The sequence below is a fragment of the Cynocephalus volans genome, chromosome 4 (genome assembly GCF_027409185.1).
Source record: "Cynocephalus volans isolate mCynVol1 chromosome 4, mCynVol1.pri, whole genome shotgun sequence".
In the NCBI taxonomy this organism is placed as follows: domain Eukaryota; kingdom Metazoa; phylum Chordata; class Mammalia; order Dermoptera; family Cynocephalidae; genus Cynocephalus; species Cynocephalus volans.
Window position 1 is genome coordinate 126625623 of NC_084463.1, and position 288358 is coordinate 126913980.

General features: G+C 37.6%; 5 protein-coding genes across 5 annotated transcripts; all 5 read right to left on the reverse strand.

Annotated features, from left to right (window-relative positions):
- Nucleotides 1-24775: 24775 nt before the first annotated feature.
- On the reverse strand, nucleotides 24776-48333 carry CCDC34 (coiled-coil domain containing 34). The gene is made up of 6 exons (XM_063095606.1): nucleotides 47990-48333; nucleotides 42966-43101; nucleotides 35801-35908; nucleotides 28180-28338; nucleotides 27321-27462; nucleotides 24776-25281 (listed from the first exon to the last, which is right to left on the reverse strand). The coding sequence occupies exons 1-6, from the start codon at nucleotides 48331-48333 to the stop codon at nucleotides 25067-25069; spliced, it is 1104 nt and encodes a 367-aa protein (XP_062951676.1). The 3' UTR covers nucleotides 24776-25066.
- On the reverse strand, nucleotides 37098-37888 carry LOC134375467 (peptidyl-prolyl cis-trans isomerase A-like). Its single transcript, XM_063093910.1, has 2 exons — nucleotides 37791-37888; nucleotides 37098-37721 (listed from the first exon to the last, which is right to left on the reverse strand). Exons 1-2 carry the CDS (start codon nucleotides 37857-37859, stop codon nucleotides 37296-37298), a joined length of 495 nt encoding a protein of 164 aa, XP_062949980.1. The 5' UTR covers nucleotides 37860-37888; the 3' UTR covers nucleotides 37098-37295.
- A 3341-nt stretch (nucleotides 48334-51674) lies between the features above and the next one.
- LGR4 (leucine rich repeat containing G protein-coupled receptor 4) lies at nucleotides 51675-153801 on the reverse strand. The gene is made up of 18 exons (XM_063093666.1): nucleotides 153602-153801; nucleotides 104948-105019; nucleotides 82089-82160; nucleotides 80737-80808; nucleotides 69544-69759; nucleotides 68653-68724; nucleotides 66802-66870; nucleotides 65832-65903; nucleotides 65581-65652; nucleotides 65123-65191; nucleotides 63499-63570; nucleotides 62002-62067; nucleotides 61188-61259; nucleotides 59455-59526; nucleotides 59039-59164; nucleotides 58113-58228; nucleotides 57667-57750; nucleotides 51675-54610 (listed from the first exon to the last, which is right to left on the reverse strand). The coding sequence occupies exons 1-18, from the start codon at nucleotides 153784-153786 to the stop codon at nucleotides 53334-53336; spliced, it is 2856 nt and encodes a 951-aa protein (XP_062949736.1). The 5' UTR covers nucleotides 153787-153801; the 3' UTR covers nucleotides 51675-53333.
- A 14840-nt stretch (nucleotides 153802-168641) lies between these two features.
- On the reverse strand, nucleotides 168642-179120 carry LIN7C (lin-7 homolog C, crumbs cell polarity complex component). Its single transcript, XM_063093418.1, has 5 exons — nucleotides 179060-179120; nucleotides 175648-175766; nucleotides 175313-175384; nucleotides 173491-173700; nucleotides 168642-172893 (listed from the first exon to the last, which is right to left on the reverse strand). The coding sequence occupies exons 1-5, from the start codon at nucleotides 179094-179096 to the stop codon at nucleotides 172738-172740; spliced, it is 594 nt and encodes a 197-aa protein (XP_062949488.1). The 5' UTR covers nucleotides 179097-179120; the 3' UTR covers nucleotides 168642-172737.
- Nucleotides 179121-228988: 49868 nt separating this feature from the next.
- Nucleotides 228989-229856, reverse strand: LOC134375419 (small ribosomal subunit protein eS4, X isoform-like). Its single transcript, XM_063093845.1, has one exon. It carries the CDS (start codon nucleotides 229847-229849, stop codon nucleotides 229058-229060), a length of 792 nt encoding a protein of 263 aa, XP_062949915.1. The 5' UTR covers nucleotides 229850-229856; the 3' UTR covers nucleotides 228989-229057.
- Between the last annotated feature and the right edge of the window lie 58502 nt (nucleotides 229857-288358).

Below are 288358 nucleotides of genomic sequence, written 5' to 3' on the forward strand. Positions count from 1 at the left end.
GGACTCTGTACAAAGTCCCCAAAAACAAAATCCTCACTGCTGGCTGGCTGGTTAGCTCAGTTGGTTAGAGCACAGCCTTTTAACACCAAAGTCAAGGGTTCAGTTCCCCATATGCATGAGCCACGCAACCCCCCCCCAAAAAAAGAAAGGGAAAAGGAAGTCCTCACCAGATGCACCATGGACTTTGGACTTCACAGCCTCCAAATCGTAAGAAAGAAATTTCATTTCCTTGTAAATTACCCAGTTGCAGATATTCTGTTATAAGCAACAGAAAATGGACTAATACACCATATAATCCAACAATCTCCCTATTCCAAAGATCTGAAAACAGGATCTTTATGGGATATTTGCACACCTGTGTTCATTGCTGCACTGTTCACAATAGCCCTGAAAATGTGGAATATACTAACAATGGAATATTATTTGGCCTTAAAAAAGGAGGAAATCCTTCTATACACTACACCATGGATAAACCTTGAGGTCATGATGCTAAGTAAAATAAGCCAGTCACAAAAAGACAAACATTGTATGATTCCCCTTATATGAGGTATGAAAAGTAGTCAAACATAGAGACAGAAGGTAGAATGTGGTTACCGGGGGCTGAGGGAAGGTGTAAATGGGGACTTGTTCAATGGGTATAGAATTTAAGTTTTTCAGGATGAAAAAGTTCTACAGAACTGTTGCATAACAATGTACATATAATTAACTCTACTGTACTGTACACTTAAAAATGGTTAAAATGGTGGCTGGCCGGTTAGCTCAGTTGATTAGTGCATGGTGTTATAACACCAAGGTGAAGGGTTTGGATCTCTGTACTGGCCAGGTGCCCCCCCCAAAAAAAAAATGGTTAAGAGGTAAATTTAATGTTATGTGTTTTTTACTACAAAAAAATAAAATGATTGAAGGGTAATTTCAGGTTCTGTTTATTTTACCACAATTAAAATAAAAAGAAATTGAACACTTTTAAGCTTGTTCAACTTATTAATACTGAGAAGTTAGGTATACTCTAAGGGGGCATTTTTTGGCTTGGTGAGTCTCTACTTCAAATATTTATTGCACACCTATTACATTTGTTCTACACGGAAACATTTTTTTAAAATCACAAAACTAGATTCAGTTTAGCAGGGCTTTATAATCTAGTTAGGGAGGCAAGATATGACCATAGAAATGCTAAGTTATATTACTTAGAGTGAATGATTAAACGGCAAATAAGGAGAAATCAGAGGGGGCACTGATAAAGATTGAAATGAAAAAGAGGCTTTTGCAGGAGTGCAGAGGCAGGAAGAGGGAGGTAAGACAGATCGTGGGGCCAGGTTAAAAAAAGAGTGATTATACATTTGAGTGATTATACTCTTGCACTGCCAGAAACACATGACATCTCAGCAATGCAGATTTTGCCTCAGAGTTCAGAGATGCCAACTATAATTAAACCCAGATGCATATATAAAAAAAATCACTGTTTAGTATAAAAGGCGCAAACCTCTATCCCCAAATTTAGATCTTCTCAAACTGTCCAATTTTTAATGTCAAAAATAGAACAAAATAAACATAATCCTTGTCCATAGTCAATATTTATCAGAAAATAACCACAATTAAGGGAAAAGAAAAACAAAAATATCTAGTGTAGTGGTACTTTTAAAAGACAAAATTAAGAAAGATTTTTATCAATTAGTTCAAGTTTTGTATGGTGAGAAAATGCAGGAATTGAGGGGAAATGATTACACCCATACTCCATTATATAGATCAGAAAATGTAAATGCAAAACCTTATGCAGCAGGACTATAAAGCAAGTTAGTAAAGCAAGCTAGGGTGGGAGACAATAGTAGGCAGTGTTAAGAAATATGGTTGAACAACCCTACTGTCCATTGAAAGTATCAAAAATATGATACCCATTCAAACAAAACCTTGTACACAATGTTCACAGCAGTGCAATTCACAATAGTCAAAAGGTGGAAACAACCAAATATTCTTCAACCCATGAATGGAATATTATTCAGTCATAAAAAGGAATGAAGTACTGATACATGCTACAACATAGATGAACCTTGAAAATATTATGCTAAGTGAAAGAAGTCAGAGGAAAAAGGTCATGTATTGCATGATTCCATTTACATAAAATATCCAGAATAGATAAATGCATAGAGACAGAAAGCTGATTGATGGTTGTCAGGGACTGGAGGGAAAGGAGGATGGGAAGTAACTATTTAATTGGTATGGAATTTCATCTGGGGGGTGATGAAAAGCTTGGAACTAGAGAAAGGTGGTAGTTGCACAACACTGTACATGTACTAAATGCCACTAAATTGCTCATCTCAAAATGGTTAACTTTAGGTTATGTGAATTTTACCTTAGTTTAAAAGAAATCTATGACAACAACAACTGTGACAAACTAGAAAGGGCATACCTTGTAAAAGAGGCATCTACTATCCAGGCCTTGCCACATGCTGCCATGACAGAATGTATGCTTGGTGTTGTCGGATCTTATTATTTAAGAGAGAATGGAAACTTAAGTTTTCAAGTAAAAATTTACTATTTTAAATTTTGTCAACTAATTCAAAAAATTTAAAACTGTATTGGCCAATGAAAACATACTCCAGGGCTAAATGTGGCCCATGGGCCACCAATTTGCACACTCCTGCAGAGCCAATCCCAATTTAAATCAGAATATTTTTAACAGTCTATAAACTAAGTATATTGTTTCCTGATTTCAAATTTTTAGAGATGGATTAATTGAAACAACAATTTGTTTTACCTGAGTATATCTATCTACACACACTCACACACTCACACACACACACACATTTGTTTAGAAGACATCATAATATATAGCTTCCCTTTAGCTATAAAAAATAGGCTTTTTTTCCCACCAATTACACCATGAAATTACAGATCCTTTTCATTTATTTGATCTGAAATGGCACATTTTTCTCAGAGGATAACATTCTGTTGGAAATATTTCAAACACTAGTTCTCTGCTCAGCAAAAGCAGTATGTTGAATGATGAGTAGGTATCATTCATAATCTACCTGCCTTAGCCCTGGTCACTATTTAGTTTGACTTTAGTTCTTTTTAAGACCTACAAACAAAGAGGAGTAAGGGTCTTACTTTAAATGAATTCCAGGTATGCATGTTTAAATGCTCTCCCGCTGAATGACAAGTTATCGTTTTCAAATAGAATAATAACAAAAATATCCCATATTTATAAGAATAAACAAACTAAAACCTCTGAATTTGTATGAATTTTGGTGGTGGCATTTAAAAAATTTTTATATTAAAATAATTTTTGGATTTACAAGAGTTGAAAAGATAGTATTGAGAGTTTCCATATATCCTTCACCAATCTTCCCCTTAGCTGTAACCGTGGTGCATGAACAAGTATCCATTTATAAACATTCATATAATCACGGTACATCTATCAAAACTAAGAAATTAACATTGGCACAATACCATTAACTCATCTACAGACTTTGAGTTTCTCCAGTTTTTCCACTAATTAACTTTTCTATCCCAGGATAGAAAAAGGTCATTAGTGATACTCACGTTATACTACACTACATTAAGTTCCTTCTTAGTTTCCTTCAGTCTATGATGGTTTCTTAGTTTTTCCTTCTAGATCCTTACAGTATCTAGACAAAACATTTTTTTCCATAGTTATCTAGGTCAACTCCTTTCTTCCCCACTCCCTTCATACAGACTATATTTGTAATATAGTTAGATTCACTTGTTACAGTCTGCCTCCCATCCTGGATTCCCTGACATCCTGGTTGGTTATTTTTCTTATTTGCAAACAGTAAAAGGTATTTTTGTAGCATACAATTCTATGGATTTTGAAAAATGCAGAGTTATGTAACACCACAGTACCATACAGATCAGCCCCATAACCTTAAAAATCCCTTTGTTCAGTGAGACAGCATTTTTATCCAGACTCATACCCTTTAAAAATCAAATATACAATTGAATGCAATAATTATATATAGATTCATATTCTTTCACATTCACATTTTTTTCATATAAAGTTCATATTTCACTTTAAGAAATCTTCATTACTTATCAAACTCTAAAATTCTCTCTTGAAGAGATATCAAGTCTCAATTTCTAATGACACATATGGATCAACCAAACACATTTTGAATCCTAAGTCCAATTCCCAACATGTCCATTTCAACTGTCCACACAGTCATCCCAAAAACATTTCTTTGCAAATCCAAAGAAATTAAATTTAGAAAATTCAGTACAAAAATAACTTCATAATATAAATCATGAGGAAGCATGCCCATAGACCTTGCTGGGAGTCATGGGCAGCCTCCCCCACCTGAAAGAAGGCAGGAGTGCACCCAGGGACCTTGCTGGAAGCTGCAGGCAGCCTCCCACCTAACAGAGGTAGGAGCACCCTTGCCACTGCTGTAAACACTGCTTCTAAGTGGTTAGTTCACCACAGCCACTGCCACAGCTACTGCCACTGAAATTGTGGCTTGCTACCACTGCAACAGCCACAACCAGCATGCAAGCAGCCTGCTGACCACTTGACTGCACTGACACAAAGAGAGTCACCAGCAGAGTTTGGAAAAAGAGGAAGAAGTCTCTCTCCTCAAACCCCACTCCAGAGTAATAAAAGAAGTAACTACTCTACCAGATGACCAGACATCCATGTAGAGATATTAGAAATACAAACAAACAAACAAAAACACAGGAAATATGACACCAACCACCAAAGGACTACAGTAATTCTCAAGTATCAGACCCCATAGAGCAGGAAACACTTGAAATGACTGAAAAAGAATTTGAAAAACACTCCTGAGTATCTCAATGAGAGATACTTAGAACAATCCTCGTATCTCAGTGTGATACAAGAAGACTCAATTAGATAACACAATGAAATGAAAAGAAGTACCCAGTATATGAAGGAGAAAATTTACAAATTGATTAATACCTTAAAAAATAATGTAGCAAAACTCCTAGAACTGAAGGATTCATTCAATTAAATTAAAAAACACAACTGAGAACTTAAGCAGCAGGTTAGAGCAAGCAGAAGAAAGAATTTCTGATCTTGAAGATGGCCTTTTTGAAATAATGTAGGCAGACCAAAAAAAAAAAAGAAAAAGAAAGAAAAAATAATCCAAGAAAAAATGAAGAAAATCTAAGAGAGCTAACAGACAACCTTAAGCACACAAACATGTGAATCATGGGTATTCCAGAAAGAGAATAGAAAGGAAAAGGCATTGAAAACCTATTCAATGAAATAGTAATGGGAAACATCCCAATTATGGGGAGAGACACAGACCTTCAGATCCAGGAGGCTCAAAGATCCACCAACAGATTTAATCCAAAAAGATCCTCTCCAAAACATATTAGAGTCAAACTGGCAAAGCTCAAAGACAAAGAATCTTAAGAACAGCAATAGAGAAATGTCAAGTCACTTATAAGGGAGTTCCCATCAGACTAATAGCAGAGTTCTCAACAGAAACTCTACAGGACAGAAGAAAATGTAACGATATATCCAAATATCCAAAATACTAAAAGAGAAAAACTATCAGCCAAGAATACTCTACCCAGCAAGGCTGTCCTTCAGAAATGAGGGAGAAATAGTGTATTTCCCAGACACACAAAAAATGCAGTTCACCACCACATGATCAGCCCTGCAAAAAATCCTCAAGGGATTCCTAAATCTGGAATACAAAAAATGATAATCACTACCACAAATACATAACAAAGAAAAAAACCCATTGATAGAACAAAAATGCAAATGAGAAAGAGAAAGAAACTAAATCTTACCACCTGAAAAACCAACAGACATCAAAAACAAACAATAAAAGGGGAAGAAAGGAACAAAAGATATTTAAAATATCCAAAAGAAAATAGACAAAATGCTGGCAGTAAGACAATACCTTTCAATAATAACCCTAAATGTAAATGGTTTAAACTCCCCAATCAAAGGACACAGATCGACTGACTGGATTAAAAAGCTAGACCCAACTATATACTGTCTTCAAGAGATTCACCTCACCTGTATAAACACACACAGACTAATAGTGAAGGGATGGTAAAAGATATATCATGCAAATGGAAACCAAAAATTGAGCAGTAGTAGCTATTCTTATATGAGATAAAAGAGACTTTAAACCAAAAGCCATAAAAAGAGACAAAGAAGGCCACTATATAATGATAAAGGGATCTATCAAGCAAGAAGATATAACAATCATAATTATGCATGCACCCAACACTGGAACACCCAGATGTATGAAGCAAACACTATTAGACCTAAAGAAAGAGATAGACCACAATATGATAATTGACGGGGACTTAAACACTCCTCTCTCAGCACTGGACAGATCATCTATGGAACAAATCAACAGAGAAACATAGGATTTAAACTATACTTTAAACCAACTGAACCTAGCAGATATCTACAGAACTTTTCATCCAGCAACTACAGAATATACACTCTTCTCATCAGCACATGGAACATTCTCCAGGATAGACCACATGTTAGGTCACAAATCAAGTCTTGGCAAATTTTAAAAAATTGAAATCATTTCAAATATCTTTTCAGACCACAATAGATTAAAATTAGAAATCAATAACAAGCAAAACTCTAGAAACTACACAAATACATAAAAATTAAACAATAGGAAGGAAAAACAGGAATTCAAAAAATTTCTTGATATTAATGTAAATAAAGACACATCATACCAAAACCTGTGGGACACTGCAAAAGCAGTACTAAGAGGGAAGTTTATAGCAGTAAACACATCCAAAGAATAGAAAGATTTCAAATAAATAACCTAACACTACATCTCAAAGAACAAGAAAAATAAGAACAATCTAATCCCAAAATTAGTAGATGGAAAGAAATAAAGTTTAGAGCAGAAATAAATGAAACAGAAATCCCCCCAAAAGACACAAAAAATCAATGAAACAAAAGTTGACTTTTTGAGAAAATAAGCAAAATGGACAAGCCGTTAGCTAGGCTAACTAAAAATAGAAGAGAGAAGACCCAAATAAGAACAATCAGAAATGAAAAAGGAGACATTACAACTGATACCACAGAGATACAAAGAATCATTGGAGACTATTATGAACAACTATATGCAGACAAATTTGAAAACCTGGAGGAAATGGATAAATTTCTGGATACAGCTGGCCAGTAAGCTCGGTTGGTTAGAGCACAGTCTTATAACACCAAAGTGAAGGGTTCAGATCCCCATACCAGCTAGCAACCAAAAAAAAAAAAAAAAATTCTGGACACATACAAATTACTAAGACTGACCCAGGAAGAAATAGAAAACCTGAACAGACCAATGACAAGCAATGAGATTGAAGTAGTAATCAGAAGTGTCCCAACAAAGAAAGGCCCAGGACCAGATGGCTTTATTGCTGAATTCTACCAAATCTTTAAAGATGAATTAATACCAGTTCTTTCCAATCTATTCCAATAAACTGAAACAGAGGACAGTCTCCTGAACTCATTCTATGAAGCCAGCATCACCCTGATACCAAACCAGGCAAAGATACAACAAAAAAGAAAACTACAGGCCAATATCTCTGATGAACATAGATGCGAAAATCCTCAGCAAAATATTAGCAATCAGAATACAGCAACAGATAAAAAAAATTATACACCATGATCAAGTGAGATTAATCCCTTCCCTTCCCATCCCTTGGGAATGCAAGGTTGGTTCAACATAAACAAGTCAATAAATGTGATATACCACATCAACAAAATCAAGGACAAAAAACTTATGATTATCTTAGTAGATGTGGAAAAAGCACTTGACAAAATTCAACATCCCTTTATAATACTCTCAGCAAATTAGGTATAGAAGGAAAGCATCTCAACACAATAAAAGCCATATACAGAAAATCCACAGCCAATATCACCCCAAATGAGGTAAAGCTGAAAGCCTTTTCCTTAAGAACAGGAACAAGACAAGGATGCCCCCTCTCACCACTCTATTTAACATACTATTGTAGGTACTAGCCAGAGTAATCAGGCAAGAGAAAGAAATAAAGGGCATCCAGATTGTAAAAGTCAAAGTGAAACTGTGCCTGTTTGCAGATGACATGATTCTATATACAGAAAAACCTAAAGACTCTGCCAAAAAACTCTTAGAGCTAATAAGCAATTTCAGTAAAGTTGCAGGATACAAAATCAATATGCAAAAATCAGTAGCATTTTTATACTCCAATAATGAACTGGCAGAAAAAGAAATCAAGAAAGCAAGCCTACATACAATAGTCACCAAAAAAAAAAAAAAAAAAAAAAAACCTAGGAATCAATTTAACCAAGGAGTTGAAACATCTCTACAATGAGAACTACAAATCTCTGTTGAAAGAAATTAAAGAGGACACAAAAAGATGGAAAGACATTCCATGCTATTGGATTGGAAGAATTAGCATTGTGAAAATATCCATACTACCCAAAGCAATCTACAGATTCAATGCAATCCCCATCAAAATACCAATGACATTCTTCACAGAAATAGAAAAAATAATCCTAACATTTATATGGAACAACAAAAGACTGCAAATAGCCAAAGCAATCCTGAGCCAAAAAAAAAAAAAAAAAACGTGGGAGGCATAATATTATCTGACTACAAACCTATAATGACTAAAACAACATGGTACTAGAATAAAAATAGACACAGAATAGAGAACCCAGAAATCAACCCACATACTTATAGCCAACTGCTCTTTAACAAAGGAAACAAGAACATACATTGGGGAAAAGACTGCCTCTTCAATAAGTGGTGCTGAGAAAACTGGAGATCCATATGTAGAAGAATGAAACTAGACCTTAACTCTTGCCATATATTGAGATCAACTCAAAATGGATTAAAGACTTAAAATATAAGACTTGAAGGTATGAAACTCCTAAAAGAAAACTTAGAAAAAACACTTCAGGAAGTATTACTAGGCAAAGACTTTATGAATAAGACCCCCAAAGCACAGGCAATCAAAGGAGAAATAAACAAATCAGATTATATCAAACTACAAAGCTTCTGCACAGCAAACAAACAAACAAGCAAAACAAAACAAAACAAAACAAAACAAAAAAACAATTAGAATGGGAGAAAATATTTGCAAACTATACATCAAACAAGGGATTAATATACAGTATATATAAGAAATTCACATAACTTTACAGTAAAAAAACAAGTAACCCAATTTAAAAATGGGCAAAGGAGCTGAATAGACATTTCTCTAAGGAAGATGTTCAAATGGCCAACAGACACATGAAAAAATGCTCAACATCACTCAGCATCAGGGAAATGAAAATACCATCTGAGATACCATCTCACCCTGTTAGACTGGGAATTATGAAAAAGACAGAGATTAACAAATGCTGGTGAAGATTCAGTGAAAGGGAACCCTCTTATACTGTTGGTGGGACTGTAAGTTAGTGTGACCACTATGGAAAACAGTATGGAGTTTCCTGAAACAAGTACAGATAGAACTGCCGTATGATCCAGCAATCCTACTGCTAGGTATATACCCAAAGGAATGGAAATCATCATGTCGAAGGGTTACCTGCACTCTCACATTTATTATAGCTCTACTTAAAATAGCCAAAAGTTGGAACCAACCTAAATGTCTATCATCAGATAATGTGGTATATATACATAATGAAAATGTGGTATATATACACAATGGAGCACTACTCTTCCTAAAAAAGAATGCAGTTCTGCCACGTGCAGCAACATGTATGAACTTAGAGAAATTAAGTGAAAAAAGTTAAGTGAAAAGGCCAGGCACAGAAATAGAAATACTACATGTCCTTACTCATAAGTGGGAGAGAAAAAAAAAAAAGAAGAAAGAAGGAAAGATACAACTATCACAACAATTTGTTGCATTTTCAAAAGGAGAGAACAGAATTGAGGCCACCAGAGATGGGAAAGGGGGAGGGGGGGTGGTTAGTGAGCAATTGGTAAAGGGCTACAAAATATGATTACATCGCATAATGTTGGAGATACTAATTATCCTGATTGAGCAACACATTTGAGCACACAGGTTCTGATATTCAATACTGTATCCCACAGATATGCACAATCAATTATGTTTCAATTAAAAATATATAAAGCACAATCAAATATAGTATTTTTTATTGTCCAGTGCTGTGAATTTTCCACATAACCGCTGTTTTCTAGAGCTGAAATTGACAGAAGTTGGCTGTAACTCTACTCCCTTTTCCCATAAAATTTGAACAACCATTTTTCTATTTTTGCAAGTCAGAATGTTTTCATTGTTTTTCTAAATTCTTTAACTTGAAAGTGAAATACATGAGGATGAGTCATTTAGAGTAGTAAAAGTCAAAAGCCAGACAGGTGAAAATGAGGTAAGATGTCACTGGTTAAAATCCTGAAGAAGGCCTTTTCACAAGCCAAGGCTTGGAGAAGCACCGTGGCCAGCAGTCCCTAAGCTAGTGACTTGGTTAGTCAATAGACAGGAATCCAGAAAATGTTCAATTGGCAGGCTGGGCAGTCTTGGAAGCATCAAGAAATACCTCTCTCAGTCTCTTTAGAAGAGTAAAGCAAGACAGAGAATGTTTTCTAAGGCCTCTACGGGTTTGGACCTGCTAAGTATTGAGCACGGGGAAATAGTTTTTAATCCGCAAATATGTTATCTATCCTTGTGAACCAAGCACGCTTTGGTATCTGACAATGGAACTATATATGCTGATGTGGGGGGAGTCCACACAGAGGCTTGAGAGGGGGAGTTAAGGGCAACGGTAGAGTGAACCATGAGAAATTGTATGTAAAGTTGTATGTGTATATGTGCCTATGTGCATTTTTTCATTAGATTTCATCAGATCATCAAAAGGTTTTGAGTCCCAAAAAAGGCCAAGAACTACTTGGGTTTAGGTTATGGCTGAAGGAGTTGGGGTCTCCATAAATTTATCCAGTCTGATTCCTTGGGGATTCAGATTCTTCCCCCATTGATGCTGCTTCCCAGAGCCGGAGTCACGTCAGAGAAGAACTTCACTGGATCACTTGCTGTCCTGAGTCTCCCCGCTGGAGTACTTATTCGTCCCTTGGTCACTCCCTGCTTCTTAAAACACTCCTTTCTCTGGTTTTTATGACACTCTACTAGTTCTCCTTCTGCAAATCTTTTGTTTTCTTAAGTGGCATCTCTTAATCTCTTCACATTTCCTGAAGGCCAGTGTTATCTAATGATCAGTCTTCTGTCCTTTTTCTTTTCTTTCTACATTCTTTCCCTTGGAATATTCACCCATCTTTTCTATTCATTTCTCCAGCATGTACTATAACTTCATATTTCTAAAACATGCTGGGATATTTCTATTTGGATAGATAGCACCCTCCTCAAATTTAGTGATATTTTCTGATTCTAGCTTCTGTTAATCACAATACCCTACTCTGAATCACTTGGGTTCAAAAAGCTCACAGTAAATAAAACAAAAGTATTATACACATTTTAAACCTAGAAAACTTAGAGAATAGCAAATCTAGACCCATTAAAACCACTTGTTAGGGCCGAGCCGTGGCACACTTGGTAGAGTGCTGCGCTGGCAGCGCGGCGACGCTCCCACCGCGGGTTGGGATCCTATATAGGACTGACCGGTGCACTCACTGGCTGAGTGCCGGTCACAAAAAAACGACAAAAAAAAAAAAAAAAAAAAAAAAAAACCACTTGTTAAAGTACAATATTGCAAGATTAATGAGAAAAGTACACAGAGATCTTGATAATAAAAGAAGTGATAGGTAGTCAGAGAAGGCTATAGAAGTAACCCCTGAGTTAAGACTCATTGGAGGAGAAGGTAAAAGGTGAGGCATTCCAGAAAGAGGGAAGAAAAATAAACAAAGGCATAAAAGATGGGAACAATATGGTTTGTACTGGAAACTTTCAGAAGTTTGTAGTGTATGGAGTAAAAGTAACAAGGTAGAAATTGGTGAAAGATCAGATTAGGGAGATAGGGCCAGATCAAAAGGTGGTGCTGTATTCCATATCAAGCATTGAGCCCCTTAGTGGGAGAGCACATATCAGAATGGGGGAAGGGGACAGGGAGAAAAAAGGGTGGGAGAGAAAAAATATTTTTCAAGTTGCACAGACAATCTGAATCCTTCTCCCATATTCTGACTATTCCCCCAGGTGGAACACACCCAAATAGGTTGAAGATCTCTGTATTAGTCTGTTTCTCTTGCTTATAACAAAATACCTAGAACAAGGTAATTTATAAAGAAAACAAAATTTATTGCTTACAGTTTCAGAGTCTGGGAAGTCCTAAGTCCAGGGAACACATTTGGTGAAGTACTTGGTGGTGGCAACAGTGACGGCATGGTATTATGTTGAGAAATGGCAGAGCAGAGAGAGACTAACCTCTTCATTCACTCTTAGCCCTCTGAACCATGCCCCTCACCACCATTTTTAATTCATTCACTATGGCATGGTCCTACAATCTAATCACCTCTTCAAGGCCCCACCTTTCAATTACCATAATATGGTTCCCAGCCTCTTAACAGTCACAGTGGGGATTAAGTTTTGGGGGGACATTCAACCCAAAGCAATCACCATGTACAATACTTGCTGAAGGACATGCGCTATGCTAGTGAATACTACGGAGGGAGGCAGGGGAAAAAAGGGTTGAGAAGCAATGCGGTAGGTGTGGGATCCTCAAAGCGTGAGAAGCAGAACGGTGACATGGTCAGATTTGCATTTCTGGGAGGTCACTAGGATGCTGTGGAGAGTTTAAACATGAGGAAGATAAGATTAGAAGCACAGTGACCAATAGGACAGTGGTGCAGGAATAAAAGTGAGAAATGGCTAGGGCCGTGGTAGAAGGGCCGGAGAGAGAAGTTGGAGCAGAAAAGTATTTAGTACAATGGTTTCCAAACTTGTCTGCACATTGGAATCATTCAGGAAGGCTTTTAAAAAGCTTGTGATTTAATTGATCTGGGATGTGGCCTGGCCTTTTGAATTTCACCCAGATGATTCTAATATGCAGATATGTGGAGGGATCACATTGGGGTACAAAAGCAGCAGAAATTGGTTACTGATGAAATGGAGGTGAGAATGTGGGAGAGAGTCATCAAGGATAGATGAAATACCAGGTTTCTAGCAAAGGACACTTGGCAGAGTTGAACCATCAAACAAGTTATCAGGACCTCACACAGCCCCTGGCCTGTGGGAAATACTCAATACATATATGCATGAGAAGACAAAGAGCAGATTTGGGGAAGGAAGGCAATAATTTCAGTCACATACACATTGAGCTTGAGATATTGATCATATATATCTTGGATCAGTTTCTTTCCAAGTCCACCTCCTCTACCCTAATTCAGACCCTAAGATGACTACCCTAGGCTCCTCTGAACTAACCTCCAAGCTGGCTCTACATCACACACCAATGCCAGACTAATTTTCCTAAAACACAACTTTCTTTGGGTCACTTCCCTGCTCAAAAATCCTTAATCCTATTTAACTACATACTCCTTAGACTGACATTCAAAAATCTTAAAATGCTGGTTCTGATTTACTTTTCTAGTCTTCTTACTCATACCTCATGTGAAGCTGGTTATTTTTGTCTATTCATAGTTTCCCAGGTATATCATGTACTTCCCTGCCCTTTGAGCCCTTGGACACTCTTTGCCTCCAGCCTACAAGCCTATCATCTCCTTTTCTGCCAAGCTAAGACACCATCTTTCAAAATCCAGTGCTGGCCCCTGAGGGCTTCCCTGACCACTCTTTAAGAAAGCAATTTCTCCCCTTTTCAAAACCACGTAGTTCTGTACATTAAAGCCTTCCAGGGCCGAGCCCGTGGCGCACTCGGGAGAGTGCGGCGCTGCGCGGCGACGCTCCCGCCGCGGGTTCGGATCGTATATAGGACTGGCCGGTGCACTCACTGGCTGAGGCCGGTCACGAAAAAGACAAAAAATAAATAAATAAATAGATAAATAAATAAATAAAGCCTTCCAACATCTAGCATTCCCCGAAATGCTCTGAAATACATTCATTCAGGAATTTGATAATGAAAATCGTATGAATTTTTTCGTCCACTTTCTTTCTTTTTTTTTTTTTTTTTTTGGTGGGTCCACTCTTATGACTGGAATTACAAAAGAGGAAGAGAAAGGCTGGCAGTGGCATACAAGGGTGGGGATGGCAGGGGAGGGGGGACAGTTGGCAGAAGCAGTCTTCCCCAGCAGGGTGAAATATTTATCACTGACATCACTTAGAGTTGCCAGTACATGATGATAATAAAAAGCAGACTACATTTTAGTTAGTTTTATTGTTTTTAAATTTTCTACAGATAAATTTCCTCTTTAGTGCCTGGTTCCAGGTTAGACCACTCATACCCTACGCTCACCCAATACACCACTGAAGGCTGAGAGAATAGGACTGAGGCCCAGTCTGCCCCCTAGCCTCAGTTTGCAATTGAAAGTTTTCAAAATATTGTCAAGTATATCTCAATGCAGCATTACATGTTCCTTTTCACTAATTTTGTGATGCTAATACTTGAGGAAAATATTAAGTATGTAGGATATAATACTGTAACATAGGCTGTGGAAGTGTATTTAAGTGAGGTGGTCACAGGAATCGGCCTCTCGCATCGACTGTCAGGAGAACAACTGCCCAAAGGCCACAGCTGCTGTGGTCTGAATGTACCACTGTGTTCTAGCTGGGGCTGTCCTTCCCGTGTGCTGCTCCCAGTCAGTGACAGGACACAGCAGGGTTCTAGGCAGGCCCATAACTGCAAAGAACAAATTCCTCTGATGGGCAATTTTGATTGGAGGACTCCCCACCAGCCTTGCTGAACTTTTCTTAGAACTGCACTGCAATCTAAGATTCTTTCCCTCTCTCCTCCACAGGGGTTAGGCCTACAGCATGGTCTGATGGCTCTTCTGGCCTCTGCTGGCTCCCTCCCGCACAGGCTATTTTATTACCCAAATAATCTCTTGCATGACTGATACTGTCTTGGTGTCTGCTTTTGAGAGAATCCAATCTAACACCTTAAGGTTTTAAGTATTTTAAATTAATTTTTTAATTTGATTCTTATGAAATGTGGAAAGCAACTCTCCATAATTTCAGCCAAAGACAACTTAAATGAGTTTCCAAGAAACACATTAACAAAGTGTCAGATTTAAATAGGCAACCACCCTAGCCAGAGAAAACCAAAACATGCCTGGATTTCCCTCATGAAGTTCATATGGAAGATTTCTGCAAAATCACAACAAAGAAACTAATTACATTAAAACTTCTACATCTTTAGAAGACTGACATCTCATAAAACATCACCTATCTGAAGACAAAACTTTCAAAGACCAAATGTTTTATAAAGCAACTGCAAAAATGGCACCACAGTCTAATGAAGAAAACATCACAGTATCATCCATGAGTAATTCCCCTTAATTGTACAACATATTGGAAAATTTGTACCCTCTTATAATCTATTGCTAGGAGGTATATGCTACTGCCATTATTAATAAGTATACAAAATGATATATTAAGCATCTTCTATGTGTCAAACATATTAGGTACTTTACGTAGTGTATTACTCAGGGTTCTCCAGAGAGAACCAATAGGATATGTATATAAATATATTAGAGGGGTTTTATTAGGAGAATTGGCTCACACAATTGTGAAGGCTGAGGAGTCCCATGATAGGATGTCTGCAAACTGGATGTTGGTAGCGTGGCTCAGTCCAAGACCGAAGGCCTCAGAACCAGGGAAGCCAATGATGTGATTCTCAATCTGGGGCCAAAGGCCTTAGAGCTGGGGATGCCACAGGTGTAAGTCCCTGGAACCTAAAGTCTGAAAAGTTTCATGTTCAGGTATCCATGGACAGGACAGAAGAGTGTATGCCAGCTCCAGCAGAACAGAGCAAGGCATTTGCCTCTTCCTCTGTTTTTGTTCTCTTCAGGCCCCCAGTGGATTGGATGGTGCCACCTGTGTTGACGGTGGATCTTTCCCACCCCATCCACTCAGGCTTACATGCTAATCCCTTCGGGAAACACCCTCAAAAACACACCTAAAAATAATGCTTTACCAAGTTTCTATGTATTCCTTTTCAGTCAAGTTGACACCTAAAATTAACCATCACACATGGTATGTTAATCTTTGCAACCATCTTATGGAGTATGTATTAATAAGTACATTTTTTAGAAGAGTAAAATGAGGCTTAGAGAGGTTAAGAGATTTGTCTAAGTTCCCACAGCCTAGGTAACAGAGCATGTATTCGAACTCAGGTATCTCTACTGCTCTCCTGAGCCAGGCTGCTCAGTAGAAGCTGAGCATGGCCCATAAGAAGGCTTCCTGAAGTTGGTTGTTTTAATATCACACGCACTTTTAAGATGGAAATGCCATTGTCCTCCCTATTGTTACTAGAGATAAGCAGTGACCAGTGTCCACATCCTAAAAATACAAAAATGAACCACACAGAATAATAGAATCTTAGGGGAGAAAGCGGCCTTTAAGATTAACTAGTCTAACAATGCCTTCATTGGACAGATAAAGAAATTGGTAAGCATTTCCTCTATTCCGTGAGAGACACCTTTTAAGATTTACCTATGTGGGCACTCTGCATTTCAGCCTACACCAGGAGAGGAAAGCCCTTGGCTGAGGGCGTGGGAGTTGTAGACAGGCAGGCGCTGGACGGTTGTTTTGGTAAATTTACTCAAACTAAGAAAACATTCCGTCTCCACTCCCCGCTGTACTGCCACCATCTAAGAGAAACAAGGACAGCTTCCATCTCTCTCTGGCCCTCAGGTGGTTCCCAGAGCCATGAACCCGGCAGAAGGGAGAGGCGCCTCCTTTTTCCAAGTTCATATGCTGGCTATCAGCTAAGAGTGTATGAATGAGAAAAGAAAAAGAAGGCAGCTCTGCGGTTTCTAGGAAAGAAGAGGGTAGTGTTCCTTTCTGACTTTTTCTCCTGAACATAAGGCATTGCTTTCTTTAGACTGACAGTTAACTGAGTATTTTCCCTTCTTGATTTTAAGAGGAAATTCAAGATACCACTACCCTTTCTGAAATATTTTCTCTTAGGCAGACTGCCATTATCAACAGTAGTAGGTAAATATTCGCTGTAAAATAACTTTGTGTGTGTGGTTTTTTTCCTCATGCCAACATATGAATTTGCATACTAATGGGCACAGTAAACATATGAATATTATGTTATATTTTCTTTTTTGAATAAAGAACAATTAGTTTTTAGTCATGTAATTAGTAGAATGTAAACTCCTCTATACCTTGTTATCCACTGGGGCTGTGGGTATCATAATAAGCAAGTCCATGAATATGCAAGTTTTGATTAGTAATTAAATCACTGACAATTTGTTTTTTAAGTAAATAGCTCCATTTGTATTACTTCAGACTCTGAGACCACTGATGGTCTACATGTATCATCAAGCCTCAAAGTATATTTTCCCAAGAATTCTAAAGATTTTCTTTACAAATGACTAAGATTTTAGAAATTTCTTTTGTACTGTAGTAATGTGTCAGTGTATATAAGCCTCCTAAAGTCCCTTTGATGTTCAAAAACTGTCATATCACCTATCTTCGGTCTTAGAAAGAAAGAAAAGTTACATGTGTAACCACCAGTGTTCTGAGCCTGTTCCTTACTCTCCAGTCTCCAAAACAATTAATTCTAAATTTTACCTGGAAGCTTCAGGCCTGAGTCTTGGATTAATCTCTTCCTCCTGAAAGCTTTTCCTGACCCCAACAAAGGTAATCTACCTCCTCATACATCCTTATAGCTGTGCTTTAACGAAAGTACTGGTTTAACTGTCATCTCTGCTAGAATGTCAGCTCCAACAGGTTTGGGATTAGGTCAGTCTTGTTCGCAATGATATCCCCAGAATCTAGCACAGTGCTAGGAATTCAATAAATACTAGAAGGCCTCACTCATTCTACCTGGACCCTTACGCAGCGTTTGATATTACAGAAAACCTTGCACTCCCCATCCCTTTTTTCAATTTTTCCATGAACTTTTTTATATCTGCAATATTTGAACACTTATTTGTAGGAAGACCCAGACCCAGCCCTGTTGTGAAACTTTCTGCCTAACGCACTACGCTAAGCACGCTTATTTTCCTACTGGCCTGTGTACATGGGCAGGAGTCTGTTCACGCAGACTTGTTTTAACAATGCGTCTAATGGGTGAGATACTACCTATCTTATTCTGAAATAATGTGTATCTTTCGTTTCTTCTGGTTTTCCACCAAAAGCTGCCTCTTAATATTTGATTAAATTCAGGCCATTGCAAGCAAAGTGAGTTGTGTTCTGGTAAGAAAGGGCACAAGCAATATATAAAGCTGTGTAATTGGCTGTCTTCGCTACTACCCATGGCACAAATATCACTCCCCACCCTTACAGCTTCCCTCTCTCACTGTGGGAGCATTTTCATTGCTCTCCCAATGGCTTCTTTCCCTCTGCCTTACCTTTGTGCACTTTCCCCACATTCCATCCTAGTTTATCTTCTCCCTGCCAGCACATGGTAGGCACATGATAAATATGTTTAATGAAAGAATGAATGAATGTCATCTTCATACTTTCCTTGAAAAATGCTATCCATCTCCATAGCTTCAGTAATTATGTTAAACTAATGAGGTCTAAAAATCTACCCCTAAACTAAATTTTTCACCTGGGCAACAAACCTATACCTCTAAGAGCACCCTTATGTCAATATTTCAAAACTAAACTTAGGATGTCCAATTAAACACAGCAGATTGATCACACACAGTTATCTCCTTTCCCTTCCCAATCTCTGCTAAGATGATGGCAAAGAAATCTCTTTAAGAAAAAAAGTACAAATCTACAAGGGCAAAGAGAACAGAAGAGAATACAATGACTAACTACAGACTGCAATAAATTTTTTGAAGGTGCAAAGTGGATGGAGGTGAAATAATTGAGTTAGGAGAGTATGGAGTTAGGACATTATGGAAGTAGTTTTTTCTCACCTTTAAGGACGTTAATGATAGTTGAAATTTTGTTTCTTCCTTCTTCATGGGCTATTTCTTATGGGTGCCTTTTTTTCTTTCTTTTCTCTTTTACCATTTATTTCAGTACCTTTAAATACTGAAATAAATATTAAAACAAAAGAAAAAAAAGAACAGATTAAGCCTGCAGAACCCTGGAAGATCTCAGCATATGCAGAGCCCAGGTACCAAGAACAGCAGAGCTTATGCACTAACTAGCTAGACTGAAACACAGGTAAAGTGACAGTTTACATATGAACTGTGATACACAGAACCACTTCCCCAGGTCCTATTCAGGAATACTGGCAGCTAGGCTTATATCCCTCCAGAAGATTAGAAGATCTTTCTCTGAGAAACTGAACCGACTAAGGGGGAAAAACTTCCAGGAAGTCTACCACTACACCCCAAAAAAATCCACCATCAACAAGCCCTATCTATACCCTCAGAACTTCTATTCAGCTATTTAATGCCTTATTTTTAAATACCCACAGACAGGGATTCATATTATGAAAATAAATGTTAGACAAGGATTAACAAACACTTGAGGGAAACCTCTAATGAAGCCTCAGAAAAAGAGAAAATGAAGGAAAAAAGGCATCCAAAAGAAACAGAGCCAATAAAGAAAAAGAGTGTGATTAATATCCTTAGAGACCAGAATATATTACATCCATAAAATAAGTATAGGATGCTATGAAAAAGGAATAAACAGAAAAGAATGCTTGGAGTTTAAAATAAGGTAGCCATCAAAAATTATTCAAGAATTAGAAGATAATATCAAAGAAATCTCCCAGAAAGTAGTCCCACTCACAAGGGTGAGAGTGGGGTAGGTGGGGAAGTAAGACAGGAGAAAAACAACACTTTAAAAAAAACTTCAGAAAATTGTCTCCTGAAGTCTAATCATTGTCTAACAGGATTCCAGAAAAAAGAGAACAGAGAATATTATGGGAAGGAAATTATCAAAGACATAGTACAATAAAATATGCCCTTAGGAGCAAGACTCTGAGGTAGTGAGAAGTGACACAGAATGCTGCTGTTTTCCATCAAAAAACCTTTAGAGCTACTTGACTTTTAAACTATGTGCATATATTACTTTGATAAAAAATTGAAAAAAAAAAAAACACCCTCGGTTTCTTATCCCCAAATTTGTCCTTCCTTTCTGTATTCCCTTTCTCTGCTAATATCATCATCACCAGTTAGTTCCAAACCAGCCCATTATGTGCTGCCTCCCATGGACCTTTCACAACCGCACTGCCCTCATCTGATCCTCAGTCACCTCTCCCTTCAATGGTTCCATAATCTCATTACTGGTGTTGCTGTCTTTGGTCTCTGCTCCTCCAAACCATCTTGCTGGGCCCATGCTTTTAAAAGCTTTTCATGTCTGCAATGAACTCCTGACAATGATGCTTTCCCTTTGCAGTCCCAACTCCCAGGGTATTCCTTGAGGCTTGGATATGGTAGGTAGGTGTTTTCCCTGCCTACCATGTTCCCCATTGCCACTTCTAAACCACTTCATCTCCTTTCTCCTTCAAAACTCTCAGCTCTGCTGAAAATTATTTCATCTGGCCATAATAGCCAATACTACTCCTTTTGACTGTCATCTGGCTAACCAGTCACCTTGGTTCACTGACATTCTAGCACCTTGCTCACCGTCTTCTTCACTACCACTACTTCCGTTACATTCTTGGCAATTTCAACACCCACATTAAAAAAATCCTCCATCCTCTGGCCTCTAACGTCCTTAATTTCCTCAACTCCATCGATATATTCCACCTGGGCCACCCACTACTATCTTGTCATCACCGCTCTCTGACCAGAAGCTCCCACCTCTTCAGTTTCCCTCAAGTTCCCTCAACCCAACAATTAACAACATCACTGGAAACGCTTATCTGCTGAAGATCTCTTCCTCACCATCTGTCTCTCATTCTTTGTTAAATACCATGTTTTGGTACTATAATTACTTCCTTGAAAACAGTTTAACAACTTTGTTCCTTTCTCCCCCCATCCTACTTACCTATTTGTCCAACCCCAATCAAACCTTATTCCAGGCCTAAATCCAAGTAACTAAACTTTTCTCCAAAAATGGAGAAAAACATGACAGAACTCTGCTAATTGGTTTTACTACATGACCAAAAATATCAAATGGCAAATAACATTGCCTATCAGTCCCACTAATTTCTCTGGCAAATTTGTTTTCCCCTCTCCAAAATGCTTATTTCTCTATTACCCTTTCCTCAAATTTGTAGCACTCTATTCTATCAATCTGCTGATGACTCTGGCTTCCCTTTATACGTCACTGAGATAAAAGCAGCTATTTGGCAAGAACTACCGATGTCATCTTCCCATCTCGCTGTATCTGAATCTGCATACAACGTGCTGTTGCTGTTAAAATGGAAGAAATTTCCTTGTTTCTGTATAAGCCACCACTTTTGCTATTAAGAACTGTGTTCCTAAAATCATCACTGATCTCTCATAAATCTTCAAGTCTTCTCTTTCAACTGGATCATTACCATCAGCAGAGAAACACATTTAATATTGCCCAATTTAAGAAAAACAAACAGAAAATGTCCATGACTTTATATCTTCTTCCAGCTCCCATCCCATTTATCTTTTCATTATAAAACTAGAGTTGTCTTTAGTTACGGTCTCTACTTTCTCACCTCCCATTCTCTCTTCAACCTTTTTGATTGTAGTTTCATAACAGTTTTTCTTATCATACACGTTACATAGAAGAGGAAATAATACTTATTAAGCTTAGTCTTTAACCTCTCAGGTTCTCATCCCTGTTCTGTGATTTACTAGGTGTAAAAAGAACTTTTCTCTGTCTCAGTTTCTTTAAATATAAAATGAGGATAATAAAACTCTATTTCATGGAGTTGTTGTGAGGATGAAACTAGTTAGCACACATAAACGCACAGGAATACCAGGCATATAGAAATTATTCAACACACGTTTGCTACAGTGGTCACAATGATCTTCCTTCACCTTACCAAGTCCAATAATGAAGGCTCTTTCCGTCTCTCTCTCTCTCTCTCTCTCTCAAGCAGCACTGGACAGAGTTCACAGCTCAATTCTACTGACGGCTTCTGTGACATTATACTCTACTGGGTTTCCTTCTACATCACTGGCTGCTCATTTTCAGGATCCTTGCTGGCTGCTTAAACTCTAAATACCGGAATACTCAGCTGTCTCTTTTTACTATCTAAACTCTTCCTGGGTAACCTGATCAAGTCCCATGCTTCAACCTATGTGCTGATGTTGCCCAAATTTACATCTCCAATCCTGGCTCTCCCCTGAGCATCAGACACAGACATTTAACCACCATTTCCACCAGGATATTAAGTTGGTACCACAAACCTAACAAGTCCAGGATAGAATTCTTAAAGACCTCCCGCTCTTCATCTCAGCCCATACACCTGGTCCTATCAATCTTCCATTTCTGTTTTAGTTATCATCATTCACTCAGTTATCAGGCCCCAAAATTAAAAGCTGTCTCTGAGTTTTCTCCTTCTCTCAATCTGATATCCAAATGTTAGTGGTCCTGTCTGCTCCACCTCCAAAATATACCCCAGATTCATCTCTACTTCTTACCATGTCACTGCTGCTACATAAATCCAAGCTATCATGACTTCTTTGCTGGCCTTCCCAATAAGTCTGTTTCCATTCCTCCAATAGGTCAATTTCCTCACAGCAGCCAGAGTAATCTCAAACTGTAAACCAGACCACATCAATTCCCTGCTTTCTCCTTTCAGAGGCTTCCCATTACATTTGAATAAAATTCAAACTACTGAACTCAGGATATATATGAATAATTAATAATTAAATGTTTGAAGTCTTATTAGGATTAGAGATATAGCTAAAAGTTAATCTACTCTGTGAAATCGAAAATTTATTAACAACTGTAATCTGAAACCCCCAGAAATTCAGGCATATGTGTACTATATGTTTTTTACACACAAGATTATTGCTACCCCCTGGCAAATACTTATTCTCTCTACATAGGTGAATTTGCTCAAGTAGAATAATCATCTGGAGGTTCTCTGTCTCTGAGAGGTTGTGAGAAGTATGGTCAGTCCTCTAAATCTCACCAACATTTTGACCCAACAAGCTCTACTGATTCCTAACACACTGTTCCCTGCTTAGAAGTAAATTCTTACCAAGGTCCAGGGTTCTGTCCCTGTACCAGCCAGCATCAAACAAAGAAAAAACAAAAAAACAAGTAAATTCTCCTAGATTTCTTAAAACATGAGTACCCTTCAAAGATTCTACTGCTGTTTCCTTGTGTCGACCAACACGAGTGAAGATCACCAGAAACTTGGCAGATTACTAATCTAGTAGAAACATGGAATATATTCTAAATAGGAATCACTTTCAAATGAGTTTACTGATCCTTACACTGCCACAACAAATTTTTATTTCTTGATCATCTCCTAAAAAAGAGACTTAAAATTTAATAAAAAGTACTGAGTGCTATTTTAGTAATCATTTGAACAATTATCCTCAAAATGTATTTATTAATAATATCTGTGATTTCAACTTCAGTAAAATATCATTTAACACTTACAATTTTCAATATTAAAAAAATACACTGATAATCCTAATTTCAAAACTAGCAACCTAATTATAATTAATGTATTAAGTATTTTTACAAAGTACAGCAATAATATTATTAGTGTCTCAAGACTACTACACTTCAATCTAAGATCCAGAACACAAAACAATGTTTTCAAATTTTCTTTTGCTCCCATGTTTATCTTGGCTCTATTTACGATAGCCAAGAGTTGGAACCAACCTAAATGTCCATCGAGGGATGATTGGATAAAGAAAATGTGGTACATACACACAATGGAATAATACTCAGCCATAAAAATAAAGAATGAAATTCTGCCATTTGCAGCAACATGGAGACGCTTGAAGAAAATTAAGTGAAATAAGACAGGCACCAGAAAGAGAAATACCAAGTTCTCACTCATATATGGAAGCTAAAAAAGTTGATCTCATAGAAGTAGCGTAGAATAGTGTTTACTAGAGACTAGTAAGGGGAGGGAGAAGAGGAGGACGGGGAGAGAGTGATCAGTGGATACAAAACGGTTCTGTGGCAATATAGGGAGACTACAGTCAACAACTAATTACTGTATAACTTCAAAAAGCTAGTTGAGAGGATGCTGAATGTTCCTGACACAAAGAGGTGACAAATGTTTGAGGTGATGGATATGCTACTACCTTGATATGATCATTGCACACTGTATAAATGTATCCAAAGATCACATCGTACTCCATAAATACATACAATTATCATGATTAATTAAGAAAAAACAAATTAAAAGGAAAAAAATTGCAGAGGCAGTAGATTAGAGGCTACCAAAAATGTGGGAGAAGGAATAACAAGAAGTTACTCCTTAATAGGTACAGAGTTTTGAAAATAGAGGTGGTGGTTGCGCAGCATTGTGAAAATAATTAATTTCATTCAATTGTATATTTAAAAAAGCTTAAAATGGCAATTTTTATGTTATATATGTTTTACCACAAAATTTTTTTTAAAAAGAAAAAGAAAAAACACATAAATTTTAAAAATTTCCTTTGAAAATCCCAACCCTTATTTCTTTGTTACAAAACATGCCTCCAGTTAGTTATTTTAAAATATCAACACAAGGAAATATATACCAAAAGCTATCAACAAAGGCTATTTTTGATTACTCTAAAATTCTAACCCACTTAGATTCTTCAAGAGTTACTGCAAGTATGCAGTTTAGAAATGCTTGTTTGAACAAATTAATCTTAATCTTATTATGTTAATATACATAAACACAAATTAATAACATAGAGTATGAAAGAACACAAGAAAAATTGTTGGTTTTATTGGTATTACTGTGTAGTTTTAATACAAGCTAAATGCAAACACAATTGTTATATATTCAGTCACTTATGCTGCAAAGCAATATGCCAAGATCAACCTTGAAAGGTTTATAAAACCAAAATGTTAGAGTTCCTCAATGAACCCTAAAGGACTCCATATATACACATGCAAAAATTGGTACTTGTCAATAATCACATCAAATGTTGAGTTACTGATTGAGCAGTAAAAAATGATTTCTAATTTTAAAATTAATCAGCTCCAGGTAAAAGAATGCTCTTTCCCACTTGTGCTATCTTTGTATTCTGCACAGAGTTCCAAGGCAAAGATTGCTTTTGGCTTTATGAACTACCACAGATGATGACTTATGTGGCTGACTTATCACAGGTCTTTTATTCTTCTTTGCTGATAGATCCTTAGCTTCTTTGGGAGGGGGCATATGAATTGGTTTCCATGGAATTGGATTATAAAAGGTTGGCTCTGGATAGGAATTTCCACTGTAAAAACCTAAAATTATTGAAAAACCAGAACAAAACAAGAAAAAACTTCTTGAGATCAAAGAAACCACTTATTTAAAAATTCCTAAAAAAATGTTAAAATGTCAAAAGGGCAAAATATCACTGAATAACCAACTTGATTCATTTAAAACGAACTATTGAATATTTTCAAAGTAGTAACAATTCTCAAATATAGTAAATACTACAGTAGATATTAAAACAAATAATAATTCTAAGAATCCAAATAATGTTAATGTTAAAACCTACATAAATAAAACCTACAAGTTTTACTAAGAAATTAATTTTAGAACCTTAAGTTGAACAAAACCTCCTTTATCTTAACTAGATCTGGGAAACTACTGATAGTATACTAGTTCCCTCTTGTCAGACACTAACATTTACAGAAAAAAAATTATTTTGCATATGTAACACTAAAGTGAATCAAGATTCTTATTTATTCTGAAATTCTGAATTATTGTCACTCAAACTGATAAGATTTCATACCACCACTATAATTTTGATTACTAATACTGGAACATTCTTCTAATGATCCACATAAAGTATTTAAAGAATTGTGATTCCAGAGGATGAGGGAGCAGGGAAAGGGAGGAATAAATAGGTGGAGCACAGAAGGTTTTTAGGGCAGCAAAACTATTCTGTATGATTCTGTAATGATGAATATATGACATATATGGCACAACACATAAAAGTGTATAAGAGGGAACCCTAATATAAAATTAAGTTAATAATAATATACCAATATTAATTTATAATGATAACAAATGTACCACACTAATGTAACATGTCAATAATAGGAGAAACTGTATAAGTGGGTAGGGAGAGGGTATAAGAAATATATGTACTTTCTGCTCAATTTCTCTGTAAACCTAAAACTGCTATCAAAATAAATAAATAAGTAAAAAAGAATTGTGATGCCTGACATCTAATAGTCACGTAAAGGAGGAACATTTTGCAAATCATCTTCAAATCCTTCAGTCACTATAGGCACATAAACTCTTTTATTTCATAATTTGTAAAAATGATATGAGTATAAAGAATAGAGATCGAAGTACAGCATTTGCAGACAAATATGCTGCTTGCTAGAACTAAACCCATTAAAAGTGCAAAAAATAAAACAACCCATTATTTTAGCAATTCACAACTGCTAAATTAGCAATTTAATCAATATGTATATTCTGATCTAAAGTTTACACTTTACTATCCAATCATTAGGTTAAAATCTCCTCTTACTACCCTTTTTCAAACAAGAAACAACCAAAAAAAGGAGCAGGCTATGCTCAGTAGCTATAATGGATGACCTTCGTGACATATGAGAGAGGCCTAATCCTGACAGCAGGAATGTGTCTTTCAGACACTGGCAGTCCACTTTGGCTGCACAGATATGTCAACACACACTTCACCAAGATGGTCAAAACAAAGTCTGGAATATGTTCTATTGTGTGAACAAAACAGAATGGGAGTATTTTTAATAATAAATCACTTAAACAAGTGAAGGCAGCTGTCAGCAAGGTACGAGCTTCCAACGTGAAGCACAAAGAAAAACATGCATTGCCATTTACCATCAGACCAAGCCTAGAGGCCAGTCAGTTTTGTGTCTGGTTCACGTGCTGTCTAGTATTCCACCCTGCAAAAAGAATGCCAAAGACACTGGAAGCTCTGCCTCAGACAGGATTAGAAAACAGGGGAGGCAAAATGACCCCCTGAATGTCCTGAATTAAGGCTTTATCACTAAGATATGTAAGAGAATTTTACTTGTTTTCTAATGAAATCATTACTTTAAAATGTAAGTTTGCAGTTTTGCAACTATTGCTTTTAAGAAATATATATATATCTGATTTATGAAGAATGACAATGAATTTGTAGTATCTCTATAGGAACACAGTATGTTACAATATAATCTTCTAGAAAACAGTAATTTGAAAGAAAAATGATTTTTACACATTTCTATTTCTGTCAAAAGGAAACAAAATATATAATATTTGCTTCTGCAAACCATATTTATGTAAGCCACACAACATAAAAACCAACCTGTAAGTTTTCCATTGGCATAACCATAGCTCTTTGCAGCTGGACGAGGTTTATTTTTTGCAATTTCCAACCATTCCTTAAACTTTTTTTCTGCTATTTCCTTTTTCTCCTGTAATTCAGCTTGCCGTTGTTTTTCTTTTTCCTTAAAATGACAAGACCAAAGAAATTTCCAGAGATATTCTGTAAATAAACATTCCATTCAAATTCTACTGATTTTTTTTTCCTCAGTACTTCCTACCCCAATCACTTACTGGCCATAATATTAAATCATATTTCTAAAATTTGAGAGCAAAATTGAACATGATCAGAGATGTGATATTGAGGTGTCTACCTCTGAACATCATCAAACCCAACAAGACAAAAGCAATTTGCTGTTTTAAAAAAATAGTAATTTACGGGCCGGCCCTGTGGCGCACTCGGGAGAGTGTGGCGCTTGGGAGCGCAGCGGCGCTCCCGCCGTGGGTTCGGATCCTATATAGGAATGGCCGGTGCACTCACTGGCTGAGCGCGGTGCGGGCGACACCAAGCCAAGGGTTGCGATCCCCTTACCGGTCACAAAAAGACAAAAAAAAAAAAAAAATAGGAATTTACAATCCAGTAATAAGACTTTCCATAAAAGTGCGATACAGCAACAGCAAATTTTGAACCTGACTGAAAAATATATCAACAGGTTTATTAATATTTCTCAACCTAAGAAAACCACAAATCCACATTCATTTTTGAAGCTTAAACACAGCATAATAGAATAGGGACAGCTTCATGCATTTATTTTATGTTAATACAGTACCAATTTTCTATTAGAAACTTTTTCTAAAATATAATTGGTACATATGAACACCAAAGCCATGTATAAAAATACCTTTTCTTTCTTCTTTTTCTCACATTCTTCAGCATTTTTTTTCTTTAACCATTCTTGATATTTTTCTTTTGCTTTTTCTTGCAAATGTTCTTTCTCCAGTTCCTTTGCTGCTCTTTCTTCCATTTCTTTATTAATTTTTTGTTCCCTTTCTTTTTTTTTCTTAAATAAAAATAGAGGAATTTTAATTGGAATACGTGTAATTATCCTCTATAAGGAAGGATAGTTATACAGTAATTTTCGAAACTTCAACTATTTCTTAAAACAGGTGGTATCACAGTCGTTGGCACAATGTGGTTTATGAAAATATATAACATACCTGCAATCAACTGTTAGTATCAGTCTACCTGCTGGACTGTAAGTTTCATGAGGGGCAGTGGCACAGAACCTGCTCACCAAAGTATACTCACAGCCCGGGAGAATGCTGAGTAAATAACAGGTGTACCATAAAGATTTGGTGAATAAATAAGTGAATAAAAATTATAATGTTAGGTTGTCCTAAATCTTACTATTTTTTAATGGATGTTTACCCTTGCTCTAAAACAGGAGCCACATTATTTCCTGGACAGTTTGCCAATAAGAATACTTGGATAAATCTTTGTCACCACTGAGTTTACAGAGGACAAATGGATGATGCCCATTAAATTCTTCACAGAAGGGCATGAAACAGGCAAATTTCTGGCTATATAATTCTTACACAGACCAGAAGATGGCAAACTAAGGCCTGCAGGTCAAATCTGGTCCACCAGCCATCTACATTTGTAAATAAAGTTTTACAGGAACATGACCACACCTACTTGTTTACTTATTTATTGTTTATGGCTTCTTTTGTACTACTATGGCAAAGTTGAATAGTTGCAACAGAGACTGTTTGGCCTGAAAAGTCTAAAATATTTACTATCTGGCCCTTTACAGAAAAAAAATGATTAATCTGACAAGGACTATAACTCAATGTTTTTTCCTTCTTATTCAAAAGATAATCTATCAATGCAGCTAAATTCTAAATAAACAATGACAGAGCTAGTTTTCTTTATAAAAGGTTTAGAAACTAATTTGCAAGGATAAAAAATGTATGCAATACAAATGCCATATACATACATCATCCTTCACGGAGCAAAGAACTATAAGTTAAAAAAAAGAAATTCTTTCCTTGAAAGAATTTTGTAGAATACTTTAATATAAGCAATTCAATTAACACCCAATTAACAAATGTCAGTTACATATGATGTTATATATACCCAGTGTTGTGCAGGAAAGGCAGTTCTTCAAAATCAAAGCCCAAGCAATTCTCCAAATTTCTATCCAAGTTGCTATACTTCCTTGCTAGACAGCTAATAGCTGTGAAACGGAATCCTTTCACGTTGACAACTCAATAGTCAATGGAATAAATCTGGATTTTATCTACTTCATACTGTCAAAACATCTACAAATTGAAAAGGATCTCGGAGGGCTGGCCCGTGGCTCACTCAGGAGAGCGTGGTGCTGACAACACCAAGTCAAGGGTTAAGATCCCCTTACCGGTCATCTTCTTTAAAAAAAAAAAAAAAGAAACGGATCTTGGAGCATATCTTGCTCGATCTTTGTGTGACTCATGAATCTCCTCCACAACTTCATCAACAAGGAGTCATCCGATCCCTACACTGTTTTTAGTTATAGCAGCTAACATTTGCTGAATGCTAACTATGCCTGCTACTATTCTACATACTTCATATATATGTACTGTCAATTAATTCTTACAACCACAATATGAGGTAGATACTATTATCATCACATTTTACAAAGGAGGTAACTAAGGCACAGAGGATAAATAATTCGCCTAAGGTCACACAGATGGTGAATGGCAGATCACTACAGATGATACAGAGATCAAAATGAGAGAATGTTAAAAGCAAATTCATGCCAATAAATTCAACAATTTAAATGAAATGTCAAAATTCCTTAAAATATACTGCTTCTCAAAATGAATTAAAGAAGAAATAATGTCTGAATAACCCTCTACTTATAAAAACAATTCAAAATTTAAAACCTTTCCACAAAAAACTTCAGCCTCTGATAGCTTCACTGGTAGATTCTACCACACATTTAAGGAAGAAATAATACCAGTCCTAGACAAATTATTTTAGAAAATAGAGAAAGAAGGAACGCATCCAAGCTAATTGTAAGAGTCAATATTATTCTGATAACAAAACCAGGCATGGAAATTACAAGAAAATATCAGGAACAAGGAAAGATAACTACTCTCATCACTGAAAACATGAACTACTTAGAAATACATTTAACAAAAGATGTTGCTTTATACTTTGAAAACTAAAAAACATTGCTGAGAGAAATAAAAGGCATAAATTAATGGAAAGAAAAACCACGTTTATAGATTTAAAATTTTTATATTATTAAGATAGCAATTTTCTTCAAAATAATCTATGTATTTAACACAATCCCAATAATGCCAAGCACTATTTGAGCATGCATCATTAGGAAAACTGATAAGCTGATTCAACACTGTATATGGAAAGATGCAGAGTAACTAAAACCAGTTTGAAAAAGAAATTAAAAGTTGGAGGATTTACACTGATTTCAAGAACTATAAATTCAAGGATTACAGAGCTTTAGTAACAGATTAGTATGGCACTGGCATAGGATATAAATCAGTGGAACAGAATAGAGTTCAGAAATAGACCCATACATATATGGTCAACTGACTTTAAACAAAGATACCAAAGTAATTTAATAGAAAAAGGATTATCTTTTCAATAAATAGTGTTGGAACAATTAGATATTCATATGCAAACAAATGAACCTTGACCCTTGACTTACAACATACAATAAAATTAACCCAAAGTACACATATAGCTAAAGCTAAAGTTATAAAACTTCTAGAAGAAAACAATAGAGAATATTTTCACACTCTTGGAGTGAACAAACATTTTTTAAATAGGACACAAAAACTACAAAGTATAAAAGAAAAAATTGAAATATGGAACTCCATAAAATTTTAAACTTCTGCTCTTTAATAAATACCATTAAGAAAAATTAAATGAGAGAAAATATTTGCAGTACACATATTTGACAAAGGAATTGAAGCTTGAATATATAAAGAATTCTTATATCTAGGTCATACAACCCCTGCAAATAATGTGCAAAAGACTTAAACCAACACAAAACAAAGCAAGCCAACAATAGGAGAGATGTAGAAATGATCAGTAAGTGTTATGGACTAAATTGTGTCTCCATCCCACCCCACCCCAAAATTCCTATATTAAGTCCTAACTCGACTGTATATGGAGATAGAATCTTTAAAGAAGCAATTAAGTTTAAATGAGGTCATAAGGGTGGGACATTAACCCAGTAAAACTGATGTCCTTATAAGAAGACCAAGAGACCAGGGATGTGTGTGCACCAAGAAAAAGCATAAGGACACAGAATGACAACATTCTGCAGGCCAAGAAGAGAGGACTCAGTAGAAACCAAACTGCAGATACCCTCATCTTGATTTGCAGTCTGCAGAACTGTGAGAAAATAAATTTGTTGTTTAAACCACCTGGTCTGTGGTACTGTTATGGAAGCCCTAGAAAACTGATAAAATAAACTTATGAAAAGATGCTAAACATCATTAGATCTCAAAGAAACGAGAATTAAAACAACAATGGTGATTTCACAATCACTAGAAAGACTTAAAATGACTGACAATATCAAGTTTGGTAAAGATGTGAAGGAACTGAATCTTTCATACAATAGTAGTGGGAATGTAAAATGGTACAAGTACTTTAGAAAACAGTTTGGCAATTTCTTATAAAGTTAAACACATACTTACCACATAGCCCAGCAATTCAGCTCCTAGGCATTTACCCAAGAAAAATGAAAACAAATCCACAAAAAGACTTGTACATAAGTGGTCACAGAATTTTATTCAGAATACCCCAAAACTAAAAACAACCCAATTGTCCATCAACTAGTGAATGGAGAAATAATTTGTGGTATTCCATAGAATATTGCTCAGCAATAAAAAGGAATCAACAATACATGAAATATCAGGATAAATTTAAAAACAAAAGAAACTCAATACAAAAGAGTATATACTCTATCATTCCATTTATATGAAATTCTAGAAAAGGCAAATCTAATCTATAGGGACAGAAAGCAGCTTAATGGTTTCCTGGGAGCTTGGGCTGGCTAAGGGCAGGGGGTTGCGTTGAATGCAAAGAAGCACAAGAGAACTTTCTGGGGTGGTGGAAATGTTCTGAATCTTGTGTTAGTTACAAAGGTACATAAGTTTGTCAAAACTGATCTAACTAAAATAGGTATATTTTAGTGTATACAAAATAAAATTGATTTAAAAAAATCAGATAGGCTCTCTGTAGAATCTAAACTAAAGAATAGAAAACAGAATGCCTTTAGTTAGCAAAAAGAGAAAAGAGCAGGCTCTCAGAGTCACTACTACTGAGAGATAGCAGCCAGCTAGTAAATGGCTTCACATTTTCCAGCACACTAGTTCTACACTGCACAGAGCACAACAATAAATCTCCCCCTTTTTAAGATGGTGCCGGGGAGGACCTTTGTTTCTTACAACCAAAGGAAACTAACGAAACATCTGGTTACTTAAAGTTTCTGAATTTCTATTTTGGTTCCTCCAATAGTGCCTGGCACATAGTAACAGCTGAGTAAACATTTATGAAAGCATAAATGCACTGATAACAGTGTTATCAATCATATGCCTTGTTGATCTGAATTAATTTTTACATAAAAAAATCAGTTGTTTTGAAAATTAAAACAATTTTATTTTAAAATAATTTTTTAAAATATTAAAGTAAAGGCCCATTTATAAAATATATGACAATACACTGTATAAAACAAATCTAGAAAATAAATTAGGATGGCAACACAAATGCAAGAGACCCAGATGAGATAAGCCACTTATTTTAAAAGCATTTAGCAATTTACAGTCACATTATAAGAAAATAGCTTTGCTAATGGGTACATAAATTCTTGTTGTCTGATTTTTTGATAGAACACAGTGAAAATGACTTAGAGAGAAAATAGCAGCCACAGATATAGCTAAAATGTGAATGAAGATGGAAGCAGAGGAGGACCACACACCGTGAAATGTAAACAGAGGAGAAAAAAAGCTAGATGCCAGACAGGCAGAGAAGAACCAGGAGAGCAGTCTTTACAAACAGAGGAAAATGTAACTTAGGCTGAAATAAGAAATCCGATATTTAAAAAAAAAAAAAAAAAAAAGTAATTAATTATTTCTTAACATGCACAAGAGTTCTGCAGAATAGGTAAATTTAATTTCTGAGGATTCATTTTTGAACTATTCTCAACCTTCTGGAATCTTGACTTCAATAATTAGTGATTTATGTTAGGGCGAGACACTTCCCTCAAAAATAAAGAATTTTTTCTCAAATAATTGAATTAGGTCTACTACCCCTAATGAAAACAGTGAATATATTATCTCGCTGAGTATCTTATATTCTTAGACAAACAACAACTATGTTTGACTGGCATGGTAAAATTAGCTTAATGGATTTAGAAGATAAAGAGCTTTTAGGGGAGAGAGCAAATTCTTCTAAACATGTAAAACTACTTTGTTTTATAGTTATAAACTTCAAAAAGATATCACCCAAAGTTCTGTAATGGTCACACAGACTTATTTTGATTTTGGCATTTATTCACAAAAAACTCTTCCTTGTTACATTATGGGATAAAGCAAACTTAAAGAAAAACCCACAATAATTGACTTCAGAAAAAAAGAACAAATATGTTTATGATTACAACACACAAGCGCACACATGCACACACATCTAACCAATTTCCTTCTTATAATACCTGTATGAAGAAGGCCATGTCATCTTCAATTTACTGAACTTATTCACTTGGTACTCTTATTAATACCACTGGGCATTAGATTCAACAATAGTTAAGGACAAAAAATTAGAATTAAAAATTTAAAACTATGTCTTATAATTTAGACATTAGTCTAAATTCATAAAATTAGATTATAATTATAAATGCAGTGCCATTCTAAATATGTAAAAATCACAATAGAACACAAATTGACAACAGAATAAATATTTTAAAAATTTTTAATGTGTTATCCAACACAAGAATATTAAAATTGAAAGGAAAATCATTCATTCATTCATCCAATTAAATGCTCACTATATGCAAAGCATTATAATAGATCTTATAATAAATAAAAAGTATATAAAAATAACTCCTGTTATTAAGCATCTTAAAATTACAAGAGAAGTGAAGATATACATACAAGACAGCAACACAACATATACATAATACAAGGCAGTATATGATAAAGTTCCATAAAAGTGATATAAATTGAACAAGGATTCACAAGAAAGAATCTCTAGGATGTGATTAGCGAATGCTTCATGTAGGGAATATTTGAGTTGGATGATAAAGGGAAAGACAGGATGGAGAATATGATGAGATTCCATGCTAATGAAATATCAAATGTAAAAATAAGAAAGTAAGAAACAGTAAGAACAGAAACATTCTCAAAATTCCTCATGAACACATATTCCTGGGGGCTGGGAAACACAGCCCAAAGCTCAAGATTTCTATGAAATCTATTGGTATCTTAAAAATAATATAAAATCTACATTCTACTCCATTACACATCTGTGCTTGCTTTGATATAAAGATATAACATTTTTCCTCTCAAAATTCTCCAGTAAACTAATATTCCAAGAAGATGGGCCATTATTATTTTGTGTGTGCTCGCAAAATAACCCCAGTAAAAAGCAACAGCATAGAATAAAGGGAATCACAGGTAGAGATATGGCTGAAATGGAAGTTTGGCTCAGAGAGTAGAGAGCAGAAGGTCTTTAACCAACCAGGCTAGAGTTGTTAAAACTTACTCAGAGAACGATGGGGAACCATGAAAAATTTTTTTTGAATTGGGGAATAACATTCAGACTTTTTCTGCAAGACTAGTATGGCAGGAACACAAAGGACAGATTAATTCATTCAACAAATATTTTGGGGCATCTATTATTTGTCAGGTACTAATCTAGCTACTGAAGAACTGAACAAAAGAGGCAAAAAATCCCTGTCCTTATGGAGCTTACAATCCAATGTGGAGAAGTAAACAATAAATAAGTTGAAAGATGTGATAAGATCATTTGGGAAGAGACCACAAACAGGGGAGTAGTAATTATAAAGAAAAGGAGAGGATGAACAACAGAAGAATTCTGATTATGCCTAGGTGACTGAGAAAATAGTAGAACTAATAACAGAAATAAAGGAATTAGGAGACTGGTTCTATAAAGGAAAAATGAGCAAAAATGAGTTGTTTTAGATTTGCAGGCTTGGAGGTGCCTATTTTCCAGATGGAAATCCAAGACTCCAGAAGGTCAGGTCTAGCGACAGAGACTTGTTGACTGCCTGCAAGCAGATACTAGTGGAAGCCATAAAAGAGAAAAAGGAGAAAAGGAGAGGGCAAAGAGCAGGAGACAAAAACATGACAAATATCCATAAAGGTAGGGGGGAAAAAAAAAATCTTAGAAAACTCTAACAAAAATCTAGGTAATGAGCAATAATGCGAAAAAAGACTGTAAAAGAGATGTTAGTAGGTGTGTGTTTGTGTGCATGCTTTTTTCCTCCTTACCTGTTCATTCTTTCTCTGAACCCATTCCTTGTGCTTTTCTTCAGCAATTATCTTTCTTTTTTCACGTTCTTCCATTTCTTTTCTTTTTTCTAGTTGTTGATTTAATTCCTGTGGATTTTATTTAAACAAAAGGCAACATTTAATGGAAGTACTCAAGTCACATATTTTTAAAAAGGCTGAGGTTAACCAAGTTAAACAAGAATATAGTTTCCTTTATAGAGCATATACCACTAATGACAATAACTTACTTGAGCAACTAGTCTATGATGAAAGAAAGCATTGGTAAAAAGTATGTCATTTTTTAGAAATGCAAATAATTGCTTGGCAGTAAAACACTAGTTTCTTAGACTAAACTTCAGCTAAATTACCCTCATTGAAATCAACTTTCCCACACATAAATTTTGGCATTACTGCAAGCCATTGGCAGTGGCTCAAGAGAATTGTAACTTTTTTTTTTACAGTTATAAAAAGCTCCTAGATTCTTGAAGAAGATAAAGGATAGGAATTAAATAATCCCTAAATTAAAAATTTAATTCGGAGTTACACCAAAGAAGAAATGTAAAGAAGCCATTCAATTTTCCTTAGGGAAAAAAAGAGTCCAGAGTTTTCTTCACTGATTTTATAGCTGCTGGAGTATAAAACAAAACCACATTCATATCCCAGATTATTTAACTGCCTTGCTGTCACTTGAATCTACACGTTTGGGCATTTCCTCAGGAGAAAGAATGTGAAAGGTATGGCCAAATAAAACTACAAGTTGAATGCCACTACTCTGTCACTCATCAGTTAAATTACTGCATTAGTAGAGAATGCTGCTCAAACTAGACTTCTCTAGGACTCTGCTACCATAATTATTTGTTATTTTTCTTCTCTCTCTTAAGATACTAATAATCAGATACTTCCACGTATTTTCCACTGGACCCCTCTTCTATTCCCTAACTCTTCCTTTCTCAAACACCTCACTACTTGGGCATGGATAGTAGTGGGAAGGACAACTTTCCAATTCTAAGACCAATTCCATGCCTTAATGAAGATAAAACTGGACCTCAAGAATATTATCTTTTGTGTTTTAGAACAACTGGTCGCAGAATCCTTGTCTTCCAGGACCTTTCATCCTAAATTTCTGCTGTACAGAAAATAGCTGCCCTCACTCAGAAAGTCTTTCAATTTTAAACACCATACCCCTAAAAGCAAATATCCACTTTGGTTTTAAGGATTCTTCACTACCTCTGCAGCTGTTATTCCTTGATTACTCGCTCAATATATTTTCTTTTTTTTTTTTTTTTTTTTTTTTGTTATTTAGCTTTTATTTCATAATCATAAACTTAACTCTACAATCCAGCTCCAATTGCAAAGGAATAAAGAAAATATGGAACCCAACGAACTGCAGCGAGAGCACAAAAATGACAGGATATTGCGAGCAGATGGGGTGGAGGAGTACTCTCATGAGCTACAGAAGGAATGGTCTGGTATTAAGATGAAACAGCCAAATTTATTAGAGTTGTCCACAGTCGGCAATGGTGATCTTCTTGCTGGTCTTGCCATTCCTGGATCCAAAGAGCTCCATGGCTTCCACTGTATTCATGCCATCTTTCACCTTGCCAAAGACCACATGCTTGCCATCCAACCAGTCTGTCTTGGCAGTGCAGATAAAAAACTGGGAACCATTTGTGTTGGGTCCAGCATTTGCCATAGACAAGATGCCAGGACCTGTATGCTTCAGGATGAAGTTCTCATCATCAAATTTCTCCCCATAGATAGACTTGCCACCAGTGCCATTATGGCGTGTGAAGTCACCACCCTGGCACATAAACCCTGGAATAATTCTGTGAAAGCAGGAACCCTTATAACCAAATCCTTTCTCTCCAGTGCTCAGAGCACGAAAGTTTTCTGCTGTCTTTGGAACTTTGTCTGCAAACAGCTCCAATCTGTTAACATAGCTTTATGGATTAGATGAGCAGTCACTTCTCTTGGTTTCCAGGTCCCTTACCTCGAAGGAGACGCGGCCCAAGGGCTCGCCATCGACGGCGATGTCGAAAAACACAATGGGGTTAACCATGGCTGACAAGAAGAAACTCGGGCGGCTGCGTCTGCAAAGCCTCAATATATTTTCAATGAGCACCTACTATAGGGCTAGTAAGAACTGAGATCTAAAGATGAAATTCCAGAAGTCTCTGACATAATCTGATCCTCTATACACCAAAGAATTAAGTGCTACATTGTGAGGTACTGTGTATAAGAGGAGTCAGAGAAGGGAAGAAAAGATGAGGAGAAACAGTGTGTACCGGGGTAGTCAGAAATGGCTTAAAAAGAAAGCTGGGAAGGTGGGGGGGAAGTGGATAGAAAATTAGAGTGTAGTACTAAATAGATGGAAAAAGGTCTTTTGAGACAGGCAAAGTAAATTGAATACTATGGAACAAGAATACATGGTAAAAGAGATGATTTAGAGCTTTTAAGGACAAAGGCTGAGGACTGCATTTGAAAGGATCAGAACTATTTTGAGGGAGACTGACCAGGAGGTTGCCACGGTATATGAGTTGTAAGGGGAAGAAGGTCTGGACTTACGTCAGGAAACATGAAAGCATGTATATACGTGTGTGTGTGTGTGTGTGTGTGTGTGTGTGTGTGTGTACAGAAATATACAAAATATAAAAGACAGTAACAGGCTAGATACAGATCTGACAACTATAAAGTCATGCACTGCATAATGACATTTCAGTCAAGGACAGATCGCACATATGACAGTGGTCCTATAGAATACACTGGAGCTGAAAAATTCCTATCATCTAGTGATGCAGCCATTGTAACATCATAGTGTGACACATTAGTCACACAGGAGCAATAAGCCTCAGTATGTAGCAGGCTATACCATCTAAGTTTGTATAAGTATACTCTATGATGTTCACACAATGATGAAATCGCCTAATGCTGCATATCTTAGAACATATCCCCGTCATTATGTGATGCGTGACTGTACATCCAAAATTTTCCAAAATAGTCCTTAATTTACTTTCAAGAAAATTATTTAAGTGCACAACTAAAGACATTATTGATTATATTTATGTAACTTTTTAAGATTCTTCATATAACTAAATTCAAAAATCAGAAAAAAAACAGACCCTATACTCCTACTTTACGTCAATTTTAGTTAATGCTGACATAGGGGTTAAAGAAGGAGAAAGGGTTAAAAAGAACCTAGAATAGGCTACCACTGACCCAAATAGGGCTCTAATCTCAGAATGTCTGTTCAAGTAATTTGCCAACCCAGGATATACATCACATTCTGAGACATAGCCTTCCCTTCCAAGGCTGGCCCTTTTTAGAATTTCCCACCCCAGTGACTCCATCTGTTCACCATAAAGGGCAAGCCTCTTCCAGGACACAGCTAGAGCTTTCTCTCAAAAGGCCCCTATATGGTCTTCTGGTATACCACTGAATTTCAACAGGATTATAGCTATTTTCCCACAGAGTAAACATTTGATCATAGAAAACCAAAATCCAAAGAGGATTCTAAACATGCATTTATATTTCAATAGGTTTTGCCTACTTTCAAAGAATTTCTTACTACTGAAGGCAACGATTAGAAAAACTGATAGTTTTTGAGTTTCACCAACTCTATAACTTGCCCTATTCCTTCATAAAGGACTGATGAATGAAATAATCAAAGACAAGATGCTAAAAAGAAAAAGCATTTGAACTATTCACAAACTAGATAATTTAGAACAGATTATTATATATTACAATATTAAAGCAAACGTTAAAAATTAGAATTGGTAAAAGAACATAGTGAATTTAGGGCAGTTGGCTAAAGAATTATTTAAAATAATAAAAATGTATATAAAATGTAAATGACCTACAAAACCAATACACTAGTTTTTTATAATACTAAATTCAATGTTTACTATATTTATCATTTCAACAATAGTTACAAACGTATAACATTTTTCCCCGTACCGGCAAGCCACCAAAAAACAATGTACGAAGTTCTGTGTCTCTGCAGGGCTTCCCCATAGGCAAAAAAATAAAAATTTTGTAAGTGGGTAATTTTAATGGGTTAAAATAATTTTTTAACTCAGTCCTACAGAGATGTATGAAATAAATCTAAATAAATACCTGTTGCTGAAATCAAATTTATGAGTAGGGATAATCTTTTTAATGATCCAACTATCCTATAAAATTTCCTTTAAATTTTAAAGGAAGAAATTTAAAAAGCCAGAGTATGTTAAAAAATAAATACTAAGTCTGACACATTTATTTCTAGAATATATCTTGATATTGTGGAAAAAGCACTTAAATTGGAAGTCAAAAGAGTTAGGTTCCAGTCCCAGCTCTACCATTAATTAAAACCTTGGCAAAGTTGTTCTTTGGCCTTCCTGACTCTTACTTAGCTTTAATAGGGATCTGAGATAAACCATTCCTTATGATTAAAAATCTGTGTTTATAAGTATATAGTTTGTAAACAAATTAGGGAATACAGTATATAAGAACAGAAGAATAAAGAATGACTTGGAAAATAAAACAAAGGGAAAGGCATGAAAAAACTGTGAACACCACAACAGTTCAAAACGAGCTCATGATAAGTTGAGTAGTTGTCCTAAATGTTATGATATCCCTGGCATGACTGATCTGTATAAGATTCATACTAAAATATTTTTATTACTTCATAGTTAAATAATGAAGTAGCCATAAGAAATGTCAAACTGCTAAACACATGAAAAGGTTTCAATCCTTCGACCAAATTACAAATAGTTATATCCTGCTACATGCTTCCTATATACTAGGCCATATGCTGATATTCATTTAGTCCTCATAGCAACAATATGAGGTAAATATTATTCTCCCCCTTTCAGTGATAAAGAAATGGAGGCATAGAGAAGTCAAGGATTTGCCCAAGGTCCAAGTTTTGAATGCAGGAAGTATGGCTCAAGAATTTACACTTGTAACCACTCCACTATTGACTCTAACATTTGGCTTACAGATGAAGAAACTGACGCTCAGAGAAGTTAAATAACTTCCCCAAGTTCACAGAGTTAGACTGGCAACATTAAAATATCAGCCTTGTTCTGACTGGCTTCAAAGCCCAGGCTTTATTTTCTATAATTTAATTAACTTTTCTTTGCATACTGACTAAAAACGACTTGAAGTGACCCTCCTTTTCTTAATATAACAAGTGACTTATAGTGAGGCTAGAGATCAAGTCAAATACCATAAATTAAACCCTGCTTTACCACTAACTCAATAGATCAGTGTTTTCCAAATTGTGAGTCTAAAATCAATTTAATGGGTTATAATGAGCCTTAAAAAAAAACAAAAAAACCCATACCAGGTTTTGCACAGAATTAATATATTTCTGATATGCATGTACACATATATATGTAGGTATATGCTTATGTGTAACATGAAGAAAAATAAATTTCTCACTGCAAAAAAATATTTTTAAAAGCTACTTCACTAGATAATGAAATTAGTAATATTAGAACTTGAGGTTAAGGGAAGTACTGGTCTGGGGTCTCAAAAGTACATACTGAGGGTTGGCTGGTTAACTTAGTTGGTTACAGTTCAGCCTTATAACCCCAAGGTCACAGGTTCAGATCCCTGTACCAGCCAGCTACCAAAACAAACAAACGAACAAACAAACAAACACACTGATTCTGAAAATAAATGAAAAAGCTTTAAGAAGGCTATGAATAGTAAAGATATAAATAGCAATACCAATACAAACAAAATCAGCCATCTTTATACTTTGTTTCATTTAATCCTTACAAACATCCAATGATATAGGTATTATTTTATCCTTCTTAGGCAAAGGAGGAAAGTAAAGTATAAAAGTTTAAACAACTTGCCTGAGATCACCCAGCAAGTAAAAAGGCTAGAACTAGAGCTTTTATTAAGCCTGCCAGATAACAAACATAAAATCTTTTTCATGTCCTGTGCCCTGCTAAGAGGAATTAAGTGCTATTCTCATAGTGTACTTTTCCAGGAACAAATTTGTATTCTAGAAAATACATGCAGGGAAATAGCAGAATGTGCTAGTTTCCACAGTCATTTTAATTATGCCAAGCCTCCTGAACATGTGACCGCTTACCTGGTTAGAAACCCATCACAGAAATAACTACTTTCAAATCTGATATGAAAAATTTATTCCAAGGAAGATCACAAAGGGAAAAGCTTTAGTACCCAGGATCTTTGTGGCAACATGGTTAATAACTGACTAGCATATACTGAAATATCCAACCAGTTAACTTTATTTTAATATATCTTTAATACATTTTAAATATACTTTAACATTAGGCAGCCATTTAAAATGATGTTATAAAAATGTTTAATAATATAGAAATACATTAATAATGTTAACAGGCAAAAAAAGTATGTTACCAAAGAGTCTGATCCTATGTCATAATAACAAGAAATATCCCTCACCATTCAAATCTATTTGGTTTCTATATTTGGATAAGAAGAATCAGATAGTTGAGTCTGGACAGTGAGTTTGGGGGATGCCAAATTATCCAAAACTATTTGGTTGCTAGGTTCTGAATAGCAAATAGGAAGAGTTCAAAGAATGAGTGACTCATGTGAAAATGTATCTAAAACCGTTTGTGTTTTGGATTTGGATAGTGAGAGTTCAAAAGAGAAACACACACAGAGAAACGCTTATATGCGAAGCAGAGAGGCACAGAGAAACTGAAACGCCCTGAAAGACCAGCAGATTCCCATCGCTCAGCACATACTCACTCTGGGGCACACGCTCTTTGAGTCATATAGGGGTAGATTCCTGCCCCTATTTCAATTTTTGTTTCAGTAGAGTTAAAAATTTTACTTAGTATATAGAGTTGAATCTACCTTAGTTAAATGTACATATGGTGAAGCTCCATTGTATGTGGCTGTATTTATACATTTGTACATATTTATATTTTTAAATAATTTACTTGAGTTGGTGAGATTAGAGGGGATTTTAATTTTCTCAATTACGTTTGGCCATATTTTTCAAATGCTCTTATAATGAACAAGTATTATTCCTATAATAAGAATTATTAAAATTGATATAGTACTAACAAAAATAAATGCAAAAACCTTGTTTTCAGAGATAGTAACATTAACATTTTAATCTACAACAGCAGATCTACTTTGTGATCTCAGAGATTTAATAAGAACTCTCTAATTTTACCTCTTGAGCTTTCTGTTGCAGCCGGTCACGTTCTTCTTTTTCTTTGCCAACAAACCACACCTCCCATGGTGTCAGGCTGCTTTCTGGTAAGCACACCTGTTTCTGTTCTTGGTTATCTTCCGATTCAACCTCACTGCTACAAAAGAGAGGCTACTATTGCACTTGTATACAAATTTCTTGTGCTTGCTAGTCAAAATCACTTAGCTGTACAGTGAAAGCAAAATTTAATAATGTATTTACAATATTGTGATTTTTACAAATATAGATGAATTAATTACACATAAGTATACACATGAAAACATCATGAAAAGGAAGTCCAACATTTGAATTAGTTTATCCATCACACTGCCTTTGAATTCCTTCACCTTCTATGTAAATGTGATTTTAGTCACATTATTTAAAAACTCCTTGGAATAATCCAGCCCAAATCCATTTGCCTCAAAGCCAACAATTTTTATTCCTAAAAATCTTACCTGGGCAACTAATTACTAAGTACAACACATAATTCTAATCGGATCCTGGAGGAGACTTTTTCCTTTCTCTCCCTTAAATAGTTCAGGAAAAAAAGAACATGTATATAAACAGAGAGAATGATAAAGCAAATGTGTTAAAATTAGGGATTCTGGGTGAAGGGTGAACAGAAATTCCTCATATTCTTTCAACTTCTCTGTAAGTTTGAAATTGTTTTGAAATAAAAAGCCACACACAAAAAAATATGCCCCTTCTCTTCTTTAACATTTTGGTTGATTCTCTTTTGCCAATTCTTAGACAGGGTGTATATGACTCTCCAGTCTGGTTACCTCCTACCATAGTCTCTATCCCCACCATGCCCCACCTGTCAGTCTGTCCCTTCTTAGTATAAGGAAAAGTAATTACTCAGTCAAGCTAAAGAGAAGAGGGGAGGTAAAATACTGTAAGTACATATGTAAATAAAGAACACAGGGACTTGGCAAAATACACAAACCTCAAAAACTTAGGAAAATCTTAACAATCAGCACCCAAGGTAAGAAAGGTTGTTTAGGACCCAAGGCAGCTCTGGAGACTAGTTTATTACAGACTCAGCTCCTCTTTGTCTCTTTAACATTCTTGCTTCTAGCAACCAATTGCTTCCTCCACTGCTCTACACTTTTTCTACCTCATAGATTCAGCTTACTCATTTTTTTCTGCTACTGTTACTTCTTCCTGATTCTTGCCCTTATGGAATGTGTTCAAGTGGGAAAGAGATATAGCTGATGTGTTATTTCTTATACATATCTTTCCTTCTTATTCTTGTAAATCGACCTCATCTGCTCTCACAATTTCAATTATCACCACATGCTGATGATGCTCAGATCAATAATTCCTAGCCAGACCTTTCTCTTGAGTTCCAGACCTTTATTTCCAACCACTTGATGGACAACTCCACTTTGATATCAAACACAATCAGTTGGAAACAAACCTAATCAAATTCCACCATCCACCCACCACCCTCATGACCAAAAAAAGTTTGCTCCTCCTCATAATCCTACCTCGGTGAAGGATACCATCATCCATCCAGTTACCCAGGCCAGAAACCCAGATCTTTCTACCTGCTCCCCCCCCACATCTGGTTCCCCTTACCTCACACACCTGTACAATCACCTAATCATGACAATTCCACTTCTTTTCATTTTCCTAAGCCGTTTTCCTCTTCAATCGTTCAACTACTTTCTGGACAAAATGACCTCTGTCCCTCCCTTTCAAACCGTTCTCCACATCTGTTGTCAGATTCATCCCTCAAATGCATCCTTCTATAATGTCACTCCCCATTTCAAAGTTCTTCAGTGGTTCCTTTGCCCACAGGATGAAATCCAAACTCCTTAGCCTGGCACACATGAATCGAACCCTGCCTCTCACGAGTTGGACCCTGCCTATCTTCCAGACTCTTCTCTCACCCACAGCGGATCCAGACTCTTCATTTCAGTCTTGCCGAACCCCTGCAAGCTAATGAATGTGCTTCACCCTTGTGCTCTGCATCTTTTGTCTAAAACTCTGAAATTCCTTTCCTCCACCTCCACATATGACCATATTAAGAGCTTAGATTTGGGAGTAAAACAGCCTGGGGAGTGAATCCCTACCTGTATCTTCCCGGCTGTGTACATTTTTAAAAACCTCCTTTAAGCCTCCATTTTCTCAAATCTGTAAAAGGGAGATGACAGCACTGACAACTCCACAGGTAGTATTGCATGAAACAATCCATGCTAAAGCATTTAGTACATTTCTGTGTATTTACACAGTAAGCACTTGGTACATCATTTATTATTATTATTATTAATTATTATTACCCCTGTACTATGGCTAATTCTTAAGTTTCTTTCAAGATTCAACTCCAGGATTATTACTTGTGAAACTTTTTGCAAAAAAAAATCTAGATTAACTGCTTTGGGCTTCCTGTCACTTGTCCATCTCTGCCACAGGCCAAAAGTTCCTTAAAGATAGAAACCATGTCCTAACTCATTTTTTATTTCAAAAGCCTAGCTTAGAGCCTGGAATATAGTAGGCTCCTAAGAAATTTTGTTGAAAGAAGAAATCATTCAGATTAGTGTTTTTTAAAAAATGACACTTTTAATATTACATTCTTGCCTTAACATTTTTAACAAATATGTTCAAAACATGTGGCATACACACTACAGCTCTACCCATAATCAAGAAAGGCAAGCCATTCAGGACCAAGATATTTGGCTTTCCTAAAGGACAGTAGCATAAAAGCCAGACACAGCTATATAAATAGCAGGCCCAAAGCATATTATAAACGACTCCAGGAAAATACTTCTCATTGTCTTGATCTTCATCTCAGTTGTGGCCTATACAGTTGAAGGTAAATGCATCTTCTAAGCATGGCTCTATTATACCCAAAATACCTTAAGCTCATACGCATCGAGTGCAGCTCATGACTGAATCTATCTTAAAGAAAATTTACCCTATTAGTTTTGCCACAGTCATATCACTACGGCAGGTGAAGAATGGAGAAAAGGCATAAAATCCCACACAGCTCTAGGTTTGCTCTTTGCTCTACAGTGAAGATGCTCACAGCCCAGAACAATGGCTGGGTTATGACTCATGCTGCCTGCTCTCCTCATCCCATCACCCCCATGCTGTCCAGGGCACCAACTTAAGGGTCAGAAGTAGGGGGGAGGAAGTGCTAGTTTTCCTGAAACATTTGAAAATAATCACTGCATCTATCTGTCCTCTTGGGAGTGGGAAATAGGCATTCATTCAGCACACATTTATTCGGCACCTAATAAGCATCTGATACTTGCCACATACAAGGCCTGGCAACTCCTGCATTCTCTTTCCAGACCCACATCCTAGCCATTCCTTTGATTCATAGGGTCTGAAATGTGCTAACGAAGGCAGCGTCAGCCCTAGGGTGCTACCAGCTCATTCAGGCTTTGGATAAGTGAGACATATCTTTGGATAAGTGAGATAAAATATACACATATCTGGCTTCTCCTCTGGTAGGCTCTGTTTGGTCAGAGCTTTGGCTCTTGGAAACTAATGCAAGATCTCAGTAGCTGAGCTTAGTATTGATGGCCATTTATTTCTCAGCCGCTAAACTGTGTCCACATTAATCCGGATTATGCTCGGAAGGTATTTCCCGAAGCCTTCAAATTTATTTTAAATATCTTTGAGACCAACTCAGTTCTGAAGAATCCCTACAAAGGTCCAGATGAAGATGGACTCCTGAAACCCAATAAATTCTACTACCGGGTTGCCATTAAGTCCTACTATCAAGTTGATAATAAAAGGCTTGTTTCCTGTTGCTAGAACCAATCTGGACAAGGGGCTTGCTTGGTTACTCTTTCTGATCTCCATTCCCACCAATGTACTTATTTTTTACTTCTCATCCTTCACAGACTAACTCTTGTAATCATGTATATGGTCACTTCATATGGTTCCAAATTCCATTCACTCACTCTGGGTATGAATGAAGGGAGCTATGTTGCTACTTACCCATGAAGCATGGGTTCTCTGGCCAGTATTTCTTAATTCTCCCCTACTATGCCTTACACAGCCTGGCCATCAGAAACTTGTAAATGCTTTCTGAAGATGATGCAATGAGTTTACCCCAGAATGGACCTGTCTCAGACGTATTCCTCAAGGAATAGGACCTTTGCTTCTATTTCTATATACCCAATACTAGAAATGTAGTGTGGGGAAGAGAACCTGTTGAGTATACCTAGGTACTAGGTCCAGGTCTGCTAATAACTAGGTGTATACCTTTGAGTCAGACTTTTTATTTGTATTCTAAGCTGCACTTTTATTTGTAAAATGAGTGGATTGATCTAGACTTTAATTCCATGAAGGTAGAGGCCATGTCTACCTTGTTTATGGTCACAAAATAAATATTTGTTGAATGAATAGAACTTTAGAAGTAAACATATTAAGATAATTTCAATAATCCCACTGGCCCTAACATTCTTTGACACAATGACATCTATTTTGATACAAAGACATCTATTCCACTTTAAGTTCACGCTCAGGTCAGACTCAACCTTGTCTCTGCATGCTGAGGTTGACACTGCTAAGCTTTGTGCTTCAGCTCTTTATGACAGAAAAAGTGACCTGCTTATTACAATCTACTTCACTAGCAATCAGTAGGTTTTTTCAAAATAACCATGGGTACTACCTAAGGTGCAGTAAACCATATTTTGGTGTTAAGGTTTTGGACAAGAGTTCTGGAGTCCACGATCTGGCTTTTGAGAATTCATAAAACTCCTGAAATGGCAGCAAAGTTTTGTGTTTGAGACTATGTGAGTTTTTCTGAAAAGTGAGATTGTAGCAATCACATCTCAGGGAAAAAAAAGGAGTAAAATATCACAGAATTCAACGACATGTCATTAGGAAGAATTTGCCCAATTTTTTACGTGCAAAAAGGGGCAGCACTTCAGGGTGCAGATGCCTGTGCAGCCTTTGAGGCGGAAGACCGGAGGGTGTTTGGCCGGCACGAAAGGGTCTAAGGAATCTCGAGAAGGGCTGTATCGACCGGACGGCCTCGGATTTACCTGGAGCACCCCTGTAACTCCATTCCTCTCAGGCTCGCCACCTTGGCCTCTGAGTCAAGCGCATCTTCGTCCACGTCTTCCTCATCCTCCCCGTCACCGTCATCCTCGCTAAACGGGAAGCTCCGGTGGCCGAGGGGAGACAACAGCGACATGGTAGAGTTGCTGCAGCTCAGCGACGGCAACGGCGAGCATACGGACATCGCCTCCGCCTCCAGCCTCTGCCCCCGGGCGCCCGTCATGAGAACGGAGGAGCTCCAGGACGGCCGAGACCTGGATCTACTGTCGGCAGCAAACCGAGTGGAAGGATTGGGAGAAGCAGCCCCCGACAACCCCGCCGCCCACATTAGGCCCGCCAAGTTCAAACCGGCGGAACCGCGGCGAGGACGTGCTCTCCCAGCAGGCCCCGCGCGCGCCGGGCCGGGCCAATCCGGGCCCGCCCTGGCCCCGCGTTGCCATGGCGACGCGTGGAGCCGGCAGGGCTTTGTCCTGACCTGCCCAGCGCGGCTTCCTCCGCCCGGCCTCTCTCGGCCGGCCCTTCCTCCTCCCTCGTCTGGAAAGTGCCTGCTGCTCATGAGCAACTCTGCGCCTCCCCTCCCTAACCCCCTGCTCCCTGCTGAACACTCTGAGGGCCCTCCCCTCGTTAGCTGTGGTGGTGCAGATCATTTGGTAAGTGAAATGTTACTCATCTCTGAGTAAGGCGGATACTTTTAAAGGTTAAGGACAGAAGCCAAAACTACCCCTCATATAATTACAAGGTCAGAATTATAAGCATCAGTCGTGATTTCGTTCAGCACAAGGCCGTATTTTATAAGGAGAAGGTGGCGAACTTTATCCAAGTTTACAAGCGTATCCAAGAATGCATTTTGGGAACAATCTTTTAGTGTTTTCGTAGCACTTCATCTGCCCTCATCTTAAGGTAACTAGTTGGTCTTTGCATGTGAATATTTTGCCCTCTTCGAAGCCTCTACTGTGTGCAAGGGTTTGTGCTAAGCACTGGGGATAGATAAGATTAAGATAAACGCCCTGTCCTAAATTCCTCATCCTTTTCTGGTGAAGAATACTATTTAAATATGCTGTGATATGCATGTTATCAGGAAAGAATAAATTTTGTGGGACTCTCCTCTTAGGGATTGGGGATAAAGTTGGCAAGGGAGAGGTGACAGACAATAAAGCTAGATGCTTTATTCATGCTGACAAGATTGTATACACTTGTAAATAAATATGGCTTTTATCGTTCATAATGTATATTACTGGTGGAAATATCACAAAGTGAAAAATGACTGGCTAAAACAGCACGCAAATTTGTTACTGACCATCGTGATACAAAAATCTTTAATGAAATTTAGATCTGCAAAATTTGACATAGGTGGATTAGCATGGTGGAAATAATAGCAACCAAAGACAATTCAGAAGGCAGAAGCAGTAATTAGCAAAATATGACATGTGGCTGGCCGGTTAGCTCAGTTGCTTAGAGCGTGGTGTTGTAACGCAAAGGTCAAGGGTTTGAATCCTGGCACCGGCCAGCCACCATAAAAAAAAAATAATAAACGACATGGTTAAAGCTATTTAAATGTGATATTTTGCTTAAAACTTCAGTAAAAATGAAATGAAAGTAGAAAAAAATTGGAGCAATCCAACTGAATAATAAAATTGATCAAGGAATAAAACTGACCTAATGGAACTTTCATTCTCTACCCCAGTTATTCAATATTGGCATATCTGATTAAAACGTTTTATCAGATCTCTAGACTCAATACCAACATCAAAAAGTCCTGGGCCACTTTAGCGTTTTGTAAGGAGTTAAGCTTGAGAAGTTATTTCCCAATAGACGACCTGACATAACCAAAATATAGTGTGAAACACACGAGTTTTAGTACTAAAGGCACCTGGATTTGAATCAATGGTTTTCCTCTTACCTGATAGGCTTCCTTAACAAGCTATTGGACCTTTCTAACCCTAATTTACGCCTCTGTAAAATAGGGAAATAGTCTACCTTAGTCACGTTCATATTATCTCATTAATCCTCAAAGCCTCTTAGCCTAGGACCTGACAGATGAACAGTGGTAAACTGTGTCACTTAAACTCCAGCAAATTTTTTCCACCTTAACAACTCTTGGTATAGGAATCTAAAATGTCATATACTTCCCTGCCTCCTTAAGATATTTTTCTAAACAAAGTATGCCCTTTCTCCTTGATGTTTCAGGGCCACCATTATGACTGACTATTGCATCGTGCTCTAGTGGCCAACAGTCATATGGCACTGATGCTGGTGTCTGAACATAACTGAGTCCTGTGGTCTTTTTTACAGTGCATTTTCATTACTAGGGCTGAGAAACCATACCAGGATGGATAGAATTATATATAAATGTACAAATAAGCCCAAAAAAGTATCTCTCTTCCTAAGTTCTAGGGTATTGACTTAGTAATGTATTTTCTTACTACTCATTTATTTTCACTTTCATTGTATATATGAGATTTTTTTTTTTTTTTACTGGCTCAGCAACCTTGTATAAATGAAGAGTGACTTTTGCTTGAAAATCCATATCTGTCTTACAAAAATAATCCATTACCAGTTGGCCCTGTGGCAATATTTATGCAACTTTAAAAAATGCATCCCAAGACATATTTAAGTATTTACAGATAAAAAGATACGATGTCTTAGATTTGCTTCAAAATAATCCAAGGGACTGAAGGATTGGAAGGCATTAGTGAATGGGGTGGAGATGAAACAAGAATTACCATGTGGTGTGTGTGGATAATTGTCAGAGGTCATGGGTATGGGATGAGGGGTGGGGAAGAGAGGTAATTATACTATTCTACTTTTCATTACGGAAATTTCAATCATATATGAAGTTTAAAATAAACACAAAAAACTATGTCTGGAATTAAGAGAAATTGGGTTCCGGTTTGGGGTCTAATTTGCTGTGACTCAGGGATTCACTTAAATTTCATTAAGCCGTTTGTTTTCTCATCTGTAAAATGAGGGTTTGATGACTGTGAATTCTTGGCAAATGGCTATATTTAATATCATGTATCATGCAGGGTTTTATACTTCACTTGCTTTTTTTTTTTTTTTCTGATAACTGGCCAGTACAGGGATCAAATCCTGAACCTTGGTGTTATCAGCACCACGCTCTAACCCACTGCGCTAACTGGCCAGCCCTGCTTTTAAATAAAACTCTACTTGATGGTATTCTCTTAAATTTCACAATATGTTTTCTATGAGTATGGTTCAGATTTAAGATAGGATAAAACCTCACTTCTAAATTTCAGCAAAGTGTTGCTAAATATTTATAGATAAATGTTTTCTAATGGTTACTTCCAACATTTCTTCTAATACTCTTTGCTTAAAAAATGTATTCTTTAATTTGCTTACTTTACCAATAAGTAAATTCATTAATATACCTAGTTATAAATTAAGGCAAAATAGATTGCTTTCTAGAAACTTTAATAATTCAAAACACTGAGTACAATATTGTATTTCATACCATATGTATAGCACAGTTTACCACATATTTTATATATCTGCTATTCTGTTTTTTAAATGAAAAGTTTTCAATAACTTGAATTTTGGGGAAAAAAACTTTTAATTAGGATTTTCTTACCAAGTTATGATTTAATATTTATCAGATGTGTAAATATACAAACATTATGGCAATTTTTAAAACTTGTAAATAGTTGGCCTTACAAAATTACATCACACTGTAAATAAATCCCTCCCATATTTTATACAAACTACATGATTTTAATATACAAAGATTCTGCTTTTATTACACTGACAATGTACAACCAAGACTATTTACAATGCAAAAAAGTATATAAACCACAATTTAACATTCTGCTACTGGCAGCCACTATAGTTTAGGAGGTAGCTTTAATTATACAAAATGAACAGAAGCCACATTTCCCAACTTGTGTTCTAAAAATAATTTACATAAGATAAAAATTCATTATATGAACAGTATGTACAGTTTAATTATTAAACTGCAACCTAGCTTAATGTTTTTCCATATATCCAGAATAACTAATATGGCAGTGGTTTGCTATTGACTTAGCACGTTGTTCAAAAAACATATTGAACAATTATAACTTTAAGACTCCACATAGTAACATGTCAAAAAGCCCATAGAGGAGAATCAGGTAAATTTTTTTATTTTTAAAGACACAGGACTAAGCTTTATTCCTTTTTTCTTTTTTTCCTTTTAATGACCTATTTGTCTTGTCTAACCAGAGCTCAGCATCTGGGCTACTGAATAGGCTTTTTTGTAAATCATAGTACAGGGAAAATGTATTGAAGCTTCTATGTAACAGCACAGTTTCAGGAGAATCCAGCTCACTAAGAAATAAATGTAAGTGCTTTGTGTCATAATTACTCCGTTTCTTCCAATTAAATGCAATTATTTACCACCCTGTACTTTCTGTATAATCCAAACTACAAATAGATGACATACCAACAAAACAGGAAAATATCAGTAGAGCCAATGATATTAGGAAGTGTTTATTAATGGGAACATTACATGGACCCATCAAATCCGTCAGATACTATTAAAACTCCCATATTAGTTTGTAGTTTAGCAAAATCTACTAAACTTATGCAGCAATTAGCCCTTTACTTTTTCCTAGTAGTGTGATTGCAAAACACTGAGGAAAAACTTACTGTGATTGCACCAAAGCAATGTATATTGACTGAAAACAAATGTTCAGCTATTTAAAAAATCTAACAGCTGTTAATATTGTTTTAAAAATATCTTCAGGTTTTAGATTTATAAATCGCTTAAACAAAACTTATGCTTCTCTTCTGTCAAAGATGGAAGTAGAAAACACAATAAGGTAATGCCTATGTACTCTCACAGTTCTAGCTGGGAGATAGTCCCTTTTTTGGCCCTGCAGTAAATTGTCCTGAGATTAATGATGAAACATTAGGTAAAATTAGCAGACTTTTTCTTCAGTTATAAAAAATCACATTTTAAAATACTTTTAAAAAATATTAACAGCTGTTCTTTATCTTGTGCTTAATTCAGAAATAGATGTAGATTTGCTTCTTATGGATCAGAATAAGCTAAAGATATATTGCTACACTATACCTAAAATCCTTTTCAAGTTATAAATTTGTTTCATATAGACTACACATTGCTTGGACATTGCATTTTTCACCAATTTATAATTTAGGCACCTGTTCTTTGAAAATGTCTGATTTGAGAAATAAAATGCCACCTTCCCCTTCTTCTAAGTGATACCAGGCAGTGATTACAGAAGTGCTTCCCAGATGAAAGATCAGAATAGGGTTCACTCTTTAAACCCTGTGATTTTGGATGATGGGGGAAACAATTATGAACACAGTCGTTCAGTCTTTAACTCTCGGTAGATTATAAGCATAGCGCACCAAGGGGAATCCTCGGCTCTGATAGAAGCAGGCTCGTCCACAGGCCTGCACCTGGTCAGAACTGTCTGAGACAAAGGAATCTTCTTCATCTGCATAATCAGAGTGGGCTGACTGCGTGCCACAGTCGGACCAATAGCCCTCTGGTCTTTGGCAAGAAGCCACTGCCAATGCAGGACAGCTGTGTGATTTTATTAAGTGTTTGCATGATACTGGCTTTGTCAAAAGAAATGATTCACAGCAGTCACACACAGTCAGGTTACCCTGCAAGTGTGAGTACATGCCACAGTCATAGTAGAAATCCTGTTCCACACAACCACCTTGGCTACTGATGGAAACTGAAACTGATCCACTTTTCTTTGTAACACGTCGCTTCAGTAACTTCCAGTCTTCTTTAAACTTTGGGTTGAAGAAAACATACAGGACTGGATTCAGGCAAGCAGGCAATGGAAAAAATATCAGAGTAACAGACTTCATTATTTCAGGGCTGATGGAGATTGCAGTGATCAATGGTGCAAATGAGAAAAATGCAACAGGGCAGAAAAAAATGCAATTGGTGAAGATTAGCCAAGCAACGTGTTTAATCATGCTAGACTGTGAGTTTTCTGAGAGGTCCTCTTTTTCCAAGTTGCAGTAAAGTTTAGTGTAGATAATGGCCATTAATAAAAATGCTAATGAGTTTAGTAGCACTAAGGTTACCGTAAATCCTAACGATGGCGTTTCTCCTGTAGGAAACGGCAAGCACAGGGGTGATGCGGAATATTCCCCTCTATGGAAAAGGGGAATACAGCCTGCTACTGCCGCACCCAGGAAAGCAAAAAGGGCACTGACCCGGAACTGTTTGACATGGTTACTTTTCTCATTTTTCGTTATATCTTTTGCAGATAAGCTTCTTTCAACAGCTGCTAACATTAATAAAAATATGGCACTTTCTGAGGAAAAAACTGCAAGAAACCCAGCTACTTTGCAGCCACTGCCAGTCTCCCACCAAATGCCAAATTCAGCAAATCTACCCCAGGACACAGCATCGAGAAAAGTTAAGATGCCAGTATAGATTCCCATGAATAAGTTAGACACAGAAATCAAGCCTATGAACAATTTGGAGGAAGGCAGTGACGTACAAGATGGAAATGTTGTTAAAATGACAAGTAGGTTGAAAAACAATGCAACCAAGAAAATGAACCACACAGTAAGACGAATCATCCAGCTTCCCAGTAAATATTCACAGGGCTTAAAAGCACCTAAAATGAAAGAGAAAGAGAGAAATAAAAGACAATTTAGAAAAACACCATATTTCATATGATAAGGCTTGAAAGAGAAACTAATAATAGTTAGATCTAGAATAATTATATCTGTTACCTACGTGAAATGCACCAAATTGAAAAGATTACCATTCTAAGATATTTTAGTCATGGAGTAGGCTATTTTAAAAAAGACTTTAATTTGGGCTGGCCCATGGCTCACTTGGGAGAGTGCGGTGCTGATAACACTAAAGCCATGGGTTCGGATCCCTATATAGGGATGGCTGGTTAGCTCACTTCAGAGAGCGTGGTGCTGACAACACCAAGACAAGGGTTAAGATCCCCTTACCAGTCATCTTTATTAAAAAATAAAATAAAATAAAATAAATAAATGACTTTAATTTCTTTTATTAAATGTTTGGTAAGGCCACACAGTGATATATATATATATTTTTTTTTAAATTTTATTTTTTTAAAGATGACCGGTAAGGGGATCCTAACCCTGACTTGGTGTTGTCAGCACCACGCTCTCCCAAGTGAGCTAACCGGCCATCCCTATATAGGGATCTGAACCCATGGCCTTGGTGTTATCAGCACCACACTCTCCCAAGTGAGCCATGGGCTGGCCCCACACAGTGATATTTAAAAGAAAAATTTGGGGCTGTCCAGTTAGCTCAGTTGGTTAGAGCAAGGTGTTACAACACCAAGATCAAAGGTTTGGATGCCCGTACAGGCCAGCCACCAAAAACAAACAAAACTAAATAAATAAAAATAAAAAATAAGGGACAGCCAATTAGCTCAGTTGGTTAGAGCACAGCCTTATAACACCAAGGTCACAGGTTTGAATACCTGTACTAGCCAGCTGCCAGAAAAAAAAGTAAAAAGACTAAACATAAAAATGTAAAACACTAAATATTTTTAAAAATTCACTTTTTCTTATACCTAAGCTAATATACATAGCACAATGTCTAGCACATAAACTTGATACATACAGGTCTAGAATCAGATGGTTCATAACTTGCTACTCTTACCTTGAGAATGCAACTTAAACCTCTATAAGTTCTATTTTCTCACTTGTGGATAATAATGCCTGTTTCATAGAGTTGTGCAGCTTAAGTAAAATTACATACATAAGGTATTTAACCAGGCTGGTGGGTACATAGTCAGTTTCAATAAAAATTAGCTTTCTTCTTCCTTCTGAGTCTCAAAATACTTTATAATTATATATCTATATGTATGTATGTACACATATATTTTTTACACATTTCTTAAGGCTTTCAAAGGCAACCTGATGAGGCAGATTAAGATAGGTATAATTATCCCCATTTTTCATTCAGAGAAACTGATATTTCAGGGTGTTTGATAGACCTGACAAAGGTCATTTGGTAAGACAGTTCAGCTAGAACTAAACCACAGTGAAGTTAACTATTCATACAAAGCTATGTACCATAAAACCTTATATAACACAAACTAGGATTGCAAGAACTCATTCAGTAGCTGAACTGTACTTTCTAGTAACTGATTATGACATGCTTGTTCTGTCACAAATGACAACTGTTTCATTTAAAATTTGGGAAAGAAAAACAAAATTCTGACTAACAACAAAGCACGAGAAAACTATGTATTGTAATTGCCTGAAAGAGACATGTTTTACTTTTCTGAACTGTCATGAAATCTGATATATCCAATAAAGCATTTTTACACAAACATCTTCTTGCTAACAAAGAAGCATTTTAATCCTTGAGAAATTCACAGAACTAAAAAGCCAGTTCTGCACCATTTATCTGGCTTGCAAATAACAATAAATGTTTTATTTTTTACTCCCCCCTTGGGAATCACTAAAAGGAAACTCTATCACCTTTATCTCTGTATGTGAACACATCCTTCTTCATGGAAGGAGGGGTAGCTCATCTGAACTGGGAGAACAGGACACCTTTTGGGAACTGTTTCACAGGTGGGTGGGGTTACTTTCCCAAAAAAGCCCAGGAAGCAGCCTCCACCCAGTCTCTGGGTTCTAACTGACAGATCCCAGGTCTCCTCCACTTCCCGCTATGGCAGTAAGCACATCCATATCTGGATGTTACTACAGCTGAGTGTGGGAAGGCAGGCCTGCAGTTCATCCCCACCTAGACAGAAGAGCTCAGACCAGCTTTCCTCCTGGCCAACCCCAAGGTTTAGATTCAGTGTGGAAGAAATGGAATCGCTGCATGTTCAAGTCTAGCCTCCCCTTTAATAAAGCTGTTCCCTTCTCATTGGATCATCAGTTCTTTATGTACATTCTCCAACATATGAACACCAGTGGGGTGAGGGAGAGAGCTGCACCCCTGAACTCCAAAAATTAATAGAGACTAACACAATAAAATAAATCACATAAACTGATTCTTGTCAACCCTATTCACATACATACAAAGCCCCTCAAGAAGCTCACAATTCAGCAGTAATCACTAGTAAAACTGTAATACTTATGATTCTGAGTGATAAAATTAATGTCCAGATAATCCTGTGACAGCATATTAACAAAGAAATATACTTTGTAGCACACAATTTAACCTAAATATTTAATCCTTTTATGGTAAAATTATAAATGTATCTTCTCTGGAAGATTAGGCAGAATATGTCATTACAACCACAACCAAATACGTGGCATCAGTTTAATAACTTTCCCAAGACTAAGTTCAATGAAATCAGAAAGAAAAGAAAGGCAAGGTTGTATTTAAAAAACAAAATAAAACACTAAAAACCTTTATAGACCAGTAACTTATAGAACTAGTCCTAGAGTTAAAGGAATATTAAGAAAGTGCCTCTCAAACTCTACTATGCAATAACCCTCACCTGGGGGAGCTTTGTTTGCAGATTGTGATTCAGTGGGTCTGGGCCTGAGATTCTGCAAGAGATGCCTAAGCTGCAGGTACACAGACCACATTTTGAGTCAGAGGGCCTTGGAATCAGCTAGTACCACCCTATTACAGAAATCACCTCTATCCACAGAAGTTTTAGATATATTTGACTAATGTTTGTTTAACGTGAGAAACTGCGGCAAAATAGATTGGCCATACCTGTTGAGGGTGTACAATGGATAATTATTTGACTGTGTTCTTCATTGTCAGCACTGCTTGTGACATTTGCTGCATCAGCAATACCTGAATACATAAGATAAAATATGATCGATTAAAAATTAGTGCAATTTGGGCTGGCCATTTAGCTCACTTGTTTAAAGCGCGATGTTATAACACCAAGGTCAAGTTCAGATCCTCTTACTGGTCAGCCAACAAAAAATAAATTTAAAAAAATAGTGCAATTCAAAAGAACTGTATTTTCCTGCAATTTTCTCTCTTGTATATGACGTAATTTCAGTTTACACAAGGTTTAAAGATGCCGGTAACACAGTAAATGACAATTTTCTCACAGACTTCATATTGATCCTTCCCAAAGTGATAACAATAAAAGAAACTGTGATTAATGCTTTAAGGGGTGTTCGATTTTTACATGTTCATGCACTTGCCTTTCTCCTTTGCCAAACTGTGGTCTTGGAGGCTGTTATCTTCTATGTTTAAATTTGCATAAGAGTCACAACCCCAAAATGCACAGCACTGATAAGCATATGGTACCGATAAAGACCTGGAAAAAAATTGTAAAGTCTACATTGAATAGCAACTTCACAGATACGGTTTTGTTTTGAAAAAAATGTATTTTAATCTTTGAAAACCCAGCAAAAGAGTCAGAAAGACCCCTTTAGTCTGGTCATTCATACTCTCTGGACTCCAGTTTCCATATCTTTAAAAGGAGCTTGGGTATCAGTTGACACCATGAGTTTCTTTCTTTCTATTAGATATCTCTTAAAGTTGGGTAAATCAAACCATATTTAAAATTTAACAGCAATACTGCAAGAGAAAGTAAAATCTTATGAGTCCTTTTATAGATGTATTAACCATGCCCAATTTATCATATGAAACTGGTAGTTTCATTTAAAATTAATGTCCCAGGTTATTTGTAAATTTACACCATTAAATGAATTTATTCATATAAATGTAGTGAAAATATTTATTCTCTTTTCCCACAAAATATTCTCAAGCCCTCCCTCTAGTATATTTAATGAGGTCCCTTCTATAAGTCTGAAGTCTCTATGAAGTATTATAGCATTGTATCAATTTTCTGTATGTTCACACTTATGTAGTTTCTGCCATCTTGTTTTTAATGGAAGCTATATTATCTCTTTGAGAGTGTCAACGGCTCCAGCTCATGTTCTCAAAAACTATGGAATAATGCATATGTGCTATTTTTTGCTGAATTTGCAAGGATCAAGTAGAACATACTCTTAAATTACAGCCTACCAAAAAATCTAGGAACCACAGCAAAAAAACAGGACACATTATAATTGTGGAGCCTACTATAACTTCAGCAAAAAAGAAAAATAAGATAAAAACACACCTGAGATTAACAAAGTCTTTTGCTGCTAAGGCTTCTTTCAGCTTGTAGTTGCCCACAAGTTTCAGTTGATTTAGCCCATTCAGGCCTTCCGTAGGAAATGAAGTCAATTCATTGAAACTTACATCTCTAAAATGTGAATGAGACTTCAAGTTAACTCCTAACATACAAATCACATAAAAACATCTATACATGTACTAACATCATAAACATGAGATCCCTAAGAAGTTAAGGTGTGCTGCAACAATATATCTAGCATGCATCTTGCCATCTAAGAAGCTGTTACTATATCAGTGCAGCTTAGCATTTATGCTAGGGAACAACTGAAAATATATATTTTAATTTGACAATGTTAAAACAAGTTTCTGTAGCATTGTTTACTACTTTCATGATATTACTGCATAAAATCATCTACTTACAGGTTAGTTATTGGCCCAAGCTTGGCAAAGGCTCTGCTGTGAATTTCATGGATCAGGTTTCTACTCAGATCTCTGCAATTAAAAAAGTAACATGTTAATCTTTTCAAATAAACACTCAAAATGCCAGTCAGCTACTTAGACTACACTTTAGAATCTGAGGTTGTAACACAATGCCCTTGATAAGATAACAAACATCTTTAATCTTGTCCAACATTTTTCATGTGTATGTTGAATACCTCTCCTTCACAAAAATCTGTTTCTTGGAATATGTTCCTGTCGCAGTAATTCTAGCTGGCACCTGTTTCAAAACAGTTGTGAATTTTCTCTACTTTATCATTCTGGTACCAGTTCAAAAATATAAATGATATGATATGACCTTTGGTACTATTAACTAGGTGAGGAAAAGCTTAGCTCTGGACAAAGCCAAAAATAAAAACAGGCTTCACATTATTTGCCTTCTCAAAGGTTAGTGATAAGGCCCTGAAGAAAGACAAACAATCAATATACAAATAAAGCATTCCAGCAGGGCTTCAGATATCATTCTTTTCCTAAGCAGGAAATAAAAATCCAATCAACAGCAGAGCCAGCTCTATATTCAGGAACACACCCTAGGAATTCTGATACTACAGAATTCATACAACAGAGAAATAACTTACAACCACACTTAAAGTAGGCCTTAAAGGAAATTTAAAGATTGTATAAATTCATTCCATGACACATCTCCTGGATAAGAGAAAATTCAACAAACTTGGTTCCAAATAATGAAAAGTCCAGCTTTTCAATGTTGTCACTCATCAGAGCTCTAAAAGTGATGGCAACTAGCAGCAGCCCCTTTCTCCACAACTGCCCGAGCCCATGGAAAGCCCGTCCCCAAAAAGGAAATATCCAGCAACCCAACTACCAATTAAATATTTTCTGGTAGAATGTATGTTTTATTTCTTAAAGGAGATCTACTGGAATACCAGATTCAATATATGTAATTTCACTTTACTGTCCATTTTTCAAACTTTTTTCTATATTAAAAAAAAATGTTCACTAATTTAGTGTCTTGTGTTTTCTGCACTGATGTTCCATGAAGGCAGTGACCGACAAGGTTTGCCTTAGTCACTTCCATATTCCCAAGAGCTGAGTGCCTGGCACAAATATGTACTCAAATACAAACGATTTTTTAAATGAGTGCTTCTGTTGCATGCAAGCTACATTGGTCATGACAGATATTCCAGCACTGAGGTCAGCAAACTTTTTCTGTAGAGGGCCAGATGGTAAATATTTTCACTTCTGTGGGTCATATGGTCTCTGCTGCAACTATTCAAATCTCTGCCATAGTATGACAAAAGCAGCTTAGACAATATTTCAACCAAAGTCCTGGCTGTATTCCAATAAAACTTAATTTATAAAAATAGGCAGGCTGAATTTGGCTTATAGGATGCAGTTTGCCTACTCTAGCCCTAATGAATTGGCAAACCTCACTATTATAACTTGAAAACAAACAAGCTACCTCCCTCAGGTTATACACATTATACTCTTTTCATTCACCACTGTACAATATCATCAATTATTTAAGGTAAAATACCAAAAGTAGATTATTTATGAACTACCAAGTGGTAAAGTTTGAACAATATTTACATAACATGAATTATATCTTTAAGTGTATCTACATGGGAATTATAATGGTATTTCAATTTATAGCTTAACAAAAATTTTATATGTCTTTAATAATCAGACAAACTTACAGAATCCTTAGGGATATCAGGCCTTGAAAAGTACCTTCCTTTATTTGGTAGATCTGATTACGTTGCAAAGAACTAAAGAAGGAAAAAAAAAAAAAGAAAGATAGAAAAGGAATGAAAGTTAAAAAAAAAAGAAATGATTTATTTTGTATTTTGAAAAATAACATTTCCTAGTTAAGCTTTTCCTAAGTTTAAATACCCATTCATATGTAACATTGGTTGATCTTATTGAATGTAAAGAGCACTGCCATTTCCTCATCTATAAAATGAAAGGGTCAAACTAATTGGTATTCCATCCCAATTACACTGCAAGTTAACTGGTACACTATTTAAATTCCTTATCAACCCCTCTCATAAGCTGTGAGAAGGCAGATGGAGCAGTGAGAAAGGAACTAAGACAATACAGCCATAACAAGCACCACGGGGACTAAAGATAAAGGAGGAAGGAGATAAAAAATGGGAGAATTAATGCCACCCTCCCCATTTCCCAGCCAACTTCCATCAGAACTGTCCCACATAGGTACACAGTGGGTACTGGTATCCATGTCTAGTTTCCCTCAAGAGCCAGGACCAGTCTTTTTATATACAAGTACACTATACTCCCCCAATGACATCTTACAGACCGCCTGATAGATAAGTGCCTTATAAATGCTGATTGTATGAACACATCTGATACAATCTGGCATTTTATTTACAGAAACACCTGATCATATGAATTTCTAATTTACTAATATTAGTACCATTTATTCAAAATGGGAAATGCGCAACGATCTAACAATACCGCACAGCAAAAAGAGTAAGTCAAAGACCAACTTACATTTCTTCCAGAGCATGGCAACCATTAAAACTTGGAAGGTCTCTTATATTGTTGTAAGACAAGTCCCTTAAAATGACAGAAATTAGCAAATATTATGTTATCAGAATGCTATATTAAAAGGGCTATATTCAGAAGCATTGACAGCAGTGCTATAATCTGTATTAAGGAGATATGGCTGAGCAAGAAAAGCAGCTATTTTTCCCCTAAGATTTGTAAGCTTCTAGAGCACCTCAGTGATACAATAGGCTTAAGATTTATAAAGCTCAAGTACATAAAGTTGAGTGCAGACAATATAAAATATGTTAAAGTATATAACAGATACAAAAATATAGTACAGAAAATATGTAAAATTTGTTTTATATAATAAAGCTACAGATTTTTTTTTAATTTTACTTTTTCCAATATTGTTTATGCCATAAATGATTTCTATGTTGTTCTTTAATTTAAGCTATAGGAGAAATGGTATGTTTGCCCACATGTTAAAAACATTCACAGTATATTAAATCGAATATCAGAAGTAGTTAACTTTCAATCCTACAGCAGTTTTTCCTCAGTGGTGATCATCGTGTTCAAGTCTGATACCCCCCTACACCATTTAATTATTTGTTAAATCAGTCACTCACTCGTCGTTACTATATCCCTCTACTTGATACTTATTAACAACTTAGTAACTTAATTGTTTGTTCTGGTGACACTTTTACTACCTTTATTTACTTTTAATTTCTAGGTCAGCTTACAGTTTTTAGAAAGCTACACACACTTAGTTTATTCCTGATTCAAGAAGGATTGAGGCCCTACTTAGGTTATGGATGAAAGATTAAAAACATGGGGAGAGGGCCGACCCTGTGGCGCACTTGGGAGAGTGCGGCGCTGGGAGCGCTGCAACCGCCCCGGGTTCGGATCCTATATAGGGATGGCCAGTGCACTCACTGGCTGGGTGCGGTGCAGCCAGTCCACAAAAAAGACAAAAAAAAAAAAAAAAAAAAAAAAAAGGGGAGAAAACACACTGGGGGAGACTAGACAGGGAGTCAAATTAGGAAAAGACCAAGGAAGAACTGAGCTTGGTTTTACTTTATTCAGAATAAAGTCACAAGATATATGATGATGTGTGATACATAACCCTAAAACCAAATTCATTTTTTAAATTTATTTATTTATTAATTTTTTTTTTGTCTTTTTGTGACCGGCCGCACCGCGCTCAGCCAGCGAGCGAACCGGCCATCCCTATATAGGATCCGAACCCGCGGCGGGAGCACTGCCGCGCTCCCAGCGCCGCACTCTCCCGAGTGCGCCACAGGGTCGGCCCCCTAAAACTAAATTCAAACACAAATTACCGATACTGTGTACCAACCAAAACACCTGCTTATTTACATGAAAAGAACAAATGGGAAATAATTATATCTTAAAACCACCTTATGAAAATAGTTCATTAAAAATAAAACTGAACATGAATGAAATACATAAAGGTATGAGGAGAAGGGAAGAAACACAACTTACAAAGTCCGAAGCATCTTTTGTTCTTGGCATAAATTATTAGGTATGCTGCTTATCTTTGTACCTGTCAAGGTCCTGTGGAAAAACATTGTTCATCTAAGAAATAATTCAAGTCGAGATAGTAAACAAAATGTTATTCTCATACAGAAAAATAAATGCTAACATATTTGTATATGGACTAGAGTCTATGCATCCCACTGCCTAATTACACCCTAAAGTTAGGCATGTAGAAGGTGAATTAGCTCTCAATGCTGATATCCTCTTCACGGTAATGGAAAAGAGTTTGTGACACGAGATGTTAATATTGTCCACACGATGGGCTGATTTCCCACATGCACCAGAAGGAAAACACTAATCCACACAGTCACAGCCTAACCACAAAAACCTGCAAGTTCTGCCACTCACGCCAAAACCTTTGAAACCAACTTAGCATCCTCCCCGCAAAGCTTGTCTTTTCTTTTGGTCAGCCTGGCTCAGTATTATGAAATATTCTTATTCCCTTCCCTTTCTATGCTCCTATCTGCCGTCAATCACCAGTTCCTGTGATTTCTTCCTGTGTAGTTTTTCTAGTATCTAACTTTTTCTCCCTTTTTACTGCTAATATGCAGATCAAGGGTAAAACGATACGAAAAGGGGAGGAAGAATCTCAGATAGACCATGCCGTTTGTTCTGGAGCAATTCCAGTGATGCAATGAAGACCGGAAGCTCTCAAGGTCACATGTATTCATCCGGTCAAGTGGACGATTCCCATGGCCTCCTCACCATTCCCCTACCTCTGGCTCTCTTCTCCTCACCCTCCTTACACCACCTGCTCAAACATTCTCTACATCTTCAAGCTGACTTTAGAGTCAAATTTAAACTCCTTATACCTCAGTCTTCCCAACTTTTTTTTTTTTTATACCTTGTCACCTGGGAAGATCATAATATTTATGTGGCACACTGTGGAAAGGCTTCTGTGGCTAGAGATCTTAGCCATCTCAGTCCCCACCTGGCTATTTGGAGGGTGAGGTCATCAAGATCTTGGAAGCCCCTGTAACCCATTCACAGCCCCTCACTGGGAAACCGTGCCATAACCAAATGTTCAATGTTCAAGGCTTTTTATTTTATAATCTGGTCCCAAACAATTTTCAAAATTTCTCATCCCATCCCTGCATCCCATTATAAACAGGCAATTCTAGCTATATTTGATCATCTGTATGCCATCCCTGAGTATATTTTTGATATTTTCACTTTTACTAAATCTGTCTTTCTAAATAAAAGATCCAGCTCTGGGAAATGTGACAGTATTCAATTTTCAAACATTCCACTTCCTCAATAAAAACTTCTCTGGTCTATATCAATTGCTCCCACTTCTGAATTCCTAAAGTACTGCTTCTAATTTGGCACTTAGTTACTACTTTACATTTCTAGTGGCCTTTTCAGATCTTCTGTCCACATACGAGGCTGTTCTTTGCCTGAGCTGACTAACCCTTAATCCAAAATATCAGTCTCCACGCATAATATTTACAAAAAGAATTTGGAGGAATTAGCATAAACCCATGATCATCACTAAAAAGCACTGGCACTCTGCGAGCAGGCCAGCAGTGTTATGTTTATAGCAAGCCCCTCTTCAAAGGGCGACACTTACAGACTCTCCAGATGGACAGTTCCAGTCAGATTGGGAAACTGCTGCACCATGCTTGCACCACGAATGACTCTTTAAGAAATTGGGAGAGAAAAAGTAATTTAAAATAAAAAATTCTCATACATAATGTTTTCATTTTAACTTTTAAACAGTTTACTTATTTATTTTTTGCCAGCAATACAAACTCACAGGATTAAACAGTTTAAAATTGCAGTACTACTCTAATTAAAAATAGAATTAGTTTCATCTCCTAAATGTATTTGAAAGTGTGATAATTTGGCCAAGTGTTCACATAAATAAGAACCATTATAAATGTTCAACATTCTCCTTTTAACTCTGCCCAAGGGGGAAACAAAAAATTAAAGACTTTGTTTTCTGGAGCTACAATAATAAATTCTTCTTTTCCAATAAAATATTTATATAAATATTCAGGCTTGTTTTAAAATTTGCATAATACTTACAAGGAATGCAGATCAGATAAATTGTGAAATGCTGAGTTCCCCACAAAAGACAGAGGATTATCATACAAATGACTGTAAAAATACCAAAAAACAGCAAAGTTATCACATGTTCACAAGCAGTCTAAAATCTATGTTCAAAATGTACATATACGTAAATGCCTGAATTTTCATTCTTCGTCCAGATGTTTGACATTGGTACACACATAGCTTTACATGATTATATATTAAAAAAAACATTCAAAAATACTTACATAGTTCTTAAGAGTGGATTACCACCAAATGCTCCATCAGGGATAACAGAAATAGAATTACTATGAAATCCCCTAGAAAGATAGGATAAAAATATTTTGAACTGGATATCCCTTTGTGAAATAAGTTAAAACCCGAGTATCTGCTGCTGTTCAGCATTACATAATACAACTGATAACAACTACATGAAAATTTTCTAAAATGTGGGGAACCTGAACTTTTAATTCCATTTCATCTTTTCCAGGACCATATCTAATTCTTTTTAAGCCCAGCTGCTCAGTCTAGTATCTATCAGGTCCCTTGTATGAGTTTATCTGTTGGTTCTTCATCAAAAACCTTTAGACCATAAGCCTCATGGGATGTTCTAACCTGAAAATCTCTCTCACTGTAGTCTGCAATGTATCATAGGCAATGTATCTTAAAATGTTAGCTGTCAACTCAAAATACACAGTCTGTTATGCCATATACATTCCTATCTCTGCTCATGACAAACCCAACATCCAAAATGCTCCCTCATCCCTTTCATTTATTTAAATGTTTCTATTCTTTCAAGTCTGGTCAAAGTCCTTCCCTTTCGTGATGCCTTTTCCAATGACCCCAAATTTCAATGAGGCCTTCCTCTGGAATGATTTATTTATCCTATTCATTCAGCACTCAATTCTACCTAGAAACAGCTATCTGTCTGTCTTCATGGTCTGCCTCCCCAGTGCGACTAAGACTACAAGCTCCTTAAGGGCAGCAACTGTAAATCATGCCTTTTTGTTTCACCAGCATCTAACTCTATACAGTAATCTATACTCAAGATCATCTGTTCCAGCTTACACAATACAATGTGTATGATTGATTGTGCGTGCTTGTGTTTGTGTATTATGGATACATGTAATAGAACAAAGATGTTCTAAAATCTTGTTGGAACATTAAATGGAGAATTCTAGGGATATTAAGGCATAAACAGAACGAAGCAATACTCACAGCTCTTTTAGGCTAGGAAGGGCTTTAATAGCCTGAGGAAATCCCCCCAAGTTATTATAATTAAGGTCCCTAGAAAAAATGGGGGAACACATGTAAGAATATTGAATAGTGATCACAGTTCACAAGGCATTTTGGTAGAAATGTATTTTAAAAGATCACATCTTCTGCATAGTTATCTTTCTTTACCAACCATACCATCATTCAAAACCCTGTAGGAGTTTAATCGAATATAGACCTTTTCTTAAAATACTGAATAGGAAAAAAAATTCACACTCTTCTATGATGTCAACAAATGTTATGAGTTCAAAGAATTCTCAAAATCACTTATTACTGATGCATTAAATAAACAAACCATCTGAATGGTATTTTTTAGGAAATTCTCCATAAAATAGAAGTGTTGAATATCCATTTGTAAATGACAACAGTGTGAAACTGAGGTTTCCATTGGGAGCTTAGAGTGGTTTTATGAAATTCTGGTATGAGGGCAGCTGACCAGCCCCACCATCAGCATGATGACCTGAGATAGGAGTAAGCAGGAGAAGGAACAGGGTGGATTCACACAACTATTGTCCTCATGCAGGTTATGAATTATTGAAAATATTATATTAATTAGGAGAGAGACGCTATAATGATCTGCACTAAAAAGCATTACTTCTCAGAGTGTTTAAATTTTAATTTCTCTTAACCTAAAGAGCATGCTGGCATATGATTATCATGCTTGATTGCAGAATAAGAGTAAAACAAAATTAAAAGCCAGCTCCTTCGAGAACTATTTTGTTTTCTATTTCCACATAGAAGAAAAAATGGCAAATAAAAACTAAACTGGGAAGAAGAGGTTTAATTTTAATATAATTAGAATAGTATATACAACCTAGGATCAGAAGACCCATTCAATCTTTTATCTGTTACACTAGAAGTTACACACTTTAGCAAAGGAGACCTGAGGTATCTTCCTCACAATCTTCAACTTTCAAATATCAATTGATGTTCACTATCCTTTAATTGTGTAGACAGGAAGGTGGATTAATAGAATCCTAAAAGATTTTAAGTCTTCTCATTAATTGACAGTTAACCAGAAAATTCAGTTAAATAAAATACTACAAAGCCTAAGCAATCATTCTTTACTCCCCCACCTAATGAGAACATTCTCTGAATCATTTACTATATCACAATAGCAAATATTATGTGCCTTTGAATAAAAGCAAGAAAGGAAACTGATATAAACTAAACAACAAAAATAAAGACCCTACTGTCAATTATATACAGCTGCACAATGTCTTTTACTTATATAGTGGTGCAATGTATAGCCGAAACAGCCAGAAGTCCAGAACATTTTAGCTAATAAAAACAACAAAAGTATAACAAAATATAAAACCTAAATTTGTTACATTTTAGCATGTGAAAGCAGATATAATATTCAAATCCAGTTGAATTATTATCCAGATATAATATTCAAATCAAGTTAACAATTACCAAGACAACTAAGATCATGGGAAAAAACAAAAAACTATCCAAAATTCATTTTAGAAGTTTCAAAGTTCCAAAACTGTCTCATACATTGAACAAAATCAACATTTTTGAAAAGGTACAAATCTTCATAGATTGAGCTGCTTTTAATATGAATTTTTGGAACGGGAAACATGAAGTTCACACTTACATGACATTTTTAACCATAACTTAGATTAGTATTCATAACTGGGTTATCTGATGGCAAGAATTTAGTCATTTATTAAAGCAAATTAATAATGAGCTGAATCTAGGACCAATATTTTTTTTCCTTTTTCTTCAATGAAGTACAAAACTGCACTGCCAATATGAAAATGTGATTACCCAAAATATGAATATACTCACAAGGTCTCCAGATTATCTAGTCCATCAAAACAGTGTTGCCCCAGACTTTTAATTTTATTGTTATGAAGATGCCTGTGGAAAAAAGCATCAAAACGACCTTTACATCCCCCCAAAAGCAACTATTATAATTGTTTTATGTGTCTAAATTGGTGTGACTTGGAGGAATTGCGTAGCTAAACATCTCAAATGGCATTGGGTAGTTACCTCTTGTTACATACTGCACAGACTAACTGAATATAGACCATCAATGGAAAGGGAAGATAACTCTAATGGAAAAATGGTGCACACATTGAAGATTATTTAATATTTACTCATATAAAAATAAAAGTTTTGATTAGTTCTTTACATGAAGCAAAACTTTGATGAGCTCTCCTACGGAGAGATGGAGGTAATGACACCAGTTTACACCAGTGAGACCAGTAACAGATTTTTCTTTGAAATGCCACTTTATCACGTCCAAGTTTTGAAAGATTAAAAACAGAGGATCACATACTTTTTGAATGGAAAGATGGAAAAACATGAAATAGCCCTGAAACTTATTTCTGTGAAAATATTATAACGATTTCATTTCTTTTAACATTGCATACATTGCTGGGACACAAGTAAAAGCTGTATGAGTGTTTGTGAATGAACCAATTTCTTCTCATGATTAAAAACGACCATTTGTTTTAGGAAGGTTCAATAGTTATTATCAGATGCTAATTTTTTAATTCTCCTATTTTGTATTTTAAAAAGTCTGCATGTTTAATCTTATACAAAGGCAACTCCCTCAAACACTAACTATTCAGGAGCATGATCAATCAGGTACTTTCATAATCATTTGTCCCAAGAAATCTGTCTTTGCTCCCAAATTAACACAAATATATATTATTGAAAAAAGTGGATACTTACAGAACTACCAGGCTTGAAAGGTTGGTAAATGCAAAGTCAGGGATGCTTGAGATTTTATTGAGAGCCAAGGTCAGCGCCTGCAGAGTTGGCAGATTGCTGAGGGGATGCACAGGTACCTCAGTCAAGCTGTTATCATCCAGCCACAGATGCCGTAACTGAACAAGCCCTTCAAAACTGTCCTCAGGGACTGAGGTAATATGGTTGGCATCTAAACGCCTGACAGAAACAAAAACAGCCACGTTCAATGACGAGTTCTAGTGGAGTGAGTCCATCTAAGTCACATAGCTCTCAGAGCTTTCAAAACAAAAAGGATATTTATAAAAAATATCAGGGCCACAGCATCCCTTATTTCTTTAATTTCACTAAAAGTTCTCATGAAATCTGAGAACTTTTCCAAGCAGTATATGAAAGTCAGTTCTTTTCTTTCCTTCACAACAGAAAGATGTATCCAAATCTAAATTCTTCAACCATCTTTATCGCAGAAAGATATGTTTATGGGGGAAAAAAAAAAAAAAACCTTGCCACAAAGCTCGAGTTGGAAATTTATGTTTCAGAGTATACCTATCAAAAATACAGAAAATCAACAGAAGAAACTAAGCTGGGCAAATAAGCTACTTCACTTCCAATGTTACATCATAACTAATATTTAATATTAAATTTAGTTGCTACTCTGATTTGATACCAAGGGGAAAATTAGAAAATATTTACAAATTTTTAATAGTGAAAAACCATTTCAATAGATTCTCGACCATTTTTATTACTACCAGGAAAGTTAAAAATATAAGTGCCATGCAAAACAACCTTCTCCTCTTCTCTTAGAATGAAGTAGTTTTGAAAAGTTAGTTTGCCAAAATTAAGTTATTAAGAAAAAAGTCAAACTGTTCATAGGAAACATTAAACAGCTCCTCTGATCAATGTTATTGTGGCTTTAAGGTTTCTTCAATTTTCCCCAAAATTTTAGAATTAAGGACACCTTACTAATAGGATTACTCATACTTAAAAATTAAGTCCCCATCTAAAAATCTGGAAACTAAGTCCTAAGTATTATTATTGGCACAATAAATGTGTAATTATTGGAATAATTGCTTTCACACACAAAGACAACCTGGTATTAATATGATGAGGAACAGCATGTGCCAGGCAAATCACAACTTTCCTCACAAATCCCTTGTTGATATATGTTCATCACTTATATTCATGCCTTGGACTTCTTTTTGAAAATTAGGGAACACAAAAAACTGATGAAAACTCAAAACTATTTTGAGTTGATTTTAGTATACGGTGAGAGGTATGGATCTAGTTTCATTCTCCTGCATATGGATATCCAGTTATCCCAGCACCATTTGCTGAAGAGGCAGTCCCTTCCCCAGTGAATAGGCTTGGTGCCTTTGTCAAAGATCAGATGGCAGTAAGTGTGTGGCTTGATTTCTGGATTCTCTATTCTATTCCATTGGTCAGTGTGTCTGTTTTTATGCCAGGACCATACTGTTTTGGTTATTATAGCTTTGTAGTATAGCTTAAAGTCAGGTAGTGTTATGCCTCCAGCTTTATTTTTTTTGCTCAGCGTTGCTTTGGCTATGTGTGGTCTTTTATTGTTCCATATAAATGACTGGATAGTTTTTTCCATTTCTGAGAAAAATGTCTTTGGAATTTTGATGGGGATTGCATTGAATTTGTATATCACTTTGGGTAGTATGGACATTTTCACTATGTTGATTCTTCCAATCCAAGAGCATGGAATATCTTTCCATCTTCTTGTATCCTCTCTAATTTCTCTCAGCAGTGGTTTGTAGTTCTTATTATAGAGATTTTTCACCTCCTTGGTTAACTCAATTCCTAAGTATTTTATTTTTTTGGTGGCTATTGTAAATGGGCAGGCTTTCTTGATTTCTCCTTCTGCATGTTCACTATTGGAGAAAAGAAATGCTACTGATTTTTGTGTGTTGATTTTGTATCCTGCTACTGTGCTGAAATCATTTATCAATTCCAACAGTTTTTTTGTAGAGGTTTTAGGCTGTTCGATATATAGGATCATGTCATCTGCAAACAGGGACAGTTTGACTTCATCTTTTCCAATCTGGATGCCCTTTATTTCCTTCTCTTCTCTGATTGCTCTGGCTAGTACTTCCAACACTATGTTGAATAGGAGTGGTGAGAGTGGGCATCCTTGTCTAATTCCTGTTCTTAAAGGAAAAGCTTTCAGCTTTTCCCCGTTCAGGATGATATTGGCAGTGGGTTTGGCATATATGGCTTTAATTATGTTGAGATACTTTCCCTCTATACCTAACTTATAGAGGGTCTTTGTCATGAATGAGTGCTGAACTTTATCAAATGCTTTTTCAGCATCTATAGAGATGATCATATGGTCCTTGTATTTGATTAAGGATTTAAATATACACCCTGAAACAATAAAACTTCTTAAAGAAAACACAGGAGAAACACTTCAGGAAATAGGACTGGGCACAGACTTCATGAATACGACCCCAAAAGCACAGGCAACCAAAGGAAAAATAAACAAATGGGATTATATCAAACTAAAAAGCTTCTGCACAGCAAAAGAAACTATTAACAGAGTTAAAAGACAACCAACAGAGTGGGAGAAAATATTTGCAAAATATACATCTGACAAAGGATTAATATCCAGAATATATAAGGAACTCAAACAACTTTACAAGAAGAAAACAAGCAACCCAATTAAAAAATGGGCAAAAGAGCTAAGTAGGCATTTCTCTAAGGAAGATATACAAATGGCCAACAGATATATGAAAAAATGCTCAACATCACTCAGCATCCGGGAAATGCAAATCAAAACTACACTGAGATACCATCTAACCCCAGTTAGGATGGCTAAAATCCAAAAGACTCTGAACGATAAATGCTGGCGAGGTTGTGGAGAAAAAGGAATTCTCATACATTGTTGGTGGGACTGCAAAATGGTGCAGCCTCTATGGAAAATGGTATGGAGGTTCCTCAAACAATTGCAGATAGATCTACCATACGACCCAGCTATCCCACTGTTGGGAATATACCCAGAGGAATGGAAATCATCAAGTCAAAGGTATACCTGTTCCCCAATGCTCATCGCAGCACTCTTTACAATAGCCAAGAGTTGGAACCAGCCCAAATGTCCATCATCAGAGGAGTGGATACGGAAAATGTGGTACATCTACACAATGGAATACTACTCAGCTATAAAAACGAATGAAATACTGCCATTTGCAACAACATGGATGGACCTTGAGAGAATTATATTAAGTGAAACAAGTCAGGCACAGAAAGAGAAATACCACATGTTCTCACTTATTGGTGGGAGCTAAAAATTAATGTATAAATTCACACACACACACACACACACACACACAAACTGGGGGAGGGGGGGAGAAGATATAACAACCACAACTACTTGAAGTTGATACGACAAGCAAACAGAATAGGACATTGTTGGGGGGGAGGGGGGGAGGGAGAAGGGAGGGAGGTTTTGGTGATGGGAAGCAATAATCAGCCACAATGTATATCGACAAAATAAAACTTAAAAAAAAAAAAAAAATTGAAAGCATTGCAGCTGGGACCTGGATCATAACAAAGTGATTTGATGAAGACCCTGGGAAAAAAAAAAAAAAAACCTCAAAACTACAGTATAATTTTAAGGAAATAAAGTTTGGCGGCTTCAGGTTTAGGAAATTCTGAATTTTAGAGTGGTTTTAATACCTCCTGTTTTCTTATGCTGCTCAAACTTCAGTTCCTGCCATAATTATCCCATTTCCCTCTTGGCAAGTTCTGGGTCTCTGCTTCCAACTAACTGCCCCTAGCACCAGATAAATTTTTCTCCCTAGAAGCAGATAAACTGTTAAGACCATAGGTCCCAATGAGTATTTGATGGAGGCTTTCTTTCTGATAGGGTCAAGATAACTGAAAGAACACTAAAAAAGGGAAAGCTTAGGAAACTGAGCAGATTCCCTAAGAATCCACCTAGAAATACACATTTTTAGACTTGTTTATTCCTTGGGCTTTCTAGAATTTACCCTGAGAAGAGACAGGTAATCTCTATATAACAAACTGGCAAAATACTGGCTACAGGGCTGTTTAAAAGATTTGCTCTAAAGAGTAGACAGGAATATGTTCAAACACACACACACACACACACACACACACACACACACACACACAATTCAAAACCTTGTGGAGCTTCTATTCTTAGGAAGAGAGACACTAAACATATAATCATACAATTATCCATATAACTGAATAATTAATGTAACAAAATTATACTTGTAGATGATTTAATTATTTGCAATTCATTCAACACATTTAAATTGATCATCTTGTTAGGCACAAAATACAAATGGTAGGAATGACAGGACTGCCCTTGTGAGACTGACATTCAAACTGGGGAGGGGCAGGGGATAGTGAGATACAATATAATAAGCAAGTTACAAAATGATTACAAAGTGCTTAAAAAGTGCTCTGAAATAAATAAATGAGGTATTGAGATAAAGACTGATGGAGTCTGAGGAGGAGGGTAGCTATTTAAAATGCATTGTAGGCAAGAGAGCAATGCCCAGGGTCGTAGGCAGGAGCTGAGGGCACCCCACTCTGCCCAGAAGCAGGCAACAGAGCACACTGTAAACACCGCTTCCACGCAGATGGCTCACCATAGCCACTGCCACAGCCACATCCATGGCTGCCAGAAAAGATAGCAATCAATAGCTACAGCCACCAACCATGCAGGTGGCCTGCCAGACACTTGACTGCATCAACACAAAGAGAGTCACAAGCAAAGACCAGAAAAAGAGGAGGACGTTCTTTCCTCAAAGCCCACTCCAGAGTAAGAGGAAGCAACTGCTCTACCAGATAACCAGACATCAATGTAGAGATACTAGAAATACAAAAACTCAAGAAAATATGACACCACCAAAAGAATACAGTAATTCTCAAATACCAGACCCTATAGACCAGGAAACCCTTGATGTGACTGAAATGGAATTCCAAGCAACAATCTTAAAGAAACTCACTAAGATACGAGAAGACTCAGACAATATAATGAAACAAGAAAAAAAATCCCAGATAGGAAGGAGGAAATTTACGGAGCGATTAATACCTTAATAAATGTAGCAGAACTCATGGAACTGAAGGATTCACTCAATGAAATAAAAAACACAACCGATAGCTTAAGCAGCAGGCTAGAATGAGCAGAAGAAAGAATTTTTGATCTTGAAGATAGTCTTTTAGAAATAACCCAGGCAGAACAGAAAAAAAAAACAGGAAAAAAGAATTTAAATAAATGAAGAAAATCTAAGAGAACTAGCAGACAACCTTAAGCACCCAAACATTTGAATCATGGGTGTTCCAGAAAGAGAGGAGAAAGGAACAGGCACTGAAAACCTATTCAACAAAATAATAATGGAAAACTTCTCCGGTATAGGGAGAGACACAAACCTTCAGATTCAGGAGGCCAAAGATCTCCAAACAGATTTAATCCAAAAAGATCCTCTCCAGTCAAACTGGCAAAGCCCAAAGACAAAGAGAGAATCTTAAAAGAAACAAGAGAAAAATGTCAAGTTACCCGTAAGGGAGCCCCTATCAGAGTAACAGCAGACTTCTCATTAGAAACTCTATAGGCCAGAAGAAAATGAGATGATATACTTAAAATACTAAAAGAAAAAAACCTGCTGGCCAAGAATACTATACCCAGCATGACTATCCTTCAGAAATGAGGGAAAAATAGTGTATTTTCTAGGCAAACAAAAATTGTGGGAGTTCACCACCTCATGACCAGCCCTATAAGAAATCCTTAAGGAAGTCCGGCATCCGCAATCTGAAAAGCGATAATCACTACCACGAATACACAAGAAAGAACAAAACCCACTGGTCGAACAAAAATCCAAATGAGAAAGAGAAAAAAACTAAATCTTACCACCACAAAAAACCATAATGAAAATACATCAATGCCCCTGCTTTATTTCTGATTTTAGTAATTTTGGTCTTCTCTTTTTCTTGGTCCGTCTAGATAAAGGTTTGCAAGTTTTGTTGACATTTTTAAAAAATCAACTTTTGGTTTTGTTGATTTTCTTTATTGTGTTTTAATTCCCTATTTCATATATTTCTGTTGTAATCTTTGATATTTCCTACTTATATTTGCTTTTGGTTTCAATTGTTCTCCTTTTTCTATTTTCTTAAAGTAGAAGTTCAAATTACTGATTTGAGATTTTTATTTTTAATATAGGTGTTTATGAGTATAAATTTTCCTCTAAGCACTGCATGAGCCCTGAATCCTATAAATTTGGATATGTTGTACTTTAATTTTTATTTCAAAGTACTCTCTAATTTCCCTGTGATTTTTCTTTTTACCATTGTTTATTTAGGAGAGTGTTCTTTAATTTCCACACATTTACGAATTTTCTAAATTTCCTTCTCTTATTGTGGTCAGAGAACATATTTTATATGATCTTAGTCTTTTTAAATGTATTAAGACTTGTTTTGAGGCAAAAAAAAAAAAAAAACAACTGAATGTTAAAGCTGCAAATGTCACAGAACTACTGTAGGCACTATATATTTTTCTTTTGCACTCAAAAAATTTTGAGTCTGTTAAAAAAATAAATAAATAAAATTCACTGGGTCAGGAAAAACTCAGACCTAAAGCATGAGCAAGAGTGAGCTGAAGGAGAAGGTGGACAAGGAATGTTTCAGGCAAAGGAAAGAGCAAGGGCAGAGACCCAGTAGCAGAAACCAACTTGGAATGGCACAGCAACCCCCAGAATGTCACAGTGATGAGAATACAGAAGAAAGGGAGAGGAGGGTCCTGGGAGACAAAGCTGGGGGTACAAACAGAGTCCAAATTCTGCAGGTCCCTATAGGCCAGGAAAGGGGTTTTGATTTAATTACTATTAAAATTACAATTTAAATTGAAGTTTCTCCCCAATTTCTCAGTGATACAGCAGTTTAGAAGTTTAGATTCTTATTTTTATCATACTGATGATAATATGTATTCATGTTCCATAAAATAATAAGCAATGCACCCCAAATACACATACAATATCCCACTGAAATTAAATCCTCTCTGTAAAGGTTTCATTAAGATATAGTAAAATACTATAAGGAAAGTTGTCAGTACCTTTTAAACATAAATACAGTACTATATATACACCAATTATGCTCCTATGAATTCTGTGCCATATACCATCAAAGAAAAGAAATGGCCTTAACTTATAGCAAGACAACCACATAAGTTTTGAACTAAGATAGTAATAAAACTATCTTCTATACAAAATAACAATACAATAAAAGCACAGATACAAATTCCTCTGTACAAAAATTTCCCGAAATTGTAAAGTCGCACATAAGAAAGAGATTAAAAGGAAGAACTATGGAAAAATGGATCCCTTAATAAGAAGTTAAATGAGAAAAATGGTCTGGCCAGTTAGCTCTAGTCGGTTAAAGTGCAGCCTTATAACACCAAGGTCATGGTTTGGATCCCCATATCAGCCAACTGCCAAAAAAAAAAAAAAAAAGAAGAAGAAGAAGAAGAAAAAGGATTTGTGGTAACTCAAATGGTTAATCTTTTAGGCATCAAGTCACGAGTGGGTGTGGGGACCCTCAAAAATGTAACAAATTTGCACTTACACTGAGATCAGTGCTTCACAGAGAAACAGTGAAGTCTCAGAACTGTGGCTTTGTGCCAATGACCTACACAATTAATACTCATCCTAACTAATATACCAAAGAAATACTACAGGTATAATCTATTTTTTTAGTAGATGCTAAAAAGCATCAGACATCTCACAAAGTGGAAAGATTATGTGCAATTCTTCAAGGTATTCTACTATTTGAACTCGATATGGCAAGAGAAAAATTACTACTACTTTAAGTACAATTATATTATTAAAAGGTTAACAGTGTATTAAGTAAATTTCCTTATTTTTGTCTCGAAAATATGTTTCTATTCCCTATTCTCAAAAGCCTATTTTACACCTGACCAAGACATGTGTATTCTTTAAGTTCTTGCCTTAAATGAAATTACAGTAACAAAATAATACTATATGCAGATATTTACTGCTGAAAGTCTGTTACCAATAAACACCTATTCCATGTAATTAAAACCTCTCTTTTTCTCTCTACTTCTAACTTACCAATAAGGTAAATACTATAGTTATAAACATATCTCTTAATTATTGAGGAAAACCTAGGAAAGTTAACCTTTGAGATACCTTAATATTCAGTGTAAATGTGATCTAATGCACAGAAAAAAACTCTAGTGGAGCTAATTCTGAGACATCATTTTTATATCCTGCTCAGGTAATGCTTTAGCCATTTTCATGACTTTGTGGGAGGCTGTAATGCTACCTTTTTACTAGTATCAACAATTCACTTTCAAATTTTATAGTCATCATCAAGCACGCACTTGCAGCAAACCACTCCTGGTCTATTTCAACCCCAATGAACTTTACTCCTTTTAAGCACTATTCAAAACCACAAGGAAATCTTTCACGTAATTCAGGTCTGAAGATCAGATTTTCAAACTGACTCAAGTGCTGATAAGACTGTTTTACACCATAACAGAATTTCAATTGTATCTAACTTGACCACTGCACCCACTAAGCTAACAAACCCACAAACATTTCCTTCTTAAATAAAACAGGCCCGACACATAGCAGTTCCTTGAGTTTCTGATATATACAAAACATCCCTTTGCTTTGATACCACTCCCTGTGCCAATCCCAATTCTGGAGAAAATTTAAACTAAGCAATTTACTTAACGATTGATGAGCACAGTACATTTTAAAACATTATTTTACACTTTAAATCATCTACATAACGAACAAATGTCACATACACTTTAATGTACTTATTGACCACAAATTAGAATCTATTTTTATGTTTTCTTGGTAATTTTTCTGTTCTGAAGTTGAAAATGAGATTTTTAGTTTTTTCTTTTTCAGCCTTCAAACAAGACAAAATGATTGAGTATTGTGATCACTAAGTCTTGGGAAATTACAAGTCAGTATGAAGTTCTTCAAGTAAAATGAATTCTGAAGATGCAAAAGAAAACAAGAACTCTTAAAATGTCTAATGAATTCAGGTCCAAGGAAAGAACGAGGGTGTAAAATCAGTAAAGCACATTACTGAAAATAATATTTCTGTAAAGGAACTCATTCCAATTGATTGATTTTAAGAGTCAACTCAGAACTTAATCAGCCATAGTGAAAACATATCCTTATATTTTGTAACTCGCCATTTTGGTGAAGTGAACTCCTTAATATATTCTACCTTAAACTTCTATTTAAACTGGTAATTAAATGGCCAACACCTTGAATATTCCTTGTTTATGACATTAGACACATTTTAAAGTATAACGTTTACAGCATATATTTTATTAGCACATATTTTTATTTTCACATTCATTTACCATTAACTATTATGATATCTTATCTAAAATCAAATTTATAATTTCCAGTGATGTGTTTTTGGTGCAATTAAATATTAGCATTATTTGCTAAAACATTATTAGCAAATGGATGGGACAAGTAGTTCAATCATTTTTACCTGTTTTCTAACTCACATGCATTTTCTACAAAAGCTTATATTTACAGTTATTTCAAAGTACCATAAAAACTGAAGTGACAGATTAATATACAAATATTTGATATGGTTAAAATGTAACTTTATAATCCAGAATACATAAGTGTTATAACTATTACAACCTTTTTATTCAGAGTGGTTCTAAAGAGATATTTTTTTAAAAAAATGGCTTCCTAGACCCTATCTTTAAAAAGAAAATAGCATTACTTCTAGGATATGGCCTAGAAAACTGCATTTTAGCAATTCACCCCTCTCTCCCAGCATTTCTGCTGCAGGTGGCCAAAGTGCCACACTTTGAGAAACTATGCCCAGTCCCATTGTATTTAGTATTTAGGACATGAAGTGGAGCAATACAAATTTGTGTTCATTATCCTAGAAAAAGCTAACAAAGTTCCTTGTTTTGAAAACTGACAACCAAAAGAAACAATTGATGAAACATATCATCATCATGATGCCAGATATTGTTCCAAGTGCTTTTTGTGCATTAAAGTACATGGTAAATAATGAGCAAACTACTGTATGGAGAGTTTTAAATAACTTGCCCAATATCACACAGCTAATAAGGGCAGAGTGGAGATTCAACACCAGACGGGCCTGTTACAGAATTCTAATTAATTGAAATTTCTTTTCAGAGCAAGTTAAACATTCTGACAGATAAATATACAAAGGGGTTTTATCTTGGCAAAAGTCAAATTACACCACATATAACCACATACTTCCTAAAGGTTGCTTCTCAACCTTTTACTTTATTTTCTTCAACCCTTTCTTTTAAAATGCTCCTAAAGACAGAGGAACTTGATTAGCCCTAACTCTAGTCTATAACATGTATTCTAGTCATTAACAGATACCTGTTTATTTAATACAAAAATGACTATTTCTTCAGATCTGTGGATTTGCATGGCCACCGTGGTACCACTGCTGCTTACCCGATCCACCCACTATAAGGGGAAGGGGGCATATGCCTTGGAGAATGGGATCATTGTTTCTGAGGTTTGGGTATGCAAATATAAATATATACATAAATTCTCTGCATTTATGGAATGCATAAAAGAAAAAAGTGAAGTGCTATTTGAAAAAGCTTGTGAAATTAGTGACTACATGGTAAAAACAGAGTTGAAACCTCAAACACTCCACATAAAACCAAACTTTTCTCAAAAAGAAAAACCTGGGAAGGTGGCAACTCAAGACAATTCAGTAATTCCCAATGTATATAGTCAATGCCCACAGAAGAGGAACTATAATCAATTTATTCTGATTATCTTTACCACCTGAAACAGAAACCTCTTTGTGGCTGTTTCTTGACAGAGCACAAGGCACTAGAACTAACGTACACACATAACTCTAGTTCCAAAGAGTTGCGGATGACCAGCCATGCACAAGTTCATGGAGATACACCCAGCAGTGAATACTCACCCTCTGAGACAAGAGAGGAGGTAAATGGAATCACCTTCTCCCCCACCAAAGGAAATTTTGCTAGCAGTAACTGGCCATCCCCATTTTATCCCAGATGAGTAGATAAATCTCCCCTTTTCCCTGGGATTCTAGTTCTTTACACGTTTAGTAGCCAGAGTGATCTCCTAATGATTCAAGAATGCAGAAAACAAGAAAGTTACTTACAAAGACTGCAAAGCACTCAGTCCTCGAATGGCTTCACTGGGTACTGTTTTCAACTGATTGTTCTGGAGGGTTCTGGAAGGAAATTTCTGATTAGTGAATAACAAGCAATTGTTACCATTTTTTTCTCAGAGGAATTCAGAGCCATTCCTTTCCAAATAATATTTCCAATGGCAAAAAAAGGGAGGAATGGAGGTGGAAAGCACCTAAGACAAGAGAATAATAAAACGTCAAGAAACATTTGTTGTAAAGCCAGAAATGAAATTTATGCTGCCCGGGACATCTCTTAACATAGTCCTGCTAGGTAATCCATATATCTAGGGTTTGTGGATTCCATTCCCATTCCAAGGAATTAAGGCACCCTAGTTAATGTTCATCACCCCAGGTACTGTTAGTTAATGTTAACTGGGAGGTACAGCAAGTTAACTGGGAGGTACAATAAGCAAACCCATTGGAATCCCTAATGCCTTTCACATTGAAATAAAGCAGAACCCAGAAACATGAACATTCGGCAAGCCAATCTTGTCAAAAGGGCAGCAGAACCTGAGCTCTTAGGGAAAAGCAGAAATGTCCTCAGTGTGTGTAGGGCCAGGGCAGAAACAGAACTTTAATCATCTAATAGGGCCTGGAGAACAGAAGCACAGACTCATACTGAAAATGAAATCCTTTTAATTTTTGCATGAAGCCATACTTGTCACATTAACAAAGTGACTGCCTGACATGAATCACAGCCACAGAATGGAAGAGGTAAAGGCCCCACCTAGCTCATGGAACCAGAGAAGTTCAGTGACCTGCCAAGAGTAATGGCAGAAGTAGTGGCCAGGTAGTGGCAGAAGTGGGAGCAGTCAGTCTATCTGTTTCACAATCTACCACACTCCAAGCTCCTGACTGCTGCCAGAAATTTATTTCCTGGTTCCTTGGTAGCTATATAAATTAAAGGTGTCTCAATTCCCTTTAGCTCTAAAATGATGTTCACATTTGGAGATCTTGTAAGCCTTTTTCCCTTTAGGGTCAGCTAATTCAAAGTTCTTATAGCTATAAAGTAAGTGGAAACGAAATCCTGCCAGTAAAGCTTAAACATGGTTTTAATTCAATGCATTAGCCACACAAAAAGCCTAACATTCACTGTAATACATTGGAGGTCAGAATACCTATAATTCAGAGTTTTAACTTTTGTTCTCTAGACCCAAGGTTGCCTAAACCAACCTCTAGCCTCCCACACTACCCATTGGCCACTCCTTAAATCTTTTAATCCTGAACTAAAAGAAACTGTGCTTAACCTAGTTCCAAGCATGTTGACTATGCAGAAAGAAAATACACAGCCAGCTGTGAAACTCTAAAATTGCATTACTTACAGAACTTTGAGTTCTTTCAACCCAGACAAGGCCTTTGGGTGGATAAAAGAAAGGTCGTTGCCAGCCAATTGTCTAGAAAAAAAGAAGTAGCAAGAGAACAAAAATAGTTAATTCAGACTTAAAATTCAGAATTTACAATAACCTAATCTGCGATTAAAGCTCTATGTTAAAAACATTTCTCAAGTCTATCTGACATTAAACATGGACTAAAAACCTTTGCTAAAATGATCCCAAGATTCTTCTGATGAGATAAATATGTCTAGAATTTTTTTTAAACTCCCAATACAATAATTTAAGCAGGCACATTTTTATTCTGGTGAGGTCAAGCAAGCCAAAACACAATAAACCAAATTAAGTTTGCTATTCATGGTCACTCACTGCAGCCTTGCAGTGTTTTCCAGGGGCCTCATAAATACAGACTACTGGTCAGCAGGCAGGAGTGTTTACACAGATCAGAGCAAACCAGTTTGTCAAGGAAGAATGCCTTTGGGAGGCAAGTGGACCTGTTATCTCCACTTAACCAAGGGCAGTACAGCCCCTGCAAAAAAGAGGCAAAAAGAGAGTCATCACAAGCATAACTTTCCAAACAATGTCCTACATATTCTTTTTTAAGTAAATGGTTTCCTAAAGAAATTTTGAAGTGACAAATTTAACTGGGAGTAAGAGAAGAGTGAGAAAAATTTGATAAGAGTTCTTCAGGTGCTTTTGTAAGAAATCTGAGCACACAGTTCATACTGAGCCCTACTTTTCCTCCCATTTCCCTGCACAGAGAAACGGGGCAGGGTGTAGGGGGTGGGCAAGAGGTAATAGAAGACATCAGGGAGAAGAGGCAGGGAGTAGGACAGCAACTCACATAAGTAAACTGTAAACAGGTGAAGTGAAGGAATGTTTTCAAGTATGTAGTTTAAAATGACAGCTCTGTGTCCATATGACCAAACACAGGATTCACCTGGTTTGCTGGTTCTGTCAGGGATACTCTCCCAAGGAGCTAGATTCTATAACTATGTATTTACTTACTTACTTACCAGGGAGTGGGGGAAGGGGCCCATGGAGCAGCTGGCTGGTAAGAGGATTCGAACCCTTGCCCGTGGTGTTATAACACTGCACTCGAAACAACTGAGCTAACCAGCCAGCCCTATTTTTCTTTTAAAAAAATGCTCTCTTCACCCCTCTTGTCTTGGGACCACATAGTCACCAAGTCTTCCTTTAAAATTTATAATTTAAAATTTTTTAAAATTTAGAAAAGTTAACATTTATAATTTCTCCTTTAAAAGTTTTATTTCCATCATCCTTCCTATTCTCTCTGTTAGCACCCTGCACCCCTGAGGCTTATACATCAATTCATTTAGTTACGAAAAAGTTTCATTCATTCATTAACAAATATGAGTGCCTACTAAGTGCCAGGCATACAACATCCTCTCCTTAGACTTCAGGTTCCCCCTCTTCCAATCTGTTCCACTTACACACCCTGACTTTAGGGACACAAGGAAGGATCCTATACCAGCCCTAAAATTTGAAGTCCCTGAGGCCTGAAACTATTTTTAGATGCTTTATTCTCTCTTGACGTTTTGTCCCAGTTAAAATGCAAATGGCCCTGGGAAGGGTAGTGCCCGAGCCTTACCCAGCATTAACATAGAGATGTGGGTACTGGAGATGGGGGTGCAGGAATGTGAGAGGAGAGCAAAACAATGAGAGGACTCAGAAACCAAAAGGGGGAGTACAGATTACTATTTTGTCAACGGCATAAATAACAATGCTGGATCTTGAGGCAACACCACAAGTTTAACACAAAGTTCATGCCCCTAAACTAAATCCTTCCTAAAAACCCTTCTCACCAAGTACTTGTTTCCCACAAGGTACCCTGGCTCTATACTCCCATTCTCCAGACTCACATACCATCAGCCTCAAGGCCATTCACCTTCCAGGATTCTCTATATGTAAAACAAGGGATAGAAGAAGATGGTTTTAAGGCCTCTTTGTGCTTCTATTTTAAAATATTTCTCCTTGGCAAATCCTCTTGATTCTAGACTAGCCAGCTTCACCTAGCAACCTCGTTTTCACCTGTTAAATACCCAACTGCAATGCTACTCCTCCTTCATAGCTTCAGTTTTTATAAACATGCTCAATGCGTGAATACTTAGAGCTCACGATTAAATCCGGTCACAGGCTATGTTCTACTGGTTGTTTCCTGCACAGTAGCCTTGCAGGATGAGTACAAATGCTTTCAAGAACAGGGCATGCCTCTCACACTTCTGTTACTACCCACCAACATGCCAACTCAGCAAGAAACTGCTTTCTCAGAAGTTCCTCCTTGTAAAAGCCCACAGTTCCAATGCCACAGCATCCCATGCTCTGCCTCAGTGGAAAGCTCGGTGGTGCAAGCATTCTCAAGTGGCTTTCTACACCCCAGGCTCATTCATTAAGTTCAATTGATAATGCTCGCAGCTGTAATGCAAAGTGTTTGAAAGGTCACATTTTAAAATATCAAATTACACCATCAGTGCCATAAGAGGCAGTAGCCATTTTTCCCCAGGGCCTCAAATAGTTGTGTGACTGTGACTGCTCCTCCTAGTTATCTGAAAGACTAGTTTAAAAAGCTAGTGTCCACCAAAATATAAACAACATAAAAAGATGGAGTCTCGCCAGATTCTTCTTGTTTTGTCTCTAATATTAGCTTTTAATGTCCTTTCATCCATGGGCTTTTCTTGAGGATTTCTGCCTGTTGTGCTGGACTCAGGAAAAAGAGTATTCCATAAAGTAACAAAGGAAGTGGCAAAATGCAGGACACCTGATTATCTTAACCTGTCAACAGAAAAGAGTGTTTAACCACAGTAGCCAAAATATTTGCTTCCTTTTCCCAAATCTCTATAAACTATGGGAAAACTAACTTCAAAAAGTATTCTTTTTCTCCTCTACTTATCATTAGTATAAATGACAAAATGAGCACTCTACATGAGGCTTATCCTGAAACACAAGCCAACCATCTGGAGAAATAAACACTGCTAGTATGGGGTGAGTGGTGATAATGCTGTGCAAGAGGACACACTACTTTGATTACTTAGTTTCTTACTAGAATAAACATATCATGTGGAGCCTTCAGGAATGTATCTACCTAAGTTTACCAAGTTGCTGTGTTAATGAATAATACACTCAGCAGATGGCAAAGTCTCTGAAGCTTTAGCAACTGCACCCTCCAGAGCCTCTTCACATTTTGCTTATTTTATGAGACACTGTTTCTTGTACTAGACCTTGGGGATGCTTCATATCTAAAAGCTCAGATCCTGAAAAGAGCAAAGTGAATAAACAGGAGGGTTAGGAATAAAGTCCCAAAATCTTCAAAAGAAAAGAACTATTAATGAGCCCACTGTAGTTGTAGGCACTGTGACAGTGATAGCTTGTACATACATATTTTTCATTTTAATCGTCTCATGACAATAGACCTGCTTCTCGAGTCCCTGAGAGGTTAAGGTGACTTGCAGTAAGTCAACTGCTGGTAAGTGGAGGAGCCAGCATTTCAGCTCTCGCCTGGCTGTAATGCTTATCCACTTCCTCCTGCACCAAAGATGCCTCTGGTATGTCACCAAGAGATTAGAAAATAATTCCCAGAGAGGAGAGGAGGGGCAGAGTGGACTTGGGCAAGTTGATAGCCTTGTTTGAGTATCAATAGCTCTCACCAGACCGACTACAGATAACAAGAAGAGACTATACATTATGAGCTCAGAACTGCCACTATGGAGAAATTCCCAACAGACCAACAGTGCCATCCTTCCCACAGCCAAAGGCCACCAGTGGGAAGGGAATGAGGATGGGATCTCTGAGCGCCAAAGGGTAGGGCATGCCTTAAACTCACTGGGACTCTGCTTAGGGTATAGAGCATTCTCTGTTGTGCTTTTTTAGCAACACCCTAGGTAGGAAAAGGAGGAGGCTGATCATGAGGAAGAACATGTCACTGATGGCCCTCCATTAGCAAAGACCAGCGAATTCCCATTCCAGGCCTAGGTCTGCACTTCTCTGTAGTCAACAGTTATCTTGGCTTCTCACTACTTGAGGACCTATTGACTGGCCCCAGAAAATCTTTGTTAATTTGCTCAATAATAATATTTATATTCTTTCCCACAGACAATATTTTTTTACTATTCTTCCAATGGCTGTGAAGTCCTAAAGGAAAAAAAAAAAAAAATCATTAGGGTGAAAGCAGAAGGGTGATAGTGGTATGATTTTCTGCTTGTAGAGTTCCCGGCATCACTTTTTTCCACCCTGCATTCTGACTCCACAGGCCACAGAGAACTGCTCCGAAAGGTTTCAATCCATCCATCCTTCCTCTTCCAGCTGTCACCTGAGAGTAGGCCCTGATTTTTTGTCTCCTGGATTATTGCCATGAACTCCACAAGACTTCTGTCTCAAACCACTTAATTATAATACTGTGACATGTAAACTTAAAAAGCACAACTCTGAGCATTTTCCCAAAGCCTCTTTTTTCCCCTGCTGAAGCAGGTGGGCCTTCAGTGTGCCCCTCTCTGCTATTCTCACCTTATTCCCATGTTCCTTGTCTTCTACAACTTAGCAGCGTTACTATGTCCCCACAAACCATGTTTATCTCCCTCTGACTCTTTGTTCATGTAATTTCCTTCACCTTAAATACACCTACCCAAGCCACAGCCAACTGAAACCTTGTTCAAGTTGTCCAACTTGGATCCTGCCACCAACACGAAACCATTATGATATCACTTTCCTTTGATTCCACAGGTACCTTAGGCGAAGCTTTCTCATTGGGTGCATCTTAGTTTGCCTCCAGTTACTACGTACGTCTCTCATTTCCTTCAATGATATTAGACATGCCTTATGGACAGAGACTAGGTTGTATTCATTTTGTATTCCTCTGCATGAGAACTTACATGTAGCAGACACTTGGTATTTGCTGTAATGCCTCAACTAAGCCCCAGTATAAGATTCTGGATTAGAAAAGGTAATAGAGCTACTTAAAGAGTGGGAAAGCTTCCTGATTGTTTTCCCCTTTGTGCGTGTTTTCTCCTTTTGTTTCATTTACTCCTTAACACCCCCCTTCACTACTAATAGAACTATTTGGCTATATTTTAAAAAACCGGGTGCCAGGGAAACAATTTTCTTTCTCAACGTAATCTGGGAGTATGTTTTCTTAAGGAAGGGTGGGGAGGGACTTTAAACATGGGAACACCAGACCCTTGGTCAACAGCAGTATCTCAACACACTCTGTGTTATGCACATGATCCGACAGTTTAAACAAGTCTAGCAGGACTTCAAATGGAGACACAGTCTACCACAAGACAACTCCTATTTATTCTGCTTGCTCCAACAGTCCTAGAAGCAAAGAGAGCAAAGACAGAGAAGGGAAAGACAGAGAAGGGGTGGAGGGGATGGGAAACCGCAATCCACTAGACTTCCGCTCTCCCACTGGATTTGGAACTATTCCAGAAAATAGGATACAATTGGCTCAGTGTGCGATGTCTTTATGAATTTGTTTTGTGGGCATTTATTATTCATAAGGATCACAGAGTCACTTGAGGGGTTCCTTCCAGGGGAAGCTTTTTGGAAAAAAAGTTTTCAATTATAACCTCTACCCTCATGCATATACTACATGAAATTTTCTATCTGCCGTCCCTCCCAGCACAGGAGGAACACAGGAACAGCACTGGTTCAACATGGGACCCGTGTCAATGGTGTGTATAAATGAGTAGGACACATTTCGGAAGGTCATCTGGGCCAAAGAGTTAATATTTTCATGAAATGTGCTGAACTACACTGGGATTTCTTCACTTGGGGAGTGATTTAATGATGAGAAGCAAGTGTGAAATATAAAATAAACCAATTGGTATAACTTCTCTGAAAAATGCCAGGATTTAGTTTCTTCTGGTCTATTACAGAAATTTCATTGTAGCCATTTGGCTCGAATTCTAGCCAAGAATTAGTAGAGAAGAATATGACATATACACTGACTAGACATATGTAGTCAGCTGGGGGAGGGCCGAGGAGGGGTCAGCAGCTTCCAGCAGCTGTTGTGAGACGGGAGGTAGAGAAAGCAGAGGGAGGCCACAGCAACTGTGGCAGTAAGGCTCGAACCACGCTCTGCACACAAATAATAAACAGCTTTACCAATGGCAATTTCTCTAGCACATTATGGAGAGGTTGGGGAGCAGGTAACAAAGCCAGAAGAGGGTAGCCACAGCCTCCCATCTACCCATGTGCCTGCCTTCATTCTTTAGAGGTGGCTGCCAGATGGCCTGGCACTGTGCTATTGTCAAGTCCTGATTGAAAAGTACTTTGAGTGCCCCCCTTCCCTTCTGATCAACATATATCTACCCCTCAGCAACGTCTTATCTCCTCCCTCACTCTTTCCTTCTACATCTACCTTTGAAGCCACCCATAGAAGTACAACAGATCATACACAAACATGTCCCAGCTGCCTCTCCTATGATGTTATAAATTCCCTCAAGTGGGTGGATCACCACAGTGTCACGCTAAATGCAAAATACAATAGGCACAGCCAACCAGCCTATGACCTGCCTTTAGAGAAGGCCTTTCTAGTTCAAAACTGAACTGGGCAAGTATGGCCACAGGAAGCCATTTAATAGGAGGTGAGTGATTTTCTTTTATTAATTATACTTTAAAATCAGCAGGTTCCAAAATTTTGGCAACTGTTTCAAAGAGCAAAAAACATTATAATGCATGCTTCTATTATAATTCATGAGATATGCATTTATTTATATGTTAAGGCCTGATTATGTGCTCAGAACTATGCTGGCTCCTATGAAAAATAAAGATTGAAAGAGGCGTACTGGTTCCCACTGAGGGATATTTGGTATCAATACATATAATAAAAAACTAACATTTGTATAGTACTTTTAATTTTCATTATCCTGCTACATTGGCCCTTAAAACAACCCTGTGTCACAGGCCAGGCAAGCTTATTACCACTCACTCCTTCTGTTTCTTTTTTTGGTTTTCCTTTTCTTTTTTTAATAGATGAGGAATGTGCGTCTCTTGTTTCTTATGGGCCTTGCCCAAGGTCTACAGCACAGCTAAATAATGTAAATCCTGGAAATAAAACAATATAAAGAAAATAATGCAACTCCTAGAAATAGAACAATATCATTTTGTGTTATTTTCTACCATCGACTTTAAGAGGACCCAGGATGTGGTTACTAAGCAGCTTACTTAATAGTTCCCCTTGAACATTCTTCCTATCAGGGTTAAACCTCATCTGATAAAGTATATCACAGTAGTCCTAAGTCAACTAACGATGTATTATTTACCCTTTTTCACATACTAGAAAAGATTTTTGTATCTTCATATAACTCTTATGAAAACATATGTAAAAATTGAATATATTTTAGGACATACATGTTTTTAAAAACCCGTATTATGGAAACTCCCAAGTTTTTTAAGGGAGTCTTCTTTTGCTGAGAAGGGGGAAATTATTTGACATACATGTCATATTATACCTTTCTATTTAAATGCACAAAAACTAATGCAGTAATGTTTAATAAAAAATGTGTATGTCCCTGCTAAAAATGGTCTACAGGTCATTTAGAACTCTTCTACATACTAAAGAGCTTTATTCAATTCAAAGAAATTTAAGTTCCACATGCACCAAATTGGCTTTTCTGTTTCCCACTTCCTCTCATCCATAGAAGACTTTATTTTAAAGGTAAATCAATAAAAACTCTGGCAATAGTTATAGTTTCTGAGCAAAATTATACTGACAATCTAATCATTTACTCTTTGGCAATAAACACATGCAATATCCGCCAGTGTAAAGAAATAATATGTTAAATGGTTTAAAAAAAATTTACAGCTAACATCAACCAATAAATATTTACTGAGCTTCTACTATAGGCCAAGCACCATAGATACAGTAAGGGAAACACTGAATTTTCCCAAGACATTTTCTCATTTTATTTAAATAAGAACAATCATAAAACTTCAATGGAAGTTTGTTTTTATAGAAGCTAATAAGGTTTCTTACATCAATAAATCCAAAATGAGAAGAAATCTTTGTCTTAACCTCTCCCTCAATTTCAAGTTGAAAAATGTGGTTACTGTCACTAAAGGTTATAGAGGAGCAGCCTGACACTAGGCCCCTACCCTTAGAGAAAAGTCAGTGGTGTGGAAGAGACAAGTACATACTGACACAGCTGGAACACAAGGCGTGCAATCCAGCACTAACTGGTGGGGAGTAGAGAGAGTGCAAAAGAGGTCTGGAAAAGGAAGATGAGGAAAGACTTCACATGGCAGAAAGACTTCAAAATGGACTGCAAAAAAAGAGTAAGATGTAAACAGTATAGAGGAACTGTGGCAGACACTGTTGGTTGGCTACCAAATACCCATTCACACATTCCTGGCAGAGCCCGGGTTTGTTCAAATCCCCCCTCATTCACATGTCTCAGCTCTATGAGTAAATTCCAATTGGCCTTAACCAATCATTAAGAATGGCTACTCCCATTCCAGTAACTGGTTTAGAGGTGGACCTGAGACCTCAGCTCTGGTCAATAAAGCATGAGGAAGTCTGCTGGGGGTCTCTGGGAAAGACAACTTTCTTCCTAAATGAAGACACATTAGAAGGGATGACACTCTTCTGGATTCCATCCTGTCTGACAACAGCCACGGTAGAGCCCTTACTGGGGAGAGCAGACTACAAAGTAGGAGACAACCTGGGTTCTTAGTGATGTAGCTGAGCAACTCCATTAATCAGTCGTAATACAGTTCTACCACCTTGTCATGTAAGATAATACATTTCCTTACTATTTAAGATAACTTGAATTGTTACTTGCAGCTAAAATTACCTTAACTAGTTGTCTAATTTAATCATTCTTTCTTTCTAAAAACAGAACCCTGATTTTAGTCCAGACACAAATATGCCCAGCTCAGAGGTCCTATTCCACAGCACCCCTGTTGTTAAGAGTGCCCATGTGACTAAGTTCTAGCCAATGAGATGTGAGCAGAAGTACTATGGTGTTTAAGACGGCCTCTTAGAGGAACCCGGCTACTGTGAAATATCCCCCTCTTTATTCCCTTCTTTATCCTTCCTGCTGCTGAAGACTGGGTCGTGATGGCTGCAGCTCCAGCAGACATCATATGATTTTGACGTGAAAGCTACACACAAAGAGCAGAATATCAGGCCCTACGTCTCTGCTAACGTTGTGATGCACCACAGTAACTCCAGGTTGCCAGGCTGCAGATTTCATATATATGTAAATAAAATTAAGCTTTATGTGTTTAAGCCATAGTTATTTGGAGTTTTCTGTTACAAACAGTCAAATCTAATCCTAATACAAGAATTAGCAAAAGGAAATGTCAGGCTGTAGTACAAGCAGACCAGTTAAAGATAGTACACTAATACATAAAGACTAGGTAGGATAAGAATGTTTCTAAAATTACTGTTTATAACAACAACATATAATAAACAAACAATTGATTCGTAAGAGATTACATAAAATGTAAAGCATCTGAATGATAAAATACTATGTATTTATTAAATGATGGTTAAGAAGGTCTCCTGGTGGCTCTGGTGCAGCCACTGTTGCCTGTGATGTGCTCTGGCCAAAGGAGCCATTGGGAGGACACTGGGACCTCCCAGAAGCTGAGAAATGGGGAAAAAAATGGGAAGACCAGAACATTAAAGATTGGTAAAAAATCTAGGGGGAAACTCTAAGCACTGATATGGAGAAAGACTGTGTAAGTAAAGAAAGTAGTCAATGTGGAGAAACCTTTAGCCAGATTCCAAATCATAATCTGAACAAGGAAATTCCTACTGGAGTAAAACCATCCAAGTGTAGCATGTGTGGAATAGTCTTCATGTGTCATTCAGCTCATATTAGGCACAGCTGATCTCACATTAGATACAAACCACATGAAAATCAGAAATATGCAGAGAAGTCATATAAATGTAAAGAGAGTGTGGGAAAGCCTTTAGTTGTCTCCAATCCTTTCAAAGATATGAAAGGAGTCACCACAGCCAGAAACACTGTGAATGTAAACAATGTGGAAAAACCTTCATCTATCGCAAATCATTTGAAACGCATGAAAAGACTCACACTGGGGTGAGATTTTGTGAATGCAAGCAGCATGGCAAAGTAATCAGTTATCTCTTTTCCCTTCAAATTTATGAAAGGATTCACACTAGAGAAAAACGCCATGAATGCAATAAATGTGGTAAAGTCTTCAATTGGCCCAGTTCCCTTCAAATACTTGAAAGAATTCACACTGGTAAAAAACCCTATGCACATAAGGAATATGGTGAAGCCTTTCATGCTCACTGAATATTTTGAGTACACCTGAGAAAGCATACTGGAGAGAAACTCTACAAATGTAAAGAACGTGGTAAAGCCTTTAGTCATCTCAGTTCCTTTCAAAGGCATGAAAAGACTCACACTTGAGAAAAACACTATGAATGTAAAAAACGTGGAAAAGCCTTTAGTTTTCTCCAATCCTTTCAGATATGAAGACTCACCCCAGTGAGAAACACGATGGATGTAAACAACGTGGGAAAAACTGAATGTATTACAAATCATTTCAAACACATGAAAGGTCTCACATCGAAGTGAGATCCTATAAATGTAAGCAATGTGGAAAAGTTTACAGATCTCTCTTTTCAAATTCATGACAGGATTCACTCTGGAGAAAAGGCCTAAGAACATAAAAAATGTGGTAAAGCCTTCAGTGAGCCCAGTTCCCTTGAATATATGAAAGAACTCACACTGGAGAGAAACCTTATGCATGTACGGAATGTGAGAAAGCCTTCATTACTCTCCAATGCTTTCAAAGACACACAATACACAGTGGACATACACCTTATAAATGTAAACAATGTGGGAAAGCACTTATTTCACCAAGCTTATTACAAAGACATGAAAGAACTCACACTGGAGAGAAACCCTATGAATGTAAGGAATGTGGCAAAGCCTGCAGGTGTTCCACTTCTTTTTCTGTTCATGAAAGATCTCATACTAGAGAGAAACCCTATTAATGTAAACAATGTGGGAAAGCCTTCAGTGTTCACTGAATATTTTGAGTATACCTGAGAATGCATACTGGAGAGAAACCCTACAAATGTAAAGAATGTGGGAAAGCCTTCAGATGACCCAGTTCCATTTGAAGGCATAAAAGGACCCATACTAGAGAAAAATCACACAGATGTGAAAAATGTGGGAAAACCTTCCATTATCCTCTAGATTTTCAGATACATGAATGAGCTCACACTGGAGAGAAACCCTATGAATGTAAGAAATGTGCAAGTGCCTTTATTTCTCTTGCAAGCTTTTAAAGACATGTGATAATGCACACTGGAGATGGTCCTTATAAATGTAGGGAATGTGCAAAATCATTCATTTTTTTACAGCAAATTTAGAAAACATGAAAGAAAGCACACTGGAGAAAAACCCTATAAATGTAAACAATATGCTAAAGCTTTCAGTTATTCCAGTTCCTCTAAAAAAAGTTAAAAAATCTCAAACTTGAGAAAAACCCTATAAATGTAACAGTGTGGGAAAGTTTTCATTCATCCCAGTTACTTTAGAAGACATGAAATAACTCACAATAGAGAGAAACTTTATGAATGTAAGTAATGTGGGAAAGCCTTCAAGTTATTTTACATCCTTGCAAAAACATGAGAATGTATAGATAGAAACTGTATAAATGCAAAAAATACAGGAAAGTTTTTAATTTTAGCAAATAATTTCAGTCTTATAATCACTCACTGTAAAGAAATTCTGTAAATATAGGTAATATGGAAAGCTTGGTGCAAATTAATTCATGCTTAACACTCCATAAAATTCACAACATGAAACAAACGTTATAAAAGTTACAAACATATTGTCTGTATCAGTGGCTCCTTCTTAAAGTTTTATCTCTGGACTATGGATTCCTACTTTATACTTCCACAAAGAACATTGAGATGAGATCATTCTGTATGTACTGTTTAAGGAAACCACTATAAGGTTTTGGATCCATAGATGAATTGAAATATGTTTCTTACGTGTAAGTAGTTAACTTTTCTACAGATTTTTAAATTTTTCTCTAAGTGGCCATTGGAAAATGACATGTTAGTGATCAGATGTTTCTAATGGTCTCATATAGAAGGTACTGGGTATCCCTTACCAATTATATATATTCCACCTTTCTTATGAGAAGAACTGTTTTTTCTTTGTTTTCTGTTTGGGTTTTTTTTGTCCAGAAGACTCTTACTCTATTTTCCAATTTGTTACATATTTGGCATAAAGTTATAAGTATGCAAAGTTTATCACAGAGCATAGATTCATGTGAACTCTTACTTTCATAAATTTCCCTTTGTTGTTTGTCATTCCTTCTTGTTGGGAGTTGAGAAAAAGACCAATTAAGAAGAGAGACCTGTGATAGGACAATAAAATTTAGAGTGGGAGAAGGCCCTTCAGGATTTGGTTATGTCAAAATGGGTAATAGTGTGAACAAAATTTTTTAGAATCTACTCCCTTTGTGTTTCTGCTATGGTTTGAATGTTTGTGTTCCTTCAAAAATTAATGTTGAAACTTAATTGCCAATGCACTGGTATTAAGAAGGGGGACCTTTAAGAGGTGATTAGGCCAAGAGGGCTCTGCCTTCATAGATGGGATCAGTGCCTTTAAAAAGGACTGGAGGGAACTAGCTAGGACTGTTTTTGTCTTCTGCCCTTTTGCCATGCGACGACAATGTGTGTGGCCCCTCTGAAGGACACAGCATTCAAGGCGGTGTCTTGGAAGCAGAGACTGGGCCCGTACCAGACCTTGAACCTACCATCACCTTAATCTTGGAATTCTTAGCCTTCAGAACTTTGAGAAATAAGTTTCTGTTGTTTATAAATAAAAAAAAAAAAAAGGTGATTAAAAGCTAGATCTATTAATATGGAAATATTATGATAAATATGGTATATATAGTATATATAGTAAGATTATATTTTTAAAAAGAAATTGTACATATACATTCAGAAAAAATTCCCAAAGGATATACAACAAAATATTAACCATGGTTATCTCTCAGTGGTCTGATAGTGGGTGATTATTCTTCCTCTCTTCTTTTCTATACGAACAGACTTTTAAAACTGAGAATCAATTAACTTTATCATCTTTTTTTTAAAAAAATCTAGTTTTTATTCAACAGTTTTAGACTTCATAATCATTTTTTTAAAAGCCAAGTGTATCTGTGACACAAATATTTCCAGCATCTCCAACATGATCTTTCAAGTATACATATAATCCAAACTAATAAGTAGTAAACGGGGAAAAAAAATGAACAAATTCTAAGTCTCAGTCTAAAGCACATAATATTATAAGTATGTTGAATATGGCTTGACTAAGAAGGGAAAATATCTGGAAGAAAGAAGTTAGCCTATTTCCTTGCTGGAATTTAATCATGCTAGAATAAAATCAAATACATTTTCATTTATTAGTAGTCACTACTTTATTTAGACAAAGAATAAACAATCAACTTTGATTAAAATAAATAAATGAACCAGCAAACTGTGGTTTCATTTGCCTGTCTACGCTTTCTGAATCCCATGCCAAACACTTTAACAATGAACTGCTTGATTCTCCTGCTTGATTTCCTCTAGTCACCTATGAAATCCCGACTTATCAAACACAAATTCTTAGCACATCACATTTTTCATCACTTTCACTCCTAGAGGTCCAGTTGGCTCCACTACACATTTATATTATCTAGGCTTTAACTGGTCCCTTACTATTCTTCAGCAATCCTTTGTTCATTTCAGATTGATCCAATTAAACAAATATTTTCCACAGTGGGTCTATTCACTAGATTCTTAGTGGGCTGTGATAACTGTGGTCTCCTTCTTCCCAGCACGTCTTCCTTCCTCCTTTCTTCTGCTTCTTTCGGGGAACATCTTCTGCACTCTAAGTAGCCCTACTGGGGATGACTACATGACCCAGGTTGCACCATACCATCCTAAACAGAGTGACTGGCTCGAAGACAGGCAAATGGGGCAAGTCTGGCCAATCAGAGTTCTCCTAGGAGTTTTCTGCTGAAAGCAGCAAGGAACGCTTTAGATATTCATGTTGGGTCTCAATATGTAAAGATGTACTGAAGGCCCTGTTTCCCTCTTTATGGAGACAGGCTATTTGCAACAGGAAAGAATGAATCCAAATCACAAGAGTAGAGACAATTACTGCTAAGAAATGGAGATCATGAGAAAACTCTCATAACTTTTAAGCCCCAAGATCCAGTATCATCTGAAGCCAACTCCACCTCTGGACTTTCTAGCTCGTTGTGAAACAACAGATCCTCTATCATGCCTCAACTGGGTTTCTGTCTCAAACCCAATGGACTCCTGTCAAATACAATAGCTATTCCAAGCTTTATCCACTCTCCAAATACCAGAAAGCCCCTACTAGCAGTCCCTAAACACCCGTTTTGTGATCTTCTTTACCTCAGTGACTCTCATCACTCTACTGAAACGATTCTAAACAAACTTAAAGAAGTCAAGCCATTTCTCAATATCTGGCCATGGGCATCTCTCTCCAGCATGTCAATGTTGATCCCTCATTTCTTTGTGAAAAACCTATCCTCCCACAGCTCCTAGGGCAGAGTTCTGCCCTAGTTCTCCTGCTCCTCTGGCACTTGGTCTCCTTCCCACACCCTGACTCAAGTGTTTCCCAAGGAGTTGTCTTTGGCCTTCTTCCCTTTTCTTCTACCCTCTCTCCCTTGGCAAGCTCCTTCAATCTAATGTTTCCTGTAATCACCTCAAAAGAAAAGACTCCCAAATCTATAACCATGGCACTCTATTCTATAATCTACGCCCATGAATCTCTATTCTGGACTCCACTCCCGTATTTCTAGATGCCCCCTACCCATATCCCACCTGAACTCAACATGTAGACTAAAAATTGTATTTAATATCTTCTATTCCAAAAAAATTTCTCTTTCCGTATTGTGTCTCATTTTGTCAAAGTACCACCAGACTCCTGGTAATCTTAAACTTAAGTGTTACTGATGTCAGCCCTATCATACCAGCTGGGACATCCTCTCGATTCTATTTCCGTAACGTCTTTTGGACAAGTTCCCTGCTCCCTCTCAATGCCTCTCATTTGCCTGAATTCAGATTCTCATAATTCTCACCTGAACTGGTGCTATTTACATCTTCGTTTGTCTCCCTGAACTCTTTCAATTCCAAACTCTCTGCTATGAGATCAAATTTATTGAAGGTTAGATCTGATCAAATCATTCCCTAACTCAAAAAACATCAATAGTCAGTCAAGAGTTTAAACTCTACTAGTCTGCCAAGAAAGGTCCTCAAGCTGGCCCCAAACTCCTTTCTAGGTTTCTTTCCCACACTTCCTTTCAAGAATACAACACTGCAGCCAAACCAAACCCTTGTACTACCTACCCCCATCTGTCTCCCTATGTTTGTTCATGCTCTTTTGCACATCTTTGCACACTGCTTCACAAATAACTCCTATCATCCCTCAAGGCTCTCCAGAAATGCCAACTCTGATGGGCTCGTCCTTAACCTTTTTTGCAAGAAGTAATTTCCCTTCCCCTTTGAATTCTCAAAACTTAGGTATACGGTTCCTCTCCCTTGTATTTCCCATGTAATTCAGCACTGAATACGGTGCTTTAGCTAACAAAATTTTGTTGAAATAATGAATTATCCAGTAAGTCTTTTCTCACCCTCTCCACATCTACAGGGGCACAGTCAGACCTGAGATTGACTCAGCGCTCCTTATAATGAGCTATGTGACCTCAGACACGTTACTTAATCTCTCTGAGGAAAACTTCAGCCTCATCATCAGCAAAATGGGAATAAATCTAGCTCACAGAGTTTTATGGGTTAAAACAAAATAAACACAACAACGTTCTAGGAGGTGCCTATCTGACACACAGTAGGTCCCAATTAGTACAAACTCCTTTCCCATTTCTCCCTTTTCACCCTTACTCTCTAATCTGAGAGCTCCCCAAATGACATGTTATAAGAAATGGTATGAATCAGACAAGGAACACTCCTCTATGAGTTCACTATATACTTCCCAACAGTAAGGGCAGTGATCTTTGCTACCAAGCCATCCTACCAGAGGGCTACAAAGTGGAAAAAGAAAATGCTTCCAAAGAATATAATATTTTTAACTGTCAAACATTACCAGAGCAACTGAGGAACTATTTTGTTTTTTCTGGGAAATCACTGCAGTCAATAGAACTTATCTAAAAGATTGTATTAAGGGAGTAAATGTTAAGTGAGTCAAATTTTAGTTTGGAAGCAAAGGAAATTCCTTATAGGCATTAGAACAGAGCAATCATCAGCTACTTTCTCCAGCTCTAAACAACCCAATAGGACTATTTGAAAGTATTTATATATCTCTGAGATATAAAAGTTGATAGGATATAGTGCAAATGTCACTGAACTCTGCAGATCTAATTCTGGCTCAGTTGCATACTGTTACTTTGGGCAAGCTGCTTATCCACTATTTGGGTTTGATATTCTCATCTATAAAAATGATATGGCTATACAAGAAAACCTTATTCTGAGAAGAACTCCTTGTTAATCAATTTGTTCAGTAAACTTACCACAGGAAATACTGGCTAGCCAGCCACCTTTGATGGTTAGCTGTAGACCTACTTAAAGTTGCAGGTGATAGTGAGTGATGGCCCCTATAGTTCCCTTCCAATTCTATGACTTTCAAGTCAAATTATAGCTTAGAAATTAAGAGGAAAGCCTTGAATCAGATGAACATAGATTCAGTTCCTAGCTCTGCTATTTTTATATGATCACAAAAAGTTTTTTCATCTCTCAAAGCCTCCATGTCCTCATCTGTAAATCAGTGATGATAAATTCCTGATAGGGGCCTTGTGAGCATTAAATAAGGTTGTGTATATTAAGTTTTCAACATATGATAAATTCTCAATAAATGTTGGCTGCCATTATTATTTTTATTGTACCCTAAAATAATTTCCCTTTGCCAGTTTTGACCTTTTTTTTTTTTTTTTTCTGACTGGTAAGGGGATCGCAACCCTTGGCCCGGTGTCGTCCACACCACACTCAGCCAGTGAGCGCACCAGCCATCCTTATACAGGATCTGAACCCGCGGCCTCTGCGCTACCAGCACCGCACACTCCCGAGTGAGCCACGGGGCCGGCCCCAGTTCTGACCAATTTTAATTATCGGTATTAAATCAGGTAGAAAGTATGAAAAAAATAGTTTTAGAAATTTAAAATGAATTATTGAGACGCAAAACCCAAGTGCAATTTATGACTTTGGATTACACCCTGGCCCAGAATTTTTTTTCCTTTGCTATAAAAGGCTTAATGGGACAGCTGTTGAAATCTGAATGAGAATTATAGATTAGATGATGATATATATCAAAGCTAGTTTCTGAGTTTGTCAATTGTACTGCAGGTATTTAAGAGAATACCCTAGTGTTTCTGGAATAAACACTACAATACTTAGAGATAAAAGGGCTTTGTGTTTACAACTTACTCTCAAATGGTTCAGAAGAAAACGTGCATATATTTTATGTATGTGTGGGGAGAGAGAGAGAGAGAGAGAGACTGTCAGTATTTGGGGAATCTAAGCAAAGAGTATAAGAGAAATTCCTTATGCTTGCAACATTTTAAAAGTCTGAAATTATCTTGGTATAAAATGGGATATATATTATATATGCAGAATGTTTTTATTTATGTTTTATATACATGTTATTATATATGGATTGAATTATAAATATATATGGATTGAACAGCTGAATTTGATATGTTATTTGTACACACAAATATATAATTCAACTACTTAAAACTATTTAATTTTTTTTTTTTTTTTTGTCGTTTTTTCGTGACCGGCACTCAGCCAGTGAGTGCACCGGCCAGTCCTATATGGGATCCGAACCCGCGGCGGGAGCGTCGCCGCGCTCCCAGCGCAGCACTCTACCAAGTGCGCCACGGGCTCGGCTCTAAAACTATTTAATTTTGACCCACCCTATTTGCATTTGATTTTAAACCTCCCTGTTCAAATTGCTTACCAGTCTGCTTTTGTAAAGTAGTGCCACCTTTTAGAATTAATTGCCCTACACATGAAACAAAATGACAAGTCATCTTGAATTAGTACTCAGAGACCTAAGTTTCACTTCAGCATTTTGAAGTCGTCCAAAGTCAAATTATGTTTTGAAATGAATGGAATTATCCTAGTCACAGAGTGTGTATTAAACAATAACTGTCCAAGTGCCAGCCAGACCTGGCAGCGGCTTCTACTGCTGTTGCCACATCAAAGAAACATCCGCCTGGATTTTTCAGTGATAGCCTATGGAAAAGTAGTTGCATATTCCTTCTGCTGTTTCTAATGAAATCATTTTTACGACTCCAAATTTCAGCCATTCCCCAAATGGCTACTAGTGCCCTAACAAGTCTAAAGAAGAGCCAAAAACATTTGTGCAGCATCTCATCAGGCAACAGATTTTGTCAATACTAAATGAATGTTTTCCAAAAATTCTGGCTTTCCTTTTACCTTGCTAACAGACACCTGTATTGCCTGTATTGGCCCACTCCAGCTCCTGTCCCCGAGGCAAGCCAATTTTCCTCCAAACATTTCAAGAAAAGAGAAAGACAGCAATGTTTCAGATGATAAGTGAAATTTACCTTACCTCACGTGGACAACAGCACTTTATGATCACAAAGAACTTTTACATAAATTATCTGATTTTCCCTTTACAGTAGTCCTCTGAGGAGTCCCATTTTAAAGATTAGAAAAGTGCGGGACAAAAATCAAAGAGACTTTTCTAAGATTTCAGTACCTTGCATGTATTTAGTGGAGAGCCAGAACCTATGTGTTTGTATTTCCAGAGAGAGGGGAAGCAGAAAATCACTGGGTGGCAAACTTTATGAGCTATAAACTTTTCGAAAGTAGTTTAAATGTGAAAATAAAACAATTGGCAACAATTAGTATCTAAAGTACACTTCACTGAAAAAGTTGGATGGAATATTTCCCTGAGAATAAATACACATCGCTCAGTATTTCATAAAGGACAAAGCTCTAGAGGCCTGACTTCAAGTCCCAGCAAGACAACACATCCGGCATGGGAACTTACCATCTTCGACTCAGCCTCCACCTTCGTAAAACTGACATTCCTCACAGAGTTTTGGGAACGGACTTCTGTACACTGTAAAACTCTATATACATGCTATTAACCATCATATCTTTATAAAACTGAGTTCTTCGAGCCCCAAACAGATCATCTCACTGTGTTCCCAGCACTCAGTAAATGGCAAAAATCCTAGTCTCCTCCCTATTGCTTACTCTGATATTAAGTCAAAGTCCCTTCGTAATCTGGCCTCGGCTCCTGATATTTCTCTATATTACCTTTCAATCCTGTCATACACTTTACGTGTCCTAACACTTCTTAAATTTCTACCACCAGGCCTTTGCACATGCTCTGAAGTTCTTCCTGGGGCACCCTTACTACCCATCCTCATCTGGCTAATTCCTACATGTCCTTCAAGACTCAGTGGAAGCTATTCTGGGAAGCCGTTCCCAAATCCTATGGTCTCATGCAAATACTTTGCTTTAAGCTTCCAGTGACCCAGCATACACTTCTTCACCATGATGCACCAAGTGTTAGTTTCATCTTTCCCTCTAGATCAATGCTTTCCAATAGAACTTTCTGCAATGATGGAAATAGTCTATATCTGACTTGTCTAATACAGCATAAATGTGGCTGATTCAACTAAGGAACTGAATTTTAAATTTTATGTAATTTTAATTACTCTAAATACAAATGTAAAGAGCTACCCGTGGCTAGTGGCTATAGTACTGGACAGCACAGCTCTGAAGAGACTATCCACTTTGAAGACGGAACCATGCTTGTGTCTTTGTCCTAGCACTTACCATAGGACCTGGCATCGACTAGGATTCAGTGCTTGTTGAAAGGATAACTGAATGTGCAAATATCTATAAACACTTCTTAACGTATTGTTGGGAAATGATTCTACCCAATACTCCAAGCACTGTAGATCACCATATCAAATTTGGCCAAACCCAGTCACATCTCATAAAGCACACCTCATTAAATAACATGGAAAAAACCCTCAGCAAATCATTCATTTCTCCTTAGGGCATGAAGCTTCACAATCACTCTTAAATAAATGACTTCCAGATGACTTCTGGACAAACGGTTACACTGTTTATGAAATATTACAATAGTCATGGCAGCATCGTTTTGGAATGTCAAAATCAACTACAGTGTTTTATAAAGAAAAAACATAGGCTTTTTACCATGTTTATATTAACACGGAAAATAAATTCTCTTGAATGCCTAATATATTGCCAGGATATAAAACACTATTTTGAAGGATTCTTTAAAAATAACATTCAGCTCTCCTAACTGAATTCATTTTTGAAATCCCATACAGTATTTGGAGAAGGTGTACCAACTTGATTTGACCGGCTTCATTACTGCAATAGCAGAATATGAAGAGAACATGACCTAGCTACAAAGAACTAGCAGTCAAATTCAATTTTGGTTCCAATTAAAACTCTCGGTTGACAGAATTCATGAGGTTGACATATGCTTGGTCATTTGAGATTTTAAGAAATCCAAGATGTGAACTTCACAAAGCAGAGATTAACTAGGTTTGACTCCACATCCAGGTCTTCACTAAAAAGTCCCTCAAGGTATAACTGGCAATCAAAGGCCTCAACAAAGGTGGTCTGCACACAACGCCCCGTCCAGAACAAGGGGAGCTTCTCCATTTCTTGTCTGGGCATCACACATCCCACAAAGGTTACACAATGGCTGAACAGCCACTTGTTAATGTCCTTTCATCGCATAATTACTTCTGTAAAGAGAGACTAATCCGAAAGTCTAAAACTATATGTGAAATAAAAAGGAGGAGGTAAAACACCTTAAAGCTTGACGAGGGCGGTGGAGGTGGAGGCTTCAAATGCATAATTCACTCCTTTTTAACTCAATTTAAAATTTTAATTAAAAATGATTAATTATTATAAAATTATTAATGTTCATTATAGAAGAAAATATAGAAGGCAAAAATAAAATAAAACATGCAATTAATCCTTTTCCCTAAAGATAACATTTGGTATATGAAAGGACGAGTCGACATCAGTTGAAGATCCACCGGAGAGAGCTCGTTTATTAGGCAGCACACACACATATATATAGGGCTTTAAGGGAAAGCTGATTGGTTTAAAATACAATCCCTATTTAGCATACCGCATGGGGCTTGGGGGGGAGCTGATTGGCATGCGATTCGCGCAGGCGGGAAGGAGAATGCGGAAGAGAAGGGCAACTAGCGCCATGATGGGATGCGGCCCGAGAAGGGCTCATGTGATCAGGGTGTGATCCCTTGGGGCATTTGGGTTCTTACAGTATATATTCTACTTCTTTTTTTTTCTTATGCACTTTTATTTTGGTTTGTTTGTTTAGCAGCTGGCCAGTATGGGGATCTGATCATTGACCTTGGTGTTATAACACTGTACTCTAACCAACGGAGCTAACTGACCAGACTCTTATGCATTTTTAAAATAGTAAGATAAATACTAGCTAGCATTTACATAACTCACTCTGTTTCATGCACTGTCCTAGGCATTTAACATATATTAATTCATTCTGTCTTCACCAGAATGCTATGAGGAGGAACTATTACTATCTGTACCTTATAGACAAAGAAACTGAGCAGAGGGGGTTAAGTAATTTGACCTAGTTTGCAAACTTTTAAGTGGCAAACAATCTCCATTCAATTTTTGCTCTGGGAGCATTATGTTCAACTTAGTAGTGTGGGAAGAAACATTTCTCCTTAACTTTATTAAATACTTATCTGCTACTTCAATACTTTTTCAGAAGAAGAAGCATAATATGTATATCTTATTTGACTCTTATTCCCCATTCTAGGGAAGGGGTCAAGCTAAGATAGAAGACATTCACTGACTGGGATCCAATACTCAAACAGCTGGGCCATATGACACAATCTGTAAGATGAATTTAGTTTCCTCTAGGGCTATACCTCTTTGATGTTCTTAGTATCAAACTGTCACCTTCCTACCTCCACATATTACATAATCCATTAGCTTAGCCTTTAAAAGCCTATATTAACTTGATTCAAATCTGATTTTATTTTTCACCTGGGTGCTTAAAATATACTATATGGTTCCTATTCCTTTAAAATATATTCCTTTAAAAGTGCCTACTTTGATCACGGACTTCAAAAAAGTGTGGAGAGCACAACAAAATGGAGGCTAAAACAAATAGAAAACATGTTTCTGTAATGCAAACTGTTAAACTGGAAATGTGAGATGCAACTAACAAGTTCAGAAACTCTCTTAATGAAAAGGTGCTCTCAGAGACCCAGAGGATGGTCCATGCCTTCACTCCAACCTTCAAAGGTCATCAGCAAAAGTCCGTAGGGACCTACACTCAGTTTTCTGTTGGTTTGCTGTAGATGTTGTCTGTTGCACCATGACCTTGAAACACCTTGTGTTATTTTTTATGATTCTGTTACCCATAGAGCAACCACTTTGGCAATAATGGTAATTATACAGCAGCCTTGTTATCTCAGGATAACACTGTAATTAACTTGTGTCACTGCAGCATTCATGGTTATAATAACTGTAGCAAAAAAAGTCCTGTGGAAGTAGCATGTTTTAGTTCTGGCTTTCAAAAATAACTTCAGCAATTTCACTGCTTAAAAAATCAAGTTAGTTTTCCCCCCAAAATATAATTTCCTCTGCACAAATCCCACTGAAACTAAGCTCTCTGAATGTCCCCTAACAGGAATCATTAGACTATTTCTGTAGCAAAAGCTTCCAAAGAGAATGGGGGAGGGGTGAAACCACATGCACATACATTTCTCAAAGCAATACTTACAGCTCTTCTAGAAAAGGAAAGTTCTTAAATGCATCTTCTGGTAATTGAGTAATGTTGTTCATACTGATATCCCTGGAAAACATTAAAGTTGAGAATACTGTTATCTAAGTGATATTACGCTTAAAGCATTTAATCTAACAAAAAACTAATTAGATGCTGAAATTTTGTAAAGAAGCAAGAAAAATGAGGATGGACGACTTACAGAAGAATAGTCATAATTTGTCTTTACAATGCAATTCTCAGTAAACATAGAACAGTTAAATCTTTTATTACAAATTATGTCTCATAATTTAGAAATATGCCCGGATCCTATGTTTTCCTTCTTTAAGTATCCTTGGAAAAAAATGTCTCAAACTATCTACAATGAGTAGGCAAGTGTGGCTTCCCAGTGCTCTGGCATTCAAAGTGCCAGATCTGCAGATGAGGGTGGCTTCTGGAGTCACTGTCAAGGACAATAAAAGCATGTCCTAGCTCTAACCTAGTCATATTTTCTTCAAAACCTACAAGTCCTCCAGGTAAAAGTTGTAAGTGGATTTCATTTTTAGCCTATGAACAGAGCAGGCTAGAAACAAGTGCATACACGATAGGTATGCAGTCCATTTCCAATTTTCCCTTAGAGCGTCAGCAGAAAGGAGAGAACTCACTCAACGATGTAACTCCACAATTAACTAGTTCAAACAGCTAAAAAACACTTTATTAGCCATTCCCCTCTTCCTTGGCAGCTGCCTTTTGAATTGGCTTTCTTTTCTATACTCCACTTGATATCAACGCCGTGAAAGGCAGGTTAAGGCAGCCTCCTCCAGGGAAGGTCCCAGCACGCATTTGGTCAGTGGAGTGCCCCCTGGAGTGCCCCCCCCCACCCCCGCGCTCCTCTGTCTCTTATCTGTTGCTTAATTCTGTGGCTGAGCCCTCAGGTCTCTCCTCTCTAGAAATTGCCATGAAAGATCATGAGTATGCCATTCCCATTAGGAGATAGACATATTAGTATACGGAAACAGAAGAAAAACCAAGCACACCAAAGTCCCCTAACAACACCACCACTATGCTATTTTCTTTTAAAGAAGGTGACACCTTCAGTACCAAGCTAGGTGAGTCCCTTCTCCTCATCTTTCCTCTCACTAAAATTTATAAATGAAATTTGCATCCCTAGCCTTTCTCAAGGCAGGTCTGGAAAACTTTTCTGGCTTGGAAATAACAGGAACAACAGAAGCAAAGACGGCAGGAGTAGCAGCTAACACGTGAATGCTCGTCACATGATAAGACTGCACATAGAATCTCACTTTACAAACAGGGAAACTGAGGCTTACTGAGGTAAAATAAACTTCCCAACACCATTCCATAAGCGGTGTATTAGGAAATGTAAACTCCGGAGCCCATGATCTTAACTGCAAACTATGAGCCTTCTTAAGTATTATTTGAATACTGTTACTTCTCTCCAGTGGAAGTCCAGATATAAAGCAAACCCTTGAGTCCTAAACCAAGGTTAAAAAGTAGGAAGAAGAATATCCCCAAGACCTTGGCAAAATCATCAATAAATCCTAGGAACAGTACTTCACCTTTACAATTGAAAAAAAGGGAGAACTCTGAATAGCTTTAGCAATTGAGGAACCAAAGTTCACACACATTCCTTAGAGCAAAAAACTTCCATTTAGATGAATCTTATAACCATAGAAACTCACATGCATTCAAAATTTTTATATCAATAAAAACAACTCAAATTGTACTAGAGATAACATAAGAAAAACAAAATTAATATACTTCTCCAGGAATTATTTTTAAACCCAGGTGCCAATACTACTTTAGTCAGCGATCATTATCCCTGGGGTAGGGGAGAGGGAACCCTTAGTTTTTTATAAACGCCCTAGCAATATATTAGAGAAATAGCACCAAAATAGGGGTCAGAAGAAAAGGCTAACTCCTGGCACTGCATGATCCTGGGCCTCAGTCTGCTCATCTGTAAAATGAAGGAGTTAAACTGACTGGTCGGGTGACTTCCTGGCCTGACATGATACACTCCTATGATTCACCTTTTTCTGTAGTTTTTTCATGGAGAGGCCCACCCTCGCTGATTAAAACACATGAGGTTCATTTTATGGAATGTTTCTGAAAAATTTACCATAACGCAAAATGTAAAGGCTATTAGTTTGTCTTTATAAAACTACTGAGTCACTCCCGCTAGAAACACATTTGGCCTTAACCCATAAATTCATTCTTAAGAATACAACAAAATTTGTAATCATATTGAAAGGCAAAATAATAATCTGATATGAGTAAACAGTGATTCTGTAAAATATCACATAGTTTTGGTGCTTGTTAGTCATTCCAATAAAAAGTGAAAGACAACAATAATTTATTGCTTTACAAAATTAGGTACTCCATAGTTTCCTGTAACCTAGGCACACTTGAATTCAGGTAAGTAGCATATTAACAGAACAACTGATTAATTGCATCATCAGAAAAAGGTCTGGAGAGAACTGATTAATTGCCTCACCAGAAAAAGACACACATAATTAGAGACAATTTACACTACACTGTTCTCTGCATTCCAATTTTTAAAAACACACACATATACACTTCTCTCGTTTTTTCCCCTAAGAGTAACAAGACAAAACAGGTAGTTTTGCTGTGAGCTGTAAATGCAATTAGTGGGACTCCACATTTACAAACTACTATACATTAAACACATGGTGAGGTTTCCTTTCAACGCTTCAGATTCAGGAGCAACACTTTCAAATTTTTCTGAATTCCACACACCCAGAAAGGTTCTCTCTTTATAGGTGTTTTCCCTCATACTTTCTGGGCTTCAGTTACAAGACATTTATGAATAAAGTGAAAAAGGGGAGGGGAAGGGGAAGCTACAAGATGTTATCTCCAGAGAAGCTCTGGAAACATGTGGTTACAGAATATAAAGTGGGTGGGTACTCATTTAAAATAATGAGGGCTAATGGTGATAAACAACCTAGACAGTCCTAAGAGTAGATTCTAGACCTGACATCACCAACACCCACAAGAGAATCCAAAGTACATAAACTTTATAAATAAGAGGTTAGAAACGATGCTGGGGATGAGGAGTTAAATTGTTAACAATTTACAAATGAAAGCCCTATGTCAATAATTACAAATATATGAGATTCATAAGGCATATACATTATTAAAAAATATAACTAAAAGAAACCTGTTTAAAGATTTCTTGGCTACAAGATGCTCCTACAGATCAGTGCCTTCAAATTCATATGAGCAATGCAATCTTACTATTAACATCAGTAATTAAACTCAGTGAGATTCGCCATCCTGGGTTCCTACCAAGAAATAAATATAACATAGAAGATAAAAAAAAAAAAAATTATACAACAAGGTCAGAGAACCACCAACTCACAAACATCTCTGAAGGGCAATTTCAAGAGAGCTGATGGCCTTACTTGGAGCTAGCCTTGAGTAGCCGAAAGTGTACAGGCTTTGGAGACAGACCAAGGTTTACCTACGGATTCACTAACACTAGCTGTGTGATCTTTATCAAGCTGCTCATCATTTCTGAGTCCTGGATTCTTCATTTGTAGAATGGAGGCAGTAATAACTGAACTTTGTAGATTGCTGTGAAGATCAGAAAATGTCAAGTCACTTAAAATAAGCTCAACAAGAAATAGCTATTATCTTATCATCATGTATGTTTTTGCTGCTCCTGGAGGAGGCCACGCATCTCACTGTCCTTGGTGACCTTAGCAGAAAGAACTCACTTTTATAGAAGAGAATGCTGCAGAAGACCTAGAACCTGGAGTTGTTCCTAAATACAAAACTAAACTCTAGACCTCCAGAAGTCAAACTTGTTAAGCTGAAGAGCCCTCTGAGCCCTCTAATAGTTCATTTAAAAAGTAAATAAATAAAAGTTGAGAACCAGATATTGAGAGTCATGCACTCTTAAATAAAAAGAAATTGTATTTTTACAGGAAATTTTTAGATGGATAAGGAAAGACAAGCTCCATTCTCAAAAAGATTATGATGATGTTGAGCAGTTCAATGATAATGCTGGAGACAGAACCCAAAACTTTCATTTAGAAGGATGGAAGAGGGAGTAAGAAGATGCTTGAATCTATCTTTTCTGTATATATTTGTTTTCATCATAGATTTATTTATAATTAGGTCTCTCATACACCAACTGGAACAGTAGAAGTCAACACAACATACTACTCCCAACTTTTTACCAGAGATCAGAAATAGAAAATCACATCAGCTAACTAGAAAAAGAAAAATGAAAACTCTAATACTAGCAGTCACTTATTTCAAAACTAAAATTTAATGGGTGCAATTGTTTAATTGAAACTCCAAATCTCCCCAGTGGTTTAACTCTCATCTTTTTTCCCCCATAAAGTTCACTAGTGCTAAAGTATCTACAGAGTAAAGAAGAATATCATGTTTCAACAAGGAACCTTTTAAAATCCCTGTAAAATGCTCCCTAAGCAAGCCTAACCTGTTTGCTGGTGGCAAGTGTGTACCACAGTGGACTCTGCCATCGCACCCTCACCGGGTCTGGGCCTTCTGCCACAGGATTATTTAATTTCAAATATATTGTGATTGACCCAGTGTTATCTAAATGCGAATAAACCCTCCTATTTGTATTAGATAAAACTGTACTGCCACTGCCATACTGTTGATTATATCTCAAATATTACCTGGTAGTTTTAAAAAGTCACTAAATTACATACAGTTTCTAAGAACACAGGGTTCTCTAATTGTGTTCTCTGGAGGGAGAAAATGGTAGTGATGTCCTTAAACTCATAAAACACATGTTGATAATGATTAAGAACAAATACTCTCCCAGTGACTTTTCCAGGGTCTTTGGTAATCAACCAGAAATTTCAGGCAGTCTCTAGTTAACAGATATCTACAGTATAACGAAAACAAAAAAACGAGAACTGTGAGAAATGCCTACAGCGGAACAAATTTGAAGGGAAGTCTTCTCAAAGGGAAGGCTTTTTTCTCTCTCTTTCATTCACAAGTAGTACAGACACACATATCAGCAAAATTCTAGTCAGCTTATTAGGAGTTTAATTTCCATATTTTGGAGCAAGTAATCTCTTTTTCTCCTGACCTGTTTACAATAATAAAAGTAACCTTATGTTAATTGTTTTTTAAAACTTGAAATACAGAGAAAACCAGCCACCATATCAATACCCACAGACAACCACTGCCATATTTCATGGATATCATTACAGATTTTTTTCTATGTATGGTAGATATTTTTATAAATATGAAATTATATTGTTATCATTTTGAACATGTTCATCTTTTGACACCTAAGATTCTTCATTTGCAAAATGAAAAAAAACTTATCTGAAAATATCTTTAATGAAGGTGTAAATATTAAACTCTAATCTATATCAATGCTACTTTTGGCAGATAATACATCCATTTTGACTTGGGAGCATTTCTGCTACTGAAAGCCACTATGCCAAAAGGAAAATGAGGTTAATTGAGAGTTTTCCTTTACAAGAGAAAAGGAGATACCCTATTATCCATTTAACAATATTTACGAAGTACCATTATCCACATATGTGAGACTTTCATGTCAAAAGAGATACTGACAGTTACTTTTTGTATTAAAATCCATCAGTCCACTCACTCTACTCTTAATTTGCTATTGCTGTTTAAGATATTGCTGCAATAGTCAATTAAATCTAACTTTTTAAATACTGCATTATTGCATTTTGAAAACAATAAGAACTACATATCCATGAATTTACTCCTTTTTACACTGTAGAAATGAGGCCAAACAGTGTGCATGCCATTTTACTAAGATTTTGCTCCAGAGATATTTTTCTGAACCTACATGTTTTAGTACTATGAGAATCCAACTAGATGTCACAGTAAGCATCCTTCTAAATGTCTTCTGCATCATTTCTACTACAAACAGTTTTGGACAGCAGGATAAACTGACTCCACACTATCTGGCATCTTTCCTTGTGTTTCGAGTACCAAGGCTCAAGTACCAAGTGCTTCCCAGAAGAAGGAATCCAAAACTTGCTTCTCTGCAGCCTTGGAATCCTTAGGAGGACAACTGCCATGACAACCATACTGACAATTAAAAATAAATGTTATCAGAGTTATCAACATGTAAAGTCAATATCTATTTAAGGTACCTTGAACACCCTAGTATATGAGGGTACTTCATTAAATTCATGGAAAGATTCGTATTATCTTTTAATCCTATTTTCCCATGGGCTTTTAAAAGTACACTTGTATGATCTGCCTAACAATGCATAAAGGTTATGGAAAATGATAGCTTCAAATCTATAAAAAAAAAATAATAAAAATAAAGACTTTTTGCTACAGATGAAGGATGTTTAAATTTTATGATCATCTGCCTTCATGGATTAAACCTCTATTTTGGCACCTTTTAGAATTTTTCCATTAAAGACTTTCGAAGCTGTACTGTCATTGCTGAAAAAATGAAGACACAAAACAGACTGGGAGGAAACAGTTGCAAAATTCATATCAGATAATGGATTTGTATTATATTATAGAAAGAACTCTCAAAATCAATAATAAGAAAGCAAGCCCAACTTTAAAATGGACAAAAATTTGAACAGATACTTCGTCAAAGAAGATACACAAATGGCAAAGAAGCACATAAAAGATGGCCCACATTATTTAGGAAATGCAAATTAAACCACAACGAGATACCACACAACTATTAGAATGGCTAAAATTTTAGAAAGTAGTAGTTGACAATACCAAATGTTCACAATGATGTAGAGCAACTGGAACTCTTATACACTGCTGATGAAAATGCAAAATGAAACAACTGCTCTGGAAAACAGTTTGGTAGTTTCTTATACAATTAAACTTACACTTAATTGCTATATGACACAGCAATCCTAGGTATAGATACTATAATTGCAGAAAACTGGAAACAACCTCAATTTCCAACCTGATATCCTTCCTGAATATCCCGAATGGATAAAGAAACTTTGGTAAAACTATACAATGGAATATTATCCAGCAAAAAAAAAAAAAAAAATAGGAACAGACTACTGATATAATCAACAACATGGATGAATCTCAACTACCTTATGCTAAGTCAAAGCAGCCAGATGCAAAAGGCTACATATTATACGATTTCATGTATATGGCATTCTGTAGAAGGTGAACTTACAGACACAGATCAGTAGTGGCCAATGGCTGGGGGTGGGGGGAGTGGAGGGGAAGGGTTGGCTGCAAAGGAACACAAGAGAACTTTCTGAGATGATAGAAATGTTCTATATCTTGATTTTGATGGCAGTTACATGATTATACAATTTTTCAAAACTCTTAGAATTGTATATTAAAAAGTATGAATTTTACTATATATAAATTAAGCCTCAATAGCTGTGTTGCCTTTTTACAAATAAGAGCATATATGATCCTACCTTCTTACATTTCCTGCACAGGAAAAAAATAATTCATCATATGTCTAGAGGTCCTCTCTTCAAACCCTACCCCAAACCAAAAAAATGCAATGCACAGCACTGGCTTGAGAATCAGGAAACTTGGGGCTCTTTTTTTGTTTTGCCTTTTTTATTTCTGCTATTAACTCACAGCAGGACATTGGGCCCAGCCTCTCTTTACTGAGCACCTATTAGGTTTGTGCCTGGGTGCTGGGATGAGTGAGGCATAGTCTCTATCCTCAAGATCTTTCTGAGGCTGTGGGAGAGATGACAAAACAAGTAAATACTATGATACTTGTGGCCCGGCAGGGGGAGATGATCAAATAAGACTTGGAGCTCAAGAAAGGCTTCAGCTGGTGGGGCTCCTGTGCTGACGCAGAAAGGTCTTACTCTACAGAGAGCGTTATTTCGATCTGTGGTCTCACTTATGAGGTTGGCAACGTTTCTCAGTACAGACACAATTCCATGCTAAACAGGGCCATTCTTCATTACTTAAGACAATCCTGCTCACTAGGGCATTTGCCATGCCTGTGCCCAGTGCACTAATCTAGTGCAACCGAAAATACTCCCAAACACTTCTAACCTTCCCTTAGGAAACTGGTAACACGAAGAGAGACATGAAATCTATTTAGAGGGTGGCAAACAATATTTTTTAAAAGAAAAATAATTGAATAGCTAATATAAAAGTTAAGTATATCACATGTAAAAATAATAGGTATTGTTTGATGACAATTATTTAGATTTTTATATCCATTATATATATGATATACACACATATATACTCATATACACACACACTTACATGTGCTCATGATATAAAACGTAGTCCACATTGCGTTAATAGTAAAAAAGAAAAAAAAAAGAAACACTGAAAGCCTCTGAGCTTGATAACTTGTATCTTGGGGGTGAAGGGATGCCTCTCAGGTAGAGAAAAAGCACATTCAAATGAGATAAAACCATCAAGAAATTAGAGAATTACAAGCAGTATGGTCAAAAAAAGATAAGACCATCAAGGAATTCGAGCATTACAATTGGTATGGCTGCAATTGGTAAGAGAAGCTACCAAGATAAGCAGAAAGTACATACCCAAAGGCCTTACATGTGACCTTTAGAAACCAGAACATGTTTCTAAAAGCATGGAAAGCTGTCAACAAAGTTTAAGCATGTCAAGGTTGCTGTAGAAAGATCATTCCAGCAGCTATATATGGGATGAAAGGAAGGGAACCTAGGAAAAAGAAATCCAGCCCCTCTGGATTTCAGCTTCCTCTACTGTAAAATATTTTTTACTCACTAACTTCTAAAGCCCTTTCCAAATCTATGATTATGACTCCTACTTTGGCATTCCTGCTTCTGCACATTCCATGCATAACTGGTAGAAAATAAGAAACCCTTCGATTCATGTTTTTCCTATCTATACAAAGGTACTTCAAAGAGTTCATGGAAAAATAGGATTGAAAGATAATTTGAATCTTTCCATGAACTTTTTAAAGTACCCTTATATATATGTAGGCACATTTGCTTGTGTTAGCAAGTGTGTGAATGAGCACAGACTTAAACATACCCCCTTCAGAATTACAAGAGCTTAGCAATTAACAAAGACGCATGACTTCATTTCCAAAGGTAATATTTTATGCCATAATGTTTATGCTCTGATGAAGCAATACAGCCTAGAAGACATTTAAGGGTGTGTTCTTTGAGGAGATGCTAACCCTACAAGTTAGAAAAGAGAGAACAAGACACTAATATGCAAATATCATACCACAATGAAAGGCATGTATGGCTTAAATTACACATCCTTAAAAGGGTAACTTTAAAAAATAAAACTAGTCAGGGCTAATTCAATATTTTCAAATATTAGATCAAGTTCAACTTCTTTTGTGTTTGTTTTTCTTTTTGTCTTTATAAACATAGACTCATTTTTTTCAAATGTGAGATGTATTCTAAAGAGAAAAATATAAAATGCTCTAATTCTGGAGAAATGTTTACTAAATGACAAAGAGAAATCAATGCCAAAGACAAAAAGAACATTATTTTCCTTTCTACAATTTGATAAAGTACCCTACCATCTGGCATCACACGGAATAGACAAGGGTTAAACTATAATACTCCCTGTTTTCTTCCTACCTAACGGGTGTTCTCAGGCATTCTTTGGGTGTCAACAGCTGTTCTGGTAACCCTACGATGACAAAATGGTGTTCATTACCAGCCAAGACACACAGACAAAATGCTATTTCAATAGTCCATTTAACATCAACAAGAAGTATTGTAAGGATTATCATCTGGGCAGATTGGAAACACTCAATTACTTCATCCTAGCAGACAAAATGCACTATTCATAAAGAAATCAATCCAACGGCACTTATTATAGTAAATATTCTAATTAACTAAATGGTTTGTGTTTTATTACAGCTACACTTATTAACATCACTGATAGGAAAACATGACTTCACTGTCCCTGTCTTAAACATGCATGCCCACGAAAACTTCTGTTTAGACGCATATTTTTTCAGCTTCAGCTCATAACCAATTAATGGGCTGTGAAGTCATTTTAATAGGTCGTATCCAAATTTTTTTTTTTAAATTGAAAGAGGAAAAAATAGAACAGAAAAATGTCAGAATGTATCAAATAAAGTAAAGGCAAGTATTGTTTCAGGAAATTTTGTTTCAGCATGTGTGTGCTTCTCTCCTACTGATCACAAAGTCTGAATGTGCTGGCTTAGTCTCAAGTTTGCATGCACTCATATTGTCTGTGAAGTAGAGTCAGAACCACGAGTTCAAGAAATTGGGTATTCAAGCCAAACATTTCTTTTTTCCTCTATCTAAACTGAATCAAAACTACAGCTGCTTTTCCAGCACCACAATGTTGGCCCAGTGAATTTAGAAACTTTTTACCTTGTTCACACCCTCGTTCTGTCCTACATTAGTGATATAAACTCCCTAAAACTGACAGCAACAGTATGAGAGAATGCCACTGAGATCCACGCAGTATTTAAAAGACTTCATCACACTATTACTTTCAACTGTTGGAATAGAACTGACGACCAGCTCATTTAACTCAATTTCTGCTCTGCTATCCTGAGCTCTATTGGGGTTTCTAGAAGTATATAATAACTTCGTGACTTTTTTTTTCACTTACTGTGCATTAAATGTTTATACATAACCTTGATAAAACCATTACTAGATAATGTAATAATTTTAAGGTTAAAAAAAGAAAACAAGAAAAAAAAAACACACACACACACACACAAAAAAACCTGTACTCCTGTAAATCCTTTCTAATGCCCCAAATCCAAAAGGAGTCTCCCAGTAAGCACTGCTGGTAGATCTAATAATTGGCCTAGGAAAGAGCAGCCCCAATTACCAAGACACTGAGGCACTGACCTCATTATGTTGAGGCAAGAGGAAAATTCTAAATGATGAGGCCATCTATACCCTGGAGACCAGCTGCCAACGGTCAAGGTCTGAACCCGAAAGGCAGGCTCTCTGGGATTTCACCATCACCATAAAGCAGGCTTGTGGAGCAATCACTTCCCTTCAGGCCAAGAGGCATGCAGAGACCCCTCCCAAACACGCTCTGGCACACGCGCGCGCGCGCGCACACACACACACACACACACACACACACACACTCTCTCTCTCTCTCCCCCCCCTCCTTCTCCCCACCCCCCCACTGCTTCTCCCCTCTGCTCTGATGGTAATTTTTAAAGAGGCTTATGAAATGCATTCTATTCTTAAAGGAATGATTCAAAATTGTAAGTGGGATGACTCAATCATTTCTATTAACTATAAGCCAATAGACATTGATAATAAAGGTTTATAAAAAGTCATTGAAGACGGTCCCCTTGATAATGACTTAGAGCGCATTAAAATCAGTAATTATCTATTCAGTATAGAAAAGACTGTAATCAAATCATGACATAGTCCTTAATCTCTGGGAACAAAGATTCTCAAACCTGGTTTGTAATGCTCCTGGACAGCTCCATTTATGACCAGTATTTAAGTTCTAAAATCTTTAATTCCTTTTAATTTTGCAATCAGTATGGGTCATATGCTCCTTTGTTTCTTTCTCTAGACAGAAAACAACATACTACCATGAAACTTGTTTAATACAAGGGTACTTCGAAAAGTTCATGGAAAAATAGAATTCGAAGACAGTATGAATCTTTTCGTGAACTGTTTGACGTACTCTTGTAAGAAAAAGAGACGCATATACACACTTACAAACTTAATGGCAGTATATTGTCTTCTGTCCAGAGAAAAACTATTGAGTTATTGCCTTATAACATTCATCTGAGAAAACCTCTCAATTCTGGAGGGGACTTGATGTTTTATTTAAGCAGTTTTTGTCACTAAATTGGTAAGCAGAGAAGAAATATCTTAGAAAATAAATTCCTACAAGGAAGAGAATACCTAATTTCTCCAGCCCCCAACAAAAGCAGTTACACACCTCTGATTGCCTCTCACACACACACATTATAAAAAGCTTAGTCATAATTAAGGAATGCAAGACTGGAGGCTCAATTCCAATACCAATAAGTAGGATAACAATACGTTCCAGTCAGCCTGGTTTATACATGTTGTCCCAGCATAAATGTTAATAGTGAGCCCTTTCACTCTCAAAGGTATCCTAGTTTGGATGATAAATGATCTGATCACCAACAACAGTAGGTGTGGCTGACTGGTGTCAGATGGGTTGTGATGGTAAGAAGTGAAATTGGGGTTTGGATTGCCTTGGGGAAAGGCTTTAAAAAAGGCTAATTGCTCATCTGTACAACATTATGATAATAATAATAATATGAGAAACTTACACTTATAGAGCATCTGTAGAGTTTGTAAATATCTCTTTGATCAAGTTCCTGCTCTTCCACCTGGACCCTGTGCCCTATTAGGGTAGGGTCATCTGCTGAGAGAATAATGTACCAGACACCGCATTAAATGCTTTACAGAGTAATAGTAGTAAGTACTTACTTAGCACTTCCCCCCAAAAAAAAAAAAAAAAAAACAGGCTTAATTTTCCAATCATTTAAAGGGAGTCAAAGGGCTAGTTGCAGAAGGAAAGGAAGGACATAGAAAATGTCTCCTTTACATGTGACACCTGATCTTCTTCTGGGAAAGACAATCAAGAACACATTTCTTATGGACAGCAAAGAACGTTAATGATAGATTTCCTCCCTGCGTCTATTGCAATAACCAAATAATAACCTTACATGCAAAAAACATTTGGGGAAAAGCAAGAGAGAGTAAGATTTCCATTTAAATACAAGTTACTGGATTTAAAAATAGCTTGGGAGGAATGATGTAAAATTGGATTTCAGTAAAACTAATTTTTCTTCCTCAAAATTTCAAAATACAGGCTTTGTCCTATAAATAGAACTTCACAAAACCACTGAACTAGAAAGCATAGTAGTTAAGAGTTCTCCCCAGCAGCCAGACCAAGAGCCTGCCCGCTCACTAACTGTACAAGGGGCAAGTCCCTTAATATTTCTGTGCCTAAATTTCTGCTAGTGTAAATGGGAATAACAACTGTGACTTTAGAACACGGCTGTGAGGATTTGATGATATGACCTCTGACCAGTACCCAGCACGGTACCTAGCTCACAACAAAAAGTCAACTCTTGTTATTTTTTCTGTTATCATTACCCAGTCACCATCTAATCTAACCATCTCATTTGAATAATGAGGCAGGTAAGATCCAGGGGGGTTAAATAATTAATTAGTCAAAGAACCAAGATCAGAATCCAAATGATAACTCCCAGTCCAGGATTCTTTCTACTACGTTAAACTGGAGTGTGTTGCAATAATTTTTAGAAATATGCTTTAGAATTTCAGAAAACAATTTCCCCAGAAACAACATGTTTAATGGTGCTTAGACTCAGGTTAATGGGTAAGAAGAGTTGCTGAGCCACTCACTGTAGCTAAACCAAAGAACTAATGTTGTAACAAAAACATCAGAACAGACACACACACACACACACACACACACATACACACGGAACATTGACCAAGTAAATGCATGAAAAGTCTCTTCTTACTTATTAAGACTATCAGTCCTTGAAGAAATTTAATAAAGTTAATTTGAAGCAAAATTTTTAACAGAATTCTGGATCCCTTTAAAAGGGGCTGATGTATTGATGGTGATGTGTTCCGTTCTACCTAAAAAACACACAGCTTTTGTGGTTTTTGATCAACAAATTTTTATTGGCATGATAAGTAAAACATTCTCTCTGATCTTAAGGGGAAAAAAAAAAAAGCAGCTGTGTTCAAGTGGAGGAGACAACCAGGTAAAGAGGTGGAGGGAAGGGCCTCCAAAGCTAAAGAAGGAAACAGCAAGGAAACAAGCATGGCTGGGATACGAGGTGCACCCAGACAGGTGAAGGCTGGGGTCAGGGAATCATAGAAAGAGAACAGGCTCAGATTACAGAGAACACTGAATGTCCACCTAACAGTTTGAAGATGGGAACGAGAAGCAACAGATCATTTTTTAAGAAACCTAATAAACAAGGCTGCTTTATAAAGAAATTCTGGTGGATGGGCACGTTTTTTACATTCCCTACACCTTTACAACCACCTTTATGGAAATTACACATTGGCACTCTTCTACTGGCACACACTGAATGAGCAGCAGCCCCATGAAACTGCTATGGATATTGTAAGAATGCCGATGAGGTTGTTATTCAGGCAGCTACACAGAATTCCCTTCATCAGAGCCCTTGGGAAAAAGTTCTCTGACCTCAATTCCAAGAATAGCTGTGTTTCTCCTGCACAACTTGTCCTTCTTATCTTATAAACAAGGTAGAATCACAAAAGTGAATCCTTTTTCCCTCTTCCTATTGGCTACTAAGATTCTCTGGGCCAAAATTGTAACCCACTGTTCACAAATACCTACATTAGGTGGGTAGCTTCAGACATTCCTGTCTTCAATTTATCTTTTCTTATCCTATTTGGGAGGGAGGTCCCTGGTCTTCTCATCCACTTATTTTATATTTTATCTTATGCATTTTTTGTAAGTTATCTTGAATTCTTTTTGAAATAAAGTGGATTATACTAGTAACTTGTGAGCATTCTCAAGGTGCCTGGCATACATAAACCAACAAATGCCCAAACATGTTTCCCTCTGTAATACAAAAGAGTGATTGTAAAGTCAAGAAGGTTGAAGGGGAAAAATCAACTGCGAGAGATTCCTCGTTCGTATAGCGTTGTGTATCCCCACCTGTCTCACCGGAGACCAGGGTTCAATTCCCTGATGGGGAGCCCTCTCCCCTAAAAAACAAAAACAAAAAAAACTGAGAGGGATAATGAGATCCCAAAGCAAAACAGCAGCACAATGAAAAAGAGGTAAAGACAAATAAGACCAGCCTCAGAGGCAGAACCAGCAGAACTTTGTAAGTGATTAGACGCTGGGGAAAGAGTGAAGGTGAGCCTCGAAGATAACACAGTTGGATTTTGTCCACAGAGCCGGTAGAGTGATGCTGCCATCATTTGGGACACAACGGAACGGAAAAGTGTGTTGGGTCTATTGGGTCTTGGGGTGTGATTCAGCAGAGTTGTAAATTCAAGGCCAGAACTGAGGAGAAACATCCGAGAGGGCGCCAAGGTGTGGGAGCGGAGGACATGGAGAGTTAACGCTGCAGAAGTGGATGGCGTCCACATAACAAAAGTGGCTGAGAAAACATTTTTAGGAATCACTCAATGTGAGGAACAGAAACAGGCAGGGGAGCTGGGAAGCAGGAATGATCAGGAAGGAGAGGGAAGAACCTGAAAGAAAAACTTCAAGGAGAGAAAGTGCTCCACTGAGGGGCAGGCAAATACAGTACTACAGGATTTGGTAATCAGATCGTTCGTCAATATGTTTATCAAGCATGAATCTCATACACATTACCCAGGACTAGAATTTTTTCCCCCTTATTTTGGCTCCAGAATAGAACAAAGAAAAGGAGAGAATTTCCTGAGGTAACTGGGCAAGATTTAAAAGAGCAAAGGAAAAGAAACACAAGGCTTAAAGAGGATGTGTGTAAACATGTGAGAAAGAGACTGCCTGAGGTGGAACTGACTGGGCTGGGATCCTGAGAGACAGGAAGAGGGGGGACCCACCATGTGACTGTCCCCCCGGCAGGGGACAGGCAGAGCACAAGGAGAGGGGAAGGAGGGTAAGTTCCCCCGTCAGTGAGCAGGTGAAACTACCAGCTGACCACACCTCAGGAGAGTGCCGTGGTGTAGACAGGGCCCCAGATACCTGTGAGTACTTGGCATCCATTCTTTCTTAGACAAAGTCCATGATCATTCATTCTAGGCTCACTGTCACACCTACAACACAACATCCATTTTTTTCCTAGTGTGTTTTCCCAGCTCTTTCTCAGCTACAGTAATTAATTCAAATACACCATCACTTAAGTGCCAATCAAGGCTCCATCAAGATCTAAGAAGAACAATAGTATGCTTATATGCACAGTCTATTAATTTAAATTGCCAGTTGAGTCACCACATGCCAACAATTAAGCAATGACACACACATACAGATTATACTCCACATTAATATAGCTAAACCAGAGATTTCAGAGAACAAGTTGTCCTGGACAGCCAAGCCTTCCAGATTGCTGAGGGTTCACCATCAGCGGAACAGAGGTGGGGAGGCTCAGACACTTTTGATAACGACTATTTTTCCAAAATGTTCTTTGTGCTTTTCTGCTTGCTAAAACAGCACACGTAAAGTACAATTTTCATGGGCCTTCATTATGAGCATCCAATGCCATGATATATGGCTAGATACAAAAGCACATGCATTCCTCGAGCTCACTTCCATCCTGGTTCTCCACCCCCATGGTCACCTCCCTAATCTGAGCCATCACCATCTCTTCCTGGACCACTACAGCAGCCTCCCATTCATCTGGTCTCCCTGCCTCCACACTGGCCCCCCTCCAATTCAACCTGTGCATGGCAGCCAAAGCAATCTTTTTACAATAATAAAACAATTCCTGCCAATCCTGTCTTTAGAGCCCTACTCACTCTATATCAAGGCCCTACCTGAGCTTGTTCCTGTGTCCTGTTCAACCTCGTCTCCAAGCATTCCCCCTCCCCCAGCTCACACGAGCTGCCTCTGTTTAACACTGGGAGCCTTTCCTCCTCCAGGCTTTCATGCTAGGTCTCTGCCTGGACCGCTCTTCCTCAGCTCCTTCCAGGCAGCCTCATTCTTACCTTGTGGTTTCACCTTGAATGTCAGCCCTTCAGATAGTCTTTTCTTTAGCTCTCTTAAAGTGGCTCCCAGTTAACTTTATTGTACTTCCAATTTATTTCCATGTTCTAGCTTTTACCATTTGAATTCTCTTATTTGTTTCCTTTTAATTTATTAGAACAAAACTTTCACACAGCATTTACTACAGGCCAGCACTAACCACTCAACCAGGGATCTCAAAGAGTGGTCCACTGTCACATGGGAACTTGACAGAAATGCACATTCTTGGGTCCTACTCCAGACATTTATCAGACACTGTAGAGGTGTTAATAAGCTCTCCAGGTGATTCTGACTCTCACTCAAATGTGAGAGCCACTGCAGTCTATTATATTGCCCCTTATGTGTTAATGGTCTTCCCCACCAGAAAGGAACATTTATGAGGGCAAAGACCTACTTGTCTCGTTCACCATGGATTTTCTAACCCCTAACCCAGGACCTAATGCATTATAGGTATTTGGGGGTAGGAGGTATCCCATTCCACAAACACACCCAAGCTACTGAACTAAAACCATGTCAACTTCACAGATATTTAAGTGGCCTGTTGTCATTCATCATCCCACCAAAGACACTGCCTAGCTTGGGTTTGCTCTTCGTTCTGCTCTTCTTCTTTCAGGACTCTTGGGTCACTATTTTTTCTTCCATGTTTCTCAGCACTCAGGATAAAAAGATTACCTATTCATAGAGCTAACTAATCTGTGCAAAATGACAAATCCTCAGAGCACTCAGTCCATGCTGTAAGACGGTTTCAGTTTTAGGGAGCAGAACGTAATTAGTGAAAGCAATGGCACTGCAGCAAGGAGGCCTCAATTCAAATCCAAGCTCCACCACTTATTAGCTGTGTGATCTTCAATGAACTGATAACTTCTGTGCTCTAGCTTCCTCACCTAAAACTAATGAATCATGGCACCTACCTCACAAGGTTGCTGTGAGAATTAAATAAAGTAATTCATGTATAGTGCTTGAATCATGCCTGTCACATGGAAAGCACTCCACGCACAGTGGCTGTCACATGTCACATCCTGCTGGTTATTATCCCCAGGTCTTTGGCATATTCTTGGTCCTGGTGGTTCAGGAGTAAAATACTGGTCTATATAGCACAGCATTGCCACTCTCTCCTAGGCAAAGAATAAAAAGGCTTTCCACATACCAGAACCACCAACCCTACTTAAGATGGGCTAGTCTTTACAGTTCCCTAAATACTCCTTCCCATGGTTTCCTACTGTATTCTAGTAGCCTATTCCACTTAAACACCCTCTCTTCCCAATCCCCATATTTGACCTTGCTTTCAATCAGAAACAGTGCTGGCCAATTAGCTCACTTGGTTAGAACATGGCGCTGATAACATTGAGGTCATGGGTTTGGATCCCCAAATTGGCTAGGGATCAAAAAAAAAAAAAAAATGCTCAGAAACAAAACAAGCATTTGTTGAACAAATTAGACATTTCCTGGTTGGAGCTGCAGAGTTGGTAGAGGCACATGAAGAGGAATGCGGGAAACCGGATAACCTATTCCAGACGAAGTGTCCATCCCAGAGAAGCCTCAATGGCAAAATTCAAGGAGGGTGAAACTGCAAAAGCAGTCTATTTCTGCTCTTTGAATGGCATAAAGAGAGGAAATTGAAGAAAACAGAAATTATGGAACAAAGGAATTTTAGGTATATAGCGAGCTCACAAACAGCAGTAAATATCTTAGAGCCATTAGGAATACCCAAGGGCATCATGCAGCACAGTGCTGACAAGCCCACAAACTGGTAGAGGCTCCCCATTGCTTCTGGGGTCAAATTTAAACTCCTCCCCATCCCCCTGGAAGATCTTGAGATTCTTTTTTTCTTTTGGTGGCTGGTCAGCACAGCCATCCAAACCCTTGACCTTGGTGTTGTAACACTGTGCTCTAACCAACTGAGCTAAGCGGCCAACCTGGAAGAAGGTGAGGTTCTCCATCACTGCCTTAACTTTCTTTTCCTTCCCGTGCTTTGCCTACAGTCTTCTGCTCTGGCTAGGTCCTCCCTACTTATATCTTCTTCCCCCATCTTCTCCCCACCACAACTGGCTGCTTCTCACTTTTGCTAATTCTAGCCCAGTGCTACCCAAAACGTGGGGCTAGTCGGTAAACCATTAACATTGCATAATGAGACAAGCAGAGAACTATTTAAATTTCACATCATGGCAACTTAAAGTAATTTTGTGTCTTAAATCAAATAATAAAAACTTTGGGTTTATACTATATGTTTTCTTTCTTTCATTTCATTTCTCTATTTAAAAACCTTATTGTATTTTACAAAAGTATCAAGCCACACTGGATCAGAAACTGAGACGGAAAAAAAAAAAAAAGACCTGGCTCATCACCATAGATATTTTAAGAAGCACTACCATAGATTACTCACATGCAACGCCCTCCTATTCTTTTCTCCCACAACCTATTCTAATGTTCTTCAAGGTCTCCTCTAAAATGTCTTTCCTAAACAATCCATTCGATGTGAACATTTTCCCCAAAGTTTGTACCCCGTCATCGCTTCAGCTGCTGAAAAATTTTTAAGGAACTAAACACAAAGGCAAAACAAATCATTCACTCTACAAATTCCTTGCACTAAGGAGCCCTGTCGTATTTGCTTTTTATGCCTCTCTTCACCCGTGGCACAACACAGGGGCAGCAGTGTAGTGGTTCAACTTCTCAGTTAAAATGGGACTTAAAAATGGAGTCCAATTCCCAAGGGCCAGAGCCAAGTCCCTTCACTCTTCTGAGCTTCCAGTTTCTCTTCTGGGATGTGAGGCTGGCATGGTATGCAAAGCCTTCCCAACTCTAAAATTAAATGATATCTATTTGTTCTTAGAAAGGCTCTCAGGTTCCTCCTGGCCAAATGGGGTAACATCTGCCCTACCACAGGGCTGAGGATATAGAAAAGCACTTTTAAAACTGTACAGTCCTCTGTGAACTTAAGGCATTATTATTACTATTTTGCATATACTTGGCGCACAACTGGAATACATGAACCAAACACAGAAACTTCATGTATTCTGCCTTCAAAACTGAAAGCCAGGGCAGTGACGGGCCTGGAAACTCAAAATAAATAGGGTAGCAACAGAAAACTGAAGATGTCTGTTCTGGAGAAGATGAGATTGAGGTAGAAACTGGAAGAGATCTCAGGTAGGTAAGAGAAGAGCATCTCCATTGCTGTGAATCAGCAAATTAGGTACAATAAACAGATGCTACCACTAGGAAAGAAAGAAGGAAAGGAAACAAGAATTCCTAAGTGTCTAATATATGCTTAGTGTTTACCTCTGTGTCCACTTTTAATATTGATAACTCTGGCTTTACGTACACAAAGTAAAATAACATTTGGTGGAGTGGAAGCCTATGGTCTTTCCACTATACTGAACTGGAAAGCAGATTGTAACACAAATAGAAAAGAACACTGTTAATGCTCTAGGGCTGTTCAGTAAGATAAGCTGCTGCCTTGTTACTAGAGATACACAGGCAATGGCTAGAAGCGTCTGTCAAGCACACTACAGAGACGATTTCTACGTGGATGAGACTGCCAGAATTCTAGTACTTTAAATCATTACAATGCCTACCCCTACCCCCCAAATCCCACACAACTGGGGAGACCAATGCAGGGTTGTCAAATTTTAATTTTGACATGTGAGAACATTTACAAAACAACCCCATCATTCTATTTTAAAAGGGAGGGAGGCCATTTAATACCAAAAAAAAAAAAAAAAAAAAGCCAAACGGACTTAACTTAGAATAAAAGATGACCCTTTAAAATGAATAAAAGTAGGTTTAAAAATCACAACATTACCCCTAGTTTTTGTATTTCACCAGGCGATTTGTCATACAGGCAACTGGGACCCCTCACCATCACACCAGATGATCTTTCTGACTACTTCATTGTAATTTTAAAACTCAGAGATTATGATGCTGCAAACGGACAGAGCCTCTTTTAGTTTCTATTAAAGAATTACATTCTAATAATGGCATTATCCTTTCTAAATAACATTTAATTGACCAAGTGCCACTTCCATTAATCAACACTACTTTCAATAATAAAGAGAGCTGGCATTTAGTGACAGGCATGTGGCACGATTCATATACTGTACCCTCAGAACAATCCTAAGAGGTAGGTACCGTTGCTATCCCCATTTTACAGAACTGGAAATGGAACTGCCCAAAGTTACCTAGCAGAGATGTCAAGCCAGGCTTTGAACAGCCAGGCAGGCTTCTCCAAAATCCTGTCTCCCTAATCACTATAACATAATGCTTTTAAAAAAAAAAACTGTCAGGTACTAATAAATGATTTTAAGAAATATCCTAAAACCACTCACTTATCCAAGAAATTTATCCGATAAGAATGGGTGTTTCGTTTGGCTTGGTGGAAAATGAAGCCACTTACATACTAAAATATATATTCCATACTTTTTCCACCACAGTTTTTCATCATATATGTGGAGGAAAAAAGAAAAAAAAATTTTCATGAAAATAAATCACTAACAGCAGTAAAGATACTTTTTAAGAGCCCTGCAATTTTCATACTCACAATTTACAACATGGTAGTGAAAATAGTTAACTGTATTACCTGCTCTGATCACAGATGTTACTATTATTTATTCATAATATTATCACACACCTGCAAGTAACTCCAAACCTAAATATCGTATGTTTGCAAATTCTGAATTTATATGATAGGCCCTCACTTAACCGTACCTTAGTCCATCTTTGCACTGCATGGGTGCGGGGAGAGTGTTGAGAAGCTGAAGGGCGGGGGGGTGATACTAAAAAACCTGGCAAATATCTGCCTGTTTGGTTACTAACTAGTTTTAATTCCGAATAATTTCCCCCCCCCCCATTTTATTTTGGTTCTTCTGTTGTTTCCACCCAATATTGAGATAGTAACATGAGCCATAAAAGTTGGGATGAGTCTAAAATTTGGCGAATGGCAAGCTAAAAAGCTTGGCCCAGACTACAAACCGCTGCTTATATGGCTGAGACAGGACAACCAACATGAACATGTAAGTTACTCCAAACATACACTTGTTTTTATTTTAAAACTCATTTAGCATCTTAGTAATTTCTTCCTTAAAAATAGCCAAGGAACTCAACTGTTTTGGACATTTTTTTTTAATACATAAATTGCTATTTTGAAAAGAAATCATAATTCATGCAAGGTAGATAGACCAACAACATGCTGCTATTTTCTAGTGATGAAGAAAGTTTCAAAGTGTTACCTAGATGCAAACATTAAGACCAATGTATCTCCATAAAATGCACTTTTTACAAAGTACTTTATAAATAAAGTGAGTTAAAAGTGGGAGGGAGTGGTTAGTTTTACTGCATGCAGTTAAGTATTTCCTGCAAGAACAGGGACTATACCAGTATCTGTCCTTCCACTCCTTGTCATGCTAAAGTCTTTATGGGTTTCTACCTGAATCTCTTTTAAAGGACTAGTTGTGTGTGTGTGTGTGAGTTTATGTAAAAAAAAAAAAAGCCATAGAGATGATCTAGTTCAAGTCAACCCCATAACCATCCCTGGAACTTGTACTAATGAGTAAACTGAAGGCCCAGAATGGAACAACTTCTTTATTCAAAGCCACACAATCAGAATCAAAACCAAAATCTACGTCTCTGCATTTTCCACATTTCTCCTAATATAAACTGATAGCTAATATGTACTAAATAAAAATATCAAAATCTCACAGAAAAAGGGGGGGAGGGATAGCAAAACAAATGTAAGCCTAGAAAGGATATATATTTTCCTTACCTAAGGCATTTATACTCTTCTGAAGGATGTACAGCAATGGTTCTCAAATGGGAGTGATTTGACATTGAAGACATTTGTTTGTCACAACTTGGGGGGAAGGGTGTTACTGGCATATAGTGAGTAGGGGCCAGGGGTTGTGCTAAATCTCCTATGATGCATAGGACAGGCCATATGACAGTTAATTTTATGTGTCAACTTGACTGGGCCATGGGGTACCCGGATATTTGGTTAAACATTATTCTTGGTGTGTATATAAGGGTGTTTCTGGATGAGATTAAAGTTTAAACCAGTAAAGCAGACTGCACTCTTCAATGTGGGTGGGCCTCATCAAATCCACTGAAGGCTAGACTAGAACAAAAAAGGTGTAATAAGGAAGAATTTACTCTCTCTGCCTGTCTGCAGCTGAAACACTGGCCTTCTCCTGACTCATACTTGGACTAGAATTTACACTACAGACTCTCCTGGGTCTCAGGCCTTTAGACTTGGACTAGAACTACAGCATCAGTTCTCCTGGATCTCCAGATTGCTAACTCCATATCTTGGGACTTCTCAGCCTCCATAACCATGTGAGCTAATTCCATTTAATAAATCCGTGTGTGCACGTATATCCTACTGGCTCTGATTCTCTAGAGAACCCAGACTAACACAGGCTCCTACATTATCCAGCCCAAAATGTCAATGCCACAGTTGAAAAGCCCTGATGTACAAAAATGGGGGCATTTTCATAACAGAGATGTTATATTATAAATACAACTTTCCATTTTAAGTGTACAGTTCAGTGGCATTAAGTATATTCATATTATGGTACCACCATAACCATTATCCATCCACAGAACTTTTTGCATCTTGCAAAACTTAAACTCTGTACCCATTAAACAATAATTCCCAATTCCCCACTCCTGCCAGCCCTTGACACCCACCATTCTACTTTCTGTCTACATGAATCTGACTACTCTAAGTATCTCATATGAATGGAACCATATAGTACTTCTTTAGTGACTGGCTTATTTAACTTAGCATAATGTCTTCAAGGTTCACCCACACTGTAACATGTGCCAGGATTTCTTTCCTTTTTAAGTCCGGATGACATTCCATTGTATGTACGAGGGTACTTCAAAATATTTATAGAAAAATAAAATCAAAAGATAATACAAATCTTTTCATGAGGTTTTTGAAGTACCCTCATATGCACCACATTTTGTTTATCCATTCATCAGTCGATGGACACTTGGGGTGCTTCCACTTTTTGACTACTGTGAAAGATGTTGCTATGAGCACAGGTGTGCAAATATCTATTCGAGACTCTGCCTTCAATTTGGGGGCATTTATACCCAGAAGTTGAAATTTCTGGATCCCATGGTTAATTCTTTCATTTTTTGAGAAACCATCATACTATTCTTGAGTGGCTACACTATTTCACATTCTCTTTGGTGCATTTTTAATGGGTGATGCTCCCAATATCAGAAGTTTTCTTCTGTCCACCTCTCTGTTCTACTTCCCTCCCTGTACACTGGCCATTTCATGAAGCAGGTAGTGAGCCAATACTTAAAAAATTGGAGCACCTTAAAGAAACCCTAGGGAGAGATTTTTAAATATGAATAGTCACCCTCTAATTTTCCCTGAGGTACAATCTCTTTAATGCATCTAAACCAGGGTGAAGAGGTGTACGGAGCATGGTGAAGCGGGAAGGAACACACCTGCCTGCCCAGCAGATGGCCCTTCCCCAAACCAATTTTTGAAAGCTACCCCTGACTCCAGTCTGTGAAACCTGATAGAAATAATCCCCACATCATCTTGAGTTTTCTATATGGCACCTGTTTGAATTCTTTGAGAAAGACGGTCTACTTTTGAGATCTTTTATTTACATGCACCTTGTGGGAAAAGATTCTGGTTTTACAGGGTACAGTACTACTGTTGAGTAGATTTTCAATCCAAGTTCATTCATTCAAACTACATTGGGGAAATGTAGTTTTGTAATACATTGGACAATAGTAAGTCTAAGATGTTCAGGAAGAATTTAAATTCCAATCAATTTGTAACTTTCTTCCCACAAAGACTGTAAGGCTTATCTTGATCTTTTGACTAAAAAGTATGGTTAACATACCTGCATGGAACTACTTGAAAGGATAAAAAGTAGTATCTCATATATCTAAAACTCCTTTCAGCAGTGGTTCTCAGTGTGCTTAGGACTAGCATCATCAGTATCACCTGGGAATTTATTAGAAATACAAAATAATGGGCCTCACCCCAGGTCTACTGAATCAGAAATTCTGGGTGTGGGGCCCAGCAATCTGTGTTTCACATAGCCCTCCTGTTGATTCTAATGCACATTAAAGTGGCACAGTTGAGAACTTCTTAGACCTTACAAAGCACTTTTATGCTCATGATATTATTTGGACTTCACAGCAACCTTGTGAAGCAGGCAAGGCTTGGGGGAGTGTCCATTTTTATAAATGGAGAAACTGAGGGCAGAGCAGTCACCTGACGTGATATAGTTAAGCAAAGGGAGAGTAAGAACAAGAAATTAATTTTAGTATCATGTAATGTGTAGGGCTGGACAAATATTGGGGATCATACAGGCAAGTATCCTCAAGGTGTAGATGAAGTAACTAGAACAGGAAAAGGTTAAATGATCTGAGCAAGATCACACATCATCATAATGGAAAGCCTTTTCTCCTGTGGAAGTTCTGTTATCATTCTCCGTCAAACCATTACATCCAAGAAGTAGTCAGCCCCTATTAGCTAACTACCTCCTCAAATGATGAATCACATGTGATTGGGACCCAGTAGGTATTGCACAAATAAAGTGGCACAGGTGACTAAATAGACTGATATCATCATTAAGTAAAAAGCCACCTTTGATAGGACAATAGGGTAAGAGAATTAAGGATAATGGTAAGAGAGGTGGAAGGAATGGACAGAAGACCTTGACCTGACCAGAAAAAGAAATGAATAAATGCTTGAGAGAAAGCCAAAGGATCAAGAAACTTGAGGGCTTAATGAGGTTGAGAAATTTGTGCAGTCATAGAGAAACTGAGCTTTAAAAAAAAGGAGATGAAGGAGAAGAGATGTTGTGGTCAGAGGTATTTAGCAATCTTGGGTGTTCACGAGGTCCAAGAAGTGGCCATGGGATGAAATGGCTGAAGCGGAGTTGAAATAGGGCTCCCCAGTGAGATGGAGATAAATGAAATGAGAGGCAAGGGTGTTGGAAGGATTGTCCACATGGGATAAGTTACCGGACTTACGCTAGGGGAGGGGATGGCAGGAATGAGAAGACCATGAGCTTAGCATCCAACTCTTCTCTAAAGGGGACCAGCAAGAAGCCAGTAGATAACAATATTCGTGAGGGGTCAGAACTCATGGTAAGGGACTACAGAAGGAGCGGAGGTTATAAGTGAAGATGGAAGCCCGATGAGCTCCAGGCAGCAATGAGGAGTGGTGAGGACTTCAATGCTACTTTCTTAACAGTGCAGGAAGGTGAGCAGCCCCTAACCAAAAGCCTGCAGAAAAAGCAGTTCCTCAGGGAAGGGCCAGTGAGGAGATGGAGGATGTAAGAAAGTATGTCGACCACGGAAGGAGGATTCCAGAGAACACAGAGCAAGCAAGGGTTTGGGGTGGAGAGGAGGAGTAGGAAATCAAATCAGGGGAGAAAGGATAAGCGACACAGTTCCAATAACACCTTTTCTGGAAGGTCTACAAATAGCAGAATTACTCATTTTCTCATGGGGGTGAAAATGCTATCCAAAAAGCCTGGTGGGCCACAGATGAACTGCAATATTAAACAGATTGTTCTACTGATAACTTTGTCCCACGCAGCTATACAACTATGTTACCTACCTTGCCACAAAACTTTATTTTGTTTTGATTTACAATTTTAGGGACCTCACTCTTCCATTTTAATATAGTGATAGCTACCACTTACGGTATAAAAATCTTCAAAACATATTTGAAAAGTGACTAGTGAGTTAAGTGTTGTTATCACTGTGTTGTCAATAAAACACAGAAGTTAAGTGACTTTCCCAAGGTTACAGGGCAAGATGGGGGTCGGCCCTGAGAACATTCTCAAATGAATTTTGACAGAGGTTCTCAAAGAGTGAGTCAATATCCATATTCCTCACATTGTAGGCAGAGCCAAGTTGGTCCTGTTCTTGGCAAATGAAGAACAGAGGGCTGCAGAGAGAAGCCTTTTATTTTCATTACATTATCCCTGAAAATTCAACCGTCTATTTGAAAACCTGGTAAGAAAAAACTAATTGGATAAGAAGTAAAATAACTGGAATGTTGCCGCTTAGTTTCAGATTTGTGTTTGAGGAGCTGCTCACAGCAAAGAGAAAGAAAGGGAATCAGCACTGTTCAAATACTCCCTATGTCCCAGAAACTGTGCTAGACACATAATATGCTCAACTTATTGAAATCTCACATCCACTCTGAAACACAGGTATGATTAACTCCAACTTGAAGATTAAACTGAGACTCAGAAAGGTTAAGAAATCTGCCCAAGGAGACACTGGACTGGGCACTTTGTCCACTGTACCAGGATGCCTCAAAAGTCAAAAAGGAAGGCCTAGAGTCTTACTGAAGGAAATCATGGCAGACCTCTGGTCCCCAAACCCTACGGCCTGCCTCATAAGAACATTATCAGAGTAGGGTGAATCCTGAGAGCTGAACCTTGTGCCCCTCACCCAGCTACACACATTATTACACATTCATTTAATACCAAGACATGATGGGAGTTACCCCCAAATTACATTTCTACCACTGAACACTAGAGAGGCCAAGAGTCTGAACTAATGAGTTAGTGGTATCTGAGACCCATTTGTCTCACCTAAGTAATCTATATATCAAAACAGCTTGAGACCCAGGCAAAACCACTTTGTCTTCCACTAATTATTTTGCAACTTTAACAAGTTATAAGGTAGGGGTTATTAAAATTAAAATAGGAAAGGTTAAAGCAGCTTACAAATGTACAGATTTAAAAAAACCTTATATAGCTTTAATATTGAATCCATACATAAAAACCTGTTTAAAACCTGTACATATGTATTATTTACTTACTTACATACATAAGTTATTTTTAGAGAACTGTGGAACAGCTAGAACATTAAAATCACCCTTTCATGATAAATTCCAGGGCATATTCATAACAGGAGTCAGACAGATTTTGTTTTCTACCACATAGTTCTATAAAAATAAAATGTCATCACAACATCCTTGCAGTAGTAAAAAGCCATATTTGCCTGCAGTTAAATCCAACAGCAGCTGCCCTATGGAAAGACGGCCCAATAATTGGCTTCTTTCACCTCTGTTAATCACGAACAAAAGTGTCATTCAGTTTCAAAATGGACAAAATGCTCCAATGGATGGTCAGCTAGCTGAGCCAATGGGGTGGAATAACAATAACCCTGTAGCATTTTCCTTTTTCCTTTTGTTTGGTCTTTCAAAGCCCTTAATTAAGACCTGCACAAAGCACCCCTACAGGCTTTTTTCAATGAGGCATTACACGCCTGTTTTCTTGTATTTAAAGAAAAAAAATAGCAGGGATTTTCTGAAACACATTAAACAGAATACACAATTTCCATTTATTTGCAACTGAAATACTGTTAAAATTTTAGAGCTTAAATATTATCATCAGTAACAAAGCGAGTTCTTTCCATTTCAGGCTTGGGGAGTGGAGGGGAAATGAGGGGTGGGTGAGGAAGAGGTGGGAAAGCAGGAGTTGGGGCAAGGGAGGAGACTGGCAACGTGAAGTGTCGCTAAACCACTTCTCCAGAAATAAAACTGTGAGCAGCCATAATTCAGAAAGACCTAGATTGGTCTTCTAAATCTTTCAACAGCTTAGCACATACAAATGAAAGAAACAGCAAAACACGTGAGATATTCTTAAAGCAAACAACTAGACAACTGAGACAAAGGGTAATAGAAGTTGGAATTGAATCTGCTTCTTAGAAACTCCTTAAAAATCACAAAGAAAAAGATAAAGTATGTTTACACTTAAATGATCTCTATAAGAACTTTGTGTAGGTCTATAATTGATTTCTTTTTCTATCTTGGCCTTAACAAATCTTCATATAATTATAGTGGATAAGAATCAGAATGTCTAGCTTTAAAAAATATCTATAGCCTAATTAACTTTCATTATTCAATTTTCTTTTTTGCACAACTTCTAAAAGACTGTTGTGTTCATTTTTAAACACTGAAATATAATCTTTCCGGGTTTTAGACTGTTCTGAAAATACCTAGTTCTGCCCATAATTTGTTCTTCCCTCCCCCTCTCACAAATATCCTGAGTGACAGCTTAATGTGACAGCTTTCTTGCCACAATTCACCAAAGGGGAGTGGCAGGTAGGGTTCCCAGAGAACAAATACCTAACAAAGCCATCATTCTGGGGAGTTACTTTCAATCTGTCAATCCAATCCATCAAGTGGAATGTGCCCCACTATTCTCTTGTAAATGTGCTTATTTCAAACAAGGCAGAACTCGGGCAGCTGCCCTGCAGAAGACTAAATGACCCAGCTCAAATGTCACCTCTGCTGCGAAGCCTTCCAACTCCCCAAGGCAGAGTAAGTTCTCTTTCTCTTTGCTTTTGCAGCCCTTTGTTCATCCCTCCTTTATGGCACTCTCCTACTGTATTTTATTTGTGCTCATGTCTATCTACTCCACTAAACCGCATCACCTGTGGACACTTGTGAGCCAGCGTGGTACAGTGAAGGAGGGCACAGGCTCTGGAATCAGACTACTTGGGCTCAAATCCTGGGTAGAGACTATAAAACATGACCCTGGATACATATTTCTGATATATTTGACTAATATGCATTTAAACATTTGTGCCTCGGTTTAAAAATAGGAATAAGGGGTACCTCTCTCATACAGCTGTTGTGATGATCAAATGAACTAACAAATATAAAGTTCTTAGCACAATGCCTGGCGCACATGAAACACTTGATAAATGTTAAAATAGAAAGCACAATCCATATAGTCCCTCCTCCACCATGAATACAGCAGCACACCTGGAAGTACAATAGGCATACACACTCAGGTGATAAACCTTAGGTGATAAACCTTCGCTAAGCAAGTAATTAATTAATAAAACATCTCCAGTTAAAATATAATTCCCAAAGGTAATCTTTCCATGTCCCCCAATTTATTCAACACTTACATGCAAGGCACAAATAGAGGCAAAAGAAGAGATAGAAAGATACTGTGTGACTTGATTCCCACCCTCAGAGAGCTTACAAACAGTTCTGAGCATGAGGCATCTAGAAATATATGTCTATTGTATTAATGGCTGATCTTATGCTTTCATAATATATTTGACTAATGAGCATTTTCTTTCTTTTTTTTTTTTTTGTGACCGGTAAGGGGATCGTAACACTTGGCTTGCTGTAGCCCGCACCGCGCTCAGCCAGTAAGCACACCAGCCAACCCTATATAGGATCGGAACCCGCGGCCTCGGAGCTCCCAGCGCCGCACTCTCCCAAGTGAGCCAGGGGGCCGGCCCTAATGGGCATTTTCTTAAAAGTGTATTAAATCTTCAAATATGTTAAAAGTGTATGTACACCAAAGTGACTCATTTCACTAAAGGAAAAGAAAGTAATAGGACATTAAGGACGTTATATTTAATATACTTCAATGAACCTTATAATTCTCACTAATGCTCGATATTAATAGAGCACCATGCATGCATTCCAGGTCTGTATCCTGTGGTCCTACGATACAGTGCTACAGAGAGCAGTAACTGTTAAGGGCCAAAACTACTTACTCGTGAAATTAAAGAATTTGGGTCATGAACAAATGTGTAGCAAAATCATTTTGTTTCCATAATTCTCTTTTCAAAGACTCTACCATTAAACACAGAACCACTGGTTTAAATGTAGCAATTCTAGTAAGACCTAGTTTAGTTCTAGTTTACTAAACTAGAACCACTATTAAATTAAATCAGTTTTAGTTGCTCTTTAGTTAAAAAGCATGCTATGGAAACAAAATGATTTTGCTACATTTGTTCATGATCCAAATTCTTTTGTCATAAAACACTCATTTCATGAGTCTGAATTATGCATTAAAGCTACAAATATATATTTGCATTTGAAAATGTCAGACAGATTTACTTCATCTCGTTCTCTTTATGGGATAGTAAAAAGAGACTAACAGAAATGAACCACTTAAATCAACCACTGGAGCAAGCCCCCTGAAGGCAGGGGTACCCTTTTGCTCTCCCCAGGTAAAGGCCACCTATAAATGTCTTTTCTCACTCACCCATTGATATTCCAAATTCAAATAAAACAAAATAAAAACATACAATGCTACATTTTTAAAAAAATTTGTACTACTACTTTTCCATGGGAGCAGTATTCAAATGAGGGGAGGGAGACTCATCTAGTTGACAGTATCTAATTGTTATAAATTAACTAAACTGTGATAATAAATCAAAGTACTACATCAAGAGTCTTACTACTTTCATCCAAGAGAATGTGGTGTCCATCATCTGAACACTGTCCAGACATTTATTGGCTGGCTATAAAATAATCAATGCTACTGAGATACAATAAATCAAACATCACTGAGAGTTTTAAAAGGATAATATTGAATTTATTATAGTACCGGAATAATTAAGGGTTAGCCAGTTAGCTCAGTTGGTTAGAGCACAATGTTGTAAAACCAAGTTCACCAGTTCAGATCCCCATACCAGCCAGCTACCTATGTATACACAGACAGACAGAAAGACAGACAGACAGACACACACACACACACACACACACACACAATTTATTAGGAAAATTCTGTTACTTGAGATACTACTTACAGAAATCAAATGACAAATATCTGTACTAGGCTGAATATTTTAAACTCTTTAAAAATCCTCTAGGAAATATACTACAGGAAGCCTTCAATTGTTTCTGCTGTGCTTCCTGATCAATTCTTTAATGATTGGACCTGCTTTATTCCCTATATCTTTTCAGTAAGTGTTCCTTTGACTCATTTCTTAGGTTAGCAAAATGAGCTGGTTCCCCTAACAACTGATGATTTAAGGCAAAAATGTCTTATATGCATGAAAATGGAAAGGCAGAACCTGGTTATATAAAACATCTCCGTCAAAAATGCTTTAAATTAGTCTGATAAGTGTGATTTTCTACTTTCTAACAGTCTAGCTGCACCCTCACCAACAGACTGTTATACAAGTATTTTCATTGTAGACTATCCAATTACCCCATCATGCCATTGTTATTCCAGATTCTCTCTGAGAGGAATGAAGACGTTAATATTGTTTAAGGAAATGAAAAGAGATAAAACTTTGAAGATGGTGGCAGGGAACTTAGGATTAAAGTTCTAGAACTATGCTGCCAAAAAAAAGTAAAAAGTGATATTCAACAAGTCTTATAAACTGTCTACAGAGACACGGGCATATTACTTTACTTGAAAAAAAGCTCTGGGTAGAATACATACTTTCAATTCTTCCTGGCAGAATACTTTCTTTCCTCCTGGCAGAATACTTTCAATTCCTCCTGGCAGAAAATATACACTCTCAATTCCATAAACTTCCACTTGGAAAGTGAAACAGAATTTCCCATAATGTTGTTACCATAAAATAAAAAATATGCTCAGAAAATTTTGCCCTCATTTCCATTCTTTGCTTTCAGGCTCTAAATGCAAGGACATTTATATTTAAAAACTAAACAAAATAAAACAAAAGCATCTCTTTGCCAACCCTGCATAAGCCTCTCAATTTCATGCAACAAGTCTGATTCTCCTGTTCACAGAATAATGTCCAGTGACACGTTATGTAATGATTACTCTATACTGATACTAGGATTACATGTGACTGCCTTACAAAAACACATCTTAAGAGTACTAAAGTTTTTAGTATTCAAAACAAAACACTTTTTAATACTTAAAACTAAAGTTTTAAGAGTCTAATCTTATTTCTGAAGTTGGCACAATTTTTTGCTTAAAATAAGAAAATGTTAAACTTAAAAAGAGAGACCAGAGAACTACTTAGTACCATTTAGTTGTGAACAGCAACTTCAGAAAAATGCTTCACCCTACTACCCTAATGTAGAATACCTACCAGTCATCACTTAAGAACTAAGACATAAGTCACTATGTCAAAGGTAAAAATTATGGTCCAAAGACAGCTCCAGGCACTGCTGAGATTGGAACTGCTTACTGAGCAAACATGTTGTTCCAAACAAACTAAATGTTTAAGAGGTTAAAGGGCAGTGGAGGCAATTATTGGAGGGAAATTTCTCACTAGCCCAGAAAGGAATAATTAAGTCTTTGCATGCTAAATCACATCACTGGGGTTAACAATGAAGTAATCAAGTGTAAATGGTGACAAAGCCCATCTATAGGACTCATGAAAGGAAATTAAGGTTGTGGGTAATCTAGACTATTGTTGCTTAAATACCACAAAAATTAGTGCCTAAAACTTCATTCATTCGTCCTCTCTTTATACAAACGTGTGTGCTTTTTGTGGGAGGTAAGAAATTGGTTAATCCAGCAATTAAGGCAAATATACTGAATCATCAAAAGTTAAACACCACTCAGCTACTAATTCACAGGCAGAAATCCAAGGTCATTCCCCATACTACTTAGACTGTACTGAATGCTCAGTAATGAAATACCTCCATAATAGGAGATGCATGTGTGTTCCATTCAAAAATATGACTAAAACCATTTAAATTATAAACCTAGTGCATACTCCGTAAATTGCACTTTCCCTGCTTCAGAATGTAGAAGAAAATTCACATACACATGCACACAAACACACAGCCGGGGTGGCGAGGGGAGGATCTGGGCAGGAAGCTGTAAAGAAAGATGGAGGACATACATGTAATCTTCCAACAATTGCTCAACAGCAAATTAAAACTGGTTATGCTCCCAGGAAGCAAAATAACGTTGACCTGAAAGTTAAAAGGTCTAGATTGAGACTTTGGCTTTGCAATTTCAGGTGTCACCTCACCTCAGAGATTCAGTTTCCTCATCTTATTTAAGGCCAAGACTAAGACTTCTCAGAACTCTAAACTGATCTGGTATACTTGTTTTTTTGCTTGTTTGTTCTGTTTTTTAAAAAATCTAAGACTCACCAGAAATTACAAAAATAGCACAGAGAGTTCCTGTACACCCTTCACCCGGCTTTTCCCAAGGGCAACATCTTACACAACCATAATACATTAGCTAAACTGGGAAATTTACATTGTTACAACACTATTTACTAATCTACAGACGCTAATCAGATTTCACTACTTTCCATATGCACCCGTTTTTCAAAAATCGCATGTATGGATTCATGCAACCACCACCACTATAATCATGAAAAGGAACTGCTCTATCACCACAAAGAAATTCCCTCCTTCTACTCCCCTTTATAGTCACACCTTCCCATCTCTAACCCTAGCAACCGATGATCGCTTCTCCATCATTAAAATTTTGTCATTTCTAGAGTGTTGTATGTGGAATCAGACAGCATATACCCTTCTGAAATTGGCCTTTATCACTCAGCATAATATCTTTGAGATCTATCAATGTGGTTGTGCACATCAATACTTCGTTCATTAATTACTATGTAGTATTTCATTGTACTGATATATCAGTTTATTCTGCTATATTGATTTTTATCCTTTCTATGTCTTAATTAAGTTGTCAGTTATGAGATGGGGAGGAACTTTTTAAATCTTGTTTTGCCATTGCTTAAAATGGATTCATATTCCTATAGATATTGACTGATTATCTTAATATCTTCATTCAAGCCTTCCCTAACTGTCCTACTTAAATAGCAAGCCCCCTTCAACTTGCTTTATTTTTCTTGACAGTACTGAATATTACCTGACCTTATATATTTATTATGTTTATTTATTTGTCTACCACCATATCCACCCCATTCATGCCAGCTATGTTACATGAGAGCAGGGATGCCATCAGATCTTGTTCAATTCTGTGTCCCCAGCATGAAAAATACTTCCTAACACATAAGACACTTAACAAATTAATTTAAGTACTGACATTATCTCAGTAATTATTAAGTTGAAAGACTATTGACTCCATGAACAATTATTATTCAGATACTTGAAGCTCTCAAAGAATAGTCTGAACAGATAAAATTATTTGCATTAAACCTATTTATTCACCTCCACAAATTAACTATCTCCTGCAATTTCAACAAAGTACTGGGCCCACAGAAGACTTAGAAGAAGCGTGTGAAATTTTACCATCCAAAAGGCACAAGCCACAAGAAATACAAGTAAAAAGATTACATAGTCAAAGAGAGGACCATATATTCTGATAATGTTCTGCTTTGTTTTGTTTTTAACATATTTTGGAGGGCAATGAATGGTTCTGGGCAAGTCATACAACTAAATGTAACTGGATTTCTGCCCTGTTAAATGGAGAATTTGAGCCAGATCAATTATTTTCTATCAGTTCTTAACATAAGTACACTGAGAAGAGAGGGTAGGTCTGAAAAATATCAACAAGAATTCAGTGTTATGATTTATGTAACTGAAAGGTTTAACAAGTAAAAAATAACTATCATGTCGATAATATGTAAACATAAAAATATTCCCTTGGGGAAAATGGGCTTTTTGTTTTCCCCATGGAAAGACCTAATCTCTTTGATGGGTGGCCCATAACACACAAGAGTTTTATGTACATTGCGCGAAATGATCGTTAAGATCCCTTCCAAACACATTCTAAGGATCTTAGAACACTTCAAACAGAGGACAAAGCAGACTTAACCACTCTATAACTAATTCCTCATCTATAAAATGAGCAGTTCGTGACATCTAAGACAAGAAACATAGATGGGAAGAGCTTACATCTGGGAAGAGCACTGAAGAATTCTGTTGTACAAACAGCTCCACCAAATAAACCTCATCTAAAAAACCAAGATCCAACAAGCATCTGCAAAACCTCACTTATTACCTGTGATAGTAAGCTCTCACTCCCCATGGTTTCTCCATCTCTAAAATGGGGAGAATAACAGCACATGCTTTAGAGGGCTTCTGGGAAGATTAAATAGATAACACATGTAAAGCACTTCACTTAATGCCTGGCACTCAATAACATTATTATTGGCATCTAAGTTAATAATAAGATGATGCTGATGATTTATCTGAATGGCACGACAGACCATAAAGCTCTCCATGATTAAGAATGCAACATAAGTGAAATGAAAAAGCAAAATGCTTCCAGCTTTAGAGTCACCAGGCAAATAAATGACTGCCCAGGATGGAGCTGGCTATCACCAGCATGTTCAAAATTAAACCTGTGGCCACAGATTCAATCATGAATAGCTCTGCTGCTAAAGGAAAGAGCACACAGATCCAAATAGGAATCCATCAAGTCTGTAAAATATTAACAGCTTAATAAACATCAGCTCACACCATCAACAAACACAGTGTTCAAGTCAACTAAAGAGTAGCAACTAAATTAATACCAAGTTGACTAAATGAAATGCCTTGGGGGTAAAAAGGATCATGGGTGATTTACTTTTGTGCTGACTTCCCTATAAAAACATCTTCAACAGGGGAGGCAGGAAATTCCAGTGAGTGAAAGGGGGCAGCTACATGGAAACCATCATACTGCACACTTTGCTTTTTAATCTACTTCAAGGTTTTGATTTAAAGAATCACATCCAGCAATTTGCTCCTTAAGAAACAGAAAAGTGAGTCCGCTAACAGATCTGATCCTCATATATCATGTAAGTGAATTCTACAAAAGAAAAAAAAAGGCATAGGATTGATATTTACTTTCCCTACACAGAAAAACACTATTAACACGGAAAATAATGTGAAAGCTTTTAAACAAAGATGTACAAAAAGCAGGGAGACTGAGAGATACTTTGTAAAACAAAATTCTACTATGAATAAAAGACAACTTCATTTTACATAGTAAATGCAGTTTTAAATATGAGTTACTCCTAAATCAAGTCATAGTCTCCCACTGTGTGTGTGTGTGTGTGTGTGTGTGTGTATTCACACACAAACCACCACTCACTAACTGTGGGATGTCTGAGCATGTTATCTAATCCATTCAAATCTTAGTTTGCTCAGCCATAAAATGGGAACTATGCCATGGACCTAGGATGGTTATTGTGGAAATTATAGTTAGGACATGTAATATACCTAATATACAGGCAAGCCCAGCAATTCCTCACCAAATTTCTATTTTTTTAAAAAAATCAGGCTTTCCAAACATGGATACACTAATAATTCAAAGTTTTTTTCAATGTAAGCAAAATGCTTTGCATTGGAATCATTTCAATAGAAGTGTTTAGGGCATCACAGTAACTGCCAAGTATCGAAAAGGGAGCTAATAATTCTAGTCTTTTAAAAGTAGAGACATTTAAATAAAATTAGTTTTTAACAGCTTTTGCTAATACTACACCATGCTAACAACACATTGAGGCTGTAAGTAACTGCTGAAAACAAACTTCACTACAGCTGTAAGACAAAGTCAACACCAGCATTTTCTTATAAACATACTCACCATTATAACCCCAATCTCACTCTGGATATTTCCAGAAGTGAAATAAAAACCTATGTTCATACAAAAACTTCTATGTGAATATTTATAGTGGTTTTATTCATAATTGCCAAAAACTGCAGACGAGGCAAATGTCCCTCAACTGGGGAATGGATAAATGAACTGTAGTATATCCATACAATAGAATATTCCTCAGAAATGAAAATGAATATTACACACAGACATATGTGCCAACATGGTAGACTCTCAAACGCAGTATGGTGAGTAAAAGAATCCATACACAAAGGACTACATTCTCTTTCATTCAATTTACGTGACATACTGGTAAAGGTAAAACTATGTAAGGTAAGAGACCCAAGGTAGAAAACATTTCAGGAGCTGCCAGGAATTGGGAGTGGAGAGAGGGGTTAACTACAAAGCGGCAGAGGGAAATTTGGGGGAGTGATGAAAATGTTGTAGATCTTGGCAGTGGTGGTGGCCACATGACTGTATACATTACAAAACTCGCAGAACTGTATGCTAAAAAGGGTGAATTTTAAGAGTAAGAGGTTTGGGGGGAGTTTTTCCTATGAATTCTTAGTTATGAAAGCCAGTTAAGTGGTCAGTTAAAGTAAGGAAGGTAAAACATCCAGGATTAAACCATTTATTTTAGGATAAAAATATGGAGGCACCAAAACAAAAGGAAGTTTCAAAAAGATCTATTTATGGAGAACTGAAAAAAGAGAAACTTTTGAAAATTTAACCTTCAAAGAGCCAACAAATTTAGACGAAATCTATTATACTCAAGAACTACAAAAGGGATTACTCATATGAGAAAACATGAAAGGCCATCATTTCTATTAGCATGCTGTTATGCAGTTTATGTTCAGTAGTGATACCAATGAACCATCAAAAATAACTTCTACAGGGTCGACCCCATGGCGCACTCAGGAGAGTGCAGCGCTGGGAGCGCAGCAGTGCTCCCGCCACAGGTTCGGATCCTATATAAGGATGGCTGGTGCACTCACTGCCTGAGCGCGGTGTGGCCGGTCACAAAAATGACAATAAATAAATAAATAAATAAATAACTTCTACAATGTGGTACCCCACAGATATGTACAATCGTTTCAATAAAAAAAAAAAATCTTCTACATGAGACGTGCATGTAAATTTAAATATTTGGCTACATCTGGCATAAAATAATCAAAAGGAGCTCACATCCTATTAGATAAATCACCAATTCCTATCAAAACCAGCCCATATGTGTAGGAAACAATGACTCTTGAAATTCAAGGTGGGGTAACTTGAGGGTTAGAAAGACCGTGATGAAATGAATGTCATTATCTCCTCCTCCAAAGTCACAAATCTTCGCCTCTTTGGATGCCATAGGTCTGTTTATTTATTTATTTTTTTTCCTTTTTTTTTCCTTCTGGAATGCCATCTCAGCCAGGGTGATGCCAAGGGCAAATTCTTTTAACACACAATAAGACCCAAGAAAGACAGGAATTAATTTATCCTTCTTTTCCATGGTCTTGGCTATCTCCTGTAACACCTAACAAGACTCCACACTACAGATTCAGATGCCACAAAGCAAAGCCCTGAGTGGTAGCTCAGTTAAAAACCGAGCCCCCAAGTGGAAGTCTGGTACTGTGCAACAGAAACCTTTCAAGGTCAACACAGCAGTGTTTGACTAGCATGAGAATGATCAATTGATCTCTTTCTGTGAACTGACAAGAAGATAAACACAAAGGCATACAGTCCTCAAGGCATGTTCTACTGGGAATCGAGCATCTGTGTTCTCAACACACACCACAAATCTGGAAAAGCAACACCCAAATGCCACACACACACACACACACACACACACACTCTCACTCTCTCTCTCTCTCCCCCCCCCCCTTGGTGAAATACATGATTAAGTAGGAAACCCCACCATGGAAGCAGGCCATGCAGACTTAAACTGATATTAGAAATTAATTTATCCAAAACACAGGATTTCCTTTCCACAGAATGTAATGGGGCTTTGGAAAACACCCTTTGATTACTAACAGTAGAGCCTGTGGTTAGTGTGCAAATTTGCCAACCTACCATGAAGTATGAAGCCTTCTGCTGCATGCCCTCATAGCCCCTGACTCTGTTTGTAAAGCACAGGAATGAAATATTCCATATGTTTTTTTTGTCAGTGACATGGCTATTGAAAGCAAGGCCACGGTAGTCTCCCTGCTGAGGCACTGGGTCAAGCTATTCATGTGTAACCAGGCAGATGTCAAGATGGTAATGGGAAAAACATCTCAAACATTTTTTTAAAGAAAGAGACCCAGGGTAGAAAATGCACAACTGTATTTGAAACACTCAGCCAATCTAAACAGGTTGTTGAGTACTATTGCACATGTTAACCGCTATTCTGCCTTTATCATTCACTTTCAAATTAGGTCTGAACCAAATCGCAGAAAGGTTTTTAAAGGTTCTGAAAAAACTTTAACTGTGATTAACAAGAATGCCATACAACTTTTAAGAAATACGAAAAATTTTAAAGAAAGGATTTTTGTTCTAAAATTACTTTTAAGAGAATAAGCTTTTCTTTATCCACAAAACACAAGCATTAGTCTCAAATGTAAAAAGATATATAGATAGATATCCAATAACCAGTAAAACACCGCTTTAAAAATACTTAAAAGAAAAAGTTCTCTCATAATCTGAATATTTCTAGAAACAAAGTGATGTGAAGAAATAAGAATGCAGCTAAAGTGTCAGTGTTGAGTAAATCTTAACCATCCCCAATGTGGAAAGACGGAAAGTGATCTTAGAAACTACATGGGCATGCACTGTAAAGAGTTAGCATTGTCTAATGGAATCCTCAGTGTTCCAAAGTCTGGAAGTAGAAAATCAGTAACTAAAGGTCACACTGACATTGTCATTAAAGGATGAGGAAAGTCACATGCCCATCTGTTCTGAGGAGAAACCCTGTGTTCCCCTGTTGGAACAGCACCATTCTACTTGACCAGCCACCTCAGGAAAGCAGTGCCAAGTCACAGAGATGGAGCCAACATATACAGTTTTCCCTGAGCTCTCCCCTCCACAGAAACTGCACCTCCCCACCATCAGGCTTTCTTGTTCAAAGGGAAGTAGTATCACCACCTATAACAAGGTGTCTTTATAAAAACATATGTTCTCTTCTCCTGCCAGCAAGATCTTTACGGATTTCTGAATGAAAATTTTGCCAGATGAGTAGCCTTTTTTCATTAGCACAGTGGGTCACCTGTGAATCTAGAACAGGCTTTGAATCTGATATATATATTCAAAGAACAAAAGAAATAGGGTTTAGAATTGTAAATCCCAAAGTGATATATATTCAAAGAACAAAAGAAATAGGGTTTAGAATTTTAAATCCCAAAGTGATAACACCCATATACCACTGCTTAGTCACTCCCCAAATAAATAACAAATCGGGTCCTTGTTCAGTGTCACTCATAGAGGTTATGCTGAAGACAGGGTGACCCTGAAGATAACGTAAGCTCTCTATTTTTGCAGATGGGAAATCCAAAGTGCAAAGTGGTTAAATGATTTGCCCAAGATCTAAGAATGCCCTCCTAAACTCAGGGGTCTTGATTCCCTGTGTCACACTCTCAAAACAAAACAAAATAAACCATTTCTGAAAGCCTCTTCATAAAAATATGCCTATAAAAGGAGACGAGGAGCCGTTTAACTCAGCTGCTAGAGCATGGCCTTGTAACACCAAGGTCAAGGGTTTGTATCACCCTGACAGGCCAGCCACCAACCAACCAACAAACAAAAAGAAGACTGGGGAGTTGATAATGACATAAAAAGCTATATGACATGACCATGGACTTAAAATGACCTTGGAGAATAGAAGGCCAACGAAAAAATTCTTCGTAGGAAAATATATTTTTAAAGATTTTTAAAAAACTAATCAAATTAGATGAACTAGCAGAAGTAGCACAGAAAGGATGAAAACTAGGTTATGATAAACTGTTAAATATCAGTTAGTAAACCCATAATGAATAATTTTTAAAATGTGATACTAAAATATTTAAAAGGTATTAAACTCACTTAATATTCCCTTCTTATGAACACAGATCAAATTATTTGAGAATTCTGTATACACTCCAATTTATGTGAGATAAAGAGAGCTTGAAGAGGACCCAAAGGGCAATTACCACATTTAGAAAATGCAAAGACTGGATTAATTTAGCACCTAAAATAGAAGGCTGAAGAGCACATGAACAGTCTTCAAGTACAGGGAGAAACCTGAAGGTCCACAGTTGACATTATGTGTTTATCTCTCCCTACAACTGAAAAGGAAAGAGATGACAGAGTAGGACAGAGTTCCTAAGGTGTTAAGTTATTCAAGAAACCGTGCTCTCTCATTTTCTGGAGAATTCTACAAGAAAACCACTCTCTAGGATGGTTTGCACACAGGGAAAGGGTGACAATATAGAACACAGATATGGGTCTCCTCTCTTCTGAAAATATCTGGTCTGCCAAGCCCTTCATGTATTATCCACATAGTTTCTTCAAGCACTTCTAAACACGAAGCTTATCCCATAAGGAAAAAGGAAAACCCCAAAAGTTAATCGGCATCATAGCCCAATCCTCAGAGCTTCACAGAAAAAAGGACAGCCAACTTGGAAGCACACCTCCCGTTCTGCGCCTTTAAACCAAAAATGTGAAGAGAGTGAGCATTATAAAATTCATCTCTTCACATGAAAACAGTTCCAATCAAGCTCTGTAGAGGAGTTTCAATGTCACCACTTGTCCTAAATTACTCTGCAGTTTACGCTAAGTGCTACACAAGGGAACCTCCAAGCCTGAGGGGAATGGAGAAGCGAGACTTGAAGCAACTCTAGGCACATCCCTTAGCCATGCCTAGCACAGCTCCAAGGTACAGGAGCCATCTCCCTGTCAGATTTATGTCACTCTTCTTAGGAAGGAAAATTTCTCCAAATAGAACTTTAAAAATATAAGGGAAGGAGGAGAATAATGATGTTTCTGGATACCCGGTTCTACACTCTGATTCAAATATCAAAAATATTTTGTTATCAGGGTGCAATGAGATTTTCATTCTTTCAACGGTCGACTTTATTTTTAAAACTCTAAAAAAACAAAAAAACCCAGCTACATTCTCCTAGTGTAAAAATAGGGAAACATAACAGACAGCTAAGGGGGCTTACATGGCCTTTTACAAAGGTTTATCTCAATTCAGAATACTTAAATATAAATTAAATATGAAGGATAAAGGATCATTAAATGTCGTGTAATATATTAAATATGTTCCCTCCACATGTTTTCTCACTAGCACAGATAACAGACTAGCCTGGGATCTAAATGTATATTCAATCTTGGCCCAGCTGCCTCTCAAAATATCTACACTTTGCATTTCCCTACAAGGATATTCTCATATTCTTATGGGCCAACATGTTGCCACAGGATGGTGGTTCAATGCTTTTCCCATAAAACCTTTCAGTACAGAAAGCTAAGAAATATGTTTTTAATTTTTTTTTTTTTTTTAAAGATTCATTCCTTGGACTTAGAGTATTAGAAGAACGTTCCTAAACATCAATCACTTGCACCTAAAATAAGGGATACATAATGCCAAATCTTGTGAAGGGGGACCTAACTAGTGTGCTTTTTTTGATTATCAAAATAGGTACTGGTATAAAAACATGTTTCAGAGACTAAAAACAATCAGCCCAAACATTCAGAGTTTTAATTGCCTGGACATGACACAGAATACTTCAGTACACTTTACATCTTGCTAAAAATAGCCCAGCCATACACAAAACTTAATAACAAATATTTGTCTATGTGTGGTGAATCCAGACTATACTACTACACGATTACATCCTCCTATTTAAAAGAGGTACTTGAGTACTAACTTGCTAAAGCCTTTAGAAAGTTGTGAATTTATAAAATGTATATGAACTATAAAATCACAATATCTCAAGCTAAGACTGATTTCTAAACTCAATTTTGACCTCCTCCAATTTCAGGCAATAGGGCTGACACGTAGTGTACAGTTTGACCATCAGGTGCTTAAAGGCACAAAAGAAATGTCAAGAAAAGCTGACAAATTACCCATTGTGTAAGCATACTGATTTGCTAAATGCCCTAGATTTTTTCCTTCCCTGACAGGATTTAAAATTAGAGCATTTTATCATCTTCAACCATGTTTTCAGAAAGCCATACTTCACTGAACAACGTTGGAGGAAAAAAAGGACAAATTTATCTATACTCTTTTATACACAGGGAAACAAGCTTCAGTGTTGCCGAAAACTTGAAGGTGGCACAGGATGGTTAAAGAGCAAGCTGGATAACACATTTCTAAACTCAGAACTTTGAGATCTAGTTTAAAAAATTAAAAGAGCAAAGCTGTCTTATCAAGAAAACTCTAAGTTATATTAGTTCCATTTTTCAGAGTTAAAGACACATTTGGCAAGGGTTTAACTTTTAATTCATGTAAACCAACAAATATAGTGCTCTTTTTTTAATAGAGAAAAAGTGGGAGACGATCTTAGAAAGATTTCGATGAATCACTAAGTGATTCTTACAACTTAATATTCTACAGAGATTCACTCAAATTCAAAGCAGAGAGATAAATTAGCCATCATCTAGCCCAATATCCATTATTCATTGATAAGGAAAACGAGAATAAAAGAAGAGGTCAACAAGGAGACCAGAAACCAAAATCCAAACTTCCAGGCTGTCAGTACTTTCCACTATTATAAAGATAACTAAAATAAAAATACGAGAGAGAGACTGACAGAGGCCAAGAAAACGCCTAAACTTGCCTGGATCCACCTACTAATATGGAACTTTGATCTTTCCTAAGAGATTAAGCTGTCAAATGTTACCTTACAATTCCATCGTTAAGAGCCAAGTGCCTGGACATTAAATACTTGTGATACTGTAACTGGCATAAGCACAGTTTGACCGGAAATCACAAAATATTTATGGGTTACTGCAAGCCTTAAGGAGGCCAGAATAAGAGAGTCATTGGTTCAAATCCTAGGTACTGCTCAAACCACATCCAGCACACTGTTGCCTAGTGAGACAGTAAGTGCCCCACTCAATGGAAATACTCCAGTTGAACAGGACAGCTGGAGAAGTCTCCTGAGTGGGTGAGAGATTCCATTATTTACACACCTATACTTCACTAAACAGAATAGAGAGGACCCAAGCAATGCAGAAAAATCAAATTAAATACAAAACTCTTGGCAGTAAGAGTTGTTGACTTCTTTGTTTTACAGATGAGGAAACCAAGGCTCTGAAGGGTTCAGCACATGACTCATTCAAGGTTACTCCTGTGATTTATTGACAGATCTGAAACCCAGCTCTTCATATTTCCAGCAGAATGCTCTTTCCTCTTCTGTATTTAAAGAGAACCCAGTGGTTCACTAGCTCAGAAAATAAAAAATCTATACATAAAGATGTTCATATATTGTCCTTGTTTAGAACAAAGTTCACTTGCATATAAAACTAATACATTTCTAGAAAGACACATTACACAAACCATGTTAACACTGACATCTGCAGATAATAATTCAAAAACCAAAAGGTTCAAAACTCTACCATCAGTAAGGTAAAAACATGGCTGGTTGGTTAGCTCACCTGGTTGGTTCATGGTGCTGGTAAAACCAAGGTCAAGGGTTCAGATTCCCTTACAGACCAGCCGCCCAAAAAATAAATAAGGTACAAACATTTAGCCACTGATTACTGATCTGACCTGCCAGGGAATACACTGCAGATACTGGAGGACACGTAAATACTTTCAAATGATCCTATTAAAGGAAGGTGTGTGTTGTAGTGAAAAAATACACCTTAGCAAAGAATCTAAGATTCTTCCAAAAGAAGAAAACAGCAACAGATTCTTAAGAAAAACACCTCAAAGCCCTTCAGGTAGCTCTCAATTCCATATAAAAAACTCAATAACCTGATCATGTACAGGAAACACACACCGTGAAGGTTTGAGAGATTATGACTAATTATATGGAAGTGAGGATGTTGAGTAACTTTTTGTACAGTATCCAAATTACTGAAACAGAGCGATTTTATTTTCCAAGTGTTAAGCCATACCCACAGGAAACAAGTAGGGCTATTCTACTCTAGCAAAGCGCCTTAGCTAGTCATGCATTCTGCAACAAGTCTCCATGGCAAATTTCCTAACACACACTTCTAAACACAAAGAAGGACTCCTTCAAGTGAATGGTAATAAACAGGCTTTTGCAACTTCAACTAGAACGATATTTTGCTACTCCTAGGATCTTTTTAGGAGAGGATCATAACATTATTGTCACCTTGGCATCCTAAAATTGTGGGAGAAGTATAAAATCATAGAACTTCTGGAAGCAAGAAGCAGCCTTAGAAGTAATCTTAGTGAATCCAATTGCTTCATTTTTTTAAATGAAGATATTGTCACCAAAAAAAAAAAAAAAAAAAAATGTAGAATGACATGCCCAAGGCCACACAATTACTCAGTTGCATGATAAGAACTATGATCAAGGGCTCAGATCTACCACCCTTCATGAAGCCACAGAAACAACCTTTATAATCTTAAAGCTAGGTGCCAGATATAACTTAGGATGTGAAAATTTGTGCTCCAGGTCTACAGTTCTCACACTTTGTAGCAGTAGCTCACGAACCAGCGGACTCACATACACAATTCCCTCCCCACCACCACTGTAACTTCAACCTTGGAATGTAGGTGACTAAGAGTCACCTTATTACTACTAGTACAGTAACAACCTTGAATCCTTTTGATAAAATACACTTTGGAATTTTAATATTAGTAAGATTACTTCCTTTAACACACCTCAGGGTGAATTATGGCAAGCTGGTGCATTGTGAGACAGGACTGAAAATTGCTGTTCGAAAACATAAATAATCACTACAGGTGCAGCAAATGATGTGAACACAGGAATCCCATCCACAATACTGAGGATTACATCTGAGTCTGTCCCCAGACTCCAGTAAAGCAGCTTTCAGCAGGAAATAGAGCACTGTTAGACTGAAACAAGTTTAAACGAGCCTAAAGGAGAAGAAGGTATCCTCTCGGAGGCCTTCTGAAATTTGGACAAAAGGCTAAATGCTGAGAATGCTGAATTTGACAATCCCAGGTAGAAATCATGTCTGAATTTCAAGCCCCAATTTTATTCCTCAGTGTGGCCTATGTCCTTATTTATTCACTCCAACATTTTTAAGTGCATTCTGTGTGCCAGGCTCTGCTGACTCCAAGTTGAGTAGAATAAAATATCTGCTCTCTGGCAGTCCTGGGGTCTCTAAAGTGGGATAAACACACCCTGGCAGAGGTGAAAGTACTACCACTGGAAAAGCCATTGAGGAATGAGAAGAAAATAAAGAACTTTGATTAATAATTACAGTCTCATCTTTTTAACTTCTAATTTTGTGTTTGTAATTTTATGTATAACTAAACAGGCTTTAGTGCACATGCTCCAGGAATTAAAAATAGGTGAACAAAAGCTTAAGGACTAGGGACCTAGTCTCCTTGTGTGTCACTGTGGCTCACTAAAGCTTGATAGGAGAGCAGACTGGAAGTACCCGGAAAGAGATCCCAAGTGAGGCCAAGGTGTCCTATAAGATCGACTGGAGTGTGCATACCTGCAGCACCTGCGTCTCCTCACACATGGCTTTTGAGACTCACTGGACTAGCTGGTTTCCTCATGAGTAACTTGCAAATATATTGCCCTTGAAAACTCCTTTAGATAAGGTAGTCATATAATATATACCTTTGAAGGTGAAATGAGTTATTAGCATGTCTAGTCATTCTATCTATAGGTCACAAACCGAAGAAAATAAAACACATTTGCTCACAACCACACCTCAGAAAGTGCTATGATGATGCTATTAGGTACTCTAATCTGGGCTGGTGCCAATTACTTCTGTTTCGAGAAATAACTTTTCTAAGGTTCAAAGTTGAAAATACAGCATTTCACTGCCTTCAATGAGTTCTACAGACAGATACCTGATGCTCTATAGAGACAAGTATGCTGTCATAAAAATGTGATATTTCTTTGTGGTTTTAGGTGGTAATGTAAAACAGCTCTTCTCCTTACAGGGCAAGTCTACTCATTAAAACTCAAGGAATCTGCTAAACAAGGTCTTTGCAACTGGTTAAAACAGTAAAATCATGCTTGTCTTCTATAAGGAAAACTTTGAAACAGGTATGGGAAAAGGCACCTCTCTTTCTGCATGAATTCCCTAAAAGTTTCTAGAAAATCTGGGGGGAGGAAATTAACCCCATCTCCTCTATCCAGGTCTTCTTTGCCTCACTTTTATCCATTCCTGCTTGAGCTTTCCCATTTAATGTACTTTTGTGAACAAAATGCTCTTCATTGCAAAGTTAACTTTTTTTGGTGAAAAAAAGCTAAATTTTACCATACTGAAGGAAAATGACTTCAAATACATAACTAACACCTGAGACGTGGGAAAAGGGGGTTGGGATGGGGGCTGGAAGCAGAAGAGTGTAACAACAGGTTCCAAGACAATGGGCCTCAATGCACACTAAAACTCCATCCTGGGCAAGCAGGCAGAAAGAACACCTTGCCACCACCCACCTGGAAATACAGCAATGCTCTGGCCTGCATGAAAAGGATTTCTTCACAGGGTCTGTTATTCCTTTAAAACTGTCTAAGAGGTCTCTTTCAGTAGCTATAAGGTAAAAGGAAATTCTCTTTACCCAAGGGCCTCTCAGAATCCCTTCCTCTCTCAAACGGTTCTTTCACTGCCCCTGATTTAATCATTGAACGGGCCACACGACACAAGAAGGAACAAGAGCACACAACAAGCCCTGCACTCAATCACCCTATTCTTTCTCTATCGGTGGCATTTGCCAACACCACCTCCAACACCTATTTCAGATTCCTCTCCTTTTCTGATAGGAATGTCTAAAGCTCTCAGCTCCCTGTTTGAAGAAGGAGATTTTGGAAGTCAAAGCCACTTGAGTGACTATCCCGACCTCAGGCAGTCAAAAGAAAAGTCTTGCTGGTTAAGGTTCGGCAGAAAACTGCTGCCTACCTTGTGGACTGTGCTGAGCGTATTCTCTGAAACTTTGTTTCTCTTCCCACATCCTCTACCTCGGGTCAGCATTACGTCTTTAAAAGGCCTTGCTGGGTAAAAAGAGGATTTTCACCAAGAGAAGACTGTAATTCTCCCTTGGTTTCTCCGGCTCCCCTGCGTGCCCCAGAACCCTGGACGTGAGGTGAGTCCAGAGTGGAACTGGGCCGAGGTGCCCGGTCGCACTACCTGGACGGGGCCAAATTGTAAAGAGATTGGTCCTGACAGAGGTACAGGTGTTTCTTCTCCCCACATGCTGGAACGCAGTGGGGTCCAGGTGCTTCCCCACGGAAGGTGCCTCGTCTGCACTCAGGCCAAGTTGTCGGCGCCCTCACCCCGCCAATGGCCAAACTCTTGCCAGCTGAGCAGGGGCCCGCGTGAGAAGGGAAGGTCGCATGAAAAGACTGCCAGGGGCAAGCGTTTCCAGATTCCTTCCCTCTTCCTTGGCCCCAGATGCACTTGGGCGGTTGGGTGGGGGTGACTGTGCCCGAAAAGACTGGGAAAGAGAGCTACTCCCGGCTCGGACCCGGACTGGCGAAGTTTGGAAAGCCCGCGGCGCGGGAGCGGGTGCCAAGCACCCCCCAAACACAGGTGACCAGTGTTACCCGCCCCCCAGTGGCAGTGGACGGTGGGGTGCGATTGGCCGCCGGCTCCACCCCCGCAGGTCCCCCACCCCCTGCGCCGCCGCCGCCGCACTCACAGCGCTTGGGTGAAGGCGCTGAGTCCCTCCGGCACGGCCGTCAGCCCCTTCCCGGAGCAGTCCACCCGACGGTCGCCGTCGCAGCTGCAGGGCGCCGCACACAGAGGCGGCGCCGCGCCGCTGGGCCCGGCCGAGCCGAGCAGCCCCAGGGCGAGGAAGCAGAGCAGCCCCAGCGGGCCCGGCATTGCTGCGGCCGCCTCCCGCGCCGGCCCCTCCCGCGGCGCCGCTCGCTCGGCGCGCCTCCGCTGCCCTCCGACGCCCCCCGCCGCCCCGAGGCGGTCGGCCTGCGGGCTGGGGCGGGGGCTCGCTCCCTCGGCGGTCCGCGCGGGCTCGGCCCCGTCAACAGTCCGCCGCAGCAGCGCAGCGACGCGGCGCTCCGGAGTTTCGCCTTGGCCGCTGCTCCATGGAACCGCAGAGGCAGCCCCGCTCCTCCGGCGGCTCAGGCCAGCCGGCCCGGCCCGGCGCAGCTGCGGGGGCCGCGCTCTGCCATCGCACCCGCCTGCCTGCCCCCGGCCTCCCGCCGCAGCAGCCGCTCTTCAAGGTTGCGGAGCGCAGCCTTCAGCCATGCCGGCCCCGGCCCCCGCCCCGGCTCTCGCACAAACACCCGGACTCTTTCTCGCTCTCTCCCCGCCGCGGCTCGATCTCTTCCCGTCCTTTTCCCTTCTAGGGTTGCACGCTCCGGTTCCCAAGCCCCCGGCCGCTGGGTTATGCAAATCACTTAGGTATATGCAAAACGAACCCTTCTCTCGGAGCGCCATTGGCCCGGGGAGGTCTCGAGCTCATTACTATACAGGGAGGGGAGCCGCCATTGGCCAAGAGTAGGATCAGAGGGGCGTGCTTCTCGGGAGTGAGTGACAAGGTGGCGCTGGCGGTGGCGGGTCAAGGCAAAATCCCTGACTTGGCTGGGTTTGCGTGGCAGGTTGCGGATTGAAGACGAGGAGTCTGGCTTTTCCCTCCCCCACCCTCCTTTTTCTTCCCCCTGCAGAAATTGGATCTCCTAAATTGGATGACCTGAAAAGTAGAACTTGCCTCCAGCATTCAGTTAAGTTTCAAATGACTCTCCGCTGTTCCAAAGGGCGAGGGCGTCAGGAGCTGTGCAAATGGAAAAAAGATTTTGACGAGGAGGGAAAAACTGTCCCTCAATCTGACACGAATCTCTGGGTTTTAGCTATATACTAAATTAAAACAGTATACCCCCTCCAGTCTCACTTCACCTGGGATCTTTATACCTATCTTGACATACACTTGGTAACTAAGTCTTAGCAATTAATCATCCACGATACCAATCAGACTATCTTACTTTAAAATCCTAAAACACAGGGGTATTGTATGGGTCAAAGAAAATGATGTTTCTGAACAACTGGTCAACTTCTCCAGACAACAAAACATTTGAGTGGTAGGTGACTACCCTTCAGAAGCCCGAGGCAACCTTGGTTTTAGGTAATTATCCCGCCAGAAGCACTTTAAGTCCCTGTGGCCTAACTGACACCACAGAATCATTATCTGTACCAACTACTGCTTTATGGGCACCTCCTTTCTTGCTTTCTGCAGTGCCTTTGGGTAGTTTTACTCTATATAGGAGACATTTTTATGAATAAATTAAAACAAACAGGGATTAAAAATGTCAGCATAATATTAAGTTGACTGGTCATTTCGTATAGGTAAAATTAAGGATTATGGAAACAAGTCGATACAGACCTAGAAATTTAAAATGGAAAATATTGATCGTCTTTGTATCCAGGAGTTCATCTCTAAAATAATGCCACGTTGGACACACAACTAACTATAATAAATTTATCTGCATGTGGGAGAGTCAATAAATACAGACATGCCTTCACTTTAAGCTGAAGGAATGATATATTTCCTCTCATTGTAGGGCTGAAGGAGAACTTCAAGATAGATGGACAATCCTCTGGTTTTGTAGATAAGAAATTTAGAGCTCTCAGATGATGTGCTCTGTGCAAGATCATCACAGAACTCCTGTGCTCCTGGCTCCTTTATCAGTGCTCTTGGAGCCTTCCTTAATTTGGCTTCCATTGTCTAAATTACTTCCATTATTTTCTAGCAACTTTCATGAACAAATGAAGTGAGGAGAAAATTGTAAAGTTAGCTTCTCTAATTGATTCCTTTAGGATCTCTCTTTTTTAAAAACACTGAAAGATGACAGAATTTCTCTTGTGAAGTGTCATTCTTTTCAGCTGTTTTTAAGTAACAATGATAGATTATACTGGTTAACTTTATTTCTGCCAAGTATTTCCTTTCTTTTAAAGCAATGGTTTTCAAATGTTAGTGTAAGAATCACATGCAAAGCTTGATTAAAATGCAGGCTGATTTAGTAGGTCTGAGTGGGGCCCAGAAATCAGCATTTTGATGCACATCAACTAAGAGTGATACAGGTGTTCACACTTGAAGCACTTTATTCTTTGTCTTCACGGAATAAAATCTTAAGGCTGGCAACTTAGGTGAAAGAAAGGATTCATATTTTGGAAAAAGGAGAGATAAAGATTTTATTTTGAAAATAAATTCCTATTGTCTATCAGATGAAGAAGGTAAGAAAGGAAGATTCCGATTTGCAGCTGAGCCAAAGAAACATGAAAGATCAGGAACAAAGGATGGCTGGGGAAGAGAAAAGGTAAGATCTGTTAAAGTGTTAGTATTTCTTACAGTTACTACATTATTTGTGTTTCACGTTAAAGATAAATTGGTCAATTAGTTTTTACTTCTTGGATAAGATGTCCCATGAGAGCATAAAGGAAAAAAAATTTAAAAACCTATTTTTTAAGATACTATCTCAGAGAAAAATGATCAGCTCTTAAACCATAAGAACTAGAAAGATTTGGGGATGAACCACATAAAAATTTGGTGGCAAGCAAAAAATAAACTTAATAGGGTCTCTGCCTGTGGTCTGGTCCCTCTTTCTAGTTTTTTATGGCTGTGGATGAGTAAATTTGTAGCATCCACAGGCTACATGAGAAGTGGAGCCTGGCTGTAGCACCTCTGCATACAGTGCATGGTGTGTTCGGGCAGTGAAGAAAGTACCTTCTGGTGATGCTCACCTTGGTGTCCTTGTGCAAAGGGCACAGGGCTTACTGACTGGTGGATAAGCTGGACTTTGGCCTCATCACCCCCTCAGGAACTCTTGTAACCATAGAATCTAAACAAGAACATGCAGAGGGCCTACCTACTGGGCCACTGGTCCAAGGTGCTCTATTAAGGAAACCAAAACTGGGAGACAGGAGGGGCTTTCAGTTAGTGCTGTAATGATTGGATGGATAAAAGTCCTCGAATGTACAGAATTTCTCTTTTTATGAAATACTTCCGAATTACAAAAAAATAAATAATAATAATCATCTGAGTCACAGCAACTAACTTAAGAAATAAGATGTTACAAATGTGGTTGAAGCTCCCTTGTACCCCTCCCCAATTATATTCCTTTCCTTCTTCCTCTCCCTGAGAAGCGAGCACTTTACTAAACATTGTAATTAATTTCCAAGCTTTCCACATGTATGTATCCCTAAACAATATATAGTATTGCTTCGCATATATAAATAATATTATGTACTGTTCTGCAAATTGTTTTTTTCACTCAACTTGTAGGCTTTATCCATGTTCATAAAATAAGTGGCTATTGTTAATTCATTTTTATTACGATATAGTGTTCCATTTAAAGAATATATCCAGTGTGTTAGCCAGGGTTCTCCAGAAAACAGAACCAGTAAGATATATATAGATAGACATTCATTGCATTGGCTCATGCAGTTATGGAGGCTAACTCCCACAATCTGCCATGTGCATGCTGAAGGCCTAGGAAAGCCAGTGGTTTGGTTCCAGTGCAAACCCAAAGCCCAAGAACCAGGTGTGCCAAAGTCCAAGGGCAGGAGATGATGGATTCCTCAACTCAAGCAGAGAGCAAATTTGCACTTCCTCCATCTTTTGTTCTATTCAGGCCCTCAACAGATTGAATGATTCCCACCTGCTTTGAAGAGAGCATCTTCTTTACTCAGTCTGCAGATTCAAATGCTAATATCTTCCATAAATACTCTTACAGACACACCAGGCATAATGTTTTACCAGCTATCTGCATATCCTTTGCCCAATCAAGCTGACACATAAAATTAACCATCACACCCAGTATTTATTTATCCACACTCTTGGTTAATATTAAGTTCATTTCTATTTTTCTGATAACAATACAACTACAAATATTCTTTTATATGTTTCCTTGTTCATATATGCAAGAGTTTCTCTAAAATGTGTGTATATATCTTTATATATCTGTGTGTGTCTAGGAGTAGAATTGCTAGGTCATAATTTATGTGCATTCACTGTTTCTAGATATTGCTAAATTGCTTTTAGCAGTGACTAGTTATTTATGCTTCCCTCAACAGAGAGTAAGAATCCCCATTACTTTACTCTGCATCTTTCCAACACATGATATTGTAAGATTTAAGCATATGACATAAAATCTTACTGTGGTTTAAATTTGAATTTCTTTGATTACAACTGCATATTTTCTTTTTTCTTTTTTTTACAACTGCATATTTTCATGTATTATTAGACATTCCATTGTGCTCTTCTGTGCATTGCCTCTTCATTTCCTTTGCCTGTTTATTTTCTGTGGGTTTTTCATATTTACTTTTATTATTTTATAGTTGGGGTCAGCAAATTTTTTCTATTAAGGGCCAGATAGTAAATATTTTGGGCTTCTAGGGCCATATGGTCTCTGTCACAACTATTCAACTCTGCCATTGCAGCAGGAAAGCAGCCATATATAATACATAAACAAATAGATGTGGCTGTGTTCCAATAGGACTTTTTTGACAAAAACAGGTGTTGGTCTAGTTCTGGCCCATGGGTCAGTTTGCCAACCCTGTCTTATAGGATTCTAACTCTTTAATGAAACTACAGATTATTTTTGAAAACTGTTTCCAGGATTATGTCAAAGTCAGAAGATACATCTTAAAGATGACCATCTTTTCTTGCAAATTGACATCAAGCACTTTCAAAATTCTGGTCTCCATGCGAGCTCACGCTAAAGATTATATCGCAGAAAAGCCCATTACAAGCTTAAAATTACCTCTCTTTCTCGAATAAAGGACTCAGAGGAAATCCTGGGCACTTAGAGTTTACCTTACCCTTTATCTAAAAGGCACCCCAAATATTTTTGACCTTTTGTAATGATATGACCTATAAGAAATAGCTATTGAGTGTAAATAAAGGCACGGGTGCCAAACTGCCACCTGAAGTTAGAAGCTGAATATGTATATCCTATGAATATGCATCCATACACACACACAAGGGTACTTCAAAAAGTCTGTGGAAAAATAGAATTAAAAGATAATACAAATCTTTCTCTGAACTTTTTGAAGTACATAATTATGTACATAAACATTTCAAGCCATGATAGATTCAGGGAATCAAGACAGGATATCAGGTCTAATTCCTACTGATCAGATATCTGATATACATCTATTCTAATAATTGAATCTTCAGGATAGGCCCTTTTTCCACCATCCATGGACCTGGGATTGTGTCCATGTTCTGATGCCTCCACATTTTCATTTAGGGCTATGGGATGGAAGAGCTCGCACATGAAGCCTCAGAGGCTTGCAGTCACTCTGTCATGGCCTTAAATAAGGTGCTTGTACTCCCTTGTCCCTTCCTTCTGTGACTCAATGTCCCTAGAGTGGTCCTATTATGAACAGAAAACAGCATCTAATTTTTTAGGGCTAATTTAAAATGATGATTTTGAAGCACACACACACACACACAAAAACAATGTAAAATTGTTGACAAGTAAAAAACATCCTTTCAACCTACACATGTGGCCACATTTGGGCTTCTGCGCTCTCTTTCCTCCACACTACCTGAGCTTAGGCAAGGGTTGAGGATGGCTGGCAGCAGCACATGCCACCTGTGCAGAATGATGGGCCTTTGGCATGTGAGGGCTGTTGCTAGAAAGGCTTCTGGCAGGACTGGCTGCTGAAGTTCACTCTTAAAGCCAGCCCTTTTTCAAAACATCAACACAAAGTCTCTTACTCTCCTGACCCGGTTGGATATCCTGGGGTCAGATATGCTTTTCAGTACTTCTGAAGACTCATATTGACTCAAAATTTCAAAACATTTGGATAAATATCAAAAATGTTTTCCTATTCATACCTAATTCTTTCTAAATCTCATTTTCTTTTCCTGGTCTTTCCCTTCCAATTCTAACACAAGAGGAGAATGAAGCTCAAGGGAAAAACTTCTGAATTACAGAACCACATGTGGATCCCAAAGTCTGAATGTATAAACTAACGGTGAGAAACAGAACAAGGCAAAAAAGTAAATGAGTGTGAAAGAAACCAGACTTTGTAAGAGATACAAAAGTAAAGGTAGAAAAACCAGAACAGAAAACCAGGAAGATTACCACCTGGTCATGCTGAGAATTTAAGACCAAAATGCCAACACGGGGTTCACTTGTGGAACTGTGTACTTCTCCCTCTCTCTGAATTCCAAATAAAACTTTAAACATTTTAGAAAGACCTTAGCACGAGACAATTATTTCAAAGAACTACATGCAAAATCTGTGCATACCACAATGTGCACACAGAAAACCAGCACTTGGGGTGCGGAGTGGGGGTTGGTGATGGTGGTGGTGCTGAAACGTCCTGGAAAGCCCTTCTTTGTCTACGTGAACATATCAAGAAAGAAATCTAGAAAAGGAGGAGGCAATAAGAGATTTTAGATCCAAGGAGAAACTTTGAGTGGGATGTGGAGGAAGGACTTCGAATGCTGTAAATTTTCTTTCCCTAATTTAGACACCTAGCACTGTCTCAAAAAAGACACTCCCAAACACCTCTTCGGTAATTCCCAGGCTGTCAGTTATTTTTGTCTAGCATCAGCTACGATGGCTGCTTTCACAATATAAGTGGCAGGTAGAATGAAAATTTTAACAACCCTAATGTTTTTTGAAATGTCTTTAAAATAATTTTCAAAATAAAAGATCTTGAGGCAATGCTGTTAAAAACAAAGGCACAAACCACGAACCATCCATAATTTTAAAGATTACTTTAAAAGGGGCAAAGCAAAGAAAGCTACAGAGACAAGGTCAATGTTGTTGGATATTAGGATGATCAAAAATGCCATTTTCTAGGTCTGGCTGGCAAAATCTGGTACTACTTATTAAACTCTCTCTCTCTCTTACTTCATGTTAGTGTTAAAACATATAAATTCAGTTTGTAGAACACTATGGAGAAAGTTTTTAAAAATCAATATGAAAGAGAAAATGAGAGATCTTGAGGTGATAGGGAAACACATTTTAGCAATTTTTGCCAGTTTGCTCCTTTTATTCCAAAACTTGTCAAGCTTTTCAACATTTTCTGTATTTCCACCCCCCCTCCACACCCGCCACCAAGGAATATTTACCAGGCACCTACTCTCAGAATTTACTTTGCTAGGGATTGAAGAGTTTTGAATAATGCAGGGCTGTCTACATATAAATCACCTGGGGAAGATTTTAAAAACGGAAGTGCCAAGGTTCCACCTCCATTGATGCTATTATAGTGGGTCTCAGATGGGACCCTGGATTCTCAGTGTTTAAGTTCCTGATTCTGATGTACCCCCCACCCAAATTTATAACTTTCTGCTAGAGGATTATGCAAGTTTGGGTCCTTTGAGAAGCAGACACCAGTAGGGATTACTCATGCAAGAGATTTATTAGGAGGAATGTTTGTGAGGGTAAATGGAGAGAGAGCTGAGAGAAGCTGAAGAGCTATCAGACTGAGATGCCAGTCTGGCCTCAGGTGAGGGGAAGAAGGAAGAAAAAAGAATCTTAGGTTGAAGACTAAGGAAAGGGAGTCTTGACTGCACAGTGGTTCTATAAAAGTTTGGCAAGGCCAATGGGGAGTCCTCAAGGCAAAATCACTTGTCCCAAGTCTCCCAGGCACAAGCCTGCCCTTAGCATCTTGGCAGTGCTCAATCATTGTCTGGGGCCAGTCCTTAGGAAGTGTGGCCTTGGCACAAACGTGGTGAAGGATTTCACAACAGGACTGTTAGTCATTTAGTCTCCCAAGTCAGAGATCTGAGAGGTGCATTTTCATGGTAGCCTCAGGATGTGAGTTACAACAAGCAGTCCCCTCTCTTTACGCAGCTCACAATTCAATTTAACTTACTGAATTTAGGAATTCAGGGCTAAAAAGGAACTTAACACTAGTTCAGTCACCATCCTGAAGCTTAAGAATGCTGAACAGCATCCCTGCTATTCTTGGATACTTCTAGAGTTAGCATATTCATACCTCCACAGGTAGCAGAGTCCATCTTTGGGCAGTTCTAGGTGTTACAAAGTTCTGTCTTATGCTGTGCTAAGCTCTTTCTCCTTGATGCCTTTAAAATCCTCAGAAATAGAAGGAACTTTGGAATCATGTGTTAAATCCTCTCACTTAATAGTGAGAAATCAGACCCACAGAAGATAACATTACCCAAGGCAACATATCTAGTTACTCATAGAACCAGAGCTAATATCTAGGTCAATTGCTCTTTCTACTCTGTACTCGTACCTGGTTTAATTTTCAATTTACATAGAAAAGAGAGTATTTTTGAAAAATTTAGTATCATACAAAGCAAGTTAATCTCAATAACTCAGATGGTCTTTGGATTATTTAAAAGAACTTGCATGTCCCCTCTAAATTACTTAATCATCCTTTCTAAGCTTGGGTGAAGATAACTAAAAGATGTAAAACCGAAGATGATCTACATTCAACCGAAGTTGTTCATATTAAGCAGGACCCAAAGCAATACTAAATACTCCTCCTCCCAGCCCTATAAACCTTCATACTAAATGGTAGATAATCATGCAGTTTGGTATTTTATCTAGGATGTGTTTTCTTTTAGGGGATGCTTGGGAAGAGTTGTTTCTCCACATTTGCAAAGCTTTGAATTTTATAAAATACAGTTCGGTTTTAATTTTGAATTCAAAAGAAAGAATCAGGTACATTTTAAAGCTTAGGCCTAATCTTTAGTTAGCAAGAACTACTAGAAAATTCTAAAACAGAAACAACAGCACTTTGGTGCCACCTTGTGGTAAGAATATGGAAAGGTTAAAAAAAGGGTTATTCATACATAGTATAATAAATCTGAGGTATTTATTTACAGGAGGTGAGGGAAAAAAGGGTGTATGTGTGTATGTGTGTGTGGGGGGGGTGTTACTGGGTCTTTTTCTTGTCAGCTTTAAAAGAAAAATATTGGTATTATAAAATAATCACACATTTGGGATTTTAACATTTCGATTCTGCCAATATTTGCAACTGTGATTTTAAAATGTACATTTTGTTTCCAGCCATTCTACTCACAACATTTTTTATATGTTCTTGTTTTTACCTGGCTGCGGGGCCACTGCACTTTCTAGGTTTTACTTCGTCCTCCTAACTGGTCACTTCTAACTGCTTTTCCCCTTGAAAGCATTCACCCCATGGGAGATGGAATGAGGATCTGACTGGTAAATCTGGAAGAAGCAACAGGCTCTTATCCATCTAGGTAGTGAGCAAGCTCTGCCCCTGTGGAACAGGCATAGTCAGATTTAAATTCTGGCCCAGAGAAGCTGTGACTGGGTAGGTCAGTCTGGCTCATTTTGAGAAAGCCCATTTTCTTCTCAAACAAAAGACACATGTGTCCGCCTAGCCTTTAACAGAATGTAAGCTCTGTGAGGGCAAGAGCTTTATTTTTTTCTTGATAGTATTCTTAGCCTCTAGAACATGACTGGCACATAGTAGACATTCAACAAATATTTGTAGTTGGTATGAATGAATAAATAAAAGTAATTTTGGCTCCCATCTGCCACTCATTTATCTTGTACTGTACTCAGAACCCTAGTGGAGAGGAGAGATCCTCTTTGTTAGTCCCTGTCAAAAACCCGAACCCCCCAGGTATTTGCATGGGTGGCTTCTTCAGTTCACACCATTCCGATCTCCCTCCAAATGTCATCTCCTCAGAGGCCTTTCCTGTCCTGTCTAAAACAGCACCTCTCCATTCTTTCATGTTGTTTGTCCTCTCAACAAATATTGTGTACATTGTGCCAGGCACTATTCTCAGCTCTGGGTATACAGTGAACTCAACAGGGTCCTGCCTGCCCTCATGAAATTTATAATCTTTGGGAAGGAGGGAGCTGACCAAATAGACAAATAAATACATAGCAGCAGAGGGGAAGGAGATTTCAGGCAGAGGGAACAGAGAGTGTAAAGGCCCGTCATGTCAGAGACACATTAAGAGTGGAGATAGAGAGGGGAAAGAATCTGAATGAAGGCTGGAGAGGGAGGCGGAGGCTGCATTAGGCAGGCCTTGGCGGGTCATGGTGAGGGGCTTAGATTTTTATTCGGAGGTGGGGACTCAGTGGATGTGTTTAGGATAACTGATAGAAAGGGATCATCAACACACAGTTAAGTGCTTAAAAAATAGTGCTAGTACTTAGTAATAGCAAGCATCATGGGAAGTGCTGTTGGTGCTGAATGGAGGTTCTGACCAAAACCACAAGCTAGCTCAGACATGTTTGGGCCTGTGTCCCTGAGCCCACCCTAGATACAGCCCAGTATGAAAAGGGACTGTGAAAACACTAGTTGCGAACCTTGACAAGGGGTTTAATGTCCCCAAATATTCTTTTTCTGATTGCTCTCTAGCCCTCCTATCCTGTTGGACTTGGTAACACTCATCACCACCTAAAATTATGCTGTTTTCTTGTTCACCTGTCTCTCCCATTAGAACATGAGCCCCTTAGCAGAATTTTGTCGTTTACTCCTGTATCCTAGGTACAATGCCCAGTACATAATGGACCCTCAATAAACACATTCTGAGTGAATGAATGCATTAATAAATTTTATAGTTTCTATTCAGAGATAAGACTCAAAATCAAGTGAATTTTTTTGAAGTGAATGAAACTGTAGTGAATAATGTTCTTTGTCCAACTTTCCCAACTATCATTTCTTCCGTTAGTTCCTTCCACCATCCTTAAACAATTAAGGGCTGGCTGGCTAGCTCACTTCAGAGAGCGTGGTGCTGGTAACACCAAGGTCACAGGTTTGGATCCCTGTACTGGCCAAGAAAAATGGCTTAAACAGTTATTAAAATGCTATTGTTATTTTTTTCAAAAAAATTTTTGCAGTGGATATAATTTGCTTAAATTGCTGTCATTTTCTATAGCATTCATAGTTTAAAATTTTGTAATTGCTACAGCCTACCTGATATTTGTAACTTTGTGACACAAAGTAACCCAAAGTAGAAAGTGGTATTTTCAATGTGCTAATGCAATTTAATGGAATAACAATACCTATTCCATTACAATAACAATACTGGGGAAAAGATGCCATTTTGAAAATACCCAATTGAATATTTGAATATTGACATAATTCACTGGTTAAATTCTTTTTTTTGGTGACAGGATTTTGCTCTAAAAATGGAAAAATAAAAAAACGAAAACATCTACATAAACAAAAAAAAAAGAAACCTAAAAAAATAAAATAAATGAGAAATAAAAACTAGCTAAAACTGCAATGCGGTTTTGGAGAATAAGTATGGGTTTTGAAAACAAACTTGGAATTGACTCTTGGCTACGTGGATCACTAAGAGTATGATTCTGGAAAAACCATTTGGTCTCTCTGATTCTATGAAAGTGGCATCACACCAATCTTGCTATGTGGTTATAAGGATTAGACTCAGTGTCTAGTTGATGCTTAATGAAAGGCAACCATGCATGATTATCAATATTTCTGATAATACAGCAAATGCTCATTTGTGTATAAACTAGTTAATGTTACATGATAAAAATCATTTGCGTCAAACCAACAGCATTTTAATATCACTGAACGTTTAGAAAAGGAACGGACTTTAGAGATCCTCTAGGACAGAGGTTTTCCAACTGTGCTCAGAGGACCATCTAAACTCTGGAGCATGGGAAGCGGAGTGAGGTGGTAGCCTCAGCCCCCTACTCCTTGAACCATAGTAGTTCTGGTTACTACATATTAGACTTTGTCAAGGAGGGGATTTCTCTAAGGAATAAAGGAACAAAGCCAGATTGAAAACCAACCCCCTCATTATACAATCAAGGAAATAGAACTTAAGGATCATAAGTGACAGAAGTGGAACTTAACTCGTGTTCCTTTCACTATATCACTGCTGTTATTTTTTATTTAAAATTACACAACAGACATTTTAAATAACAGGTCTTGGTCAGCACTACACAATTCTTCATTTAGTTCAGATTGTCAAAATACCCAAGAAAACCTTCAATCTTTTTTTGTTTTTTAATCAGATATTACTGAATGTACAAATATAAACTATTATTATTAGTTGGCCCATTTTCACATAAATTAAAAGTAAGTAACCTTCACAAATGAAGGTTACTTTCACTTCACTTAGCATTTTAATGGAGTAAGGTGATAAGATTGATAAAGGTATTATCCCTTTAGTATTTTGGTCCTTTCTAGGACATCTATTTTAACATCAAGATCAGTTGGCAAATTCTGCACCTACCTTATACAGGCATCATTGTTATTGTTTTCATATAGTTCCAAAGTAAGTTCCTGATCTACCTGTAGAATTATGAAAAGTAACCAATTCAACAAGCTATAACAAATCATCATACTGTGTCTTGGGAACTTTCTTAAGTAATGGGGTTACAAACGTGAATGACACAGCTGTGATCCTTCTTGCTGTGGAACAAATTCTCATGGAACTTAAATTCTAATAGGGAAGACACAATTAAGCACATTAATATAAACAAGGTGTTGCCATATTAACAATAAAAGGATGGAGTGAACAGAAGGCTTAACAGAAGTGCTGGTGACTTCAACTGACACCTGAAAGAGGAGCAGCCAGTTAGTGGGATAACGAGAGGGACAGCCTTCCAGTACGTGAAATTTGGTATGGAATAGAACAAGTGGTGCAGTGAGTGGAATAGGATGAGGCCTGAGAGGAAGCAGGGAGTGGATTACACAGAACCTTTTAGGTCAGGGCAAGGTATGTGGATTTCATTCTGAGTACAATGGAGAGTTTTAAGGAGCGAACAATAAAATCATTTCTAGTTGAACTAATGCTTTGCATCAAGCACGTGAATCATAAGGGACCTGCATAGACCTTTATAGGGAAAAATACCCCTGGTCAAAGACAAATTCTCATCACACTCCAACTGGAGCAAAGTTTGCTGAAGAAGCGTCTCTCCTCAGTGCTGAAGGAGACAATACCCTCACACAGTGCCAACTCCTGGAAAGGCCCTTGAATTGAGAAAGATGCAGCCATGCAAAAACTGACAACCTAAAATGAGGAAAAAGCTAAGTTCTGAGGGGCCAATGAGCCCAGGCAACCACTTGGAGGCACAAGCTCAATTATACAGTAGCCACAGGTGTTTAAGGAAGCATTTCAACCACAGAAAACAAAGAACTCAGCATTTCTCACCCTCAAAGGCTGGGAATCTCATCCTTTCTTAGTTAAAACCACTTCTAGCACAATCTTTTTATTGCACATGGGAGAACTCACATTTAATTATGCTTCAGTACCCATTTTTGGTAGTGATGACACTGAAGTGTGGATTCTGTTATGTGTTAGTTTTCTAAGGCTTTCCATAACAAAGTACCACAAACTGGGTGGCTTAAATAAGAGAAATTTATTGTCTCATAGTTCCAGAGGTGTCAGCACAGTTGATTCCTTCTGAGGGCTGGGAGGGAGAATCTGGTCCATGCTTCTTTCCTTACTTCTGGTGGCTTGTTGTCAATTTCAGCATTCCTTGGCTTGTAGAAACATCACCCCAATCTCTGCCTTCATCTTCCCATGGCATTTTCCCTGTACCTGTATCTGCCTCTGTGTCCAAATCTACCTTTTTTTAAAAATAAGGACCCCAAACATATTGGATCAGGACTCACCCCAATGACCTCACTTGAACTTGTCTCTGCAAAGCACTCTATTTCCAAATAAGGTCACATTCTGAGATGGTGGGGGTTAGGACTCCCAACATGTCATTTTGGGGGGGATACAATTCTATTCCTAACACCTTTAATCACAAAATTAAAGGTCAAAGAGCACCTAAACTCTGAGCTCAAAAGTATGTCAGATAAGAAACACCAGAAATAAAAATTTTTCATTGACTATTTCATGTTTTCAGATCACATTTCTCTGCCAAATAAAAAACAAAAACAAAATTAAAGGCTTGGGTTTCTGTTATCCTCTAATGAAATGAATTACTTTCAATAACTACCACATATAGGGAACTTTGCTGCTGCTAATGGCTGAATTTCCGTTTTATCCAATTGGTTAGAACAATTTTGGAGCGATTATATAAATTAGAAATCTTTCACACCACTTCTTCTAAAGGAAACTTTTCAAAGGACCAAATTTTGACTGTGTCCAAAATATACTTCTGTAGTTGATGAAAATTAGGAAAGGTTCTACATATACCTGTTGATATGACACACTTTTACCTTTTTTTAAAATTTAAAATTAACAAATAGGTTCTGTATAAGTTTACCTTTTGCTCTCTATATAAAGTAAATCTTAAAATATTTCATCAGGTGAAGATTATCTGCCACTAAAGAAATAAACGTACAAAATATTGGGTCACCACTTCATGATATTAAAATCAGAATAATCAACAATAGAGAATATAACAAAACCAGAATCAAAAGAGTTAGAGAATAGATATTCTGGTTTACTGAAATTTGAAGGAACTGAGGCTAACAATAAATGCTTTTTGTTGTACCCTGGTTGCTTGGTACATTTCCATGCCTTTTAAAACTTCATGATGGTAAATTATGCCTTGTACTATCTTACACCCCTTCTAGCAATCCATTGTCTCTAGAGCTAGGTCATCTCCTCCTTACAAATTGTTTTTCTGAATTAACAAATCCCTTACTTGAACTTATTTTCCAATGATTTTCATTCTGAATGTGGCCTTAACCCTCCACCCCTAGAAACTCCACTAATTTTAGAATTCCATGAGTATCTTTGATCAAAGTGGACAGAAACACAAAAATTCCTTACAAATTTTATTCTTCCTAAAGTTTTCAAACATAATTTAAAGGTTATCTGCTATCTAGGCATCAAAAATAAGAACCTGTTAATTTTAATTATTTCACCACAATTATTTCTTTTATCTAATACGGTCTCGAAGTTATTTTACATAGTACTTACTATGCCAGGCAACTTTCTAAGGGCTTTACAGATAATGGCACAACATTTATAGGAACTCTTATTACAGATGACAGACGAGGGAACTAAGGCAGAGAAGTAACTTGTCTAAGGTTACACAGTAATTTTGGAACTGAGATTCAAACCAGAGTAGTGTTCTCAATAACATGCCATACTGCCATTCTTGAAATAACACAGAGAATTTTTTCTTTAGTCATATTTTATGAAAGACAAAGCAAAATATAGAAAAATTTGAAGTTTCATTTCAGCAAACACCAGTGATTATGCTTTCACCTTATGTAAAAGTTATCTTATACGTAGCTTTCAGAGACACATCTATAGTGTAACCACATCAATTTTTTTAAATCCTAAGAACAAGGACTTAACTCACATTTATTTTAAATAAGCCTTAGAAGCAGAATTAGATTGATAAACAAAGGTCATCTATTGAAAAAGTGTTATTTTACATCCATTTTGGATATTATATCTCAAACTAAAAAAGTAGAGAAGCATATCATTTGCCAATATTTTTAAAAACCATGTCCAGGTACAAATCAGTTTGAAAGTTCTTAAAAATTAATGAATAAGCAAGAAATTTTCCCCCTAGTATTTAACCATTACTACAACAACCTTTGAAGAAAAATTTCTAGTGAATTTTGGACAATAAAAACTATAAAACCAGACTGTTGGCAGGGGAGACAACAAAATCTAAGTTAGAAAATTCATAAACATACATTTATTCAAGAAATACAATTACTAGAATCCTTGATATTTCAACGATCATTCCACATTATAAAATATTCATAACACGTATTCTTTTAAGTCTATACCAAGTCATGCTGACATTCTTTTCAGATGTGCCATAATCATTTCTTTTAAATGTGATAATATCCATTTTAACTGTAAACAAATCACTTGAGCCAAACCACTTAAGTACTTGAGCAAAACAAACTTAAAAAATTTAGAAGAGGAGAATTTAAAAACAACCAAAAAAAAAAAAATGCATTTAAATCATCAAACTCTAAAGAACTAGGCTGCTATAATCTACCTAGTACTACACTAATAATATAGTGGCCATATTAAAACAGCACATAATTATCAGTGACAATATTTCTCATTTGCAATTTTTAAACATGCTTTCTCAAATAACAGACACTTAATTTTGTAAGTTTCGAAGGCAAAGGGGGCAGAAAGATGACAGACGTTAAAAGTTTACCTTTAAGCTACTGGTAGAGTTTAAAAAAAAAAAAAAAAAAAAAAAGTCTGTAATTACTTCCCAAATAAAAAATGCAAAGTACCTTTTATTCCTAAAGAAATTACTAGGAAATAAAACCAATCATTAAGTAGCTGGAAACTGAATTATTCTGATACTCCCAAACAGAGTCTAGTGTAATTAGATGATTTTATAAAGGTTCTCAATCCTGGGTGTCCATTAGAACCACCTGGAAAGCTTTTTAAAAAAAAAAAAGAAGAGTGATTCTGATTTAGTTGTTACAGGATAGGACCCAGGTATTAATATTTTTTAAAGCTCTACATTGCGTTCTATTATGCAGTTAAGGCTGAGAACCACTGACTCAACCATTTTGAAATACCCAGAAAATAAATGGAAATCGGGGAGGGGAGATAATTTACATTCATAATTTACAAATGAAACACCGATATACTTACCATGTGCCTAGTTTTATTTATAAATCATCCATTTATAAGACAAAAATTCCCTTCATTTCCTCACTATACTAGACCACTACTGTACATCTTTGCCACCGAATGATTCAATTTTTTATGGTCAAAATTTAAAATTCTAGGAATACTATAAAACATCATTAATGAAAACAAACTGCTGCTACTAATGCTCAACAGTAGCAAACAAGACTACTGTATTTGGCTCCTGTAAGCTATCATTTCTAAGAATTATAAATAGGTGCCAACCCACACAAAGAACGGATTGTAGATTACTGTAGAAGGAAAAAAAATAGCTTACTCAACTTACCAAGTGTCAATACCAAAAAAGATTTAACTTGGCTGAAAGTTCTGAAAAAGCTGAGACACCAAATCAGGAAGCTATAATTCATAACGAAATGTTGATACATCCTTAAAAGCTACTGCAGCTATAGCTGTACTAAAATAAGATTTCTTCAGGGTTTACTTACCCTGTAATGCAATACAAGCATAACAACATTACTGTTTTTATATGCACCAATACCTCTTTTTAATACATAAAGCTCTACAACAAATACCTCTAATAATTTTACAATTAAATTAAGTCCATATTTCTATACTACTTTGGTCTCAACACTTTAAACACATCAATTAATTTTGAAATTATACAATTTAACAACATGATCCTATCAATAACAAGCACATTTTGTAGTGGACTGAAGATACATTCAACCATGCAATCCAGTGTTCAATACCTAAATGATAAATAACAATGCTGATTGATTTTTATTCTGAAAAATCATTGAAAACTGGAATAAACTTGTAAGACCCACAGTGCTCACAAACATGCAGAAAAAGATATACATTTCTATCCTTCCTGAAGGAATGTTATAAAATGCCCACTTTTTTTTAATGCAGGGTCAATAATTATGCCAAATTCCTTACATACTCAAACACATTATCTTGCTAGCATCTGTCACTTAACATTTTTTAAAAAGAACAAATGTTCTTATAATTCGTGACTGAAAATGAACTTCAACTCTCTAATTTCAGCCTGTAAGGCCTCAGTGACAGTCATACACTAATAGCTGCCTTTTAGTAAAACAGTGACATCCAGTGGACAAATGACGTAAAGTATCTCTCAAAATTCCCATCATATTTGAACTGTAAAGATTGCTTCTCTAAGTCCAGCTATTTTAATATACATAAATTCCCACTCATTTGGCAGTCTGTATTCTTATGAATACATAACCTTATAATTTCTATGTATTTAAATATATCCTCTCTTCTTCCTACTTAAAATTAATTCTTCAAATTGAGCTAGTAAGAATGTATAATTCTTGAGGCTAGTGAGGTTAAAAGTATTATTTTTCATCTTTGCTTCTGCTATTTCCTACTACAGACTAACTGGCTCATCACTAGGAATGGACCAAAACATGAGAAATATATTTAAATAAAAATGAATAGCATTAAAAAAAATTCGCAAAAGACGAAATCTGAACCTGTTTTGCATTTATAATTTATGGTATATTGTTGAATATAAAGAGATGCAATCAGTAATGCTAACAATCAAATTACATCATTTTGCCTCACTGTGTAAATATTATGAAAGAATACATATTTTAGCAATGATTGTTTCAGTGTTTAAAAACTTTTATAAATCAGTATAAATGAATATCAGTTGTACATTATGTTTAAAGAAAAGTAAAAAATTCCCACGGTGCTGAGTTATGATTTACCATTGATTCTATATATTAAGTGTGTGTTCAAAGTACAAAATGTAGCAGTGATGTTAACAGTGACAATGTAATGAACTGCTGTAAGCGAGACTGCCATGTTTAATTTCTTGGAAAACTGTAAAGAAATTTCACAGGTTAAAAAAAGAAACAAAAACAAAAAGAATTAGAGAACTGTTACTTTTAAATAAGCAGCCAAATGAAGAAAATTTTTTCTTCTGAAAAAAGATTAAGAATGTAAAAGTACATTTTAATATTTAAAAAGCATTTTAAAAAATCTGTAACAACTTTATGACAAAATCTGCGTTTGAAAAAGGCCTGTAAAAACAGCAGGACAGAATTGCCCTTATCACCTTTTACTTTTTCTTGTCAGAAAAAAGGGCATGCATCTCTGGAACCATAAATGATGTTAAAATAGGCATTTATAAAATGGCAAGGAGGATTTCACGGGAAATTTCTGGGTTTTTTTGTTTTTTGTTGGTTTTTTTTTTTTTTTTTTTTTTTTTTTTACAATCATTGGCATTGTAGCCATCAGTAGGTCACAAGTAAAACTTCTCTACCTAAAAAGCAAAATGGAATATAAAGTTTTGAACTGTGTTAGGTCTGTTGTCTGCGTTTTGCTGATCTCATTTTTTCAAAGCGTGACTCCATTTCTTCTAAGACTTTGGGTGTATATCGTACTACTAATTTAACCTTTCCTTGAGCGGCTTTCAGCAGTTCCACAGCTTTTTCGTGATGTTCTCCTTCAACGCTCTAGAAAAACACACACAAACACACACACATAATTAATACCTAGGTTTTGTAAGTAACTCAAAATGCAAAAATGTTTAAAATACATATAAGTAAAAAAGTTTCGATGTTATATGATTTCTATATTATAAAACTAAGAAATAATCCTGATTTATCATTTTAATCAGTGTGAAATCCTCTGCTACGTCATACTCTTTACAATCTAGGAATTGGTTTTTAAGTTCCAAATAATTAGCATATCACCTGCATGCTTATTATTTCACTAAGTCAGAAGTAAATAACACTTGCCATTCTATAAAAGTAAATGAAGATTGACTTCTAACTTAATGTATTGCCTTAACTACTAAAACGCTTAATTACATCATAAAAATCACACTAAGCACTACTAATTTACACTGGAAAGATGCAAAACAATTAAAGTGCTTTTTTAAAAAAAAGGGATCATTGCACTAAATCATACTGCCCAGGATTCCCTCAAAGGATTTATAAACTACAAAGTTTCTTAGATTTTTCCCTATATCTTCCCTGTTTCTGTAACTCAAATATACCCCCAAGTGGTCACAACACATTACTACAAATAGAAATAAAATTGACGCTTACCACTCCATTAACAGAAAGGAGTTGATCTCCTCGTTTCAGACCCCCATGTCTATCAGCAATTCCACCTGGAATTATTCGAGATATATAAATGGGAGAGTTTTGTTCTTTGCCTCCCATAATATTGAATCCAAGGCCCTCTTCTGTTTTTGGTAGCTCAACAACTCGAGGATGAGAATGTCCTTCGCTAGCAGCAAATGCAGCAACAGTAGCCTGAAAGAATATTTTACATATTTAAAAACATGCCTTTGTTTACTTCAGTTCTTTTGTCTCTTTTTTAAAACTATTTTTGAGGTACATATTTTTGATGTTTAAATGCCCACAAATTCACTGACAGTTCTGAGAAGGTAAGCTAAGCAGAAAGTTTTTCAGAGACGACAACAGAAAAGAATATTCTGGTACTATGTAGAAAATGTTAAGATTTTTCATGTCACTCCTAGCCCATCCAGTGCCCAGAACTTCTGTACAGTCCCATGTGCACAAGCCTTGGCAAGCAGGCTTCCTGGGCAGATGAACAAACACTGTACACATTAAAGAGGGGAATCTCTCCCCCCGCATGCCAGCAGCCCTGGTTGGATGGTCTAGCTCCTTCAGAGACCTTTGTGTAAGACACTACCTACCTACATAGTCCACATGAAGGTGTCCTTATATGTAGTCATTTGGCTACTATCCTATTTGTGCTATATACTAAATAACTAATACATCAAGAAATAACTCAATATTGAGAAAAAGAGGAGTACATATAGCCAACAATTTTTTTTTGTCATTGCTTTAACTAGTTACAACCAAAAACCCCCGAGGAAGACGAAACAGCCACATCACCTTTAAAATTCAAATTTAGACTAATGTAGACTAATTGTAACACAAAGTTGTGATTTTCTGTTTCATTTTGCTTTTAAAGGTAAGTAGGTAATCTGGTACCATTTTTTTCTGATAGATCAGGGTGAAAAATAGGAGGCAGGAAGAAGAAAATCAAGATCTGTTGAATACCCACTGTCTTCAAAGCTCAGAAATAGGCCTTGTTTTATGAATAATGGAACTAAGGCTCAGAAATTCAGTATGCTATGAAGGTCATATAACTCAGTAATTAAAACCAAGTTTCTACAGTCTTTTCTACTCTGACAAACTATACCCATATGATTAAGTGTTTGTATTCAACAGAGAATCTGGTATTTCCTTTTGTGAATCAGTAACTACTAACGAAAAATTATCTGTTAATGACTAATTCTAGATATTAACTTATTCTAACCACTTATGATAAGTATTAAGATGAATGCTTGAATTATCTCAGGAAAACACCAGTACAGAGAAGCACACAAACATGCCACCTGCAGTTCTGAACAGGTCACCTACGACTGACATTAAACCAAATTTGCAGAGTTAAGTAAAGGAGAGAACAAAAGCAACTTAAGGGAGGTACTTCAGCTCTACCATTTACTATTTGTGTGGCTTAAGGCAAGTAAATTAATCTTGATGCTTCCTCATCAGTAAAATGATAATTGTTCGTACCTCAGAATTCTGATGAAAATTTACATAATTAATGAGATTATATTTGCACAATATGTATAACATATAATACAATTATGTATTGCATGATATGTACATTACTGTGTGTGAGTGCATTTTCAATGCATTATCTAAACTGCATGATAAAATACCTTATGTGAAACCCATAATGTCCTATTTCTTAGTACTTCAGAAGTTTAGCAAAGCTTGAAAGATTCTATATGTCAGTTTTCAAAATAAGCTTATTAATCTAATAACTGCATGTTTTAAAGCTCTAATTTATAAAGAATTCTCACTTTTGATAAATGCAAAAATTTACCTTTGCAGTTGCATTAGCTCTCACTTCAGGACTGCTACTGATGTCCACAGTCTCATAGACATGTTCATATACCTGTAAAATCCAAAATTATCATATTTTAAATCGCAGAATGTGCCATGCTTGAGTTCTCTGTGAAGTTAATGAATGTGTTAACTTTTTACGCAAAGGCAAAGTTATGCATCTTTGTAAAATGTTTTTCTATTAGAAATTCCAAAAGTGAGAGGGATGGGTTCTAATGTTTTTCTATCTCTTTTCCTCAAATTCTGAACCCAAATTTCAGAATATTATCTTACCTAAACTCAAACTTTTTAGTAAATCTAATCACATTTACTCACCTCTCTCACAGCATTGCAGAACTCACTTTGAAGGACTCTTTGTAAAGCCTGAAGTTTCTGTGGTGGTACCTCTCCACTCCTTTGTAGTTTTTCCAACAATTCAATTGCTCTACAAATATCTAGAGTTAAACAAACACATACTAATAATTTTCTGAGGATTCTCCAAATGCCTATGTACCAGTGTAGCAGTTAGGATTCATTCCTTAAGGACTAACAAGAAATATGTAGAAGACAGAGGAGGGAAAAGCATGAATGTGTGTGTACATGTGCGCATGAGGAGCTGGTGGGAGGAGACTGTATGTATGTACCCAAAAGAAAGTGGGAATGTAAAATCTCAGAAGAATGCTAAACTTTACAGTGGATTAGGAAAAAAATCCTGATATTGCAAAAGTATAAAATTTGGAAAATAGAATCTTTGAGAGACAGAGGCAAATTGAATATAAAATACTAAACATCACAGGAAAGGACCGGGACCCAATTGTGACAGACACACGAATATTCTACTGCTTCAGAAAAGTTGGCAGTATTATCAGGAACTACTTAGTCAATAAAAACTTATCTAATATCATTATTAGTAATCAAACAGTGTTCAGTGTTCAGGACACCATGTGCTAGTGAAATCACTGTTCGTTTCCCAAAGAAAAACTTTATTCATATGTAGATATGAACTGTTCAATTAAAGATGCCGGTCACATTTAAAACAACAGTTTAAAGGAATAAAATTAACTGGTCTCTTTTCAACCTAGGATTGTTAACACAATGTTTTAATTCAGACAAGCGCAATCAAATACATATGTTTACAAAACAGAAAAATAGAAACAATTAGCTTTGTCAATCTGGCCTCAATACCAGCTATGTGATCTTGGGCAAGTTACTCAACCCCCGTGTCTGTTTCTTTCACAGTAAAATGGAAATAACAGTACCTTCCTCATAAGAGTTACTTGATGACTAAACCAAACAATACATGACAAAGGATAAATGTTATGTTACATTAGCACCAATTAATCATAAGAAATATTCAGGGGTTGCATACATTTATACAAGTATATTAAACATGTTATGCAATTCCCACTGGGAAGTGTGAAGAAAAGTATTTTATGAATTAAGAAATTATAGAAAGTTCTGTAGGGCTGGCTTGTTAGCTCAGTTAGTTCGAGCACGGTGTTATAACACCAAAGTCAGGAGTTAGGATCCCTGTACTGGCCAGCCACCAAAAAAAAAAAAAAAAAAAAAAATTAGGAAGTTCAGAGTCATGTTACAGTACTGTTAATGACTATCTCTACTTTGATTTTTTTAAAACTGTTTTTGTACTCGGGGGCTAGAGTACCTACTAATCCTTTGCCTCCTTTTCACCTAAGTGGAAGAAGTTCTTAACTTCACATTATACTAAAGGACTGGAAATTTTTCTTCTATACGGCTTCTTTGTGTTTGCAGATGGAAAACTACTAGTAAATGAAAAGAAAGAAAGCATATTTTTCAATTTCAGGTAATAAAAGCTTAAACTGATGTTACTCAAATACAATGGAAACAGACCTTCCGCATTATGATTTTCTACCACCCAGAGTGAATGGTAAATGGGGACTATTGGTTCACCAAGTATTTTGATTTACAAAGTGAGAATATGTAAGCCATATAAAACCTTTCAATTAACAAAACTATTTTAAAAGGTAAATACTCTTTACTAAATGTAAACTGTAATTAATATATGCTCAAATTTGTTTTCCAGTGAATCATGTTTTGATGATTTAGAAGGCACTTGGGATCTTGATCATATGCACTAATGCTGTACTGTAGACCTGTTGGGAGTGTTTGTTAACAGAGTCTATTAGAATTATGAATAAGAATCAGAGTTGATGTAATCTGACTTTGTTATCCTGCTAAATGGCAACCACTAGTAATCCATCCTACTAAGATGCTTTTGAGCATTCTACTATAGAACTGAAAAGAACTCTGAAACATCAAAAAATAAAGCCATGATTACCAAAACTAAATGCCAGAGGTGAAGTTCCACATTTTGCACTGCACTTAAAAATACAAAAGACTGCCAACGTGTTAGAATCCTACACTAGCTTTAAAGAAAAACACCTACTCCTGTTAACATCAGATTTGTTCCCATCTACAAAGCACAGTGACATTGTGCTCAGGGGGAAGATGTCACAGTGTTGGGCCTAACTTAGCAAGTCTTCCCAGAGCTGCTACTCCACTGTCATAAAATGACGCTTTAATTAAGGGCCTGGTGAGCTGCAGGGAAACAATCATTTATAAAGAGTCTTCCAAATAGTGAACACCATAAGCAGCAAACAATGTTAAGTGCACGTTTCTGGGAAAGCATAAGGAAAGGTTTCTCTAAGCACAACAATTCTAAAAATCTATTTCCTTCTTAGAGGAGGATATTAATATTCAGACTGTAATTGCAACATCAATATGTGCAAAATAACTTCAATCTCCACCCTATACTTTGTTTACCCTTAGTACTCAAAATACTTTGTACTTCTTGACTTTATCAATGACTTCTAATGCTGACGTGTCAAAAGCATGCTTGAAATTGTTTGAAATAAAGGATTCGAGGAGGATAAAATGGAATGTCGTTAATCTGTAACAAGACCCATATAGAGGCACAGCCTGGTATTTTCAAAGGTTTCTCGCTCTCTAATTGTTCAGCAAAACAGGTTTTATTTCCTTGACAGCCTGCTCTAGAAGCAATCGACCAACCTCAGTTTGCAACTATAGGATTTGTAAAGGAATAACATTGCACCTGCAAGTGTTTTACAATCTACCAGTAGTCCGCCTAGTTACGTAATCTCCTTTTCAAGACCAGGTCAGTTAAGACTGTATTTAAAACACCCTCTCGGTTCCCGAGAGAGGCACCAAAGCTAGGAAATACCCAACCCAGATAAAAGTGAGGTTGTGGTGAAAGATATGAAGGAATTAGTGCGTAAATAAGGGGGAAGTTTTCTGTGGGGATGTGGCGGGTGTCCGGGAAGCGTGTCATCTGTGAGTAAAGGCAGGGACACTGGGTTTGTGCGCGCATATGTACGGGCAATGAGTGTAGTCTGTCTAAAGAGGGTGTGTGACGTTTGCTTTTCGGGTTTACAGGTCTCTGAATGCCGCGTCTGTGGTGCCCACCCAGCAGCGAGTGTGCGGCGTGTGTCTGCGAACGCGGGCAGATTGTACTCAACTGTGCTGTACCCCGCGACAGCCTGTGCCAACGGAGGAGGGGTCTGGGTAGCGGTCGAAAGACCGTAAGCGCCCTCCCCGCAGTCGGGCGCGACGTCGGCGATCGCCGGGGCCAGCGCGAGGTACAGCCTGGCTCCGGGTCTCGAAGATTAGGCCGCCTCTCCTCTCCTCCAGCGACACGGCACTATCCCCCCGCCCCCTCCACCCACGTCGGTCCGGGCCGGGCCACACTCACCCCTCTCCAGCCGCACAGGTTCCCCGAGCGCCGCCATCTTCTCCCTTAGCCTGCAGACCCACAGGAAATGACGACAGAGGGGCGGCGGCGGCGGGGCGGGGCCTAGCGGGAGCTGGAACAGCGAGGGCCGCTCAGTATCGCGAGAGCAGGAGGGGTGGGTTGGGGCCTCTGCTGCGGCCTCTAGAGGGCAAGGTGCCTGGGAGTGTGGCTTGTGAGGTTGAACGTGCTCCGCAGCTTATGCGGTCTCAGGGTTCTCGAGTACCCCAGCCTCCTAAGGTTGGAAAGAGCCCTCTTTCCGACTCTGGCTGCTTGCCTTGCCTTGGGCTACACTCCTTATCCCACCCGCTTGCAACCCTAGGCTCCACGTGGAAGAGTCAAGTCTGGATTCTAGTTCCAGCTTGACCACTGCCAGCTCTGTGACCCTGGACTACTACTTACCCTCTCGCAGCCTCAGTGCCCCCATTTATGCGACGAGAGCTCCTATCTCCGAGGTCCTCTCAATTTTTAAACTCTGGGATTCGGTGACAAGTGTGTAAATGACGTATTGTAAATTCTCCTTTTGTGGCAGCGTTGCTTTAATTTTAAAAATCGAAGGCTCAAATCTTCCCTAGAAATCTGTTCGAGAGTGAGGGTGAAAAAAGTACAAAGAGCACAAAACATACGTGGGTGAGGGAGAGAAGGAGGCATTGTGGTGCACCACAAAGTAACAATTTTAAGAAGCTGATTAGAAATTTATGTAAATGAAATATTATGAAGCAAATAATATTCTTAATGCATTAAAGATTCTTAGGGCCACTTCTGAAAATTTCATGAACAAAGAAACAATTTTAGTCCCTAACTTAAATGAAAAATTAATTCGCTCAATATTTGGATTCCACTAACGTTTATCCAAGCCTTTAGTTGGTGCTAGTATTTTGTTAGGTGCTTTCACATCCAAGTTTTCAGCACTTCATCACAGGATTGTTTTATTAACCTCCTGATTGCCCCTGGCCACCCTTTCTATTCTACTTTAATATTTTCTTCTGACCCATCACCACTCTGCTCTTTTTTTCGCCTTTGAACCCTGATTTTTATCATCACAAGTTCTATTCAGAAATTTTCAAGTCTCCCCATTTGCTATTTCTAAAGCCTTGCATACTCTGCCCCTAACTCATCCAACTAACCTCATTTCTCATTACCCCTCAAGTGCAACTATCACTCCAGTCAAGGTGATATATTCAAAACCATGTTTATTCCTGCTTCCAAGTCTTCATTTATGTTCTTCTTTCATGGAATGCCCTTCTTCATCTCCTCCTATTCTCCAAACTTTATGCCCACTCAACTGAACCCATTCTCCAGGTCTATGCGGAGGACATGTCAATTTTAAGCCTTCCCTTTCTCCATATTGTTCTCCTTGTTTGTCCTCTGATGTCCCCAATAACCTCCAATAGCACTATGCTATCTCTTTTTGTTGCCCCTTGTTCTGCCACAAATGTGTTTGAGAAATGTTTATTAAATAAATGCCTAATGTCTACCAGGTGCCTTGCTAGGAATACCGTGTGGAGTGAGACAAGTGCAGACCTTTCCTATTTCTTCACATATTTTTCCTTCTGGATCCTCCTGCTTCCCTCCTTTGGTGACAGTGGAGTCATGGTTATGTATATGTACTAAGTGTACATGTATGTTCAGCCACCTGACATTTTCTCACAGCTCACTGATGCTCTGTTTATTTTGTTTTTTCAAGCTTTTTTCTATGTTTTCTTTTGGATTATTCCTATTGCTGTGTCATGTTCACTAATTTTTTTTCTGATATCTATTATTCTCTTAATTTCACTCAGTTCATTTTTGGTCTCAGACATTGTTCTTTCTGTAGCAGTTTGATGTAGGGGTGTGTGTGTGTGTGTGTTGTACATATTCTACATCTATATTTAACATGCTCAATATTTCCTGTACCACCTTAAACATACAGAATATAATTATAATAGTTTTAATGTCCTTGTCTACTAATTCTATCATCTGTGCTATTTCTGACACTGTTTGTATTGATTATTTTTTTCTTTATTATGGTTCATAATTTCCTGTTTCTTGCATGCCTGGTAATTATTTTCTAATAGGATGTCAGGCATTGTGAAACTTACTTACTTGAAAACAATTTTGTCCTTTTGAGGCTTGATTTTAAGCTTTGTTAGGTGGAACCAATTCAATGTTTTGTGCAGAACTAATTGTATCCCACTACTAAGGCAACAGCCTTCTAAATTCTTTACCCCATGCCCCATGTGAATGATGCAGTTTTTCTACCCTGATTGGCAGGAACAGGAACTGTTCTCATGAACTGGGATTGTGGATTGTTTACTTTGCTCCTTTGGAAGGTCATTTCACTGTCTTTGGTAATTTCTTAACACACATAATCATCGTGAAATTTCCGAATTCCAGGGATAGGTAGAAGATCCCAGAAGTTTTCAGAGAGATTAAAAAGTCACATTCTAAGGACTGGGAATTAGAACAGCACTGGGAGCTAGGACACAGGGACCTATTAAATTTTTAGAAAAAATTATTCCCAAAATAGCATTTTATACCAACTGTATTAGTTTTCTAGAGCTGCTATAACAAAGTATGACAAACTGGGTGGCTTAAAACAACAGATATTTATTGTCTCACAGTTCTGGAGGCTAGAAGTCAGGAATCAAGGTGCCATACTCCCTCTGAAACTGTAGAGAAGTCTTTCCTTGTCTCTTCTTAGCTTTCTGATAGTTTGCTGGCAATCTTTGGTGTTGCTTGGCTTGCAGCTGCATTACTCCAATCTCTGGCTTCATTGTCACATGGCATTGCCCTCATGTGTCTGTCTTTACCTAAACATCTTCTTATAAAGACACCGTATTGGACAAGGGGCCCACCTCAGTCTAATATGACCTCATCTTAACTAATTACACCAGCGATAACCCTATTACAAAATAAAGTCACATTCTGAGGTGCTGGGGATTAGGACTTCAACATTTTTTAAGGGGTAGGGGGGATAGAATTCAATCTATAACACCAAGAAAATTATCAATCAGGTGTGAAGGTATAATAAAAAATATTTTAGACATATAAGTTCTAAAAATTTTGACTTTGCATACACACTTTCTCAAGAACTACAAGAAAATGTGTTCCATCAAAATTAGGAAGTTAACCAAGAAAGAGGTAGGCATGTAATCCAGGAAACATGATCCACTACAGAAGATATTAAGATGATTTCAGAATGATTGTTGTATTAGGGTTCTCCAGAGAAACAAAACCAGTAGAATGTATATGGATATATACAAATAGGTTTATTATGAGGGATTGGAGTAGTTGATTAGAAAGGCTGAGAAGTCCAATGTTCTGCTTTCTGCAAGCTAGAGACCCCACCAAGGTGGTGATTAATTTTAGTTCAAACCCAAAGGCCTGAGAACCAGGGGAGCAAATGCTGTAAGTATCAGTCCAAATCTGAAGACCTGAGAACCCAAGTCCAAGGGCAGGAGAAGATGGATGTCCCAGTTACAGCAGAAAGAGCAAACACACCCTTCCTCTGACTTTTTGTTCCATTCAGGCCCTCAATGGACTGAATGATGACCACCCACATTAGTGAGGGTGATCTTTTTTACTCAAATTACTGACTTAAATGCTACTCTGTTCTAGAAACATCCTCATTGACATACCCAGAAATAATGTTTTACCAGCTATCTGAGAATCTCTTGACCCAGTCAAGTTGACACATAAAATTAACCATCACAACCATGAAGGGAAGTCCAGAGTAACAGCTATGCAGCTGGTCTGCAGAGCAACCTGTTCATACCGGAGGAGGGCAGAAAACTAGGTGGGATGTCACCAAGAAAAAATGAAATTTACAATTAACTAATGTGGGTGACCATAATGATTACACATTTATGCCTTTGCATGGAGAGTTTGGGGATGAATTGGTGATAGGAACACAGAAAATTAAGCAAATGGGGGGAAATGAAGCTATTATTAACTCTAAAGAAACCAAAAAGTTGTATAAGAAAGGAAATATAATGATAGAATACAAGATGGATCAGATGCATGCAACATATCCAGAGAGAGTAAATAGAGGTGACAGGCAACTTTTATTGGGGGGTGCTATAAACTTTGTAATGCTGTTTGACTTTTTAACAAGATGCATTTTAAGAAAAATAAAAATTAAATAAAAATTATAAAAATAGCAATCAGAATTTTTTTGGTGTGGGTGGCTGGCCGGTACAGGGATCAAACCCTGGACCTTGGTGTTATCAGCACCATGCTCTAATCAATGAGCTAGCTGGCCAACCCAAATCAGAATATTTTAAAGAAGATAATATTTGATATATTTTATTTTGAAATCTTTAATTTGTGTTAGTCTCCTGTTTTGAATTTTAAACGTTTGCTCTAGGGCAAGTGATTTTCAATTAAAAGGCATAAGAGAACTTGAGTGTAAACACTATTTGAATGTTTTGAAAGAACAGACTTATTAGGTTTGAGGTAGTGTTTAATGATGAGACAAATTTCATTTGTTAGATTTGTAAATCTGCATTATTTGGTGTTTAAATTTCATTGAGCTGTAGTCACTCTATTGGTTTGCCGGCCTTGATCATATACTCAACTATGCCTGGTAGAGCGGAGGTGATAGTTAACCCAGGGCAATGATAAGCCTGGGAGCAGAACATTTCCCTTAGAAATGGCAAGGGCACAGCAGGAAATGCATTTGGCGTGTCTGGTATAATATATTACATAAACATTTACAAAAAGTTTTCCAAATTCCCTAGGAATAGCAGTCCAGCATTATGGGAAAAGCACTGGATTAAGTATCAGGAGCTCTGGTTTCTAATCATAGCTGGATCTTGAGGATATCACGTTCTCACTTTAGACCTGTTTCTTCATCTGTCAAAACCACTGCATACTATTTGTACATGAAAATCACTTGACTATATATAAACACAATAATTAATATAAATATATATTTATTTAAATACAGATTCCCTTGAGCTTAATGGGCTTAATAAATCAGAATCTTTGGGGAAAGTCTCTAGGAATCTACATTTCAAACATTCTCCGGTGATTCTGATGCAGCCAGCCTCACACAAGGACCTGTGTTTGAGGTTCAAAGGATTATTAGTGAGGCCTTTTCCAGTTAAAATGCTGTTTCTTTGTGAAATCTCTGAGGCAAATTATTTAGAGAATTATTTTCATTATAAAAGAATATAGTGCTCTTGCATAAAGGGCAACATGTCTAGCTGATTGTAAAAATATTTTCATATTGATTATTTGAGGCATAGGTAAGGAAGAAAAAAGTTTTAGAAGCTACTTCTGAGAGGAGGAAAATATGATGCAAATGAACTAACAACCCGTTTGTATTCAACATAAAAAATAAATAAAAGAATCAGCTATCATGTAAGGACAGAACCCCAAAATGTTTCTCCCTAATTGATAAATACTAGAGTGTTTGAGTTGAGAGAGACCTGAGAGTCCAACTCTTTCACTTTGCAGAAAGGAAGATGGATTGGTGTCCTATATGTCAAAAGAGGCAATTTTGAGCATGAATAAGGGAGAGCTGTTTTATCTTTTATGCCTCTGCCGGGTTATTAAATAACCAGGCCCCCTAATCAAGAATTGTTCTTCCTGTGGAAGAACTCCTTTTCACCTGTTGTTTCCTCATATTACTTTCTGCCTCAGAGATGAAGAGGAATTTTAAAATTAGAATAGGAAGTCTGAGTCTAGACAAGTCCCACTGAAAGCTAAATTTTGCAAATTTAATCTTTGTATAACAAATGAGAGTCCTAAGAAGGCTGCCAGGGTATGAAAGCTTTCTTAACCTGAGACATTGCAAATACAATGTACTAAAACAGCATCAATAGAAAGAAAAAGGGAGTAGGTGGAGTAAGCTTGGGGTAGGAGGCTGTCTAGAGAAGCTAGAAAAATGGAAAGAAATATGAGGAAGCAAGATGCTCGAAGTGGAATGTTTTACTATTTTATTGCCTGACGAACCATACACAATAGCACTACTATATAAAGCAGGTATTTAAAACAGTTATGCCTTATTGTAGAGTAGAACATTGCTCTTAAGTAAAGAATCTATTCAGGCTTCTGATAGTAAGTATAATTAAAGTCCCAATCTTCTTTTTTTTTTTTCTCCAGCAGTTTCTATACTATACTCCTGAGGAAAGTAAAATTTTGGATAAATGGCTTCCTTTATTTGAAGTAAGTGATGTTGCCTGCACTTTTAAATAAATTAAACAATATATAAAAAGACTTGGTCTAATCAATTAAACATAAGAATTGGGGAAATCTCTTTAAGAACACCTTTTGGAGGAAAATTTTATCGCAAATCTTAGATCAGAACATAAAATACCATCTTGGAGTTCCATAGATCTAAAGTAAACCCTACTTCGTGTTAGGATGAGTTGCAGATTATATTAAAGTGCAAGAGTTGACTTTTTTAATGTCAGTTGTTTCATCATCACTCTATAGCACATATAAAGGCACAGATTGATGTATTTTTCTGGCATCTTCCTGACGCACCCTTGCCCTAAATAAATCTGTTTGCCAGGATCTTGTCGCTTAAATTAGCCCTCTCAAACTCTTGGTCCTGCCAACACAGGCAATTGTGCCAATGTTCTCAGCATCTACTGGCACATGAGCTGTTGCCTTTTCTTTGGCTTTCTACATGTACATGGGGCCATGATCCTTCCTTCACAAGACAGCAGTCTGGCTTATGTGTCCCTGAGAAGGGACTTCAGGATTGGTTGGCCTCACTCTGGTTCTCTCCAGGGTGTGCATCCTGCACATTGTATTTTCAGCCACACAATATATGGTTCAGAATTTGTCACGCACATACTTGCAGATTGGCAGAGACACCTGCTAGAGATGAGAACCTTTTAAGTTGTTGTCAAACGTCATAAAATGTGTTCCATGATTAATTTCGTGGGCACAGATTGGTTTTTGCACAGAGTCCAAAATTTGGGATATGTCACAGTGACTAAATGGCACCGGCATGCTGAATGAATTTGGAAATTGTTTTGTCGAGTGTGGGAGCAGGCACACAGATGGGCTTTGATCCAGTGGTGCTACTTGGAATTCTCATTATAGCAATGATGTCACTTGTCACGTGGAGTGGGTGATAATGCTGCCAAATTATGGAAAAAGCAAGGCAAATAGGAAAGTACACAGGCCAAGAGAAAGGGCTTAGGCAGCATACGAAGCTTTCACTATTAACTGACTTCTGCTTAAAGGACATATACATTGTTTCAGGGCTGCCAAAAATATGTGTAGTAAAAATACAGGCAGAGAAGAAAACTTTCAGTTTCTTTTAAGAAGAGCCCATATAGGAAGTCTTCATTTCTCGGAGAAAATCAAGTAAAATAAACATGTCCTTGATTTTTAGATTAGGCTATGAAAGAACCCTCTGAGCTGCAAGCAAGAATCTTTCTGCAATGTCCAACCAAACCCAAGATAAGGCATTTTCCTTTATAAGAAAAGTTTTGTCTACTCAAAAGGTCAGCAACCATGCTGGGGAATAGAAAACAAACAAAAACCTTATGGTGGCAAAGAAATACAGTATTATTTTTACCAACTGTGTACATCAGAATTCTCTGCAAAGCTTTAAAAATATATTCATGATGCAGCTAAAGCAATGCTTAGAGGGAAACTAATAGCTATAAATACCTATATTTAAAAAGAAGGTACAATGTAAATGCTATGAAAAAAATAAGATCTCAAACCAATAACCTAACCTTCTATCTTCAGGCACTCTAAAAAGAAGAGCAAATAAACCTAAAATAAGTCTAAGAGATGAAACAGCAAAGGTTAGAGCAGAAATAGAATAAAACTTTAGAAAGCAGAATGGAAAAAAACTAGACTAGAAATAAAACCTAAGAAAAGCAATGAAACCAAAATTTTATTTCATGAAAAGTTTTCAACCAGTTAACTCAAAAATATTTACTGAGTAGGTGCTGTGGAAGAGAGGAGACATATCATATGTGTTTTCTGCCCTCAAGAAACTTTCAAGCAATTTGGGCAAATGAAACCCATACAAATAAGACAATCCAGAATGCTATCTACCAGTATGTACTGAATTGTTACATTTTATGGTATGGACTGTTACTTTATATTTATATTTTAAACTTAAAAACTCATTCAGTCTGCAAACTGACTCAAACTAAATTGAAATGAACCACATTACTATATTAACCTAAACTGAGTCTGAAGAGTATTTACCCAACTACAAAGCATTCCAAAGTGTGAGGATTAAATAAACAAACAAAAAACTCTCTCCACATCGCTTGTTCTTCAAGCTTCTTATAACTTCCCAGGTATGGACAAAACCTTGCAAAACAGCATTAGAATAATTTCTAGTTTCTCAGTCTCCTAATAGCTGTGGTCATCAAATGGCTAGTCAGAAGACAAATAGATCAAGACAATAGCCTTATCAAATCAATTCAGCAAGGATGTTCTAATTCCTTCTATGGTAAGGTACCATGCTGGGCCCTAGAGGTACCAGGAAGTCACCATTCTCTCAAAGAGCTCACAAATCTGGTGGAAGGGGACAGACATGTGGGTAACCAACAAATACAAAAGAGAGATGGTACTAAATGTAGTTACAGTCATACATCACCTAAGGTGGGGGATACATTCTGAGAAATGTGGTGTTAGGCGATTTCATAGTTGTGCAAATATCATAGGGCATACTTACACAAATTTAGATGCTCCAGTCTGCTACACACCTAGGCTATAGGGTATAGCCATCGCTGTGGTATATGTGATCCACTATTGACCAAAATGTTGTCCTGTAGTGCAGGATTGTATTCTCATTTTTGCTGCTCTTGTTGCAGCTTTAGTTTTAATAAAGGTGCAAAGTGTTGTGAAATAAAGAGTAGGGAGAAATGATTTCTCACTAGAAGCAACCAGAGGACACTTTAAAGAGCAGTAGTTCTCAACCAGAGGCCATTTTGAAGCCCAGAGCACATTTGGCAATATCTGGAGACATTTTTAATTGTCACAACTATGGATGATGGGCTGGAGATGAGGGTTGCTACTGGCCTCTAGCAGGTAGAGGCCAGGGATATTGCTAAATGCCCAAGACATCTCTCAAAAACAAAGAATTATCCAGCACAAAATTCTGGTAGTGCCGGGGTTGAAGAACCCTGTTTTAGCAAGAAGAAAATATTGTACAGGGATGATTAGAATTTTCAGAAGTGGATGAGCAGGGAACAGGAATTCCAGAAGAGGGCAATCTGAACAAAGTCATGTAGGACAAAAAAGCATGTCCTGTTTAGGAAATGGGGAGGGTTTCAACAACTGGGGTTTGAAGGGTGTGGAAGAAGAGGGGGGTTAACATTTATGTTGAGGCAGATTGTGGAGGCTCCTGAATGCTTGGATTGTATTTTTGGGGCTAGCGTAAGCCACTGAAAGATTTTGAAAATTAAAGCAATAGGATTAGAACTGTGTGTTAGAAATATAATCAGAGGGAGAAGCTTTGATTCTTACAGCACGTAGTAAGAAAACTTTTTTTTATTGAAACATATTGATTGTACATATCTGTGGGGCACGGTATTGTATATCAATACTTATGTGCAATAGGTGATGCTCTAATTAGGATGATTATTTTATTTAACATTACACAATGTAATCATTTTTTGTGGCCCTTTAGCAATTTCCCCTTACCTTCCTCTCCTTTCCCCTTTCCCACCTCTGGTGGCCTCAGTTCTGTTATCTCCCTTTGAAAGTTCAACAAATTATTGTGATTGTTGTATCTTTCTTTTTTAAAAATTTACTTGGGTTTTTTTTTTTTAGCTCCCACTTATGAGTGAGTACATGCGGTATTTCTCTTTCTGTGCCTGGCTTATTTCACTTAACGTAATTTTCTCTAAAGTTCATCCATGTAGCTGCGAATGGCAGAATTTCTTTTCTTTTTTTTATGGCAGAGTAGTATTCCATTGTGTAGATGTACCACATTTTCCTCACTCAGTCACCTGCTGGTGGACATTTAGATTGTTTCCAGCTCTTGGCTATTGTAAATAGAGCTGCATAAACATGGGAGTGCAGGTGTCCCTTTGACACGATGGTTTCCCATTCTTCTGGGTATATACTCAGCAGTGGGATTCCTGGATCGTATGGTGGTTCTATCTGTAGTTGTTTGAGGAACCTCCATACTATTTTCCATAAGGGCTGCACTAATTTACAGTCTCATCAGCAGTGTACGAGAGTTCCCCTTTCTCCTCTTCTTTGCCAGCATTTGTTATTCTCTGTCTTTTTGATAATGACCAGTCTAACTGAGGTGAGATGGTATCTCAATGTGGTTTTGATTTGCATTTCCCTGATGCTTAGTGATGTTGAGCATTTTTTCATGTCTGTTGGCCATTCGTATGTCTTCCTGTGAGACATGCCTGTTCAGCTCCTTTGTCCATTTTTTTAATCGGGTTAGTTTTTTTTTTTTTTTTTTTTTTTTTTTTACTGTTAAGTTGTATGATTTCCTCATATATTCTGGATATTAATCCCTTATTAGATGCATAGTTTGCAAATATTTTCTCCCATTCTGTAGGTTGTCCTTTTGCTCTGTTAATCACTTCTTTTGCTGTGCAGAGACTTTTTAGTTTGACATAATCCCATTTGTTTATTTTTCCTTTTGTTGCTTATGCTTTTGGAGTCTTATTCATAAAGTCTTTGCCCAGCCCTACTTCCTGAAGTGTTTACCCTATGTTTTCTTTTAGGAGTTTTATAGTTTCAGGTTTTATATTTAAGTCTTTAATCCATTGTGAGTTGGTTTTGGTATATGGCAAGAGGTACGGATCTAGTTTTATTCTTCTACATATGGCTGTCCAATAAGAAAACTCCTTTGAAAGAGAGTCACGTATGTTTGTGTCAGCTTTGAGTGTTGTCTGTTGTTAAGCTCTGGTTGTTGGAAAGTGCCAAAACTGCAGAGAAGGGAGAAAGTCAGCATAATTGGGCCAGGGTGGGATGGCCAGTGAGGACGGGCAAGATGATGAGGGTGGTGCAATGCTGAGACTTCCACTGTGAGACCCTTCCTTCCCTGTGGCCTCCCGATCTTTAGTGATGTTTACAAAAATGAAGACATGCTTGTTGTGTTTGCATTTCTTGTGGAAAATGGATGGAATGAAGACGGGGTGAGGATGGTGACAATGGGGCTACAGTGGCTGGAAGTGGGGCAAAATTTGGATGCTTCGGTAATAAGCAATCTCATCTCCCACTCTGTCCTTTTAGATCCTATGGTTCTATCCTACTGAACTGCTCCTGCTCCTCAAATACCTCATGCTTAGTCATAGCTTTGTGCTTTCTCACATTGTCTTCTTTCTGCTTGGCATGCTTTTCTTCTTCTCTGTCTAGCAAACTTCTGCTCACCCTTCAAGACCCACTTCAAATGTTTCACTCTCTGTGCTGCACTTTATACAAATGATCAATATCATATTGTGTTTACTAAAGTATTTATTTTCCCCCACCAGAAAGCAAACCCCTCGGGGATAAGAACGGCATTTTATTCATCTCTTACTCTCCACAGGTAGCAAAATGTCTAGCACGTTACCCAGGCTCAGTGGTCATTCACTGAATGAAGTATGGGTAAGGTCAGTGAGTGGCAGAAAGATTGCAGCTCTGGGCCTACATAGCCTTTGCCTGGCTGTCCTTAAAACTTCACTTCTCCTCCTTATTAATATTATATTTTAAACTTCACCTCCTAGCTTAAGAATTTCCTTCCAATAGATGATATTCTATCAAGAAGGAAAAAAAAAAAAACAAAAAAAAACAGAGTATGGCTTTAAGCCTTGAGTGAATGGGCTAAAATCATGTTTCAATATGCTTTTTAGGGTACTTCCACATTATTAATTTAACATTGACCTGCTTATTAAGATTCCATTATTAAGGAAACAATTGTAAAATCATTAAGGGCATTTCTGCAGATCTTAGCCACTGACTCCTCTTGCTAGTTCTCAATTAACTTAACCCAAACATCCCTTATTCACAGTAGCAGGTAAAATTTTATTTTTCTAAGCATTAGCAAATATTTATCCTTGGGCTGACTTTTATGTGTTTTTATTGTAGTTGTTGTTGTTAATGTGAAGAAAACTCTATACAGGAACAGCTGCACATATGGGACAATGCCCAGGTGTGTTTTAAAGACCCCTTTCCAAAACATGTTCCCCACACTGGTATTATGTGATGCTTCCATCTCAGCAACGCATAAGTACTTCTTTTAAGTTAAAACATGAAGCATACAGTTATACTAGCTTCTTTGGGGATAAAGTAAGACTCTTCGGCCATCAGAAACCTACATTTAGAATATGGATATTTTGTCCTTTCTGTTTGTTATTTAATCTTATTTTCTCCTTCAGAACTTAGTAAACCTCTTTATGAAGGTATAAGCTGGAAAGGTTAGGGGTTTCAACTCTAGTAGGGCAATCCTGGTTATTTACAACCCTCTTCCTACTCTGCACCTGTTTTCTGGATGCTTAACTCGGCAGGAGGAAAGTACCCTATCCTACTGCATGGTCTCCCTTTAAACTCATGGACTACTAAATTCAAGTGGGCCCAGAAATTCTAACTCATTTTCCTATTCTATTCACTTTTTCTTCACAAACATGATTTCAAACCTTCTTCTCTTTCCTCAAACTTGCACCACTTTCTCTTTCTTCATTCTCAGCTGATGGCTTTCATTCCTTTTTCACTGATAAAAAGGAAACAATCAGAAGAGACCTTCCACCTGTAGCTTCCACAACTTCTACCAACCTACTTGCATCTTTGCCCATGTTCTGTCTTCCATTCTGCTATTCTGCAGAACTCTCCATGTTTCTGTCTAAGGCACACCACTCCTCTGTACGCTAGGTGCCAGGATCTCACATCTACTCAAGGAGATTACTCTAGCAATTTTAGAGAGGCTCTCTTCTTCATTATCAATTTATTACTATCAGCACAGAAACATGTTATATTTCTCATATTAAAAGATTTTCCCTTGATCCCACGCTTCCCTCCAGCTACATTTGCATTTTTCTTATCTCCTTTATAACAAAACTCCTTCAAACTGTTATACATAGTACTTGTAGTATTCATTTCTGCTTCCCACACTCTCTCTGGAACCACTCTAATTAGACTTTTATCTATACTATTCCACCAGAATAGCCCTTGTCAATGTCTTGAATGACTTCCACATTGTCAAAGCTAATAGTTAGTTCTTAGTCCTCAGCTCACTTGAAGTAATCGATTATTCCCTCCTCGAAACATTGCTTCATATGGCTTCTGGGAAGTCATCCTCTCGAGTCTTCTCTGACCTCATTGGACACTTTTTTCAATCTTTTTTAATAGTTCCTCTTTATCTCCCTGGCTTCTTAATTTTGCAAGGCCCCCAGGATTCCATCCTTAGACCTCTTCTGTTCTCTGTCTACACTCACTCACTGGATGACCTCATTCAGTCTCTAACTACATACTATCTATATCAGTGCTGTCTAATAGAAATATAATGCAGGCCACAAATGTGAGTCATAGATATAATTTTGAATTTTCTAGTAGCCACATAAAAAGAAAGTAAAAAGGAACAGTTCAGATGAATTTTAATAATATATTTTATTTAACTCAATATATCAAAAATTTTAACATTTCAACATGTAATCAGTCTTCTATTTTTTTTATACCGTCTTTGAAATTCAGTGTGTGTTTTACCCTTACAGCACATCTCAATTTGAACTAGCCACATTCTAAGGGTTCTGTAGGCACATGCTACTGTTTTTGGACAGCACAGATCTGTATGCTGGATATTGACTTTTACTGAGTGACATAGAAGCCACTGGAAAGTTTTCAGAAGAAAAATAACATGACTCAATTCACTTTTAAAAGGCCACTCTGGCTGCTCTGTTGAAAATAGACTAGACTATGTGGGATCAAAGAGGAAGCAGAGGGACCAGTTAGGAGGCTAATGCAGGTGAAAGATGAGGGAGATAGTGGGGAAGCAGGGGAGGTGCGGTTATATTTTAAAGGCAGAATAAATAGAATTTCTAGATGGATTGTGTAAGAAGAAAGGAGTCCAGGATGACTCCTGGATTTTTGATCTGAGCCACTGGAAGAATTGGAAGACTGGAATTGCCTTCAAGTGAGCTGGGGAAGACTGAAGGAGCAGTCCTGGAGAAGGCAGGTCAGTAGCTCAGTTTTAGATTTATTAAGTTTGAGTTTTCTACTAAACAGATAAACAAAAACAGATGGACAATGAAATGAAGACAGTTTCAGATAGTGGTATCTGTCACGAAGAAAAGAAAATAGCCCTAGAGGACTGAGGAGGGGTCTCCAGGTAGGCCTGTCAGCGGAAGCGTCTCTGAAGAAGGGGTGTTTGAACTGAGTCCTCAGTGATAAAATGAGGCCAGCCAGGCAAAAATCTGAAAAAAAAGCACTTCAGCTAGAGGGTATGACCGAGATACAAGCCCTGAGGCAGGAATATCTGAGGAACAGAAAAATGGTTGATGGGCCTGTAGTGAGTTAAGACGGAAAGACAGGCAGGGCTGGTCATAGAGTGAGTGCTTTGTCAGTCACAGCGAAGGAGTTCGGATTCTGTTTAATGCACAAAGGGAAGCCTTAGGAAAGTTTTAAGCTAGAAGTAGCATAATCTGATTTATGTTTTACAGTGAAAACTCTGGCTCCTCCGGGATGGTGAACCAGTTTCTGTTATATTCATTATTGGTATTATTATTACCGGGGACAAAAGTAGAAACAGGGAGGGCAGTTAGAAGCTTTTACATGAACTAGGCAAGACGCTATGGATTTTCCATTACACAGCTCTTCCTTTCTTGCCTTTAAGTCTTTTCTTGATTTCCAGGAATTGCTGGAGATAGCACATGCATGTTCCTAATCTCTGTATCCTCCTGTGAGCCCAACACTATGTCCTGTCCGCAGTAGGAGGTTCATGTTGAGGAGTGAATTATAAAGTTCTTCCCATCAAGGCTCAGGAGCATGGTTTTTTTTTTTTAAAAATGTATTTGTATTTCTTATACATATTCTATCATCTGTCTCATCATTAAGACTTAATAAATGTTTGTTGGAGTGGGGCAAGGCCTCACTTCAGAACTGGTTTACTGAGGGGGATCCTTGGATACCCAGAGGCAGCAAAGAATTGGGGCTTTGTTGGGGTGGAGAGTAGAAAGAAGGCGGGGAAGGGGCAGCATGTTCAAAGAAGGGAGGCAGGTAGAGACACCCAGCTTTGAGCAAGCTAGTGACAGATTTGGCCTACTTTTTAATTTGGCTTAGGGATGGCCTGGTTCCACGGATGGTGAGGTGATCCCTACGTGTGGGAATGACTGAAATGGTTTGATCACCATGGGACCATAATCCAAAGCCTTCATTAAGGAGATATTCTGTTCAGCCTTGTACAAAGCCATGCCTACAGGAATTTGTCATCCAGCATCAAAATTCTCAGCCGATACTGACGCTGCGAGTCCCAGCACCCACGGGATGGCAGGCTGAATTCGAGCTTTCTGGCACTCTTCCTCTTCTGGCTGGGACAGATGTCCTCGGGCCTCTTCTCAGGCTGGCAGAGAATTAAGTGCTGGGCTGGGTCTGTGCTTTACTGCATGTGCTGGGTTTGAGTTTCATTCTGTCCAAAAGAGGTCTGTGGACTCGAGGGATGACACTGGCACCAAGAAAACAACCCAGGTGTCTGGCTGTTTTTCAGTCCCCAATGCCTTGTTTTTATTTTTTATTTTTTCTTCAAGTCTCTGCAACCATTTGAAATCCATCACTCATCACCCAGAAGTTTCAGTGCCTTTAGATTAAGGCTCTACACCCATAACTGATGATTCACGGGACTGCCACACTTGGCATCTGAACAGAGCCAACAGGACTGGTTACAAACTCATCGTTAATTACTGTGTATGATCACATTAGACCCCAAATTGGAAACATCTACTTTGTTGTTGCTTTATATCTGAATTGTGTATTATTTTTTTAAAGCGCACTATTTTTACCTTCTAATTAGGATATAAGGGGTTGGGGTGGCACCCACTGTGTTATTTAACCACACTTTTTCTGAGGAAGGGAGGAGAAGAAAAGATTTTCCTTTTTCAATCAACAATTGCTCTCATTTCTGCATTAAGAGGGTGGAAACTTGGTTCTTCCCTCATCCCCTGTAGGCATAGTCCGTGGCTCAGATTCATGAAGTTTGTTGCTTTTGACTTTTGGTTGCCCTACTCTGTTTTTTCCCCTCCTTTCGTGCTACCTAAAACCGTACATAAGTCTTTCTAGCCAACACTCCCTAAGGGTGGGGTTAGAAAGCCCATTTAATTTTTTTTTTTTTTTTAAGCTGTGGTAATCTGCTTTTATTCACCAAAATAAGCCAGTTTGGTGGCATGTTCTCCTTTGTTCTTATATTGGAGATGAACTTAAAGTTTAAATGGTGCCAGAATGAATCTCATTGCTTGCATTTTTCTAACTGCAAAACATCCCAGGCTCAGGCCAAGGAACCCAGGGAAGGTGGAATGTCACTGCTGCCGTACACTATTCACTCTCTGCTCTGCTAAAAAGTTGCATTTACTATATACTGCCCCATCCCCATGGAGGACTTGCCATTCTAATATCATTCTCGTGCATCATCTCTCCCTCTTTGAGAGGGAGTCAACGTTTCCTCTTTCCCATCCTACCCCTATTCCCACTTTCTAGCTTTACTACCTGCCACATAACCTCGTGGAGCTTCAGGTTCCTCATGAGTAAAATGGAGATAATAAGAAACACCTGGGGCCGAGCCCGTGGCACACTCAGTAGAGTGCTGCGCTGGGAGCGCAGCGACGCTCCCGCCGCGGGTTCGGATCCTATATAGGAATGACCAGTGCACTCACTGGCTGAGTGCCGGTCACGAAAAAATGACAAAAAAAAAAAAAAAAAAAAGAAACACCTGGCTTGCCAATGCCATAGTTTACTGAAGATCAAGTGAGATAATGGATATGAAAGTGCTTTATTTCTACGCACGTAGGCCATTGTCATAATCATTTACTCGGTCTTTTGGTTAGCTATCTACACGCTGTAGCCTTCCTTGCTCTGTTTCAATTGTGGGAGTCTTGCTGTTCCTGGTAAGTTAAGGACCAAAGCCCCACGAAAATGACTGAAAATGAATCATTATAAGAAAATTTTCTTGTTGGATAGTTCATTCAATTATTACATAAGTTATTTGTATTCTTTACATATGGGTATATGTTGAATTCAGCTGCGAGGACTGTAAAATAAAAGGCATAATTATAAGTCCTTTGGTGCTCAAGCATTTCCATTGTAATGGCCACCACTCAAAATTTGATTGTCTCTTGATTTTCAGTAAAAGGAGTACAACAGAATGTTATTCTAATTATATAGCAACAGGAATTCTAAGCATTGATTTACAAATAGCTGCTTCCATGTCAGAATAATGAGTTTTGAGGGGAAGAGCTCTGAGCCTTCCGGTATATTTTTTGTTTTCACTATTTTATCCCTGTGAGGAAGATGGATAAACCGAGGTATAGAGATGAGCATAAACTCTGCAAAGCTACAGAATTATTGTCTGAGTTGGGAGAGCTTCTCACCTCCTTCTTTTTTCATTTGTGCATTTAAAATATTTTCTACAAGCTTTATAAAAAATAACTTAATGAGTCTTTGTTAACAATTTTCACATTGGCTTTTAATTTATTTTGGGTTGGTGTTTACCCCAGGTTTCTGAGGATTTGAAGCTGCCTGCTAAAAGCTGATATCTCTGTCCCCAAAGATTTTTTGAACCATTTCCATGGAATCAGAATTTTGTAGGTGAAGTCCATCTTTACATAGGAAAAAGCAAAAGGAACATTCATTGAATGTCTGTCCCATGCTTGGTCTCACGCTAGACTCTTTGCATACATCATTTTATGTAATCCTCATAGAAACTCTACAAGTTATATAACATTATTCACATTTTATTGACAAAATAACCTGAGGCTAGAAAATCTCATCATCAGAATTTAGACACACCTGTGCTATTTCGCTATGAAATACCTAATTCGCTACATGTTCTGGTCTATACTATTTACAGTTTGGAAACATTTCACCTTTTCCAAATTATAGTTACTTCTACCCGCCTTGACAGATTCTACTGTCTTTGATTTAAAAAAGTATCTCTTCCATCTGCACAGTATTAAAGATTTAGTTATATTTGAGAAGCTACATGTAAAGCTGCAAAAATGCTAAAAAATAAAAATAATTTATTAATAATTTGTATTCAAATGTAAAGATAAAATAACATATTAGTGCTACCGCATACATAATTTTATGCAGATTTAACAATTTTCTTAATTATGACTTCCATTAAATGCCTCAAATTGCATTGCATGGTTTTAATGGACAGAACATATAAATAGTACCCAGACTAGTTTTTTATATTAAACAGTCTTCTGAGTGCAAAGATTTTTCTGGTTGCTGGGGGACTACCAGCAGGTACACTAAAGAAAGTGCACTGAATAGAGAGACCAACCTCTGTTCTGCAGGCTTCATCACTGAAGCTCCATCAGGGCACATAAATGCCTCTTCACTGGTGGGAAGTTGTACCACTTTTGCTCACAGTAAGCCCCAGACAGGATTTGAAGCCTGCTTATAGTTAGTGTTACCTTCTTCAGCCAAATCTGAGCCACTTAAAAATCAAATACCACTCTGAGTGCAGTGTGATTCTACCCTAGTGGAAACTTGCAGATAAAATAATCTGAAGGGCAGAAAAGCAAATGGATCCTTTTCAATTGTTTTTCTCCGAGGAGAAGGAAACTATCATTCATTGAACAAATTCTTTACAAATGACATTATTTGATTTATGTCTCATAACAACTGTACAAGGAAGGTATGGTTATCCCTACTTTTTGGATGAGAGCTGACTAAATATCTTGTCCAATGTCATGCGAAGATCCAGATTCAAACCTAGGTTGCCCTGGCTTTTTCCACTATGCCTATTAATAGTTCCTCCTTGGGGAAACAATTCCAAGGATTTTTTTCATTGAAGAGTTATCAAATATAATAGAACAAGTACCTTTCTAAAAAATTTTTTTTTAAATGGGGAAATATATATATATATATATATATATACACACACACACACACACACACACACACACACATAAATAAAAACATTTCTAGCCAATTGTTGGACTTTTTGAAATTCTGGGTTGATATCAGGTAGGCTTTCTACTAATCCATTTCGTTTCCTTCTGTCTGCCACAAGCTGGAGCTACTGTATAAAAGCCAGTCACTTTGAGTACAAAGTATGACTCTGGAATATGAAGCTGGACTGCCACTGTCTCCAAACAGTTTGAGAATAAACTTTGGAGAATTAAAGATTGAGAAATGCACTGTCATAGAGGGATAAGTAATTGGACTTGGACATTTATTAGTTATGTGATTTTGAGTTTGACTCCCAGTTTAATTAGTTGTAAAATGCATATAATAGTATTAATCTTCTGGGGATCACATTAGTGAGAATTAAAAATGTTAAGAGCTCAGTATCGAACCTATCACAAGGTATGCACTCCATACTTGGTATTAATATCATTGGTGGTTATTATTAATTTTATTATCAGTATCACCCAAGGGATGCTCAATTCATTGTAGTTACAATTCAGATTATTACCATTATCGGGTACCTAGCATTATGAGAAGTGCTACTAAATTGCCCTTACTCGGTGTATGATTCTTGGCTGCATGTTGTGGATGTTGTATAATAAAGGATTCTTATATTGTTGAGCATGAAAATGGCCAGAGCATTCTCTGTTTTGGGGATTGGGATCACACCTGAACAGTGAGCTCATTTGTCATGTCAGTCACTCAATAATGCTGGACCCCAGTGGGTGGCAGGACCTAGAGAAGATGAAAGTTAAATGTTTCTCTCAGATGAAAGGTACTAGCCCACCAGGAGATAGCTTCAGTGTGGTGGGCAATAAGATGGTACCCACACATGGAGGCATTCTGCTTGGAGAGCAAAGGAAAGGAATCAGCTAACAGTGTTTTTGAAGTTGGTCAGATTATTTTGGGCAAGGGCAGTATTTCCCAATACGTGTTTTATAGAACTCTTGTCTCATGTGGATCACGTTTCCATGGTCAAATAAGAATGGGAAATACACCATATTATATGCCTTTCTCACTTTAGGCAGTCGTGATGCATATTTAAGGCTCTGAAAAACACGTGAGAATCAACCCTTCTCCTATTTATGCATAATCATAAATGATTCCTCCATTTTACCCATGAAATTTGAAAAAAAAGACATGGAAAACATAAATATATAAACTTATGAGATAAGCAATATATTCAAATGTCTACTTTTAGTATTTAATATATAAACTTAGATGCAAGCATTCATGTTTTGCAGAGTCTTTCCCAGGGTTGAAAGGGTTGATACCTCTTGGATATCAGTCCCTTTGTGTCATCCTCCTGAAAATTTGAATAGTAGTGACTATAAGAAGCCAGGGGTTGGATCTAAACTGAGAAAGCATCTGTGTGATGTGTTTTGTTCCTTTGTGTATCTTCTCCCCACACCCAAGTTCCTCCTAATATTTCCATTACACAGTTAGACACAGAAAACCCAGATGAAGAAGCTGCATGCTTCCGGTGGGATGGGATATTATGGTAATGGGCAGTCTCATTTCTGAATTGAATTTAGTGCTGGGAGAGCATATTGGCTAATGTCTCAGTCCCTTGGTTGGATTTGTATCTTTGACAACAAATGCCTGAGGTTGAGGATGTACAATTCTCATCTCTTTCCATTTTCTCTCACTGGGGTAAACCTTCACTGTGAATTCTTTCCTCTGATGGGAAAGAAATTCTGCAACTACTCTTCTTCTCGGCCTCCTTGTGCATTGTGATGAGGATAAAAGAGGGAGTCAAAAGTGAAGATGAGGACTCTTCCTACAGATGTGACCTGTCCAGGAGTCAGTCAATTTTAGAGATAAAATCCAGGAACACCAGTGGGAAGCATTCATAATAATACCTTACAAGTGTATGATGCCTTATAACTTTGAAAACACTTTCATATTAATCACTTCTTTGAACACTGAAGAGTTGATGGGATAAATATCAATAGCCTCATTACAGGATGAAGAAACACCAGACACTGTGAAGATAAATCAGTTCCCCATGAGAACATTGGCAATCACAGAGGTATGACTAATACCTGGATCTTCAGTAATTACTCACCTTGAACATCTCCAAAGGTCATCTGGTAGACCAGGGGTTCCCAAATCTAGCTACTTACTAGAAGGACCTAGAATGGAGCTCAGGGAATTTGTAATTTAAAATAATTTCCTCACAGTTGTTCTCAATTCTGACTAAACATTAGAATTGCCTGGGGGGCTTTAAAAATCCCATTTCCCAGATTTTACTCCAGACCAATTAAGTCAGAATCTCTAGTACTGGGACCCAGGGATCAGTGGCTGGAGGTGTGTGTTTGTGGGGGGGGGGAGGTATAAGTATCTTCAGGTGATTCCAATGTGATTCTCAAGGCTGAGAAGCACCACTCTGGACTAGAGCTTTACAAACTCTATTTTCTGAAATTTCAGCATAGCAGGTAAGGAAAGACAAAGGTAGGATTGGAATTGAGAAGACCGATTCAAGTCCTGGCTCTGCCTCTTGGGAATGCCACTTCATCTTTCTGAGCCTCAGTTTATTTTATAAAATGAGGATAATGAACAACACTTACCCCTGAGGGATGCTATGAGGATTAGATGAGATAATGTATGTGAAATAATCAGGTATCATATATCTGTCAGCTATTTCTGCCATTTCCCAAAGAGCTCCTTTAAAGATTGTGTTTTTTTCCTCCAGATGTTCCCTTTGTATTAAAATATTCCACCCTCAATTTTAGACTTCTAGGGCATGCAACAGAGCTCCGAAAGTTTCCACTAATGAAATAAGGTTTTGAAATTGGAGGTATGTCCTCCAGGTTCTTTTCACTGTTGCTGTCGGCATGTTTAGCCCTCTGAACCCTGGAGTTATGATCTGCCAGTTTGCTAAATGTTTACTCAGAAGGGTAATTTTGTCTTTAGAATACAAGAACACTTTAGCTATTAACTTCTCACCTTCCCCATTCCACCATCTAGCTCTTCAAGTTCACCTGAATGTGCCCCCAAGCACCTCTGGTTTAGTCCCATTCAGCATATTAAGAAAGGTTCTAGTATGTGATTCCTATTCAGTAAATGCTGAGTTCACTATAACCCAGGCCCACTGGAGAACAAATAACCCATACTATAAACACCCACTCCCTTGCTTAACAATTGGTACTGGTTGGAATAGAATCTTCTAATATTAGAAATGGAAGCATGAGGATCATTTCATAACCACAAACACAGCAAAAGCAATCATGAAATTATGGATGACTCATTGTCAAAGGAACACTTGAATCATCTCAATCAACCCCCTAGGTTGATCGAATGGGGAAACTTCTACCAAATTCACATTGTGCTATTAGTCTTCTCTCTAATTGATTATTATTGCGGGATTTGTCTTGACTATATAAGACCTATTTTTAACCTCTTAACAATCCTCTCCGCTAAGTAACGTATTCTTTTTGTGAGTACCTTTCTCTTATTTCTCATATATTTACTTGTTTCTTTCTTAAACTAGACAGTGAGTTGAGGACAGGGGTTATTTGTTATTTATCTTAAATAATGTAGTACCTGGCACACAGTAGGTTCCAGTACACACATGTTAAATATAATAGAAATCCTCTATTCTATCCTAATGAAGGGGGTTGTTTCTAACAAGCTAAGGAAACAGAAATTTGTTTTGCATACCACTTTCTCTAGAGTAAACGTATGTATTCCAGAGGGAGAGAGAGAGAAGGGAAGAGATGGGGAGAGGGGAGGACAAAGAAATGAGGGAGAGGATGAGAGACAGGTTCTGGGGATACAAAAATGAATAAAACAGCCCCAAATACCTGCTCTCACACAGTTTCCATTTGTGTGTGTGTGTGTGTGTGTGTGTGTGTGTGTGTGTGTGTGTGTGTGTGTGTGTGTGTGTGTGTGTGTGTGTGTGTGTGTTGGGGAAACAGACAACAACAAAAACATAAATAAGTACAATACAGCAGGTTAGATGGTGATAAATGCTATGGAGAAAAATAAGGCAGGGTAACAGAATAGAGAGTATTGTGTGGAGAGTGGGCTGTGGGAATTTTAAATGGAGTGAACAGGGAAGGCCTTGGTGAGAAGACAAAATCTGAGCAAAGACTTAAAGGAGGTGAGGTAGGGAGTCTTGAAGCTATTTGGGTTAAGAACACTCCAAGTAGAAGGGATAGGGAGTGTAAAGTCCCCAAGGTCAGAGAGAACCAGGAGTGTTCTCAGAATGGCACACAGGCCCGCGGACCTGGAGAGGAGCAGGTACAGGCAAGAGTGTAGTCGAAGAGGTCATAGGGTTATCTGGGTTGGCTAGATGGGCAGTAGGGGTGGGCGAGATTTGGAGGGACCTTTTAATCATTGTAAAGACTGACATTTACTCTGCCTGAGATGGGAAGCCATTTGAGAAGCTGGTGTGACTTATGTTTAAAAGGGTCATTCTGGCTGCCACGATGAGAATCGTGGGTAGGAAGGTAAGGGTTGAAGCAAGAAAACCTGTTAAAAAATTATGGCAATAGAACAGGTGGCTCAGATCATGATGACAGAGGAGGAGGTAGTGGACATGAAGGAGTCTGAGTCGATGTTGAAGGTAGAACTAATGGGATGAGCTCTCAGATTGATTGTGAGTTATGGGAGAGAATGAAAAATTACCCCAAGTTGTTTGAGCTGAGCAACTTGGAGGAAGGACAGGGGTTGCCAGTAATTGAGAAAGTGATGCCTAAAGGAGAGGTTTTGCAGTGAAGGGGAAGATGATCTATCTGTCCATCTCTCTGTCTCTATCTATTGATCTATCTATACCTACTTATCTATTATCTATCTATATTTACTTATTTATCTGTCTACTTATGTCTGTCTATCTACTTATCTACTATCTATCTATTTTATATATGAGGTATCAAAACTCAGAGGGTTTGAGCAACTTGCTGAAGGTCTCATAGCTAATACGAGGGTACTTCAGAAAGTTCATGGTAAGATTCATATTACCTTTTAATTCTATTGTTTCATGAACTCTTTGAAGTACTCTCATAAGTGGTGATGTTGGGCTGGAAGTGAAGTATTATAGACTTCAAAACCCCTACTTTCTCTACCATAGTAGGCCCTTTTCATATATTATCACTTTTAATCCTCATAACTTTTTCTGCCCATTTTTCAATTAAAAAACCTGAAGTTTAGAGAGTTTAAATAATTGGCTTAAGTCATGCAGTTCATAAGTGAGAAAGCAGAAATTCAAACTTGGTTTCTTACTAAAAAATCCATATTCTTTCTGTGAAACTTTCCTCCCCATTATTTATAGCTTGCAGGAGAGTGGTAGAGAGTAAAGGTATGTAACATACCCAGCACATGCAATGTCCGGTGCATAGTATGTCTAAAATAAATGATAGCTATTACTAGTTGATGTAGACCTTGCTTGCGTATATACTGTGCTTCCTTCTAAGGGAAGTGGAAATTCATTAAAATATGGAACTTAATTGTTTTGTAGCCTCAAGCACATCAGAAATAGTTATTAATATTTATTGAGTGAATCACATTGGGTGCAATTAAGTATATTGTAAACAACATACCATGGGCACTCCACAATGCATGTCAGTATTTCCTGGTAGAAGAGACATAAAGGTAGGAGCAGGTATCACTGAAAAAAGCTATATATATAGGGCCATCTCACGCCTTTTAGTAAAAAAGGTCTAGAACCTTGCATAAGAGCCTCACACCCTGTTGCAGAGAATGCTTCCTCTGTTCTTTGCTTCCAGACAAGTCTTTTCTGTAATCACTCTGACTAATTCTGCACTGAACTATCTTGAACTTTCATTTTTGGAATCATTAAGGTGATCTCAATTAAGGTAATGGGTTAATTATTTCACACATAGTTTGTCATGCATTCGAATGTAAATCTAATGTACCTCCAACTCCCAGGTCTTAATGTTTTCCTACTACACAGAGTTTTGCAAAATTAAAAAAAATCATTAGCATTAAATGGTTATCTGAGAAAAGAAGAAAGTTCTCAAATCAATAACTTAAGCTTCTACTTAAAAAGTAAAACTAGGAGTAAATCTCAAAGCAAGCAGAAGGTAGGACATAATAAACAGCAGAGACCAATAAAATTGAAAAAAGAAAAACAACAGAGAAAATCAATAAAACAAAAGATAATTATTTGAAACTGATAAGTTTTTAGCACGACTGACAAAGAAAAAAGAAATAAACCATAAATCACCAAAAACAAGAATGAAAGAGGGGATATCACTATAGATCCCACAAACTTTAAAAAGATAATAAGGGAATACTTGGAACAGCTCTATGAATGCAGATCTGAAAAGTTAGATAAAATGGAACAATTCCTTGAAAACAATAAGCTATCAAAACTTACCCAAAATGTAACAGATAACTCAAATAATTATATACCTATTAAAGAAATTGAATTTTCAGCTAAAGGTTTTCAAAACAGCAATCTTCAGGCACAGATGGTTGCACTGGAAAATTCTACCAAATGTTTAGAGAATTTCATATAGTCTCTTCCAGATATTAGAAGAGAAGAGACCACTTTCAAGTCAGTTTATGAGGCCAGAATTACCCAGATACCAAAAACAACATAAGAAAAAAAAAAAAAAAACCCACAAAACACTGCAGACAAATTGAATTCTTCAATATATAAAAATAATAATGTATTATGACTATGTGGAGATTATAATGGGAATGTAAAATTGGTTTAATATTAGAAAATTAATGAGTGTAATTCACCATATTAACAGTCTAAAGGAGAAAAATCACATGATCAAATCAATTGATGCAGAAAAGTATCAATCCAACATCATGATAAAGACTCTGCGATTAGAAATAGAAGAAAACTTTCTTAACCTGATAACAGGCATTTACAAAATGCCTAAGCTAACATCATATTTAATGGTGCAAGACTGAATGCTTTTCCCCTAAATTTAGGAACAAGGCAAGGATATCTACTCTAGCCACTCAACATTGTCCTGGGTGCCCTTTCCAGTTAATAAGGTAAAAAAAAAAAAAAAGAAAGAAAAGCCATACAAGACATGATTGTCTATCCAGAAAATCCCAAGGAATCCCTAAAGAACATCAAGTGCTAATAAGTGAGTTTAATGAGATTACAGGGTGCAAGGTCAACACACAACAATCAAATGTATTTCTTTATACTAGCAGTGAACAACTGGAAACTAAAAAATTTTTTAAAGTTTACATTAGCTTCAAAAAATGAAATACTTAGGTATAAGTCTAACAAAACATGAACAGAGTCTATATGCTGAAAACTACAAAACCCTGATGAAATAAATCAAAGAAGACCTAAATAGAGAGATATAATATTTTACGGATTGAAAGAACCAACATAGTAAAGATGTAACTCTTCCCAAATTGATCTATAGATTTAATGTAATTCCAACCACATCTCAGCATTGTTTTTTATAGATACAGATAAGGTGATTCTAAAATTTATATGGAAAGTCAAAGGAACTATAATAACCAAAACAATTTTGAAAAAGAGCAATAAAGTTGGAGAAACCACACTATCAGATTTTAAGATTTACTATGAAGCTGCAGCAATCAATTCAGTGTGATACTGGCAAAAGGATATGTACATAGATCAATGGAACAGAATAGAGAAACTAGAAATAGACCTATACAAATATGTCCTAGTGATTTTTCACAAAATTGCCAACACAAGTCGATGGAGGAAGGATAGCACGTCGACAAATTGTGTTGAAACAACTGGAAAATCACATGCAAAAAAATGAGCCTTGATCTTAACCCCAAATTTTACATAAGGATGAACTAAAAGGCATCATAGTCCTACATGTTAAATATAAAATTATAAAATTTTAAAGATAAAAACCTAGGAGACAAACTTCATCACCTGGAGTGATACAAAGAGTTCTTAGACATGATATACCAAGAGCATAATCCATGAAAGACAAGACTAATGAATTGGATTTCAGCAAAATAAACTTTCGCTCTATCAAAGACACTATGAGAATGAAAACACATACTACAGACTGGGAGAAAATATTTGCACATCACATATCCAACAAAAGACTTGTATCCAGATTATAAAAAGAACTCTTGTAACTCAACCATAAGAAAACAAAACAAAACAAAACTACTTACATTTTAAATAATACTGTGTTCATGAATTAGAAGTCCCACCATAGTAAAGATTCAGTTCTCCTCAAATTGGTCTATAGATTTAGCTCAATTCAAATCAAAATCACAACAGGATTTTTTGTAGGTCTAAAAAAACTGATTCTAAGATTTATATGGGAAGAATGTACAGCATGGGTTTGATAGTTAAAAATACTGTATTGTATTTGCTAAGGGGATAGATCTTAAATCTTTTCAGCACACACATACACACACACAAAGTAACTATGTGGAGGTGATCGAAATGTTAATTAGGTGGAATGTTGTGATCATTTCACGATGTATATGTATATCAAAACATCACCTTTAAGATTGTATACCTTAAATATATACAATTTTGATGTTAATGATATCTCAATAAAAGCTGTTACAAAATTTAAAAAACAAATTATATAAAAAGGCAAAGTAACTAAAACATCCCAAACAATTTGGGCAAAAAGATGGAAAATAAGTACATAAAAAATGTTCATTAGCCGTTTGGGAAACACAAATCAAAACCACGATGGGATACCACTGCACACCTATTAGGATAGCTGAAATAAAAAATAGTGACCAGTGCTGGTGAGGATGTGTCACATACATTGCTGATGGCAAAGTGAAACAGCCACTCTGGATAACAGTTTGACAGTTTCTTATAAAGTTAAACATACACTTACCATATGATCCAGCAATCTCATTCCTAGGTATTCACTCTAGAGAAATGAAAACTTTGTTCACACAAAAACTGTATATGAATGTTATGGCAGCTCTCTTCATAATCACCCAAAGTTGGAAACACCCAAATGCACTTCAGTGTGTGAATGTGTAAATGAACTGTGTTATATCTGTACAATGAAATATACTACTCAGCAATAAAAGATACAAACTATTTTTACACAAAGTAACTTGGATGAAAGGCATTATACCAGTTGAAAGAAGTTAGTTTCAAAAGGTTGCATACTGTATAATTAATTCCATTAATATGCCATTCTTTAAAAGGCAGAACTGTAGTGACAAGGAAAAGACCAGTTATTTCTAGGGATTAAGCGTAGGGAGAATGTGTGATTACAAAGGGATCACACAGGAGAACTTTTCCTAAGAGTGGTATGGAACTGTTCTGCATCTTTATTGTGGAGGTAGTTACATGAATCTATACATGTGCTAAAATTTATAGAACTGTACATGAAAAAGTCAATTACATTGCATGGTAATATAAATATAAAATAAAATAATTACTTGAAGAATTTTTGGTGTGGAAGAATTTGAGGTAGATCTTAAAACAAGACTTTCTTAAACTTGGTTGCATTTGTTCCCTGGATTGGCTGTATTCATCTGTCACTTGTGGTGGGGGGAGAGAGATGATTAGTTTATATGCTTATACATATTAACGAAGACGGAATAGCTTTTGGGTAAAATATAATAATTTAGTTTTGAATTTATATACAAACACATACACACGTATATGCCTTAAGCTATGTGTGGGATACTTCTGGTAGAGACATTTATTATATACATATCTAGACCTCAGGAGTGAAGTGAGCGTGGAGAATTCCATTTAGCAACTCAGAAGTATAGATGGATGAGATCACCCAGGGAGAATGCATAGAGCAAGACAAGGACTGAGAATGGAACTCAGGGACACCAATACGAGTATATGAGGGAAAATGAGAGCAGGAACTCATAAAGGAGATTGTAAAGGGGGTAGGAGGAGAAATAGGGCATTGGAGGGGGAAAGGATGATAGAAGCCAAGAGAGTTCAGTGAAAAAAGAAGAGTCAGCACTCTTCACTGGCATGAAGAAGTTGAGTAAGATGAGGTTTGAAAAGTCCTCATCATGTCTGGCAACTAGAAAGTCATTGGTAATGTTGCAAAAGCACTTTTAAGGTTGACATGGGGGCAAGAGCCAGAGAGACATAGCTTTAGGAAAATATAAGAGGTAAGGAAGTGCCTTTATAAAGCTTTGGCTTATCTGTATTTAGATTCTTGAATAAGGTTTTAGTGGGAAGATTATTCTTACCTGAAATCATTAAGCCAAGCTAAATCAGAATTTCGGTGAAATTTTGCATTTCTGGAAAAACTTGAAGCCATGTAATAGTTATGTGTGCTTAAGCTTTAGACAATCTTTTTCTGGTAAGACTCAACATTAGTAAGTCAGTTCAAGACTAGCTGAGCATCTACGGTGTTGCAGACAATGAAAAGTATACAAGATGCACAAAAAATAAGAACTAAGTTTATTTAACCTGAATTCCTCATTTAAAAGATGAAGCGGAATCTCACACAGGAGTTAACTTTGCCAAGGTTGTGCTTAACCTGCCTCCCTCCCTTCCTAATGCCTTATTTTGCTAATTCCCAAATCTTTTTACGTAAGCTGTTCACCACAAGTATAGTACACAGACAGAAGATACTCATAACCTCACGTTTGGCCCCTTTCTAAATGGATTCATGTAGTCGAGTGAGCCAAAAATATGTGAGAAAAGAGGAATTACCTTCCCAGGCAGTAAACAGGTAGCAAGTTCAGTGTGCGGAGGCTATGAGTATGGTCTTGAGGGATGCACAGACTTGGTATAAACAGAAAAAAGAGGTATAAGGAAACAGACTGCCTCTTGAAAACAAAACAAGACCTCTGGCAGGAAAATATTGGGGTAGGTAGGTGCATATAGACAGGTAATTGATTTTCTCCTACCTGAAGATTACCTTTCTAGAACTCTCTGGTAAAACTCTGAAAGATTCTGTTGTTTACCCTAACGAGAGAGGCTGTGTCTTTACCATAACTTCCACTTTTTGTGTTTTGAGGAAACAGACAGTAGGGCAATTTGGCTTGAGTTTGCCTACAAGATAAGTTGGAAGGGGAGATTAGAGGGCCTTCGGTGAGAGACTAGGTTTAGAAGCATAGAAAATAAGCACATGGGAGCTCAAGTTAGATAGACAGATGTCTGCTTGAGTTCATTCAATTACTTACCAGTTGTGTAACCTTAAATATGTGTCTTGACCTCTCTAAGCCTCAGTTTCCCCTTTTGTAAAATGGGTATTTGTGAGTGCTGAAGGTAATTGATATGATGCACTTAGTGTAATGCCATGCTTATTAAACAAAATACTTAATAAGTATTAGGTTTTACTTTCATTATTAATTAGGAGTGTGGCTCTCTTCTGTAGGAAATTGCCAAAGACAATACAAGCCAACATTTTCAGACACAAATAGTTCCTGCCTTTTGTAAATTGATCTTTATGTGGCTTAAGTTGGCATGGCTAGTTTCCTCAATGAGAATTGCAGAGATATTCAGAGTTGAAATGCAAAGGCCTGAGCTCAAATGGGATCAACGATTAGACAATACTGAAAATATGAATGGACAGGCATGCTATACTAGGGGACTGAGGGTGGGGGTGGAGGCATTATTTGCCAAGTAGCATCAATGTACGTTATGCCTGCGGGAGAAGGGGAGACTGGATAGCAGTTGTTCCTTAAGAGGGGCCTGGAAACAGAGTGCAGTATGAATAAGCTGCTGATCGGATTTCTTTAGCACAATGAGGGGATTATCATGTTCTGAGAGATTACTGAAGCTTAGAAAGAGGAAGTGGTAGAATCGGGTCTTCCTGTCCCTGAGAATTCGCACCATCAGATACTATGTTTCCAGTGCTTTTTATTCATCTATTCCTTTTGGAAAATTATTTCAAAATAAAGATGACAAAATAGGTGAAAAAGGTCTAACTCACTTTGTTGTAGATTTACTCTGGGATTCCAAAGTAAAAAGGCGATGGTACAGGGAATACAATTCATATTCCTTTCATCAATTACTGCTATAACTTAGATATTTAGTATACATGTACTTATACACAGATACAAATGGACAAAAGATATTCTACAAAACTCACTTATGGGGACCCACAGTTGCACCTCTCAAAAATATTTCTGTTCCAGCCATTTAAAAAACAATTTTTATGGTATTGTAATTTACTTACCTCTTCCCTGGAAATAAAATTCTCGGGTAGACTAGGAAGCTCACTAACAAGCCCCAGTGGTCCTCAGTCCTAGCTGTACTGCAAAATCAGTTATAGAACTTAAAAAAAAAAAAAAGTTGGCCTGGCCTGGGTCCCACTCCAGAGCATTTAAGTTAAACTCTCCAGAAGTGATTTTCTTCAATTTAGTCTGTAATAATTTAAGATTTTAAAAAATCAAGTTGACATAACATTTCTAGTTCTTAGAACAAAATTCTTGACTTAGTGACTCTTCTGTGAATAACTTCTGGAGTACTAAAATTTTGTGAACTCTGACCTAACCTATCAATCCTGAGAAATAGAGCAGGAGTAAATGGTCATGGATGCATGAAAACATTTATCAATCATGAATCATCGTAACAATGTTTTTAATAGTAAAAACTGGAAACATTCTAAATGTACAATAAGAGGAGGGTTTTTTTTTTTCCAACTGTGCTGCATTCATGTAACGAACTACATTGCAGCCATTAAAAATAATGTAAGAGTATTTAACGTGTATAACGTATGCAATTTGTAAAGAGAAAAAAATGTTATTCAAGTATGGTGAAATATATTTTTTTGGAAAGATTCTATTTGAGTAGAAAGAATACTAGAGAAATATATTCCAAAATAGTAGTAATTATAAGGTAAAATAGCATGGGAAATCTGATGATTTTAATATTTTTTCTTAGGCCTAATATTTTTCACATTTTCTATACTAAGCATAAATTATTTTTATAAAGTGAAAAATGTTATTAAATCAAAAGCAGTTATAGAAATCTAAAGGAGATTTATATTGAAACATTACTCGGTGAAGCTGCCCACCTCATATATTTAAAGTAATTAACAAATTTATTTTGCATATGCTACCTGTGTCAATAGATTTCATAGGTAAAATAGCCCTGTAGAAACATCACTGATTTTTGAGTGAAGGTAACCATAGGCAAATCTTTGTTCAATGTATGGCTTTGATTTAGGTAGTGGAGTCTGGAACAACTGGCTTAATTTGGCAAAGACAGAAGATGATGGGATTTTACGTTCTGTGATTGGTTTTCGCAGTTCTAAACTAACAGGCTGCTTTCTTCTTTAATGTTTTATAATTAGGAACAGCTGCTGTGAGCTGAGCAGGAGGTTTTTCCTCCTCTTAACTACCCATCCCCTGAAGTTAAATCAATCTCTGTAATTAAAGAATTGATGAAATAGACAAAAAGATGGGCTGGCAAATTTGTGTATTTCTTCTGCTTTAGAACATGTAGTTTAAATGTCATGTGGAGGGATTGGACTGTTGTGACATGGTGGAATAACATTAACATTTTCCTAAAAAATGTCTTTCAACATTTGCCATTATATCTAAAGAACACAATAATATTAATTGATGAGGCAATTGATGTTAATGACCACCGAAGCGAGCAGATTCCCTTCTCCTTCAAATTGACTGGAGTTCAGATCAGCCAAGAAGCTAAAGATGAGTCTAAGACTGCACTGTGGAAAGATACCATTGTCCTGTGTGAAAGAACAGATAAGATGTAGTTGATCTTAGTAACTCTAAGGGTTAAAAAAAAAAAAAGGAAATAGTCTCATTCCTTTGAATATGTTTCTTAGTTGTTTCGTGTATGTCTGAATAGGTTTGTTCCCAAAATGAACTGAACCAGAAGGCCCCCATGACTCCTCTCTCTAAGGAAAAGGTGCACCTAGAAGGGGTTGGGCATCTGGCGATACCGTGAGGGGTCACACTGAAGCCTAACCTCCCATAGCTGTGGTCATCACTGATAGTGGAGACCGGCTGAACTTCGGAAGGGGCAGAATCCAACTGCTGAAGATTAGTCTTGGAGATTGTATTAGTCAGGGTTCTCTAGAGAAACAGAACCAAAAGGAAATATGTATATGAATTGGCTCATGTGATTATGGAGGCCCAGAAGTACCATGATCTTCTATCTGCAAGTTGGGTAACAAAGAAAGCTGGTGATGTAATTCAGTCTGAGCCCAAAGGCCTAAGAACCCAGGGTGGGGAGGTGGGGGTGGCTGGTCACCATGGCCACTTTGCTCATGAGCCCATTAGGCAGTGACAGGAGTGGCTGGGCAAAGAGGCTGACTAATACCCATACAACGGCCATCCTATCCAATTGATTATTAAAATCTTTCTCAGCTGATGTCACCCTTTGGTGAGCATTCACATGGGACATAAACATCTTTATGTTTTTTGCCCATTCAGAGAGTTCAATCCACATACCTCTTCCCCAAATTCTTTTGTCACAGTTTCCAATCATATTCCTTCTGAGTCCTTGGCTGTCCAGCCAAACAACTGGCTTCAGTCCATGAATCAGTATATAATAGCACATCTGACCATTTCTCCTTTCAAGCAAAGTACACAGCAGGTGCACCTCCTGAAGTTCTGCCCTCTGGGAGAATTTTCCTCCATCCCTGACCTTTAGGGATGTGCCAGAAAGAGGCCATAGTGCTGCCATTGTCCATTTGGGGGAGGTGCCTGCATATTTTGCATAATCATCTATAAACCAGCCCTTAGTCTTCTCTTCCTCTGCCAGCTGATTATAGAGGACTCCCATGAAGCCACAGGTGCAGCTGGAAGGGATAAGGCAGTGTAACAGAAATGGGAACCATGGGCATTTGGGCCTCTTCTTCATGTACCTTACTTGTGCCCTCAGGGCCTGCTTGAGCTCCATCATGTACATACCACTGCCATTTGATGATGGAGGGTTGCTGTGTATGCCCAACTTTATGGCTTGGTGGGTAAGATAATACCCAGTTCCTAATAGGCAGCTTAGATTGCAAGGTAACTTGGTGGCCCATGGTCAAGTGTTCAGCTTCTGCTAAGGCTCAGTAGCAGACCAAGAGCTATCTCTCAAAAAGAGAGTAGCTATCTGCAGAAGATGGCTGGGCCTTGATCCCAAATACTAAAGGTCTGCACTGCTATTCACCTATGGGAACCTGACAAAGGCTCTAAACATTATCCCTATCCACCACTGACACCTCACATACCATTGGATCTGCTGGATCATATGGCATACAGCAACCTGGATCTGTTGTAGAGCCTTCTTCTGTTCTGGTACTCACTAAAACTAGTAGTTTTTTGGTCACTTGGTAAATGGGCCAGAATAGCATACCTGAATGAAGACTGTGTTGCCTGTAAAAATCCAGGTAGGCCCACTAGATTCTTGGTTGTAGGAGGGCCAAATGCAGCAACTTATCCTTCACCTTAGAAGGAGTATCTCAACATGCCCCATACCACAAAACTCTAGATATTTCACTGAGGTAAAAGGCACTTGCTATGGTTTGAATGCCCCCTCCAAATCTCATGTTGAAACTTAATCCTCATTGTAACAGTATTAAGAGGGTGGGAAATCTGACTATGGTATTTGAAAGTTGGGGCCTTTTAGAGGTGATTGATTGGATCATGAGGTCTATGTCCTGAGCTAATGAATAGATTAATTCATTCATGGTTTAATGGGTTAATGGATTAATGGGTTATCATGGGAGTAGACTAGTGGCTTTATGAGGAGAGAAAGAGAGCTCATGAGCATGCTTTCACCATGTGATGCCCTGTGCTGCCTCAGGACTCTGAAGAGAGTTTCCACCAGGAATAATGTCCTCATCAGATGTGCCCCCACAACTTTGGACTTCTCAGCCTCCAACACAAAGAAACAATTTTTTTTTTTTAATAAATGACTCAGTTTCAACTATTCTGTTATAAGCACAGAAAACAAACTAAGAATTTTAGTAAGAATAATATCCTTTCCCACATATGTTCCCTGGACTTCTGCTTGTCTAAATTAGACAACTCAAGTAATTCTTTTTGAATGTAGCACACCTCCTCATGGGTAACACTTTGTACCTCACCTTTAGGGGCCTGCTGGGACTTAAGTCTAGTTATTAATCTAGGAGCAAAGAAGGGTGGTAGGGCTGGGTCTTGAGGAGAACCAGCATTGTCTTACATGGTAACTGCCTCAGGGAAAGTCATTACCATTTCCTCAGGCAATGCAGGGCTGATGCCCTCAGTTGGAGGTGGAAAAGCTCACACCACAGTGAGTGGGAATGGGAATGCTGCTTTCCCTGGGGATGAGGAGGCTACTTTTGCTGGGATTGGGAAGACCAATTCCACTTGGGTTGGGGTGCCTTTTTCCACTGGCAAAGAAGAGCTAATCCCAGTCCAGGGGCTCAATGTCTCCAGCTTCATCAGGGTCTTCCCACACTCCCTTATCCTAACTTACGGAATCCCATTCTTTCTCAGTCAATGCCCTCACTTCAACAGTAGGCAATCTGTAAGGCTGGGAGTTCAACTTGTGTTGTAATTCAGCCAGTCAGGGGATGAGATTCTGCATTTTATCTTCAGCAGTTTTAGCCCTGTGCCTATTGGTAATAAGTCTGTCCCTCAGGGCACACCTAGAAGCCCTTAGCTCATGTATGCAGTACTTGAGCTGGGAATTTGAATCCCTGAGTTCTTTCTTTTTTTTTTCACCGCTTTGTCCAGTGATATTAGGAACAACCATCCAAAGTCATTCTTTTCCTTAGTTTTCAAGGAGTGTTCAAAAATATTCTACTCGTTGCAGAGTCACTAAGTTCCTTGGTTCTTATAAGTGATTGGAAATATCCAATGCAGATATTTTATGTATCTCTATAAATAGTCATGCCATGGACTATGCTCTCGTTACTACTGGAAATGAAGTTATTATCATCTTTAAATTTAATCAGACTAGAAAGCCAACTTTAGAAACCCCAGAACCAGTTTAAAAAATTTCACCTTAGTATTCTGTTCCTCTAGAACCACTCTTTTTACCAAAATCTGTATTAGTCAGAGTTCTCCAGAGAAACAGAACCAATAACATATAAAGACAGTGATGAGCCACATAATGAACAACCTTTCAAAGATGAGCCACATGTATGATGGTGGCCCCACGAGACTATGATGGAGCTGAAAAATTCCTATCACCTAGTGACATTTTTGCTCCCATAGTGTCGTAGTGCAATGCATTACTCACATAGGAGCAATAGACTGTCCCATATAGACTAGGTGTGTAGTAGGCTATACCATCCAGATTCATGTAAGTACACTGTATGGTGCTCACACAAGGAGGAAATTACCTAACGATGCAGCTCTCAGAACATAGCCCTGTTGTTAAGCGACACATGACTCTATGTGTGTATGCATGTATGTGTGTGTGTCCACTGTTTGGCTTTCTGCAGTTTCAGTTACCTGTGGTCAGCTGTGGCCCAAATATTAAATAAGAAATTCCAGAAGTAAATAATTAGTTAGTTTTACATTGCACTCCATTCTGAGTATTGTGATAAAATTTCATGTCATGCTGCCTGGGATGTGAATCATCCTTTTTCCAGCATATTTATAGTGTGCAGTATGTATGTTTAGAAAAAAAAACAACAACATAGTATGTACTTATATAGGGTTCAGTCCTATCCACAATTTCAGGCATCTACTGGAGTACTTGGAACGTATTCCTGTGGATAGGAAGGGACTACTGTGTATTATATATATAATTCAGTTATTCACTGCTTAATGATGGGGATATGTTTGGAGAAATACATTGTTAGGCAATTTAGCTTTTGTGTGAACATCAGAGAGTGTAGTTACACAAACCTAGATAGTATAGCCTCCCACACACCTTGGCTATATGGTATAACCTATTGCTCCTGGACTACAAACCTATACAGCATGTTACTGTACTGAATACTGGAGGCAACTATAACACAATGGTAAGTATTTGTGTATCTAAACTTATTTAAACATAGGAAAGGTACAGTAAAAATAAAGTTTTATAATCTTATGGGACCACCATCATATATATAGTCCATTGCTGACCAAAATGTCATTATGCAATGCACAGCTGTATATTCTATTATATACAATTGTATATGTACTATATACAATATATGTATAACACACACACGTAATTTTTGAAGAGCACTTCAAAAAGTTCGTCCGAAGATCATATTATCTTTTAATTCTATTTTTCCACAAAATCTTTTTTCTTTCTTTCTTTTTGTTTTTTGTTGTTTTATTTCTTTTTTGTTTTTGTTTTCAATTTTTTCCTTTTTCAAAATTTATTTTTATTTAAAAAATTTTAAAAATTGATTTGACACAAACTTTTTGAAGTGTGTATATGTACATGCACAATATATACATAATATACATTCATATATACATATATATATAAAATGAATAGGCTCACACAATTATGGAGGGTGAGAAGTTCCTGCCATAATGCAAGCTGGGGAACCAGGAAAAGCCAGTGGTAAAATTCAGTCCGAGTCCAGAGGCCTGAGAACCAGGGAACCAATGAAGTAACTCCCAGTCTGAGTCCAAAGGCCTGAGAACTTGGGTGGCGGATGAAGGGGAGGGAACGGTGGCTGGTATTAGTGCTAGAGTCTGAAGACCCAAGAACCAGGAGCTCTGATGTTCAAGGGCAGCAGAAGATGGATATCCAGCTAAAGAAGAGAGAGAGAATTTGTCCTTCCTCCACCTTTTTATTCTATTTGGGCCCTAAATGGACCTGATCATGCCCATTCCCATAGGTGAGGGCGTTCTTTACCCAGTCTACCAATTCCAATGCTAATCTCTTCTGGAAACATCCTTACAGACACACCCAGAAACAATGTTTTGCCAGCTATCTGGGTATCTCTTAGCCCAATTAAGTTGACACATAAAATTAACCATCACAGAGATCATCTGCTTACTTTCACCATTTCCCAGATGATGAAGCTTTCATGAGTTTATTCCAGAATACACAGAGCAGGAAAGGTAGATTCAAACCACTAAGCCAATGTTCTCCCAGTGATTTCCTTCTGGCCCTCCCAGACAATGCTATCTCTCATGATGAGACTGGGAAGAACTTTAAGGAAGAAGACAGTTTCTGTCCCCCCAAACTCACAGGCCAATGGGAGGAGATCCCATAAAGTATTCACTGTAGAAAAGGAGAAAGTGGCAGGGGGAAGTCCTGGAGGAGAGCAGACTGAAGAACAAAGCCATTGCCAAGCTCAGGTGTAAGGTGACCAAGTCTGGCTGGGGTGACAGCAGCCAGAATGGAGAGAACAGACCAAATATGAAAAGAACATAAAGGGAAATTTGACCACATTTGCATATAGACCAGCTTCCTCTGTTTATCCTTAAATGAGATGACAAGACCTTAGCACAATTCCGATCTTTTGGTAAGTACTCAGTAAACATGAGCTTTTATTGACTATAGACTTGACCTATAGGCTACTAATGAGAAAATTCCTATGCTTGAAAAAGCCTTAATCAATCTGCTGTGACCCCATTGGGAGGCCAATTTTATATTTTTGCTGGGCTGCCACAGGGTTAGCATTAAAGGAATATTAAAATATATGTTGAAGATATAATGTTTACATGTCTGTAGTATACCTTAAAACATCTTTAATTCATGTCTTTAAAAACATGTAACTTTGTTTCCGTCCTGAACATATGTACACACACACACACACACACACACACACACACACACACACACACACACACACACACACACACACACACACACACACACTGAAACCTCCCTTTATATATATATATAAAACACATTAGCATTATCTTGAAATATATACACTTGCATTAAGCTATACACATGCATTAATACGCACTTAAAGGCACATTAGTTCTATCTAGGTATATTTCTCTATAATGTACTATATATCTATATGTATGTCCATATATTATTTTGTCATCCATCATGAATTTCTGGCTCCCCACAGAAAATGACTGTGGTGCTTTGTGATCAATACAAGGACAAAAGATTTTGCAGTACATGGTCTGTGAATAAAAATGCCGTACCTTAAAATATTGCCTTTGGTATTTGCATAATGCCTTTCGTTATTGTTGAACAAAAACTAATCTACACATTCATTTTGTGGAGATAAGACCTGTGTGATGAATGAGATATCTTCCTTAGTTTTTAAAATGATATTGTGAAGAAATGGGATTTCTTTTGCCTGGAGATGAGACTACCCAAGGGGTATAATATTTCCAGAATGGATACTATAGAAGTGGTAGGAAGCTGCTGTATCAAATTTCCAGTGAGACCACAAGAGGATATAATAGTAGCAGGAAGTTGTGGTTCAGGCTTTAAAATGCCTTTCCTGTGAGGCAGCATGGAAGGAATGGGCCATTAAAGGAGTTTGCATGTTCTTTTTTCTCTCTTTTTGATGTTTCGAAAAGGCCACCCATTATCAGAGGTTAAGTCAGTCACTTTATTCCACAGCCTGTTCTAAGAAGAAACGCCATTTTTCTGCTCCCAATAATCTTCTGTTGAGGTGGTGAGTGAGTCTAATAACTAGTTTTATATCACTTGGACCCTGATACTCCTTTCCTTCCCCCACAACATGTGCTGATCAGACCAGAGATAACTGAGACCAGGGAAACCAATCAGAAAATCGGATAGAGACCCTGAGTTGCCTGGCATTAAAATATGAGCTGGGCCTGTCCTGTTGATGTTCTCAAGATGTTTTTAGAGAATATGAATTTTAACAATGGGAGCTGGAGTTGAAAGAAAGCCATGAAATAAAGAAGGGCTGTGACCAGCCATTTGCTAAAAAAAAAAAAGTAGCAGACCATGAGTAAGCAGAGAAATGGATGGCTGGAGAGAGAGGAGATCGAATAGATATGGGAGAGAGAAAGCAAGTCCAAGTGCTCTCTTGAGCAACAAAGGGGCTGCCTTTACTCACAATGGCTTTCCAGACCATGTGTCAAGCAGCCATCCCCCCCCCTTTTTTTCTCTGTATCAGTTAGATGATTTTGCCTGCAAGAAATAGAAAAACCCAAGTAAAACAATTTAAACTAGGGACATTTATTATTTCACATAACATGAAGTCTGGAGACCAGGACAGTTTTAGAGGCTCAGTGACGTCATCAGGGGTACAGTTCCATTCTATAATTCTTTGTTGCCATACACAACATTCTGGCTCTTGGCTAAGGCTTGTTCCCTCTTGGATGCCAGATGCCTTTAGCAGCTCCATTTATCAATCATATTTTCTTGGAGATACACCTCTGAAAATCTACTAATCTACACCAGTCTGGACCCTAGGCCTGCTGCTCAGCTGTCACCCTGAGGTCTTCCTCTACCTTCATCCTGGAGTTCCCTAGGTCTATTTCTTGTGTTGAATCCCCTGCTTCTTGGATTTCTTGTTTTCAGTTTTCTTGGTTTATTCTCTTGTTTTGGTGGAGTAAATCCTTCAGCAGCTTTCTAAGATAAGGTACCTGAAGGTAAATGTTTTTAGACTTTGAATAGCTAACGATACATTTTATCCTCATATTTGATTGATAGTTTGGCTGTGTGTAGATTATAGTTTGGAAGGAATTTTCACTCGGAGGTCTGAAGGCATCGTTTTACAACCTCCCAGCTTTCACAACTGTAGAGAAACTTGATGCTCTTCTGATTCTTGATCCTTAGTATGTAATGTGATTTCGCCCCACCTCTATATTATACTCTTTTGGGCCGGCCTGTGGCTCACTCGGGAGAGTGCGGTGCTGATAACACCAAGGCCCCGGGTTCGGATCCCATATACGGATGGCCGGTTCGCTCACTGGCTGAGTGTGGTGCTGACAACACCAAGTCAAGGGTTAAGATCCCCTTACCGGTCATCTTTAAAAAAAAAAAAAAAAAAAAAATATATTATACTCTTTTTATCCCCAGTGTTTTGAAATTTCATAATGATGTGCCTGTCTGAGTATGTTCAGGCTGCTATAACAAAATGACATAAAGTGGATGGCTTGTAAGAAACTGACATTTATTTTTCATAGATCTGGAGGCTGAGAATTCCAAGATCAAGGTGCCAACAGACTCAGTGTCTGGTGAAGGTTTTCTGGTTCATAGACAATGCCTTCTAGCTATGTCCTCACATGGTGGAAGGGGCCAGCTAGCTCACTGGGGTCTCTTTTACAAGGGCACTAATCATATTCATGAGGGTGAAACCCTCACTACCTACGCAATTCCCAAAGGCCCCATCTTCTTTCTCTTTTTTAGAAATTATATGATTTGGATCTGGGACCTTTTTGCTCTACTTTTTGCCCTCCTACATCTACATTTTTTTCTTTCATGTTTTGCTTTATTTTTAGGAAGATGTCTCAGCTTTATCTTCCAACCCTTTCTTGAAAATTTAAAAATTTTTTTTTTTTTTTTTGTCTTTTACATGACCGGTACTCAGCCAGTGAGTGCACCGGCCATTCCTATATAGGATCCAAACCCGCGGCGGGAGCGTCACTGCGCTCCCAGTGCCGCACTCTCCCGAGTGTGCCACGGGCTCGGCCCGAAAATTTAAAATTTAAAATTTTTAAAATTTAAAATTTTCAAGAGCTTTTTTCTGTTCTTTCAATCTCTCTCTAACCTGTTTTATAAAAATAGCATCTTGTTTTGTTTTATAGAGGCAAAATACACTCATCTCTGTGAAGGCACTGAGTTCTTTGGAATTTTCTTCTCCTTGTACCGTAACTGTCTTCCCAATTGCTTTTCTATATTTGCTTTGGACTCTTTCCTTCGTATTAAAGCCCTCTTCAAATGTCTGATGATCCTCTATGGTCTAACCTTACTTAAGAATGGGCCACTAAAAAGCCAGATGGAAACTGTTTGCACATGACTGGGCCTTGTCAACTGTGAGTTTCACTGTTGTGTGATCTGCTGGGTGGATTTCCTGAAGGAATCCTTGATAACATGATCTTTAATTTTTCTCATGGGCTGGACAGATTATTGAGAGAAGAATCTTCATTGATCTGCCTGGAGGCTGCTAACATTTTGGGAACCCAACTTGGGAAGGAGGGCTGAGGATCTTAACATCTAATATGCGGAATTTCACTTAGTATTCTTGTTTTTGATTCTCCACCCTGTCCTCAAATTTACTTGGTCCTCTTTAAGCCAGAGACAACTTTCACCCCTTCTGCAGAGTAACCCCTCATTGTGCAGAAATATAACTAGATTTGCACAGGGGATTTGGAGATTTGCTTTTTTGTTTTGTTTTCTTTTTTTTATATAACATATTTTTAAAAATCCTTTTATTTTAAGCCTGATATTTACCTCTATAAACAGTTTTCGTTTCCTGACACTTCTGGGCATTCTTGTTAAATCGAGTTACTTCTCAGATTTCTCCACTGATGGCTTACATTTAGATTTCCTAGGTCTGCAAGTCAGTTCCTACTTGTCTGTATGTTTTCCAGGTTTTAGAATTTTCTTGGTCTCCTCTCTTCTATTTTCCTTCTTCTTACAAAGTTATGCTTTAAAGGAAATTTATTTAATGTCTTTTTGGTGGGGCTTTTGGAAGGGACCAGTGATGAATTTATTTATTTAATCTTCCAGCTTTATTGTGAAGCTCTTTGGATATCTCTTTATAAGACTAAAATCATTTTCCACAGAAGTTTCCCCATTAGACTTACCATCCCTAATCATTGACCAGGATGGAGCTATATGCTAATGCCTAAACCAATCCCTAGCAAGAGAAATGAAGTCACTTTTACTGGCTTGGACAAATTACTATTCACTTCTGGTAGTGAGGGGGATCCCCTTCCCTAAGTACATAGCTATATGGAGGGTGAACAATTAGAGGGTGATATTCAAAATATTGAACAATGGATACAGCATGGGCAATGACCAGTCAGAATGGGCATGCTATCAAAACAGAGCAAAGGAAACCCTATGAATATCCAAGTGAAATCTGATTCTGCCAGCAAGGAAGAAGATGGGAAAGGACTTGCATAGGCCACCAATGGTGGCTGTGAAAGACTTGGTTCCTAGCACCTAAACAAGAGTTGCAGAAAACAAAGCATAAAACTGCTTTGGAGAAAGAGCCAAATCACTTCATAAGAACCATTCTAGCCTGTAATGTTTTACCTCAAGCAGAAATGATCCATTTAATAAATCTTAGAACGGTCTACAAACCTGAACTGAACATGATTGCATGGAGCCAGAGTACATACAAATTACAGAGTTGAGGGCATTTTCCAATTCTGGCACAATAGAAGGCCTTATGTAAAAGGTTATTCCAGTATTTTGAGAATGAACTTTTTGGATAAAGATTCTGCCTTGATAGTGTATGCAACTAATTGGCTTTATCTCACTTGCCAACTCTTGATTGATGACTGGCTGAAGAGCTGGACTGAGTAGAACTCTGAGGTTGGGCAGGGATCAGCTGGAAAGAGCACTATGTTCATTTAGCAATATGTGTGTGAGTATTGGCATGGGGAGTGGCAGCACCTGGGCCATGTATTTCTTCTTTAAGCTCATTCCTATATAGGCTGAGGCTCTATAAAGTCACCTAAGCTGGGAACTTCCAGGTTACAAACTGCACCTAAGATAATGAGACACCCTTTCTTTGTGGGTGGCATTCTCAGTCTAGGAAGAAGAGCATCCTTGAGGAAGAGTCTCAGAGATTTTGCTAACATTAGGATATGAAAGAGAGGGAGATTTTGTTGAACTTTGTATTTAGAAGAAAGCTAGAGGCAGAAGGCCAAGGGTGTTTCAGTTACTCTGAAAAATGAAACATGAATGACAGAACTATAAAATATTTCCATAGCTTTATGACTAACAACACCAAGTTTGCTAGTTTTGTTTCCTGGTGATAATTAACATCAAAAAACTTGTGTGCTTTGAGTGATCAAATATGACTGTAAGTAGGGAGAACCAGTCTGAACCTAAAGCATATGAATCTCTTTTCAATCATCATAATGCTTTCACTTTCTCTAAAGAGATCAATCTTTGACTGACTGATATTCAGTTCTGTCAAGAAGCTCAGCTGAGAAGAGAGATATTTGAGAAATATTTGGAGCCATCACTTAGCCACTGAGTTTTAACTTAAACCAATGAAAAATTTTGTTTGGACTAGAGCTCTAATTCCATTAGAAATGTTATCACCGAATAAAATCTAAGTAATATGCTTTCTGGTTTTCTGCAGGATTGATAAAGAAATGTTTACATCTAATGAAGCACCCCCAAAATATTTGTCCATTAGCTTTCTCAATGTTATCTTCAAGGAAAAAAAAAGTTTCTAAGGAAGTGGAATGCTTTTTTATATTAGGTAATGAGAGCTACTGTAGTTCTGTTCAAGACAAAGTTTCAACATTTAAACCACTCCCTTCTTCTCTGGGTAACAGTAATAACAGGTAAGATAATAAAAGAGAAAATTTAAAGGACAATAATACTTTGTTGACCAAAATAAATGTTTCTTTGAACCAAAAGGAGAACAGAAATGCAAAGCAATAAATGGGGCTGGAGCTGAGGGTCTGCTGGGCTCTTGCACTATAAAAAGGCAGAGGTTACTAGGAGTTCAGCACCTATGGGGTGACAGGATCTAAAGGTGCCAAGAACGTGGGAACTAGACCTAGAATCATTGTTTGAATTCAGGATCTGGGGTGGAATACCACTCCATGAAAGGAAGCTTTAAAAGGCCCTGCTGCCTAAAAATACCCAAATATCAAGGAAGGAGGGAAAGATGCAGACACAACTTTGAAGGCAGAATTTTGGCCAACCTGCCTTCTGGCTCAGTGACTAGAGTTATAATGTTACAACTATCCCCGTGGGGCAGAATCCCTGGTGTAACAATACAAGATCTAGTTCCAACTTGGGAGCTAGCAGGGTTGGGGGAAGGCTATTAAAAACCCACCAGACAAAAAGGAGAGAGAACAGATGAAGAAAAATGCCCTAAATAATTAACAAAGCTTCCTCCTACTCAAGACAAACCTGATAATCTAAATTCCATAATTCGTAAAGAAGAAAATGATTAGATAGCCACCAAAATGAATTACTAAAGTTAATTTTTCTTCAAAGGAAATTAAAATTATTGAGTAATCTGAAAAAAGTTTTTATAGTAAGATATTCATGGTATTTCACCAACAAGATAAGAAAAGAAAACATTTATAATAAGAGGAAAATATGAAACAAAAATATGGAAAAATGAAATGATGACAGGCAGATCTAAAAATAATCTATTAGAAATCCTAGAAACAAAATGGTATAAACTTTAGAAAAGACACAACCAAAGAGAAAATTAGTAAATCAAAAAGTAGAACTGAGAAATTGTGAAAAGACAATTTTGAAAAAGGAAGAATAGACTGAGGAATTAAAATTTAGGTCTAGCAGAAGGTCTGGAGGAATAGCATAGAGGAAAGAATAGAGAAGCAACAGTCAAAGAGATGTTGGCTAAGCATTCTTCAGTGTTGCAGAAACAAGTCCTTAGATAAAAAATGTAATCTACGTTCTAAAAAGGATAAATAAAAATAAATGCATACTTAGATGCATCATAATGAAATTTAAGATAAGGAAAAAGTATTATAAAGTTTCAGTTATGCAAGATTAATAAGTTCTAGAAATATGGTGCACAACATTGTGCCCATAGTTAATAATGCTGTATTGAGCACTTCAAATTTGTTTTTAGAGTAGATCTCGTGTTGTGTTCTTACCACAAAAACAAAACAAACAAAAAGCCATTCTTAAAGGGATGACCATTCAGCAGACAGCTGACTTCTCATCAGCAACTATACATACCAGGTGACAATGGAGCAATATCTACAAGTTGCTGAGGGGAAATTACTATCAACCTAGAATTCTATGCCTTGCTACACCACCTGGGAATAAAAGGTTACCATCAGGCTTGGGACCTAAACATAACAAGGCTTTCCTGGGACAAAGACATTAGTACTGCCCTCTCCACAATATCATTTCCTTGGACACGTGCTGAGTTAAGATAAATGTGGAATGTTGCATGCTAAGAGCTAATGATCAGTCTTATTTACTGTGAAATTTCTGATTGGTGAGAGTACATCTGGACAAACAGTACAGTAAGTGGGCATATAAACCTTGGGCCTGTGTGACAGAAACAATATAAAAGATTGGTGGGAAATGAAGTCTGTCATTTCTCTGTGCCAAGTGAAACCACACACATGTTGAATTAATTTCCATTTGTTGCACACATACTGTGTAGATAAGGGGAGAGACAAGAAGCTGTGAGTACATATATCTTCAGGGCCTCCCTGGGGGAACAATGGTGTTTTTCCTGTCTTCTATTTTTCCTTTAATTTGAATAAATTTAATGCTAGATTATATCATATTGTTATGTGAGTTTTGAGTGCCAATCCTAAGTTGTGATCACTGCTAGTACTGATACACTTTCATTAAAGTGAAATAAAAAACTTTTTTTTACACATAAAAATTAAGGGAATTTTCCACTCACAAGTCATCATTGAATGAACTATAAAAGATAAACTTTAGCAAGAAGAAAATTGAATTCAGAGCAAAAGACTGAAATGCAAGATATAAAAGCAAACAAAGAAACTTAAAAAGTGGAGAAGTATTTTTCTGTTAAAAGAAATGAAATTAAGTCTCTAAACCACAATAGTAGAAAATGAGGTAGGTCTTCACTGGATACTTATAGAGTGATAATATCTTTGTCCTGTTTGAGAGAAGGATACAAATACTGATGCTAAATGACTTTACACACTTCTTGAAATACTTCTAAAGTATGTATTATTAAAATTTAAGAATAATCATTAAAAGGATAGAAATATACTCCCCAGCATCTGAATTCATAGAGAAAAAAGAGAATATGGAAAATTTTATCACTATATCAGAAGGTAAGAATGGAGGAAAAAAAGAGGCAAAGAGAAAGGATAAGATAGCCAGTGATTTTCCCTTTTTGCCATGGTTCGTAGGAAGTCCAGAAAATTTTTTTCTCAATTATTTCATCCTGTGGTTTTTTTTTTTTTTTTTTTTTGTCTTTTTTGTGACCGGCACTCAGCCAGTGAGTGCACCGGCCATTCCCATATAGGATCTGAACTCGCGGCGGGAGCGTCGCCGCACTCCCAGCACCGCACTCTCCCGAGTGCACCACGGGCTTGGCCCTCATCCTGTGTTTCTAATACGGTTCTTTAAAATTTTTATAAGATAAATTTCTGATTGCTTTACTTTCATTTTGGATATCTATATATTCAAGATAATTTCCTTTTTGTGTTAGAGTCATACAATTATAGATCTGGGAAAAATTCTTAGTGATCTTCTAGCAGAAGAATAAAGGCAAAGCAGGTTTGCCACCATGATCTTGTGTGTAAAGCAGAAAATAATTTGCTAATTAAATACAGTGTTCCTTCTCACTGAGCCTAATCATCATCTTACAGTACTTGTCAACAAAGCTTTTCTATTTCATTTTGTTGGCACAAGAAATGAAACCTATTTACTAAGTCAGATCTATTCCAATTATGTCTTTGATAGATGAAGAGACTGAGACATGGAAAGATGAGGCAATTTGCCCAAGGTCACACAAAAACTGAAATAAGAACCACGCCTATTAATTCCATTGTTCCATCTCCTATATAAGACTGAGTTAATAAATCCTGGAGATATCTCCCATGAAGGTAACTTCTAGAAACCCCAAGAATGCTGTTAGTCTCCTGAAATACTACTTTTAAGTTTATTTTTAAAAAGTTGTAGCTTTGAATTCTGGATGAAATGGAGTAGAAACATGTCATTTTAGTCTTCTCACTAATCATGAAAAAAATCCTGGACAAAACACAGAAGTCTGAAAAATGGAGAAGAGAAGGTGGGTTTGCTAGGGGCCTGAGGACTCAAGGAGTTACCTGAAAGTGAGTTCCCTATTTTTTTTTTTCCTTGCCTCCTATTTGTCCTGACCTTGGCAATGGAGAAGCCCACAATTTGGAAACAGGCACACACCCCCTCTCACCTCCCACCCCGACAAAAGCCACTAAGGAAGCCTGAACTCTTTAGCCAAAGAAGTTATTTGTGAAAAGTGTGGCTCAGAGAGTCAGAAGCCTTTAGCAATACCTGCTTGCTTTCAAAGTGAGTACCAGAAGCAAGTCATTGATATTTTCCAGTTGCCATAACAGAAGACCACAGAATGAGTGGCTTACACAACAGAAATTTATTTTCTCACAGTTCTGGAAAATGGAAATTTAATATCAAGGTACTGGCAGGGTTGGTTTCTGGTAAGGCCTCTCTTCCTGGCTTGCAGACAGCTGCCTTCTTGCTGTGTTCTCACATGGCCTTTCCTCTGTGCATGCGCAGAGAGAGAGAGAGAGATCACCAGTCCTAATTATATTAGGGTCCTGCCCTTATGACTTCATTTAACCTTAATTATCTCCCTAAAGGCCCTATCTCCAAATAGCCACCTTGAGGGTTAGGGCTTCAACATATGAATTTTTGGGGTGCACAATTCAGTCCATAGCAAATCCTGAATCCCTGTCCTGCAATAATATCCTGTTGTCTCTTATGGAGACTGTGCATGGAATCCTGACCTCCATCCCTGCCTTGCACTAACAAGGAAACAAAATTGGTAGATTTCATCAAAATTAAAATCTTCTACTATGTAAAATACTTGCTAAAAGGATAAAAATACAAGCCACAAACTGAGAGAAAATATTTGCAAATCACACATCTGATAAAGAACTTGTATCCAGAATCTATAAAGAACTCTCTCAACTCAGTAGTAAGAAAACAAATAATGCAATTAGAATATGGGAAAAGACTTGAATAGATGTTTGTCTAAAGATGATATAATAACAGCAAATAAATACATGAAAAAAATGTTTGACATAATTAGCCTCTAGGAAGATGCAAATTAAAGCTACATGTGCTACTATTACTTGCCTATTAGAATGACCAAAACAAAAAATACTGATAGTACCAAGTGCTGACAAGGAATGTAAAATGATATAGCCACTTTGGAAAATAGTTTGGCAGTTTCTTATAAAGTTAAATGTGCACAGACCATATGACCCAACATTCTCTTTCATGAGATTTTATCTTAGAGAAGTGAGAGTTATATTTACACAAAAACCTATGTATGAATGTTCATAGCAGCTTTGTTTCCAATAGTCAAAAACTGGAAACAACCCAAATTTCTTACAACAGATGAATGAATAAGCAAATATGGAACATCTATGCTGTAGAATACTACTCAACAGTGAAATGGAATTAAATGTTGGTACATATGACAGCTTGGATGGATATCAAAGGAATTATGCTGAGTGAAAGAAGCCAGTCTCAAAGGGTACATTCTATATAATTCTATTTATATAATAGAACATTATATAAATGGAATCATACAGCATTTATGAATGGTATCAAAGGTGACAAAATCATAATGGTGAATGTTTACTTACATAATATTCTTGAAGTGACAAAATCATAATGGCAAGTAGATCTGTGATAACCAGGAGTTAGTTTTGGGGTAGTCATATTCATGACTATTAAGGTGGAGAAACCCAAGGGAGTTTCTTTGTGGTGATAAAACAGTTTTATAGGGCCGACCCCGTGGCTCACTTGGGAGAGTGCGGTGCTGGGAGCACAGCGGCGCTCCTGCCGAGGGTTCGGATCCTATATGGGGATGGCTGGTGCACTCACTGTCTGAGCACGGTGCGGATGACACCGAGCCAAGGGTTGCAATCCCCTTGCCCATCACAAAAAAGACGAGAAAAAAAAAGTTTTATATCCTGATTATGGTGATGGTTATACCAATTACAGAACTATACGCATACACAAAACCCTCAAAAATAATCCATGCAACATGTGATGAAATCCAAATAAGGTCTGTGCTTGAGTATGTTTTGTATCAATGTCAGTTTCTTGGTTTTGACAATGTCCTATGGTTATGTAGATATTATCATTAGGGGAAACTGGGTAAAAGGTGCATGGAAACTATCTCAACTACTTCTAAAATTTCTTGTGAGCCTAATACTACTTCAAAATAAGAAGTTATAATTTATTTATTTATTTTTAATTTTTTTTTTAATTTTTAAGAAGCAATTAATCACGCTGTATTATCTTTAATTAGTACACAGACATTTCTAACATGTCACCCAGAGACCATTTCATCCACTGCTCTGTTTGGCTGCCAGTCTCTTATCTCTCTCTTCAGCAATGGTGAGGCGGATACCTTTTCCTCGGGGAAGAGAAATCCATGGTTTGTTGCCTTTGCCAATAACAAAAATGTTGGAGAGCCGGGTGGCAAAGCTGTTGCCATTGGCATCTTTCACATGAACCACATCGAAAGAGCCAGGATGTCTCTCTCTGTTGGTAATCACACCAATTCTTCCCAGGTTAGCACCCCCGGTCACCATACACAGGTTACCAGTGTCAAACTTGATGAAATCTGTGATCTTGCCAGTCTCCAAATCAATCTGAATGGTGTCATTTACTTTGATGAGGGGATCAGGGTAGCGGATGGTACGAGCATCATGGGTCACCAGGTGAGGGATTCCTTTTGTGCCCACAAATATCTTTCTCACTTTGCACAACTTGTACTTGGCCTCCTCAGGTGTAATACGATGCACAGCAAAACGACCCTTGGTGTGATAGATCAGACGGAAATTCTCTCCAGTCTTATCAATGCTGATGACATCCATAAAACCAGCAGGGTAGGTTATATCAGTTCGGACCTTGCCGTCAATCTTAATGAACCGCTGCATACAAATCTTCTTTACTTCATCACCTGTCAGGGCATACTTAAGTCTGTTCCTTAGGAAAATGATGAGAGGGAGACATTCTCTCAGCTTGTGGGGACCGGTGGATGGACGAGGAGCAAACACACCAGTCAGTTTATCCAGCATCCAATGCTTTGGAGCTGCTACTCTCTTCAGATGTTTCTTGGGACCACGAGCCATGGCTGCGCTAGCATGGAAAGAGAGAAGTTATAATTAAAAAAAATCATTTGTAACAAACTTTTGAAAAGTTCTAATACGAAGCCTGTCAGACTTCAAAGCCAGTGCTCATAACCGCTATAGCATGCCGGTAGAATCCACTGGAAAAAGTTATATTAGTAGGCACAAATAAGGGGCACTCCAAGCTACTCAAAATTCTTTTTGTTTCCTTAGACTGTAGGAAAAGCACAAAACAGGAAATAGTTGAGAAAACAGGCATTTGAGATGGGATGGTTTTAGCAGGATTTATATATAAACTCCTTTATTATAAATTCTTGTTTGTTGAGAGAGATCTCGTAATGTATTATAAATTTTCCTTGCTAGATTTTTACATCAATATTCATGTATCACCTTATTCTAAATGTTTTTCCTTTGGGTATTCTTTTTGTTAACATTTTATGTTTCAAAAACTTTCTTCTATTGTTTTAGTCAGTTAATTGAGAGCAAAACTTAATGGAAACCAACATGTTCAAAACAAGCTTTTGAAAGTTGGAGCCTATATGCTTTTTTACTATTATTATTATTTTTTGCTCCAATATCTTATTAGTGTTATCACATTCCTGAAATACTAAAATGGTTAAAAGTGTGAAAAGCATTAAGTATTGAGAGACCTTAGAAGACTGCATTTTGAAGCTCTCAAAAATGTCAACTGGGAAATACATAAAACAACTCTATTTGTCAGGGTTAAGGTCATGGGAAATACATCTGTTTGCATTTGTAGAGTATACTGTCATAGAAAACTATGCCGCATGAAGCGACGGAGCAAAACACACAGCAGCAGTATGCAGTTACATCATCTGCTAAGTATGTATATCACAAATTACTTGAAAGCAATCATCATAATACTCTGGGTCCCACCAAAATGTTATGTTTAAACAGCCACAACAAAAGGCTGTGCCCAGAAGGCCCAGCTTTTGTTCTGAGCAGGGTTTATTGGAGGAAAATGGAATGTGATTGTAATAAGTAGCCTGGGCTGGCTCTGTCCTTTCAACTCATTAGGCAGCCTTAATGTGCAAGAGGCAGTAGGGTGGAGGGAGACAGGTTGGGGAGAGGCTCATAAGTTCCACACAACACCCTGGGGCTTGACAAGGGAAGAGGGGATGACAGGTGCAGAGGAGATATATGAAGTCCTTTATCAGATAGCTCCTGTAGGGTTGGAGTTGTAGCCTTCAGGCAGAACTCTCAGGAGGGTGCACTCTATCATAGTCAAAAATTCCAGTGATACATTGTTCATGAGAAAAATCAGACAAGGCAATTACAGGAAAGAGCAGGAAGCCACCTCCATCTTCCAATCAGATTTTCAATATTTAACCATCACTTCCTAAGTACAGTTGGGCTTGGTGAATTATGCAGCACTCACAAGGCTATCTGAGGTGATTTGGTCCTAATAATGGATTTTTGCATCACAAATGAGTAGTACTCTTCGTCTTTGTATTCATCTGTCTTCTCTGTGGTTGCTTCTGCCTAATTTGCATTTTTTACCTGTGATTTGGCCTTTATTATAAGAAATGGAAAGAATCCTCTTTTATTATCATGGTCTATGAGTACCAAAACTGCTTGACTCTATATTAATCAATACGCTTGTTTGGATATTATGTCCTCACTTGTATGCAGGGCACAAATGGGTACAAATAATATACAGTCAAATTTAAATGTGCTCTTTCCAGCAGAGGATTAAAAACAGGTGCCGGCCTGCTAGGCACTGAAGGTAACAAAGTGGAAATAGGCATAGCTGAGATGAATCAAATAGAGAATGGGAGCCTTGGGCATTTTTCATAACAGTGCTGGAGTTGGTGGTTGGACGGCAATGGGTACTGTCCTTTGGGTGACTTTGAAGCTGTAGGGAGGTCATTCCCATTTAGCACATTACTCGGGCTGTGGGGGTAAGTGTGGCAATCATCTCTCTTGAAGAGAGAGAATGTTCACTTGAAAGACTGCCTGGGTTTTGTCCTTCTCCAGACACCATTTAAATCTAAGGATTTCTAGATCATATTTGGTATTAAGGATGTCATAACAAACTCCACTTTTTAAGGATTCTGATGCTTAAATATAATTCAAGGGAAGTAATAGTTTATTTTCATCTGCATGTATTCTCATGCCTTTATTGAGGCTGTGCCAGGGAAAAGCAAGAAATGGGCAGTCTTTTTTTCCTTCCTTCCTCCACCCTTTCCTTCCTTCCTTCCCTTTCTCATCAGAAGTACCTGCTATGTGCCTGGTAGGCACTGTGCTAGGCTCTGGGAAAATCATAGCTAACAAGACATAGCCTCTGTCCCAGAGATAATTTTATAATTTAGTGTAGAATACAGAAAAGTAAACAGGCAATTGCAACCCAGTGGAATAAGTGGACTAATACCTTATGATGCTAATGATATACAAGTAATAGGGCTTTATGTCCATTAGGTCATTCTCTCAGCTATCCTTTGAGCCAGGTACTAATATTATTCCTATTTTATTGAAAAAACTTAAGGCTTAGTCAATTTCACAAGTTCATCAGTTTAGCAAGTGTAAAGCTGGAATTTGAATACTGTGGAATGTGAATTCTGTCTGTGCAGTCCTAGAACTCAAGTACTTAACTTTGACACTAATTGGTTGCCATGGGAAAACATGGTGGTGGGAATGTGCATCTAAAATAGTCTTGGAAGACTTAGAGATTGGTCATGGATGGCTTCTTAGAAGAAGTTACAGCTAATCTGAGAGTTAAGGAAAGGTTAATAGTGGAGAGACTAAGGTATGAAGCATAAGGTACGTATTTGGATCTGAAACCTGGCTATTCCTACTCCCTTGCATGGGTTAAATGTTCAACTTCTCAGCCTCAACCCCTTATCTATTAAAAAAAAGTCTAATATTATCTCTATTTCAGAGTTGTTAGGATGAAATGAAACAGCCTATGTGAAAGTTCTAGCAAAGGGTTTGGCATTAGGATGGCATCCAGCAAATGTTTCTTTGCTACACTGTACCAAGCAATAATATTCTGCATTTCACTGTGTGTGCTATGTGATCTGCATTAACCCCAAAGCCATGGGATAATTCAGACAGTTTAAAATGAGAGTTTAGGTTATTTATTCTAATTTATATTAGTACTAACTTTAATATTTCCTTGGTTATTTTGGGTATTTCATTTATCTACTTGCTTAACAACTCATTCAGCTATTACTGGATATATTTTAAGATAAACATTCCTAGAGGAAAAAAAGATGTTTGGCTATTTCTCAGAAATAACAGAGCCTGAAAGCAGTATTTATCAAAACAACTCAATCAAAGAAAAAAATTCTCTGTGACTCGTTGTTGTATTAAAAGAAGACATGAATATAAAACACAATCAACTTTCTAATTGTTTCTCAAGTACGTGGCCATTTGTAACATTAAAAAAAAGTTGTGTTCTTTATGATAGAATCACTTCCAGATGCTAGAAACCCCTCTTCTCCACACCATTTAATTAAATATTAGGTACTGTTGAAACAAACTGATGCAATTGGTTTAGGATAAATGGACGTACCTCTGGTGCCTCATGATAAATACTCCTGAGCAAAATTTATAACCTTTCTCATTAAACCTGTTTTCCTCTTTTGTGTCATATCTCAGTTAATATAACCATCTCTTAATTATTCACGCTAAAAACTTTGACTTTTCTTTGTCTCCTCCTTGTATCAAATTAGCTATTAAGTGTGGTAGGCAGAATTCTAAGGTAGCCTCCAAGATTCCTGCCCTCTGGTGTATGATTTCCCACAATTACCTTTCCTTCCCCTTCAGTGTGAGTACAACCTGTGAATATGATGGCTGTTACTCCAGTGATTAGGTTACATTATATGGCAAAGGTAAAGGGATTATGCAGATGTAATTAAATTTCCAATCAGTTGATTTTGAATTAATCAAAGGGAATTGCCCAGGGTGGGCCTGACCTAATTAGATGAGCCCTTTAAAAGAGAGCTTTAGCCTTCCCTGAGCCCAGAGACTTGAAGCAACAGAGATTCTCTTGATGGCCTTGACGAAATAAGTTGCAATGTTGTGAGAAAAGAGAGCATGGGACGAGGACCTAAAAGCGACCTCTAGGAGCTGAGAGGTATTCCCAGCTGAGAGCTACCGAGAAAATGGGAAGCTCAGTCATACAACCACAAGGGAATAAATTATACCAACAACCTGAGTAAGCTTGGAAGCAGATTCTTCCCCAGTCAAGCCTCCAAATAAGAATGTAGCCAACTGACACCTTGACTACAGCCTTGTGAGACCCTGAGCAGAGAACTAGCTAAGCCATGCCTTCCATGTCCAGACTCACACCCTACAGAAACTGTGAGATAATAAATGTGTGTTGCTTTAAGTGACTATATTTGTGTTAATTTGTTATGCAGCATGGAAAACTAACACATTAAGTTCTCTTAATTCTCCCTTTCTGATGTCTTTATCTATCCCTTTTCTTTATTACTATTGCCCCTGTTCAGGCCACCTGAACTAATAACTTTCTAACTAGACTTGCCATTTTCAGTTTCTTACTTCTCCAGGAAATCCACTGCCACTGTATTTTATCTTCCAGAAACACAGTTTTGATCATGTCTCCTTAAAAATTGTTCATTGATCCTGATGTTCGCCACAATCAAGGGAATGCAGATTCGTCGTTTTGGCTATAGGTTTTGTATTTAGAGAGCTATGGATTTGAATCTAAATTCTAACACTTAACTAGCGTTAGCAGCTTGGGCAAGCTGATAAACCTCTTTAAGCCTCATTTCATAAAGCAGATATCACAAGTTTATCTGCTTCATAGGGTTATTGTGAGAAGTAAATGAGATGATGTATGTAAAGATTATGTTACATAGCATGTGCTCAATAAATCATAGCTATTGTAGTGGTTATTATAGAATTAAATTCAAACTTCTTATTCTACATCTTTCCACAACTCTTATCCCTTAGCCTTGCCCATCTATCTATCAATAAACTTGAAATTCTTGGTTACATATTATGCAATCCATTTTTTGTCTGTATGTTTATTTTCTCCCCTCAAATTAGAGTTTTTTCCCCCTGCTGTTTAATACCTATCAAAATTCTATTAATTTTTTGAGGCTGTGTCTCTATGAGACTCCCTCCTTACTAGGGCTTCTTGTCAGCTGGCACCCTTAGGTATCACTATACTGGATACTTAAAGCCCAAGTCTATTCTGATTTGTCAGAGGCCCATTCTGATTTGTGGTACCATACAAGTTGTTCTGTTTTTGTAGCAATGCTGCCTACAAACTTTCCCTTTCTTTGATCTTTTGACTCAGAATTATTGTTTCATCTCTTTGTGTTCCTGCAGATTTTCTTGCGCCTACGTTTTGAACTTCAACGTTCTCACATGATTGTGTACCTCACTATACAGAAAAAAAAGGATCATTTTTATATTCCCAGTTCACTTGACACATAAGAAGTACACAAATCCTTGTCGGGTGATTAAGAATTAGCTTCACTGACCTCCTTGTCAGTATTCAGAAGGATGAAGCAAATTTTTCTAAAGGATGATTTCTACTAATGGCTGACTGGCTTTAGAAGTATCTTATTTGGCTTAAATAATTAAATATTCTACATAAGAATGCATCAAGGTAAACTATGTATGCTTGATACAGCCCAATAATATCTGTATAAATCTAGATGGCCAATTTATTTAAATGAGCATAGCTCCATCTCTATATATGCTCCTTTGTCAGAATGATTTCAGATCTTCATTGTTAAAATAAATCGTTTTATGCCAAGCAATTGCATTTATGATCCTGGCAAAAGTCTTGGGACACCACTTAGTCTTTGCATCTGGAGACTTGAATTCATGTAAAGTAGTAACTGATTCTTCCCTCTCTCCCTTTAAACCTATGTTTGATACATACTCTCTTTGTCTTGCTTCCTCTTCTTTTCTCAGTTGAGGACCATTCTTCCTGCTGGAAAATGTAGACCTCAAACAGAAGTGACGTGCTCTGCCTTCTCCTTTCATCTGGTAACTTTGCATAATAGTTTCCAAAGAGTATGTGACTTCTGTCCCTCTTCTTCCCTCAAAATATAGCTGAGGGGCGGACCCCGCGGCACACTCCGGAGAGTGCGGCGCTGGGAGCGCAGCAGTACTCCCGCCGCGGGTTCGGATCCTATGTAAGGATGGCCGGTGCGCTCACTGGCTGAGCGCAGTGCGGCCGGTCACAAAAAAGACAAAAAAAAAAAAAAAAAAAAAATGTAGCTGAGGAAGTCCTTTTCTCTTTAGCAATATAACTTCATTTCTTTCTGAGAACTAGCTTTTTAAAACTCTGTTCTTAGAAGACTGTGATATCCTTTGATGTTCATTCTTAGCTGTAGCCTCCTTTATTCTGTCTTCTATTCATTAAATCTGAGCGAGCTAGACTAGTTTTTTTCATAAATCTCTCACTTTTTCTTAGAATTTTAGAGTTCATAAAATACTGTGTGTGTGTGTATAAATATAGATATGTGTATTGTGTGTGTGTGTGTGTGTGTGTGTGTGTGTGTGTGTGTGTGTAAAAATGCTTACTATTTGCCAAACTCAGTGCTAGGTAATTTAGATGCATTTTCTTAGCTAATTCTCCCAACAAACCTATGTGGTATATACTATTATTTTCCCCATTTTTTTCAAATAAAAAAAAAAGAAGAAGAAGAAGCTTAGAGAGGCTAAGAGATTTTCCCAGGCAGTTTGTGCTCTCCTTATTGTCCTTACTTTACAAAGGAGAATGCTGAGATTTAGAGAGGTTAAATATCTAGCTCAATGTCACACTAGTAAGCTCACACCCAGGATTCATACCTACAACTTTCTTGAGTCTGTAGTCTGAGCTCTTACCCTGTGTGCTATAACTGCTTCCTCTCCTTTGAAGATTTTGACATCTTTTTAAAAATCCTCAGCACATGTCAGCTTCTGCCCTATATTTTCTTTCCTTATGACAATTCCAAGACAACACAGTCACTATTCAGTTTTTCCTTGTAAGACAGAAGTTGGTCCAAAATAACAGTCTCTATGCTTTATCTCCTATTATTTCAGAGATGATATTGTCAGTAAGGTAGTAAGTAAAACTATTTTTAACCACTTTACTTTGAGCTGCAAAAGACTTCTAGTAGGTGTCAAGAGAGTTGAGATTTCCCATAAACATATAGCTTGCCTCTGTGCCAGTTTTATCATAGAGATGGTTCATTATTTTATTTTATTTATTTATTTTTAATTAATTTATTATTTTTTTAAAAGATGCCCAGTAAGGGCGTCTTAACCCTTGACTTGGTGTTGTCAGCACCACGCTCTCCCAAGTGAGCAACCGGCCATCCCTATATAGGGATCTGAACCCTTGGCCTTGGTGTTATCAGCACCACACTCTCCCAAGTGAGCCACAGGCTGGCCCAACAATCCATTATTTTAGTATGTGATATAGTTCTCTGAGACTGCACAGGAATTTAGATGTACAGATATTGAATAGTAGACTTGGCTATAATAATGGAGGAATATGTTTCCAGAAGAATAAATAATTCTTAATTATACCACAACTTTTAGAAAAAAAAATGATGATAGTGCTACCTTTTTATACATTTTCTTTAATGTTATAACTAAGCATCAGTCTGGCATCTTGATCTCAATGACCTCAATTGATGGCAAAGGATCTGCTATTTTTGACACAATGAATGATTTCAATCTTGTTTTTAATTGTAATAAGCTTAAGAGAAATATATTACTGATTAGTAGCATTGATATGTTCACCTTTTAATTCCCACTCACATTTTAGGAAATAACTCCAAAGATGTAATAAGATAGTCAAATAATTGCATAAATACTGTACTCAGGGCAAAGGTGGCTACGTTGCTGAAACAAAGCTGTTTTGGGCAACCAACAGGCAATGTCACCCAGTGATAGCCTGAAGTGTTTATCCAAAAGCTCATGGATGAATTCCAAATTCAACATATGAAAGTAAGTTTAGGGATATCACTATGTAATTATGAAAACTCAGGGCTGCCAGTATAGTTTAGGAAGGCATTAATTATCTACTTCTATTTGATTAAATAAGTTGTGTATACTTTCATAACCATTGACTCTGTTTCTCATTTCATCCTTATCTTTGTGATCTTCACTGTGCTTCTGGTGTCAAGTTTAAAAATTCTTACTAAGAGTAAACCTTATTTAGCAGTGGAATTTCCCCCTTTCTTTTTATATTCAATCCATTTCTTTCCAGAAGAAATTCCCTTCAGTTGCCATATTCTTGACATGAACTTTACCAAATGTCAGGAATAAGTTATTGTTACTTTCTTATATTAAAATATCAAATTCACCTTTGTTATCTGCCTTAGTCAGGTTTCTTTATTTGCAATGAGTAAAAATCCACTGAAATTAGCTTCAGCAAATGGGGGATTTATTGAAAGGGAGTCAGGATGGCTCATTAAATTCTGAGATAAGAAGTGAGGCTGAGATTTTTGAGGGTCTGGAACGAGCACATGGGAAGCCAATAACTGAGAAATTTCTCTCTGCCTTCTATGGAGTTACAGGCTACTAACTTAGTGAGTAAGTCCATGCCTTCTACTGGAGCCATAAACAATGAAACATTCTCAGAATGGCTAGATCAAGGATCCTATGAGATGCTTTTCCATTACTGTTATATAAATATTGCTGTTGTAGTTCATTTTCCACGTTTTCACAAACCCTCATAATTTACTAGGTAGGCATAGTGCCGTGTATATAGTAAATGCTGAATAAATATTTGTTGAATGAATAAATATTATAACTCACTTTCAGAGTGGCATAATACATTCCTTCTTGGATGCAAAGGAGATGGGACAGTGATACCTGTCTCTCCGTTGGCTGATTGTGCATATCAGTATTGCCCTGGGTGGGCCCGATTTGACTGATCTGACACTTTATCTTTGTTTTTTCTGCAGACTTTAATTTTCAACCTAATGCATGAAAATCTTAGAAAATAAAATAACACTAGTCCAGAATAATTATCTTAGTAAGCCATTTGTTTAGTTTTCTTTGACAGCAAGGCTTTCTGATTTGAAAAATTACATTTTTAAATAATGGAACACTTTGAATTAATTAAAGGCCTGAATTAAGGAAATCTTTGCAAAACTAGACTTCATTTAACGTTTTTTGTACAAATTATAACAAAGTATAAAGTTTCAGTTCTGGAAACTTAATACTTTAAGATATCTTTATGGTGAGATTAGGTCGACAAAAAGCTGCCCTGTACCAGAGACTCCCTGTCTCCTGTCTGGGACTTCTCCCGTCCTTTATTGTTCTTGACTAGATTTGGTCCCTGGGATCCTGGACTTTGGATTTACTTTTCTCCCAGCATCTTAGCAAGTCCTTTCTGATTCCCATCCAAACTCAATCCTATTACCAACAACTCCAATTTGGTTTTCTAGTATCTACCTTTAAATATCTCGTGGCGTCTCCTTATGAAAATATTCTCTTTTTTTATATTCAATATTACACAATGTAATCATTTTTTGTCACCCTTTACCAATTTCTCACTAACCCTCCTCCCACGCCCCCTTTCCCACTTCTGATAACCTCAGTTCTGTCCTCTCCTTTTTAAAATTCAGCGTATTATTGTGGTTGTTGTATCTTTCTTTTTTCTTTTAGCTCCCACTTATGAGTGAGGACGTGTGGTATTTCTCTTTCTGTGCCTGACTTATTTCACTTCACATAATTTTCTTTAAGTTCATCCATGTTGCTGCAAATGGCAGAATTCCATTCTTTTCTATGGCAGAGTAGTATTCCATTGTGTACGTGTACCACATTTTCCTTATCCAGTCTTCCATCAATGGACATTTAGGTTGGTTCCAACTCTTGGCTATTGTAAATACAGCTGTGATAAGCATGGGAGTGCAGGTGTCCCTTCAATGTGATGATTTCCATTCCTTTGAGTATATACCCAGCAGTGGGTTTGCTGGATCATATGGCAGTTCTATCTGCAGTTGTCTGAGGAATCTCCGTACTGTTTTCTACGATGGCTGCACTAATTTACAGTCCCACTAACAGTGTAGGCGAGTTCCCCTTTCTCCACATCCTCACCAGCATTTGTTTTCATCTTTCTGATAATGGCCAGTTTAGCTGGGGTGAGATGATATCTCCATGTGATTTTGATTTGCATTTCCTTGATGCTTAGTAATGTTGAGTATTTTTTCATGTGTCTGTGAGAAATGCCTATTTAACTACTTTGCCCGTTATTTAATCTGGTTGCTTTTTTTTTTTTTTTTTTACTGTTAAGCTGTTTGAGTTCCTTGTGTATTCTGGATATTAATCCCTTGTTGGATACATGCTTTGCAAATATTTTCTCCCATTCTGTAGGTTGTCTTTTAGCTCTGTTAATTCTTTCTTTTGCTGCGCAGAAACTTTGTAGTTTGATGTAATCCCATTTGTTTATTTTGTTGTTTCCTGTACTTTTGGGGTCTTATTCACAAAATCTTTGCCCAGTCATACTTCCTTAAATGTTTCCCTTATGTTTTCTTTCAGGAGTTTTATAGTTTCAGTTGATTTTGGTATACAGCAAGAGGTACAGGTCTAGTTTTGTTCTTCTACTTATGCATGTCCAGTTTTCTTAGCACCATTTATTGAAGAGGCGGTCTTTTCCCCAATGTATGTTCTTGGTGTGTATTAGTCCATTTGTGTTGCTATAACAGAAATACCTGAGACTGGGTAATTCATAAAGAACAGAAGTTTATTCGGCTTGCGATTCTGGGACAGCTGCCTCTGGCAAGGGCCTCAGGCTGCTTTAACTCATGGCGGAAAGTGGCAGGCAGCTGGTGGGTACAGCAGATCACGTGGTAAGAGGAAGCAAGAGAGAGAGAGAGAGGAGGTGCCAAGGTCCTATAAAAAAGCAGCTCTCATGGGAACTAATAGAGAGAGATCTCACTCATTAATCCTCCCACCTAGGGAGAGCATTAATCCATTCATAAGGGATCCACCTCAATGATTCAATCAGTTTCCAATACTGCCACATTGGAGATCAAGTTTCCACATGAGTTCTGGAAGGACAACACATCCAAACTCCGTCATTCTGTCCCTGGCCTCCCAAAACTCATGTCCCTCTCACATACAAAATACAATCATTCCATCCCAATAGTCCCAAAAGTCTTAGCTTGCTCCAGCAACAACTTAAAAGTCCAAAGTCCAAAGTCTCCTCTGAGACCAAAAGCAAAAGTCCTTCCAGCTGTGAACCTGTAAAAGTCAAAACCAAATTTATCTACTTCTAAGATACAATGGTGGAAGAGACATTGGGTACACATTCCTGTTCCGGAAGGGAGGACTAGACCAGAAGAAAGGAGAAACAGGCCCCAAACAAGTCTGAAACCCAGCAGGGCAGACATTAAGTCTTAAAGCTCCAAAATCATCTTCTTTGACTTCAACTCCTGCATCCTGAGCACAATGGGGCATCTGGGCCCCCAAAGCCTCGGGCAGCCTCACTCCCACAGCTCTGCCAGGCACAGACCATTGGGCTCTGCTGGTGCCTGTGGCTTTTCCAGGACTGTGTTGTACATTAGCATTTGCCCTACAGTTCTGGGGTCCTGGTGGCAGCCCCGCTGCCTTGGTTCTACTAGACATTTCCCTGTTGAGGGTTCTCTGTGGGGGCTCTGACCCCACTTTCCTGCTCGGCATTGCTCTAGTAGATGGCCTGTGTAGTGGCTTCACCCCTGTGGCAGGTCTCTGCCTGGGCCCCCAGGCTTTTCCATACATCCTCTGAAATCTGGGTGGAGGCTGCCATACCACCACTGCTCTCATGTTCTGCTGGCCTGCAGACTTAACACAACTGGACGCCACTGAGGTTTCAGGCTTCTACTTTCCAGAGCTGCTGCACAAATCACACTTGTGGCCACTTGAGGCAGGGCTGCTCCAGCCAGAGCAGCTGGGATGCAGGGAGCAGGTTCCCAAGGGCAGCTGTGCCCCAGGTCTGTCCTCCGGGACAACTCAGTCCTTCTAGGCCTCAGGCCCTGTGATGGGACCCTTCCAGACTTCTCAAATGCCTTCCTTTAGGACTTTTTACCCATTGTCCTGGTTATTAGCATCTGGCTGCCTATCGCCAAGATAATGTCTTTAGTAACCATTTTATCTTCTTCACCCTTGATTTTTCTCTGGTTTTCCATTTCTCTACCACATGGCCAGGCTGCCTATTTTCCAAATCTTTATGCTCTGCTTCCTTTTTAAATTCTGGCTTTACATCATGTCTTTGCTGCCATAATTCAGAGTAGGTTGTTAAAAGTAACCATGCAGCTTCCTTAAAGTTTTCCTGCTTGGAAATTTCTTCTGCCAAACATTCTGGTTCACAACTCTTAAGTCACACCTTCCACAAAGTCCAAGGGCATGGACACAATACAACCAAATTCCTTGCTAAGGTGTAGCAAGAGTGATCTTTTGTCCAATTCCCGATAAGTTCCTCATTTCTGTCTGAGACCTCATCATCTGCATGGTCTTTATTGTCCACATGTCTATCAGCGTTCTGGTCTCAACCACTTAACCAATCTCTAAAATATTTCATTCTCTCATCTTCTTGTCTTTGTCTAAGTCCTCCAAACTCCTTGAACCTTTGCCCATTATCCAGTTCCAAAGCCGCATCCACATTTTCAGGTATCTGTGCAACACCCCACTCCTTGGTACCAATTTTCTGTATTAGTCTGTTTGTGTTGCTATAACAGAAATACCTGAGACTGGGTAATTTATAAAGAACAGAAGTTTATTTGGCTTGCGATTCTGAGACAGCTGCCTCTGGCAAGGGCCTCAGGCTGCTTTAACTCATGGCAGAAAGTGGCAAGCAGCTGGTGGGTACAAGAAAATCAAATGGTGAGAGGAAGCAAGAGAGAGAGGAGGTGCCAGGGTCCTATAAACAACCAGCTCTCATGGGACCTAATAGAGTGACATCTCACTCATTAATCTCCCCACCTAAGGAGGGCATTAATCCATTCATGAGGGATCTGCCCCCATGATTCAATCAGTTTCCAACACTGCCATATTGGGGATCAAATTTTCACATGAGTTCTGGGAGGACAATACATCTAAACTCCATCATAGTGCCTTTGTCAAACATCAGTTGGCTGTAAATATGTAGGATGATTTCTGGGTTCTCTATTGCATTCCGTTGGTCCATGTGTCCATTTTCATGCCAGTACCATGCTGTTTTGGTTAGTATAGCTTTGTACTATAATTTGAAGTCAGATAGTCTAATGCCTCTAGGTTTATTTTTTATTTGCTCAGGATTGCTTTGTCTATTTGGGGTCTTTTGTTGTTCCATATGAATGTTAGGGTTGTTTTTTCTATTTCTGTTAAGAATGTCTTTGGTATATTGATGGGCATTGCATTGAATCTGTTTTCTATGATTGCTTCGGGTAGTATGGACATTTTCACAATGTTAATTCTTCCAATCCAAGAGCATGGAATGTCTTTCCATACTTTTGTGTCCTCATTAATTTCTTTTAGCAGTAATTTGTAGTTCCAGTTTAGAGATCTTTCACCTCCTTGGTTAAATTGATTCCTAGGTATTTTAATTTTTTGGTGACTATTGTAAATGGGCTTGCTTTCTTTATTTCTTTTCTGCTAGTTTGTTATTGAAGTATAAAAATGCTACTGATTTTTTCACATTGATTTTGTATGCTGCAACTTTACGTTTATCGGCTCTAAGAGTTTTTTGGTAGTCTTTAGGTTTTTCTTTATATGGGTGGATCATGTTATCTGCAAATAGGAACTGTTTCACTTCGTCTTTTCCAATCTGGATGCCCTTATTTCTTTCTCTTGCTTGATTGCTCTGGCTAGTACTTCCAATGCTATGTTAAGTATGAGTGGTGAGAGTGGCATCTTTGTCTTATTACAGTTTTTAATGTAAAAGCTTTCAGCTTTTCCCAATTCAGGATGATATTGGTGGTGGGTTTGTCATATATGGCTTTTATTGTGTTAAGATACTTTCTTTCTCTACCTAATTTGCTGAGAGTCTTTATTGTGAAAGGATGTTGAATTTTGTCAAGTGCTTTTTCTGCATCTATTGAGATAATCATAGGGTTTTTGTCCTTGAGTTTTTCGATGTGTTGTATCACATTTATTGACTTGCTAATTTCACTGGAATGAATCCCACTTGATCATGGTATATAATTTTTTGTGTGTGTTGCTGTTCGTTTGCTAATATTTTGTTGAGGATTTTTGCATCTATATTAATCTAAGATATTGGACTGTAGTTTTCTTTTTTTGTTGTATCTTTGTCTGGTCTTGGTATCAGAGTGATTCTGGCCTCACAGAAGAGTTTGGGAGGATTGCCTCTGTTTCAATTTTTTGGAATAGTTTGAACATAATTACTATTAATTCCTTGTTGAAAGTTTGGTAGAATTTAGCATTAAAGCCATCTGGTCTTGGACTTTTCTTTGTTGGGAGACTGCTGATTACTGCCTCAATCTCATTGGTTGTTATTGGTCTCTTTAGGTTTTCTATTTCTTTTTGGTTTTTGGTAATTTGTATGTGTCCAGAAATTTATCCACTTCCTCCAGGTTTTCAGGTTTGTTGGTATATAGTTGTTTATAATAGTCTCTAATGATTCTTTGTATTTCTGTGGTATTGGTTGTAATGTCTCCTTTTTCATTTCTGACTTTTGTTGTTTGTGTCTTCTCCCGTCTTTATTTAGGTAGCCTAGCTAATGTGTTGTCTATCTTGTTTATCTTCTCAAAAAAAAAAATCACCCAACGTTTTGTTTCATTGCTCTTTTGTATCATTTTTTTGGTCTCTATTTCATTTAGTTCTGCTCTGATTATAATTATTTTTTTCTGTCTACTAATTTTGGGATTAGATTATACTTGTTTTTCTAGTTCTTTGAGGTGTAGCATTAAGTTATTTATTTGAAATCTTTCTGTTCTTTTGATGTATTTATTGCAATAAACATCTCTCTAAGTACTGTTTTTGCTGTATCCCACAGATTTGGGTATTATGTGTCTTTCTTTTCACTGGTTCTAAAAAATTTTTTGATTACCTGTTTAATTTCTTCTTGGACCCATAGATCTTTCAGGAGCATATTGTTTAATTTCCATGTATTTGTATAGTTTCCAGAGTTTTGCTTCTTACTGATTTCTAGTTTTAATCCATTGTGGTCTGAAAAGATATTGAAATGATTTCAATTTCTAAAAATTTGTTGAGACTTTATTTGTGACCAAGTATGTGGTCTATCCTGGAGAATTTTCCTTGTGCTGATGAGAAGAATGTTATTCTCTAGATGTTGGATGAAAAGTTCTGTGGGAATCTGCCAAGTCCAATTGGTCTAAAGTATAGTTTATATACTGTGTTTCTCTCTTGATCTGTTGCCTAGATGATCTGCCCAATGCTGAGAGAGGTGTGCTCAGGTTCCCATCTATTATTTTCTTGGGGTATATCTCTTTCTTTAGGTCTAATAGTTTTTGCTTTATATATCTGGGTGCTCCACTCTTGGGTGCATGTATATTTATGATCGTTATGTCTTCTTCCTAGATAGATCCCTTTATCATTATATGGTGGCCTTTTTTTTTGTCTCTTTTTATGATTTTTAAAGTCTCTTTTATCTGATACAAGAGTAGCTACTCCTGCTCATTTTTGGTTTCCGTTTGCATGGCATATCTTTTTCCATCCCTTCACTTTTAATCTGTGTGTCTTTACAGGTGAGGTGAATCTCTTGTAGATAGAATATAATTGGGTCTAGCTTTTTAATCCAATTAGTCTGTGTCTTTTGAGTGGGGAATTTAATCCATTTACATTTAGGTTTGTTATTAAAAGGTATTACTTATTCCTGACATTTAATTGCTTTTTGTATGATTGATTTAGATATCTTTTGTTCTTTTCTTTCTCTTTTATTGTTTGTCTTTGGTGTTCATTGCTTTTTTGAGGTGATATGGTACAGTTTCTTTCTCTTTCTCATTTGCATATCTGTTGTACAACTGGTGTTTGTTCTTTCTATTTTTATCATGGTGGCGATTATCATTTTTTGGGTTCCAGGTGCAGCACTCCCTTAAAGATTTCTTGTAGACCTGGTCATGTGTTGGTGAACTCCCATAGCTTTTGTTTGTCTGGGAAATACATTATCTCTCCTTCATTTCTGAAGGATAGCCTTACTGGGTATAGTATTCTAGGCTGATAGGTTTTTTCCTTTAGTACTTTGAATATATCATCCAATTCTCTTCTGGCGTTTCTACTTCTGCTGAGAAGTATGCTATTTTTTTGATGGGGATTCCCTCATAGAGACTTGATGTTTTTCTCTTGTTGTTTTTAGGATACTGTCTTTGACTTTTGACAGTTTAACTACAATGTATCTTGGAGAGGAACTTTTGGATCAAATCTGTTTGGGGATTTTTGAACTTCTTGGATTTGGAAATTCATATCTCTACAAACACCTGGAGAGTATTCCACTATTATTTCATTTAATATGTTTTCAATGCTTTTTCCTTTCCCCTCTCCTTCTGGCACACCCATGATTTAGATGTTTGTACACTTAAGGTGTTCTGCTAGCTCTCTTAGGGTTTCTTATTTTTTAAATTCTTTTTTCTGCTTGAGTTATTTAAAAAAGACTGTCTTTGAATCTTTGAGATCAGAAATTCTTTGTTCCACTTGCTCTAGCCTGCTGCTTATGCTTTCAATTGTTGTTTTTATTTCATTGAATGAGTCTTTCAGTTCCAGGAGTTCTGGTACATTTTTTATGGTATTTATCTCTTTGTAAATTTCCTCCTTCATGTCCTCGATTGTTTTTCTCATTTTGTTGTGCTAGGCTAGTCTTCTTGTATCTTACTGAGTTTCTTTAAGGTTGTTACTTGGAATTCTCTTTCAGACATTTCAAGTATTTCCTGTTGTATGGGATCTGGTATTTGAGAATTATAGTGTTCTTTTGGTGGTGTCATATTTTCTTGTTTTTTCATATTTCTGTTATCCCTACATCGATGCATAGTTATCTGGTAGAGTGGTTGTTTCTTCTATTACTCTTGGGTAGCTTTTGAGGAGAGAGACTCCCTCTTGAAGATTTGTTATTTATTGCCTATTGGGTGAGGTGTTTTAGTTTTGGTTCCAGGTAGACTCAATAGTTTCAGTAGTTCTAGGTAGACTCAGTTGTACCAGGTCAACTCAGTAGTTCTGGGTAGACACAGTAGTTTCTGGGGGTGCTGGCAGCTACATCCATGACTAGGGCTGTGTGTACAGCTGGGCCCATGCAGTTGGGTGGGGACTGTGTGGGTGGCTGGATGGCTGGGCCTATAACATGCAAGTGGATCATATGAGTGACTGGCAGCTGGGACCATGTGGGCAGCTGAATGTCTGGGATCACACTGGTGGCTGGGGCAGTTGGGACTATGCAGGTAGCTGGATGGCTGGGCCCATGTGGGTGCTTGGGTGACCAGATGACTAGGCTCACATGGGCAGGTGGTGGCCAGGAAGTTGGGGCTGTGAGAGCAGCTAGATGGCTGGTCCCATGCAGGTGGGTGTGGCCATGTAGGTGGATAGGCCTGGGTGGACAGGTGGGGCCATGCTGGTGGCTAGATGGTTGGGGTTACGTGGACTACTGGGGCCACACAGGAGGTTGGAAGGTTGGAGATGTGCTGGTGCATGGACACCATGGACCACTCAGTGGGATGCAGTGCACAGGATGAACTTCTGTGTAGGGAGAAGGGCCACAACTCTGGGACCAGATAATGGCACAGACAACCACATGCATGGTAGAAGCATGCTGGGGCCGGAGAAGGAGAGTTACTGCTGGGAAGTGCTCATGGCAGAGCACATTCTTTCTGCTGTGAGGGAGAATTCCTCCTGGCTGATCCTGGTGTTGGAGACATGGCAGCAGCTGAAGCCATGTGCCTCTTTCTTCTCTACAACACCCTTCTTGGTTTTTGTGCTCTACAGGATCCTCTCCAGGCTTCTAATGCTCTCCCATGCTCTCCCACTGATGCTCTCCCTTGCACTTAGCTGTGCATTCTTCGTTCTAGTCCCTTTCTGTGGGAGGATTTCACACTGGACACCTCTATTCTACTACCATCTTGCCCTGCCCCCTCTCCTTTTTGAAAATACTAATTGTTGATCCTACTACATGATTTGGCTTCACCTCCCACACTGTAGATTAAGACTAATTCCCAAATATACACTCCTGTTAAAGATTTGGTTCCCTCTTGTGAGGGTACAGTATTAATCATTAATATATTTCGAAGCATTCTTCATATCTGCTCTAATCAAAATATGCAACTCACTTATTGTTGTTAATATCAATGGTAGAGTTGCCATACAGTTTCTTGCCTACACCAGAAAATATCTGAGAGTGAAAGGAAGCACTATTAATAATTACTCTGGAATAACAGGAGCACATAGGATTACTCTGGGAAACTGGGGCTATTGTCACCCTAATCATTAGTGATTATCTTATTTCTCTAAGAAAATATTTTGTTTCTCTGTTGAGATTCATTATTTTTCTTCATGTGTTTAAATCTCTCTCTGACTTTTCTAGTTTTTGGAAATGAGCAATTCAAGAAATATATTAAGAACCAGTCTTATTGAAATACTCTTTAAAAGCAAACAAACACCACCCTAAGGACCTTAGTCTTTCAAAAATAAGAAACATTTGACATTTTAAAACTTAAAAGGGACACTTTCCTTTTTAAAATAAGGAATTGATAACATTGTCAGAAGGAGTTATCTACTTTTTTCTTTCTTCATGAATAATTGCCAGTTTCTTTACATTAGGATGGTTTTAGGTCTCTAGGGTTTCTTCAGAAGCCTCTGTAACTTGGACCAGTATGGACTATAAAGTTCTGTTATAGAAACAGACATCCAAAATTGACTAAGTAGTTTGGCTGCTTTTATGTAGCAATTTCTAAATTTCTAAGTTTTGGATAATTCTTTATGTACATACATATTTATAGAATATCTGAATTAATAACTACCTCAAAAACCATCTGAGTGGTTCTCCCCCTTGGCTACATATCTCAATATTGGAGAGTTTTAAAAATGCTGTATTTTCCACTGTGTGATTCACAAAATATTTAAATTGCATACTCAGCCTGTAAACATATATTCTGTATTAAAAAGAATTACATAAAGAGTAAGTATGATTTGTAATAATATATGCTAATATTGATTTGATCAACAAACATCAACATTAAACCCCCAAAATATGTATAACCAATTATGATTCAATAAATAAAAAAAAAAAGTGCTGTCTTTTCTCTCTACAGAAATTTTAATTTAAGTAGTCCAGATGGGACCAAGGCATAGGTATTTTAAAAATGCCTCAGGTGATTCTAATGAGCAGCCAGGGCTGAGGGAACTCTGATCTAATTCAATTCCTTCATCTTACATCTGAGAACATAGAAGCCCTCTTATTTCAGCTGTCACTGTGGGTTAACAATCCAAATATCCGGGTGAATCGCTAGATGTTTTAAAAACGGTTCTGTGACTATGACATCACCTTCTTTATTTAGAACTGATAATAATTTTTATGGCTCTTAACAGATGTCTTGGTTTCTTGAATTATCCTTTTACGTCACGGGGCTTCTAAAGCACTTGCTGCCGAAGGAGCCGGAAGGTAAGCCTCTTTTTCTGTTCTCCAGGTAGTAGAGCATATTTTAGCTTTTTATTTCTTGCCAGTATTTTTGCTTCAGTTTCTTCATTTTTCTTTTTGTCCACTAACTAAACACTAAATTTGTCTTCTAACGCTTTAGATTATGTGGATTATATACCTGAAGATCTCGCAAGTTGAAATTTTTTTCTCTTTTGTCTTTATTCTTGAGTGATAGTTTAGCTCAGGTGTCAGCAAATTACGGCCCATGGGCTAAACACAGCAGGCTGCCTATTTTTATAAATAAAGTTTTATTAGAACATAATCATGCCCATTCATTTATATATTGTCTATGGCTGCTTTCAGGCACAACAGCAGAATTGAGTACATACAAAACAAATTGTATGACCCACAAAGCATCTTTCCAAAGATGGAAGATATTTGCCATCTGGTTCTTTACTAAAAAAGTTTTCTGACCTCTGGTTTAGCTGGTTAAAAATCCTTTGGCTGTAGGACATTTGTAGGCATTTCACTTCTGTCTTCTAATATTAAATGATACTGTGGCAATGTGAAAGGTCAACTTGATTCCCACCCACCCTTCCATAGCTCACATTAATGTCTTGATCTCTGCCCGAATGGCCAAAGGATTCTTTATTTATCTCTGAAATCTAGTAACTTCTAGGCTATATCTTGGTGTCCAGTGTTCTACATAAATTTTTTTGGCCCACTGTACATTTAATTCTTTATTTGTTGTTTATTTTTGAACGTTATCTTGATTAAGCACCGAACTGAACACCTGTAACTCAAGGATGTCAGTTATCCATATTTTCATTTAACTTTAACGGGCTTCTATAGCTCTTTTTTCGTATTTATTTTATTTGCTCACTTTTTTAACCCTGTCTTCTGTATACCTGACAGTATTTTCAGTAATATCTATTCATCCTTTTCCTGACTCTTGTATCTCTGCTTCGTGATTGTTAAAAGTTTTATTAAATTATTGGAGTATATAGCAATATGTTTGATCACAATTTTATCTGCCTAGGGGCAACAGTTTTAAAGTAAATATTCCTTCTTCATCTGCCATTTGTTTTTTCTGTTTCTTTCCTTCTTTTTCTTGCAATATCTTTTTTGCAGTTGTGTTCTAATTCCTTTTTAATCACTACTTATCTTTGAATGAAATAAGTTCTTTCTGACTAGCTATTTGCAGGAGACAGGACAGGGTGGTGTTTCTGAGCTATAAAGAATTCTCCGTGGTCGGTTCATCATTGTGGCAGACTACTAATTGCATTCTCCAACATCCATTTCTCCCTTCATCTACAATCATATAGATTCTATTCATTATCACTGTGCCCAGCTAAAACTCTAAAATTCCCAGCTTTCTTTATAGCTGGTTATGGCCATGTGACTAAACTCCGTCCAAGAATATAGAAAGCAAAAGTGTTGAGTATGGCTTCTGGGTAAGCACCTTAAATGTGGGAGGGGAATGGGCACCTTCTTCCTCATCCCTGCTGACTGGAATATGGATGTAATGACTGCAGCTCCAGAGCCATCTAAACCCATGAGGTGACCTTGAAGATGGTAGCCATGTACAGAGGTTAGCAGAGTGGAAAGTTGGGAGCCTGGTTCCCTAATGACACCATGAAACCACCATATAAATCCTATTCTTGAAATTCTTTTAAATAAAAGAAAAATAATCATCTATCGTGTGAAAGCTTTTGAGTTTTGCTATTATACAGATGAGCTTCATCTTAATTGATATGGTAATAAATCTTATAACACGGGGTTGCGTGAATGTGGGTATGTGGGTGAACAAGAGAATTGTTTTGCTTTTATTTTTTCACTGCTAACTAAAGGTTTCAGCTTGCAGTTCAGGGTCTTCTTCCATTCTGTCTCATCTCATCAATAGATGGTTTCTTGTTGAGATGTCATGTCTGTATAGTTGTACTTTCAGACCCAGCTTCCCTACTTCTTTGAGATGCCAAGTGAGAACCAAAGAAGCTTCCACTGCAAGACGGCCTGCTCCAGTATTGTTGTTTAGACAAGGAATTGGTGGTTGCTCTCATTGGGATCTCCCACTTCTTAGGAAAATGGATGCTCTGCAAGCTTTATCTGCTCTGTATCTTCAGGGGATGCTGACTTTGTTTTCCCATGGGCCTCTCTAGTGTTTTCCGTATTGGACAGCCCGTTCCTCACGTATTGGGTTGAGATTTATAGCTGTTTCCTAGTTTTGTCAAAGACGGAGTTTTCATTTCTGTTTTCCTTCTGCTTCTTGTTGCAGAGCGACTTTGGAGAAGAGAAGGGAGACAGATATCTACTCCACCATTTTAAAACCAGAAGCCTCCTTGTTTTATTTTTAAAATAGCATTTTTGAAATTAGAAAGGGATATATGTTCACCAATCAGTGGTAATTACTGTTAACATTTTAGAGACTATTTTCCTAAATTTCCTCTATCTCAATCTTGATATATCTCTGTCTATAAGTAGACAGATAGATCATATATACACATGTATATTAACACGTGAATGTATCCTATTTATTTAACTTTTGGGGAATATGATATGGAATATCATTAAATAGTCTACAACATTATTTTTAATTGCTCTTTAACATTCCATTATATAGATATTACCATAAATTATTAACCAATCCCTTAGTTTGGGACATTTTCTTTTTTCATATATTGGCTATTATAAATAATGCTGTAATGCATATCTTCTTTTTTTTATTACTTAAGCAGGCCTTATTTTTCACATTTCCTTATAAAATCTTTTTGGCTGAGGTCACATGGTCATTCGTTATGAATTAGTAGCTGACTATGAGGTTCTAATTATTATCAAGGTCAATGAGGAGGCAGAATGGTAAAGGGAGCCCTAGAGCTCAGTAATCATTTCATCCTCATCGCTAGAGCTGAGGTCATGTTCTTTAACCCTGTGGCAGTCCCAGACTGAAGCACTCTATATGAACATAGGCACAGAAGGCCACAGACCTTCAAGGATTGGGATACCTGCCCGGCTGGGGGCTCCTACCATAATAAGACCTAAATGCCCACTCTACCTCCCACTTTATTTTTGAGACTTTTAAAAATTTTAGACCAATTTTAGACTTATAGAATAGTTGCAAAAGTAGTATGGATTTCCCTTATATCCCTTACCCCATGTCTCTTAAGATTAACGTCTTACATTAGCATAATATAATGATCAAGAATAAGATATTAACATTGGTACAGTACTGGCAACTAAACTACAGGCCCTATTTGAATTTCACCAATTTTTCCATTAATGCCCTTTTTCTGTACTAGAATCCCAACGATGATCCCATATTGCATTTAGCTGTTGTTACTTTAGTCTCTACCAGTCTATAACAGTTCCTCAGTCTCTCCTTGTCTTTTGTGACATTCAGACTATGGATAAGTACTGGTCAGTTTACTTTGTAGAATGTTACTCAGTATGAATTTGTCTGATGTTTTTTCATGATTAGATTGAGACCAAGTGTTTTTGGCAAGAATACTGCAAAAACATTCTTGTATCTTTCTCAGTATATCATATCAAGGAGTTCATGATGTTGACATGTCTTATTGCCGGTGATGTTTACCTTGATCAATTGGTTAAATTGGTGTCTTCACTAGAAAGTTATTACCTATCCCTTTATAATTGATAAGTATCTTGGAAAAGATACTTCCAGACTATGCCTATCCTATACCTCCCCAAACATTTGCCTAGTAATTTTAGCATCCATCAGTGGATCTTGTTTGAAATGATTATTACAGTAATGTTTGCCTAATGGTGATTTTATATTTCCCTCTTTCCTTCTAGGTTTATCAATTGACATCTATTGTGAGAAAGAGCTGTTGCTTCTTTCCCCATTTATTTATTTATTAGAGACATGGATATTTATTTTGTTCTATGGATTAAAATCTAATAATATTATTTATTTTATTGTTCAAATAGTTCCAGCTTTGGCATCCTTCAGATTGGCTCCTGTTTTTTGCTTTTTGTGGTTTTTTTTTTTTATATATGTTCCCATCTTATTTTCAGTACTTTTTTTTTTTTTTTTTTTTTTTACCTTCTGTCACCACAATAAGGTACAGGTTCATCTTGTGTTTACTTTGCTTCTGCCTCAAAATCGACCACTTCTTCTCAGAGTTCCTTTCATTGAAGAATGGTGTTTAGAAATCAAGATTTGTGCACTGAGTGTGTTCATTATTAAGGGAGTATTATTGCTACCATGCCCTTTCAGTAGACAGAGCTAGAAAGTATAAACACACACACAGACACAAATATGTATTTATCTATATCATATATATTAAAACTCAGGAGTTTATACTGATACCTCTCATTTCAATCCAAAACCACAGGTTTTATTCTCGCATTCTCCCTTTCCTTATTTAGAACTTCTTTCTCCAACAGTAAGAAACCTGGCTCTCATTACTTACAATCTAGCTCGTTTGTTCAGTTCTATTGTATATGCAGTTTCATAATTGTTAACTCATAGCCCCATGAGAGACACTTTTACTAACTAGATTACAGCATTTATGCCCAGCTTTTTTCTTTAGCCTCGCAGTATCCTATCAAGACACAGCCCTCCGTACTTACTTAGGTTTGTTCTTTTCTTCCTCATCCATTTTAGTGTGGTTGTGTTATTCATTTGTAGTACACTTAGATTCACTTGTTAGTGTTTTTACTCTATTCTGGGCTCTTCTGTCCTCACATCCTGGTTGATTTTAATTTTTAATTTATTTTTGAGTGTGTGAAGGGTTTGTGAAACATCGCTAGGGTCGAAGAGTCAAAGAGTTATTCAAAAAGACATAGAGAAGTGTCACCCATCTTCATCCCTGCTACTCTGTTCCCTTTCTCAACTTCTTTCTACCCTTTTCTCACTCACTCCCACTGGTCACCACTCTATTTAGCTTCTACTTAACTTTCCCTTATTTCTTTTGCACAAATGAGCAAACATCTGTGTATTTTCTTATATCCCCTTCTTGTTGCATAATAAGGAGGATGCTAACGATATTCTTTTGGGTTTTGCTTTTTCCTCTTGAATATGTCCTGGAAACCATTCCCTATCTGTTCATAAAGACCTTTTCCATTCCTTTTTTTACAGACGCATAGTATTCCATTGTGTGGCTCTATCACAGTTCATTCAACCACTTGCTTATGTATGGGAGTTTATGTGGTTTCCAATATTTTACAATTTTAAACAATGCTGCAAGAAATAACCTTGTATATACATATTTTTCTATTGTTGGAAGTGTATCTTAATGGTAGATTCCTAGAAGAGGGATTGCTGGGTTGAAAGGAAAGAACATATGTAGTTTTGTTAGGTATTGTGAAATTTCTCTCCGGAAGCGTTGTACCAATTTGCATTTGCATTAGCAATGTGTAAGAATGACTTTTTATCCTCCACAGCATCACCAACAAAATGTGTTGTCATATTTTTAAAGTTTTGTCAGTCTGATAGGTGAGAAATGATATTTAGTGTTGTTTTAATTTTTATTTCTCTAATTATGACTGAATCTCAGCATTTTCCCATATATATGAAGGCCTACTCTAAAATCTATTTTTTGTGCATTGCTTGTTTATATCTTTTCCTATTGTTTTAATTGAGTTTTGGGTCTTTTGTTCCTTGATTATTAAGAGTTTTTTTTTATCTATTAGGAATATTAGCCCTTTGTCTGTGGTATATGTTGTGAATCTTTTCTCTCAGTTTTGTCAGTTGCCTTTTGACTTTATGGCACATTTAATATATAAAATGTTTTTTATTTTTATGTAGTAAAATTTATCAATCTTGTTTTTTATTACCTCTGGATTTTGCATCATCAAAGTCCTTAGAAAGCCTTTTCCTACACTGAGTTTAGAAAGGGATTCACCCATGGTTTCTTCTACTACTTGTTTCATGTTTTGAATCTCTAGATCCCTAATCTGTTTGAAGTTTATTCATATGGATGATATGAGATATGGATCTGATTTTATCTTTCTCCAAATGGATACCCAGTTGTTCTAGTACCATTTATTAGAAAGCGTCCTTCTTTTACCCCAGTGATTTGAGATGCCACCTTTATCATGTACTACGTTTACATATTTTGGGAGGTAATCCAGGACTTTCTATTGTATTTCATTGGTCTATTTGTCTATTCATAAACGAATACCGAACGATTTTAATTATGGAAGCTTTATATTCATTTCAACGTATTTTTTCTCTTTTTAGTGTTTATAAGCCATTCTTACATGATTGTTTCTCCATGTAAACTTTGGTATCAATTTCTCTAACTCTGTAAAGCAGTTCATGGGTATTTATATTGGGATAGTATTAAATTTACATTAACTTATAGAAAACTGACCTCCTCATAATGTTGACTTACCTCAACCAGGAATAGGAGATGTCTTTTCTTTTATTCATGTCTCTTTTTTTTAGTTTTTCAGGAGTTATTTACAAATTTTTCTGGAGTCTTTGGATTGATGTGGAACTAAGAAAAGACTGTCCTAAACCATAAGTGGTCAGGAGCGAGGAAAAAGAAGAGGCTAGAAAATGTACCAAGGATCTGTTAAAGCTACCCACACTGTCTTATTAATCCTCACAAGCACTCTGTAAAGTAGGCATGGTTAGCCACATTTTACAACTGGTTTTAATGAGCTTCAGGTAGTAAAGCTAGAAAGTGGTATATAGTGGAAGGAAGATCTGTCACATATAATTTGCAAGAGTATGCCAGGTAATGAGACATATAGGAAAGGAAGCATTCACAAAAGTGTTTAGAATGAGGCTAGAATGATTGTTAGCCAAGGTCCAGTATTAGAACCCAAGGCCAGAGCCTGGTATTCAGTTCAGTGCTCTTTACTTATAGAGGGACAATGCTAGGCTTGGATAGCAAAAAGATTTCCCCCTCATGTTAACATCATTTGATTGCTCATAGCTGCCTAGAGTGCTGTGCTGAGATAGATTATGAGGTTACATCTGGGCACAGTGGCAAAGTGTGTAGGGATCAATGAACAATGTCTTCCACGAGTGTAAGGATAGGAAGAAGAGACGTGTTGACTACCTATCAGCCAACATGAACTTCTCCAAAGAGAGAAGTGGCAAAGTTGGGGTGGGAACTTATAAGTATGCCGTAGGATGGAATGTTTGAAATCCAGGGCTGCGGGGAGGAAAAGTGTTGCTAGCTGTTTTTAAACATTTGAAAAACATACGGAATATGTGATTTTTGTGTGTGTGATTCCAGTGGTTAGAACAATAATGTTGTGTAAAAGTCAACTCAAATTCCATAAAAGGAAGAACTTTCTAATAATTGGACTTTTCTCAATAATTTAGTGCCTGTTATCAAATGGCTAGAAGAGGACAGATCAAATGTCCACATTACAAAGAAGTGAATAAGTTTTGCAATGATGGATATGCTAACTACCCTGATTTGATCATCACACATTGTACACTTGTATAAAATATAGCTCTGCATACAACAAATATGTATAATCAATATGTTTCAATTAAAAACTTGGAGTTGTCTAAATATGGAAAAAATTGTCTCAAGGTGATCCCCTGTTTCAAACGTGTCTCTCCCACCACATGTGTGCTCCAACAATGGCAGTGACTGTTTTGCTTACAGGACCTGACTGTGAGGTGCCAACTTATGTTAACCAATAGAAGGGGCCCCAAGAGACACAGAAGTCACAGAGTGGTAACCCTCATGCTTTGTGTCACTGATGCCAGTTTCACTCATAGATCCAGGGAGGAATGAGGCAGCAGAGGAGAAAAGTTGGCAAGAACGTGGAGGAGGGGTAATGGTCTTTTAGTAGTTGTTCCTGTAGACTTTCCACTTCCCTTTTGTAAACCTCATCACACTTCTTATTACTTGCTGAATATTGCAATCTCTACTAGATCCTGCTTGTTCAATGTCTAATTTTCCTGTTACACAATATGCAGCATGAGGCTAGGAACTATATCTTCCTTACTTATTGCTATATCCCAAGCATTTAAAACAGGAACAGCACAGCCTAGCACACAGTAGGTACTCAATAAATATTTGTCAAATGAACAAATAAATGAGTGAAATGTGGTCTAGAATTTTTGTGCCCAATAAAGTAGCATGTTAAACATAAGGACACATAATAAGTGGTCTCTGCCTTGAAGTAGCTTGCAGCCTAGGTAGATACTTAAGAATAGCACATAAAGAAAGAAGTATGCAGCAGGAATTAAGTTTAAACCTTTGCTCCCAGTGATTTGCTTATGACCAGGGCTTCAGTGACCAATAAAAATCATTCTGATTCTTCATGGTAAGTTGTCATAAAATATACATGTCACCGCCTTTTCTTGTATTATCTTCTAGTAGCAAAAGAACAAATTAAGAATTTCAGAATATAGTTTCTTCAGTTTCCCTCAACAGTGAAATGTGAGCAGGGTGGGGCATTGGAACAATGATTTATAAGGATTTTTCAAGAAATCATCTTGCAAAATTTTTAGAAAATCTAAATTGCAAAATGAATATATAAGGGGGTAGTTGTGTAAGCATCTTCAGCCCAAGATACTTAAAAAATACTGAGTCATCATGAGGCCAAAAAAATGGACCTTATTGCCTATAACCACACATTGAACTATACATGAACTTAAAACACATAGAAAGGAATATTAAAATTGTTTTCATATGACAAAAAGTAAGTCTCTGAGAGGCTAGAGAATAATATCTTAGCTAAAGGGGTATTTTATATTACTTGAACTGTAAATTTTCAGGAATTTAATATTGATTACAGTTGTATGCAAAGAGAACATGAGGAATGGCATGGCTACTATCAGCCAGGAGAGACTGTTGTATTTGGAACCATGAGAAATATGTGTGAGTGGTCAGGGTGTTGAAAGAATGGGGCTGAAAGGCACCATCAAGAATGCATGAATGATTAATATGTAAGTGAAGCAACATAGATCAGAATGTATTGCACATTTGATTGTGTGGGAAAAGTGGAGGGGGGGACCTAGGACCTATAAATGTATGTGGGATTGTTTTAATATCATGCATTAATAGACACAGCCAGATCCATTAAGAGGTTGTCACCAAGACTCATCAATTTCTTTTACATTACATTTCTTGTATCCACACTTCCTTTTCATTTCCTCTGCCTTTTCTCTAGTTTATACCCCACATTTGATGTCTTAGCCATTGCAATCGTCTTCCAATTAATCAACATGACCGGTCTTCCCCAAATCAAGTTGACAACACCTAAAACCAACAGGTCATATTTCTAAAGCATCCCTCTTCTGTTCTCATCCTTTATTCTCATTCTCCCTACCCCCACATAATTGCCCAGAATAGAGGGTTTCAAACTGTGTCCTAGGACTGTACCTATGAGGGGTCTTCAAAAGGTTCATGGAAAGATTTATATTATCTTTCAATTCTATTTTTCCATGAACTTTTTGAAGTACTCTCATAGTGTGCTCCAGAAATAGGAATTGCATTTGCTCTTACTCAGCCCTTGTCTTTCCAGCACGTAGCACAATGCCTGAGGCAGAATAAGTGTCCAGTGAGTATTGGTTGAATGAATGGATGAGGTGATTCACCTGCTGCTGAGAAACAGGATCAGAGAAGGACAAGAGACTGGAGTCTGGGCTTCCTGCTTCCTCTCAAATCAGCAGCTCCATTGTTATCTGTTTATTATGTTAGTGTTCCCAAGCAAGTTTTATTTGAAAAAAATCCTGTTGTTTTAAGTGTTTGTTTGAAAACCAAAGAACTAGATAAAGTTGTTTTATCTCCTATGCATGACATTCAAAATCCCAAATTAATCTCTCAAAGGCAACTTCTACTAATCCACATAACGAAGAGGATATCATTATGGGGTTATTTTTGTTCAGCAACCCTCTCCAAAACCCCATTGATCTATGGGGCTGCCATGTCTGTTCTCGTACAAGGGTATTTCAACAAGTTCATGGAAACATTAGTATTATCTTTTAATTTGATTTTTCCATGAACTTGTTGAAGTACCCTTGTATGATCCCATTCCTAAGAAACAAGTTTTATGCCAAGCCTGGCTGACCAATTGTAATGCCTTGACATCCAGGCCAAAATTAATTTGTTTGGGGGTGGGCACTTGACCCCAGCTGGGCTACTTATTATCCATTCTCAGGATTTAAAACATTTTTAAAAGAAAATCGGAACTAAGCAATAACAATCTGACTATTTCTGTGGCTAAAGCTACCAGAATTTCTTCATGATCAGGTTTCCCAATATTTGGAGAAAGGCAATCTGGAGTGTAAGAAACAGAAGCAAAGATCCAGAAAGGACAGATGAGAGAGAGAGCATCCTGGTGGCATTTGTGTCCCTTGTTTTCAATGTTTCTCAGGCTGTTGAAGTTAGGTTCCATGGAAGCAGATGCTGAGATGGAATTTGGGGTGCAGGATATTTATTAGGGAGCAACCCCTATGCAAAGGAGGAGGAAGCAGAATTGAGTAGAGGAAGAAAGTGAACTCAGTTCAGGTCTGACAAAGCCATGGCTAACTCTACAGAGAGCTCTGGAGAATAAACAGGCCATCAGAATTGTCCTGCCATGCTGAGATACCTGACCTTTCTACTGCTATGGGGATCAGTTACTGGACATGGGCTGCCCCAGGAAAGGCATGCTGTTGGGTGAGGCAACTCTCTGCAGCTGAGGGCAACCCTGAAGTAGTTTTGCCTACTGAAGGCTGAAGGCTGTCTACTGACCATGCAGCCAGCATCTGGAGAAACACATTCTTTTTTGAAAGGGGATTTGGGTAGCACATCTCCATGTTCACCATGGAGGACCACCACCACCCTGCCTTCCCTGTACTTAATGTTCAACTCTTTCATTTAATTATGTGAGACATTTCAAGATGCTTTTGATACATTTCCATTTTTTCCAAATCAAGGTCGAGTTAGAGTTTTATTACTTGCCACTAAGAAAGTCTTGACTAAAATCCTCCAGCCAGGTTACTCCCTAAAATACTCTCTTTACTCATTTGGCCATGAAATGCCTACATTTTATCTTCTCTGCTGCTATGGTATGAATGTTGGTACCCCCAAAATTCATATGTTGGAACCTAATATACAATGTGATAGGATTAGGAGGTGGGGGATTTTTGAGAAGTGATTAAGTCATGTGAACTCCACCCTCATGAATGGGATTAGTACCCTTATAAGTATAGCTACAGCAGACCCCCTTGCCCCTTCCACCACGTGAGGACACAGCTAGATGGCACCAGTCATGAAGCAGAGAACAAGACCTCACTAGACATCAGATCTGTTGGCACCTTGATCTTAGATTTCCCAGCCTCCAGCACTATGAACAATAAATTTCTACTGTTTACAATAATTAGCCGGACTTGATCATCACACAGGATATACATATATTTAAATATTATTTTATACCCTATACATATGTACAATTATTACATGTTAACTTAAAACTTAAAGAAACCTATTGCTTATAAACTATCCAGGTTAAGGCATTTTGTTATAGCAGTGCAAAGAAATTAAGACATCTACGCACTCATTCAAGCAACAAATATTTCCTGAGCACCAACTATGTACCAGGCAGAAATCTAAATCTCCACCAGTCACTCAGCACTACTTTGCCTCCCACTGAACCTCTGGCCTCTGCCAGAACTGATTTTGTCACACTGTTCTATGAGATAGTAGGCCTCAGATGAGGGATGAGATGAGAAAAAAATCGCACAGGACTTGTCACAACGTCTAAGAGTGTTTTCACTACCTTATAGTGTTCTTTCTATAAGACCTGCAAGAAAAATTTCCTATCTCAGTAACAGTAGCACATGTGCTTCTGAATAACTGCTTGGTTTTTACCTCACTACCCTGTGAACTGTGCAACTGGCTAAATTTCTCCTTTCACATTGGCTGCTAGAGAGCTTAAGCCAAATTTGTGCTCTCTTAGCAAATATGTAACTTTCTATGTTAGGTGTAGTAACTGTTGCCTGCAGGTCATTGAGACTGAGGACATGTTTTGTTTGTTTAGCTAGAGTTTCTTAAAATTTGGTCTGAATGCCTTAGGGCTAGGCACATAGACTCTCGGTTACCTCAAACATACCTACCTTCTATTATAAATATCATTTATCACTTCACTTGTATATGTACCTGCTGGCCCCCTGAAATTGTTTGATTTTATGATTCTCTGCAGTTTGCATTTTAAAAAATTTAATAATGTGTTTGATTTAACTCACCATATCCAAAATATTATTGTTTTAATTTGCAATCAATGTGAAAAAAATACTAAAAAGATATTTTACATTCTTTTTTTTTTTTTTTGTACTAAGCCTTTGGAGTTCAGAGTCTTTTTTTTTCTTTTTGTGGTAAAATATAAATAACATAAAATAGACCTTTTAACCATTTTTAGGTGTACGTTCAGTGGCTTTAAGAACACCCACATTGTTGTGCAATTGTCACCACCGTCCACCTCCAGAGCATTTTTACCTTCTCAAACTAAAATTCTGTGCCCATTAAATAATAATTCCCCATTCCCCAATCTCCCCCAGCCTGTGGCAACCAGTATTCTACTTTCTGTCTCTGTGAAGTTGACTACTCATCTAAGTGGAATCATAACATTAGTCCTGTTGTGTCTGGCTGATTTCACTCAGCATAATGTCCACAGGGTTCATCCATGTTCATCCAGAATCTCCCTCCTTTTTAAGGCTGGATTATATTCCATTGAATGCATATCCTGCATTTTGTTTTATCCATTCTTCTATGGTTTGCATTTTTGTATTAGCCTCATTTCATGTTGTTACCATTGCTTTTTCTCTGTAAACTGCCTTTACTTCTTTTCTGGATATGGTGAAGCATCAATAAATACGCTCATACTTTTCATCCTCAACAAGACCAGATTCTCCTTAAAGGCAGTGTCCAGTACATGCTTAGCACAAAGGAGGTGTTTGATACATGTGTTTGTTGGCACAGGTAACACTAGAGTCTAACCTGGGGTGAGGTGAATGTGGTGGGGAGTAAGGAGTGTCTGCACCTTGGCTGGGGGTGATGTGGGACACGAACGCTGCCTTTGTTCCATAATCCAGCATTCACCCTGCTTCCTTCAACATCTTTTTATGATCATCATAGAAATAGCATTGTCAACATACACGTGTGTTACTGTGTGTCTCCTCCTTCCTAGGCCAGCTTCACTGCTGTTCTCGGTGGAAACAACCACCAGGAGGTCAGAGTAGACTAAAATGTGAGGCTGCTTTAATGCTAAGAGGTTTCCCAGGATTCAAATTCATGGAGACATGCTTTTAAGCTTTATAAAATAGAGATACAATTTAGTGATTTCAGGAAAAACCTTTAAACAGCAACTTAAAAGGAGAAGCTTTGGAAAGAACCTATAAACAGAGCAAGGTTGTCCCAGGAAGCAAGGTTATATGGGCTCGGTGGCTTCTTCCATGGTGTGATTAAAGGGTGTTGAAGTCTCTCTGACCCCATCCCCAGCAGGCCTAGGGAGTTCTCCCTTGTGTAGTCGCACTTTTGACTGACGGCATTAACTCCAAATGTTGCTTGAGAGGAGAGAGGACGGGCTCTAGTGGCACATCAACACAGATTCCCTCAGAATCATAGACTGAAGGAGACAGAGCAAGGGTCAGAGTCATCTAATCCAACTAGTAGAGGCCAACACAATCCCTGCACAGTCCTCATCTGATGGGTGGGCATCGAGCCTGTGCTGGAGCCACTGCAGAGACAGGAGGTAACAAACATCCATGCCTCTCCTCACCTGAGCAGCCACACTGGTTTTGGACAGCCTTGATGTTAGAAAGGGCTTTATTTTATTGAGACCAAAACATCATTCTCTACAGTCACCACCTGTGAATTATGCTTTGTTTCAACATACATATATGTCTAATCCTGAATGTGCATATTCAGCGAGCACTCACTCACCTAACCAAGAATTGGCACTGGGGGTCCTGAAAACTGGATTGGGCGATTTTCATGGCATAGGAGAGGTTTATGTCATTCAAGGAGGCAAGTCCAGATGAGACTCTTGGTGGGGGTGGTGTAAAGGATTGGAGAAGTGCAGCAGCCCTGGCAAAGGACTCTGGGCAGCCAACCAGCACCAAGTGGGCTTTGTATGATACCTGAAGACAGGCCAAAAAGGAGCCCAGTGGCCAAGACATGGCTCAGTCACATCCCAACTGTCCTGTGATCTCTCCCAGCCTGATGGCTTGGGCATCAAAATTCACCAAACTCTGACTCAGCAGTTCTGTTACCTTGAGAAGATCATCTAAGCTCTTTGTACCTCAGCTTCCTCATCTGTAAAACTGGGTTAATAATGCCATGCCTTCCCACCTCCTACGGTTGTGTCAAGGATCAAATGGGATGATACACAGGAATTCTAGAAAGGCTAAGGGGCTTTAAAGCACATATGTTAGGTAACGTAACCTCTCTCTGCTTCCATTTTGATCCCTTTCTATTTTATTTGCATTATGTAAAAACTTATTTATGATCTTTTGTATTATGTTGAATTGTTTGCATATTTTAAGGCGCCGCATATACTTTTTGAAATATGGTGTGGAATAAATATAACTATACACAAAATCAACATTTAATGAATTATTTTGATTACTATTGTCTTGGGGAAATATATTAGGGGAATTATATATGGAATATGTTATAGAGACAATAATATTATAGAGAGAATGTATTGCAGAAAGAACATATTATGTTATTGGTTGAAACCTTGGCATAAGCACTTTAAAAGTGCTACTTTTTCTACTAAATGAGAAACACCTTTGCGTTGAAACATGTGACTCCAACCCAGTTCCATACAAAGGAAAATCACCAAGAGTTGCTGCAGAGGTGGTGTTCACAGGAGGCACATTTTTCCCATTCACCACTAGGAATGCTGCTTTCTTTGCTCCAGAGGTGACATCTGTCAGTGAATTGGGGTGTGACCCAATGTGTGACTTCCTTTTATCCTCTTATTTTAAAATTATCATCTATAGAGTCCTTCACAAGCATTGCTTTGTATCCTCTGATCCTGACAACAGCCATGTAAGGTGGGGTAGGCCTGCTTCTGTTCTGCAGATGGTTAAACAGCACACTGGGAGGCAGTGTCGTGGGGTGGGAAGTGCAGGCTGCAGGCCAGCAGGCTGAGGTGCATGCAGGGTCCCCCAAGCATTTGGGTCCACACTCCCCATTTGGCTTTGAGCTTGGAATTTAAACTCTCTAAGCCCCAGTTTCCTCATCTGTCAAGTGGGGGACATGATAGCAGCTATCAAACAGGGCTGTAATAATAATAAATGTCTTAAATTGCACAGCTCTAATCTTAAATCTTGGCTCATATTATTGTTGTTAATAAACTATTCTCCAACCACACCCTTTATATGAGTAAAGCTGTAGCCAAGCTTTGCTCCAAAGAAAATATTTTGGGTTATGGGAAAAGAGGAATTTTAAAAAATCCTTTCCCTATAATACCTGGAGTCTATTTTCTGAACCTAGAAATGAAATATTCTTATGAATGCAGCAGGTAAATGAAAACACAATGATGTCACACCAAACCAAAAACATAGATGAAAAGGTTGTCTTGCATTTGGTTTTAAAGAGCTGTCAAGACTAAGCCACCTAGTTATTATTCTAATCAGGATTTGGGCCCAGCTTGCAAATCATGATTCATGTTCAGGCTCTGAAGCCAGCTGTTGGTAAGCTGAGCTTCAGCAAGAACTCTATTAGGAACCCCCTTTCATTACCATTCTCAACCCCCAGCCATAAACCACAAAAGGATATGCACATTGTACTTGATCTTTGCCCCTATTATGCACATTGTAACATTTATAATTTCACTCAGCACTTTTGGATGAAAGTAGTCCTCCTTCCATTTACAAAGACTCACCTTCCAGGAAACACTGGAGCATGGCCAAAGTATGATTGAAGTATGATATGATCAAATACATCCACCCAGAAGTGTCATTCTCATGGCTGTGCCACGGTTCTGGGAATTGCACCAGAGATGCAAATTTTGGGGTTCAGCAGTATTGTATCTTCAAAGACTTTGAGAGAAGTGCAAGTATTATGTACTGTTCACAATGTGCTGTCACACTTATTTGCACCTCTGTCTGGTCCGCCCTATCCCAAAGCCCACCGTGAACTTTGCCCCACCTACATCCTCCACCTCCTCCTGTCCCACTCTGCCTCAGCCATCCAGGCCTTCCTGTTCACTGAACGGGCAAAGCTAGTCTTGATTCAGGATATTTGTACTTGCTAATGCTTCTGCTTAGAACATTCTTTGCATGGCTGGCTCCTTCCATCATTCAGATCTCAGCCAAAATCCCACCTGCTTAGATAAGAATTTTCTCATTACTGCTCTGAAGTAGCTCCCCTCAGCTTTTCTTTTTAACACCCCTCTTGTATTGCCAGGTTTTGGGAGAAGGCAGAACAGGAGAGAGGGAAGTCTTAGGCCAGAGCCTTTACTGGGGATTCCCTGGGAAAGTCAAGGCAGGACAGAGTGAACACATTAGGATTGGCTAGTTTTAACAATTCTGTGGGCTTTGGGCTATGGAGGTGATCTCTAGTTGTCTGATACCTGGCTCTGGGATGATTTAGGGCAGAGAAAATATTGGCCTTGTGGGCTAGAGTTAGATAAAAGGAGTGGTTGGTGGTATAGACTCAAGACTGGTTGGTTGCATATGAAAGGTGTACTCCTGAGTCCTTTGCTGTCTCCAAGAATTGGTTAGCCCTGGAGGGGCAGTCTCTTTCTGGCCAAAAAGATTTTTAAGATGTGAAAACATCATAAGATACAGAAAATAAAAAACATGATTAATATACACTCTCTGAGATAATCTCATTTGTTTTTTGTCTGTCTATTCCAATAGAAGGTAAGCCCCATGAAGGCAGGATCTTTGTCCTTATTGTCGTTCACTATATTGCCAGTGCCTAGGACAATGCCCAGCATATAGCAGATGTTCAATAAATATTTATTTCATGAATAAAGAAATATGAGCTTCTGTAGTCAGAAACTGTATGGTGGTCTTCACATATGTATCTTCCTTTCCCGCCATATCCTTATACTTTACCCATCTCAGTGCAGAATACATAGTAGGTATCGTAAAAATGAGCTGTTGAATTACATTGAAATGAAAACGGTAATATATCATTTTAATTTGTGTAGTTTAAAATAGTTTTAGCAAATTTATTCATTTGTCACAGGTAAGGTAGATGGCACAAAAAAATCATGAATCTTGGTGGGAAGAAATAAGATAAAATAGATTCAAAACATATGCCACTTTTAATCAGGGATTGGCAATAGTATCCTCAAACATCAAGGACAACACATCGTGGGTTATAATGGCCTAATCTCTGCATTCAGGAGGTTTTGTTTATCTATTGTTGTTTTGTTTTGTTCTGTTTTCAGGAGGTATTTATATTAACCTTTTAGAGCAGAAAAGCAATACTACAAGATGTTAAAAGCATTGATCTCTAGACAGCAGGAAGATAAGTATCTTTGTAGTTTTCCACATTTTTGTGATTTTCTACAATGAACATGTATAATTTTTTGAGTAAGAAAAAAATCATTCACAAAGAAATTAGCATTTTGGTTATGTTTTATTCTGGCCTCCACATTAGAATATGCCAACAGATTAATAGAACTAACCAGGGAGCCTAAATCCTGCAGTATTTTTTCCAGCTCTTTATTTATTCATGTCTCAGAAGAAATGTGAATTCCTAAATTATCCTTCATGAAATCTATTCAGAGTTTTGATTAACTCCAACTACCGAGAGCATAGCACGTTACCATGTCATGCAAGAACAGAAAATAACCTGGTAAATTCTCCACGTCCCTCTACCCATGTCAGCCCTGCCAACGTTCATTACTGATGTTCCCGAAACTGACATTCCCCTTTCATTGATGTCACTGAATCAGGAAGCTGGAAAGCTGTTGCAAAATGACTGTTTCCATTGCAAAGGTTTAAAACTTTAGAGATTGAAAGGTTAAAGTTAAAAATATGTATTTTAATTTGAACAACAGATGGCCTTGGAGTGACTACAAGGCTGAATTAACTCTCGAGGCTCTATGGCTGTTTGTGGAAGGAAAAAATAAAAAAGACAACCAAAACCCTTAAAAAGCCCACACTGGAACACACAGCTCAAGTGCTGGTGACATCAGCAGAATCTCTCTGTTGAATTAGATTCCCGAAATTGGCTTCAGAGCCATCTGTTAGCCTCCAGATAGAATAATCTTCTATGAAATTATACTACAGAGTCCCACTAATGAACATTTCCAATTGTCAGGGCCTCAGACTCATTGCTGTCCCACCTCCTGATGTCTTCACGGCTCTCTGAGCCCCTGAGATGCAAAGAGGGACCCTACTTGCTAAAGTCCACAGTGGATCTGTCCTTTGAAAAGATGTGTCCTATCTTAGATTGAGTTCTGTGGAAACAGACTTTGAGATGGACAGTTGCAAGTAGAAGGTTTATTACGAAGTGTTCTTGGGAAATACACCCATAAGGAAATGTGAAAGGCAGCACTGGGCAAAGGGAGAAGCTGACCTACAAGGCAGTTCCAACTCAGGCCTCAACCATCCTAAGGGGAGCTTTATTACTGGGAAGGACCATCAGAGTTTTCCCAAATTGAATCATACAAGCCAGGTCTTTGTATTCTTACATCACCTGTCGTTGGACACAGGTTGCTCCATGAGAAAGCACTTAGTAAATAATTGCTTTATGATGATGATGATGCTTCTATGGACTATATGTTCACATGTCCCAAAATTCACATGTTGAGACCTAACCCTCAAGGTGATGGTTTTAGGAGGTGGGGCTGTTGGGAGGGGATTAGGTCATGAGGCTCCACCCTCATGAGTGGGATTAATGCTCTTATAAGGGGCTGATAACTCTGGTCTCCCCTTCTACCATGTGAGAACACAGCAAGAAGGCACAGCCTGTGAGCCAAAAAGCAGGCTCCCACCAGACACCAAATATGCCTTAATCTTGGGCTTTCTAGCCACCAGAACTGTGAGAAATAAATTTCTTTTGCTTAAAAGCTACCCAGTTTACGGAATTTTGTTATAGCAGACGCAACAGACTAAGACATTATTATACCAAAGTGAGCAGGTCCTTCCCCACAACTCCCAGCACCATTCAGGGAGCTTTGGGGCTGTTTGTACAGGTGATTGCAAAGGCTCAAGGACTGTGAGTGGAGCACGAGTCAGCTGTGCAGCACTGGAATTAACAGAAAGGCACTGGCATCCTGGCATGCCTATAAAGATGTTCAGAGTATCAAAATGTGGGGAGAAGCCAGCCATCTTACCTAGCAGGGATGAAGCCCTGGAGTCCACTGGCCTGGGCATCTCGCTGCTCTAACCGGAAAGCTCCCAGCCTGGGCTGCCGCCAGAATGGGTATGAGCGGCCCCTTTGGAGGCAGAACATTATCTGGATTGGATTACATGGCTGTAAACTGATAAGTGCATCTTCATATGCTGTGAACATCTGAGTTCAAATAATTGGACTATTTCAATAAGATTAGCAACTTGACCCCTTCCTACAATATTCTCTCTGCAGGATTCCATTCAAAATCTTTGAGACAAAAGTGTCTTTGAAAAGTAGTAGGATTTCAGGATGCCCTGTGTCTTCCTCCCAGAGGCAGATACAGCTAAACCAGACCTATTGTCTGTGATCCAGAACCACCTGTGCACCAAAAAAAAAAAAATGTGCCAGAGAAATGTGCCCAAAGTCAAGGGAGCGGTAATATGGACGGGAGGTTTCATGGGATGAATATGTATTCTTGCAAACCCGCAACTGGTGTGCTTGTAACTCACCCGTGGATTGAGAGCCAAGCTCTCTCTGCAAAGGCTAGAGGGTAACAAATGGCCATCTGTCCAACAATGTGAGGCAGAATTTCATAATTATATAATGTTTATGGGGTTGGAATAAACGCAGATCTGCCTTCAAATACCAGTTCCTCCACTTACTAATTTTGAGAACTTGATGAAGTGACTTAACCTCTTTAAAGATTGTTTCCTATTCTTTAAAATGGGGTAATAATTCTACCTGTGGCAAATGAACATAAGCCAGTTTGCTTATTCACTATTAGATCTTCCAAGGGTTATTATTATTAGATTCTTTTTGGTAGATGGTAGGTAGCCTGTAGTAGTTATAGGTAGAGGGCTATAGGTTTCCTCCTCCAAAATCTCTCTAGGGCTACTTTGCAGTAAAGGTGAGTCAGGCCAAATTCTCAAATTCTGCCATAGATAAATAGGCACAAAAACAGACATCCAGCTCATGCTGTAAGTATGACAAAGTCCCAGGTCTCTGTAATTCTCTTTAGGTTAATATGACAATTTTTAGATGTAGAATTCAGCTTAAATTTCTGGTAGGAGCCTGGTAACACCACTTTCTCTTCAGAATCCTAAATCCACAGATTCCTTTTGAGGCAACTGGGCTATTATTGGGTGACTAGAGTCTTATAATGTGTTTTAGTAATGGGGAAAGTACCTGTATGATACTTCTAGTCAATCCAGTGTCTGGAACATTGTTTATTTCACCAATGAAAATGATTTCTATTTTTTATGCTAATTAATAAACTTTTGATGTAGACAATAGATTATGAATGGACTAAAATGGTTTTGTAGTAACTGCCTCTAGAGTGTTGGATTCTTACAAGTTTTAGCAGAGGTTAACTAGCCATCCTGAGTGTATGTGTCCTGATTAGCATCTTTTGCATATTAATTGACCACCTCTAAGGTGATTTTAGTTAGGGCAATTAACTAGGGTAATTAACTACCCTAAGGTGTAAATGAAAACACATAGACCCACCCACGCACAGCACATTATTATCTATGCTGACATATTTCAAAGTTAAAAATCACATAGAATATCTCACAGAATTAAATGATAATCCAGTGGTGAGTGACAGCCTGCCCTGGCTTGTGTGAATGAATGATGCCCCCTTGGCAGCCACCAGAAATACACTGATGGTGAGGAAGTTTTGCAAAGGATTGGAACTCTTGGGTCAGCAGCTGAGGGATGGGTATAGAGAGCTTTAGATATTAATGTTAATGTGATATTAGTAGATATCATTAAATGGTAAAATTGATAAGGAAAGGAAATTTTTCTATTTTTCCCCTGCTTTATCTCAGTGCCTGGTATATTGTAGTTCCTCAGTAGATAGCTGTTAAATCAATGAATGCATGAATTTTTAAAATCTGCTGTGCTTCTCTTGAGGATGTTCAGGGCTTAGAGCAGTGCTAGGCATAAAGTAAATGCTCAGTGAATGTTTATTAATTGGTATGAATGAATGAAAAAGCAATTGAATGAACAAAACTAGACCAGAACCATGCCTTATGGAAATCTCGATATACCGTATTTATAGCAATGCCAAGGACAATATTTTAGATAAGATGGTCTAAGCATAGAGGCGTTAAAATAAATGCATGTCCCTACTGAAGCATACAGGTGAAGAGATCCACAGTGACCTGAAGAAAGGGCTCTTTCGTAGTCATTGGAAGGCTTGTCATAGTTCCATTTAGGGATTGTCATTTTCCATTTTTTATATATATATTTTTTATGAACAGTTCTTAATTTTAATTATCAAATTTATCAATCTTTCCCTTTCTGGTTTGCACACTTTGCATCTTGCTGAAGAAATCCTTGTGTGGATCAAGGTTAAAAATATCTTCTTTATTTTTTACTAAAGGATTTTAAATTTTGCCCTTCTCAAAGGTCATCAAGCCATAGAGAATTGACATTTTGTGTATGATGTGAGGTAGAAATATAATTTTAATTTTTCCCCTATATGGATGATAATTACTTAAACACAATTTTATTAAGTAGTCCAATAACCACATTTTATCACTGATCTAAATTTTTGATTAGAGGATTTTTTATTTGGGTTGCACAAATAATGTTAATTTCATCTTCCCACCTAGTGTGAGTGGGAGCCTGTGGTTAGGAATCTAGAGAGGAGAGATTCTTCCCCCCACACTCCCTGCTTCACAGCTCCAATTAGCACGAAGCCTGAGAAAGGCCAAGACTTTCTTCTCATCGAAAGTTTACTTATCATATAACGAGGATGTCAGCCTTTGGGGTGTGGGGTACCTTCTTTATTCCAGAGTCTCTGCTTTACCTTCCCATTCTTTGTTCTCTACCAACTTCATACCTCATGTGTGGCCCACCAAAACCAAGACTGTGTGTGACCAGGAATAAGGAATCTCAGGACTAGATTATTTCTCCTTATTGTTAATTCTGGCTTCAAGGATTTTGAAAATTCCCTTTAGTTTCTTGGCAGCCCATCCATGCATTAAAAATATATTTTAAAAACCTAATCCAAACTTGTGGATGTCCTGTACCATGAGGGAGTCTCCAAAAACCTAGTCTTTTATGTTGATGAAATGGAAGTCTATGGTTTTGTTTTTAATGTTTAAATCTTCGGTCCATGTGGAATTAATTTTGATATATTAAAGGTTGTGGTGGGGATCTGCTTTATTTTTTCTAAAGTCATTCAGTTAACACTATTGAATAATTCACAGAATGGAAGTTTTAGAATGCAAATATGGAAAAGACCACTAATACAAACATGCTTAAGTCATAGTCCCATCTTGGAAGACCACACAGTCCAATAGGCAAATGACCCCATCATTACCATTTTGCTAGTTTGCATTGGATGTGGTCAACTTCTTGTATCACCAGGGTATATGTGCTAGAGATACCTTCATTTCTTTCTAGCTCAAAATGTTTATAGAAATACATATACTGCTGGAAATATGATGGAGGATATATTAGCAATTTTTCATGTTCATTGTTATGTTGCTATGCATAGTAGATGCATTTCAGAAAAAATGTATTAAATTTAAATCATGTTTTTAGTTCTCTTGGCAAGTTTTCTATGTAAAGGGATTTTACTTTGAATTATTTTCAAAAATCATTTTGAAGAGTAAATAATCACTAATTTTTCTATGATGCAAATAGGAGTTTCCATTTACCGGGTTTCTTCTTGCAAGATATACTTGCGTAATTCAGATCTTTTCTAACAGAAAAAATATATAAGGAGACTAGAATTTTAAAAGCAAACCAATGTGTATTTTTAAAAATGCAATTGTTGGAATACAGACCTAAAGACATTTCTTAAGGATCATTTACATGAATCCAATTTGCTTGCCTCTACACAAGAAGCAACATTTTGGGTGATTTTTTTTTTCCAAAAGCTAATTTTTCAGCTTTGTAGGGTAGATGCCAAATGGTATTTTAAAAACACACATTTAAAAAAAGAAGAACGTGCAGTTTTGCCTGGAGTACAGATGGAGCCTGTGTCAGTTGAAGGCATTTTGCCTAAGGACACAGAGAAAATCACTTTTTCGTAAAGACCATAAACTCCACTCTTATGTTTCTGTTCATCTTAATTTGTAGAAGGTGGGAAGAAATCAAATAGGGGGCTTAACGGTTCAGTTTTTTGAACAATCTCATTGGTCAAATTTTCTATCAACTGTGCTGTAAAAATTATTTGACCCTTAAATTAGTAATGCAATTTTTATGTAAAGAAATACAATCATTTTGGGTTATTTCTTGTTGATTCCCTTACAGATTTTTTTCTGTTGCATACAGGTAAGGCCTAATTCTATTATATATTTGTGTCTAAAACATATCTTCTATGTTTCCTCACTTTGGCCCTTGCAGCATGTAGTATGCTGAGAATGTTAAAAATGATGATAATAACTTTTATCACCTGTGCCAGGCATTGTGCTAAGGGCTGTAGAGGCATCTTTTCATTTAAACTGCAAAACAGAAATGAGGAAACACAGCATATTTAAGAGGTAAGGGGCAGAGCCAAGATCTCAGCATGTACCTTGGCTTAAGCCTTTGCCCTTTACCACCCTGCAGATATTGTTTATAAAAACATGTATGCAAAACTGCTAGTAAGAAGATAACATACATCTCCATTTATTGACATGGAAATATGCCTGCTACATATTGTTATGTGTAAAACTCAGGTTGTAAGTCAGGATATTATGCATCAGGACCTCATTCTTGTAAAAATAAATTTGTGTATGTGCAAAAGTGGTTGGAAAGATAGGCCCCTACATGTTAATAGCAGTTACCGGTGATTTTTAATATTCTTTTTAAAATTTGGAGGGAGGGGGGCGGGGAAAGCAGCCACACATGGCCACACATGGGATCTTCGGTTTTAATCCCATGTGCTGCTGCATCATTTATAGATTAAAATCTTCATTATCTTTTTGTTTTCCTTATACTTTTGATTATAAAGCCAATTCTAATAGTATGAAATAGTTGGGATAAAATTAATCCTGCCTGACAATAACTTCTCATCCATTTTCTGTGTTTAAAGATGATCTCATCTTTGCCTTTCCTCGCTGCATCATTGAGGGATGCTGTGGTGGTGTCAAGCTAGAGAAATCCCTGCAGGAACTGACCTATGCAAACAAAGGACACTCATTGGCTCACAGGACTGGAGTGCAGAGGCTGAGCCAGAGATTCTCCATGTCATCAGCTACTGGAATGGTTTCTCTGTGATTCCTTTGCCTCTGTTCTCCCCTGTGATAGGCTCATCCACACCCTGCTTCCTCATTCTGGTATAAAAAGGCTGCACCTATTCCAGGCTCTAGATCCTTACCCTACTCCCTTCAAAGGGAGACAGATCGTCACCTCTGAGAGCTCCTGGGGAACGATGAAGAAGCTTCTTTCCCAGAGAAGCCCCAGAAAATGTCTCCTTGTATTTATAGAGTCACCTGTCTATTTCTGAACTAATTATTAAATACCTAATGAGTCACTAAATACCTAATTAATTACTAAATGCTAAGTACCACAAAGCTGAGGTGAGGAGTAGGTCTCTAAAGAAAAACTTGGATGCTGCTGGTGGGAGAGGAGAAAAATGGAGTCTGGGGAGGCCACCAACAACTCGCAATCCCACTCCCATGAGCTTTGAGATCCTGCCCCTTGATATGGACACACTTCCAGCTGCCACCTGCCCTCTCCCACACACTCTTACCCTTCCTTACTTCATTGTTGCGACAGCTTTGTTCCACTTACCTACAGAATTGTTTTCCTCTTTAAAGTTTTTATGCTCACCTTAAAAAATCTAGCATGACTTGCTTTTAGCCACATCAAATCTACACTCTCATATCCATTTACATTTTTCTCTCAAAACCACTCACCACCACTTGATTGATCATCCTAAATAAAGTTCTCAGTTTGTCCCTTCCCCACTAAATATCATCAGCTTGCTTCCTGTATAACAGGTGAACTTCATCCACCTAATCCTGTCATTTAAAAATGTCAACAATCTGGCCTCACCTACAGTTCAACTTTTTCTCTTGCCTTTCCCCTTACTATTTCTAGAAAATACCATATTCTTTCTTACCTCCCCAGCTTTGAAAATACTGTTTCCTTCCATCTGGAAACTCTTCTTTTCATAGATCTGGATAACTAAGTAACGTCCTATACCATGTACTTCTGCATACTTATGCCTTTTTTCTGTGAATTATAACTGTCCATTAAAACACACACTATTTATATAAATGCATACTTCACTCATTCATTATTCACAGATTATGGTCTATAATGTTCTTCACGAGCAGATGCTCACCTACCTCCCCAGCCTCATGTCACACTCTCCTTTTTTTTTTTCTTTTTTTTTTTGGCTTTCTGTGCCCTGATATACCATAAATGCTTAATGTTGTTTCCTGTTATAGGGATTCCATACACATATCCTACACCCAAGATGCTCTTCTTTCCCCACCTCTTCACCTGGATAAACACTACTATCCTTTATGTGTCTCCTAGAATGTCATTTCTTTAGGAAATTGATGTGGTCCTCCTATTATTTGCTTTTATAAGACCCTTTGCTTTTCCTTTATAATACATATTGCAGTTGCAGTTAATTATCTGTTTATTATCTCTGTAATGTCTATATCCCCTGGCATACTCTAAGCACCTAACACAGTGACTGCTCTATTCTTTTTAAAATAAATAATGGTGGGTAATTTTCCCCCACTGTAGTACTTTTCCCCGCGTTAATCTTCACTGGCTAACAGGCACTGCTTAATCTGACATTGGTTTCATCGTTGGGTAAAGCGATGCACCCAGATCATTTCATTAGATCTTCATATAAATAGATGTAAACTACTAACTCTAGAGCTTAGACAGTGACTTTACTTCCAGCCCTTCTGCTGTCTTCTTCTATCCTAACAAGTGAGTCATTCCTGTCACATAACATTTAAGAAGAAACTCTCATTTGCTACTTTGTGTCCTTTTCTATGTCTTCTTTTCCTCAAGGACATGTAGGTAAAAGATTATATAATTATTACATGAGCATGTCTTCATCATTTCTGGGCTTTTCCAATCAGTTTTCCAAATGTATATATATTCTGTTAGTTTCAAATGAGATTTAATAAAATGCTATTTTGTATCAAATATAAAAATCAATTAGCTATTCAAGCAGAATCCAAAATTCGTTCAATTTGGCCATTCTTTCTCAATCTTTCAAGATCTGTTTAGTCAAAATCCTATACGACTTAAAATGAGGCTATAAAGTTTTGGAATGATTTTTCAGAAACTAATTTCAGGTGTGTTCTTATTGATCCTACAATTCTTTCTATGATGACTATGGAGACAAATACTCCTAACTTTAAAAAATAGGGAAATGGGAATTATGTCAATAGCTCCATTCTCTTTGCAATAATGAAAATATTCCAAATCTTGGCTGTTCAATATGGGAGCACTAGTGAGCCACATTTCAGGAATCCTGAAATGTGAGCAGTGCAACTGAGAAACTGAACTTTTAATTCTATTTGATTTTAATTAATTAAAGTTTACATAGTCACATGTGGCTAGTGGCTACTGTATTTCATCGCACAGCTTCATATACTCAAAGGATGGATAAATAGGTTTCTGCATTTATAAAAGTCAAGAAGTGACTTAATTCTGGTCCTCTCTCTCCTCATTTCTCATTTAGGTGAAGGGACGATTCAAAGACAGACACTTGTTTCTAATAGATGTCCTGATTATGTGGGACATTCCGTGACCTAAAAATTATATATCACCTCATCTGAAACACTGAAAGACAGACTTCCACAAAAATAATTTGTTAAGCATGTTTAAACAGATATGCTGGGTCTCTTCTCTCTCAGAAGACTCAGATGAAGGAATCTTCAAAGGGTTCCAAATCATACCAATAATATGAGCACGTATTATAGCTGAGTGCTTGTGGAAATATTGCATATCCACCCAACTCATCACCTGTTAAGTCACATCTTTGTTTAATTTTCAAGAATGAAATGATTCATAGTCATTTCATTCATGGGAATTGGTGCCAGTTTATTCCTGGGAGTTCAATAGCCAGCTTCTGGAATTGAGGCACAAATATCTGATTATAAAAAGGCTATATTCAGAAGCTTTCACTCTTGTTTCCCCTTGGAAAAGTATGAGTAATTTCATAGTTGGTCTAATAAATCAGTTTCCAGAAGAATATTCTTTGATGTCATTTTTTATATTCCCCACAGGTTTGGTATAGAAAAATAGTCTAGTCATGATCAAAACAGTAAATTAACACTGGTAGTGTCCTTCTACCTGTTGTAGCCCTCAGTCTTCTGCAGTCATGGTTTGGGAGTGTTTCTAGCACAAGAGAAAGGCCTTGTGAAAGGTAGATTTGGAGGTATGTTGAGCAGAGGAGCTGGAAATGGATCTTCTTAAACCATTGATTTCATCATGTTCATGTTTAAGTTGTGGTTGCTATTTGCTGTTTTCAGAGGCAAGGCCAATGTTTCAGCCTGTATTCAAATCTCTCAATAATCAAGCAAGCCAGACTTACAAGACAAACCACACTGCAAAAGCCCTTCTTCCTCACATTTGAAATTTTATCTATACTTTCCTCTGCTACCAAAAAAATTTCCACCCATGTGAATTTTGATCCAAATTAACAGCAAAGGCAGCCTTGAAGGCAGAGAAGGGGAAGATTCCATAAAAAAGCAACATGCAGCATGAGCATTCTAAAAAAGAAGAGAGGTTTCCTGTCTGGAGAACATACTGTTGTGATTGTATGTTTAGGAGCACAAAGGCATTTTCTATTCTTGCTATAACTGTTTTCCATGCTCTAATTCTGTTAACTCACCATGCATTTATTAAGCACCTTCTATGTGCAAAGAACAGGGACCAGTGGCACAGGAAGATCTGTTTTCAGCTTAGTTGATTTTTTAAGCCATTCATTTAAAAAAATTAATTTTTATTTTAAAAATACCTAGGAACAAATTTAAATAAGGAGGTGAATGATCTCTACAACAAGAACTACAAATCACTGCTGAAAGAAATTAATGAGGACACAAAAAGATGGAAAGACATTCCATGCTCTTGGATTGGAAGAATTAGCATTGTGAAAAGGTCCATGCTACCCAAAGCAATCTACAGTCTCAATGCAATCCCCATGAAAACACCAATGACATTCTTCACAGAAACAGAAAAAACAATTCCAACATTCATATGGAACAGCAAAAGACCCCAAATAGACAAAGCAATCCTGAACAAAAAAATAAGTAAGTAGAGCCAGAGGCATAACACTACCTGACTTCAAATTATACTACAAAGCTATATTAACAAAAACAGCATGGTACTGGCATTAATACAGACATGTGGACAGATGGAACAGAATAAAGAATGTAAAAATCAACCCACATACTTACAGCCAACTGATCTTCAACAAAGGCACCAAGAACATACATTGGGGAAAGACTGCCTCTTCAATAAATGGTACTGGGAAAACTGGACATCCATATGTAGAAGAATGAAACTAGATCTGTACCTCACACCATATACCAAAATCAACTCAAAATGGATTAAAGACAAATATAAGACCGGAAACTATAAAACTTCTAAAAGAAAATGTAGGGGGGAACACTTCAGGAAGTAGGACTTGGCAAAGACTTTATGAATATGACCCCAAAAGCACAGGCAACAAAAGAAAAAATAAACAGATGGGATTATATCAAACTACAAAGCTTCCACATAGCAAAATAAATAATTAACAGAGTGAAAAGACAACCTACAGATTGGGAGAAAATATTTGCAAACTATATATCTGACAAAGTATTAATATCCAGAATATACAAGAAACTCAATCAACTTAACAGTAAAAAACCAAATAACTTAATTTAAAAATAGGCAAAGGAGATGAATAGGCATTTCTCAAAGGAAGATCTACAAGTGGCCAACAGACATATGAAAAAATGCTCAACATCACTCAACATCAGGGAAATGCAAACCATAACCACACTGAGATATCATCCCACCCCAGTTAGACTGGTTGTTATCAAAAAGACAGAGAATAATACATGCTGGTGAGGATGCAGAGAAAGGGGGAACCCTCCTACACTGTTGATGGGACTGTAAATTGGTGCAGCCATTGTGGAAAATGGTATGGAGGTTCCTGAAACAAGCACAGATAGAACTTCCATATGATCCAGCAATTCCATTGCTGGGTATATACCCAAAGGAATGGAAACCATGTCAAAGGAATATCTGCACTCCCATGTAGCTAAGAGTTAGAACCAACCTAAATGTCCATTGTTGGGTGACTGGATGAGGAAAATGTGGTGTATATGCACAATGAAATATATATATATATATATATATATATATATATATACATTTACTCTGCCATAAAGAAAAGAATGAAATATTGCCATCTGCAGCAACATGGATGAACTTAGAGAAATTATGTTAAGTGAAAAAAAGCCAGGCATGGAAAGAGAAATACTGCATGTCCTCACTCATAAGTGGGAGCTAAAAAATAAATAAGTTAAAAGAAGAAAGAAAGATTCAACAATCACAATAATATGTTGATTTTTCAAAAGGAGAGAACAAAACTGAGGTTACCAGAGGTGGGAAAGGGGGAAAGGGGGGGGGGTGCTAAGGGAGTATCTGTTAATGGGCCACAAAAAACCATTACATCATATAATATTGAATGTACAAATTATCCTGATTCGAGCATCACATATTGCACACAGATGTTGATATTCAACTCTGTACCCACAGATATGTACAATCAACTATGTTATAGTAATATATATATATATATATATATATATATATATATATATATATATATATATAATGCCCTAACTGAAATATAAAGGAGAAATAAAAGTTATTTAAAATTAACAAATAAATTTTTCTTTTAAAAAAATTTCAAACACACAGGAAAACTGAGAGAGTAATACAATGATCCTCTACATACCCAAGCTTAATAATTAGCAAGCGTTTACCGTGCTTGCATCACTTATCCTTTTCTGTTGTAATTATTGTTGCTAGAGATTTTTAAGCAAATCCATGATTTCATATCATTTTCTAACACAATTTACATATCTCCAAAAAATATTACCATTTTTTTCCATAACCACAGTTCCATAATCACATCCAAGAAAATTAAGATGATTTCCTTGGTATCTTCCAATAACCAGTCTATATTTAAACTTCTCTTCTTATTAAAAAATGTCTTTTTAAAAATTGGTTTGTTCAGTGGGGGGTGGGGAAGAAGACACAACAATCACAACAATTCCTTGAACTTGTTAAGACAAGTGAACAGATGTGATGTAGGGAGGGAGGGTAGAGAGGGAGGGGGAAAGAGGAAGTGGTAAAGGGACATGAAAATCAACTGCATTGTATATTGATAAATCAAATTAAAAAAGAAATACATGACCTTATGCATTAGGCAAAACCCATAGAATTGTACAATACAAAGAGGGAACCCTAATATGAAATTAAGTTAATAATAATACATCAATACTGATTCATAACTGTAAGAATTGTACCACACTAACGAGACATGTTAATAACAGGAGAAACTGTATATGTGTGTGGGGGGAGGGTATGGGAACTACCTGTATTTTTTGCTCAATTTCTCTGTAAAACTGAAATCACTATGGAAATAAAAAAAAATTTTTTTAAAATAATAATAAAAATAAAAATTGGTTTGTTCAAATCAGGAACCAAACAAGGCCAAACATTAAATTGACCCAACCCAAACCGCTTAACCTAACCCAGATCAATTTTCTATTATATTATTAATATATATATGTATGTGTACACACACACACACACATACACACACACACACACACACACACACACACCCATATGCAAATTGTCTTTAAAAAGTTCATGGAAAGATTCATGTTATCTTTTAATTCTATTTTTCCACAAACTTTTGGAAGTGCACTAGTGTACGTGTGTGTGTGTGTGTGTGTGTGTGTGTGTGTGTGTGTGTGTGTGTGTGTGTGTGTGTGTGAAATCAAATCAGTTGTCTTGCAATTTCTATACTCCCAAATTCTAAATTTTTCTATTTACTTCTTTCTGGTGTCATTTATCTTGATCCTTTATCTCTCTATTTTCAATAACTGAAAGTTAGATCTGAAGATTCAACCAGATTCATGTTCACCAGTTTTTGGCAGGCATACTTCAGAGGTGGTGCTGTGTGCTGCATGTTATATCACATGAGGGGGAACACAGCATCGATCCACCACTCTTTAAGCATCCTCCCGCTCCCCTCAAAAGTTACGGGTGACCTTGGGGAAATCATGTAATCCTACAGAGCCTCAGTTTTCTCATATAGACAATGGGGATAAGAGTAGTACTACATACTTCGAAAGCTTGTTGTAAAGAGCACATTAAGCAATCTTTGAAAAAAACATAACATGGTGCCTGGAGTCTTGAAACATTTAAAAGATGTTAACTATTACTATGAATAAGGCACACAAAGTGCTCAGTAGAGTACACTGGTCTAGGAGACTCTTAATAATGTTAGCTATTATCATTGCCTTTATAAATTATTTTGGTTGAACAGACCAAGTAAATTTCTTGGCGTAGACAGTATTTGAAAGATAAAATGAAAGGGACACGAACCCCAACACACTGAGGCTCAGAGGAATCTCTGACAGGTCTCTCTATAGGACTAGATTGTAAGCTTGAAGATAGCTGGAATTCATTAATTCCTGTATCCACAGGACGCAGCCCAGTGCCTGGCCCTCAATAACAGATGAGAAAAAGATGCCACACAAAATTCCACTTCAGACCGGCTGGCTCCTGTCATGCAGTCCCCTGCCCACCCACATAACAACCTCTCATTGCCGTCTCCACCGCTGAGATGACTTAGGCCCTTTGCTTCTACCAACACAAGTGGGACCAGTCCTTCCATGGCTTTCTCTTGCCTGTCTCTTCTGGGAGGACTTTTCCGAGACTATCCCACCTTATATCACTCTTTTCCTCTTCTCAAGAATTAGTCACCGACTGTCTTGATTTCTAGTAATTTCCTACATTTTCACCTTATTTCCTCCCATTAAATTGTAAACTCTTTGATGGCTGAGATGGTATTTTCTTCCTTTCCAACAACTATTCCTTTCTTCCCTAATACCCACCCCCTATCCAAATACCTGGCATGGGAATAGACACCTGATAGAACTTTACATAAACACTTCCTACTAGTTTAGCATCTCCTTATTAGACTTTTTCAATGTACTTGGAAACTCCAGGACATAGTTATCAATATGCTGCTGGGATGAGGCTGGTTGTGGTTCTGTGCTCAAAAGCATTCTATGCACACCTCCACTGCCACTTCCCACACTGAGCTATGATTGTCTGGTTATGTGACTGGGTCCCCATCAAACTGAGAGGGCACTGGAAACAGACATTATGAATTTCACCTCCATTGCCCTAAGAACTAGGGCAGGGCTTGGCACATAACAGATACTCAATCAGTCAATGACGAATTTAAGAAATAGTGGGTCACCCAATTTGATGAAATTCACTTTTGTCCAAAAAAGAATTTTGACTGATTTTTTGGGTTGGTTTTGCCAACAGATTAAGATGTTTGAATCATTTACATATGTAGGCCCAGTCCTCATAAAAATATAAAATGTATTTTTAGGAAGTAGATAAAATTAGACCTAAAATTGAAATGGAAAAAAAATTAGAGAGCCATTGACAACTAATGGCTTTGTCGTTCTAGACAGGAACATTACGGAGCTTTCAAGGTTTTAAACCTAAAGAAAAACTCTATTTCAGGCAGGAGAGAGAGAGCTATTTTGAGGCCTCTTGGTACCGCTTAATTCACTTGAGAGAGACCTTTCCTCTCTCTTCTGGAAACTTCACTATGGCTCCTTTTTCTCTATCCAGCAACCAAAATAAGGCAGCTTCAAGTCCTGGGAAGCAGAAAAGAATCCTCTCTGCTCATGTTGTAGGTGAGTTTCTTCCATTACTGGGGTGGAGTTTGTCAACCAGGTTGAAGCACGTCCAGGCTGTGTTCCACACATCTTTCCCTGACTCCTGAGCCCAGGTATAAATCAGACACCCCCTCTTGGCATTCAAGAGAAGAGTTGGCATTTCAATGTTTTAAACGTTGACATCTTCTGGTTTAATGGCCCAGCCAAAAGCAAGGAAAGTACGTTACCCAATTATTTTCATCCTTTGAGCAAAAAAGATGGGCTTCTTAGCATTTTACCTGACCTGACCATTGCCTGGCTTGAAAAAAATGAGCTCTTCAAGAGCTGAGAAAATTGGCATTGATGATTTAACATAATTTAGTTAAAAGTTAATTCTCCCCTGCCGTGAGCCACAGCTGATTATTTAGAGAATTATTCCCATTCATTGTTCATTGAGTTTTATCTTTCTGAATTTCTACTGATATAGCATGAGGTGTTACTAGAAAAAATATTATGATTTTAATTGCATTTTGGCATCTTAAAAGAATGTTTCACACTGCTTAACATCTGCAGTCAACAGATGTTTAAACAAAACTCCCTCAATGACAAAATTTGGCAAAATGTATAATTGTTGGAACAGTTTAAAATTCTACATCTACTTCTAGGAACATGATACAGGGAGATGAAGTGCTACTTGTATGTGCTTTACATTAAATATTAAAATATTATATACTCCATCCCTCGTGGAGATGACAGGTTTCAGGGAAAAAACAAGAGTAGCCAAGAAGCATTTCAGTCCTACCACACCTGAGATATTCTGTAAGTGGGGTTGTGTCTTATGGTCACTGTCAACTGTGGTGGGGACCCTTTTTTAAGTGCTACTATTTATTGCGGTTAACTCTAGCACCTAATGGGAGCAGAGCTATGAAGCAGGTATGTTTGTCCCTTCTACTTCCTATTTTGGTTTCCTCCTTTTCTCCAATTCAGATCCTCAAAAGCTTTCATGAAGACAGATTCTAAGATTAATATCTCCATCTTGACTTTAAACTAATTTGTCAACCTTTAGTTAATTCAGACAAAAGTCCACTCACATCAGTGTGTGTGTGTGTGTGTGTGTGTGTGTGTGTGTGTGTCTGTCTGTCTGTCTGTCTGTCTGTCTGTCTGTCTGTCTGTATCAGGAGGTGGAGGGGGTAGGGAGAGGATGGTTCAGTTAATATTTGACCAACCATCTGTCATGGTTAGCATGGCTCGAAGAAATCCAGAGATAATCATGAATTTCATTTCAATCACAACTTTCAACAGTCTACCCCCACTGACCCTTTATGACAGTTGCTAACTTAGGGCTTAGCAGAGAGTTCCTCTCTGTCCCCTTGTCAACCTAAATTCCAAAGAAAGCCTCTTTTCCACATCAAGCATCCAGGAGGCTGTAGCAGAAAGAGCAAGAAGCCTGTATTTTCTATCCCTGGATGGTTAAGTTCACAGTCACAGGAACTGTGAGGTATTTGAGATTCCAGTTACTATATGAAGGCTCTCAGTAAACTCTTCTCTTCCTGAGCTCATGATGCCATTCTGTTCCCTCTTCTCCAATAGCTTAAATTCCTATTGAGGAAATAAGATTTAAAAACATATAGTAAGAAGATACTATAGATATGATGATGGGTAATTTTGTGTGTCAACTTGGCTAGGCTATGGTTTCCAGTTGTTTGGTCAAGCATCAATCTAGATGTTGCTTTTAGATGTGATTAATATTTAAATTAGATTTGAGTAAAGCAGATTACTCTCTACATTATGGATGGGCCGCATCTGATCAGTTGAAGGCCTTAAGAGCAAAGAGGTTTCTTAAAGAAAAAGAAGAAATTCAGCCTCAAAACTGCGGCATAGATTCATCATTTCTTTGTGGTGAAAACATTCAAAAGACTCTCTGGCACATCCTCCAAGGAGAGTGGCACTAAGAGTAAACAACACAACAGGTTCTTCACAGAAGACTGGAATAAAAAGGTATTTTCAGTGAAAACAAAAACAAAAAAGAAACTGCAGCACAGAAACCCTGCCTGAGTTTCCAGCCTGGCCTTCCCTACAAATTTTGGATTCAAGTCTGACTGTAAAATTAGTTCTTGTTTTTTTAAAATTTTTAAATTAAATTAAATTAAATTAAATTTTTTATTTTTATTTATTTATTTTTATTATGAATATTCATAAGATACAAAGCTAATTTTCCACCCCTCGTGCCCATGATGTGAGGGCCAGATTCCTACTGGCAGCATACCCATTACCAGAAATTACTTTTGTACCCCAAGTGCCCACCCAATTATCCCTCAATCTCCCTCCCCTACCCCTTCCCTCCCAACTCCACTTCGTAGCCCTAGGAATGTTCCCTCCCTCTGTAAGACCACAGCACTACTGTGGTCTTTCTTTCTTTCCTTCTTTCTCTCTTAGCTCCCACATATGAGTGAGTACACGCAGTATTTATCCCTCTGTGCTTTGCTTATTTCACTCAACATAAGTTTCTCCAGGTTCATCTATGTTGTTGCAAATGGGAGAATTTCATTCTTTTTTCTGGCAGAGTCGTATTCCATGGTGTATATATACCACAGTTTCCTTATCCACTCATCCATCAATGGACATTTAGGTTGGTTCCGTGTCTTGGCTATTGTAAACAGAGCTGTGATGAACATGGGAGTGCAGGTATCCCTCTGACATGATGATTTCCATTCCTCTGGGTATATACCCAGAAGTGGGATTGCTGGATTCTATGGAAGAACTATCTGTAGTTGTTTGAGAAACCTCCATACTGTTTTCCATAATGGTTGCTAATTTAAAGTCCCACCAACAGTGTAGGAGTGTTCCCTTCTCTCCAAACCCTCACCTGCATTTGTTATTCACCATCTTTTTGATTATAGCCAGTCTAACTGGGGTGAGGTGGTATCTCAATGTAGTTTTAATTTGCATTTCCCTGATGACTAGTGATGTTGAGCATTTTTTCATGTATCTGTTGGCCATTTGTATGTTTTCCTTTGAAAAATGTCTATTCAGCTCCTTTGCCCATTTTTTAATTGGGTTATGTGGTTTTTACTGTATAATTGCTTGAGTTCTATGTAGATTCTAGATATTAATCCCTTGACAGATGCATAGTTAGCAAAAGTTTTCTCCCACTCTGTAGGCTGTCGTTTCACTCTGTTGATTGTTTCCTTTGCTGTGCAGAAGCTTTTTAGTTTGATATAATCCCATTTGTTTATTTTTTCTTTTGCTGCTTGTGCTTTTGGGCTCATGTTCATAAACTCTGTGCCCAGACCTAGTTGCTGAAGTGTTTCACCTATATCCTCCCTTAGTAATTTTACAGTTTCCGGTCTTATACTTAAGTCTTTAATCCATTTTGAGTTGATTTTAGTGTATGATGAGAGGTGCATGTCTAGTTTCATTCTTCTGCATATGGATATCCAGTTTTCCCAGCACCACTTGTTGAAGAGGCAGTCTTTTCCTTAATGTAGATTTTTGTTGCCTTTGTCCAATATCAGATAACTGTAAGTCTGAGGGTGATTTCAAGGTTCTCAATTCTACTCCAGTGGTCTGAATGTCTATTTTTATACTAGTATCATGCTGTTTTGGTTACAACTCTCATCCGAACTTCCAGACTGCCAGCTTGCCCTACAGATTCGGACTTGCTGGCCCCTACAATTGCATGAGCCAATTCCTTTAAACCTCTCCTCTCCCTCTCTCTCCCCTCTCTCTCCATATATACATATTCTGTTCCTCTGTGACCAATACAGTTATGTATATGTAATATCTGGATTCAGAGAAGGTGACTGTGGTGAGAGGTATATGGTAAACTTCATGGAGAGATAGATAGAGTTAGGCTAGAAGCACAATGGAGGTGGTTCATCAGGAAGAGGAAGCAGATTATACAAAGACCAGGAGATTGGGCCTGTGTCCTAGAGGGGTCAAGGGACAGTCCTAGCCTGGTAGTTGTGAGGCTGTGTTGAAGAGCAGTGGATGGATTGGTGGGACCTGAAGACTGGTGCGTAGAAAACAGCCTCTTCTTTTCTTCCATGCCAGGGGCTCAGACAGAATTATTGCATTTTTTCAAAACTGAGTCATCTTTTCTGCAGCACTCTGACAAGAGTGTCCACTTCAGACTTCTGCAGCTGTCCCCAGCCATCACCATTTCCTCTGTCTTTCCTGTCATTTCTAGAGGCATTTTCTCTTCCTCTAAAGAAATTTTAAAATAATCTCATCGAGGAAACCTGGAGAATGAAAGAACATGAAGGTAAAGTCACAACACTGAGGGGAATTGAAAGAGGCTTTCTTTCTGAGAGAGGAGAAAATTTCAGAGTCCAGGAGAACCAGAAATCCAGGACCTGGGAGGCTGAGCATTCCTGTTTATGCAAGCATCATAGATCTTTGAGTGAGTGGATCTTTCAAGTGATGTTTAAATGAATAAACAGGATTCATGTCTTAGGGTCAGAAAAGGTGTTTTGCCATTGATCCTGTCCCCCTAGAAATGTTGCCAGCAGACTGAGAGAGTTAGATGACTTAATGAATGTTAAAAACAATGTTATTAGAGAAATACTGTGGGGAGGAGGAGGGGGTTGGCAAAAACAGGTAAAACAAAAACCATCCATAATCCTACTACTTGAAAATTACATGATGTAAGAAATGATGTTCTCCTCTCTGAACCTCCAATCCCATTAATTGTAGTGGCTATGAATCTTATTCCACAAACTCAGGTGTGCAAAAATTAGCCCTTTATTTAGTTATTACATAAAATTAAATCCAATGAGCCTATAGTCACTCTCTTTGTCCTATAAGGTATTTAGGAATTCAATCTCAGCCATTACTGTCACCCTCAGGATGGGCAAGACTTCCAGGGTTTTGTGTAGCACCAGAGCCCAGGTAGGTCTCTTTAGCCGTTGGACTCAGTCTATGGTATTTACTGCTAAGGTGTCCATGGCCTCAGACCACATGGTGTCTTTCAGTTTTGGCCCCTCCAGTTCTGGCTGCCTTTTTTAAAGTCAGGAAAGTCTTTGGTGGGGCTTTCGGATTTTCAGCTCTCCAGGCCAGACCCTCTGAGGTCTTCCTGCTCTTGAGAGTGCTCTGGGACTCAGCAGCTTCTATCCCATTTCCATTCCAAATATCTTCCCTTCTCAGCTCCTCCAGGATACCAAGTATAATCTCCTCAATGAATTTAGGTTTTATAAAATCAGAACCAAGATCAGAAGTGTCATGCAGACAACGTTGGCTTCTGGCCCTTATGACAAACATCTCCCTTGTGGCAAGAAGCCACAGAAAGGCCTGACCATCTGCTTACAGTGGAGGAAGGGAAGAAATACGGGGAGGACAACACAAGCTAATATTTCAAAAGTTATACCACCACAAGCTGTTGACAGTTTGGTGGGTATCTTTCCAGAATTTTCTTGTGCTTAGAAAGAAAAATATCTATCTACACAGAAGCTTTTATTTTTTAAACAAAAAGGGGATCATACTATACCTGTGTGGTTGCAAAGTGCTTTTTTCACTTAGTGTAATGTGGATATCTTTCTAGATTATCATTATTTTGTTCCATGACATTGGATATTGCTCCATTGATGGATACTCAAGTGGTTTCTATTGTTTTGCTCTTACAAACAATGCTTTATGATGTATATACGAGTATATGCATGTCTTTGTGCTATTTTTCTATCATTACTTCCTGGAAGTGAACTGACTAGGTTGATCAAGTGGTTAATGAATCTTAAGCACTCAGGTGTTTTTGCAAACTGCAGCACAGTTCTCCATTTCTCTGCACTGAGCCCTGGGCAGTTCTGGAGGGTTGGTTAGTTAGCACTTGCTGGTTTTAGACAGAGACAAAGCCTGAAAATGAATTTCTCAAGATCTTAATCATTGTAAGTTTGATAAAGGTGGT

Excerpts from the sequence above, each read along its gene's own strand:
- LOC134375419 (XM_063093845.1), bottom strand. The coding sequence starts at position 229,849 with ATGGCTCGTGGTCCCAAGAAACATCTGAAGAGAGTAGCAGCTCCAAAG.
- LOC134375467 (XM_063093910.1), bottom strand. The coding sequence starts at position 37,859 with ATGGTTAACCCCATTGTGTTTTTCGACATCGCCGTCGATGGCGAGCCC. Across the intron at positions 37,722-37,790 it reads TGGGCCGCGTCTCCTTCGAG|CTGTTTGCAGACAAAGTTCC; the intron begins GTAAGGGACCTG and ends AACAGATTGGAG.
- LIN7C (XM_063093418.1), bottom strand. The coding sequence starts at position 179,096 with ATGGCGGCGCTCGGGGAACCTGTGCGGCTGGAGAGGG. Across the intron at positions 173,701-175,312 it reads GAGCTAATGCAACTGCAAAG|GCTACTGTTGCTGCATTTGC; the intron begins GTAAATTTTTGC and ends ATATTCTTTCAG. Across the intron at positions 172,894-173,490 it reads TCCTTTCTGTTAATGGAGTG|AGCGTTGAAGGAGAACATCA; the intron begins GTAAGCGTCAAT and ends GTGTTTTTCTAG.
- CCDC34 (XM_063095606.1), bottom strand. The coding sequence starts at position 48,333 with ATGTGGGCGGCGGGGTTGTCGGGGGCTGCTTCTCCCAATCCTTCCACT. Across the intron at positions 35,909-42,965 it reads TGCAACAGAAAGCTCAAGAG|GAATTAAATCAACAACTAGA; the intron begins GTAAAATTAGAG and ends TAAAATCCACAG. Across the intron at positions 27,463-28,179 it reads AGAAAAAGAAGAAAGAAAAG|GAAAAAGAAAAACAACGGCA; the intron begins GTATTTTTATAC and ends TGTCATTTTAAG.
- LGR4 (XM_063093666.1), bottom strand. The coding sequence starts at position 153,786 with ATGCCGGGCCCGCTGGGGCTGCTCTGCTTCCTCGCCCTGGGGCTGCTC. Across the intron at positions 82,161-104,947 it reads TTTCCTTTTCTAGAAGAGCT|ACAATTGGCTGGCAACGACC; the intron begins GTAAGTATTGCT and ends CTTTTTTTCTAG. Across the intron at positions 65,653-65,831 it reads AATCCACTCTTAAGAACTAT|TCATTTGTATGATAATCCTC; the intron begins GTAAGTATTTTT and ends GTATTTTTACAG.